Source organism: Crinia signifera, chromosome 6 (genome assembly GCF_055691185.1).
Source record: "Crinia signifera chromosome 6, ASM5569118v1, whole genome shotgun sequence".
Lineage (NCBI taxonomy): Eukaryota > Metazoa > Chordata > Amphibia > Anura > Myobatrachidae > Crinia > Crinia signifera.
This window is the reverse complement of record NC_139222.1, coordinates 116,515,477-116,798,779: the sequence shown is the minus strand read 5'-3', so window position 1 is coordinate 116,798,779 and position 283,303 is coordinate 116,515,477. Positions and strand designations below refer to the sequence as shown.

Genomic DNA, 283,303 nt, shown 5'->3' with positions numbered 1-283,303 from the left:
TTTTTTTAGACTTAAAAACATCAAGGACTAAGCTGACCCCTTCCTACCCTCCTGCATAAAACATGACCATCTCTCATCCTAACCTACTGTTTATGCTCACTTCTTTCCCTTCTGTGTCACCCCAGTCTGTCTAACCCTCCCCTTTAGAATGTAAGCTCTCACGAGCAGGGCCCTCTCTCCTCATGTGCCTTTCTTAGAATATATAAACCATGTACTTGTCCTAAACTGTCTTGTAACTGTAATTTGTTATGTGTTTTTGATTATAACTATGCTCTGTAAAGCGCTGCGTAATTTGTGTGTGCTATATAAGAAACTGTTAATAAATAAATAAATAATAATAGTGACACAGAAAGGGAACGAAAAAAAAACTGCTGTGTAAAAACTGGCCTTCAATTAAATAATTGGGTTGATACTGTCGCTTTGTATGCAGAAGACATGTTGCTTTTCCTTAAGGACTATACAGCTTCCATGCCAGTGGTTCTTCAGGTGATAGAAGAATTTGGGAAATACTCTGGCCTTACTATCAATTGGAGCAAGTCATCTATCCTTCCCCTCAAGGGACAGCCCCCTGCCTCACCGCTTGATCTCTCTCCCTTTACGGTGGGTTACCTCATTTAAATATTTGGGTGTATGGGTGTCTAACGACATGCAGGAATATGCCCCATTGAATGTTATGCCTCTTTTCTCCTATTTGAAGTATACAATTAGTTTGTGGTGTAAAATTCCTCTGACACTTACTGGGAGAGTTAATTAAAATGATAGTTCCACCTAAGTTCCTTTATATATATCATCAGGCCCCAATCTATCTCCCTAATTCCATTTTCCAGAAACTCAACAGCATGATTTCTTCTCTGATCTGGATGGACAAGAGGCCTTGCATACAGTTAGATGTACTTACTAGATCCAAAGCAGTTCTAGTTGTTGCCCCAGACACTCCTTTATGGAGGTGGGCAGGTTGTCTGAGGATGAATGGAGTGAAGCACTTGCTTGTCCTCGGGAGTCTACTGCTTTTAGTTGGAATTCAGCAAATTCAATTGTTCATTCTGCATAGAACTTATCTGACTCAGGCCAGAATGGTAACATTTGGTGTGGGGGGGGGGGGGGGGGGGGCTTCTGATGCATGCCCTAAATGTCAAGGTAGGTCAGGAACCTTTTGGCATTTACTGTGGGATTGCCTGGTGGTGAAACCCTTTTGGGTTCAGGTGCTTTATGCTATGACTGTTACAAGAATTCCCCACTGTAATTTCACAGCTAGGTTTTGTTGCCTTGGAGTGGCCGGTGATCAAGTCCTGGATAATCATACTAGGCAATATGCAGTTAATCTGTGTACATTGGCTAAAGTCTACCTAGCTAGACTTGGATGGCTTCCTCGGCACCCGACTTGAAGACCTGGACTTTCTTGGTTAATGCTACAGTACAGCATGATAAATATTTATATATTACTCATAAGGCTGAATCCAAGTTTAACTGTATTTGGTTTCGGTGTTTTTTCTCAAAATATGCATCTCAACAACATCCACAATTGAGTAAGGCAGTGTTTTTTTTCTTTCATGGAGAGATATTTGTAGACTATTCTCTCTTCTGTTAATTTAATATTGCCATCTGTTTGGTCTACACTGTATCCGAATATGGTAGCCCAGGGTAAATTGATGTGCTCTATGTTCTATTATGTACTATATTGTTCCCTATCGATTCCTGTTGGCTATGTGATGGTCTCATTATATCCTATATATGACTTTTAACTCCCGCTATTAATGGGTATGGGGAAAGAGAGTAAGTAAAAGGGAATATTTATATTGTTATTGTAAATTAGATATTGTTCTTGCGATTATATAACTGCTTTCTTTGTGAGTTTCTTATATTTTTTCTTTTTTTTCTTTGTTAGGTTATTTAGGTTTGCTTTGTTTTTTTCAAAAAATAAATAAAAATTACTCAATTTAAAAAAATGTTTGGGGGAATTGTGGGTCCCTTTCAATATGGGAGCTGTAAAATATGCCCTTTAAATGCAGAAGGGGCAAAAAGCTGTTATGATCAAAGAGAAGACAACGTATATAAGATAAAAGTTTTATAAACTAGAGGTCACCATTTGTAATATACAGTATATGCTAATGTGCCCATGCAAGCTCATATACATATATGTAAAACACCTTTATGTAAATATATGTAAAAGAACTTTAAAGATAGTATTGGTACATACAGCTCTAAAGGGTTAAACAAAAACTGTGACTTTACCCCTTTTATACAAGATGCCTAAATAAAGGCGGTCTATAGTCATTTAGAAACAGGGAGGCAAATGTCATCTGTTATGTAAAGTGCCTTCCTTTTTTCTGAATAATTTTGAGAGAGGGTGGGCGCTATATGAATACATCTCTAAATAATCATCTAATAATCAAAATATCGGATATAAGAAAAATCCTATCATAAGGAAAGTCCTACAAGTAAGACCTTAATTTTCTGAGAATTTCTTTAAAAAAAAATACTTTTTAAATTTCTAAACAGGTTTATAATTATAGGTGTTCTAATAAGCTGTATGATATAGGAGCATAACTATAATGCTCTATAGTATGTAGCAACAAAAGTAGCTAAGAATTGCTACATATATATATATATATTTCATCTTGCTGAATGGAAAGGGATGTGTATTAAAGAAAACAGCGCTGTAGTCCATCTAATTATAGTTTGAAATAAATAATCAAAGTAAAAACTAAACTAAATCACGGGTAAAGAAAACCTTGACTATATACACACACACACACACACACTAACTACCTGGTCAAAATTAGCAACTGAACTGGAAGGCACTGGGCGTTTTTTAATATGAAATAAATATATGCAATTGTGGGTGCTCTGACTGGTGGGCAGGCCCATTAAGAGAGATAACCAACGTCACTCTGGCCACCCCACTGAAGAAGTCTGGAGATGAACCATAAAGGGGCGTGGCTAGAGTGATGTGTTTGGTTCCCAGCTGGCTGGCTGACCATGTGGAGAGCTGCAAGAACCCCGCTGCGTCTGACGGTGCTGGATATTTTAAGAAGCAGGAGTGAGGTCCTGTCAGTGAACAATCTAGCAGCAAGCAGTTCCCGGGTAGCAGTGTGCCAGTGGGATTGATTGATAAATATTGTGGTAACCAGCCCACAACTGACAAATTATTTGTTACGGGTGCCGTACTTAGATGATCTTTATGAAAATTAAACATTTAAAAAAAATAAATGGTAATGCACTATTAGGTGCCCCATCTGTCCATTTCTTCCAAATGCCTGTGTAATTGAGTTTAACTTTGGGGATCAGTGGTCCAAAAAAGACTTAAAAAGGACAAGTGCATATTCTCTGACACTGTGGACAGAGTCAGTAAAACCCTGTAAAGGGTTAATGCCTGCAGGTGTCAGAGCACCATTACCAATATCTTTGCATACATATACATACTTAGTGTTCATTCTAGCACCCGCCAACTTTGAAAACCCATGCAGTTCCTCTTCCCTGCCTGGGGTGTCGCTGTCTGCTGTGCGGTTTCTAGCACAGGTCTGGTTTGCATAGCAGTGCTTATATACAGACCACACTGTGGTAGAAGCACTGCAGCAGACAGAGACACCCCAGGCAGGGAAGAGGAACTGCATGGGTTTTCAAAGTTGGCGGGTGCTAGAATGAACACTAATACTGTATACACACACACACACACACACACACGGTTTAATCAAAATAACAGATACTAATTAAGCCTCCTGTGCTCACATATGACTATCATTAAATCCTGAACTGTTGGTAATCTCAAAGAGCAATTTACATCATGACCACACTGCATTTAGGAGTGAAGTTATCCTAGGCATTGAGAATTATATTTTCTAATTAAGTAATTGTGCACGTTTCCCATTTTGGTTTTATTTCCTGCATTAAGCCAGTCTTTTGCAATTACAGAACAGTTAAAGTGTACCTGTCATGTTGGAGGAAAATGTAATATGTCGCTATTCAATAGCAAATTATTCCTAGCACTGTCTATGCAAATATAGTTCTATAGATAAATTGCATACCCACGTAACTAACGTTAGCTATTGTACTAGTGTGCAATCAGCTATGACATCAAGGCTTTCTTCCTTTAAACCTTTCATTACACCTAGACAGCTGTTATTTTCAGCAGCCTGTGATGTCACCACATTGTAAATGTAGGCTGGCTTAACCTGTAAAGAATGCATAACATATTACAGCCATCGTAGGTATACAGATATGTTTACAAGACAAGTACCCAGTATGGATAGGGAAGATGACCTTGACAATAATATTTAAGAGGACATATAAGGTGGACTAGGAAAACTTACAAACTGAAAGGCAATGATACATATGCACTATCAGATCTATTGATTGAAACAATGTAAGCCTATTAAAGATTTTAAGAGAAAGGCACAGATGAATCCAAATTGGAGCTTAACGTTACACTGAAATAATAGAATGCCTAAAATAATAAAACACCTTAAATACTAATGAGGGCAGCAGAATGTAAGAAGTATTCTAGTTTGTTCATGCATATGTCTAGAAAATAAGAGCTCATACAATGCAGGTACAGGTTGAGTGTCCCGTATCCGAATATCCGTTATCCAAATTATTCCGAAAACCATACATTCCAGAAGTGCTAAAAACTTACTGGGGACATCTGTAACAGCACTACTGAGGACATGATATGTAACTGGCACTATATATGAGCAAGACAATGATTGCTTGGCATTCAAATTCAGTGCCTGAGATAGTACACAAATTTTGTTTCATGTTTTCAAACCTTGTTTTTTGAACAAAATGTGTTTATACAGCATAAATGCAAGATACTTCAAAATACATCATTGAAATATAAAAATATTCCGAAATACGGAATAATCCGTTATCCAAAATTCTGCTGGTCCCAAGCATTTTGGATAAGAGATCGAGCTGGTTCGCACCCTATGACCAGACACTGTCTGCCTGTCCTCACAAGATAACTTTTTCCTTACTAGTAATATTGCCTTTAGGAGCAAGCCAAAGTGTGACCAGCTCCCGCAGGGCACAATCTAAGACTTCCTGGGAGGGGAAGTAGAAAGAGAGGAGCTGGCCACACTCATTTAAATTTAAAAAGTGCCCATACAACATGTAGTCGCCCTTCTATTCCCCACTGTAACTCCAGTGACACCTAGTGGATAATGGAGAAAAAAAAATGATGGTAACTCTCGGCTATGGGGATAATTGGATAGTCCGGAGGGATCAGTTTGACAGAATCTAGCTTCTCGCACGCACTTAAAAAGCCCTTACCCACTCCTCACCCATTTACATCTCTGACCTTACCACCTTTTACACTCTCATCTGTCCTTGTCGCTCCTTTAATACATGCTGTCTGTCCTGTCTGACTACTTTTCTCGTGCTGCTCCTTTTCTCTGGAATACTTTACAAAACTTCAAACAGGCTCTCAATATCCACTACTTCACCAAAGCTAGCCAAATCTCATCCTAAGCATCTGTCCATGCTCACTGTTTACCCCATCTGTTTCACCTCTGCCTGTCTGCCCCTCCCCTTAGGAATGTAAGCTCTTACGAGCAGGGCTCTTTCACCTCATGTACTTTTCCTTCTCTTACTTAACCCGTCTTTGATGGCACCAAAATCCTGCAGTTTCCTTTCACCCTGATCCTTATTGCAGTGTTGTTTGCTGATACAGCTATGTTTATGTAGCCTGTACTTGTTCTCTGTTGTATTCAACTGTAATTCAGTTTCTGGTTTTGATCATTCGTTTATGTACTCTGTTATTGGCGATCCCATGTGGTTCAATATAAAGGGAAATTAATAATAGTATTAATATATAGATGCAGGAATATGGTTGGTCTTATGGACATTTTATGGGAGTGTTGCAGGTGTGTCATTGAAGTGTTACAAACACAGGTGCACAACAGTTCTCAATGGAGGCCATTACCTGTGGAGAATCTGCAACTAAAGTGGCATGGGGCTAGTGCCTAGTGCAGGGTTTGATGCTGTGACTGACTGTTGTGTATGGAGACAAAACAAACGGTATTTGAAAGTCGCCATCTCAGTATTTGTACATGCAGACACACAGATTTACACCTGGGAAGGGCATGTAGCAGTAATTACACAGTAGCAGTACTGGCAAACTTTACACACACACGGACATTGCAGCATATGACGCAGGCCCATAATTGCACTGGTACAATGCTGTGTTGCTCTTACAGATATATTTATCACTGATCTGTGCAAGCACACCTCATGTCTCACAAGGTACTGTACATTGTATCACTAATTACTGATTTTGTTATTTGCTATTATAGAGCTTAAATGCACCATATAAAATAGCAACTAGCTTCATGTATGATGATAGACCCTTCTAATATTTGAATTCTCAGCGCTTCCTTTGATCTCTCTCTCTGCAGAACTTGAATTACTTGTACTGTACATGAACTACAAACAGCTTTCTCACTGGTTCTCTCTATATCCCACAGGGCCAAGCTGACCTCCTCAAACATGCCAAGAACGAAGCTGTAGACCACGTGAGGCAGATCCACCATGCAGGCCAGTCCTGTGGCATAAGCCGTGCCAGCTACCATTCCCCTTCCCTGGATGTCTTCAGGCCGCGAGGAGCCCTGGAACCTATCCCCGAGGCAGACAGTGGAGGCAGAACTGCTTCATGAAGGAGCACAGCATTCACATGCCAGCATAGCACAGAACTTAACCCCTTAAATAGTAGACTCTTGTGTAAAATATTGCCATGCAATGTGTTGCAGAGGTGTCTCAACAAATACAGAGTAAATTCTATGATCTTCCTGTATACTGACACCATAACCTCAGTCACTTGAGGAGTATGAACTTTACCTGCGAATATCTGAAGGATGACACAAAAATACAGGATAGACGTCTAATGGAAAGCATATATTTTGTTTTTGTGCTCTTTTAGACCAGCCTCACTTTCCCAATATCTGCACCCTTCCCAAAAAGTGACAATTTGGTGTTGGAAGGGGAGGATTGTATTGCTACCTCTGTACACTCCCCCCCCCCCCCCCCCCCCCCCCCCCCACCTCTCTCCATTTTATTGTAAAAAATGACTGGTGACTCAAATACACTTGTTTAGCTCTACTCCCAGGTGTCTGTCTATGCTTACTCGTGTTACTGAGGTTTAAGACAAAAAGGTTGACAGACATTCACTGACCATGAACCTTTGCAATTAAGTTTATTATAGGCCTAGATTGCTTACAAGCCCCCCTATTTTTTACACTCTACCTCAAGCCTAATGTCACAGAGTAGCTTTCTGTGGCTGCCTATTGTAATCAGATGTAATTAGCACTGACACATTTTTGGGCTACTGCAGAGAATATCATAAACATGTTTTTACACTGCACATACTGCAGTACCAAGAGTGTGTGGTATCGGGGATGCACAGTTGCATTTCCACTTGCAATTAAAGGGGTGTAACAGGGCATCACCATGAAGGCAATGTTCAGAGACTTGGGGTGAGATTTAATAGGATGAGAGATTCAGAAAGTGAGAGATTTGGTGAGAAATCTCCAGTTTTTTTTAAAGCGGCAATCATTTACATTGCAAGATCAAACTGGTTTTGCAGTAAACGATTGCCGCTTTAAAAAAAACTGGAGATTTCTCACCAAATCTCTCACTTTCTGAATCTCTCATTCTTTTAAGTCTCACCCAGCATGTCAAAGGATTTGCTGACTATGCAGTGTTAGGCAGAAGCAGGTATACATATTTCCAGGAGTATAATTTGCACTATGTAAAAGGCTTGTGCACCACAGTTATAGAGGCTATCAAGTAAAGCATATAGATAGGGGCAGTTCACCGTCAGATACATTGAATTCTGCATATGAACAAATATACACAAAGGTCTGTGAACACATTATGGGAGCAATTACAGGTGACTTGCATTCAACCATGCATTAGGTCCTTTAATTGTGCATTAGCAGCCAGCATGGACATCTAGAGTATATTTACTAAGATGCAGGGTTTTAAAAGTAGAGATGTTGGCCAATTAGATTCTCGCTAATATCTTTTAGAAGGTGCTAGATAAATCAGAAGCAGAATATGACTGGTTGCTATGAAAAACATCCCCACTTCTTCAAATCTGCAGGAGTAGGAGTAAATTGTATGAGGATGAAAATTCAGTATGATTAGTAATGATGCACTGGGTAATACGTTTTAGTAAACGGATTGCGCAACAATTTTTCTCTGTGTGTAAGCTGCGTGATCTGCTTTCCAACATGATCACATCTACAAACATTGCATGTTCATACAGAGATTAATGCTCATCCAGAAGGAAATAGAACATGCATGGGAGAAATACATTTGTGGCGCTTAGCACAATGCCATATATGTTATCGCATGTGCATTTATTCAATAGTTCTGGGACGGAACAGACAAGGTAATGGACCATTGTTGAAAGAGGATGTAGCAAATATTTTATGTTTTTAAAAGCATCACTTGTAGAAACAAATGATTACTGTATCACCATGTATTTACCTGTTGCAGTTAGAGTCCTTAACGTCCATGCATCACTGTGCATGGCGCAGTATTCACAGCCGCACACATTCTGCAGAATGAATCAATTTCTGGGTGGGCAGAAATGTTCAGACTTTTTTCAAGAAGGCCGCCATAACTATGCTTGTTCTATGTAAAGAAAAAATGTTATATTTTAGATTTCAGACATTAAATTCTGCCACAGAAGCATCAATCAAGAGTTAAGCCCCGTACACGCGCTCATTTTAGCCCTGCTGAGCAATATAGCTTATTTTATTGGCCAGTGTCTGTGCTGTGCATGATGAACAACGCGTGCTTCTGCGGGTCATTAACGACCCCCTCCATCATCTGTGCATGCATGGCCGAGGGAGGGGATGGTTAACGACTACCATGTTGCAAAATCATTTGTGCCAGCAATGGCAAGTGTGTATACATTTGTCCATACAGAGTCCCCGCTGCCACCGATGTCTGTGGCAGCAGCGATCGTCCAGTGTGTACGGCCCATCAGCTAAACTTGGCTTTCAGACAGATGATCTTATACATTTAACTGTCAAATGTAAAAATACAGAACAACATTTTTTTTAAATGCATAAATAACACATGAATACATTTAACAGCCTGACCCCATCTGACCAAAAGGACGTCAATGTAACATACTCTATGGCAGGTTCTCAAAATTTTAAAATAGTCAAGGCAAACCATCAAGATCCCCCACTGGGAAAAACACATTGGCCACCAAAAGGAAAAAAAAATCCCATTGGCCCTTAATTGAAATAAATAAAAATTAAAAAACACACTGGCCCCCACATGTAACAAAAAAAAAATACATTGGGCCTCGAACAACTATCTATCATATTGCTCCCCACATAAAAAAAAAAAAACAAGCAAGCAATCGCACTGCCCCCATAGAACACAAAAATAAAACATAATGACTACCAGATCAACACAGTACAGTGTCTGCCAGGCTCATCTGTGCTAATGCCAATTGTTTTCAACGTGTAGTGCCCCAGGGGGTAGAGTTACAAAAATGTCCTCACCATACGAGTCACTGACTAGCTGCCATTATGTTCCCCTTGGGCAAGCAGCTCTTCGCCTAGTTCCTGTGACTTGTCTTTTTCAAAATCAGATTCATGTCCTAAGCAGTCTCAAAACAACTTCTTAAGAAATGAGCAGTTGAATCAGGACACCTGGACTGACACCTTTTGATTTGAGAGAGGAAGCACCGCCAGTCAGTGGTAATTAGCGGATGACAAGAGTAGCAGGGGCTATCAGCCAGATCTAGAACCACTGACCCCAGATACAGAGACAGGACTGGAGCAGGTAGAGTCCAGTGAATAATAGTTCAACTTGTGATGGTGGCTGTAAACTCGGGTGGAGATCTCTAGCTCTGGTGGAACACTAAAGAACAGGTCAAGGCATATTAGTGTGCCACGGCACAGTGGTTGAAAAAAAGTGCCATAGAAACTGAATGTTTGTCATGAAAGGTTTCAAAACATCTTTAATCCTAAATATCCTTCTAGATATACAAATCATTTACGATATTGCCGGTGCATCGAAAACAGATGACCCATGGGTGAACATTGAACAATATCTTTAAAGATATCGTTCAATGCTGTCCCAGGACCCTGCAGTCAATGACAATATGTCAGATTGAACTGCATGTTAAACGATCGGGCATATTGTGAACAATCCGCTCTTTAACGATGTAAGCGCACATATTTAACGGTATACTGGGTACACACTGAACGATATGCACGATGATAACGTTAACAATAGCATAGCATTCAGAGAAATCGTATAGTGTGCACCCACCTTTAGACTGGCAGCTAACCAAAACAGTTCATGTGGCAAAATAATAAGCATTTTATACAGAATGGTTTTCTGGCTTGGAGAAAAGTTCAGTGACAAATGACAGCAGCTTTTGCACACAAATGATTAAAAAAGTGGGTCAGCGAGGTTTGTGGGACGGGCAGCGTAGTCCGTGCGGTGACTGGGAGCTAGTAACTGCATTTGCCGGGACGGGAAGCGGCTGGTAATTTTTGAGAAAATATATTTAAAAGACTGGCCTGGTGCAGATTGGCTGAGAGAATTCTCTCAGCCAATCAGCATCCTCCCTCGCCTCCCAGCAAATGCCGTCACTAGCTCCAAGCGGCTGATTTAACCCCACACACACACAGACACATACAGTACCAGTAAAAAGATATAAAGAATCTATCTATATACACATACATACAAAACACACACACACACACACACACAGTGCCAGTCAAAAGTTTGGACACTCCTTCTCATTGAATGTTTTTTATTTATATTATTTCCTACATTGTAGATTAATACTGAAGACATCAAAACTATAAAAAAACACACATGGAATTATATTGTAAAACAGAAGTTTTTATTTTTTATTGCACAAAAAACTTAAACCAAATGAGATGGCTTGGGATGAGTTGGACTGCAGAATAAAGGAAAAGCAGACAAGTGCTCAGCACCTCTGGGAACTCCTTCAAGACTGTTGGAAAACCATTCCAGGAGACTACCTCATGAAGCTGACCTCATGAAGCTGATTGAGAGAATGCCAAAAGCGTGCAAAGCTGTCATCAAAGAAGAAGGGGACTACTTTGAGAAATCTAAAATATTTTGATTTGTTTAAAACGTTTTGGTTTACAACATAATTCTATACAGATGGAGGCGCACTCATCTGAGCGGCACCTGTCGCGCTGATCACAAGCGAATGTGGCGCGCAAAACCATTGTTAGTAATGGATGCACGCTTGCACATGCGCATTGGCCAGCGCACCAGATACCAGCAGCTGGCACACTGATGGCAACAGAGAGAGTGGCTCCATCTGTACGTGTTATTTCATACTTTTGATACCTTTATTATAAACCCTGTAAGGTCCAACGTCTAGGCAGGCTCAACAGCCTTAGCGCTAGTAGCAGATGCAGTGGTGATCTACTTTAAAATAAGAAAAGATCATTTTTTTATAAAAAAAAAAAAAAATTACAATTAATTTAAACCAGACTGTTTGAATGCAAAAAAAAAAATCTAGAATGTGCATTCAGGACTTGTTTTCCAGATTTGCATTGACATTACCACTATTGCATCCGTTCTCTAAAGTCTTGATTGCTCTTTGCATTCGGTGGGTCTGCTTTGTGACACCTTATGTCTTCTAATTTGGAAAACGGTCTGGAATATGTCTTTGGGATCAATATGTTAAAATTGTTAGTATTATGATGCTCCGGGTTGGACTGTAGAACCAACATGTACCATGAACTGTAAAGGCCCCCTACATTAGTCCAACTTGTCCTTAGGACAAGTCGGACCAATATGCCCTTGAGCTCCTCGGGAGGCTCGCATATGATTTGGCACTTGATGTCCTTTCGTCAACCAGGCCATACCTACGCGTTTCATCTTTGAAGACTTCCTAAAAAAGTCTTCAACGAAGAAACGCGTTGGGCGTGGCCTGGTTGACAAAATAATGTGTGACGTCACCCGCTGGTCCGAAGATCGGAGAGCAATCAGCTGAAGCTTGCCACCGCTAAATGCGATGTGAAATGGCTTGATTTAAACTTTTATGTACATTTTTGATGCTTTTATAGTAAAGATTGTTTTATGTTGATATTAAAGCTCTATATAAATAGATAGATAGATAGATAAAAAAATATTAGACCAGTTACTAACATCTCTCTGGCCATTAAGGGATGTTTTGCTTGTAATGGGTGCAAATTATGTCATTTTGTTAACAAAGGCCATGACATTGAATTAGAAGAGTAGGGACTTCATTAACTGAAATTCAACATACACAGTCTGTCTACTAAGACGTGGGCACAGTCTGAAGAATGTTGGCAAGACGAAGAGATGTTTAAAAATCAGAATTCTTGAACATCTGCAAAATATTAAGGATGGTCTTAATACTAAATACACAACTCCATGAAACAAACCCAATGGTATGCACTTTGTGTAATCTCTGGTGATCCTCCTGTAAACATTTATACATAAGACCTTCGTTGGTTGTAAAATATCATGATATTAATGTATCCATTTTCTTTTTTTACAATGCAGATCTTTGTATGATTTTTTTCAATTGTATACATAGATGAGGAAATATCAATGTTGAGAAGAGCCCTTCTTTATGTCTACAACTGAAAAAATTATACAGAGATCTGCATTGTGTGAAGCTTTTATCTACTTTTATAAACCAAAGTTGTAGAAAATAAAACATATATATATATATATATATATAGACTTCTTGATTATTATTTAGTATTGAGGCTACAAACTCCACTTAATTTGAACTTTAATTTGGAGCACCTGCCTACAACTTTTTGTGTGTATGTGTCTATGTAAAATTTCTCACATTCACCCTCCACACAACGTGAAGAATTCAGACTGGCCCTCATTGCTTTATTCCATAACAGGTGCAGAAAGTTCAGGTAGCAGCAGCTGTACCCGACAGCTGTGTTAACTGGTCGCAGCCATGGTGAAAACTGCACCTGTTATGGCATGAGGAATCTTTTCTTCAGCACCGAGTGCCGGTCTGGATTCTTTACATTGTGTGGAGTGTGAGAAATTTAACATAGACACATAGGCCTTTATTCAGATCTGATCGCAGTACAAATTTGTTTGGAAAATGGGCAAAACCATGTGCACTGCAGGCGGGGCAGATGTAACATGTGCAGAGAGAATTAGATTTTTGTTAGTTATTTTGTTTTTGTGCAGGGTAAATACTGGCTGCATTATTTTTACACTGCATTTTAGATTTCAGTTTCAACACACCCCACCCAAATTGAACTCTCTCTGCACATGTTACATCTGCCCCACCTGCAGTGCACATGGTTTTGCCCATTTTCCAAACAAATTTGTACTGCGATCAGATCTGAATAAGGCCATACAAACAAACAGTTGTAGGCAGGTGCCCCAAATTAAAGTCCAGATTAAGTGGAGTTTGTAGCCTCAATGGTAAATAATACTCAAGAAGTCCATAATATTTATATATTATAGTTTTATTTTCTACGTCTTTGGTTCATAAAAGTAGATGTAAGCTTTACACAATGCAGTTCTCTTTGTATATATTTTTTCAATTGTAGACATAGAGAAGGGCTCTTCTCTACATTGATATTTCCTTCTATGTCTACAATTGAAAAAAAATCATACAAAGATCTGCACTGTGTTAAGCTTTTATCTACTTTTATGAACCAAAGACTTAAGAAAATAAACTAACATATATACTGGCCTTCGATTGTTATTTACTATTGAGGCAACAAATTCCACTTAATTGGGACTTTAATTTGAGACGCCAGCCTACAACTGTTTGTGTCCATTTTTATGTTTCCTTTCCAATGGGAAATTGTGTAGGATAGGCAGCCTCGTCTACATATATTTAAAATATTCCTTTAGCGCCATTTGAGGAGTACTGTTTTACACACACACACACACTTTTTTTTTTTTTTTAATTAATAGCTATAAATGGATGCAGAAATAGTTTCATATTATCCAGGGCTACTAGAATTTAATAAAGTTAAGGAGGAAGCACAATGTAATTGTTGCCTGGGCCAGAAAATAGTCCGTAATCATGACTTCTCTGAGAAACATTCCAAGGAAGAAACTCATTAGTGTAATAGGGTGCCTGATCAATAACTTGCTATAGACATAAAAAAAACCTGCTAACAAAACATATTTTCTAATCATTGTGACCATTTGTCAAAGTTTTACCTAAACAAGAGCATCATAAAACCATATCCTGCATTCCACCTTGCATCAAGTCTTTCTAACTCTAGGTTACTCTGAGAAAATGTCTATTAGGAGACATTTCACAAAGAAAACTGGATCCTATGCTTTGAAATGTTCCTGAAGTATCCTGGAGACGCTTTCTGACCAAATTCTAGCCATTTAATTATAAATTGGCCTTTCCTTTTGTCTACCATTCATTCCAAGGAGCATGACAAATAATCAGGGTTTTTTTTTGGATACGGACAGGTCTGTGGAGAATGTCAGGGCAAAAAATAGACCTTGCACCATTGTTATTGAAATACAGGTATGACAGACAGCATCTATATAATAAAGTGAGATGTGCTTCTTAGGTTGCAGAAGACTGGATTTTGATCAAGGCGCACAAAGAACCAGTTGCAGTCACTACGAAAGGGTAAAAGACATGGAGTCTCTCAACAACAAGGTAAAAAACTGCTCTTAGTAATCATGGCATACAAGGGAACACACACAATAGAAGACCATAATGTAAAGTAGTGCCGCTTAGTTTCTTGTGGTACTTCATTTTTTGTAGGCCGGTTATTCAGTGGATAATTTCACTTTGGATAAAAAAGTGACAGTAACTTCAATTTTAAAAAGCTTTTACAACACACCTCCTGAAACATATACAGCTATTGGAAAACATATTAATGGGTAAACATACATTTAAATGGCTAGATGGTGTCATATATACAGGTATATATCTATATATATGGGAAAAAGTTTTGGTTTGGACTTGGATAGCGACAAGTATGCATGTATTGAGTTCACATGGGACAGTAGTTATACAATACGTGCATACTTGTCGCCATCCAAGTCCAAACCAGAACTTTTTCCCAAACTACCGTCTGAACGGCACACCACCGTTCCTGGACTGAGCCGACACCCCACACAATCAAAGGGGATTGGATTACATGGGACCTGACCTTCGTGCACGATTACCTGTTTAAACGTCTTGGCGCACATTTCACTTAAATCTATTCCTTCCACATATATCTATATATGTATACAAAATATAGAAACAATATTTAGAGAGCGCACATGTGACACTTAATTTTCTAATTGAAAAAAGTATTCACATTCACACACATATATAGTAGACAATAAACATATATAAAAACTAGATAAATTGCATATACATCAATTGATGTTAAAAGAACATAAAAAAGCTGTGGACAATTGTCAGCATCTCAATACTTCATAAGCTCATTAGCCCAATTAATTTTTAGCAACATGTATGGAAGATTGGGATCATTGGTCAATCTCTCCAATTGATAAACGTTATCAAGGATGCAGGGCCGTCTTAACAGCAGTGTGGGCCCCTGGGCAAAGCAATGCACTTGGCCCCTACCCATTCTCCTGTCCTAGGGGTGTGGGGTTCTATCAGCAGCAGCTTTGATGTCCCACGGGTGGCAGGGGGTGCTCTATCTTCAATTCAACATGTTTTTGGAATTGGAGCAGTAACTGCTAAATACTCCTTTACTGCACAGGTGGTGGGAGGGTGAACACTAACGTGTGGAAGGGGGCACTGAGCTGAATGAAGGGTCCCTTGTAAATGACTTCCAGGGAGGTAGGGGGTATTTTATACGCATATTCGTCATTTTCCGATGGAAGGGCAGCATGTTTGACTGCAGATATCGCCATTATCTGGAAATAGATTTCTTAGCCTTCAATAGTATAAAAATCTAGAGTCCCAACTTTCAGGAGGTGCTGAGGACTTGGGGATCAGAGATCAGGAGCCAGAGCAATCCATTGACAAAAATATAAAACTGTACACCAGACGTTTGGAGCTGGAGCAGGGACCGGCTGCTGGAAGGCTGATATCGCTGATATCTCTGGTTCTGGGCATAACAGAGAAAAGCCGCTAGTGTCGGCAGAAAGGGGAGAGTCCCAGCTTTTGGAATATACTCTTCGTCAGAGAGAACCTGAGAAATATGACTGGGAATTGCAATTAACAGGTCGGATGTGAACTGCTGCTTTGAAGTTTGATATCTACAGTTCCCCAGGGCCGATTTTCAAAATTCACCTTATACACCTGGGGCCCCTGGGCAAGTGCCCATTAAGCCCATTAAGCCCATACGAAAAGACGGCCCTGCAAGGATGTGTTTGTAAGGTATCCAGAATTATTAAGCTCAAAACAGCTTCCGATGGTGAAGTTTGTAAATCAAACCAATTCAAATCCTGAATATTATTGGTATTTTTCAATATTGACTTGTTTCCCTATAATCAGGTTTTTGGGCTTTACCATCGGAAGCATGTTTTGAGCTTAATAATTCTGGATACCTTACAAACACATCCTTGATAACGTTTATCAATTGGAGAGATTGACAAATGATCCCAATCTTCCATACATGTTGCTAAAAATTAATTGGGCTAACGAGTTTATGAAGTATTGAGATATGCTGATAATTGTCCACAGCTTTTTTATGTTCTTTTAACATCAATTGATGTATATGCAATTTATCTAGTTTTTATATATATGTGTGTGAATATGAATACATTTTGTATACATTTAAATAACGCTGGGGATTGCAGAGTTCCTCAATTGAGAGCAGCAGGTGCCACTTTTTCTAACTATAATTAATTATACAGGTTGAGTATCCCGTATCCAAAATGCTCGGGACCAGGAGAATTTTGGATAACGGATTATTCCGTATTTCGGAATATTTTAATATTTCAATTATGTATTTTGAAGTATCTTGCATGTATACTGTATAAACACATAAAATACACACAAATATAATTTATTTGTTCAAAAAACAAGGTTTGAAAACATGAAACAAAATTTGTGTACTATCTCAGATATTGAATTTGAATGCCAAGCAATCATTTTCTTGCGCATATATACTGCCAGTTACATATCATGTCACCAGTAGTGCTGTTACAAATGTCCCCAGTGAGTTTTTAGCAAAAAAAATATATATTTTTTACTTTCTGGAATGTATGGTTTTCGGAATAATTCGGATAACGGATACTCGGATACGGGATACTCAACCTGTACCAGATACTGTGCGCCCGATTTTTTTGGTTCTCTTTTTTCTCCCTACTCTGTGTGCCCGGTGACCGTGTGTCTAAATATATCACACGATATCCCAGTGACACATTTGGAGGGGGGACGGATACCCCTTTCACATCGCACTTTTAAAACGGTATATTGCCGTTTTTTTTCCATTTTAAAACGTTTAAGGCTGCAATGTGAAAGTGCCAGGGTTGATTTACCGGTTAAAGTTAACTGGTATTTCAACACGATTAAAAAGCAGAGTCCTACACGTTTTAAAGCCGTTTTTTTGGCAGTTTGAACAGCTCTATTTCAATGGCTGTAAACTTTTCCCTTGGGGGTTAAACGGGTTGAATGTTTGAATGGTATTAAATGATTTTTAAAACGGTTTTCACCTGCAATGTGAAAGGTCTCAAGGCTCAGACCCGTTTTAAAGTCCCATTTAAGAATACCGTGTCATTACCCATTTCTGCAATGTGAAAGCAGTATAAGAGGCCAAAACTGTATTTTTGTCTGTTCCACACACACACATACATGTGATATATATATATACACACATACACACACACACACACACACAGACACAGACACACACAAAGTAGGTCTAATAGTTTTGCGAGATTGAGTTTTAAGCTGGCCATACACTTATGTGATTTTGCCTGATTTCACCAGATTCTGACACTCCAGGATGAGAAATCGTGTGAAATAGGGCAAATCTCGTGTATTTTACATCCAATCCAATGTGTGGTCCCAAGTGCATCAGGTCGGGGCCCCTAGCTCAAGGTGCTGCACGTAGGATCTTACATGCACAATCACATAAAATTACATACTGTATACAATATTGCATACAAAAAGACCAAATTAGATCCTGCTGCCTGGGAAGCTGCCAGACAGTTCAAGGGAATTCTTACATGACTTCTCCGTCCAACAAGTCACAAGAGTGTATGGACAGCTTTAGTTTTAGTACATTGTGATATCAGACTCTGGAGAATAACTATATGTTTGAAAGTTTACTTATGACTAAACCATTAAATGACCACTCCAGTCTTCCTTAAGCCTACACACTGCCGAGTGTGGTATCAGAGACAGATAGAAAAAACAACATATTTAATATATAAAAAATGTTATTCATCTGCAACAGTGCCAAAGCGACAAGATTTTTAAAGAAGGGGAATGGGGCAGCTCAGTATGTGTGAATAGCATGTCATTGGCAGGTATTCAATGCCGGTGCGAGTGGCCGGCGAGGGGGTTAAACTGCGAGGATCACAGAAAACCAGTGATCCTCGCAGTTTAACCCCCGCGCCGGCCGCTCGCACTATGCAACGTTCCGGGGGAATCCTCGCAGTCACAGAACGGCGAGGATTCCCCTAAACTGCGAGAGCCGAGGCTAGTGCAGCAAACTCGCTGTAATTAGCCTCGATTCTCGCCGTTTTTGGAGGCACATTCGCAAATTCCCCCTCGCTCAAAAAACGGAGCGAGGGGGAATTTGCGAATGAGGGGGGTCAGTTGAATACTGACAGGGTGAGCGGTGACTGCGAGCAAAAAGTCCTGCTCGCAGTCACCGCTCGCCCACGGCATTGAATATATGCCATTGTCTGATTTGTTGCAAACAGGTGAATATGCAACTGTTAACAGTTCCCATTGGAATCATTCATATTGTACCTTAGGGGATGCCAGCAGTATGAACACAGGTCCCGGCATACCGATTTGCAGCCACAAGTTTGATAGCAGGTGTTACTTGTGCAGAGATAATTAGATTTGGGTGGGGTTTTACACCTGCCTCACCTGCAGTGCAAATGGTTTTGTCCATCTAAGAAATATTTTGTCAGAAAGAGTGAACTAGAATAAGGGCCACAGTTCCTGCTGGAGCCTGCACAAAAATAGCCCTGACTATACCTGACAAACCTCTGTCAGGATGTTAGCACCAGTATTCTGACCGCCTGCTTCCCCTTCGACAGTCACCAGTATGTATTCCATAGCATATTATTTGGTCTAATTTCTAAACTATGTATTATTCGACATTGCAGACATCCAGACAGTGTTTCAATAGAGACATAAACAGCACTATACTGATTTAAGAAAAATAATTGGAAATAGTTGCATGTATGATACATAAATCCAAGATGTATTTACTAATATAACATATAGGGGGTGAATCAATTGTTTTGATATTACACCAGATCTTCTACTAGAAGTGATGGGATGGGAATGGGATATCCAGTCATTTTTTATTTATGTGCACAATGCGTCAAAACAGATCAGGCATAGTCACATAAAGCAACTAATTAGTGAGATGTGAAAAGTGCCATTTGGGGAACACAAATGGGTATTTTTTTCAAATTTCAGCTCACTGACCCCTGGGGGCAGCAAGCTGAAATGTTTCTACCCAGAACAGAACAGTTGTAAAGGTGCCCATACACGGTACAATTGTTGGGTGCGCAGAGATATACGCGCTCCCATGCACATCTCATGGCACAGCTCAAAAAGTATGTGCTGCACCAGGGGCGTAGCTATTGTAAGGCAGCCCCCGCTGCCGCTTGGAGGAGCAAGGTCTCTGTGGGCGCCGGCACCTGCCCAGGTGTGGTACTGTCACATACACTTGAAAATGGCCGTATCGCGGCCGAAACGCGTTTAGGGGACATTATACATCCAGCCACACTGCTGCCCGAACAGCAGGGATACCTAACAGCAGCACCCGCTACAGCGCACGGAGCTCCACAGCGAGCCTGGCACCCGGTGACATCATCAAAGGGCGCATGCCGGGAAGCCGAACGCTGCAGTGTAGAAGCTCCGGCTACGGGACACCGCAGCTCCTCTTTAAGATACCGCTGGACACAGCAGCGCAGAGGGACTGAGCACACAGCAGGGGACCATACTGCCAGCTGACTTAGCAGAATGCTGCCCAACAGGTACTGTTAGGAGTTCCATGCACTACAGGGAGTCGGGACGCCTGCTCCCTGTAACACGAATCCCCTACTCAGCCCTATCCATCACTGGTGCCGCACTTACTTGCATTTCCCCCCTCCCCCCTTCCCCCTGCAATTCTTCACAGAAAGTTTGATTTGTGTTAAAGTTTATGCACATTTATTTTATACTATTAAATTTTTAACCCTATATGCATTGTTGCTGTCCACACTCAATATTGCCATCTACAGAGTCACGCACAGCCTGTTTTGTCCTAAACATATTATTACTTACATAGGTGAGCACAGAGCCAATTGTATAGATATCTTATAATTGCTTGTGAGTGGGGACTACTCAGGATCGGCAGCCCCTGGTTCAAATTGGTATTTGAGCGCTAACAAACAGCTATGAACTTGTCCACATACTGTAGGCTTGCCGGGGGTGCACAGGCACCTTCTAATGACCGGCCACCGCACAACTTCCCCCGCCGCTTCTGCAGCAATCAAATCATGCTGATGCACCTGAATGGCCGAGGACTGAGTCCCATTGCCTTCCCCCTCCCTCCACCAGTTGCCGAGGAGGAGGGGGCGCACGCGTGCCAATGGCTTCTATCCTGTAATACTGGCATTACTGTATCACGTATAGTGTAAGTTTCATTGCAGGGGAGGGGGGGCGACAAATTTTTTTTGGCAGGGGGGAGCAAAATTTATAGTTACGCCACTGTGCTGCACATACTTTTTGTGCTAGATTGCATCTCATAGCATTGCAAAATGTATGCAATCTAGTCCAAAATGCATACAATAATTGTACGGTGTATGGGCACCTTAAGTTGATATAGAAAATACTCTGGAGATTGTAATATAGCTGTCAAATCCTCCTTGTGTGCGAGAGCAGAAATCCAACAGAAATGCTGTTTTAAGCCCTAGTGTGGCACAAACAGCATTGATGTGGGACACTAAAGTCGGAAAAACAGGTGTTTAGTTGAGAATACCAACATTTTCCGACTTAATCGCCCCGTTTGCACCACACTAAGGCTTAAAACAGCATAGTCGCCCTAGGTTTGACAATAGCTCCAAGAGCTCCCTCCCCGCTATATTCACTGCGCAGTGTTGATTTTTTTGTTTGATTTTTATAGATGGATGAAGGGCAATACAAACACTAATTTGTGAGTAGATATGAGAGTAATAGCAGATCATCCTTATTCTTATTTTAGCTCAATATTCACTACTAAAAGAGAGGAGAAGGGGACACAGTTAAGTTGCAGGGATATTCAGCGAAATTAAATCAGTACATTTACACAGGAGAAACTCCCAGCAGAACTATCAAAACTAAAAGTGGATAAATCAATGGGGGCCAAATGGGATACATCCAAGGATACTAAAAGTGCTAAAAGGGGTGCTGGTAGCACCATTAACAGAATTATTCACCAAGCCACTAGCTACAGGAGTAAATCCAGAGGACTTGAAAAACTCAAGAAGATTATTGGGGCATACACACAGGGAGATTTGCACAAGAGAGGTGTTCTGAGCAAAATAGTGTTGGAGATTTCCCACAGTCTAGATTTCCCATACACACAGGGAGATTTGCACAAAAGATTTGTTCTGAGCGAATTTAGGATGGGAGATATGTGTTAAGGTGGGTATTACAGAAGTGTGGGTGAAGTAGATTGCATATTAAAACAAGCCATATGCAGTCTCTTGCTAAGAAATCTGACCAGATCTAAATATATATACTAGATATATACTGCATGCTTGAATGATCTAGACCAGCTTTAGTGCCCCTTAGCACTGCGTGCATCGCCATCACTATGGGCCATACACACTGAGCAATTTGTGCAGAAATCTCCCCCTGTGTATGCCCATTTACTCAAATCCAGCAATCTACATGATCCTAGACAGCATTGATTTATAAAATGTATTTTCTTTTTTAGCAGACTAAAGGTGCCCGTACATGGAGCAATTTGCTCTGTACTTTTTGAACTTGATCGCATCGCATCTAGTACAAAAAAACATGGAATGTGCTACAGCAGTGTGCTTTTTTTTTACTAGATGCGATGTGATCTAGTACAAAAATTACGTGCTGATAAGTTTGTTAAATCAAATGGAATTAACCAATTTGTGTCAATGACCATGGTCTGCTTTACAGATTTTGGGAGCACACATTACCAGATTTTTGTTCTCCCCACACAGATTGGATAGATAAATCTTTAAGTGTGTACCCAGCTTAAAAAGCCTCAACCACGAGGAAAAGTTATCGCATGTGGTACCCCGGCATCTCACCAGGTGGCTCCCGGGGGACAGGATGTGACAAATTTTCATGGCAGCCCGTCAGATCATATGCCTCACATCATAATCACAGGAAAAGAACCTGCAGTATGACATTTTTCATGCAATCCATCACAGAAATGCGCTCGAATCGCATACAAATTTTGCCATAGCGCACTAGTGGAAATTTCAAACTCCCATTAACTACAGGATTGCTGTGATCAATCTCTTTTGCAAACTTCATTCAGTCATTACTGGATTGGAATCAAAATGTGTAAACGAGATATTCCTGGGTGCAGGGATTTCAATCAGGCACGCCTGAAGTCTGTCTTGCTCCGGTTTTATCAATATGTTAAAAGTCCAACACGTGGAGAGAATGTTCTCGACCTCGTTTATCGCAACATTAAGGATGCTTACCGCTCCTTTAGATAAGGCAAACATTGGCCATTCTAATCATGTGTCTCTGTTTTTAATTCCGACCTATGTTTCCCGTGCTAAATCAACAAAATCTGTTATCACGGTCTGGCCAGATGGTGCTATAGTTAAACTGCAGAACAAGTTAGAGTTCACTGATTGGGATCTATTTATTGAAGAGTCCACAGACATAAACAACTTAGTGAACATTGACACTCTGACATCTATGGTCATAGGATACCTAAATTGTTGTATTGGGATGCAGTTAAGATCCCGGCGGTCGGGATCCCGGCGTTCAGAATCCCGACACCGGAATCCCGACCGCCGAAATGCCGACACTTTCTCCCTCCTGGGGTGTCCACGACACCCCTGGAGGGAGAATAAATTAGTGTGCCGAGCGTAGCGAGGCACCGGGCCCGCTGCGTGGCGATCCACGTCCCCCCCTTGTCGGCATTTCGGCTGTCGGGATTCCGGCGTCGGGATTCTGAACGCCGGGATCCCGACCGCCGGGATTCAATACTGAATCCGTTGTATTGATAGTGTGACTGTTAAGATGCAGATATGTTCATTTCCCAATGACAAACCCTGGATAAATGGTGAAGTTCGTTCTCTTTTGGCAGAGAGGGACAAAGCTTTTAGATCCGCTGACCTGTCTATTTTTAGGGTTGCCCATTTAAAATTCAAAAAGGGAATTGTCAGGGCAAAAAAGGCCTTCTCTGTAAAATTAGAAAATATGTTTTCCCAAAATAACGATGGTAAATGCCTTTGGAGAGGTATTCAAAATATCACTGATTATAAGGCAAATAAAAACTCTACGTCCCATGACACCGATCCCGCTCCAGTAGACACCTTGAATACTTTTTATGCCCGTTTTGACAGACCAGCCATGCCTCCGCCCTTTTTGGGGGGTCACTGTGAAGATGGGGGTTTTTTAGAACTTGATGAAGAGTCTGATAGACAGTGTTTCTCTAGGACCAAGGTAGGGAAGGCCCCAGGCCCCGATGGGATCCAGGGGAAGTTTTACAAAAATGTGCAGCGCAACTTGCTGGAATTTTTACTTTTATTTTTAAATTTGTCCCTTAGGGCATGTTATGTGCCTAGGTGTTTTAAATCCACAATTATTACCCCAGTTTCTAAAAAAGGAAAGACTGACAGCCTGAATGACTATCGGCCGATTGCTTTAACGTCTTTAATTATGAAAGCATTTGAGAGATTGGTCCTCGTCCATTATAAGAAAAGCATTCCATCTGTCTTCGACCCCTTTCAGTTTGCCTATAAGGTCCACAGATGATGCAGTGCTTATCTTATTACATAAAATTCTTGCCCATCTTAAATTAAAGGGATCATCCGTTCAGATTCTATTCGTAGATTATAGTTCAGCTTTTAATACGGTAGTTCCATCATCGTTAGTGTGCAAAAAAGTGGGTCTATGTGTAGATGGATCCTGGACTTCTTATCCAATAGGCCACAGGTCGTCAGGATGAAAGACCAGGCATCTGGTGAATTGATAGTCAACACAGGGGTCCCCCAGGGGTGCGTTTTGCACCCCCTGTTGTACTCACTGTTCACCCATGATTGTCTTCCAAGCTCCAATCCTGTTCAAATTGTCAAATTTGCAGATGATATTGCTATACTGGGTCTTATCATCAATGACGAGGAGTCAAATTATAGGCTGGAAGTATCCAGATTGGAGTCATGGAGTAGGGACAACTGCTTGATCTTGAAAGTAAATAAGACCAAAAAAATTATTGTGGATTTCAGAAAATCACAAGAATGCATACTGCCCACTGGTTTTAAATGGTCAACACGTGGAGATGGTTGATTTTTTTAAATTCTTAGGTGTAAACATGTCCTTCTATGACCTTCTATGGAGCACCCACATTAATATTGTCATCAAAAAGGCCCACCAGCGTATGTTTTTTCTTAAGAAGCTAGGCTTGGCTGGTATGTGTAGGAGAACCCTAGTGAACTTTACACAAGTGTCATTGCGACTGTTCTTACCTACGGTGTTGTGGCATGGTTTGGCCCCTGCTCTGCTGCTGACCGTAAATCCCTTCAGAGGGTAGTGTCAGTTGCAAGCAAAATAAACCAAGCATACAACATATATTTGGGAAGTGGCTTCTCTCAAAGACAAATAGTATCTTCAAATAGTATCTTGAGGGACCCTTCTCACCCAAGCGGTGATTTGTTTTCCCTACTCCCTTCAAGCAAGCGATATCGCTCAGTCTTGTGTAAAACCAAACGATACAGAGAGAGTTTTTTTCCGGCGGCAATCCGCACTTTAAATACTCAGTGTCAACTGTGAACCATGCACAATCCAGTACTCCAGTGTTACCTCTTTCTTCCATTGTTTTTGCCTGTATTGGTTACATTTTATTTTCGTTTAATGGTCATCACATGTGGGCATTTTATGACAAATTATTATTATTATTATTATCCTGAAGCTTTACTAATTATATGCTGAGATCAGTAAAATGTTTTTATGGTTTTCATGCTGGCTGGTATAAATCGTGATTTAAGTGTAGTAAGATTATATGGATTCAATTAAATTTAGTTAATATCCAACAGCGCTGTTTTAATTGATTTAATTCTATTAACCAATCAGCGGTTGGGCAGTCTTTTGAAAATATTTTCTAAAATTCAGAAGCTTCGCGCCCTGTCGCCCGGCACCCGCAGCTACCAGCTGTCTAGACCCCGCTGCTGCTTTCCCCTGCACATAGGTGTGTGCTAGTGGTGCATCACTACTGGCACACACCTAGGATCGGACCCAACACATCACAGCAGATTCAATCTGAAGGGTCCGACCCGATGCACATGGGACCGCGCATCGGGTCGGAGGGGATGTCAAATACATCCGATTTGGGCCGATTTCTCAGCCCGATCCATCGGGCTCAGGTGAAATTGGCCCAAATTGGATAAGTGTGTCGGCACCTTTAGGGTTAAGGCCCATTATTCACATAACTTTGTTAAATCAAATGGATTTAATCATTCAAAAACAGGGATGGGGGTACGGGAAGAGGTCAGTCGCACTGGATCTGTACAATTTTTTTTCTAAATAATGGTGTAAACGGACCCTCAGTACAGTAATGGTGGGTGTTTCCACTTTATTTTCAGGAGGGTGTGCTACCACTGGACATGGAGAAGAGCTGAATTCAAAAAGAAAGAGAAGAAATGTCTCTGTGTGGTGCACCTCAAATCGCAGAGTTTATTAAAATATAGCCTTTATTAAATATTTATTAAAAGACAAAGAGGCGAAAATATTGACAAACACGTGAAAACATATAACACAGACAGTGTAATGATAAAAAATGATAAGGATTTATCCTTACTCAGTGTGGCCCAATTCCCCAAATATCCCCTATGGATGTCAGTGATTGGTGCTACTGTGGCACTACTGGCAGGAAAATCAAACTTCAAATATCTGAGTGCTCAGCACTTCATTCAATTCCTGTCAGCTATTGATAGGTGTCCAAATGGCTAGACTTAGCCTGCTACTTGTCTAGTGATGTTAACTTAGCAAAAATTGTGGTTTAAATGGTGCTGCTAAATTCCCCCGGTATATGGTAAAATAAAATATAATTTTACTCCTGAACCCTGCTGGGGGAAGGGCAGCACAAATTCACAGATAATTGGCAAGGTTTAATGAGTATATATCGAGTTAAAACTCTGCTTGAATACTGTCGTTGCCAATCCTGTTTAGTGTACCTGTGGGGCTAAGTGCCTTCCCGGCGGGTGAGAACTGACGAGAACTGCCACTCCTATGTCAGTCTCACACCGCTGTGGGGAGGCGAATGTAGTAGCGGCTAAGTATCACAGAGCTATGCGGGCGGCGGCGGGTAAGTAACAGCGCCGTGTAAGTAACAGCGCCGTCCGTCTCCCGTCTGCTCTGTGAGCAGTAAGCAGCGGTGCAGATGTCACACACCGCGGCTTGAAACAGGCGTGCGATCCCAGTGAAAACTGGCGTACGCTCGTCCTGACAGTTTGCAGCTAGACACAGATCAATTCAATAGTATACATGGGGAGGGGAAAAGGGAGTCAAACACACTGAGTTGTTAGGTCAGTGTACACTTCGCAAAATGGAGCTTCATCAGGACCATGTATACTATTGAATTGATCTGTGTCTAGCTGCAAACTGTCAGGACGAGTGTACGCCAGTTTTCACTGGGATCGCACGCCTGTTTCAAGCCGCGGTGCGCGGAGTAGCACCAATCACTGCATAGCGAAGGACTGTTAATTCTGAAGCAAGCAATTCCTTAAAACAGATGATATTGAAGCCTGGTATTAATGAATATTTTTCATTTCTGTAGGTCAAGAAGACTTGTTGTGTGCTGGTACTGGCACTTCTCTGTTCACTAGCTTTGATATCAGACAGCGCGCCAGACTGCTGTCTGCAGAAAACCTGCTCATGCCGTATATACGATCTTCTACATGGCTCAGGCAACCATGCTGCTGGGATTTTGACCCTGGGAAAGCGGAAGAGCAATTCCCAAATGCTACAGACACGTCTTCAGAGATTATTCCAAGGCTCAGGGAACCAGGCTGCAGGCATTCTCACCATGGGAAAACGAGCTTCAGAAATCTGGGAGCGACGCTGTAATAATAATGGTCAACTGGGCTTTGTAGCCAACACACAGTCCCCCCTCTCTCTGTGTCACACACTCTTGGAGAGAGTTAATGTTAGCAAAGGCTCAGCATGCCAACAAGACCCTTTCATGTAGCAGTTACTGGGTGAGCAAATGACCTTTCAGTGGCAGAGTGTTCCAAATACAAGGTTACTTACCAATACTGTAAAAGTGTCATAAACTACCACTATTAACTCTTCCATGAAAACAAAGTGTACAATATCAACTAATTTATTGACATGTACTAAATCTATTAAAAGTCAGGACTAAATGCTTTCCAATAACATCATTTGGCTTCTTGTTTTGTCCTCAATATCTGAAGAGAGAAGGAAACAGGAGGCAGACATTTTTGAATCAGTGCATACCACAATCTGTTCAAAAATAAACAAATAATGTACTGGATACTTCAATTAAAGCACTACATTTTTAAAAGTGTATAAGTTATATGTTCTAGGTACAGCATGCAATTATGTAAATTACATTTTGTTACCCATTATGGCTGACAACAGCAACTAAAGTGTGTGACCTGGAGAAAAAACCTCACGCTATAATGACATTAAGCACATAAAAAAAAAAAGTTTTTTTTAATTCTTATTGCTAGTGTAGTTTTTTATGATCTCTTGATTTATAATGGTAGATGATAAACTAAAGAAAATGTAATGGCATCAAACACTGCATACCCATGACGTTACCAGCAAAATATAGGTAACAAACTGCAGCACATTTAAAAATAGTGTCAGAAAAACTGTTAAACCACAAAACGCAGATCAAAAAGAGATACAAAAGATGTTACACTACAAACATGTATCTGAGATATATATATATATATATATAATTTTTTTTTTTTCTATTTATTTATTTATTTAGAGGCAAGCACACCACTTTGCGAAAACAGTTTTCTTTATATGAAAAAAAAGTGAAAATATCCATAGGCAGTACATACAGTCCATATTACAAGAATCAAGTCATCCAAACACTTATCAGTAAGTGAGCCGGGTTAACAGAGATAGGATGAATAGCATGACCGTACTGCTCAAATGGGACAAAGTCAGGTCTGCTCAACAGCTGTTTCGGAGTGACTATCCGTCGTCAGGAGCACTCCGGATAGTCACTCCGAAAAAGCTGTTGAGTTGGGGTTCTTTTAAGTTCAACATTTCAGTCTATATGACTTTTTTCAAGAACTTTTGCATACTGATGTATATACATACACACACACACACACAGGCCCTTATTCAGATCTTATCACAGTACAAATTTGTTCTGAAAATGGTCAAAACCATGTGCACTGCAGGTGGGGCAGATGTAACATGTGCAGAGAGAGTTATATTTATGTGAGTTATTTTGTTTCTGTGCAGGGTAAATACTGGCTGCATTATTTTTACACTGCAATTTAGATTTCAGTTTCAACACACCACACCCAAATCTAACTCTCTCTGCACATGTTACATCTACCCCACCTGCAGTGCACATGGTTTTGCCCATTTTGAGAACAAATTTGTACTGCGATCAGATCTGAATAAGGGCCACACAGACATGATGCATTAAGCAAAAAATCTTACAAATCCAAAATGAGAGAAAATAGAAAAATAAAACTAGGTTTGGAAAGGAAAGAGGAGTAAAGGAAGCACCAGACAGCACAGACAAGAAAACATCAATCATAAGACAGAAGTAAATAGGCTTTTTTTATTGATTAGTGTTGGTTTAGGAGGTCAACTTGTTTACCTAATAACTAGAATAAAGTTTATTTAGATGACTATTATAATTAGAACCCCAAAGAGTTCGTACTCGTGACTGGGGATTTTATCATAGAGGATAGCAGTCAAATATTTCATATAAGCGGTATACCAAACGCTACCGATAAGAACAGCAATATACTACACAAATATATATACTATATAAATATAATTATAAAATATAATATATTTCATGTTTCCTGATAGGACTGTACTTTAGAACATGAAAACATCCATTGCAATTCACTCCGATGTTAAGGTTCCCCTACAACAAATCATTATAAACTTGTGTGCAATAAATGCCATAACGGTTAATTCAATTCAGCGAGATGTGAATAGCGCCAACTAACTGATCTCTGCTTGCACCCCTCCTGAGCTGTGGTCACAAATCTGACATAACTAAGTTGGCGATGCTGGTTTTCTGCCCTAACGCAGCGCAAACCACACCCCAGTAGGGAACTTAAGTCGGAGAATGCTGGCTCTAGCTACTAAACCCCCAAGAGTCCCTCCCAGTGGTATTTACAGCATTCTAACGGAATCGAGCCCATAACGTCACTACCAGTATTATAAGCTACAATAATATGAAGAAACTCACAGGAACTTATAAACTTGGTTTAATCGTGTTAAAGACATATTACAGCAAGTGAGTACTGTTTACTATGGGTCACTTAAAAGGTATTATAATGATTTGCAGTTTTTAGTAGGAAGTGCAATCTATATTTCTAAAATCACTTTTTTTTTCAAAGTAAATTAGTCATAAAAGAAAGAACATTAAATATAAATTATTTCCATTTTAAAAGGACAATCAAATATCCATATACTTAGTGAAAAAAGCTGGGGAAGAGAAGACAAATATGAAAAAGGGCAGTGATACCACCTGGGCATTATTTTGTATTGGGTCTCTAAGATCTGAACGGAAGGGGAACTGTGTGTTTGTGTTGGCGGTCTATATGCCAATCTTTAATGTAAGAAAGGGCTTGGAGTGGCATATTTGTAGGCAAGCCCAATTCAGGGGTAAATCTGGATAAAAAAAATAAGGGGCATTGGTAAAGAAGATCCCGGGCTAAAGGTCGGTAAATGTATACATTTCTTCTAACTACACAGTGGCAGGTCTAGAGTTTGGTGTTTGAGACATTGGATTTTTAGGAGCAACAGAATGATGTGAGATCAAGCACCAGTCATGAAGCCTGCAATCAGCGGCAATAGTTTAATAGCAGGGAGAGATGAAATCTCAATAATCCTGAAAGTTTAATTGGTACTTGTTTCCTAGCACGGCCACAAATCTTGGCCATCGGGGGTAATTTGAGTGGCCTGCGACGCGACCGACGCGATGCCCCCGATTTTTCCATTGAAATGCATTGAAAAATCGGGTCGGTCGCGTCGTGTGCACCTAAAAATGCTTAAATGGTCCAGACGCGATGCCCCCGATTTCCCCATAGGGAACAATGTTAAATGCTTCAATTTACCCGCGATGACCACGATTTCCCATAGGAAACAATGTTAAATGGATCAATTTACCCAAATCAGCATAGGAACAATAGTAAATGGGCCAAAAACACCCCTGAACATTGAAATGTCCCCCCAAAAGTAGTTTACGCCACCCCGCCATCAACGTGAACCCGAAGCGTGGCGAGCGCAGCGAGCCCGCGAGGGGCGGCGGTACGCGTCCTCCGACCTTTTCATGCCCTACTATCCACTAGGGCGTGGAGTGAGAATAGAATAGTGTGGCGAGCGCAGCGAGCCACCGTGCCCGAAGCGTGGCGAGCGCAGCGAGCCCCGCGAGGGGACGCGGATACCTTCACAGGTAAACGCGTCCCTTCGCGGGCTTCCCAGGTGTCCGCGTCGCCATGGACACCTGGGAAGCCCGCGAGGGGACGCGTATAACTGTGAAGGTATCCGCGTGCGCTCGCCACGCTTCGGGCACGGTGGCTCGCTGCGCTCGCCACACTATTCTATTCTCACTCCATGCCCTAGTGGATAGTAGGGCATGAAAAGGTCGGAGGACGCGTACCGCTGCGCTCGCCACGCTTCGGGTTCACGTTGATGGCGGGGTGGCGTCAACTACTTTTGGGGGGACATTTCAATGTTCAGGGGTGTTTTTAGCCCATTTACTATTGTTCCTATGATAATTTGGCTAAATTGAGCCATTTCACATTGTTTCCTATGGAAAATCGTGGTCATCGCGGGTAAATTGAGGCATTTAACATTGTTCTCTATGGGGAAATCGCGGGCATCGCGTCTGGCCCATCGCACCCGATTTTTTAGCGGCCGCGATGGCCCCGATTTTACCCCCGATGACCGCGATTAAGATCGTTGTGGCCGTGCTAGGAAACAAGTACCGTTTAATTTTTATAACTCAGTAACATAACAGAAAAAACCCTAATATATGAAAGGTTAAGGGTAACTTGTTATGCTGGGTACACACCAGGATGACAACGGACCGATCCCATCAATCTAGATCCAATTCCGACCGATTGGATGTCGATTGTGTGGTGATTGGGCCCTTTTCTGTCCTGGCGTGGCCCGATACCGATCCGATGCGCGGTCCCATGGGTCGGTCGGTCATTATTCAGATCCAACCTGCAGCAGGTAGGATCTGGAAACAACCATACTCCTGGGTTCGGGTCGCCATCGGATCGGAACCGCTCACGGTGCACATTGTGAGCGGGTCGTGCCCCCCGCGTCATCGGGAGCAGGTCGGAAGAAACACTGAAGACCCACTCACGATGTGCTTCATGAGCGGGTTGTCCTGGTGTGTACCCCACATTAGGGAGAAGTGATATCTTATATAGAAAGAGTATTAAATCTAGTAAATTCAGTGAGGTGACTGGGTCAAAGATAGTAGTTAGGAGGTGGTCGGCGTATATTGCCAATTTGTATTTATTTCCTTTCACCTGTATGCCATGATTGTTCTGGTTGGCTCTGATCGCTCTGGCTAGGGTTTCCATGCAGAGCACAAAGATAAGTGGAAAGTGGGGACAGCCCTGTCTCATCCAATTTCTAATTTCAAATGGGTTGGAGAAGGCACAGCTAACTCTAACCCATGCTGTGGGGTAAACTATACAATGCCAGTATGCGCTATAAGCAAGTAGGACCCAAGCCTAAGAACACCTTCCATGAAAGGTAATTTCACTCTGTCAAAGTCCTTTTCTTCGTCAGTGGATTAGAGAACCACATGGGGGAATCTCGATCAGGCAGCATGAAGGAGGTCTATCATTTTGGATGTGTGGTCCTTAGCTTCCCATCCAGGGAGAAAAGCCCACCTGGTCCTCATGTATCACAGCAGGAAGACAATGGCCAAACCGGTTCACTAGCAACTGTGGAAAATTATGAAAATGGGTGTCGCTTCACTGTGCCCTGTCCACTTTACTGGAGACCACACCCACCTACATTGAAGCCCAACCCCCATTCTGGTTTGGCCACACCTCCGGCGCGGCAGGTGCTGATTTTAACCACAAGTTGTGAGGGATGGAATCTCCCTGAAACCAGTTTCCAAAAAAAGGCAAGTATGTATTAAGGCAGGGTATCACAGATTTGCTATGAAGGTAAATTGCAGGACATTCTGGACACATCAGCCATCCAGTAATTAGCATTAGCTGACAGCCAGTGGGCCAGATGCACTAAGCTTCAAAAGTGATAAAATGGAAAGTGTTAAATAACCAATCAGCTCCATTTGTCAAACACCGTCTGACATGGAAGGTAGGAGCTGATTGGCTGGTTTTTTTATAACACTCTCCATTTTATAACTTTTGAACCTTAGTGCATCTGTCCCAGTAACTGTGTGGCAGCAGGCCAGTAGAGAATGTTTCCCGGCAGCTCTAATTTTGTATATTTCACAACCAAAGCAGTCAGGCAGCAATCTCTACTAGCCTTACAAGTAACTCCAGAGGCACCAGCAAACCCCTGCTCAAAGCCCTGGAAAAATGTCCGCCACACCATTTTACCAATGATTTTTGCCTGCAGCAGAACTTTGGATGGTTTGAGGCCATTATAGATACACCAATGAACCTACACTTAAATAGACAATTTTCTAGATAAAAATAAAATAAAACTCCTACATCAGATAAGACCACACGAGGCTGAGGTTTCCCTAACATGGCCATATCTGATGCAAACTGCTAGATAGCCCACTGTGCCACTCTGCTTCCTGGTTCTCTCCCCTTTATGTCTCTTGCGCTGGCAATCCCTGCTGATCAGTCAGCCCAGCAGCACCCCCACCCAGCGGCTGCAAACATTAGCAGTTGCTGGGGAAATGTTACAAAGAAGCCTGCAAAAATTAGCCGTTGCTGGGGAAATATTACATAGAAGCCCTCACCTTTCCGCTGGCTCCCCAGAGTTTGCAGGGGTTACACGTGTGGGGAAAATGTGAAGATGCAGTGGTCACAATACTCCAATGGTGATGCCTGTAAACTAAATACATTTAACAAATGTACATTTTTTTCCCTAAAAATGTTTTGGATAAGTTTGCAATATATATTTTTCACTTCATTTAAACATAAAGCCAATTTTTGTTCAATTTTGGAAAAATGTTGACAAATCAAGAGGCTAAAAAGCTCATTATATAACACTAAAATTACATGAACTGAAATCACAATATATACTATTTACAGAAAACACAATATATACTAATACCAGGCAGGCTTAATCTTTATCACTATGTTCCGCACCCTACTTTCACCACAAAATATCTTGAACAATATTACTAAAAAACATGTTACCCAAGTCTGTATAAATTGTCGCCAAGTTCTCGGTCAAATAACAACTACAGTAAAATATTAATAAACTAGCTGAGGTACCCGGCGTTGCTTGGGTTTGGTTGTGCAATTAGCATTACTAGAACTTGATCTTTTTCTTGTTTTAAGCTTGACAGCTCTTCCAACAGACCCAGGAGGTGGCTGCCTAGTGTCATCTGAAGTTCTCATCCAAATCTGTCCAGCGGAAGGCCTTGCACATGATCATGCACCATGGTGTACCCGGCTTACACCTCTCTGTGGTCAGCTCCCGGATCTGAACAAACTTTTTTCTTAAACCCCATGATTACTATCTCCACGCTGCATGATCCATATTGTATCCATGAAATCCATGTTATATATTATAAGCTAAAGCAGTGGTGGGGCGTGTCCTGGGTGAGAACGGTTGCTACCTATTGACTACCAAACTTTATATAAACAAGGTTATTTGGCAAACCGTTTCCATAATCATTTCGCTCATAATAGTCCTTTTATGATTAGCCCAAACTCGGCTGGATACATTTGTATTACTCACAAGGTGTTCATATATAAGTTCTAAATGCAATCTATTTTAAAAGCTTACCATTAACAGTTATATTCATCTTCCACACTATTACCACATCATTTCTTTACAAGCGTGCCCCAAAAAACCTTATTGGTTCCCTTTAGTTGTCTCTTAAGGTGCATACCCACGGTACGATTTATGTTCCGTATGATATTGTATAAGATTTCCCAGGAAAGTCCCAGTGGTCAAAAGCATATGACTTGTGCTTAAAATAACATACAATGTGCATAAGATATCATATACGATATGACGTCACAGCTGTACTACACTATACTATCTTATGCTTTCTAGACAGAATTGAGTTGCATGTTCACCCGAGCAGCTCCCTGTCAGACGACCAGCGGGAGCGCGCATCGTACGTCGGATAGTGCATACACACGGTAAGATATAGTGCACTATCTAGCATGCTATTCGAAACTAGCTAGATAGTGTGCTAGATTTTGCACTATATCTTACCGTGGGTACGCACCTTTAGACTATTTATTTTCAGTGTATATCCTGAACTATCTTTGGGAGCACCACCAACCAGTGATTGCTAATCAGGTTTACCTGGACAGTCGTTTTTATGTTGGTTTTAATTAATTGTTACTTTTGACTCTATCTGTAATCTACCACTTAGCCTGTGCCAACTCATACTCTATCTAAGCCCAATCAAACCACCTCAAGTTGGTTTCATCCAATTCGGGCTAACAGTGTCCGGATGTATACAGAACAAATAACAGATGACAAATATGTAAAATATACTTCTATTTCTCACCTTTGAAAATGTGAAACCTGCAAATATAGTATCTGCCAGAAGGGAGCAGCGTAGGACAAAAAGTGAAATTATTTATCTCCATTATGCTGACAACTTGAATGTATACACATAAAGCCATCTTTATTATAAGGGCTGCAAACTTATTTCATAATATACAAAACTTTACACAATAATGATATAAGGGTAATAAATCAGACTCATGCAACTGGTCTGTAAATTGGAAGCTACTATACAAATGCAGCAAATACAATAAGCCAAATGCCCTGTGCTTTAGTAGTAGTAGTTTGTTTATTTATAAGGCGCCACAAAGTGTCCGCAGCGCCGTACATAGCAAACAAAAACCGGTACTGGTTTCCTAGCACAGCGCCCATCGAATCGCATACCATAAGGCATACGATGGTATGCAATGCGATGCTACGTTACGTAATGGCAGCCGATGTTATACAATTTTAAATTGTATACCATCGCATTGTATGCCATATACAATGGTATACGATTTAAAATTGTATAAGCACCCTAATGGGTGTTTTCATTGTGAAATGTGCCCCCTATAAGATAATTAATTGTATAAGCACCATAATGGGTGCTTACAATGTTAAAAGCACCCCCACTATCAACGCCAACCTGAAGCATGGCGAGTGCAGAGAGCCCGTGAGGTGCGGCGGTACGCGTCCTCCGACCTTTTCATACCCGCACTATCCACATCGGCATGGAGTTGATTTTAGATAGTGTGGCGAGCACAACGACCCCCGCGAGGGGACGCGGAATATATGTGAAGTAATCCGCGTCCGCTCGCCACGCTTCAAGCTTGGTGGCTCGCCACACTATATAAAAGCAACTCCACGCCGACGTGGATAGCAGGGGTATGAAAAGGTCAGAGAACGCATACCGCCGCGCTTCGGGTTGGCGTTGATAGTGGGGGTGGCGTGGGGGTGCATTTAACATTGTAAGCACCCATGCGATGCCATACAACATAATATCGCGGGCACCATGCTAGGAAACAAGTACCCAAAAAACTAATTACAAGGTAACGTACAGGGTGTGTTGATAAAATACAACATAAATAGGGGTATAGCTGGTAGACCTAAAATCAGCATCAGTTCTGAAGTAGGTGTCGAAATTGTCGAGGAGACTGAAGATGAAGTAGAAGAAGGGAAGAACAGGGCAGGAGCGCTGGTGAGGTAAAGAGGTAGGGTGAGTATGTGAGGAAGGAGGGCCCTACTCATGAGAGTTAACAGATTAAAAGGAGGTGGGTGGACGAACGAAAAACAATAGGATAAGTAGGAACGGATGGGAACGGATGGAGGGGTAAGGTAGGCAGGATAGGAGGAGCGAAAGAGGCTAGTCGGAAGAAGTGGGTTTTGAGGGAGCGCTTGAAGGAGGTAAGGGAATCCGAAAGACTATTGGGTGGCGGGAGGGGTGCAGCGCGAGAGAAGTCTTGGACACAGGAGTTGGAGGAGGTGATTAGGTGAGAGGTCAGGCGGCGGTCAGCGGCAGAGCGAAGAGGACGGGAGGGAGTGTGGATAGAGATCAGTGAGGAGAGGTACGGTGCTTTATGCAAGTTATACCTATTAATAAAAATGACATGTACTGAAGACAGGTAAAGTACCCGGGCAAAATGTAATAGGGTATGAGAATCAGAAAATTAAGAGATTTTGGGAGAGTGTCCCCATTTTTTGAAAGTGGCAAAAGCAACCTAGTTTTTCAGTGTAAATGATTGCTGCTTTAAACAAACGGAAAACCTCTCCCAAAATCTCTCACTTTCTGACTCACACCCTATTACAACTGGCTCCGAATCAGGCCCAAAATCCCAGACTGCACCCGCCATCCAGACTAGAATATTATATTGTTTGCTTTGTTATTCTGCCTGTGGAGCCAGTTTCATGTTTGCTACTGAGTGATTTCATCCTTCACCTCCCCTGAGAAGATGTATCACAATGGCCAGTATTCAATGACATTAATCGCTATGTGCGGCGAATCCTGTTTAGGATTCGCTGCGTTACGGAGGGCTGGGGCACTCGCTGCCAGCCCTCCCTCTCACCCTATTCAAGGCCGCAGGGAGTGCGGTGGAGGGAGCTGCTGCACTGGTCCTGCTCATGCATATGTAATGAGCGGGACCAGTGTGCAGTGAATGTGTAATGAGCGGCTCCCCCTGCTGACGTCATGTGTAAAAAAATTAATAAGAATTAAATATATATTCATGTGCTGCAAGCACATGAATCCAAATAGCATGCCCCTTCACAGAATAAAATTACAAAAAAAAAACTTTATTTTAAAAGATCACTTTCCAGTTCATCTTAAAAAGATGTCGAATGCAAAACGGTGAATCATGGTGAAAATCATGCTGAAAGCAGCTCACCATCCTAGCATTAAATACACTCTCGGCGTTTTCCAGTGAAAACCCCATTGAAATACACAAGTGCAATGCAGCGAGCATGAAACGGAGAACTGGCCGGCATTCACTGTTCGCTTTCAGTGAACATTGAATAGGGTGAATCATATTTTCAGTGAAAAAGATGGAGTGAAAACATTTTTATGGTCTCAGAAAGCCCAACAAACCATACCATTATTATTACTGCTGATATTAGTGGAAGTAGAAAATTACTAATTTTATGTCAGTATAAAACACATATTTGTCCCTTTCAGGTTTGGCTGATGACTTATTACAATAAAACTTTCAAATGAATGTTTTGTTTCACTGCCCAAAAAACTTTTTGCCCCCGTTAGGTGCCCATACACGTTACAATTATTGTATACAATATTGCATCTCATCGCATCACAGTTTTGCGATGAGATACAAAAAGTATCTTATCGCAAAACTGAGATGCGATATTGTATACAATAATTGTAACGTGTATGGGCACCTATACACTATGCGATTTGGTCCAAATTTCACCCGATTCCGATGGATGGGGCAATGACATCGGGCCAAATCGCATGTCCAGACACCCGGTCCGACCCGATGCGCGGTCCCGATGTGCAGCCGGGCAGGGGATGCCAGAGCAGGGAGCTGTGCTTCGGGAAGGTGGAGGGAGCAGGGATGGTGCGGGGCAGATGTCGGGGGACGCTGCTAGTAGGGCAGAGGCAGCAGATGCTGCGGGGGACAGTAACAGAGGTGGCAGTAACGGAGAGCCGGGCAGGGGGAGCCGGGAGCTGTCAGTGCTGAAAAAAAAAAAAAAAAACATACAATGAATAGGCAGCCTGTGATTGGCTGAGCGCTCAGCCAATTGCTGATTGACTAATGCAGGGTACACACCAGGACGACTAGGGCCCGATCCCCACAATCTAGATCCAATTCCGATCAATTGAATGTAGATTGTGTGCTGATTGGGCCCTTTTCTGACCTGGTGTGGACTGATACCAATCCGATGCGCGGTCCCGCGGGTCGGTCGTTATTGAGATCCTACCTGCTGCAGGTAGGATCTCAATGACGACCATACAGCCGGGTGCGGGTCGCCATCAGATCGGACCCGCTCACGGTGCACATCGTGAGCAGGTCGTGCTCCCCCCCACGTCACCGTGAGCGGGTCGGACGAGACACTGACGACCCGCTCACGATGTGCATCGTGAGCGGGTCGTCCTGGTGTGTACCCTACATAAGAGAGCACTCAGCCAATCACAGGCTGCCCATTCATTGTATGGGCTTTTTTTTTTTTTCTCAGCTCTGACAGCTCCCGCCTCCCCTGCCCGGCTCTTCGTCACTGTCCCCCGCAGCGTCCCCTGCACACTGCCTCTGCCCTTCTAGCAGCGCACCCCACCAGCAGCCCAACGTTTAAAACAGGATTTTCTCCCACTGCTCGCCGCTACACCAGACCCTGCGGCGAGCGGGAGAATAGAAAAAATCCTATTCAAAAGACTGGGCGGCAGCTGATTGGCTGAGAGCTCAGCCAATCAGCGGCCGCCCAGATTTTGAATAGGATTTTTTTTACTATGCTCCCGCCGCTGCTGACTCTCCGGTCCCCACGGCGCCCCCTGCCACGGACCCTCTCCTGCAGCCCCCCCCCCCTGCTCTCCTGCTGCTCCCCGGGTTTACATGTGATAAATCGAGCCGATTTATTACATATAAGAAATGGCACATCAAGTGCCAAATCTTATCAAGCTCCCCTGGGGAGCAGCCGGGGAAGCTCGGGGCTGACTTGTCCTTAGGACAAGTCGCCCTAGTGTATGGGAGCCAATCAGTGCTACAACCGTGCGCCCATAGATATATAAGTTCCCAAAAACAACAGGTTTGGGCCGTTTGGCCACAAAGTGGCTAAACCAGACCAAAAGTTCACAGAGAATGAAAAGTCACCTTTTGCCAACAAGATGGGACACATTGTACATTTTTGCTCCCACCTCAGGAGGCAGAAATTTCTGCACTGGCGGTAATCACACTGGAACAGAACAATTAAATAGCTGGCATCAGGCACCACCATTTAGGTCCTGCATACCTACAACTGAATTGCCCTCACAAATAAAAAAAAACAAAAACACTTTTTGTGGGTATTTAAAATATATAATGCTTTTTTTAGTGGGTGTCAAATGTTTAAACATCTAATTTTCATGCCTGAAAAAGGGATATTTAGATGCCCAAACTGTCACAATTCAATAGTTTTTCACACACACGATGCGTCGCTCCAGACGGACAGGTTTAGCTTCTTAAAATGGCTAACATCATGTAAAAGCCCTTCTTTGGGGTCCAAACTATGGGCTTCATTCTAGCTCCCTCTCAGAGGCAAATTCCTTCTCAAATGGACAAAACCATGTGCACTGCAGGGGGGCAGATGTAACATGTGCAGAGAGAATTAGATTTGGGCGAGTTATTTTGTTTCTGTGCAGGGAAAATACTGACCGCTTTATTTCTACACTGCAATATAGATCTCACTTTGAAGAAAAACCCCACCAAAATCTAATTCTATCTGCACAAGTAGCATCTGCCCCACCTGCAGTGCACATGGTTTTATCCATTTGAGAAGGAATTTGCCTCTGAGAGTGAACCAGAATAAGGCCCCATACTTTGGACACCCAAAGCGCCAAGTTATCAAACATTCTTTGTATCTCACAAAAGGCACCTAAAAGCAGGGGCGTAACTAACTTTTTAGTGCCCCCCCACCCCTTCTTACCCGTGGTCTGTGTCTCGCCCGGCTCTCTATCGGGACCTTCCTGACGTCACGGTCCCGGTCTGCTCCTGCTGCTACAATGAAAACGGACTCTTAAAAAATGCCTGCCCCCATACTGCAGACAGAAAACTGTCTGCAGTATGGGGGCAGCCATTTTCTAATTGTCAGTTTTCATTGCAGCAGGAGCCAGCCAGGACCGTGACGTCAGGAAGGTCCCGACAGAGAGCCGGGCGAGACGCAGACCGCGGGTAACTATAGCCCCGCAGCCCCCCCCCGGCGGCGCCCCCAATTTCTCTGCGCCCCTCCGCCACCGCGGGGGCTGCGGAGCTATAGTTACGCCACTGCCTAAAAGTGACCAGCTGTTCCACCAAGGTTACCATACTATGGGCCAGATATTTCAAACTTCAAAAAGTGGAGAGGGATAAACAGCCAGCCAATCAGCTCCCTGTAATTTTTCAAACCCAGTCTGTAACATGGCAGTAAGGAGCTGATTGGCTGGTTGTTTATCACTCTACACCAGGGGTTCTCAAATTCGGTCCTCAGGACCCCACACAGTTCACGTTTTCCAGGTCATCGGCAGGTGCATTCATTACTCGTTGACACATTTTAAAAGATCCACTTGTGATTCTGTGAGGAGACCTGCAAAACATGCACTGTGTGGGGGTCCTGAGGACAGAGTTTGAGAACCTGTGCTCTACACTATCACTTTTTGAAGCTTGATAAATCTGGCCCTATCTCTTTAAACTAGGACACATGTATTTTACAGGTTTGGGGACAGGGTATGGGGTTGTTAGACACTATTTTTTTTATTAACCTTTTTTTTTTTGCTTGCGCCAGCCACCACCCACTCTCCAGTTCCTTCCCCAGAGACTGCGTCCTCCTGTCCCCTGCATGGTCTCCTGTGGGGCAAGGACTGTTGGCTTGATCAGCACCCTGTGACAGCAGCTGGATCATGGCTGCCAGGAGAGAGCTCGAAGAGCTAGCTACTGCACCTTGATACTGATGCTGCTCTCCGCTGCCACTGTATTCCACCAAGAGAGTGGCCCTGCTGTCTGTAAGGTTCAGTCAGGTTCTCCCAGGACTCCTGCTACTATACCCCTCTACCTGCCAGTCTGGTGAGACCACTGTGCCTTTTATCTAACTGAGGCTGCTTCCTTGACACCCCCCCCCCTCCCCCCTCCCCCCTCCAGACCTCAGATTTCCACCACCCAAGGGTTTAGCATTTGTGCACCTTTCTAATGCTAGCTACACACCTGACTGATTTGACAAACAGCACTAGCAGGAAGTAAAGAATGGTATAATGGGGGTTATTCGGATTTAATTTTTAGCGCATGTGCCTGGTGCGAGCAGGCACGGCTAACTGCCTGTTCACCGCCCCGCTTGCACCTGGCAGTGTGGGCTTGGGGCAGCAGAGTCCATGGGAATACCCAGAATTTCATGGGCCTTCCCATACAAATGGCCCAGTGGTGTGGGGGGCCGGCAGCTGACGTCAGCTGCCTGCCCGCTTCCTGCACAGCGCACTCGTAGATTTGAGACACCACAGAGAGGTCTCACGAGCGCTGTAGAAATCATTCAATGGTCAACGACCATCAAATGATTTCCTCCCTTGCACGCAAGCTGCGTATGAATGTGCAGGGATTTTTGGCAAGCACCGTCCCTCTCCTTAGTTTGCCTGGCTCCTACACCTTCCTCCTGGCTCCTAGATTTTAAACATATTTGTCAAGCCCTGATATAGTCCATATTGGTAAAATACAGTACATATTGCACTATGTGTATACAGCTTGTGATGCCATTGCAAGTCAAAAACGCACATTGTGTATAGTCAATAACGGTGGTTCTGGCCACTGGGGAGCTCAAGGGAAATAGCCAAATCGCCCCGAGTATTCATAAGTCACCCAGTTTAAAAGAGATAGTATGGCAAGCCTCTTAATACTGCAAACCACGACCAAACTATGTAAAAAATGATGCATCAGTAATACACAGATGTGCCACATTAGGAACCAACAAAGCACATAGAAATTGTGACAGCAGAGGCGTAATTGCAACACATAAGAACAGCAAAGCTGCCTCTTTGTAATAAGGAAGAAAAAAAAGAAGCATAACATTGTAATTGTTCAGATTACAACAATGTCAAAACTGCATCTTTTATGTAACAAAAGAAGATCTGATGAGCTGCCATTTACCTCAGTGTCCCCCCTCCTCCCTTACACACTGCGCTGCTCAGAGCCGGCCCTAGCCTAAATGACGCCCTAGGCAAGATTTTGGTTGGTGCCCCCTACCACCGCCACTAGTTCCGCCTCTGACCCTGCTCCCCTTTCCCAGTACCATCAACAGTCATCATAGCAGTCATCATTTTGGTGCTTCTACCTGCAATATTTTAAATAGAAACAGTGCACACATTTGGTGCGCAGCCCAAACAGGGGTGTGTTTTTGCTGGGAAGGGGCATGGCCACATAATAGTACCCCCAATTCACATTATGTCACACAGTAGTGCAACTTTATTCACATTATATCATGCGATGGTGTCCCTTATTCACGTTACATCACACAGTAGTAGCACTTTACCTTATATACATTTTTCCTCACATTATTCACATTATACCCTTAGAAAAAAATCCTGAGAAAATATTGTATTTTAAGCACCTCCATGGCCACACTGCAACCCAGCACAAAGCAGTGTGTGCTGGGCAGAGGAGAAGAGCTTCAGCTGCTGCTGACTTAAGGGGAGGGGGCCCGGGGCCCCCACTGGGCCCTTCCATCAGACTTTGGCCTGGGTAATTTGTACCCCCTACCCCTTTCTCTCAGCATCCCTGATAATACCACACAGTAATGCCCCTTACACATGACACACATTATTAATGTCCTTATAACCATAATGCCCCTTACACATTATGCCAACCTTTATTAATGCCCTTCATACACATAATGACACACATAATGCCCCTTACACATATGTTGCACATTATTAATGCCTTTATACACATGACACACAAAAAGACTGTTACACATATGTCGCACATTAATAATGCGTTTATACATGACACAAATAATGCCCCTTACACATATGCCGAACACTATTGCACAGCCAACCCACCCGCAGACAGCACTCGCACAGCCGCTAACACTGTGACCTCTGCCTCTGCTTGGATACAGATGTTTCCTTATACATCTTGACTCAATAGGCCATGCAGCTCCTGGCCAGTTCTGCTAACGTTGGGTGCCTTTTTTGCTGAAAATTCATCTTATTTGCATTGTTATGACCAGCACACACAAGGAGTTTTCAATGATTAAAATAATATGCGGCATGCCTATATTCTGTGAGCGACTGTGGCTGTACCTGCATACGGAATGCTATGTTACAGTGATTTCCATGAATACACTATTTCATATGCAGATACAGCCTCACTCACACACAGAATATAGACATGCTGCATATCATTTTAATCAGCAGAAGCTGCTGATGCCCCTAGGCATTCCAAATGCCCTAGGCAATTGCCTAGTTGGCCTATGCCTAAGGCCGGCTCTGGCGCTGCTAATGGCGTCTAAGCCGCCTGCCTGGCTGCATCGTGAAGTGATACGTTTATCTACTTCCCGCCGGCACCTGGCTTGCTTCCTGCAGTGGCGCAGGTGAGAAACAGTGAGCACCAATCGGAATAGTCGTCTAGCTGAAGGGGCGTGGTCACCTATTCCATGCAGAGCGTGGTGGCGGTAGGCAGGTGTGGGTGAGTTGGGGCTGCTGCTACTGTTCCTGCTGCGTGCACCTTATTAGTGACAGCGTGCAGTGTTAATGAAGCAATTTTTGGGGACAGCTGTCATAAACTGAAAATTAATACACTCAGTAGGAAGGGGGCGAATCATAATTATCAAAGGGCAACTGATGATCTACCTCGGAGTTTAAACGCTATAGAAAAATATGTAAAAAAAAAACATGAAAAATAAAAACAAATAGAAATAAAATAAATAGAAATAAATACAAAATAAAAAAAAAACAATAGGAATAAAATTATTAGAATATATATTCAAAATATATTTTTTAAATAACCAGCAGCACCCAGTGTGTGAAATGTGTAAACACACATTTCACACACAGGATACTGCTGGTTATTTAAAAAAATATACATTTTCTTTTTCTAATATTGCTTTTACATTGCAGAAAAGGGTATTGACCCTGTATTCTTAAATGGGACTTTAAAACGGGTCTGAACCTTAAGACCTTTCACATTGCAGGTGAAAACCGTTTTAAAAAGCATTTAATACCATTCACACATTCAACCTGTTTAACCCCCAAGGGACATGTTTCAAGCCATAGAAATAGAGCCATTCACACTGCCTAAAAAACGGCTTTGAAACGTGTAGGACTCTGCTTTTTAACCGTGTTGAAATACCAGTTAACTTTAACCGGTAAATCAACTCTGGCACCTTCACATTGCAGCCTTAAACGTTTTAAAATGGAAAAAAACGGCAATATACTGTTTTAAAAGTGCAGTGTGTGTGAAAGGGGTATAACTGTAGTTTTATTTTGTATTTATATTTAATTTTATTTGTTTTTATTTTTCATGTATTTTTTTTATTATTATTTTTCTTAAGGTGCCCATACGTGGTACAATAATTGGATGCGTTTTGGACTACAAGTTTAAAAAGTATGTGCAACACATACTCTTTGAACTGTGCAATGGGATGTGTGTGGGAGTGCGCATTGCATCGTACCCACAAAACGCACCTTGTATGGGCACCTTCATTCATATATATTTTATTGATTTTTGTTTTATTTATCATTTTTCCTTGCTACCTACAAATGTTGTTTACTTTTCAAGTTTATTAAGTTATATTAGACCTCCATGAGTAAAGGTGCACATTGACGGCACAATTGCCGGGTGCGATGAGATACACGCTCCCACGCACATCCCATCGCACATCTTAAAAAAGTATGTGCTGCACATACTTTTTTGTACTCTTATTGCATTGCAAAATGTATGCGACACAATCTAGTCCAAGTTGCATACGATAATTGTACCGTGTATAGGCATTTTAAGGTTTCGAAAAGTTGCTTGCAATCATAAGGGGAACATCAGTTATTTACAAATTACTATTAAGCTAAAACATGGGCTATTGAATCCCCACAGGATTCTGCATAATCACAAGCCGCAGTATATTGACATGATAATTTAAAATGTTGTTTCACTTAACATCAGATCATACTTGCCTACCTGAGCGTCTCCATGAGGGAGAAAATGCTCTGTTCCTTGACTTCCCTGGTAATGTATGATTGCCATTACCTGTGGGGGAACTAGGTAATTGATCAGAAAGGCGTATCACCGCACCAGCATTTTCTCCCTCATGGAGAGGGTCAGGTAGGCAAGTATGACTTGAATGTGTGCAAGGCTCCAGCAAGCCTTGTACTGAACTGAATTGCTCATTGAGTTGAAATACTGTGAGCATGTTTGAATTGAGTTGAAGGATATGTGTTTATTTGCAATTATTTTTGTTTGCAATACTATGCAATATGTTCATATCACTGACTAGTAAGCCTGCTGGAAGCAAATGCTTCAAAAGCTAGTAGATGTAGTTTCACTTGCTGCCAACAGATGGCATTGTAATCCCGCTTGAAGCATATGCTTCCAAAGCTAGTAGATGTACTGTAGTTTCACTTGCTGCCAACAGATGGCAGTGTTTCTGAGACACACATATATATTATATTGATAGTTATATTTTATAATGAAACTAGTGACAATGGGCCAGATGTAACAAGCTTCAAAAAAGTGATAAAATGGAGAGTGATAAAGAATCAGCCAATCAGCTCCTACCTGTTATGTTACAGGCTGGGTTTGAAAAATAACAGGTAGGCGCTGATTGGCTGGTTTTTTATCACTCTTCACTTTATCACTTTTTGAAGCGTTATACATCTGGCCCAATAGTAGGCTACTAGTAATTTGAACTTCTCATAACTTGCTGTAGGTCTCCCCAGCTCCCTCTCTGCCCAACACTGCTGTTATGCTGGGCACACACCAGGAGGATTTGGGCTCCAATCCCCCAATTTTGATGCGTCGTGCGACGGATTGAATGTACGATTCTGATCCAGTCGTCTCTCGGTCAGACAGATTTGTCATCAACATTGGATTGGGTACAGATCATGTGCAAATTGTGTACTCCAATCCATCGTGAGACCATTGTGCAATTTCAAAGGAAATAGTTTCACGATAGTCGCACTGGTGTGTACCCTACATTAGTGTGAGCAGCATTGCAAGGTTGCCCTAACTCTCCCTGCTCTCCTTGTGAACTTGGTCCTGTCCCTCACAACAGTGGCACTACACATGGCAGACATGGGACATTGCATACAGGATTTTAATATAGATAATGCTGAATTTCATCTGAAATGGGAAGGACAAGGCCTGAAAGACACAAACCACATCATCATACCTCCCAACTGTTCCGCTTATCGCAGGAACGTCCCGATATTTTGGGAAATTCCCGCGTCCCTCCCGCCGCCGGCAGTGTCCCGTGGCAGGGGCAGTTGGGAGTCCCCCCCTGTGGTCCGTGAATAGACGCTGTGCGCATGCGCACAGCGTCTATTCTTGCAAGCAGGAGGGCTGGGGGCTGGCCAGCAGCTCATAGAGCTGCTGGGCATGCCCCACAGCAGCGAAAAATGGGGGTGTGGCCTCGCGGCAGTGACGCGATTATAGGCCACGCCCCTTCCCGATAGGCCACGCCCCTGAAAAATCGCTGCGCACCCTGTCCCGCCCCACCACGTCCAAAAGTTGGGAGGTATGCATCATTATGGCACAACACAATCATGCAGATTACGTTGTTGCACAGCAGGGTGTTTGTCCATTATTTATGATAAAAATTACATGATCCCATATGTGCACCTGTTTCTTGGATCCTTTTTGGAATGTCCAGTTTTGTATAAACACAATTGCAGGCATACTTTTTAAGCACTAAAAGCATACCTATACATAATTTAATATATGTTTGTGTGTGGATAAACCTACATCTGCTCTTTAGTAAATAAATATAGCCACTGGGGATTTTGTAGTCCTATGCAGAACACTGAACTATCCTGTTCATGGAATCAGCTTGAAGACACAGTATACTGTATGTTCTCTGTGACACTGCTTGTTGTCCTGCCTAATTAATAGGGTTACCACCTAGTCCCTTTAATTCCGGACACATGTTAATTACACAGGTTCTGTGGCAGTTTAAAACCAGGTGAAGTGGAGTCTTGAAGTCAGCCAGCCACAGAACCTGTGTAATTAATATGTGTCCGGAATTAAAGGGACTAGGTGGTAACCCTACTAATTAACTATTAAAATATGGATAGACCATGTGGCCATAGATTACTTGCCTGGGCCAAAAGCACTGCCAGTAGACTACTGGAGACTGATATAGTGAGTTTTGTGGACAGATGAATCAGAAATATGACGCAGGGATTTTCTATGTCAATGAGTAGGCAAATGATGGTTCCTCAGTATTTATTTCAGATACCCCATGTTTTGCAATTAAAAGCATTGTACAGTTACTGTAGCTAACTGCTAACCGGTAGTGGCAGCTTCTTACTAAATAAACCTCTGTGACACCAACTGTCAAGTAAGGAGAAGGAAGCATGATGGCAACAAGACAAAACCATGGAATGACCAGCACAATCACAAAATAAAGCAACCTACTGTACAAGGGGTGTGATGTAGGGATCCTCACAGTCATTATTCCGATGTCGGGATCCCAACTGACCGGATCCAGACAGCATGGTGAGCACAACAAAGCTCCTTGCGGGCTCACTGCACTCGCCACGATGCGGGCACGGTGGCTCGCTACGCTCGTCATCTATTCTATTCTCTCTCTATGGGGGTCATGGACCACCACGAGGGAGAATAGCCGGTGGACGTCGGGCCCCCGTGTGTCAGGGTTTTGACTGTCAGGTTCCCGACGTCGGGTAAATGACTGTCGGGACCCTGTCTGGCACCACTGTACAAGTGCAACACATTTGTGGAAATTTGTGCAGGAAAGAACTTCCTAAATAATATTTACATTTTAGAAAGCATGCCAAGAGCATGTTCAGTGTTTATGTTTTTTTTTGTTTTGTTTATTTGTTCTGTGCTTTAATTCTGAATACATTAATACCCCTTTCACATCGCACTTTTAAAACGGTATATTGCCGTGTTTTTTTCCATTTTAAAACGTTTAAGGCTGCAATTTGAAAGTGCCAGAGTTGATTTACCGGTTAAAGTTAACCGGTATTTCAACACGGTTGAAAAGCAGAGTCCTACACGTTTTAAAGCCGTTTTTTTAGCAGTTTGAACAGCTCTATTTCAATGGCTTGAAACGTGTCCCTTGGGGGTTAAACGGGTTGAATGTTTGAATGGTATTAAATGATTTTTAAAACGGTTTTCACCTGCAATGTGAAAGGTCTCAAGGCTCAGACCCGTTTTAAAGTCCCATTTAAGAATACCGTGTCATTACCCATTTCTGCAATGTGAAAGCAGTATCACATTAAACTGTTTACATTGTAATAAAACTGGAGGGAAATGGCAGTGTCCTTTTCACCAGTAATGTAGTTTACACCTAATTCTGACACCTCCATTTGCATGTTGCAGCATAGACTGCAATTTGTCAAAGCTGGTAATATTTTTTCTCTTTTCAGCTGTCCAGTTTTGCCAACCTTGACCCACTGAAGCCTCTGTTTCCCGTTTTTAGTTAACAGGAGTGGAACCCCACATTAACCCACAGACATCAAATTGCATCATGCTGTACGTTCAGATTTACTCTCCTGCATACCACATATACTCTATATACCATCCGCTCTGCCATTCCTTCCATTGGTTGCCTGTATCTTACCGTATTCGGTACTTGTTTCCTAGCACGGCCACACCGATTTACATCGGGGTGGTCGTGTCGGAAAAATCGGGTCCATCGCATGCGATTTGGTCGCATGCGACGCGACCGACCCGATTTTCGACCAGATTTTTTGATTGAATGAAATGTAAATCGGGTCCCTGGGACCCGATTTTACATTGGATTCAATGTAAAATATTCCCTAGACCCCCAAATTTAACGACGTAAACCCCACCCCACGATAGACGCCAACCCGAAGCGTGGCGAGCGGCGGCGGTGCGCGTCCTCCGACCTTTTCATTCCCCTACTATCCACGTCGGCGTGGAGTTGAGAATAGAATAGTGTGGCGAGCGCACCGAGCCCGAAGCGTGGCGAGCGCACGCGTATACCTGTGAAGTTATACGCGTCTCCACGCGGGGCTCGCTGCGCTCGCCACGCTTCGGGCTCGGTGGCTCGCTGCGCTCGCCACACTATTCTATTCTCAACTCCACGCCGACGTGGATAGTAGGGGAATGAAAAGGTCGGAGGACGCGCACCGCCGCCCCTCGCGGGCTCGCTGCGCTCGCCACGCTTCGGGTTGGCGTCTATCGTGGGGTGACGACAGGGACATCTATAATGTGAAATGGGTCATATTGGCCCATTTCACATTTTTCACATTTTTTTAAAGGTGAGATGGACTTAATCAAGTCCATCTCATCTTGTGCCATTATAATGGCACAAGACCGACGCGATGCTCACGATTTCAATGTTAAAAAATATTTTAACATTGAAGCCTATGGGGAAATCGGGGGCATCGCGTCAGTCGCGTCGGGACCAATGTTAATGGTCCCGACCGACGCGATGCCCCCGATTTTGTACCTTTGCCGGCAAAATGGACCTGATTTCAAAGGAAATCGGGTCCATCGTGTGGATCGTGTACCTTAACTTAAAGGTACACGATCCACAAGATTGTGGCCGTGCTAGGAAACAAGTACCCCGTATTCAATATAGAACACTTCTACTCGCATATAAAGCTATTAACCATACTGCACCAGCATATATCTCTTTGCTTATCACAAAATATCTCCCATCTCGACCACTCCGCTCTGCGCAAGATCTGCGTCTCTCTTCTGCACGGATCACTAGCTCCCATTCACTATTACAGGACTTTCATCGGGCTGTCCACAATAAGACTCTCTACTAGCCTCCAAACTAGCCAAAAAGACTCCAAACTAGCCTTGAAAAAAATCAGGAAATCATCAGTTTTCGAGATTGCAGACCACCCCATCTGCCAGAAGAAATCATTTTTGTGGTTAAAGTCAGTTAAATTACTTATGTTCTCCTGTTGCATTTGGAGTGAACAATAACTGAACCTCCTGACCATTTTACGTACACAGACACACACAGACACACACACCACTCCACCATTTCGGGACTTCACCTGTCGTTGGAGTAAAGTTTGCATACAGTTGTCAAAATGGTATGATACCTATAGCATGTGAAGTAACAGAAATATTGTATCGGTCACGGTATATTAGATCTACAATGTCTAGGTCTGCAGTCAAAAGGTTGACCACTATTGGTCGACAGTCGTAAGGTCGACATGGTCAAAAGGTCAACATGGGAAAGGACGACACAAGTTTTTCATGTTTTTGGGGTGCCTATGTCAACATAGGTCAGTATGGACACTATCTAATTGTACCGCGTCCCCTTGCATGGCTCGCTACTCTCGGCATGCTCGGTGCACTATTATATTCTCCCACCACGCTGTAGGGCATGGGTTCTCAAACTGTGGCCCTCCAGATGTTGTGAAACTACAAATCCCAGCATGCCTTGCCACAGTTTTAACACTCCCTTATAGCAAAACTGTGGCAAGGCATGCTGGGATTTGTAGTTTCACAACATCTGGAGGGCCGCAGTTTGAGGACCAATGCTGTAGGGGATGGTAGGGTATGAAATACCGCCTGTCGACACATGTCGGCTAACAAAATTATAAAAACTCATGTCGACCTTTTCCATGTAGAACTTTTGACCATGTCGACATTCTGAATGTCGACCTTTTGACCATGTTGACCTTTTGACTGTCAACCTAGACACTGTAGATCTAATGACTGCATACCATTGTATCTTCTAAGGGGAATTTTACCCTAGCCAAAGCCATATTAATGGGGAGATGTTCAACTCCTGACACACACATTTCTACATCATGTGGCGGGCAATATGGCATATCTGAAATGGGGTATCTGTGTGGCATAATATGAAATAGCTGTGCCACAGTGTGTGCGTATGTGTTTTATAGATCGTTGGTTCTAGGAACATTTTCATATACTTTTTAATAATATTGCCAGCATAGCTTATTGACAATTTACATGGTACTTCCCCCACAAGTCAGTTGCCCTGGGGACTCCTTTTTCTTGCCCTGGACATGAAGAGGGGTGGAGGGACAGTGCTCACTTCCATATTTGAACCCTACTATATATTTTTTTCTTGTTAAAAGAAAGGACAATTAAGTAGACTTTGCCGGAGCTAAGCTGAAAGCTTAATGACATTCTTAGACATACATTTTGGAAACAATGTTAAATGGGTATTTTACATGAGAAATGCCCCCCCCCCCATTGTTAACGCCACCCCACGATGAACGTCAACCCGAAGCGTGGCGGTACGCGTCCTCCGACCTTTTCATACCCCCACTATCCACGTCGGAGCTGATTATAAATAGTGTGGTGAGCGCAGCGAACCACCAAGCCCGAAGCGTGGCGAGATGCGTAATACCTGTGAAGTAATGTGCGTCCCCTCGCCGGGCTCGCTTCGCTTGCTACGCTTCGGGCTCGGTGGCTCGCTGCGCTCGGCACTCTATATAAAATCAACTCCACGCCAACGTGGATAGTGGGGGTATGAAAAGGTCGGAGGACGCGTACCACCTCCCCTCGTGGGCTCGCTGCGCTCGCCACGCTTCGGGTTGGCGTTGATTGTGGGGTGTCGTTAACAATGGGGGGCATTTGACCCATCAGGGTTGGGAAACAATAAAAATTGGGGTCTGGGGGCCATTTAACATTGGGGCCAATGTAAAATCGGGTCTCAGGGACCATTTTACATTGATTCCAATGTAAAAATCGCATTGATCGCATCACATCGGGGGGTCCCGATGGATACTATTTTATCGCTGGTGCCGTGCTAGGAAACAAGTACCGAATTTTCAATGATGATGGACAATACTGCTTTATTTCCTTTACTATCCAATTTCTTGCTCCATCCATTTACATAAAGTGACAGCATAAAACAAAAATAGCTGAATAGACATACAGAGAAAGAGGTGTGTTAGTAAACAGGAGGTGGGAGTTAGTGACAAGTGAGAGTCTGGGGACCATGTGAGTTAGAAGGCAGGTACATGCAGGGGACAGCTCAGTACGGGAGGGGGAAAGTGAGAAACACAGATGGGAGGAGAGAGGGATTGAAAGAGAGAGAGAGAGACACACACACAGCAGGGAGGAGAGGTAGAAAGAGCCAGCGGACAAAATTAAACAATGCATATCAGTGTCTGTGTGAATGTTGGTGCAATTAATTAGAGAGGCTGGCTAGCACTGGAATTGGGGCATGATGCCTTAGAAACGTCTCCTAGTTTAAATAGGTGTTACAGAGTGAAAGGCGAGTGTGTCTTGGCTACTAGTTTGTAGCATCTTCTCAATGCTGATGCAGCGTCTCGGAAGGATTATTGACAAGGAGAGAGCATCAGGGTGGTGGAAAAATGCCTGTGATGAAAGGTTTGCTTGCTCCGCAGAATACTTTCTTGGACACCATCGCTACAAGATTTGATGGGACCCGTATGTACCTAATATAACATTTTCTGTTTCCATGATATGTTTAACATTTTGTACATGAGATTGTTATGAGTAAAAAAAAATGTTTGTATGTGTTTATATTATGTTTGTATAACCTATGGATCATCTGTACTGCAGTTAATCTGGCAGCTACAGTGTGATTGTTAATAAGTTATGTGCAATTCATTCTCTTCTACTTGTGTTCCGTTACATTCCTTTTAGAACACTATTTTGCACGACTTTGAAAAAAAAACTTAACGGTGATGAAAAAAAGTTGAAAAAATAATGTGTGACTTGTGACATTTCCATTTGGATCTTAAGACAGAGCTAGTTTTGTTTCATATGATTCCTTTTTCACCCTATGTAGTTTTGGTACAAGTATGAAAATACACCTTTGTGGCCAAATATAGTCCTGTCATCTATTTTAACTCATTTAGTCCTTGCATGCATAAAATATGAACATAAATGCTACATTTTTAATATCATTTTCACAACAGAGGATCTCCAGCTTGTATATTCTTATTTTATCTGTCACTGTACAGATGTAGATAACATATACTGTGGCGCAGGACAATCTGTGCAGGTCTTGTATTGCTATGAAGCTGCTTATACCCAGAAAAAAACATTGCTAATAGATCAGTTAAAAAATAGGCACTATTTGTCTGTGAACTGACTGTTGTCCAGTATAGACATATAGATTGTCAAGTATTAAAGTTCGGTCATGTCTGCCTTTCTGAAAATCAATATAGTCCTAAAGTGGAAATCAGGTTGTACAACCAAGGTCAGTCAGTACTGGCATTGCCTATCTAGCTGTAGCTATGGTAAGTCAGCGTAGAAGACAATGACTTAACTACTACGGTGCCACAAGTAAAATGACATATCTCAGGTGCTAGGAAACAATTTTTTATTACTGCTGAATCTATTGCTTCCATGTTACTAAACCAGCAATCAGAATAGAACAGAATAGGGACGGGTAACACATTTATGAAAAGATTGCTTTTCTCTCTGTGGAGCTTGAAGGGTTAATAATAGGGATGGCTGATAGGTGTGAGCAAAGACGGGTCTTTTGTTCTGAGGGATGGGAAAACCATGGCACGCTGTGTAGCAGATGGTACACTGTATGTTAATAACACAAGCATCCTTACCCTGCTTGAAATCTACAGATCCGCATTACAACAGCTGATGCCAAGTGACAGAGTTTTTCAAATATCCCATTTATATCATCAGGGACTAATTATTTCTAATAGATAGGTTCCTGTAAAAGTCCTCATGCTCAATAGATTTCTTTTAGAGGGGTCCTATTCAAGTGGCAAAAACAATTATACAGTAGAGGTATATTCCATTTCTTATAGAAGGGGATGCCATGCAAACACAGTATACTGTATTACAGAATATCAGAAGAACATCTCTTATCTGCAAGTTCAGCCGTATTAGAGAAACCTACTTGTACAGTATTACACATATCTCTAATATAAATGATTTTCACAAATATTATATTTTGCCTTATATTGACAGACCCATTGGACTGTATCCTATGTTTTCTGTTTAATTCCACATACATTTTTTAAGCAATAAAACATAAAAAGTTTGGCAAGACAGAGAAGCAAAATAATGTATCCTAATTATCCCTATGTAAGATGATTCTTCTTGCATACATCTTCTCATTGGCTGTCTCCTAGAGCCTTCTGGCTGGTTCCCAAACTCCAAGTGACCAATGCAGCTTCCTGTTTCATTTGGCAGGTGAACATCTAGGTTATCAGCTAATATCATGTTCTAAAATAGTGTTTATTATTCTCTTATATCAGGTTTTATGGCTAGATATAGTATTTTATGTCTGCACAGAGTATAATACATTTGCATTGTGATCCAGTACACTTGTAATGTTGGATTTGTAAAACTTTCATATCTATGAGATATGTATAAAGTGTAATTTAATTATGTTAGCATATTTATGGGTAAGATGTTTAGCAGTTAGCTCATAAAGTGCTATACAAACATTTCCAAATGCAACAAGTGTGCCAAATTAAAAAAAATACTGTTGAATCGGGGCCTAATTTTGAGGGGTTGCATAAGCGATCCCCTGCGCAGTTTCCCAAAGTTTGTGAAGCTGCGCATGTGCATGCAGTGATGTACACAGAGAGGGGCGGGGAAGCTGGAGTTCAGGAAACCGGGGGCGGTTCCTGGGCATGAATGCTGTTTCCTTAGATTGCCAAGCCGCCCAACAACTGCAAGCCTGAGTACGGGCACACTTATGGCCAACATACACTAGTCCGACATGTCCTAAAGACAAATCAGACCAAATTCCCCTTGAGCTCTCCTGGCAGTTCCCTGGGAGGCTCACTCACTATTTAGGACTTTATGTGTCATTTTTACATGCAATAAATCACATGCAATTTATTGCATGTAAAACTTCCGGGGAGCTGCACTAGCGGCAGGGATCAGGAGAGCCGGGCAGCAGTGAGCGGCGGTTGCTGGGCAGATGGCAGTGGCAGGTGCAGGGCAGGAAGCTGAAGAAGAATTAAAAAAAAAAAAACATGTCAAAAGACTTGCTGGCTGTTTATTGGCTGAGAACACTCTCAGTAAATCAGCGGCCTCCCATTGCGGCAGCCACTGATTGGCTGAGAGTATTCTCTCAGCCAATTAGCGGCTGGACAGTCTTTTGGAAGTATACACAAAATATCCCTACATATCCCACTGTGCATGGAGCGGTATACGGTCATAATATCGACCACACTTAGGTCGACAAGTCATTATGTCGACACCGTTGGGTCGACATGCTTGAAGGTCAACAGGTGTCTAGGTCGACATGGGACAAAGTCGACATGGGACAAGATCGACATGGCGTTAGGTTGACATGGGTTAGGTCAACAGGTAGCAAGGTTGACATGGGATTTTTCACTGTTTTTTTTGAGCCGACAGGCGGTATTTCGTGCCCTACCATCCACTAGGGCGTGGTTGGAAAATAAAATAGTGTGCTGAGCGCAGCGAGCAAGCGACCGTGCCGGAAGAATTGCGCGCGAAGCAAGAGATGGGAGGGGCTGCGGTTGACTTCCAACTGTGTCCATGTCGACTGTGTCGACATCGGGTAAAAAAAAAACAGTGAAAAAAACCCATGGCGACCTATTGACCTAACGCTATGTCGACCTAAACCCATGTCAACCTAAACCCATGTCGACATAGACACCTGTCGACCTAGTTGCATGTTGACCCAACGGTGTCGACCTAATGACTGTCGACCTAAGTGTGGTCGATAAAACTATCCACACCCCATGGAGCAGCTATCAGGAGCAGCTATCAGGAGTAGTACAAGAGTGAGAAAACCCTTCTCACACTTTTTCAGTCTTGTAACTGCCCTGTAACTCGTGCTCACCGCTGCCCGGCGTCCGCCCCGCTGCCCTGTAACTCGTGCTCACCGCTGCCCGGCGTCCGCCCTGCTGCTCACTGCTTCCTCACCCATCGCTCACCGCTGCCCAACCTGCTGCTCACTGCTGTCAGCCTCTGCACATAGGTGTGTGCCAGCGGTGCTTTACCGCTGGCACACACCTATGGATTGGACCCAATACAATGTGCCGCTGATGGGTCCAATCCGATAGATTTTATGTGCAGAGGGTTCAATCTCCAGGGTCCACCCTGATGAGTACGGGACCGGCATCAGGTTGGATGGGTTGATTCTGGGCCTGATCCATCGAGATCGGGTGGAATCGACCCAAATTGTACTAGTCGGGCTGCTGTTGCAGAGGGACACTGATCACGGTGTTCCTCTACAACTGTGATTGCAGACCAGTTAATGCAGGCAGGAGGTGGAATGCAACTCCTTCTGCTTTTGCATTGCTATGGATCTCATACTAAGCTGGTGCGAGCAGCTTATCTGCAGAGAAGAATTAAAGGTGACTCTGAAAATATTTCTTTATAATGTGCAATGTATAAATACGAACAGTATTGCATTATTAATGTGCAGCAGGAATGAATCAAATGTGTTTAGCCAGGACAAGATTCATGAGCAAGAACACGAGTAATGAAGCAGTAAAGTCCAGGACATAAGAGGTCAGACATTGTGAACGGGATGCAGTTAAAATCCCGGCGGTCGGGATCCCGGCGTTCAGAATCCCGACGCCGAAATCCCGACACATTCTCCCTCCGTGGGTGTCCACGAAACCCCTGGAGGGAGAATAAATTAGCGTGCCGAGCGTAGCGAGGCACCGGGCCCGCTGCGTGGCAAGAGCAGCGAGCCCACAAGGGGGGGGGGGGGGCGATCCACGTCCCCCCCCTTGTCGGGATTTCGGCGGTTGGGATTCCGGCGTCGGGATTTTGAACGCCGGGATCCCAACCGCCGGGATTTCATACTGATTCCTTGTGAACAGTCCTATCAGTGTTCAGGTGCAGGAATGGTATCCAGACTTTAGGCTGCCACTTGCCAGTTATTAGTGCAATAGTCAACAAGTCGGCCACTATAGGACGACATGCATTAGGTTGACATGGTCAATATGTAGACATGTCAAATGGTCTACATGGTAATGGTCAACACAGCATATGATTGACATGAGTTTTTTTTTTTTATCATTTTTAGAACATTTTCACACTTGGCTTTTCCTTGACTTTCCTATAAAGCAGGGGTTCCCAATCTTTTTCTTATCATGGCACCCTAGAGTATCAGAATTTTTCCAAGGCACCCCTAAGCCCCAAAATATATATATAAAATTAAGTAGCTTGTGTTTATATGTGATTCTTAGCTTCAGTTATGTGGTAAAGGGCAGGATTTGGTTCTCATTGTACACATTTTATGATTGGCAGCCACCAGCACTGGTTTTGTCCAGAAATAATTGATCATAAATAATTTGAATTGGTCCTGGACGACCAATCCGTGGCACCCCTGCAAGTGTCCCGGAGCACCCCAGGGAGCCGCAGCACACAGTTTGGGAACCACTGCTATAAAGTCTTCCATCCATGTGGACTATGAGTGGGAACAGAAAAGTCTGTCAAGTACATCAAAGCACCTTTCCCAAAGCATAGTGAGGGAATATGATACACTTATTGGGGATTCATGTGCTACAAGATAAAAATTGAAACCCCAGAATACTAAACATTCATATCAACCTTTTTATGTGCCAACCATGTTTATCTTTTTTCTTGTGTTGACCTTTTTTCCCATGTCGACCTTTTGGGGTCGACCTAGACACTGCGGACCCAATTTAACAAACCCACAGGATTAAAGAACAAACACTTGTGGTTTAGTTCTGGACTTCAAAGACAGGAGTCCGAATAGGTGGTCAGTACCGATATGTTGAACTTGGTAGAGTGATACAAACTGGTTAACAGCATATTGGACAGAGTAGTAGGTTCCACCAAAGCCTTTGTTCCCGGGTTGTTGCCAAATCTGCTGCTATTGTAAAGCAAAATGGAATCTGCTGCGCTATATAAGAAACTGTTAATAAATAAATATTGCTTCCACCGCTGGGTCAATGCCTGATCTCTGCCTTCTTGGAGGACATGTAAAAACCAAGTAGCTACAGTATGTGTTTGCCAAACAGGATCTACTGTCACTAACCAAACAGGGAATTCTCCATTAAGGACCATACACACTGGGCAACTTTGAGTTGAAAGCAGCTTAGTTTACTTGTCTGAGCTGCTTTCAGCTCGAAAGCTGTCCAGTGAGTGTGTGGCAGTGATGAGCACTCCCACCTCATTGGTGGCACGGCTGCTCATCTGCTGGTATTACCAGCAGAACATCAGCGGAGTGGACAGCTTTCCATGGCACCCTGGGGAAAATCGCTAAAAAGGGCAGAAACCGCTGAATGTGTATGCACTGAGCATTTTTCAGCCCAGCGATTTTCCCCATCATTGTTATCCATACATGCCGGGCAAAAATGCTCAGCGTGTATGGTCCTCAAAGGCCCCCATCCACCAGAATGAGATTGCACCCAACTTTCCAATCTCAGTTGTGCGACAGATTGTGTACACACTATTGCACAACGCACGCTCCCACGGGTCATGAAATCGGCCCTCATATAGGACTTGCTGTAAGTCTCATCCATTTGCTCTTATTATGGTCAAACAAGTGATTGTATGTGCTTTTAAGCACATAAGATCGCTCGTTCGGTCACTCCATGACCTACATATGACCTGGTTGTATGAAGGTCATCCTATAGTATGGCTAGCTTTAGATGCACAATCTCTTACTTTCTGTTTTTGGACCCAAAAGTTTGCCAGAATAAACGTTATGTTCTCTAATTTAGTTCAAATGCCCTGCAGTAACTTGCAAGGTACGCTCATATTCTTGTCTAGAATTATCAATTATAGACAACTGTTATCAAACTGCAATCCAAATGCTGAAAGGATGTTTATTTTCCATTTGTGTTACTTCGACAGTTGAATATCATGAATAATATTAAAGGCAACATTTTAACTATGCAAAAATAACATAATACACAAGGGTCATTTCAGGACACAGCAGAAAAGGCATTTGTCTTGATTGATCATTTAAATCCCAAATATTTTGTAATTAGAATATTAGGATGAAGAGATTTGACAACTGCCAATTCTGCTTGACAATTAAATAATTTTATCTTTAAATGGATGCAAATTTCAGAGCATATGGGACACACATCTGGTAGTGTGGTAAATTGATGGCCTCATCCGGACAGTGTCTACTGTCATCATCCTACCCTGCTGCCACGTTCAGTGTTGCCTGAACCTGGCACAGCATCATGTAACAGCTACCATCATATATTCTGCATACCACTGAGTTTTGCATTGCAGTACATGTGTTGGAAATCCATTATGTACACAGAAAATGGAGCTGACAGTTTGACTGCAGCTAATGGTTTGCTTTTAACCTTATCTATAATTATTAGCACTTTGACCTCTTATTTGTAATGCTTAACTAAAAAGCCTTGATTACCATTATAGATAAATAATATACCCCTTTCTGCCTTTACAGTATAGTGCATAATTAAAGTTTTTCTATTTATTTCTGCAACAATTGTGATTGCTGGAGCAGCCATTAGCTTGTCCTGTGATCTTGTAGTTCAGTTGAGTACAAAATAATTTAGTTTAAACAAGGTACAATGTATACATGATTCCTGCAAAACCCTACACAAGTAAACAATCTATCCAGAGGAGAAGAGAGACAAAAACATCATATAAACATTAACAAACATTTTATGAGGCAAACATTGAATACAACATGAATTCCACACCACATAAAACTAACCATAAGCCTTTATTGATGTTATCTAAAACTTTTTATTTAGCATATAGAAATGCAGGTTACAGAAAAAATAAAGGGGGTGACCATAGTACAATGAATTTGATAAAACACAAAATATCTGCAAATGGATCTAAAACATCCAAGAATTCTAATATTGTTCACCAAGGTAGGTTGCATAACATGGCTTGATGTTCGCTGTATGAAGTAGGCCTGTGGACTAACCAAGATTTAAATGGTGCACTTGAAGTGGAATGACTTGAGTTACAGGATGTCATAGGACGATTACTATAGCATTGCCGCACCATATTTTAGACATGGACATTTTGGTTATCAATTATTTGAGTTTTGGAGAGATTAGATTAGGTACACTATGATGGTGTGCTTCTTTATTGTTACCTTGCATGATGGTAAAGAATGGCAGTGCAGTGGCCATTTTGCTGCATGTAGAGATGTGCGCTCTCCCTCATTACATGGGTTAGGCTGATTATGTACTACTGGGGCAAGCAGCACAGTTTGCTGAATGAGCTTTATATGGATTTGTACGTGTGGCAGTTGCCTTTAACTTGCCATAGAGCAAGGGATATTTGGCCTTTGCAAGTCATGGTTGTCTTCTTGTGTAAGTCAAGTGGTGATTGAATAGCTGTCCATTATTTCTTCTGCCACCATACTGTTTTTATCAATAAAGTCCACTAAATTTAAAATGCCACTTTTAGCACTGTGTATTTATTTCTTATACATTTTTATCCAGTTTTTGTATTCCATTGGTTGTGTGCAGTACATATAAATGGCATCTGTCAATAGGGAGTTTACTGGAAAGGGTTTGAATAAAACATTCCCATAATAAAAACTTTTTGTTATTTATATATAAAGTCTTCTATTGCTGAAAATATACTGAGCAGTTTCCTGTTGTCTCTTACTAGCATTGCTTAATTTCCGGGTGTTCTTAATAAAGTCCATTCTGGTGATAAAAGTATCTAGTACATTAAATAATCTGATATAGGATATTGTTTTACTTGCTCCCAGAATGTTTTAATTGGGTAGTAACCTCAAAAACAATGATATAGGAGGTTAGCAGGTTGGTACATTTTAGGCATTTAGGTCAGTTTGTTAACCCAATATTTTTGGCATCTGGAAGGACGTTTTTATCCGCACGTGATGGCAATCACAACCTGAATTGATTATAAATGGGCTTTTATATAGCATAAATTTGCAGATATTAAATTATTCTTGCCATGTTGTAAAAGTAGTTACTACAAGCTCTGCCTCTGCAGGTTTGTAAAGGCTTTTCATTATTACTTGTAAATGCCTGCATACAATATGAAACTTTAAAACATCTGTGCTGAGAATATTGAAGAATGGGTACTTGTGAGTTATCCGGGCGTCCGATTTTTTGATTGTATGCCTTAAGTTAAGGCATACAATCAGATGCGATGCGATGCGATATCGCATCGCATCGCATCGCATGCGACCATCGGATGCGATGACCCGATTTTTCCATAGGAATCAATGTTAAAATGATTCCTATGGAAAAAGGGGTCCTTTTCATACCCCTACTATCCAAGTGGGCATGGAGTTGGATATAAACCTGTGGCGAGCGTAGCGAGCCACCGAGCCCGAAGCGTGGCGAGCGAAGCGAGCCCCGCGAGGGGACGGTATTCCGTGTCCCCTCGCGGGGCTCGCTACGCTCGCCACGCTTCGGGCTCGGTGGCTCGCTACGCTCGCCACAGGTTTATATCCAACTCCATGCCCACTTGGATAGTAGGGGTATGAAAAGGACCCTTTTTCCCATTGAATTCCATGTTAAAATGGACTCAGTCCATTTTAACATTGATTCCTATGGAAAAATCGGGTCATCGCATCGCATCGCATCGCATCCGATGGTCGCATGCGATGCGATGCGATGTCCCGATCCGACCCGATTTCAAAATCGGACGCCCGGATAACTCACAAGTACCGAAGAATGCTTTTGGGTGCTTCCACTGGTGATACTTGGAACACCTACCACTGCCTTGGCAGAACCTTCATTTTGGCTGCATGTGCTCATCCAGTCCATTGAAAATATAGAGTTCTATTTCTGTAGTTCATCCATTACAGTTCAAGTTTCAGATTGTTTTCAGCATATAGCTGTTTATATGTAGTTTTTTTCATTTGGGTACTAAGATGCATTGATTTATTTCATTATTTTTAAGTGTGACATTGGAGATGCCTGCCCAGTATGTCTGCTGCCACAACATTTCATAAATTATTTCTCAAAAAATTGTCAATCAAGTGTAGAAAAGTGATTAATATGTATGAAAGGAATTCTTGCCTGGTCCCAGTAAGCCAACCAAGGTGTCTCTTTGAAGTCACAATTTTTGCAAATTTCTCTCCAGTTCTATGAGGTACTCGCAAAACTTTCCTTCATTTTAAGTGCACATTCACTGCTCAGAGGGTTTGTATATGTGTGTGTGTGTGTGTGTGTAGGGGGGCGGGGGGGGGGGGGGCTCATGCAGATACCACTTTCAAAGTTTACAAAATGCGTTTCAAGTCTCTGACTCTACTTCAGTTCAAATATGGTTCCAGTTCAGTACAAATCCCTGACTAGTCCAGGGGTTCCCAATTTTTTTTAATCACGGCACCCTAGAGCATCAAAATGTTTTCAAGGCACCCCTAGGTCAAATGTTTCTTATTGAGAAATTCAGGAAAAAATATAAAAGTGAGTGCATTGTGTTTATATGTCACAGTTATGTGGTTGTCCACATATGTTATGATTGGCAGCCACTAGCACTGCTTTTGCCTGTTACATTGCACATAACTAATATGAATTGATCCTGGTCCACCAACCCAAGGCACCCCTGTAAGTGTCCTGAGGCACCCCAGGGTGCCTAGGCACACAGTTTGGGAACCACTGCTTTAGTCCCTTTCCACTTCTGACTCCATTCTGGTTCAAGTCTCTGACTCCAATGCAGTTTAATTCTGGTTCCAGTTAATGCTTCAGTCCAATGGCTTATTCTGTTCTACCTTCTTGCCCTGCATCTATTTTCTGAGTACACTAATTCATGAATATATCCTACATCTTGCCAGCTTTCCTGTATTCACAAGACACACAAGTGAGCTCAGTCTCAGTGATTTATTGCTCTGTTCCGGTAATTGGATGTGATGGGTGGTTTAATATCATCTTTTTTTTCTTTATATCTGTATATTGGAATGTATGCTGCTTTTTCCATTAGATTTGGAACCACATATGTCCTTGACCAGATGTCAATTATGATGTACTTTAAATAGATTATATATTTGTCTTATAACACATTACTGTGTCGACACTGAATACATGTACATTTTTCACATAAGCTTTTTAGCCACTCACTTTTTCCAAGTGGAGATATAAATGAATTCTAACACATAACAGGTCGGGTATCCCGTATCCGGGCATCCCGTATCCGAATTATTCCAAAAACCGTGGTTTTTTGGAATAATAAAAAAAAATTTTTTGTTCCCCCCCCCCCCCAACCCTCTTTTAATACTTACCAAGTCCTCCGGCGTCCACAGCAGGCCTTCAGCATCCTCTCCGGCGTCTCCAGCGGTCCCAGGAGTGCTTTGCGCGAGTATGCGCGCGCGCCGGTGACGTCACCGGCGCGCCTGGGAACTTGCGCAAAGCACTCCTGGGACCGCTGGAGACGCCGGAGACGGTGCTGGTGGCCTGCTGTGGACGCCGGAGGACTCCATGGACACCGAGGGACCATCGGGGACCCACCAGGGGCAGGTAAGTATGACTAAAAAAAAAATTATTGTACTACACTAAATATGCATTTACAAATTTGATTAACTATCAAATGTTAGTGGGATTTTTGGATGATTGTGGTTTGAGTGTAATTTTATGTGGGTTTTTAGCCATTTTTGTGGGGTTGTACTTTACAGATTATGGACACAAGTACTTGTGTATTTTGGCGGCGCCCCCGATCTCCATCGCGCAATGTTTTAATCGCATCGCATGCCATGCACCCGATGGCATGCGATGCGACGCGATTTTTGCCCCCTATGCGATGAAAGATTGTATAAGCACCCTAAAGGGTGCTTTTAAGCACCCTAATGGGTGCTTACAATGTTAAATGCACCCCCACGCCACCCCCCCCCACTATAAACGTGAACCCGAAGCGTGGCGAGCGCAGCGGTACGCGTCCACCGACCTTTTCATACCCCCACTATCCACGTCGGCGTGGAGCTGAGAATAGAAAGTGTGGCAAGCGCAGCGAGCCACCGAGCCCGAAGTGTGGCGAGCGAACGCGGATACCTTCACAGGTATCGGAGTCCCCTCGCGGCCTTCACAGGTATCCGCGTCCCCTCACGGGGCTCGCTGCGCTCGCCATGCTTCGGGCTCGGTGGATCGCTGCGCTCGCCACACTTTCTATTCTCAACTCCACGCCGACGTGGATAGTGGGGGTATGAAAAGGTTGGAGGACACATACCGCCACCCCTCGCGGGCGCTCTGAGCTCGCCACATTCACGTTTATAGTGGGGGGGTGGCGTGGGGGTGCATTTAACATTGTAAGCACCCATTAGGGTGCTTATACAATGTTTCATCGCATCGCATCGAATTGTATGGCATTGTATGCCATATACAATGTCATACAATTTTAAAATTGTATGTCATTGTACAATATTGCGCGATATCGCGTCGCATCGCATACCATCGCATGCCTTATGGTATGCGATGCGGTGGGCGCCGCCAAACTACACAAGTACCTGGACACATTCTCTAAATGTGCCCATAATCTGTAATTCAAGATAATGAGAAATCAATTACCACAATTCATGTTGTAAAAGTTTTTACATGTTCAGTGATTTAAGAAATCTTACTAATTTACATATTTAATTTTAGTTACTTTATAGCTGTATGATAAACCTATTTCTCCAGATATCACCCTTTCCTTGTTTTTTTCTAAAGAAGTACGAAGTATCACACTTAAGTATTTATTGACTTACATTAAACTACTCCATATCTTGTAAGTAGGGTTGCCAAGAGAAATCCTGGGCCCCGGTACAACAATTTCCTGGGGCCGAGCTTCCCGCACACTCTGTTGACCCTTGTAAGTTCCACATACCTAAATACTCATTGCTATGGGCTTCATGCTTGATGCCATGGGTTTACATGCTCTTCCTGGAGTTACATGCTCTGCCAGGGGTTAACATGCTCTTTGCCATGGGTTTAACCTGCTCTGCCAGGGGTTACATGCTCTGCCATGGGTTACATGCTCTGCCCGGAGTTACATGCTCTGCCCGGAGTTACATGCTCTGCCCGGAGTTACATGCTCTGCCCGGAGTTAACATGCTCTGCCAGGGGTTAACATGCTCTGCCAGGGGTTAACATGCTCTGCCAGGGGTTAACATTCTCTGCCAGGGGTTAAAATACTCTTTGCCATGGGATTAACCTGCTCTGCCAGGGGTTACATGCTCTGCCATGAGTTACATGCTCTGCCCGGAGTTACTTTCTCTGCCCGGAGTTACATGCTCTGCCAGGGGTTAACATGCTCTTTGCCATGGGATTATCCTGCTCTGCCAGGGGTTACATGCTCTGCCAGGGGTTACATGCTTTGCCCAGAGTTACATGCTCTGCCAGGGGTTAACATGTTCTGCCAGGAGTAAAATCCAAAATCACATGGCGGGCTCTCAGCAGGCCCTGGAGTCGGAGAGCGGAAGGACCTCTGTGATGCTGCTGCCCCCATGCCGGCCCACGTCTGCCCACATCCGCACTCTGAAAATCCCGCTGCTGAAAAGTTGACTATGGCGCACTCATACCCACTGCACTCACCACCAAAAAAAATAAAACCTGTGTCCAGACCCAGGCCCCCCTGACAGGCCTGGGCGTGGGTAAACTGTACCTGCTCCCCCCCCCCCCCCCCCCCCCACTCGCGGCACCCCTGCTTGTAAGGGAAATTAAGTAAACAAATATTCAGTAATTTAGATTCTTTAACCCCAGTGCAAAGAAAATTTGTCAAAATAGGTGTGAAAATTGCCATGCAAACATTTTTATTCATAATAATGACCTGTAATGTTTACCTTTATATAGGAAATATCATCTTTTTTTATTTAAAATTCTTTATATGAATTTATGTAATAAATGTGAGTGACAATTGTTAGAGGATATTTAGCGCATCTCTCACAGAGATGTTGGCACTCAAAGGGTTACATGTCAGCTTTCTTTTTTTTTGAAAGACTGAACCTACAATTATAATCACACTTTTTTTTTAATATCTATTTTGATCTTCCAACTTTACGTTAACCTCTGGCTTAATATGTCCATCTGTATGTGGAATCCAGGTGTAGTAGCTGGAATTGTTTATTAAAGTAGCGAGTCTCTTGCATTAATAGTTTACAGTAGTTACAATTGTTTCCCTTTTTCATTTTTTATAATATTTATTAGGGTATAGGGAGATTTTTTAGTGTGTCTTATACGAAGAGGCTGAATCCAAGTTAACCCTTTCCGTGCCAAGTGAATTTGTTAAAATAGGTGTGAAAATTGCCCAGCAAACATTTGTATTCATCATAATGACCTGTAATGGTTACCTTTTATAGGAAATATAATATTTTTATACACAACGGCTACCTTACTTGTGTAGTTTCACGGCGGAAGCCTAAGCTATGTTATCAGCTTAGCCCAACGGCTGCCTTGCGTAGTCAGCGTAGTGACTCTGTGGCAACCCTGCGTAGCCAGCATAGTATCCCTGTGAGACAGCTACTCACTGTACTCACGCGTCCCTGGCAAGCCTATTGAGCGCCTCTCACACAGCGCCCGCATGATCCCCTCTCCGGCGGGGGTTAGGGGGTTCGGTAGCGTGTGCGATTTAAAATCCATGCCAGCCCGAAGCGTGTCGAGCGGATGCATTACTGTCCTCTTGACATTTTCATACCCCCGCTATCTACGTCAGCGTGGAGTTGATTTTATAAAGTACAGCGCAGCGAGCCACCGAGCCCGAAGTGTGGTTGAGGAGACACGGAATACATGTAAAATAATCTGCGTGCGCTCGCCACGCTTCGGGCTCAGTGGCTCGCTGCGCTCGCCACACTTTATAAAATCAGCTCCATGCCGACGTGGATAGTGGGGGTATGAAAAGGCCGGGAGGACGCGTAACGCGCCCCCCTCGCAGGGCTCACTGCACTCGCCACATTTCGGGATGGCGTGGATAGTGGGGGTGTTTCAGGAACACATCAACACCTGCCATATCATACATCTAAGACAGTAATGACGACATGTGTTAACTGGTAACTGGATTTTAGAAAAAAATTAAACAGTTATTCTTCTGATTCTGCATTGACAGAAACTGCAGCAGAAGTGGATGCAGTTGTGTCTGCATCTGTGTGTGGCTGCGGGAACAGTATGCTGGCTTTGACAGGGACGCTGGCTACATTACGCGGCCGCGGGAACACTGCTCTACGTTGATTCTGACAGGGATGCTTGCGAAAAAGAAAAGAAAAAAGGATTCAATTTGCACCTCAGCTAAACTGTGTGGCCCGGTAGGCAGGGCTGTAAGAAGCAGGTGTATGCTAATACAGGTGATCTTGTGAGGATTAGGATTGTCATTTATGTTTATAATATTCTGGGCCAGATGTATTCAGCTTTGAAAGTAATAAAATGGAGAGTCAGAAATGACCAACCAATTAGCTACTAACTTACCTTTTTTAAAAGCAAGCCTGTAATATCACTTTTCTAGGCTTAGTACTGTACATCTGTCCTATATGTGATGAGACCAGGCATTTAACCTAAAATGTATTATTTATTTACCATAGCCATAGCTTGCTACCCCCCAAAATATAGCCATGTGTAAGAATATCATGTTTAAATAAGGAATGAATCATGAATAAGCAATATTCTGTCTTCATTAAATGAGTTTGTTTACTGGTCTCCCTGGAGCTACAGTAGCTGTTGGCAGCGCCTTGTTGTTGAGTTAGTGCAATGTCCTTTGGGGGTAGTGGCACACCCAGTAAAGAAGAACCTGGGGAATTTTTCACTGCTAACCGTCTATTTTATTTTCATGGCAACATGCGGATGTATCAGAGTTAAATGACTTCATACATTAGACAGGGCAATCAGCTGTGAGATTAATATATTGCCCTTGGAGAGCAAAATCTCGACAATGTCTATGAAATTATTCTTTGGATGAAAGTTAGTTAATATCAATAGCAGTTATTCAATTGCAAGTCCCATCAAGCCACAGAATGGCCACCTCGTTTAGAGGTGCTTCATGTAAAAAATATTTATTGTTCAATTTTACCAAAGCCAGTATTTTACAGTACTCCTCACTGTACCTAATTCTGCATTGTATTCAACACCAGCTCTATCCAAATGAAAGGCCCATACACATTCGGCGACTTTGAGCTGAAAGTCGCTCAATCCCCTGACCTGGGGATATATAGTCCCCGGAGGTCGGCGCCATTTTCAAACAGGCTGGTGATTTTAGACAGCACGGATGTGTCCGTGGTGTCTGCTGAGCTGCTGGGGAAACATGCTGGCGGGATGAAATGTTGGGGGGGATGATTTATGCATAGGGGGCTGCTGCTAGTGCTACAGAGGGGGCTACATTATTTTAATTAAGCAAAAAAATTGTTTTTTTTAAATGACTGCTGCCAGTGCACAGTATAAGTCCAGGGTGCCCGCATGTGTGCTGCATCAGTCCAGGGTGCCCGCATGTGTGCTGCATCAGTCCAGGGTGCCCGCATGTGTTCTGCATCAGTCCAGGGTGCCCACATTTGTACTGTATCCAGCCAGGGGTGCCCACATGTGTGCTGTATTTGTCCAGGGGTGCCCACATTTGTGCTGTATCAGTCCAGGGGTGCCCGCATGTGTACTGTATCCATCCAGGGGTGCCCACATGTGTGCTGTATTTGTCCAGGGGTGCCCACATGTGTGCTGTATTTATCCAGGGGTGCCCACGTGTGTGCCGTATAATTCTATGGGTGCCCCCTTGTGTCTTGTATCAGTCCAGGGTGCCCGCATGTGTGCCATATAATTCCATGGGTGCCCCCATGTGTCCTGTATCAGTCCTGGGGTGCCCGCATGTGTGCCGTATAATTCCAGGGGTGCCCCATGTGTCCCATATCAGACCAGGGGAGCTGCCCCTTTTTTTAATAAAAATAAAAATAAGGTTTTTTTTTTTTTTACTGCAAGGGCTGTTAAATGTGCTGTAGTCCAGGGGTGAGCCAAGAGTGCTGTATAATTCATGGGGTGTTGCTAAGTAAGGTGTGCTGCTCTTTTTTATAATTAAAAGAATACAAATTTTTACTGCAGGAATTTGTCTGCCGTATAATTCCATGCCTGCCGCCATGTGTGCCATATCAGTCCAGGGGTGCCGCCATCTGTGCCGTATAATTCCATGTGTGCTGTATCAGGTCAGGGGTGCCACCATCTGTGCCGTATAATTCAGGGGGTGCTGCCAAGTGTGCTGTATTAGTCCAGGGGTGATGCTAAGCGTGCCATATCAGTCCAGGGGTGATGCTAGGTGTGCCGTATCAGACTAGGGGGGATACTAAGTGTGCCATATCAGTCCAGGGGTGATGCTAAATGTGCCGTATCAGTCCAGGGGTGATGCTACCTGTGCCAAATCAGTCCAGGGGTAATTCTAGGTGTGCAGTATCAGCCTAGAGGGGATGCTAAGTGTGCCATATCAGTCTAGTGTTTGTGCCGCACTTGTGTGGCTTATCATAGTTATCCAGCTACCTCGGTGCAACCTTTTGCCCTAAAAACAATATTGTAAGGTGTGAGCTGTTCAGAATAGACTGGAAATGAGTGGAAATGAATGTTATTGAGGTTAATATAGCGTAGGAGCAAAAAATAAAAACCAAAATTCTGCGATTTTAGCAGTTTTTATGCTTTTTTAACAAAAAATCAGAACCCAAAACCCAAAAAATCCAAACACAAAACACTTAGGAGGTGTTTTGCCAAAACCCATTAGAACCCAAAACCTCAAGGTAATCAGAACCCAAAACCCAAAACCCGAAAAGTGGCCGGTGCACATCCCTAATAAGTATATGTGGAGTGGAGATGTAGAGGGCACACTGCTGCGGTCTGGGAATGGGGGTGGGTTGTAATGTTATTCTGTATATTGGGGCATACAGTATTACTGCAGTCTAGGGGTGGGGTGCATTAATGTTATATACCAGGGGCATTTTAATGTAGTCTGGGGAGGGGTGTATTATGTTACTGTGGTGGGGGTGTAGTAATACTATTTGGGGGTATACTACTGTTTTATGGATGGTGGGGGTGTAGTGATCCTACTGATTAAGAGGTGGACTAACCCTAACACCCATAACCCCCCCCCACCACCACCTAATCCTCCCTTCCCACAGCCTAACCATAAACCTTCCCTTCTAAGTGCCTAATCCTAACCCTCCCTATCCGCATCCTAACCCTAAACTCCTTCCCCTGCCCCACAACCTAACTCTAAGTCTCCCCTAGTGGCTAAACCTAACCCCCCCTTTCCCATCCTAACCTTAACCCGCCCTGGTATACTTATGTTCAGCATCCCAGTAGTCATTATTCCAGTGCGGCATTCTCATTGTTGTTAGTATTATGGCCCTGGTCTCCTAGCAGTAGGTAGGATGCCAGTGTCTGCAAGCCCGCTCAAAGCTAATGCTTTCAAAGCTAGTCTGCTACCTTGTACAAACATGCACAAACACTTGCCTCTGTGTTTGTGCATGTGTGAGAAAAAGAGATGTGGTTTCACGCACTGCCAACAGTTGTCAGTGTTTCCTGGACACACAGACAATAGAAATATATATAGAGAGTGTATATATATATATATATATATATATATATATATATATATATATATAAACAAGCTGACGTAAAGTCTTAGAAGGACAGTGGAGGGCACTCACCCATCCACAATAAAAGTTTATTAATACATCACCAATTTCATTAATAAGCTGACGTTTTGACCCTGATGGGTCATTATCAAGTTAGTTTAAACATCCACCTTGACAGCATACAGGAGACCAGCATACTGACTAAAGCCAGCCATACATCTACAGATCGATTGTCAGATTGGGCTGGTTAGAACAAAATCCTGGTGATGGTTGACCATGACAGTTGACCATTTGCTTTGAAATGCTGGAAAACTGCCAAACTGCCATTCAGATACTACCAGGTTTTTGTTCCATCCAGCCCAATCTGACAATCGATCTGTAGATGTATGGCCAGCTTTTGCCTGTGGTGCCCTCTAAATAGCACACCAGTTAATTGGGATCAGGTTATACAACTAATTACCACATAGGAACTATTGTGCAGTATACTGCACTCAAACAAACATTGAACTAATAATTCTAGCATTATACATATAACACACCTAATAACAGTAATGGGTACACTTATACATTTTAGGAAAGTGGTATTGTCTGTACATAAATCCACAAATTAATCATCTAAAATAAGCAGAAACCAATACATACAAAAATATCCACATATATTACCATAATTGAATCAGGCACATGATTGCTTGTTCTTAAAAGGTCACTGGGTATAGATGATGAAAGTCTGCCTAGACAGTTAATATGAGACACAGATTAATTACCAACTACCTTGACCGATGGAGAGTATAGCAGAAATACTGCAATAACACAAGGGAGATCTGCACCTGGTTCTCCTTGCTCACACAGTGCAACTCTGCACCCATCTAGGCCACTGCAGTGTGCCTCACGCCCTGCGCAGTCCATCTGCCAGACCATCACTTCCCCCAACACCCTGTAACGCGGCTCCCCGCCCATGTTGCAGCTTCTCCTGCCAGCAGCGTGGCTCCCCCACCCTCCCATAGCCTCGAATCCCTCCCATAGCCTAAATTCACCCAACACCTGATGTGAGTAAAAGAGGTTCCGGGCCATCAGGTGCAAGAAAATTGATGCTGTTTTATGTTTCAAGTTATATTTTATTTTATTTGGATTAGGATTAGGATTCGCTGCACATTCGCAGGGTTCCGGAGGGCTGCAGCATTCGCTGCCAGCCCTCCCTGTCACTCTATTCAATGCCGCAGGGGCTTGCTGCCCCTGACGGCGAATTTTAACCACAGGGAGCCGGAGGACGGTGGCAGGCAGGGAGATGTAAGCCTCCCTGCCTGCCCCAGAATTTGTGGGGGAGAAGGAAGGCTCCCAGAGACAGGGGTAGGGTCCCCCCCCCCCCCGGGAGAGCTGGCAGGGGACAGGGGTAGGGTCCCGCTTGTAGTAAACAAGGACCAGTGTGAAGTGAATATATGAATATTTAATGAGCGGCTCCCGGCTCCTGGCCCCCTGCTGGCGAATGTGTAAAAATAAATAATTATATATTAATGTGCTTTTTTTTGCTTCAAGCACATTAATAAAAATAGCATGCCCCTTTGCAGAAAAAAAATTCTGATTTTTTTTACACCAACCCCCCCCCCCAAAAAAAACCCCCTTTGTTTTAAAATATCACTTTCCAGTTCACCTAAAAAAGATGTTGAATGCAAAACGGTGAATCATGGCGAAAATCATGCTGAAGGCAGTTCTCCATCCTTGCATTGAATACGGTGGATCCCAGTGAAAACCCCATTGAAATACACCAGCTAATTGCAGCGAGCATGAAACGGAGAACTGGCCGTTATTCACTGTTCGCTTTCGTTGAACAGTGAACATTGAATAGAGTGAATCAGATTTTTTGTGAAAAAGATTCACTGCAAGGAGTGAAAACAGCCCGGGTCGACTAAGAAAATGGTGAATCGGGAGCATTGAATACTGGCCATAGTATTAAAATTATTAGTATTGAATGGATCTATATTAAGTAAACTGATGGTCACTTGAATGCCAGCTATATTGTATCTGGATCTCATGAATACACTCTTTAATTTATGATGGTCTCTGGCATGGTCTCTGTAATCTATATCAGTCTCTGGGGTATTCCTAGCATTGTATATTGGGCTCTGTGTCTTGTTTTTACTACCTGTGAAGCTACAATAGTTATTGTATTATTGTCTAGGATGATATCTGCATAGCATATTGGTGAATAACTCTCCCTATGTATTGTATATTGTACTCTGGAGTGCTCTCTACGTTGTAAATCAGCCAATGGAAAGCTCTCTGTCTTTCTTTATCAGCCTTGTTGAAATTCACACTATTACATATTTTGTATGGTGGTCTCTTTTCTCTTCCTATTATATGGTATTCATTAGGATTCTCTCAATTGCATACCTTCCAACTTCTGTATAAGTTAAAGAGGGACACTCGGATCACCCAAAATGGGGGCGTGACCTATGTAAATGAGGTTGTGGCCTGTGCAAACGAGGCCACCATTGGGCCAGGCCACTATTTTTCATCCTCTGCGCCGCTGAATAGATGCTGTGCGCATGCGTCTATTCCCTTCAGGCTGGGGGGACTCCTAGCTGCCCCCCCCCCCTTCCCGATGGGACCGTTCCAAAAAAACAGGACGGTCCCACGAAAAACTGGACTGTTGGGAGGTATGCTATTGTATATAGTATATTTGTGAATTGGGATACTCTCTGTATTGTATAAAGGTTCCTAAATGGACTGCTTTTGTGATTGCATAAACAACTGGTGCTATGTCTTTTTCTGAATTATACAATTATCTTTGCCTCATAATAACTGGTGCCAAGATATAATATGTATGGTAATGTATAATAATCACATGGAGGAAAGAATAATAAATAATTAATCAAGGGCAGTCCTGCATTAATTATAATCAATGGCAACAATTAGTAATCAGATATGTCAAAGATGTTTCATATAACAACATTAATAATGAATCCCCCAAATGTAAACACATCCCCACAGTATAGTACGATGAGATTAATTTTATAGAGTTTAAAAGTGGCTATTCAATTATTTTTATTATTACTTTGTATTTATTATTATTAATGTGAGACTGTCATCAATAATTTATTGTCCTTGTTTTGTTTCATATATCCTCCCAACCAATATTATGTTTATGATCCATGAATCTTTAGCAGTATATGATGTATAGTATTCTGGGTATTTAAACTATTAATTAAAATATCATAGTTTTATATATTTCATACCTTTTGTTCCGTGTGCTATGCTATTTGTGAATAGATTGTGAGTAGAGTGTATAAAATCTTTCTGTATTTTAATTCACTGGCAATTATATGTATATTAAATATATGCTTCCTTTTGGGAATATAAGTGTGTGAGACTGTTGAGGGATTTTCTCAATAACCGCTGCTTAACACAGCTTATGTATCCTGGGCATCTGATCAGTCAGTGTCAATCTCAATGACTTTACCTCAATTATCTGCTCCTCATGTCTTGGAAAGAATCCAAATATGCCAGAAAATCCTCAAATGTATTGAGGTCATGTGGTTAAACATTGCTGATTCTGTGACCTGGAAAGATCCAGACAAGCACATAAAAGGTAGATTTAAACTTTCCCACTCTAATATCATTTTGAAAAACAAAAGTATATCAAATAAACATAAGCAGTCCACTGTCACCTTAACCTTCATGTGAACTGACATTTCTAGATAGGGACAGAGGTTACCTAATGGCGCAGGAAAACGAGGATGCATAATGCAAATTGCACTTCTTTATCAACACCCTGATGACAGTATTAAGCATGATTTAACAATCCAGACATTAGAATGGAAAGATAGAGATATCTAGCAAAAAAATATATATTTGCAATGAGTACCAAATCAAACCTCACGGTAGGCTACTGTCATTAATTTTGTCAAATATGTTTGTTAACAGTTTCTTAGTGCAGCATATTACATTGCACTGTACAAATGGTTTCTTAAGGTGCATACACACAGGGCAATACAGTATGATCGCTGGCAATATATTGCTAGCAATATATTGCTCAGCAATCATATTGCCCCGTGTCCCGTTTTCATCTGCGACCAGAGATGGTCGCAGATGAAAATTTAAACACTGCTGGGTGAAGAGGCAGGGGATGTCGCTGGTCGGAAGAGCATGCTCCTCCGACCAGCGACCATTCAGGGGCTGAAAACGGGAGCGCGCACCCGGCGATTTATCGCTGGTGCACACTCCAATCACTGGCAATATGGTCGCTCAGCGACCATATTCCCAGCAATTTCAGCCCCTATCGCTGCCGTGTGTACACAGCATTAGAGACACCAGAATAACTGTCCAAACAATATGTACAATTAATTCCGATTGGTGTTTTCTCCCAACTGCACATGTAGTGCATAGTGTGCAAAATAGTTAATACTCCTAATACACAGAGACCTTCCCACAAATGTTGACAATAGATGATATGGGGGAACATTTCACACTCTCTATAAATATTAAACAGGTAAGAAAATTTACTTTGCTCAGAAATAGTTTCATGAGAATACCGCAATATACTGTATACCTAAAAGTCACAGGTTTAAAGCTAAATGTGGAGTTGGTAGCAGATAAACTAATGATTATTCCTCTGAGATTAAGGGATACATGAGAAAGTAGGGGTGAGAGATGCCTTATTATAAGAACACATAATACTGCTTTCACATTGCAAAATTCAGGGTCGCACCGGGACTTTGAAACGGTTCAGACCCTGCGGTACTACTGTCGGCGGCTGTGTACGTTATGTATGAGCAGCATTAGTACTGTTGGCAACTGTGGGCATTACGTATAAGCAGCGCTACTACTGTCGGCGTCTGGGGACGTTATGTATAAGGGTGGGGGGGTCTTGAAATGCACACCCTAATAATATACATGTATCAGGAGGTGCTATCATGCACCTGTTGTTCTACAAAGAAAGACATGCAGTGCCTGATGCACACTCTATAATATTAAGCTCTGCTATCTCATATAGAGCAATAAATTGAGGTTCTTGGAATATTTGTTGGCCAAGAAATACTAGCCCATCAATGGCGTCAAGGTAACCTCGTAAATTGTTTGGTGGGTCCCTAATACTAAATTTGAACCTGGTGCGCAGCACCCCAAAAAAGCCAGTGAAAGCCAGTCACCTCAGGGCAGCACACAAGTGAATTGCTAAGGTATTAGTGAGTTAATAAGAAAGAAGCATTAGCTAGGCACAGAGCTGGCCCTAGCCTAAATTACGCCCTAGGCAAGATTTTGACTGTTGCCCCCTTGCACCGCCACTAGTTCCGTCTCTGACCCTGCTCCCCTTTCCCAGCATCATCAACCCTCATCATAGCAGTCATCATTTTGGTGCTCCTACCCGCAATATTTTAAATAGAAACAGCATGGCCATACAATAGTACCCCCAATTCAAATTATGCCACACAGTAGTGCAACTTTATTCACATTATATCATGCGATGGTGTCCCTTATTCACGTTACATCACACAGTAGTACCACTTTACCTTATGTACATTACTCCTCATATTATTCATGTTATACCATTAGAAAAAAATCCTGAGAAAATATTGTATTTTAAGCACCTCCATGGCCACACTGCAACCCAGCATAAAGCAGGGTGTGCTGGGCAGAGGAGAAGAGCTGCAGCTGCTGCTGTCACTTAAGGGGACGGGGCCCGGGGGGCCCCCACTGGGCCCTTCCATCAGACTTTGGCCTGGGTAATTTGTACCCCCTATCCCTTTTTCTCGGCACCCCTGATAATACCACACAGTAATGCCCCTTACACATGACACACCTTATTAATATCCTTATAACCATAATGCCCCTTACACATTATGCCAACCTTTATTAATGCCCTTCATACACATAATGACACACATTATTAATGCCCTTATACACATGACACACATTATGCCCCTTACACATATGTCACACATTATAAATGCATTTATACATGACACACATAATGCCCCTTACACATATGCCGAACACTATTGCACAACCAACCCACCCACAGACAGGACTCGCACAGCCGCTAACAGCCTCACTCACACACACAAAATAGGCATGCTGCATATCATTTTAATCAGCAGAAGCTGCTGATGCCCGTAGGCATTCCAAATGCCCTAGGCAATTGCCAAGTTGGCCTATGCCTAAGGCCGGCTCTGGCTAGGCATTGGGGGAGATTCTCTAAGGTAATAGGCATTGGGGGAGATTCTCTAAGGTAAAAATGCGGTAAAAACCCGTTATCAGGGTTTTTACCGCATTTCGGGATGCTCTAAGCAGGGAGGAGGAGAGCCCGGCACAGCAGCAGCAGCACCGGGTGTGGGAGGGAGGGGGGAGCCGCCGGGACCTGCTGGGACCCGGCGACTCTCACCGCAATGGACAGCTCTTAATGCAAGAACATAGAACATATGTGATAATTATGATTGCGATGGGCGGCGGAGGGGGGCGGCGAGTTTTAGAGAATCTCCCCCATTATGTATAAGCAGCGCTACTACTGTTGGCAACTGTGGGCGTTGGGTATAAGCAGCGCTTCTACTACCGGCAACTGTGGGTGTTATATGGTCTATAGTGGGCATTATGTACAAGCCGCCCGTGCAACTAGTACTGATGGTGCCTGTGTCTGCAGAGGTGAATGCTGGATGGGAAGGACAGCGAGTGGTTAGTATTACCTGGGGCATAATGTGTGAGGCATTATAAGCAAGGCAACACTGGGGGCAATATGAGCAAGAGGCACTACTTGGAGCATTATTAGCGAGTGGCACTATTGGAGGCATTATATGTACAAATAGCACTAGGAACATTACGTGGAAGTGGCACTTATATGCCATGGGGGAGGGTGCAAATTGTGTGTGGGGGGGGGGGGGGGGGTGTTTGCTGGTACATGAGCTTGCTCCAGTTGCCATGGTTCCAAGCTACACCTCTGCAGCTACCTAAAGTACTATCTGCACTTCAAGCTACAGTCTGCTATTCCATAGCCTGCTGCATGCAGTCTCTATTACTATCTGCTAATATACTGTATGTGTACAGAGCTGCTGTCATAGACTGTCACCAGTTATTAAAATGCTCCAACAGACACATATCTGTAGTGTGTTACCGACTGGATCACCCTGTATATTCAAGCACTCAATAGTTCTAGACTCCAGTATTATAGCTACCACTGAAGTTATCATATTTGTCTTAGCCTAGTTTTTCTCTGTTCTCCTAGATCTGTGTTCAGGGTGGTAATGACTGAGTAGAAACGTCATTTAACCTCCTAGTTTCATACACTCCAGTATAAGCCAGTCCAGGGCCGGATTGGCCATCTGGCACTTCTGGCAAATGCCAGAGGGGCCTATGGCCTGATGGGCCGATTTTGTGCAGAAAGTTCTCAGAATTTAGTAGTTCTGAGAACTTTCTGCAGTAGCGCAGCTGACTCTGAGCCCGGCTGCCCCCCTCCCCCCCGTCATGATGCGGCGGCACCCCCCGTCATCATGACGCGCCCATCCTGAGCCCGCTGCAGTGGCGGGGGGCAACCCGCACCAACGTGGTGCAGGGTCACGGAGCCAGCAGCAGCATGATGTGTCTGTGATGTTTAGAGAGCAGCCAACCGCTGAAGAGAGCACACTGTGCTCCGGCCCGCACACAGGTAAAACCATCTCCTCTGTATCAGGATGCACTCCGCCCGCTATTCTGGGTGGGATGGTTCTAAACAACCACTGGGGTCTTATCCTCTTTCAATATATTTGAAAAGTGTCAACATAAAAAGTGTATTTTCAATGATATATATATGTGTGTGTGTGTGTGTGTATGTATATATATACAGTATATGTGTGTGTGTGTGTGTGTGTGTGTGTGTGTATGTATGTATATATACAGTATATGTGTGTGTATGTATGTATGTATATATACAGTGTATGTATGTGTGTGTGTGTATGTATTTATGTATGTACTGTATGTATGTGTGTGTATGAATGTGTATTTATGTGTTGGATTGTGTCACAGTTTGAAATGAGCATTACGGTGTGTGCCATACCGTGTAATGAGCATTACGGTGTGTATGTCATATTATGTAATGGGCAATACAGTGTGCGACAATGTCTAATGGGCATTACGTTGTGTTCCATAATGTGTAATGCCTCCTTTTTGTGATGCCACACCTCCTTTCCATGAGGCCACACCCCCTTTTTACTGCGTGGCTTTGCCACGCAAGGTCTCCGTCTACTGTATGTGGGCCTGTGTGCTAAAAGGCCCTGCTTACAGAGTACACTACAAACTCTGAATCTGACTTAATTGGTATGGTTAAACATGGGCGCAGAATTGTTGAGGATAGTTGTGATATTCAGGCAAAATAATAACCAGAAACTTTCTATTGTGACGGCCAGGGTGGGTAATTTGATCTTTTCTAGCTACAAGCAATTTCAGACGGATAATAAAAACAGTCTGATGTCTGAAGGCTGATTTGTGACTGTTTATCATTATCGCGGTATCCGATTAGAATCCATTTTTATCTGCCAAAAAAGGACCTGCAATCGCACGATAACACATGCCATATGGGATACGTTCCTAAACAAATGTGTTATCACCGCTCCCACAGCTGCTTAACGTGCATTATGCTTCAGGTGTTTTAAGCACCCAAAGCATAATCCCTGATAAGTGTTAGCATCGGGGGAGAGGCGTGCCATATCGTGGCTAACAGGATAGTCCCGGGCAAAGCTGTTAGCAGCAGTAAGTTACTACTGCTAATAGGATACCTACCTTAGCTGCTATTACAATATATCATACACGTTTTTGGATATGGTATCGGGTGTTTGGTGTATATATTTAGGTAAAAGAGTAGAGGGTGGTTTGGATAATGGTTATATTTTTAACTTAATTATAGATCTTTGCCCCAAATCTTCCTATAATAGGGCATGACTGCCATATGTGTAACAGACTGCCTTTCTGGCCACACGATTTAAAATTTACAACATACATCTGGGATGTTCCAGAAGGAGTGTCTGAGGAGTTGGAACCCATTTGTAGAAGAGCATCTATGAATTTCCTTTGATTCTGACAGAGTTTTAGATGTCATTTTGGAGCAGTCATACGGGCGCAGTGATGCCTCTGTGTCCCTCTGCCATGATATTTTATGGGGGGATCAATTTCTATTAATTGTAATGTTGTTAGAATCCATAGGCATTCATAACACTGCTGTCTAGTGAATATCATCAGGATTCTACATGCCGTACTGCTCCTGTGTTGAGTGTATCTTTATTCCATGATTATCAGGAACGTCTGTTAGGAGCATAGCCATTGCGGAACACTGAGTGATCAACTAATTATGTGAATCATGGGAGTGAATCGGGTGGGGGAAATAAAGACTGCCTTCTCACCCTGCTCTAGGTTGGTGATATTCTAATGAATATTTTGATATGTGCTGAGGAAAATTGCAACTCTGATACTGTCTGATGAGCTCATGTCTGGAAGCTTTATAAAGAGACTTTCTACCCTGTTCACAGTCTTGTCAGATTTAACCTTGTTCACAGCCACAGATTCCTTGTTCACAGTATCCTATCCTCATGAATGGAAATTTATTGCTTGCAGTCACAGGCTGCTCGCCGCCCTGGACACTTATATGAATTCTGGACACTAATCATCGATTTCTGTCTGCTAAACTTTCATTTCCACAAGTATAATCTGCTTTGCCTTGGACTGCACAGATCCTTGTAAGAATTTATTTAAACGTAATTGAACTAATATCGCTACAGACCAGTGAGTTATTGTTTCCGTGGATTATTTTACGCTGGTTGTGTTTTGTAAAAAAAAAAAAAAAAAACAATAGAACCTTGTCAACACTATTGTATTTATGATATATTTATGAAAACTCTATTTGGATTCATCTATACTGCAATTTTTGTTTGACCTGGGGCCAGATGCACTAAGCTTTAAAAGTGATAAAATGGAGAGTGATAAACAACCAACCAATCAGCTCCTGCCTGACATTTTTCAAACACAGTCTGTGACATGGGAAGTAGGAGCTGATTGGCTGGCTCTCCATTTTATCACTTTTGAAGCTTAGGGCATCTGGCCCCTGGTTCCTAACAGTTGTAACATCACGGGCCTGTAGTAGAAATGAGGGGAGAAATCTGCCTACTCTGGTTTGTGCAGTGATTAGTAGAAGTGATTCATTTGTAAGCATTGATAAACAAACATTCCTGTTCCCCGCATTTATAGCTCCATAGCCATTCCCCAATAACAGTGACAAAAAGTGCAAGACATTGTTGCTCAGCCACCTTAGTAACATGGTATGCTCAGTTATCCTGGAATTTTGGAAATCCCCCAAATCCCCTACATGCAAGGATTGGTTCCACAAGATTGATTATTTCATGTCAATAGAACATAGCATTGTATCCTCAACAAATACACTTTGAGACTTTACTGGCACCTTGTTCCCTGGTTTAAAAAAAAGTCCTCAGCTGAATATACTGTAAGACTTATATATATGTATATGTCCGTGACCTCACACACAGGTAACGGGAGTTCTTGTTTTTTTTTTATTTATTTCCTTTCTTCCAGCATTTTATGATCTTCAGATTATCTACTTAATGACGGTTGATTCTCCTCCTTCATCTGGTTTCCCAATGTATTCCACTGCCGTCTTTCCTGCTCCCTTCTCGTTCTTCTCTTGTTCCTATTTATTTTTTCCCTATAAGGATTCATAACGTACCTCGCTGATCTGTTCATGAATTAATTCTTGACCAATCTTTGTTTATAATTTATATTCTGTTGACAATGAAAACTGACTGTACTGTTTGTGTACATTTGGATTTTTCTATAAAAACAGAATGTACAGTATATATAAAAAGTTACTGTTAGAGTGAAAGGCTAATAGAGTTCTGCAAATTTAGGAACCTTTTATCTTTGAGGAGCAGAAACTCATTTGATTGCTCATTTGTCTAGCATTACCCAGAATGCATTTTAGCAGAACTGCTGATAAGGGGTGAATATAATGTTAATTATACACTGATCCTCAAACTATATCATTCACCAGGGCATTTTATTTGGTTTGTATTGTGCACTTGGAGACAAAACATACTCCATTCTCTCTTTAAAATAATAATAATCTCACAAATAAGCTTGCAACTGGCAGAGATGACTTGCTACATCATAATATTAAGGACCAAAGGATTTGCTCTAAGAAGATTATTCTGATGACTCGAGAGAGCAGAATGGGGTGCTTTGTAGCAGCCTCCTGCTCCTCCCATCTGCAGCTGAAATGTTAATAATAAGTATTGGTGCAGCCAAGAGGGAGTTTTCACTTCCGTAAGTTAATACATCATAATGAATTGTAAGAAGTGTTCGGACAGTTATTGTGGTACCTCTAAGAACATTAAAATATCTGCCTTTCTGACTCCAGAACAGCAACGTGATTTGTGAATCTGATTTAAGAACATTCATTGGGTATCTGGAGTGAAATGTAATAGGGTGAGAGAATGAGAAAGTGAGACATTTGGTAAGAAATCTCCAGTTTTTTTTAAAGCGGCAATCATTTACACAGCAAAACCAGTTTGACTTTGCAGTGTAAATAATTACAGCTTAAAAAAAACCTGGAGATATCTTACCAAATCTCTCACTCTATTACATTTCACCCTGGTCTTTTAAGCCGACAGTGGATAGGTTGATCTCTATTGCTTGACATGCATAAGGTCAACAGGGTAATGGACAACACAGCATATGGTCAACATGAATTTGTCTAAATTTTTTAATTTGATTAACTTTTTCATACTTCCATGGTGTCATGGCTAAGGTTAGTTGTGAACCCGGACGACAATGAGCTGCCAGTGGGCTGTAGTAGCAAGGACAGAAGCTAGTGGGTTTAATAAGATGGGACGGGACATCTTGCTCATAAAACTGGACAGGTTAACAGGCTTTGGCGACCATCCCCGGCCCCACCGGAAGCCGTATGCACATTTATTATACGTTTGCACTGCACTGCAACCCAGGTTTGAGATCAACTCTGCCAGTCTCCTGGGTTAACCTTTCTGCTGACAGAAATCCTAGGTTTGCTTGCACAACTCTGTATAGTCTGCAGTTCCATTATGATGCTCTTACTTAACAGATTCTAAGTGGCAATGCTCCGTTTCCAGCCTAGTTAAGCCCCTAAAGTTGTACGTTAACATACAACTGAAATAAATTCTTGGTTTTGTATAGGGTGGCCAATCCCGGGATCGGAGGTAATGAAATAATGATGACTACTTTTGCTCTTTACAGGTGGATTACTGGTCCCAGCAAGCCTGCAAAAGCATAACGGCACTTGAAAATTGCAGCATACTTGGGCCCGAAAAATGCACTTCAACCTAAAAATTTCTAGTACACAGGCACTCTGTACGGATATCAGAGTCAGGTTCTACAGTTAGAGGTGGCAACCACACAAAACCCCTGACAATAAGCAGGTAGTGTAGCATAATTTCCAAGGAGCAGTACTATGTCAGGCATAATATGGTGTCAAGGGCATAATTGTGTGGGGCATAATATGGTGCAAGGAACATTACTGTGTGGAGCATAATATAGTGCAGGGAGCCAGATTAAGCCTTTGGGAGGCCCAGGGCACCTAAGAAAGGGGACCCACCCCCTCATATCAGCACTATTACCTGGCAGTGCCTGTTGTATTTGTGCCTCCTCCACGAGGAAGCAGCAGTAGTGCAGGTCCCATATGTGTATATATAGATCTATTTAGCTTTCTATCTATATATCCTTACCTTGTATAAAAGAAAGTTCCTGAAGCACGTCTGCCTGTTTGTCTGTTTGAATGTACTAATCTTGAAAACCACTGGACACAATTTTGTGCAGTTTTCACTATTATGTAGGACAGGAAGTTGAGAGGGGGTCAGTGTTGACACATACCTGAGGGGGTGAGGGGAGTACCTTATTTATTTTCTCGTTTAGAAACATCTCCATTATTAGAAAAAATTTACCTGTGCGAAGCAGGGGCGGGTCGCTAGTTTATATATGTATATATGTGTATATATATATATATATATATATATATATATACTTTATTTTTCTAACCTCACGGATTCCCCTGTCACTTAGGGTCCCAATCTGGTGCGTACTACCACCAGTCGTACACAGTTTAGTTGCCATGACTACCACACAGGTGTCTGACACATGTCCCCAGGTGACTCAGTGAGCGCCGGTGCTTTGTGCGCCGGTGACGTCATCACTACCCCGCATGTGCAGGTGTTTGCAGCACGAGGTATCCCCTGTTCCCCTATAAATGTAAGTTTTTTATCACTGTTTGCTTATGTCTTGATAAAGGGCCAGGAGCCCAAAACATTGACCCACAACTCTTTGTGTCCTCAACTTTATTTTCCGCTGCCGCCGTGCTGCCTTGAAAAATCTTATGAGTGCCCACACGCTGCTCTATATATATATATATATATATATATATATATATATATATATATATATATATATATATATATATATATATATACATATACATACTGAGAATGCAGGTGCCCAGCACTGCCTCCTGGACTGTTGCTGGGTGGGTGCCCGCAACAAAAATAATTGATAGTCGACCAGTATTTGTAGCACACCAAAAATCTATTTTTCCAATGGAAGTCAGTGCATAAAAATGACATTACTAGCCACCAAAAGCCTTCACCCACCGCATATCTATGACCTCATTCAAGGAAAAATCACTGCTGATTGGATGAGTCATGTAAGTGACCATCACTATAGTAACAATATCAACAATAATTATAATAGAACTTGTGAGGCAGAGCTGAAGCTAACATGCTTTATGAATAAGCTAAACCAATATAGCAATATTACTAATATTACTTATACACACTAAGTACAAAGAGACATTATACAAAAAACATAAGTGAAAGCAATTATAGAAAAATATACTATTTGTTTATAGCTATCACTGATTGCGCATTTAAATTACAATTTTAACAATCACCCGAATCACTCATTTATGCCAGGAACTGCCTATTTGGTGAGTAATAAGCTACGTGTGTAATTTAAAAAAAGAAAAAAAATTCTTGATATTGGGTAGAAGGCAGTAGCCTGCAGTAAATTATTGAATTTTAAGCAATGTTTCGCATGATAGTGAGGGAAACTGTGGTAACCATTATTTCGGCCCGGATTGGGTTTTGGAATGGTCAATGGGTGAATTGAAAATCTGCTAATGTATTGAAAGAAAATATATTAAATTTACATTTTCCAAGAAAGCTGATTCTAGGTTCATGGTAGCGCAAATTTCAATGTTATGAATCCAATCTCTCAAAAAATCTTAAAAGGGATGCAGTGTTAAGCTATGTACACACACTTCGTTTTGCTTTAGATTCGATGTTAGATTCGATTTTCTATTAAATCTGGCATTAGATCTTCCCATTCAATTTGGAATTAGATCTGTACTTTTACATTAGATATCGATATTGAATTCGATTTACATTCATGGTACATTGTACACATTCGATTTACTGGATCGAACTCGATATTTCCTTGGCTGAACAGTCTATTTTTCTTTTAGATTTCGAGAAAACGGGAGCGTGCATCGAATTGAATGCAGATCGAAAGTGTCCTAAAAACCATTCGATGTGGATTTGATTTTGCTTTTATAAGCAAAATCGAATCGAAAACAGGAAAAATTTAAAGCATGTGTACACAGCTTGATAGTATATAGTATTCAGAAGTCCAATGTCTCCATTATATTTGGCCTGTCGTAGTTTTATCGATGCAATCCTAGGCCTTTTTCCCTTCTATATAAAGTTTCTAAATAGGGTATTAATCTTAGTTAGAGTTGCTAATGAGAACTGGCAGAGACTGATGATATAGAGCAGTTTTGGGAATGTGGTCATTTTGATCAAGTTCACCCTTCCAATGTAGGATAGCATCAAATGTTTCCAACTCTCCAATTCAGAAGTCATTGATTTGAATTGTTTCCTTGATGTTCCTGCGATATAATTCTGCAGGATATTTCAGAAGTTTAATCCCCAAGTACACAATGGCCCTTATTCAGATCTGATCTTGGTACAAATTTGTTCTCAAAATGGGCAAAACCATTTGCACTACAGGTGGGGCAAATGTAACATGTGGAGAGAGAGTTACATTTGGGTGTGGTGTGTTGAAACTGAATTCTAAATTACAGTGTAAAAATAATGCAGCCAGTATTTACCCTGCACAGAAACAAAATAACTCTCTCTATACATGTTACATCTGCCCCCCCTGCAGTGCACATGGTTTTGCCAAATCTGAGAACAAATTTGTACTGCAATCAGATTTGAATAAGGACCTATATGTGATTTAGCATAAGCAATCAGTAAAAATCTTCCCCAATTTGGTTTTGCTATGCCAGGTTGTAGATATAATCCCATTGATTTTTGAACATTTACTGAAAACCCAGAGTTTTTACCAAATTTAAATGTAATTAAGAGTCTTTTAGGTTACAAATGTATAATAGGACATCGCCTGTAAAAGCCGTCATCTTGATTTCTGTGTGTCCTATACGTATTCCGTGGAAAATAGAGGAGTTTTGCAGTAGATGAAATAATGGGTCAATAGATAAATTAAAAAGAAGTGGGGACAACGTGGAGCCCTGTCTAGTGCCCCGATGCATTTGAATGGGACATCCTCTCTGACCATTAACTATTAAGGTTGTGTTTGGGCACATGTAAAAGTATTTAATGAGTCTCCTAAACATGGCATTAAAGTCTCTTTTATCCAATACTGACAATAAGTGATGCCAAGCTATTATGTCAAATGCTTTATTCATATCCAGGCTCAACAACATGTTTTTGCAGTTGGTAGTTTGGATAGAAGCTATGGTGGCCGCTATAGCCATTCAAATAGCTTTTAAAGTATGACGGTCTCAGACTGGTGGGCAGTTAACAGATCCAGGAGTATTATTTGGAGTCTATTAGCTATGATTTTCGCTAAAAGTCAGAATTAAGAAGACTCAGGGGTCTGTAAGACTCTACCAATAAGGATCTCTACCTGGCTTGGGAAGTAAAGTTGTGTGAACCTGTACGAATGCTGGATATTCTGGATTTTTTATTATAAATAGTGGTAATACTTAAGTACTGTTGGAGTACTTTATAATATATTCCTGTGAAACCATCTCGTCCACGGGTCTTATGAGGTTTAAGATTAGCAATTACTTCCCCAAGCGCTTTCTCCATGATGTCCTTCTCTAAGATTTCCTGTTGTTCCTGCTTGAGCTTTGGTAATTTGTATGGTTTTTAATAGCTCATAAAAAATTATATCCCACGGGTGCTCAAAAATGATGTGCTCTAAAAGTAGAAAAAGTAATGAATCCATTCTAGATCAGTATAAATAGAACTGATGAAATTATTATAGATAAAGCAGCAGTGTGTCTCCACTCCACTGATGCATTTCAGGCACTCCTTGTACCCTTTTTCACACAAGGAGTGCCTGAAACGCGTCACTGGGGTGGAGGGACACTGCTAGCCCTTACCTGATGTACAGAGGATAAAAAAACCTTTTGGTGCACAAAGGGCCTTATTCTGAGTTGAGTTTTGGGTTGAAAGGAGAGTATTAGGGCTAAAAAGTATCCACAATATGGAAAGTATTGAGTGGCAGAAAGGACACCACCCTGTAATTAAACCTTTATGGGAACATAGGGTTTTTATTGTAGGTCAGTGTTGGGAAGACATGCCAACTACCACTGGACACATGATTTCATACATTCTAATGGGACTTATTTTTAGTCTGATCAACAATGTACAAGGAAGCAAGAGTGGAAGAGAACACTTGCCCAATATAGGATAGCGCTTTTTGGGTCAATTCATTTCTGTGTTAATTTGTCAAGATAGGTGTTGGCACTTTAAGGGTTAAATATTGACTATAATGATGCATGTAGAATGCATATACATTCTATAAAAATGTGAAGTGCGCCCCAGAAAAAAATAAATGCTTTAAGTCTTGTTTCTTTGTTCTGTTGCAAAGTTAGTACATTGTGCCCTAAAGGTAGTCAGTTACTACCAAACATGTTTTATCATCTATTAAATACTATAGATTTGATTTTATCCATCGCCAAGTAGTATATTACTGACTATATTATATCAAGAAAATCCTATTACTAATTTCAGAGAAAAGAATGGTCTGATACCTTCCTGGATATACAGCACAGACAGACAGAAGGTGCTTTCTAAGAATTCTTAAGAGAACAAGAGAGGAGATCATCTAGGGATTACTGATTTCTGGTAAGAGATGATGTTAGGTCAGTGAAGGAAGTACTTAGTGAGCCAGATAAAGGTCTGCACTGTATATAGAAGCTACAGTGTCAGTTTTCAGAGGCTTTGCTGGAGATAACAGGATGTTTTACACCATGGATTATATATAAAAAAGAATCTAACCTTAAAATGACTGGAAAGGTGTTTGATAACCTTCAGCAATCTAAGCTGTTGTTAACTGCAGTCATATTAGCCTGGGCTTGTTAGTGTGGTCAGGCTACTATAATTGAATGGACAAAATATCACCAAGGCAACATAGAATCTTTCAGGGTTGCCTATCGCGAGGGTCCCGGAAATCGGGTCCCCCTCCTGGCTCCCAGGAAAGATGGGCAACCCTCTCCGAAACCTGGGGGGTCTGCAGGTCAAATGACGCAAATCGTGTAATTTTAGCCCCGTCCACCACAGTGTAATGTCTTAAAAATGGCATTGCCCATCAGGGGCGTAGCTAAAACGTTGAGGTCACTCTGGCCACGCCCCCAAACAAGTAGAAACTCATGTGGCTCCGTCCTCACCCCTTTTCACTCATGGCAGCCCACCCCCCCTGAGCTGGCTGCCTTCTTCCGGAAAGGGCAGCCAGAAAGTAGGTAAGTATGATCTTAATGTTGGATATGACTTAAGCAGAGATACCTAAAGATAACAAACATTAATTTGAGATTTTAGTTTTGTAACATTGCCATAAATAATATTAATAATGTTCTTTCCATAAACTAGAAATATGGAACAAAGATCCTGGTACTTGTTTCCTAGCACGGCCACAATCGCGGGCATCGGGTGTCATTTTTAGTGGTATACGACGCGACCGACGCGATGCCCCCGATTTTCCCATTGAAATGCATTGAAAAAAGTCAAAATCGCGTCGGTCGCGTCGTATGCGGCTAAAAAAGGCTTAAATGGTCCAGACGCGATGCCCACGATTTCCCCATAGGAAACAATGTTAAATGGCTCAATGTACCCGCGATGCCCCCGATTTCTCATAGGGAACAATGTTAAATACCTCAATTTCACCAAATCATCATAGGGAACAATGGTAAATGGGCCAGAAAGCCCCAAAAAACCCCAGAACAGTGAAATGTCCCCCCAAAAGTAGTTTACGCCACCCCACGATCAACGCGAACCCGAAGCGTGGCGAGCGGCGGCGGTACGCGTCCTCCGACCTTTTCATACCCCCACTATCCACGTCGGCGTGGAGTTGAGAATAGAATAGTGTGCTGAGCGCAGCGAGCCACCGAGCCCGAAGCGTGGCGAGCGCAGCAAGCCCCGCGAGGGGACGCGGATACCTTCACAGGTAAACGCGTCCCCTCGCGGGCTTCACAGGTATCCGCGTCCCTTCGCGGGGCTCGCTGCGCTCGCCACGCTTCGGGCTCGGTGGCTCGCTGCGCTCGCCACACTATTCTATTCTCAACTCCACGCCGACGTGGATAGTGGGGGTATGAAAAGGTCGGAGGACGCGTACCGCCGCCCCTCGCGGGCTCGCTGCGCTCGCCACGCTTCGGGTTCGCGTTGATCGTGGGGTGGCGTAAACTACTTTTGGGGGGACATTTCACTGTTCTGGGGTGTTTTGGGGGGTTTATGGCCCATTTAACATTGTTCCCTATGATGATTTGGGCAAATTGACCCATTTAGCATTGTTTCCTATGGGAAATCGGGGGCATCGCTGCTAAATTGAAGCATTTAACATTGTTCCCTATGGGGAAATCGCGGGCACCCGATTTTTTAGTGCTTGCGATGGCCGCGATGCCCCCGATTTATCCTCACGATGCCCACGATCATGATCGTTGAGGCCGTAAGCTTTTTTCTCTACATCCAGAGCCAAGTACCCTATAAAGACAAGACCAAATGCTGGTTCGAGATGCTTTCTTTGCTCAATTGCGATAAAAATTCCTTTCCCTTGGTTCTCTGAGTCCAAAACTTATATTTATCAAGCCACAATTTGTTAAATAAGCTTTTTGGGATGTTTACTTCCCGTGATTTTCTAACCGTCAAATTTACTTAAGGCCAAAAAGCTAACAAATCTCTGCAAAATTTAGATTCCGGGTGCGGGTGGGGGAGCGGGCAGGCTCTGCATTGAATTGAAAATAACAGAGGGGAGCTGGAAGCGGGCTGCTGCACAGTTTTGTCCCCCTTGGCAACAAGCAATTTCAGTCCCCCTTGGCAACGAACAATTTCAGTCCCCCTTGGCAACGAGCAATTTCTGTCCCCCTTGGTAACAAGGAATTTCAGTCCCCCTTGGCATCGAGCATGAAGCCCCTTGGCATTAAGCATGAAGCCCCTGGCATCGAGATTGTAGGTAAGTGCCACTTATGTGTCAAATGTGTAATGGGCATTACGGTTTATAATATAGTATGTAATGGGCATTATGGTGTGTTATATAGTATGTAATGGGCATTGCGGTCAGGGCCGGATTATAATGGGGGTACAAGGGGTCAGTGCCCCTGGGCCCCCCTCTAGCTAGGGGCCCCTTGTGGTTGGCATGTATTTAAAAAAAAAAGCTAAAGTTTTTGTGCATGGGAGTGGGGTAGTGCTGCAGCTTCACCTATCTGCCAATGTGACAATGATTAATGGTGCTGAGCATCGGGAGCCAAGGCACACTGATTGCACAAGTGTTCAGTGCATTACTGGGAGTTGACGAAGTCCCATGACACTTTGCACCAGAGGGCAGAGGCTGAGACATTTGTGCTGAGCTCTGATTGGTGGAGCTCATTACATGCTTCTCAGGCCCATAGAGAACAGCAGCAGCCTAGTAATGGGAGGGTTTTTAATCAGAAGCAGCACTGGGACAAACACAGGCTTTTCATGTGGTATGTATGTATGTATGTATGTATGTGTGTGTGTGTGTGTGTGTGTGTGTGTGTTTATATATATATATATATATATATATATATATATATATATATATAGATAGATAGATAGATACGTGGTTACTGGCACTCCAAAATACACATGACAACTGCCCGGGTGCTGCACTCAAAGAAATGGTTCTATCCTTGAAAACTGAGTAAAATCTGAAATGTTGGAGCTGATTGCGTCTGCATAGTCATTTTTGTGAAGTCCAAAGGAGTGCTACTTACCACACATCTCTCTCTCTCTCTCTCTCTCTCTCTCTCTCTCTCTCTCTCTATATATATATATATCTATCTATATCTACTGTATATATCCCCTGCAGTTACCCATTGACCAAGTTTATACTGCCTTTACTCTGTGTTTTGACAATGTAATATTCTCCTATGCAGTTTGCGGCCAGTAATGACAAGTGCAAGGGGGGCCCCTGTCTAAAGTGCCCCGGGCCCCCCGAAGGCTTAATCTGGCACTGATTGCGGTGTGTTATATAGAATGTAATGGGCATTACGGTTTGTTATATAGTATGCAATGGGCATCATGTGTGGCCTTATGTGTAATTGGCATTACAGCATGTGGCTTTATGTGTAATTGGTATTACAAAGTTTGCTAAAATGTGCAATGGGCATTACTGTGTGCGGTATAATGTTGGACTGCGCCCACTTTTCACTGCGCAGGAGCCTCATCTACTACAAATTGGGGAGCGCGCCAAACATGCCCTTTCTCCGGGCGCCGTGGCACCTAGCTACATCACTGATTATGCCTCTCCTGTTACCCCTTGCCTATAGTCCCCAGAAGTCTATACAAATAAATTTTTTATCCCTTTATTCTTGTAATAAGTCTAGTTTATTAGTACCCTATACAATGCTAATAATTTTTATTCCAATTACTGACCCCTAGAATTTTCTGCAATGTAGTTGTATCGGTAACTACATACTCATCTTCTATTCTTGTTCCAATGTAATCAATTGGTTCAAGAAATAAACATTTTTTGTGAAAAAATCAAGCAAACATGTAAATCTATGTCAACCTTTGCCTTTCTTTTCAAGATGCAATCTCATTGTATAAGTATACTGGATAACAAGAGTTTGTGTTGAATTATTCCAGTGCATAAAACCAAAACCTGAAATCAGCGTATTGCTTCTGCTTTATTCATATTTCTGGTGTGCTTTTGTGCATGGTTTTGTAAAAAACAAAAATACTTGACATTACTTTGAGAAACAAGATGTACTTACTGTAGAGTAAAAGTTAGTATTATTTGTTTTGTTTTTATTTTTGTCAAATAGTTTTGTATTTCTTACATAGAACATCAAAGGTATTGTTTGATGCAAATTCCATACTTTTTATAATAATATTACTGTTGGTGCTATCAAATGCTCATGCTCATGATTATTTAGCTTTCTATTAATGCAGAATCAGCACTGGAAGATCTCAGATAAAAGTGATAACAGCATTTGTAGCATTTATTTTTTCAGTGCTCTCCAATGAGAAAACAGGTTTTCTAAAATTCTCTTAGTGGCCTGGTTATCAATTAATCAAATGATCAATTTTCAGATGATACCTACAAAAATATCTGCTGCAGTCCACTGTACATATATTGTTTGAATATATTTACAGGGGACTGCAGCAGATATTGGAGACTGTGGGATGCAGATTTACCTGGGTAAGAATCCTTAGGAACCCTCTGCACCACTCTCCACGCGTGTATCTTCTGTCAGCCGTCTACACCTTCAGTATTACGTCCCATTACCAAAGAGAAAGTGATCACATCAATCACTTTAATTCTAACTCACTTCTAACACTTCTTTAGCAGCCACTGTCCCTCCAGGTTTATTTAAATAAATTCCAGTGATTAATGTTTTGTCTTTGAATAGCAATGATAAGAAATTATAATTATCATATCTGCGACACAATCATTAATAAAAATGCCCCTAAGTAAACTGAGGCAAATTTATTTTTTTGTTTAAAATAGCATTTCCTAAAATATTCTATTTATTTTCTTAATGCAGAAATCTAAATAAAATAAATCATTTTGATAGCTACAGTATAATGTTCACTGTTACAATATTCTATAATGTTCACTATCCTTTTACAATGATGTGTCTCTATCTGGACTGACTTAGTCACATAGGGCCTTATTCTAGTTCACTCTTTCTGACAAAACATGTGCAATGCAGGGAGGGCAGATGTAAAATGTGCAGAGAGAATTAGATTTGGGTGAGGTATTTTGTTTCTTTGCAGGGTAAATACTGACTGCTTTATTTACTGCAATATAGATCTCACTTTGAAGTAAAACCCCACCCAAATCTAATTCTCTCTTCGCAAGTTACATCTGCCCCCCTGCAGTGCACATGGTTTTGTCCATCTAAGAAGGATTTTGTCAGAAACAATGAACTAGAATAAGGCCCATTGTTACATAATTACATTGTTACATAGGGCCTTATTCTAGTTCACTCTTAGAGGCAAATTTCTTCTCAAATGGACAAAACCATGTGCACTGCAGGGGGGCAGATGTAGCATGTGCAGATAGAATTAGATTTGGGTGGGGTTATTCTTCAAAGTGAGATTTATATTGCAGTTTAGAAATAAAGCAGTCAGTATTTTCCCTGCACCGAAACAAAATAACTTACCCACATCTAATTCTATCTGCACCTGTTACATCTGCCCCCTGGTTTTGTCCATCTACGAAGGAATTTGCCTCTAAGAGTGAACTAGAATAAGGCCCATAGTTACATAGTAGGTGAGGCTGAATAAAGACTTGCGTACATCTAGTTCAACCTATGTTTATAATAGTTTATCCCTTGTTGTATAGTATGTTCTGATATTTTAAAGACAGATTATGTTACTTATTCGTACCCATGGATGTTTTTAACCAATAAATATTTATCCAACCTTATTTTAAACGTATTTATAGAGTCTGCCGACACCACTTCTCCAGGAAGAGAGTTCCAAAGTTTGACTGCTCTGACTGTAAAGAATTTTTTCTTCTAGATGAACAAAATCTTTTTTCTTTTAATCTTAACTCGTGCCCTCGCATCCTAGATTCCTTTCTAGCAGAAAAAAAAGGGTGTTTGACAGTTCCTTATATTGGCTCCTATTATATTTATACATGTTGAGCATGTCCCCCCTTAAACGTCTCTTCTCTAGTGTAAATAGTCCCAAATTGCTTAATCTTTCCTTGTAGCTTAAATTCTCCACCCCCCTAATAAGCTTTGTTGCTTTTCTTTGGATTTTTTTCTAATTCTATGATGTCCTTTTTATAGTGTGGGGCCCAGAATTGTACTCCATATTCGAGTTGCGGTCTAACCAATGATTTGTACAGAGGCATAATTACTTTTGAGTCCCTAGTTTCCATGCCCCTTTTAATACATGCTAGAATTTTGTTGGCCTTTTTTGTTGCTGTATTACATTGAGCACTACACCCCAGTTTGTTGTCTATTTGGATTCATAGATCCTTTTCGAGTGCTGAATTACCCAATTCATCCCCGATTAGGTTATAATAAGCACACTGGTTATGTCTTCCAAGGTGCATGACCTTGCATTTGTCCACATTAAGGGGGAAATTTACTAAAGGAAATTTGTCCAAAAAAACCAGGTGTATTTGTATCCAGAAATACACTTATTTTTGACATTTACTATCCCGAAAATACGGCAATTCGTATTCGTATTGATAGCACATCAATACGAATACGAATTGCCGTATTTTCGGTGTAGTAAATGTCAAAAATAAGTGTATTTCTGGATACAAATACACCTGTTTTTTACAAATTTCCTTTAGTGAATTTCCCCCTAAACCTCATCTTCCACTTTTTTGCCCACTCATCTAGTTTGTCAAGATCATTTTGAAGCGTGGTAACATCTTCTGATGATTTAATAACTCTGCTCAGTTTTGTATCATCCACAAAAATGGATACATTGCTGACTAACCCCATCCCAATATCGTTAATAAAAATGTTAAATAAAATGGGCCCTAGAACCGAACCCTGAGGCACTCCACTTAGTACTGGTATCATATTGGTTCTCTATTACACAGCCAGTTCCCTACCCATCTACAGATATTTGCCCCTAATCCTAGGTCCTCCATTTTATATATCAACCTCTTGTGTGGTACTGTGTCAAAGGCTTTAGCAAAATGTAGGAAAATCACATCTACAGCGTTTCCATTATCTAGGTTTTTGCTAACCTCTTCATAGAAACCAAGTAGATTAGTTTGGCATGAATGATTTTTCACGAACCCATGCTGGTTATTACTGCGTAAACTATGAAGGTCTAAATATTCCTGGATACCATCTCTTAACCCCTTCACGACATTTGACGTATATATACGTCATGGTCGGGAAGTACTTCCCGACACATGACGTATATATACGTCATGACTTCTAACTGTCACTGCGTCTAGAGACGCAGTGACAGTTAGGTGATGTCTGCTGTCCCTGACAGCAGACATCCCCCCTCGCCGCCCAGGGGGGGCAGGGGTGCCCCCCCCGGTCGGCGATCGCTGTGATTGGCTGTTCAAATCTGAACAGCCATTCACAGCGTTTCCTGTGTTACCGGCGGCTAAGCCGCTCGGTAACACAGGGATCGGTGGTGATCGGTGCTGTCAGGTACAGCACCGATCACCACCGATGTGCAGCCCACCCCTCGCACCCGCCGGGCACTCACCCGGCAGCAGCAGCGGCTCCAACGGCTCCCCCGGAGCGTCTGGAGCGCACGCAGCGCTGCCCTCCTCCCCCCTCCCCCCCGCAGCAGCAGCAGCAGCATCAAGCTGCTGAAAAAGGTTTACAATAAAATACAGTATATGCACTGAAAATATATGTATATATATATATATATATATATATATATACATACACACACACATATATATATATATATATATATATGTGTGTGTGTATATATATGTATATATATAAATATATATATATATACATATATACACACATATATATATTTATATATATATATATATGTGTGTGTGTGTGTGTGTGTGTGTGTGTATATACCCCACCGATCGCCAGCCCCCCCCCCCCCCCCCCTCCCACCCGGCAGCCCCCCTCCCTCCCACCCACCCGGCTGCCGCAGCGCCAGCACCCCTCCCACCCCCCCGCCAGCCGCAGCGCCAGCCCCCCTCCCAAAGATGGTGACTAAAATGGGGTCACTTGTGGGGGGGTTCCACTGTATTGGTGCTTCGGGGGTCTTGCTAATGCGACATAGCACCCACCATTCATTCCGCCACCATAAAAAATTTTGAGCCAGAACTGCATTTTTCTGTAAAAAATTACATTTTTTTACACAAAAATGCAGATCTGGCTCAAAATTTTTCATTTTCACAAGGAATGAAGGAGACAAAGCACCCCAAAATCTGTGCCCCAATTTCTCCCGAGTACGGCAATGCCTCATGTGTGACCAAAAAATACCAGTTGGGTGCATGGCAGGACTCAGAAGGGAAGGAGTGATTTTTGGATTTTGCAGCACAGATTCTGGTTGAATGACCCCCGAAACACCCATACAGTGGAACCCCCCCACAAGTGACCCCATTTTGCAAACTACACCCTTCAGGGAATTCATCAAGGGGTATAGTGTACATTTCAAACCCCCCGGGGTTTCACCAATTTTGATACAACTGAGCTGTGAAAATGAAAAATTAATTTTTTTTCATTTTCACTGCCCAGTTGTACCACAATTGGTGAAACCCCTGGGGGTTTGAAATGTACACTATACCCCTAGATGAATTCCCTGAAGGGTGTAGTTTGCAAAATGGGGTCACTTGTGGGGGGGTACCTAACTTTTAGCATCTTATGGTGCCTAGAAACCTACATGGTGCCTAAAAAATAATCTCATAAAAAGGAGGCTCCAAAATCAAGTAGGTGCTCCTTCTATTATGAAGCCTGTGGTTTGGTCACCGTGCACACTAGGGCCACATATAGGATATTTATGAAAACCAAAGAATTGGGGGAATCAATTTTTAGTCACATTTCTCTAGTAAAATCTACTGTGTTCCTTAGAAAAATGTATTAAAATTGCAAATCTGCAAAAAAAATGAAATTTTGAAATTTCACCTACACTTTCTTTTAATTCCTGTGAAACACCTAAAGGGTTAACAAACTTTCAAAATGCTGTTTTGAATACTGTGAGGGGTGCAGTTTTTGAAATGGCATCATTTATGGGGGTGTCTCACATACAAGTCACTCAAAGTCACATCATAACTGACCTGGTCCCTAAAAAAATCAGAGTTTGAAATTTTCTTGAAAATTTGAGAATTTGCTATTCATATTTTAAGCCTCCTAGTGTCCAAAAAAATGAAAATGAGGTTGAAATAATGATGGCAACATAAAGTAGACATATGGTCTATGTTAGTTATTCACTATTTTGAGTGGTAAGATTATTTGTCTCACAAGCAGAAAATTTAACATTTTGCAAATCGCAAAATTTTCCATTTTTTTACGACATTTTGGTATTTTTCACAAAAAAACACAGACTGTATCGACGAAAATTTACCACTAACTTGAAGTACAATGTGTCACGAGAAAACAATCTCAAAATCACTGGGATAAGTAAAAGCAAAAAAAAGTTATCCCCACTTAAGTGATACATGCCAGATTTGAAAAAAAGGGCTCTGTCAGGAAGGCAAAAACTGGCTCTGTCATGAAGGGGTTAAAAATCCTTCAAATAGTTTACCCACTATTGATGTTAAACTAACAAGTCTGTAATTAGCGGGGTCCTCCTTTTTTTCTTTTTTTGAATAATGGCAATACCTCTGCTATTCTCCAGTCTTTTGGTACCTTTCTTCTTCAAAGTTCTGCCCAGTCCCAGGTGACAGTCCTCGTCTTGTTCCCATCATTGAAATCCTCTCTGATAAATCCCTGTCTTTGTTAAGACGTGCACTAGTGCACCTGCATCCTGTGCTCTCCAAAGTCATCCTGAAACATTCCATTCTTATGTGAATGACTTACATTCGACCTGCTTTCTTCCTGCCACCAACTGACAGAGCTCCACTAGATTCCAGCTCACAGATGGACTCACAAAAACTCAAGGCCTGACATTCTGTACTTCATTGTTCCTGTACTTTATTACATTAATTATATCTGTTATGTGCCTGGAGTCCTATTGGAGAAAGAGCGCTAAAAATATTATTATTATTTTTGGCATAATTATTTTAAGGAGAGGAATTGGTGCATTATCCGGTTTCTGGTTGTATGGAAAATAAAAAAAACAACTGTGGGCTGGTTGCAGGGCCCAAAGCTATTAAGATGCCGTCCATGGAAAGTTCTCCTAACGTGCAAACAGAAATCTGCGGTGCTTTTTGCACTTACCACAGCCGCTCCACGCACAATAAAATATATCTCTGGCCAATTAAACTACTGCTTTTAAAGTCGAAAGACAGCATTGAATAGGTGGTCGCCACTATTTCTCCTGTCACATATAGTGGCTGGGATTGAATACCCCCCTTAGCCTCTGACGGGAGGCTATTCCTAGTGTATCTATTTAAGTTGCCCATGGACAAAATACCTATTGAACGAATCCCCAAAACACAAACGAACCACAATGCCAACAGCCAAAATATTGATCCAAATAATACTGAACACATTTTTAAGGATTTTTTCACAAAACCTGACTTGTTTATACTTTGCCATTCTAGTGGGCATAGAGGGAGAACATAATAGTTTGCCAAACGCAGTGAATCAACGTGCATGAAGCACGGTAAACTAATACAGTGTCTATGCTGACATAACAACTGTGTCTGCATTTTACATGTTCGGCATTATGATAATGTTGGTATACTGCGTGTTGGCACTTTAACTGTCGGTATTATGTACTTGTCAGGATATTTATCATCAGTATTTTTACCCTGACGGTGTAACAGTGTTGGCCAAGTGATTGTCAGCATATCAATTGTCGGTAAATCATACTGAACTCCTTTCTCATAGCTACTGCCCTTTCTGTGAAGTCATTTTTACTTCAATTCTCCCTAAACCTCCTTCCCTCCAGTTGCAGCGCATGCCGCCCAAGTTCTTTAACTTCTCCTCCTTTGAAAACTGTTTCCCTCCTGTACTTTTTTTTAAAACCCTTGATATATCAAACTATATATTAAGATTTTTCCTTTCTTTGTGATGTAGGCTATTTAGTTGCCCTTCTTTGTACCTTCTCTAATGTATTTATATCCTTCTAGACATATGGCCTCCAGAACTGGATGCTGTATTCTAGATGAGATCTAATGACCTACAGATGGAGCCGCTCTCATCGGAGTGGCTCCCGATGCACTAATTAGTGCACACTGGCGTGACTGGGGCGTGTGTGCAAGTGAGATTCTTGCCTGACCTTGTTCCAGCAATCGGACCTATCTTAGCGTGCCAGCGTTACCAATAAGCATGGCTCCATTTGTATATGATGGCATTATTACTTTTTTCTGCTACTTTGTCCTCTCCCTATGCAACCAAGCATCTGACTTGCTTTCTTCATTGCATTGTTACATTGCTTACCTTCTTGTAGGAAAATCTGCACAGTCTACTGGATACTTTGTCATTCTATGGAAGGACCGTAGGATAGAGCAGTTCAGAGAAGATGAGACGGATACTATTCTCACTTGAGTCAGAGTAGAATGTAGTATTGGATCCGGATGATTCACCAGATGGCTGGACCGGAGAAGGGATTGTAGTAGTGGAACCGGAAGATTCACCAGATAACTGGACCAGGAATGTAGCTAATAGAACTGAATAACTCACAGCAAAATAGCAGACAAGGCCTGTAGACCACAATGAGGAGCTAGGAACTGACCACAGTGGACCGCAAACGAAGTTGCACCAGCAAGAGCACATAGCGGAAACCTGCCTAAATACCCAATCCTGTCTGTGGATTGGCTCAGGCAGGGAGAAAGATGGCGGTGCCCAAATACAGGGCTAAGACAACTAGGAGTCATAGACTCCAACAAGATGGCGGCGCTCAGGCATACTGACTGCAGTGCCTGCCAGGAGGAGAGAGTACAAACAGGGGAGGAAGTGGAGAACAGCAGCGCCGGACACCAGCCCCACCAGAGAAGACAGAGCATCCAGACGGGTAAGTGATGGGACCCCTCACAGCCCTAACCACGGGTAGACGCCAGGCACCCTGCTGCACTCTATGCTGAATGCTGACAAGTGCACTATAAATTTTGACTTAAAAAATTATTATTCAAAGGACATTGAAGGTTTAGAATTGCACGTCCCTAAATAATAAAGTTGCAACTTCCAAGAGCACAATGGCTAAACCCACTCTAATTTGTCAGCAGCCTGATATCATAGTATGACAAGTTTAACTTAACAATATAAAAAGGAAATGTCTTCAGCACCAAGAAGAGTTCCCTTATTCAGTAGTGAACAGGTACCAGGGGGCTCATTCAGCCCTGATTGCAGGGCTGCAAATTCGCAACCCTGCCGATTTATCAGAGGACCGGTCATATGCACGATCCACAATGCACATGCGCGAACCCTTCCGGCGGCCACTGCCAGCGATGGCCTGTGATCACAGGCCATATGCTGGTTGATTGGTAGCTGGCATTTGTGAGCAACACCCCATCGCTTTTTCGGGAGTGCCATACAAATATGCAGGCAGGCCCAGTCATTTTGAGGGAGGGACAAGGACCTCATCAGCAGTCCTAATCTCCCTACGGCCAGGGCCTAGGGGCGGCACCTGTCAAGGGCGGCAGCCGCCGGGCACCTGCTGCAGTCTGACATTGACTTTGACAGAGCGGCCGCTCCTCGGTGCAGGGAGGAGCTCTCTAGCCTCTCTGCATCCCCTCAGTGTTGCTGTCGGCTGCCGCTGTACCTGTCCCTCTCTGGGCAGCAGCGCTGGCAGCCTGAAGCCACAGTCCCATCCCTCCCTCCGTGCAGAGCATACAGGCAGCATGCCTGCCCTGCTCACAGAGTCACACACTGACAGCCTGTAACTCCGGAGCCCGTCCACACAAACTTACCTGCTAGTGCTTTCTGTTCCTTGCAAGCGGCAAGGAACTATTCTCCCTGCAGTACTCAGGTTACGTAGCCCTCCCTTCTGTCATCATGCTGCTGCTGCTGCTGCTACCTGCTACACACGGAGGGAACGGAATGTGTCTGGACTGGAGCACTTTAACTGTTTGTCTCCCTTCTTTTAAACAGTAAGTGCTATGCTAATAAATTGTCATGTTAAAAAAGTGGGTGCCTCCAAGGTATTGTGAGTAGTGTGTGTGTGTGTGTGTGTGTGTGTGTGTGTGTGTGCGCGCGCGGGGGGGGGGGGGCAGTCAAAAATTGTGCCTAGGGGCGGCCTGACCCCTAAATTCGCCCCTGCCTACGGCCATTGCAGTGCCAAGTATGTCTTAGCGGACGCGGCGCAGCACACGGAGGGAGGGGGTATTCCTTTCGATTGTAAGTGATTAAAAAAAGAAATTCCCCCTCTTTGCAGAGCTGTGATGCAATTTGCAGTCATGCACAGGGGTGGGTTCCCACTCAGGCGGGGAGGGGGCTATCTGATAGCAGGGGTGCAACTTTTTGGACTGAAATGTGTCCATAGGTTAACAGTGCATCAGTACTACACTAGTACTCTGGTTCAAGACAGGACTTAAATGTAATATGTCTCACAAGTCTGGTTCTGGGAGGGATACGCATGCTGTTTTCTCTCTGGGCCAGTAGTGCACTTGACCATCAAAATTAAAAAAAAGGTAATCCTTATAGAGTTGAAAGCAAAGCAAAAAAGCAAGTAACATTTGACCTTGACAAAATCATGGTGCACTGCAGGTAGGGAAGATTTAATTTTGAGAGGGGTGTGTTCAAACTCCATTATAAATTGCAGGGTAAAAATAAAGATTTCCAGTATTTATAGGCTACATGCAAAAGCAGAAAGTATTTACTCTGCAATCAAAACAAAACAAAAATTATATAGTTGCACCACCGCATTGCAATATGATTTGTTGGTACTTATGTAGTATCTGGGCTGCCGATTTTGTGATTGTATGCCTTACCTTAAGGCATACAATCAGATGCGATGCGATGCGATGCGATTCGATACGATTTTGCATAGGATTCAATGTTAAGAAGGTCCTGTTCATTTCCCCACTATCCAAGTGGGCATAGAGTTGATTTTATATAGCGTGGCGAGCGCAGCGAGCCACCGAGCCCGAAGCGTGGCGAGCGAAGCGAGCCCCGCGAGGGGACGCATATTTCTTAAAAAGTATTCTGTGTCCCCTCGCGGGGCTCGCTACGCTCGCCACGCTTCGGGCTCGGTGGCTCGCTACGCTCGCCACAGGTTTATATCCAACTCCATGCCCACTTGGATAGTGGGGAAAGGAAAAGGACCCCTTTTTCCCATTGAATTCTATGTTAAAATGGACTCAGACCATTTTAACATTGAATCCTATGGAAAAATCTTGACCATCGCATCGCATACGATTTGGTCGCATGCGATGCGATACGATGCGATGCGATCCGATCCGATTTCTAAATCGGCAGCCCAGATACTACATAAGTACCGATTTGTTCCACATATAGAGTTACTGTGTTTTTTTCCCATGCTCCCTTCTAATCAGCCAATCAACCCAAGAAAATACAATTTTACACCCTTGTAAATTTACACTGCTTTCTTAATGGGGAAAATGTAAAATGTGGAAACCCTTCCAGCATATTAGGTCATTATCCCACATCCAATTAATTTACTTGTGAAATGGGCAGGATGGGGATATGTAATGGAAAAAGTTTTCAGATGCAAATAGAACTAATGCATAAGCAGTGGTTAAAGTGAGGGGGAACAGGGTGGAACTGAGTTCCACCACCTCTAATGGTGAGGTGGAACATTTTAACCTCCACATTGGCCCTGAACAGATATTCTCACAGAAGATCATTCTAATTTGCAGGGGAGGGGGGGGGGGTGCCAAAAACCCTACCACTGGCCCTGTCTCTGCCTAATGGGAGGTGGGGAGCCTAATGGAGGGTGGGGAGGGGGTATTATTAGGTGGCATAGAGAAATTAGTTCCCCCACCTCTGAATGGCCACTTTATGCCATGTGCATAAGAAAGCAGGATACTTACCAAATCAAACAGAGGTGTTGATTCATTGAACATAAGAGGTGAAAAAAAGTAAACTATACATTCTAATGGAATCTTTACAAGGACATTTTTGGAAGGGAAAATAAGCAGTAGAGTGACTTGTATATACACAGAAAATGCAGTTCACATTGCAGAGATCTAAGGTTCCTCTGAGTAGCTATATGAGACTCTTAGTGCAGCTTGTTTGATTTAAGGTCTGAAGGTCTCTAGGCAACTATTGACAGGATTTCTAAGGAAGCCAAGGGCCTGAGTGATCAGGAATTGGTCTGTGCTGGAAACTTATACACTCATGTTCTCTTCATGAATATAACATTCACTTTCCTTGACAAAGAAAGAACACATAAGGAGGAGAGGGGGAGCGTAGAGATTGAGATGAGAACAATAACATAAGATGGAAAAAGTGCTTTAAGGGTGAATAGTGAATATGGTAACTATAGCTTCATTAGTTCAAGAGCACTCAGCCTGTAACATGACATCTGCTTTTCTCTGTCCACAATGTGAATACACAGAACTTTGCTACTATTAGTACATCTGTTGTAGTTCAGTAGGAGACTTTTGTGCTGCACCATAATGCTGATCAGCAAACATCAGTTTCTGTCCAGGCTTAGTTTTTATATAATTAATACTTGCCTTTCAAAAGAACTGTCGTACAATATACTGTATCTTTGTTGGCTGCTGCTATGCTTCATTGAATAGTGAAATAAACAGAACTTTTCCATGGCATAGCATTTAACCCTATACATTTTGTTATTAAATAAAACACAACCTTATATAATGAATTCTTTACTGCTTCCTTTCATATCCCAGGCTTTTATTATGGTTTTGCCTGATTAAGGAAAATAATCTGTATGTGATTAAATGCACAATCATTCTTCTGACTTTGCATGTGAGGATTCTTGCAAAGATCTTACAATATGACTTAATTCTGTAATATTTGAGATTGTCCATTTGAACCAGTGAGGTCAAAACCTGTAAGCAACCATATCTGCTGGACTCAACCTTAGAACTCCCACTTGCTTGTAATAGAACCCTTTTTTATATGCTAAATGGTCATCTGCTTATTCACATCATGTTGGTCCTGTATTGTACTGTACAGAGGCGTAACTCTGGGAGACAATGGAGTCATCTGCCGCCACGCTCCTGCTCCCAAGGGGGCACCTCTTCTCCCCTGCAGGTTTGAATTGGTCAATTGAAAGCCATCAACATCACTTCTGTGGGTGACTCCCCCTCCTAGTGTGGTGAGCGCAGTGAGCCACCGAGCCCGAAGCATGGCGAGCCCTGCGAGGGGATGCGGATTACTTGGCGTGTATTCCGCGTCCCTTTGCGAGGCTTGCTGCGCTCGCCATGCTTCGGGCTCGGTGACTCGCTGTACTCGCCACACTTTATAAAAACAAATCCACGCTGATGTGGATAGTGGGGGTATAAACAGGTCGGGAGGACGCGTAACGCGTCCGCTCGCCACACTTCAGGCTGGCGTGGATAGTGTGGGTGTTCAAAGTAAACTTTCACACCTGGCATATCATACATCTGAAACAGTAATGACGACATATGTTAACTGGCAACTGGATTTTAGTGAACAATGCAGAAAAAAAGAATGAACAATGTTTCATAATAGCAAATAAGTCCTAGAAACTCTAAAAACAGTAATTCTTCACTTTCTGCATTCCTTTTAAATGCAACTGATGTTGACGCGGCTGCGTCAACATTTGTGTTGGATGGTTTGCCGGCAATTGGGATAGAGTTAGTGCGTGTAAAATGAGCAGGAAAGCGTTTTCTGCACCAAGGGTTTTGCGGCAAATAAACTCCTGCAGGTAGGAGTCAAGGTATTGACGCGCAGTGCCCCTCTGTCTCTTGTTCCTCCACATGCATAAGCCCCAGAGCCTTTCAATATTTTTGTTATGAACCCCAGTGTCTGGGTCCACAAAATTGTAGCGGTGGTTGATGGTACCCCGCCTGCTCAAGTTGATGTGTGTTGTACGCGTGCCAACATTCTGAGTATATGGTGGTACCTGGTTCAGTATGCGTCTGGATGGCGGACATCAGGGTGCTGGTGTCACAACTGGCCACTGGTGTTACGAAACATTTACCTGTCTCACGGGATATGCCACCAAGGAGCCACTGCTGAGGCAGGTTGCGTCCAACATGATTTTTGTGCTGGAGAAATAGACTTTCATCCACCTCAACAGTTGGGGTTGCGACATCAAATTGAGGGTACATGCCTCCCGCATAAGGTTGTTATAAATCACGGCGATTTTGTTGGAAATCATGAGGTGGTGCTCACAAAATGTAATGCTTGTCAGCTCCTCCGCCCAAGAAAATACAGTATGAAGAGCAGAAGGGTCAGAAATGTCAGGTGACATCCACCAAACCATTGTGCAGCCCGGAGACTGACCTTCTTGTCACAGCTTCTTATGTGGCAGCGCCAGATACGCTCCTTTACATTTAGCCTCATAGGATGCCAATTGACACAGGTCTATGTCTTTGGCAGCAAGTGGTGGCATTGTAAAAACTCCACCGATGACTCCTCCATCTGTGCCAGGTTAAAGATGGTTAATGCTTCGGCAGCCATAACTGACACAATGTAATAAGTGGTGACAGAATGCTGACTGACTACACTAACTGCGTACCGCTGACTGACTACGCTAACTGTGTAAGCTCCAGCTAGCCACGAACATACGGACTATGCTGACTACACCCTAACTGCATAACGCTGACTGACTACGCTAACTATATAAGCTCGGCTAGCTGTGAATGTACTGACTACACTGGCTGCGGGACTCTGATTCTGACAGGGACGCTGACTACACTAATTATGCTGGCCGCGGAAACACTACGCTGATTCTGACAGGGACGCTCACTACACTAACTATGCTGGTCGCGGGAACACTACGCTGATTCTGACAGGGATGCTACGCTGTCTACGTAACTGCCACTGTGAAACTACACAAGTACCTACTTTACAAATTGATTTTGGTTGGCAGAAAAGCTGGTATACTGTAAAAACTGAATGCTGTATACAAAGGTTTCAATGGCTTTGTACTGTGCATATCATTGAGCAGCATAACTATCTTGTTAATTGTTTGAATCTGTCTATCTGTTGGACCTTCTGAGTGAGCAGACTGCGCTTTTTTGGACTTTTTGCTAATTCTTTTTACATATAATAGTGCTATAATAGAACTTACGCTGCGTAGACACTAGAAAACATTTTAAACGATTTACATGGTACAGACCCGTCACAACTTTTTCCTGTTTATCATCCAGTGTGAACGCATTAGTGATGTCCTCTGTCATCTGTACATGCAGCTCAATCTTAGGATATTGTCACGGACAGCATTCTATTGAATATGACCACTGATAATTTTTATTAAAATTGTGTGTATGCACTATATCATTGTTATGATTTGCACAAGCCCAGCTGTCGTCAAGTCTCCTGCTTGCTATGACTTCACATATCACAGCCACTTTTCCTTGGTGGATTACGTCCAATTACCAAGTTGCCGCCAGATTTGAACAAAGTGGCTTCTGTAGGCTGGGCAATGGCAAATCGGTAAACAAGAGTTAGAATAACCAGAATTACATGTAACAGTGTACAGGGTGTAGTTCTCTGCAACCAATTCTAAATGCAACAATGGATAGGATGGAATACAAACAGCCAATGTCACATTCAACAATGCACAGAATAGTGTTCTTAATAGTCACACAATATATACAGATGCACAGGGTGGTGTACTAAATAATCACACACTATAGCAGGGACTATTGCAGGTGGGAGCAACAATGCACAGGATGAAATACTCGATAATGATGCAGAATATGCAGGTGAGTGCATAGGATGGTAAATATCAATAAAGCAGAAATCTAATTCCCAGCTACTCAGCTGACGCTGGATGCAAGGAGTGCAGAACAGGACTCTGACTAAGAAACCAGTACACAGCAGGAGCACAGGAACCCTGGCTACCAACAGATACTGAAGACAGACTGGAATAGTCTATGGCAGGCATGTCCAAAGTCAGGCCCGGGGGCCAAATGCGGCCCGTGCTGTCATTTCAAGTGGCCCGCAGCCTCCAGCTGGAAGCGGGCAGAGCATCAGATGTGGGAAGCACAGCACAGGACACTAAAGGTGGGGCCCCAGCGAGCGCGCCTTTACCTTGCTGTCTGCTGCAGTGAGGAGGTGCCAGCCACCACAGTCAGATGTGTTTGGCATCCTATCCCCTGCTGCTGCAATCGTATATCACCCTACTCCACAATCAGTGACAGCAGTGTTTGGGGAGGGGGGCAGCTTGCTCCCGTAACATGCAGAGCGGAGGAGGGCAGCAGTGGGAGCCCAAGCATCTCCTGTCCTTGCAGTGCCTGCTTTGCCTCTCCTTCCTCTGGCTCACACAAGGGGCTGGGAAACATACAGAGAAAGGAGGGGGCAGAGTGGGGGACATACAGTGAAGGAGGGTCAGGCTGGGGGACATACAGTGAATGGAGGCAGTGATGGCCATTCAGAGAAGGGGGAGCAGAGGGACATACAGTGAATGGGGGACATACAGTGAAGGAGGGGCAGCCTGGGGGACATACAGTGAATGGGGGCAGTGATGGCCATTCAGAGAAGGGGGAGCAGGGGGACATACAGTGAATGGGGGACATACAGTGAAGGAGGGGCAGCCTGGGGGACATACAGTGAATGGGGGCAGAGTGGGGGACCATTCTGATGTGATTAATGATTCAAAAAATGTCAGGCTGAATGGTCGGCCCCCACACATTTACACTTCACCAAATCTGGCCCTCGTCACAAAAAGTTTGGACACCACTGGTCTATGGTATAACAGTTCCTGTGAACTTCGCATAAGCTGAGAGCCAGTGATGCAGAGAACACAATACAGACAGAGAGGCTGAAAACTCCCACAGAAGCACAGGAGACCAGACTGACAGCCCAGACCAGGACCAGGTAACAAAACTATAGTCGGCATTGAGTCCAGAGCAGGCTGGGTAATATTGGGAGCAACTCCCAATGAGAACCACCAGAAAGTACCACCGCAGCTGGACAGCCAGACACACAGGCAGAGTGCTGATGGCCTGATTGTGTGAAAGGGGAGTGGATACACAATTGCAGCTAATCACCTGATAGACACTACAGCCTGACACAGAGGTAATAGGATAAATATGTAGTTGCTGAGACTGCAAACAGAACACATACAGGAATCAGGCTGCAGTAACCCAGAGCTGCCAGAGGTGGCTGTAGCAATTATTAACCTGAAGTTCCAGGGAGTGCAAGGGAAATCATGACCTCTAATTGTTTAAAATGTTGTCTAGTGTGTACCCAGCTTTACTCGCATCTTAAGCAGGTGCTATGTGGATGGAATCTGTCTGTTGGGGATACAGGGTTTGACCGGAAACATTTTCCCATTAAACAAGCACTGTTGATATTAGGTCCCTGTAATGTGGGACTTGGTTCCTACACTGCATACTACTCTTAATCTTGATTCCTCTTATACAGTGATCTCTCCTGAAGGTCAGGTGGGTTATTGATATGGACACCCTTTCTGAGGAACATTTTCAAAACATTTTTAGAAAATGTCCATAAAGCTACTTTTTATGTCAACTTTCAACAGATAGCTGCAGGATTGTGTAGTTGAGTGAATGGGTATAAGACTATATCTGGACCGCTCTCTCAGTATTTCCCTTATTGAAGCATTGGGTGAGCAATTACCTCGGGTTGGAAAGGTGAAGCCAGCCACTGGGATCCAAGCACTCCCAATGGGTGGGGCTGGGACTGTCATGGTGAACAGGAGTATACATGTGCATGTGACTGTGGTTGTGTGTGTCCAAACAAAGCTCCGTCAGGTGCTCTCAGTGGCCGCCAGTGACACTCCAGAGATGGGGAGCATTGTTAGGGTTTTTTTAATATAAGATGTTCAAATATGATCGGGACCTGATTTTTTTACTCTTACATTTCACCGACAGACAGTAACCTTTATATTATGTTTTCAGGATTCTCAGTAACCAATACTGATAGAAAAAAAAAATATTTGTATCAAATTAGCCTGCACATTTCTTTATCTCCATTAGACAAAAAAAAAATGTGCTATTAATAGCCCTCACATACAGTAGGTAATATGTTAAGATAATATGTATATCATGCTGTAGTATAGGCTGGATTGCAATTCTACCATTTTTTTAGAGCTAGAAAAACTGCTCATTCTGGAAACTATTCATTTTATGGTCACCAGAACACATAAAAACATACAAAAATTGTAATGGGCAATTAAGATGTTAATTTAAAGTACAGTATGATAATAATGATCATTGCCATAACTTTCATTTTTAAGGGCCTAATTTAGCTTGGCTCGGTAAGGAGCGAAATTCGCTGCTTACCGAGCACTGAAACGCCACCACGACATAGGGCCATGCCAGAAAATGGACACCAAAGATGACTTTTGTCAGGCCATCTTCCAATTTCACTAACAGACCCCACTGTATTGTGAAAGTAATCCAGATCATTTGCCTAGAGACAAAATAGTAGATCTGGTCTAATTTAGTGAGCTGTGTATAGCCAAACTGGACTGCGATACTCTTGCTTCCACCAAGCACCATGATATACTGACAGTATATTTGATATTTTCTTAGTCATTATGAAATTGCATGTTCTTTGAGGAAGAGACACTTTAATTACATAGGAACAAACCAATTAGTAACCAGTTGTAACCAGCCAAGTGCAGCACGGTGCACGTCTGAGGTCTGTGCCTAAATAACCGTTATTAGGTATCAGGGATTAATACAGATAAAACATTATCAATGTATTCTGCAACCCATCGCTGCCCAAACACTAAAAACAAATGATAATAATAGGAGTTACAATTTAGGCCATGCTGTACTCATTTTAATTCAAACAATGGTCCTGTTCACCACAGTTTTAATTGGAAGCAAGTCTTGTAATATGAACACAAAATCTCAGTTGATGCTTTCCAGGGTATTGGTAATGAGAACTGATAACAGAATGGTTATGAAGACAGAAAAGGTGGGTGGTGAGACTTTTGTACAGAACATAGGTCAAACGTAGCCATTTAATTAGATAGTACAGCTGATATGTGGGGAGGCACAGGTGAACTCTGATGTATAGTGTGAGTTGGAGAATCCTGGAATGATTTGTTGCCTAATAGGAAGACATGAAAAGGGTTGAAGAAGGGCACAAAACGGGAGGTTTGAGGTGAACCACACAGTAATTGTCGCTTCCTAGCAAAAATTTATTGCACTGGCAAATGTAAGATCAAAGTGTTAGTTAAAAGTTTCCCCAGTACAGGTATTTAAGGACACACTAGAGTCTAGGAAACTCAATAACAAAAATGAAAAGTATGAATGATAAATTATAAAAAATGTAATAACAGTACCACATACAATCGAAAGTATATGTTATATTAGTTGGAATTTGTAAACAATTAGTAACCATTTTAATTTAAAAAAGCTTAAAGGCTCAATTCAGTAAGAATAATGTTCTTGATTAATGTTGGCCAAAAATATTTTTCATTATTTATCTACTGTATATATTAATAGCAGAAGGATGACTTTTATGAATGATTTATTTCTATTGCAATAATAAAGTATAATGTGAAGGAGCTCAATGTGTATATAGGTTTTATTCAATCAAAATCTGTTTAGTTTTCACTAAGAAAATATCATAATGTTCACAGTAAAAACATAATAATCTTTACAGAAATAAATAGGCATATAAATATTCATCAACATTGAATGAGTATAGACCAGAATAAAATCACCAAATAGAGATGAACCCAATCGACCAGAAAAAGATCAAATAGTAAAAGATTGAAACCAGATTAAGTACGTTGTATTCAAATATTATGAATAAACAATAGGTTAAGGACCCATAAAAAGTCTACAAAGGTTAATGAAAAATAACATTTGAAATAGTCTTTAAAATAAAAAAATTCTAATTTATTGTGAAGGTGGAAAAATTCCATAATAAAAATACTTTAGAAATAGAAGGGAGGAGGTGGGGAAGTTTAATAATAAGAAAGTTTAATAAAAATTTTTTTATGGCTACACCATTAATGTATGAGCGCTTCGCTACACAAGGAATCGCTCGCACATTACCGGATGCTCCCTGGCTGTGTATCCTAGATGCAAAGCCAGGCCATGTTCGAAGTTGCCATGACTGCATGTGACATCACGCAGCCATCACAGACAGACCTGCCCCTAATGTGGTACAGACATGTTTGTGTTGTCCAACTGCTGCAACAAAACAGTTGGTAGCTGCCTCCCGTTGTGTCATCGTCACCCAGTCTCCACCACCGGCCAGTCTCCTGTGATCGCAGTTTCAGGGCTTGCACATGCGCAAGTGCAGAGGTACTGAAATCACCAAATTGCGGTTTATGCACTTCTACCTCAGGGTCTGAATCAGGCCCTTAGTCCGTAGATTTGCAGAAAAATATTACTGTTGTAATTTGTTGTTTCATTTCAGAGTTATGTGGAGATAAAGTCCACCTGCCATTTACAAAGCATCACCATTGTGCTCTGGAAAATGCACCTGTTGGGTGACCTGGAAAATATGAACTCCAGGGTGGTCTAAAACTGTGGCAGTAATTTGTAGCCACCCACTAGGCTGGGATTTTTCTAAAATTGAAAAAGAGGTAAAATATTCCACCCAGCAAACCTTTGCTCTGGTGAAACCAGGCATATCAGCTAGTTTCCTTTAATTTTTATAATACAACCATACTCTGCATGGCGAAGCCGGGCACAAATATAGTAATATAACAAGACTGCGTAGTAACAAATAAACCCTGTCTGTAAATTTAAGGTGCATACACACATTGAAATGTTGCCTATGGATGATATTGACTATGCAATTTCCACTGAACTACTTGGAGCCAAGAACCTACAATATTTACTATGCACACGGTGCGATTTTGGCTATGTATGATTTTAAACATACTAGAAATATCTATGCACTAGATAAATGATTTTCAACCTTTTTACCTTGCGGCACACTAAATAAGATTAAAAAATTGCCATGGCACACCATGAGATCCCCACAGGAAAAAAAAAAAAACCTATTGGCCCCCATATAAAAAACAAACAATCACACTGGTCCCCACAGATAACAAAAATAAAATACATTGGCCCTTTACATGAAAAGAATAGAGTATAGACCAATAAATAACAGTTGAACTGGTGGTGGCTGTAAACTGGTTTGGGCATCTGTAGTTCTGGGGGCACACTTGAGAACAGCTCAAGGCACACTAGTGTGCCACGGCACAGTGGTTGAAAAACACTGCACTAGATTGTACACTTTCTAGTCAAAATTGAACTGCCTGCATAGTCTATTCTTTCCTGCTCTACCAACCCTGCAATGGCGCGCATTGGCATCGCAAGCTCTATACCCACAGGGCCAGATTTATCAAGCTTCAAAAAGTGATAAAATGAAGAGTGATAAACAACCAGCCAGCAGGAGAAGATTGGCTGCTTATCACTATCCCCATTTTGTCACTTTTTGAAGCTTGATACTTCTGGCCCTCAGTGCGATATGTACTATGTTTGTTTACCGATATGGACTATATCGGTAGTTAATATAAAAAATGAGCCCAGTACAAGAGAATGATGTATTTTATGTACCCAAAAATACAGCCATCAGATAAGTGTTGTTAGCATGTTACACAAACAAACCCCTCTCCGCTTTAGAGTTAATGAAGAAATTTGTCAAATTTACCAACAAGATCAGTGTTGGTAGATGCTAGATTTAGAAAGGGATTCCTTACCAGAAAACATATGTTTGCAGTCATTGGTTTTATGATGTTCTATTTCATTTAGAGCAGATTGTGAGGAAACGTGTGAATTAATGCAAAAAGTTCTGCATTAAGATGTAATTAGCTCAAAGCAGAAAAGAAACAATATATCATCTAAGAACTTGTATAATTACTTCACACTAAAATCAACATACACAGTCACTGAAAGTGTGTGCAGCTGTGTATTATTTTTAGAGTGTTTACATTTCATGTGATATGAATTGGTGTGACACTTCATCATACAGTAGCTCTGGGGGGTTTCACTGTACATCTGAGCCCAGCTGGATAGCCCTGCACCAATATTGTAGGGTGGTTTCTGAGCACCAGCATTATTTCTATACTGTGCTTCCTGACTGTTTGCTCTTCTGAACTGAAAATGGGAATCTAGGGCGAGGTCTCCCGGGGAGAAATCCAATGTTGGGGCAAGTGAGAATTAATTCTATTCACAGGATTGAATTGCATCCTGAGCCAGGTCAGGGGGCTGATCCTGTTTATTAATATATATATATATATATATATATATATATATATATATATATATATATATATATATATATATATATATATATATATATATAGAAGGCAGAAATTGTGTCAGATGAGTCACGTGTAAGAACCTGAAAAGAACAACCTTGTTTAGATCACTGCTCTTTAAGAAATATATAGCTCCAAAACACACTTCAACCTGAAAAAACTAAAGGCCACATGCAACAATACCTCAGACTGGTATTTATCAGGGCCAAATTAACAATGGGGTGGCTAGAACTACAGTTCCAGGCCCGAAAAGGGGGCATGACATATGCAAATGAGGGTGCGGCTTATGCAAATTAGCAGCACTACCACTTTCAGCCGCTGATAAGACGCTGTGCGCATGCGCACAGCGTCTATTCTGTCAGATTGTGGGGGAACTCCCAACTGTCGTCCCCCCCCCCCCCCCGCCGCAGCTGGACACCACCGGTCGCGGAAGGGGCGCAGGATCGTCCCCAAAAACCGGGACATTCCTGCGTTTAGCGGGACAGTTGGGAGGAATGAGTTACTTATCAGTCTTCGCTCCAACTACAAGGAACAGGTAATCATCTGCTTTTGCTAGTGTTAAGGGCCCCTTACACTTGTGAGATTTTGTGAGATTTGATCCAATTTGAGTCAATTTATCTGACAAGATCTGCTGTGCCGTCTGACAAAATCTTATGTGCCTGATGTGTAGGACACAATCCACAATCCTGTGCCATTGGGTATAACCAAGAGATTGGAATAGATTGAACCTCCTGCACATAGGATAAATCTCGAGTCAATCAGGTTCAATTTGTTGAGACAATAAGTTGACAAGTGTAAGGGGGCCACAGTTACATGAGGTGACCTGGCAGCCTGTGAATACATGGGAGGAATACAAATGTTTTATTGCTCCTTATCTCCCATATAAAGTGACCAGAGATCACGGTGCGATATTCAAATGGTGTTTCCTCCATGGTGTCTACTGGAATCGCACTCCTGCTGTGGTGGGAGAAATGTCTTCCCCTGGATAACAGGCAGATACCATACTGAACAGATGAATTCTGGCTCAATTTTGGGATTAAGTGCTGAGAGAGGGGAATTTTAATTATATGTAAATAAATCTTTGAACAGGCCTGACTATGTTATTCTCAGATGTACTAAGCTTCAAAAGTGATAAAATGAAAAGTGATAAACCACCAGCCAATCATCTCTTAACTGCCATACTCCATGCTGTGTTTGAAAAATGATAGGTAGGAGCTGATTGGTTGGTGGTTTTTCACTCTCCATTTTATCACTTTTCAAGGCTTAGTACATCTCGCCCTTAGGAGCAAAGTGCTTTGCTAGGAGAAATCTTTAACATTGAGTGCTTATTAGCATTCATACCCAGAATAAACCTGGATTACGGTGATTGAAATGTCCCAAACCTGAGTTTGTATGTAGTAGTGTGCTTCTGAGATAAATATCTTCTGCAGCACCTCTTCTGCTTATACCATTGATTTATATAGTAACAGTGGCTGATTGAAGTATCTTGTACTGTTAAGGGGCCTATATATCACACCCCTTTTCCCATAAAATGTACTGTAATAGTTTTTATGTATTGTGATAAGGTGTTTGTTGATGTATACTGGATTACGGACAGATGTTAAAACTTAATTTTGTTGTCCTATCATAGGGCAATGACAATAAACGAATCTGAATCTGAAAATCATGGACACTGTGGATTTTATGGGATCTGGTTCTATTAATTGTGAAGGGTGCGAGGTGCCATTGCCGCATCGTTTAAACATTGAGCCCCAATGCACTACACATTTGTCACTACCCTACAGGACAGTGAGTGCCTTTCTGCAAATTCCGGCCATCGTAAAGTGTGTCCACTACCACAAATTCATATTTTAAACACAAATTCGTATTTTAAAATACAAATTCGTATTGGTTTTAGCCTGCATGGATCAGTCAGATCTGTGCAGGCTGTAGTGTAAAAATAAATAAATAATAAAAAAAAACGGCATGGGGTTCCCACCACGGGCATAACCAGGCCCGGCTTTTTGAGCTTGGGGCTGGTTATGACCGTGGGGGGGGGGACCCCACGCCTTTTAAAAAAATCAGAAAACCATTTAAATAGGGCACGGCTGATTTTTTAAAATCAGCCCCAGGGCCGGGCATGGTTCCCAAAATAGGGGGAACCCCTCCCCTACACTTTTTGTCCCCCTTAGAGATTTTAGAAAGGTAGGTGGAGATCCTACAGCGCAAGCTGCTGGGTGTATGGTCAAGGATGCCAAGAGGGAACACCAACCCTCTGGAAATAGAGCTTACAAGAAAAAGGGATCTGTAGGATCTCCACCTACCTTTCTAAAATCTCTAAGTTTTACCTTTCACCTAGGTGGAAATTCAATAGCAGCAATATGTTTTCCTTAAGGGAAAACCGTTCCTCCAAACTGGAAACATTATTTGATTTAGTGGAGGAAAACTCAGATCTACTTGATGACAGTTTGGAGAATGTCATGAAAACGATGGAAAAAGACCTCTCTAAAGAGAGTAAACTATGGTGGGAGATAGCTACCTTGGAAAAGTACTTAAGCTATAAAATCATACCCAAGGGATTAACCATAGACAAAAAAGCATCATTTAATACTGCGTCAGAAGAATTCTACACAAACTGGGAAAAAATCACAAATGAATGTTTACTCACACTGATTAATTTAATTATTAAAGAACGTACGAAGGAATTAAAAGAAATAGGAGAAAAAATTGAATCCAGTAAAAAATTCTTGGCCCCCTTCAGCAATACGGAAGATTACATAGAACTGGAGGAAGCCATAGAATTACGCCTTAACAAAGCAGAGAGAATATTAAAAGAAAAGAAAATAAGAAAATTTTTAAGGGACAAAAAATTGAAAGAGGCCAAGAAATTCCCTAATATCATCCCAGCAGAACAAATAATGACAACAACTAGGAAAATTAACCACCCACCATTAAAACAGAAAAACCGATCACCTAGTAGATATAGAAGAGATAGAGGTGAAGGATATAAACCGAGATATGAGACATTATAACTACAAAAATACATACGATAGAATGAGAGAACCAATATGGAGAAGGAGACCCAATAGAGACCATGAATGGAGAAATGGACAGTACGGAGAACAAAACAGAATAAGAAATGAATATCGCCATGTAAACCATAGATCCAATTATAGTCCAATCCAAACATCAAATAGATATACTAGCTTGAGAGACCCCCAAACCCCAAGAAGGGATAATTTTTTAGACCAAGAGAGATCTCACCGCAACCAGAGGTAATTGGATATAAGAAAAGAGGGAAGAGGGGGGGCCAACATACAAAAGGCAAAAGGAAAAACAACAATAAAAATAAAAATAAAAATAAGAAATTGAGAATGAGAGAATTACGCAAAAACACAAATATCAATATCCCAAACCCAGAAAAGGAAGATGAAGGGAAAATTAAAATTTTCAACCTCAGTACACATATTCTCAATGAAAATGAAAGGAAAGTCCTGGAGAAAGGGATGAAATATGCCCCATCGTGCAAAGTTAACGAGTTTGAACTTTTTGTAGACATACAGAAATACGTTAGAAAGCTAACTCTAAAAAAGTTCTTTTTAACTAAAGAAACGGAAAGCGAAGTAGAAGAGGGGACTACCTCGATATTTCGCCCTAAGTCCACCTTTTTTCCAGCACACCTGAAAGGTAATTTTATCGAGACTTTTGCGGCTCAAGTAATTGATGATATTCGGGAGGTAGGAAAACAGAAAATTCATCATAACCTTACGTATAAGGAAAGGAAGGCATTGGAAGATCTAAAGAAAAATGACTACATAGTCATAAAACCGGCGGATAAGGGGGGAGGGGTGGTGATTTTAGACACCTCTAATTATGAAGAAGAAGTTTTTAAATTAATTAAAGAAGAATCCACCTATACCAAATTGAAAAAAGACCCCACATCCAGCTTTAAAATAGATTTAAACACCCTGGTAAACAAATTTGAGAATGTCTTAAATCCGAAGGAAAAGAAGTTTTTAACTATTGAAGACCCCCAAATACCTACAATATACATTTTACCAAAAATACACAAGGATCCCATCAAGCCACCAGGACGTCCCATCGTATCAGAGATAGATTCACTTACGTCAAATCTATCTGAAATGATAGATTTTTATTTACAACCATTGGTTTTTAAAAACAAATCACACTTAAAGGATACTAGAGATGCCTTAAGAATTATAGAAAATATCGAGTGGCAGGAGGACTTCATTTTAATCAGTGCCGATGTAAGCTCTCTCTATACGATTATCAGACATGACGACGGCATAAAATCAGCAAAATTGTTTTTAGAAAAATCTGATCTTAACCCAGAGCTGCAAAATTTTATCCTAGAAGGAATTGCATTTATTTTAAGACATAATTATTTCGTTTTTAAAGGTGAATTTTATCTGCAAAAAACAGGTACGGCCATGGGCACCAGGTTTGCCCCCAGCTACGCGAATTTATTCATGGGTAGCTGGGAGGAAGAGGTGGTTTGGAATAATAATCCATACAAGGCAAACCTGGTGTCCTGGTCGCGATATATAGACGACATTCTTTTTATTTGGAAAGGTGATATGGAATTACTTAATGCGTTCTGCTTATATCTTAATGACAACACTCAAAACATCAAATTGAGTTACATGATCGACAAAACGAGTATCAACTACCTTGACTTGACCATCTATGTAGAGAACAATAATATTTGCACTAAAACCTTCCAAAAGCCAACGGACTCAGCGGCTTATATCAATGCTAAAAGTTGTCACCATAAAAATTGGCTCACCAACATCCCGGGTGGTCAATTTAAAAGATTGAAACGCAACTGCACTAATGTTAGCACTTTTAATGAACAGGCACAAACCATGAAATCTTCATTTTTGGCCTGTGGATATGAGGAGAAGATTGTGCAAAAAGGATTAGAAAATGCGAAGATTGTGGAACGTAAAGAATTACTCCATCCAAAACCCAAGATGGAAGAAGAAAAAAACAAAGATCTACAATGGGCGTTCATCACCAAGTATAACACACAACATAAAGAAATAGAAAAAATCATGAACAAACACTGGCCAGTATTAAAAAAGGACCCTATAATTGGCAAAATGTTACCCAGTAGACCTAAGTATATTTACAGGAAGTCCGATAATCTTAAAAACAAATTAACCAGTAGTCTACACATGGGAGACAGAGTAAGGAAAAGCTACAATAGGTCTAAGGGCTTCTATCGATGTGGCATGTGCACAAACTGTAAAAACACCTCATCAAGAGGTAACACATCAAAAACAGAAAAACTGAATATTAATGGGCAAGAGCATAAAATAAGTGAATTCATAACGTGTAACACTGCTAATGTTATTTATGGAGTTGAATGCTCATGCAACAAATGGTATATCGGCAGGACTACCAGACCCCTAAAAACTAGAATATCTGAGCACTTTAGAAACATTAAAAAGGGAATTGAAACTCACCCATTGGCCACTCATTTTAAAAAATTCCACAATTGTTCTACTGATCATGTGCGAGGATTCTGGGGTTTGAAACTTATAACCACCACTGAAAGAAACAAAGATATTCTTAAAAGACTGGCAAAAAAAGAAATGGAGTTCATATTTAATTATAAAACTTTAGAACCCGATGGACTTAATAGAGACTTTGAAATAAAATGTTTTTTATAAAGTCACAGGGTGAACCAACTTTTTTAACTTCCTGCACACTTTCTATTTTTAATGTCGTTTTTTAGCATGGTTTTATTGATATGTTTTTAAATGAGCCATACACTATGCTGCTACTATTTATTAATGTATTTCAGACGACTTGCTATAAGGAGCTCCCTTGATAATCTCTCACAACATCCAGAGACTACTAATACATCCAATAAGGGAGTACAAAGATGGCCACCATAAAGGATCTGAATAAGGACCGTATTGGGAGTACAAAGATGGCCGCCGTCATTTTATAATCAGTAAAAATAGAACTAATAACGCTATTTATAGGATATCGATTAAATAATATGAGAGAAACGGTATCCACATAAAGCCATATTTATGGATCATCAACTAAACATAAGGACCAACTGTACGTTGAATATGTCTTAAGGAGGACCAAGATGGCGGTTAGAGGATTAAGATGGCCGCGCATTTACAGAGTCATCAGTCGAAAAGGAGCAGCAAGATGGCCACCGGGACGACACCGCTATAGAACAGAAAGGAGTACAAAGATGGCGGGAGAAACGGGACGCAGACGGAGGCGGAAATGAGTCAGCGATAATACCATATTTCCGGGTACATCACAGGAAGTGATGTAGAGAACCTAGAAGCCGGGAACATGGATATTAAATAACACAAGGAGCTATTACAATGGGAGCGTTATGGCCATACATGTTTAACTTTATCTACCAATGAGCAATGTATGGAATGATTAGGAGGGGTATTTAAACCCCATCAGGAGCATGGTTAGAGTCACCTTGAAAAAGATCAATGTTATGATCGAAACGCGTCGGCAGACTCTACTGTAGCAACTCCTTTGGACCTCATCTGGTGGGAGAAGGAATACCGCAGGAGCACTGGAACGGGGCCCCGTTTTATGCTGTTTTTTCCATCTTGCCTGCTGGACTTCCCTAACCTTACAGATGAGTACAGAGATTGCACTTTTTATATTGTATACTTGTAATAAATTGTAATAAAGGATCCATTTTTTAATCAGAGTGGAGTCCTGTATTACCCAATGAGAGGATCAAAGAACCTGTGACACGCCTGTTATACACACTGAAAGTGTGAGTACCCAGAAAGGGGAAATTCCCCGAAAATTTATATTGCTCTAATACTGTGCAGTATTCAGTCATCTGATGAATCATTCCACATAATATTACAGTATTACACTAGGGAGAAGTTGTGTTTTATTTCTCCTATTCAGATTTCCGCATAAAGAAATTGGACCTGAATAAACAAATCAGGAAAGTTATATTTATTTAGCGCTGAGTGATTGGTGGAGGGCCATTCCCCTTTTTCTTATACTTTTTGTCCCCCCGTATTTTTGGAACCAGGCCCAGCTCAATGAGCCTGGGGCTGGTTATGCTCAGCAGGGGAGACCCCATGCCATTTTCTTTATGACCTTTTTTTACACAAAATCCCACATGTTCTCAAATTTGCACATTTTCAGAACAAAAAATCGCACAATTTCATGACTAAAAACGCACCATATCACACTCTTTTGCCACAAATTCACATCTCATTAATTATGCAAATTATCAGAAAAAATGCAAATAAAAAAAATGTGATGTGGTGCGATTTCGTAAAATGCAATTTTTTATCACATACCATTAAATCTTATGCCAGGTATCTCATAGCCCACACTGAAATGGTCTGTGATGCAAACCTTGTGCCATGTTTGAAGCTGAGAAGTGTGTATGTGTGCTTAATGGCCTTTTATAAGTCACACATTTGTGATTTTTGATCAGCTGGGGGTTATTTTCTGATTTTTTTCCTCATGTGTAAAATTCTAAGATGTGAAATACACTTCCAAATCAAGGTGTATTTTTTTGGCGTATTTTTTTTACGATTCGTATTTGTATTTTTTACAAATACGAATTAAATGACTAAAGTACTTTGTTTTCATGTTAAAAATAGGCGTATTCTAACGATGTCGTATTCATTCGTATTCGTACTCCAAAATACGAATATGCCATGTATACACCATGAATACGAATATACATCACCGTATTTTCAGGATAGTAAATCCTGAAAATCCGAATACGCATAAAAAATCGTATTTTGCTGTAGGAATACAAATGTTTGGTACTTGTGTATTATCCGGGCGCCCGATTTTTTTCACGCGATTGGACCTGATTTTTAATCGCACAGGCACCCAGATGCCTGATTCTTATGTTAAATGCCCCCCCCCCAGGCCCGATTTTTGATTGTACACCCACCCTGATGGGTGATTACTATGTTAAATGGCCCCCCATTGTTAACGCCACCCCAGTATCAATGTGAACCCGAAGCATGGCGAGCGCAGCGAGTCCGCGAGGGGCGGCGGTACGCGTCCTCCAACCTTTTCATACCCCCACTATTCACATTGGCGTGGAGTTGATTTTATATAGTGTGGCGAGCGCAGCGAGCCACCGAGCACGAAGCGTGGCAAGTGGACGTGGAATACATGTGAAGTAATACGCATCCCCTCACTTGGGCTCGCTGCGCTCGCCACGCTTCGGGCTCGGTGGCTCGCTGCGCTCGCCACACTATATAAAATCAACTCCACGCCGACGTGGATAGTGGGGGTATGAAAAGGTCGGAGGACGCGTACAGCCGCCCCTCGCGGGCTCGCTACGCTTGCCACGCTTCGTACTATCCTTTGGATTCTGGTTCTAGTTGCACCCCCCTGATCACTAGCAATAAGTCCCTCGGATCTTTGTCCACCAGTATATTATACCCAGCATTGATCTGAGATAGCTGTAACTACAGCTTGTGATTTTTCTCTAGTTGCAATATTGGTGGCAGGTACATACTGTAGCAAGCTTTGATTGTAGACCTTGAGAAAAGTTTGGCCGGAGCAATAAACAACCTCCTATGAATGCAGATGAGTTTCTTATATGAGGTTAAACTGTTCATAACTCTGAGCTTGCAGAGAGATGGTTTCTTTATGAGAATGAGGCTTGGTAGAAGAACTTCAATAAGATATGGATGATACATTTCCTCCCTGTGCACCATTTATCAAGTCCTTTGGGAACCGAGATCCTTCTACGAAGTCAGAGCCCCAGGAAAAGTTATTACAGAAATAGGTTATAGAGGGCAGCAGACATTTTTATTAAACTAGGACAGTTCAAAACATTTTAATACAGTTTTCAGGGACACCTTGCTGCTGGCTATGTACTGCTATATAAGTAATGGTTAATGCAGAGTTGAGCTTTTACAGTACAGTTTGGGTAGTGTAAATATAAACAATTGTTTAACATCTGTAGAACAAACACATGTCCGTTTGTGAATTGACGCTTGTTCCTAATTATTATTAAAGTGCGTAAAGTAGGCAGAGTGTGGTGAGGACATGCTGATGGAATTGTATACAGATGTAGACCTGCACAGAGATGCCAATATATCCTGGGGTTAAACTGAGTTCCACCACCTCTAATGGTGAGGTGGAACATTTTAACCTCCACATTGGCCCTGCACAGTAATTCTCACAGAAAAGCTTTGTAGTTTGCAGGGGGATGCCAAAAACCCTACCACTGGCCCTGTCCCTGCCTAATGGGGGGAGGGGGTGTAATTAAGTGGCATAGAAAAATTAGTTCCCCGACCTTTGCATGACCACTTTATGCCCTGGATATATCTATCTTTGTGGGTGCCTGGGCACTAGTGCAAACACAACTGGTGATAATAGTGCTAGCGTTAGCTAGCTGCTCTTGAATGGTTATAACAATAGATTGCCTCTCGGCAATATTCAGGCGCTGCGTATGTCCTCCCCCTACAAATCAAGCAGCAGTTACTTTTAGGGATCGTCACCTAATGTGAATAGCAGAAAAGAAAACAGGAAACTGCGCTATTTGAGGAACGATTACTACAATCAAATATTAAAATGGTATAAATGTATTCACATGGATCTTTTACATAAATTGGTATGTTTGATAAAATAGCAATAAAAATTACATAAAGTGTACACTTAATAACCAGTTGGGGGATTGAATCTGTGCATAGATGGCACTTAGCGGCTTTGAAAAAGCTGGGAGCCCCCCAGCGAAACGCGTTAGGTGCAGTGCCCCCACTCTACCTTTATACTGTGGATTACAAATCGGGTAAACTTCATTGTACCCGGGACTCCAAAATCATCGGACCAAGAAACATCATTTGGGACCCATAAAGGAGATTGAGCAGCAACCACCGACTCACGGGGACCACATAAAAGCTCCATCCAGATAAGTGGACAGTATCCCAGATATGTGAGTGACTTTTTGACTGTATTCCCTCCATTTTCCCACGAACATTGTCCGAGGAGTAAGCCAACCTATATCCACAAACAGGTAGAAAAAGTGGGGACACTCTTTCAGAGAAATTAGGGCCCACCACACAAGTGGAGCCGCTAAGTGCCATCTATGCACAGATTCAATCCCCCAACTGGTTATTAAGTGTACACTTTATGTAATTTTTATTGCTATTTTATCAAATATACCAATTTATGTAAAAGATCCATGTGAATAAATTTATACCATTTTAATATTTGATTGTAGTAATCGTTCCTCAAATAGCGCAGTTTCCTTTTTTCTTTTCTGCTCTTGAATGGTTAATTGCACATTCACCTCTGGAGTGTTTTTTATTTTTGCATTTTATTATATGATTTTGTATACATATTTTAGTGCATACAGTATGTTTATATCTTATTAAAATCGAATGGCTATTTTGTCACGAGCATATATATCACCAGCGCAGAGAGCGCACATGCTGCCATATGTCTCAGACTGCTGTGTAAAATGTAAAAAACAAGCATCCTCTTTGTTTCTTAATTTTGGGAATTTGGTAGAATAGCAAATTTTTCAAATAGAATAATGAATTATGTGAATTCAGTGTTTAAGAACAGGCTAATCAAATCACCTCTATCATGTTTCTTGTTGAACTTTGGAGAGTGGGATTTGGGAAATGAGAGGAAACTCCTCATACCAATATTGACTGTTATAATGGGAGCAGCAAACAGATTTATATTAAATCACTCGATCAAGCCTAGGGCCCCATCTCTCGGGAACTTAAAAATGTGATACTGAAATTGATTTATATGGAGAGAAGAACAACATTACCAGATGTGGAAAGGGGAATAACTAATTTTTAAATATGAATGTGTGTTGATAATTATATATATATATTGTAATATTTAAAGAGAAGTCATCATATCTGTACATGTATGTAATTGAAATATGTACCCATGTTAATATGTAAAATCTACTTTACAATATAAGATCAAATGGGCACAAGTGTTAAGAGGATTTGCAAGCTATGCATTTCTGGGGCTATATGACCTCTTGTGAATGTTACGGATCGATGTATGACATTATGGCCCTTATTCTAATTCAATTGCAAAGGCAAATTCCTTCTCTAATGGTCAAAACCATGTGTACTGCAGGTGGGGCAGATGTAACTTGTGCAAAGAGAATTCGGGTTGGGTGTGTTTTTTTATTTCTGTGCAGGGTAAATACTGGCTGCTTTATTTTTACACTGCAATATACTGTAGATCTCACTGTGAAGTAAAACCCCACCCAAACCTAACTCTCTCTGGACAAGTTACATCTGCCCCACCTGCAGTGCACATGGTTTTGTCCATTTGAGAAGAAATTTACCTTTGCTAGTGAATTAGAATAAGGGCCTATATCTTTATATTTGTATGTATGTTTTGGGTAATTGTATGTATGTTTTGGGTAATTGTCTTTGATATTTAAAAAAATCCAAATAAAATACTATTAAAAAAAATCTAATGGCTATAAAACAAATGTTTTAAAATATTTGGAAATGTACTTGCAACTCAGTATTGTGCTAATAGTTTTCCTTAGTATATTATGAACATAGGGAACTACTTCCCCAACCAGAGATTATTTCACAGCACTTTGCAGGACATACATTATACTGACATTCATTTGAACCTTCCTTCTCCTTTCTCCTTCAATGTATATAGTATCTGCCTATAGAATTAAATGGTATTTATACTTTTTTTTTAGTGTAAATGTAATTATCTCTGTGCCTACAGTACATGTCTGAGTGCTTCATGCCACCTCTCAATGCCACATGATGTAAGGTTTGTGTACTGAGGGCGAAATCCTAGTAGCCAGATATTGGGTTTACCGACCAATGATCATTATTGTCGTACCAAATTAGCAGATTGTAAGGCCAGTAGAGGCGGAACCGGACCTGCCCTCTGACACTGTTGCAACGGGCCAGTGTCAGTGAACACACGTGGTGCTAGGCTTCACCTGTAACCGCCCAGGCTGTAAGGGCGAATTAGGTCCGCCCAGACTCCGTTGCAGTCAGGTCTTAGGTGGGACAACGTGGTCACCGAGGCTGACTGGGCACAAGAGGATAAGCTAACTAACCCCAAAATGGACAGGCCGGCCTCCCCTGGCGGAAGTGACGCCGGGTGCACCCGACCGCAGCCTCCCCCTGCTGCCGTCTGTGCGGCGGAAGTTCGGGGCATTGCTAGGCAGCAACCTGACACTTCCACCCTGACCTGCCCGGCGATTGCCGGAGTGTGGCTGCTGTCCCGGTGCCTGCAGCGCAGCAGCTGACAGGTGAGTCGGGACGCAACGGCACCGAGGCCGGCACCTAACACAGATATTTTTATTGGCAATCCCAAAAGCTGCTTACTGGAAATTATGATTTGCATGCCTCAAGTAACAGGGTGAAGGGACATCGGGGCTAATAGAATAACCCCTTACTATGCTATCTATATTTTTTTAATAATAAAGTGTTTTGTTATATATTATTTCATGAGGTATAAGAAGAAGAGCATAGGCACAAAACTATATAAGAGTCTTTGGTTTTTGTGATTTGGATATACCCCTGGAAGGTTTTGGTAGTTGTTTTCAGTTAAGCCTATTGGGGTAGTTGGGGGAAGTAACATCAGAGGTGTTTTTGATATGTAATTTGAATATTGGCACTTCCTTTTGTGAGCTCGGAAGCCCACCCACCATCCCCTTTTTGCTTCCATCTCTGATTTGACTAATGTTTAAATTTTCAATTTCAATTATTTCGTCGGGAGGGCATAAGTGGTCACTGAAGGACACCTACCTTTTCCAAGGATGGCTAGTGAGTTCTGCCCATACGGGGGATGATCGGCATTTGTATTGGAAATGGACACGCTATGCCATAATAGAGGGTAGTGTTGCCTTCTCAATGCCTAGCAACGCCCCAAACTGCCTTTGCTGGATGGGGCATTTCAGTTGCCTCCATTTTAAGTTGTGGCATTTACATCACCGCTATGTTTATGGCTAGAGCGGGTCATCAAGTGTTTTCCTTGCCATCCCTTGCCAGACATGTCCAAACTGTGGCCCTCCAGCTGTTGTGAAATTACACATCCCAGCATGCCTTGCCATAGTTTTCTCATTCCCTAATAGCAAAACTGTGGCAAGGCATAATGGGACTTATAGTTTCACAACATAGGCCCTTATTCTTATCGGCACGGTACGGCCCGCGTGCGGCCGTACCGCCGATGTTTGTGGTCTGCACATGCGCAGAGGTCATTCTGCGCATGTGCAGCCCCCTTCGCCGCAGACGGATTTCGTCCGCCGCAAAGGGGGCGGATAGGGGCGTGAGAGGCATCATGCCCTCATTTCCCTATGTGTACGCCCCGCGTTTCATGGGCGTTCCCATGCAAACGCGGGGCGTATGCATGGTAATGAGGGCATGACGCCCTCATTACCATGACATGGGGGCGGAAAGCTGACGTCGCCGGATGTCAGCTTTCAGCCCCCATACAAGCTACCACACGGACGATTGTCCGTGTGGTCTTAGCTTGCGGGAGCTGCCGCGGCGTGCGGGCCTGCCTTCGATGGTCGTCGACCATCGAAGGCAGGGGGCAGCTCCCACCATGGTGGAGGCGTAGCCTCCACCATTTTTGAGCGGATCGCCAGCCGTCCGTGTATGGACGGCCGTGGCGATCCGTCTGGTGGGCGGCCCTTGGTTTGTGCGGTCGGCAGTGGTGAAAGTGTGGCGGTACGGGGTGGTACGGCGTACCGCTATAACATATTCCGCCGGTACCCCGTACCGCCATAAAATCCCGGCACGCATGTCACTGCGCATGCGCAGGTTTGCGCAGTGACATCAAGCCGAGGCACGGCGGCAGCACGAGCGGCTCAGAGTCTCTTTTTACCTGTGGCCGTCCGTGCTTTCACACGGGGCAACCGCCGGCTGCAGTGCTAACAGTGGAGCACCCGACGGGGCCCGGGCCGGAACATATCTGACATTTCAGCCAGCAACGGGCAGCGGCAGCACAGCCACATACATTGCTGTGTATCCCCGCCCCCTGCTCAGTCTCTACTTCCCCGGCGTGACAAGCTGCCGGGAAGCCCAGGTTTCAGCAGCAGAGCATCAGCATTGAGAGAAGGGGAGGCAAATGGAGGAACTTCTACTATACACAGTGAGTGTACAGTATCTACCCTGCTGCGCCTGTGTGCAATGTCAGGATGGATGGGAAGAGGATGGGGCACTATATAGTCTGTGTATATGTGACTCTTCATGTAGGTGTGTGACTATGTATGTTTGTGTGTACAAGTATCTGACTGTATGTGTGTATGAGACATGTGTTTGTGCTTTTGTGTAAATATGTTTTTTTTGGGTGTATATATTTATATTGTATATTTGTATGACATAATTGCCTATGCTCCCGCATTCTGCGGGTGTCTCCTGTCGAGGCAGTCTGTGTCCCGCTGCCCCGGAAAGCCCACTTAATCCCCCGGAATCCCCAGTCATGCGTGTTGGCGGACTGCGACTTTGGCGTATACAGCCGCGATGGTAGCGGAGCTTGAGTTATGGACGCGCACCTCAGACAGCATAGCTGCACAGCAGAGGCTGTGAGTTCCGATCTCCCACCCCCCAGTGTTGGGCAGCAGGTATGGCGTTATGGGTATGGGTGAAAACCGGACCAACACAAAACCTCCGGACCGCATCAAACTCTGCATTTTGTAGCTTGTAGCCTCCGGTCCGGGGGGTGTCCTGTCCGGGGGGGCTGCCTGTGACACCTGTCACCAGGGAGTGGAGGAGGGGGAGAATAAAGCCTCCCTGTATGGTCCGGGCATGTAGCAAAAACCGGACGGTCCGGACCACCCGGGGAGGCTGTAATCTCCCCTCCCCCATGTCCCTGGTGATAGCTATCACAGGGACCCCCCCCGGACAAGACACCCCTTTACAGGACACCCCCCGGACCGGACCCTACAAGCTCCGGACTGCAGATTTTGATGTCCTGTCCGGCAGTCCGGGGTTTAGTCCGGTCCGGTTTTTACATAGTCCCTGGCGTTATGGCATGGGTAATATGCAGGGGTGTAAGCATGAAACATTGAAACCCCTGGCATTGAGCATGAAACCCATAGCAATGAGCATGTAGGTAAGCGGCACTTATGTGGCATATTATGTAGTGAGCATTACAGCGTGTGTAATGTATGTAATGGGTATTACAGTGTGTGGTATTATATGTAATGGGCATTACAGTGCGTGGAATAATGGTGTTTGGTATATAACGTGTAATGGGTATTACGGTGTGTGGTATTATTTGTAATAGGTATTACGGTGTGTGGCATGTGTAATGGGCATTACTATGTGTGGCATAATGTGTAATGGGCATTATGGCATGGGTAATATGTATTGGGTGTGTGACGTGTAACCGGCAGTCCTGTGTACATTTTTGCCATGCGCCTTTGGCGTGCAATATCCCTATTTATGGTTTGTCTGGCTCCTACACTTTGATCCTGACCCCTACATTTTGTGTTCAGGATGCAATGCACAAGCCCAAACAGAAATGTCATTGTGCTCTAAAGTTTTGTCATGTAGCCACTCCCCCTTGTGTCATATGACCACGCCCCTTAACTACGCCCTGACCACGCCCATTTTTCGCCGCGTGCCTTCGGCACGCAGCACAGTACCACTAAGACTTTTTTTCTACTTGCACCACTGGCGGTCGGAGCCCCGTGTGCGGCTCTGACCGCACCAACCAGAATAAGGGCCATAGTTTGGACATGCCTGACTTATGTAGTGGTCTCTGTGTGTTCATTTTTAGTTATGAGCTGGCTGAAAATATGGTTGTCAAAGATGAATCACAATAAATCAATAGACACCTTATCTCTTTTATGCAAGTGGGACAGACACCATATTATACCTTTCAATCTTTAAGGCCCATACACACTAGGCGACTTTGAGCTGAAAGTCGCTCAAAACAGCAGGTTTGAGCGGCTTTCAGCTCAAAGCCGCCCAGTGTGTATGCCCTGGGGATAAGCGGTGAGCGCTGCTGCACACCCCCGCATCATCGCTGGGAAAGTCAATCATCTGCTGGTTATACCAGCAGATGAGCGGCTTTGAGGACGGCTTTGCATAGCACTACGCTATGCAAAGCCGCCCCTCCGTTGGCCCCAGGCAGGGGGAAAGCCGCTCAGTATGCACTAAGCGGCTTCCCCCCCAACGATAAATGTAATCATCGCTGTCCATACCAGGGCCGAAACTAGGGTTTCTCGGGCCAAGGCAGTCATTTAGTGCCCCCTTCCCCTGACCGGGGGGGGGGGGGGGGACCAAATGACCGCCTTGGCCCTGGCGCCGGAGACCCCCCTCCCCCACCCCACTGACAACTTACATAACTCCTGTGTGCAGCCAGCGGGGGTCCGGGGACAGGCAACGGGGTTCCAGGGACTGGTGTAGCCGCTGTAGCGGCAGCTTGACTCCGCCCGTCTCTCCTACTAGCGCGGCGGCGGGAAGCGCTGGTGATGACTTTGGAAAGACTTGCCGGACGCTGATTGGCTGAATTCAGCCAATCAGTATCCGGCAAGTCTTTTCAAAGTCATCACCAGCGCTTCCCGCCGTCGCGTTAGTAGGAGAGAGTAGAGACGGACGAAGTCAAGCTGCCGCTACAGCGGCTACCCGGAACCCAGCTGCCTGTCACCGGACCTCCGCTGGCTGTCCCCGGACCTGACAGCGCCCCCCCCCCCCTCCAGCGCCCGGTGCGCATGACCCCCCAGCCCCCCCCCCCCCCTAGTTACAGCCCTGTCCATACACACTGGACATAGTCGCCCAGTGTGTATGGACCTACTTTCTGGGCATGTGTGGTGTGAAAGTATGAAATGCCAACTGACATAGAGATCACTCTGCAATAGCTACGTTAATCCTATACTCATTTAACAGTGTTATTTTTTCATAAATGTCTTCATAACCTCCATATAAAGTAGATTTAATGTTTTTCTTCATGTCACTATATCATTTTTTATTGGATTTTTTATGGAGGGTAAGATTAGCAATGTTCCATGGTTCTAACAGTCTGTAATTATTAACCCCTCTGTGAGAGATGTTCAAAATATATCTGCTAAAAATGTCAGTGTTGCTCTTATTTGTTATATACATTCAAATAAAACATTTTGTGCAGTGGCGTAACTTGAAATTTTGCTCCCCCTGGCAAAAAAAAAGAAATTCTGCCATCCCGGCCTGCAGCATATCTCTAACCCCCATCTAAGTGCCTAACTCCACTTCTCAAGAGCCTAACCCTTCCTCATAGCCCAGTGGTTCCCAACCCTGGTCCTCAAGTACCCCCAACAGTGCACGTTTTCCAGGTCACCCAGCAGGTGCACTCATTATTCAGACACATTTTATAAGATCCACAGCTGGAGCTAATTATGTCACTTGGGATTCTGTGTAGAGACCTGAACAACGTGCACTGTTGGGGATACTTGAGGACCAGGGTTGGGAACCACTGCCATAGCCTGTGTCTCTCAACCTGTTCTCCCTTCACTCTCTGCCTCTCAGCTGCCCCCCCCCCCCAGTTGCCATGCTCACCTGGATGACAGTAAAGCAGGCAGACACTAATTACACCAGGTGCCACTTCTCTGCTGCAGCATCATACAGGAAAGGGAGCCTTACTGTGATGTAGTGCCGGCATTGCGCTCCTGCCTCCTGGCATCCCTTGTAAGGTGAAAGGTGGAAGGTTGTGGGGTGCAAAAGTGTTTTGTCCAGTGCTTGAAATATACCACCCCACTCACTCAGCCTGTCAAGCCACACCCTGGCTGGCTGCAGGGAGCCCAAAAAATACAGCAGCGTGGCTGCGTGGAAGGGGGAGCTCTCTGGCCGCGGCTGTCTGTGTGAGGACGTTCAATTACCCTGTCATTGCACCAGAGGCACAGGACTCTAGTTTTGGCTCCACAACGCTGTGAGTCATTAACGCTCCCCACACTGCTGCTTCCCCTGGCGCCACAGGCCGCGCCCTCGCCCGCTCATCCGACAGCCCATTTACCAGCCTGCCCATCCTCCCGGCTCCAGCCCATCCTGTACACCATAGCCAATGGCCGGCTCTGTGTACAGACAAGACAGTGAGGGATTAGTGACTGTCTATCATGGCCAGCTCGGGGGCAGCGGCACTGCGGCAGCAACATGTCAGATTATCAGTGTGCCGGGCAGATGCTGGCGCCTGGCGCCCGGCACCCACCCAGACCCCGCAGCCGCTCGCTCCCTAAAGCAGCAGCGAGGGCTGCCTTGCACTAGATACGAAACTGATTTTGTGTATAAAAGGTTAAATTTCCTATATACGGTAAACATTGCAGGTCATTATGATGAATAAAAATTTTGCTTGCCAATTCTTACACCAATTTAATTTACTTGGCATTCTAAGGGTTAACTATGCAATAGAAAAGTGAGAATAAATTATCAGGTTCTAGAACATATTGTGTGCCGTTGCCTGAGTTTTCAGCTTGGTGATAAATAGCAGTGTCTAATAATAGACCTATGTGCTTAATATGTTAGCTAGTGAATGCCATTCATTCTGCCAGTAAATAAAGTTCTATAGCTTTATAATAAATCATGTCCTATTTATTGCCAAAAGGGACCCTCTGTATTTTTCTATAGAATGCGTAAAATGCCTAATGTCTAAATGTAGAGCTTGTGGATGTTCACTGGAAAATGCTTTCCTGATCGGTTATAAGAGTTTGTGGTTTAGTAAAAATGAAAACTGTACAATAATTTGAATGTGATCAGAATAATTAAATAAAAGCAAAACTGCTTATTTCCCTGTAAAATCTGTTCACTCTTCACTTATTGCTTAAATACAAAGTGGGACTTTGCATGTTCCAGAGGCAGGGATGGTAGTTAAAATAGATACTGTGCTGGGAGGCCAAGAGGCATGGGTTGGTTAGTCAATCATTCACCACTGGATCCAGGTCCTGGAGCATAAACTCCAGGACACTGACATGCCACTCGGGCCAGAATGGGAGTGGTAGTAGTGGGAATAAGGGCAGGATGATAGTAGTGATGGGCAGTGGTGTAACTATGGTCCCGCAGATCCCGCTGGGAGTAACGCTTCCAAGATGCAGATAGTCTGCCTTAGTAGACACATAACTGATGCCACGCAAGTCTCCCTTCACCCTACACCATCCTTCCTCCTTCTGCCTTCTCTCTCCACCATCCCCCATACTCTCTGCCCTGCTGTATGTGTTCAAAAAGAACAGTTATGTAATATATATATAAAGAAGGCACTCTGAGACTTGTAAAAGTAGTTGCTATTATTGGAGTTACAGCAGAAGTAATATATAGGTGTGTGTGTCTACTATACCCCCCCCCCCCCCCCCCCATCTAACCCTATGTCCCGCCACTGGTGTCTAATACTATCCATCCTCCCCATTTCCCAGCTTGACCTCAACCTAGCATACTTATGTTCTGGATATTGGTTCTGGATATCTGGATCTCTGTATTCTGGCGTCGGCATCCTGATTTGTTTAGAAGTTCTGGCACCGGTGTTCTGCCAGCAGTCAGGATGCTGGCATCGGTATACTAAACTACAACATCCTGATTGCCAAGATGCTGCATCCCATATATAAGAGGCATTATGATGTGTTGCATAGGGCCAGATGCACTAATCTTCAAAAGTGATAAAAGGGAGAGTGATAAACAGCCAGCCAATCAGCTGCTTCCTGCCACGTCACAGACTGTGTTTGAAAATTGTCAAGCACGAGCTGATTGGTTGGTTGTTTATCACTCTCCATTTTATCACTTTTGAAGCTTAGTGCATCTGGCCCATAATGTGTAATGGCCATTAAGGTGTGTGTGGCATAATGTGTAATGGTCATTATGATGTGTGGCATAATGTGTAATGGGCATTACGTTGTGTAGCATAATGTGTAATGAGCATTATGATGTGTGGCACAATGGCCCTTATTCACATCTGATCGCAGTACAAATTTATTCTCAAAATGGGCAAAACCATGTGTACTGCAGGTGTTAAAATAATGCAGCCAGTATTTATCCTGCACAGAAACAAAATAGCTCACACAAATCTAATTCTCTCTATACTACAGAAATACATCTGCCCCACCTTCAGTACAAATGGTTTTGCCCATTTTAAAAACAAATTGTACAGCAATCAGATCTGTTGGAGGGGCATATTTTTACTGTTCGCACTGGGAGCCATATTGCATAGATAAAGCCTTTTTTTATTTATTTAAATGCTAGGGGAAGGGGGGCACCAAAAAATTTATAGTTACATCACTGGTGATGGAATTCAGGGGCCAGGATGGGAGGTATTAGTAGTGAGAAATGAGGGCAGGATGGCAATAGTGGTAATTCAGAGCTTGGAGTAGTAGTAGTTCAGAGCAGGGGGTAGGATTGGAATAAGAGTATAAACAGAGACAGGATGAGAGTAGTAGTGTAGAGCTGGGGGCAGGGTGGGAGTAGTGGTGGGAATAAGCAGGCAGGATGGAAGAAGTAAGCTGATCAAGAATCACCTCCGTTCTGGTGTCACCTCACGGCAGTTCATGGGACCCAGCTGCCATCCCTCTTTCAGAGCTAATAGCATTCTTGCACAGCATGCACACAGAGTGTGATGGAAACCCGCTGCCACCCGCTCTCCAACTCCTACTCCATCCCAGATATACACCGGCTCCACACACTCCTCTTATGTGTGTACAGGGTATATGTGTGTATATATATGTGTTTGTGTGTGTACAGTATATATGAATAGGTAGGTCGGCATTCACGTATTAGATGCAGAAGATTGCCAGTGCCCTCCATAATGGCCTCACTACAGGGGACTACACATACAGCATACAAGGAAGCAGCAATCAGGTCAATAATCAGTCCTCAAATGCAATTTTTTTTTAATAAAAATTTTATTTATTTTGTCACAATAAAATTTTACAACATTACATCATTGCAAAATCATGTAAAGACAAAGAATACAAAGAACAGCCTTCCGGTTATAGTATCCAAAGATACAAATAAATGTTTGCTGTCCACCAGTAGCATGGTATTAAGAAATGTTCCTGAATATTATCCACCCAGCATACTATTCGCCTAATCGGCAATTTCTAGCAGGCATGTCGGAGTCGGATAGGTGCCCTAAATGTTCTACCCCACAAGCAGATCTAATTCTCTGCTTTTGAACGTGCCCCATGCTCTGCAGATTCGGCAAACAAATTAGACTATTTACTACTACACACCTTGTGAACTACCTCTGTTACACGATGGAATGGGCAATATTTGGGATTCTACCTGAATCCCAGAGAATAACCAAAGGGTATAAAAAATTAGTAATAGCAATAAATGCAGCAGCAGGCAAGGCGATTCTACAATCCTGGATCAACCCAACATTGACATTTTGAATACTTCATAATCCTCAAAGGCAGTTTTAATAAAAGTAAAAAAAATCTTTTTACCAGGTACACGCCTCAATAAACGGACAGCAATAATAAGGAAGTGATTACATAAGAACTCTTTACTACCACCTATATCAGAGGTCGGAACTACCATTGGTGCAGCAGGTGCATTGTGAACTGAGGGGCCCACTGCTGAGTGGCATATTGTGAACTTGGATTGGGGTGGAAGAGGGGTCCTAAATTATATTTTTGCTCCTGGGTCAACTACACACAAGTTCTGCCACTAACCTGTATACTGGGTGACTACTGCACATGTGCACGTCTAACATGTGCATCGGGACCTCCTGCAGCCCTCCAGATAGGCAAAATCATCTGACAGCATTGGTGCCCCCAACCCCCATATTACATTACATCACACAATAGTATTGTCCCTTATTCACATTATGCCACTTAGTAGTAACGCTTTACCATAATTATGTTACACTTCCTGGGGTAGATTTATGGTTCTGCAATATTGGTGAGAAGTGGTATTAGGGCACAATATGTGCAATGATAACGGTTCCCCCTCATGAATTACAGTGGCAGTGTGTAAAAGGTGACGGGCACTATGCACCCATGTCATTTATTGGCACAACTGTCTGTGAGATAGCACATTCATGTGTGGGGCAATGTAAGAATGATCAGTAGCACTGAGCATTCTGACACCTGCATTAGTTTGAATTTAAATATATAGTCCTAATTTGACCCATATATATGACCTACCCTACATATTATACATGACAAACCAACCTTACCAAATCTACCTTAAAAAACACAGCACATTTGCTAATGAAGCCACCCATGTAGTAAACTATAACTTACACTCACCCCTAACCAATAGTACCCGGCAGGTGTATTATAGTATAACTAATACCCTCCCCTCACCAATTATACCCACCCAACTATGTATGATACTTTAACTAATGCCCACACACTGTATTATAAAATATACATTCCCATTAAATAGTCACCCCATTAATCATACTAACGTGTGTTCTTCCAGTCTCAGCCAATGGAAGAAGCTGGGCATCCATGATCAATGAGGAGGGGGTGAAGCCTTGAGGCTAAGCAGGAAGAAAGGGTGAAACAGGAAAGAAAGGGAGTGGAGAAGCAGGTGAGAGAAGGGCGACCAGAGGATGGAGCGCACAGGTGAGAGGAGGGGCACCAGAGGACAAGGACAGAAAAGACAGCTGATAGGAGGGGGCAGGATGGTGGAGCATACCGGTGAGGGGAGATGGACCAGAGGATGGAGAAGACAGAGGTCATGAGGGGGAGGGGTGGCAGAGCAGACAGGTCAGTGGAGTGGGACCAGAGAACAGAGAGAGGGGAGGAAAGTGGAGAACAGGAGCAGAGAAGGACAGGAAAAGAAGGCAGCTAAAGGCAGTAAAAAACATCCATTTGCAGGCTGGAGGGGAACACCCACATCATTTGAATGATGGCGAAGGTGCACGCATATAAAAGTGACTCTCAAGTCACTTACATATACGTGGATGCTCGGGAGGAAGTGTGCGGGCAGCTGACATCTGGTGATGTCAGCTGGCCACCCCTCGCACCCGCATCTTCGGGGTATTTGCATGAGAATGCCCAGTGCTCTCATGGTAATGCCCATGAAAAGCTGGGCGTTCCCATATGTAAATGGCCAAGCCCGCCTCCCCCGCCATGTTCGGTGTGTGCGCCCTGCGAACAGACTGTTCACCGTGGCCGCACGCACCCTGAGTCTGCACATGCACAGAAACATCGGCTCCATGCGAACGAAGGGGCCGATGCGAATGTACCAGAATAAGGTCCTTAGTGTTTAAGTTTGTTAAACCCTTTAAAAGGAAAATCTGAAGCAGCTTTGTCTTGCCTATGACAAAGAAGGCAAAACAGAGACACACCTATCAGTTGTAAGGAGTTCATCATCATTCTTATGTAAAGCTGTAGGTATAGTGAACTTTTCATCACTATTTGAATCACCAGCATAAAAAATATCCTCGTTATATGCTTAATTCCAATACACAATTACTGGACGTTTGCTAAACTCCAGGCATTCTTTGGTTTCTTCTGTGACTTTCCTGTGTTTCTGTGATGTAATCCACCAATTCCATGCTTGTTATGTAGGTCACTACCTGGATTTTCTACATGGGAATTCCTCAGCTGATAAATCCTTTGGGGCTTTTCTTTCTGGTATCCACCATTTTCATTTTATTTTTAGCTCATTCATGGCTATAGCAGAGCAATCAACACCTAGGCTTCCTCTTGCATATTGTTTCCCCCCGCCCCCCTCCCCTCTGTGCTTGCAGATGGATAGAACAGTATTAAAGAGATGAAAACTGCAGATGCTGCAATACGGGAGAAGTATAACATAATGGCTATTTCAGTAGTGCATTAGGACAGCCATTCCATCATGTTCCGAACTGATAGTCAGTATTCAGGTACAGCTGCTATAGACACACAGGGGTTTATTTATAAAGCATCGGGATTTAAAATCTAGTACTTTTGATTGTGTTTATGCCCAATATTTTAAAGGGCAATGCTTTTACTAGCCATTTCTTTCTAGTAAGAACTTTGCCCTTTTTAAATATTGGGCATAAATAAATACCTAATTCTTCTTTCTCCTCTCCAGGCTTCTCCTGCACTGCTCATCTGCACTTCGAGGGTTTGGCGTGGACATTATAAAATTATCACAATGACACGATTTGCATAATTTTAATCCCGCCCCCTCCTTGGTGGTATTTGACCATCAGAGGAGGGGGATGCGGGAGGCATGCCAACCTTTCCGGGACGGGGAGAGTAAATTAAACCCTTTCTGTGATCACTATAATGACACATGCTTGTATGTGGAATAAGGTGGTTCCTACATACGAGCAGTATGTTAAGTATTTTTTACGTATTCAAATCAATTTATTTTTGCAATAGCAATAGACAGGAACACATTTCAGACAAAAATTCCCCAAAATTTGGTTTCATCACCATAGCTCCCTAGAAGCATATTTCTCCACAACAAATATGGTAGCCTCTGGTGGGATCCCATGGCCTCCTGTACAGGGGGATCCCATGGATTTTTTTCACTGATTAATTTTTAGAAGCATAGCAACGGTTTTCTCTTTTAAAAAGACTACTAAGAGACCCCATCTCATCAGCAATGAAATGTACAGAGTTCATATCCGATGTGGAGGGGGAATAACATAGCAAGAAAGCTCATTATTATACTATTACTCTGCAAAATATGCCATTCTGTACAGCTCTGCAAAATGAGGCACACTGCTGTGACTACTCCGTACTTCAGTAAGAAGGCTGTCCCTCCACCCCACTCCTCTCTCTCTGTGCAAGCCTGTGCTTCCCAAAAATATGGCTATTCAGCTCTTTCGAAGCATCCCAGAGGAAATCAAGATGCAGCTGTGCAAACTGAGGCACGCACAACACAAAATGCCCAGGGAAGCAATTTGGGGAGAGTTTTCAAAACCTTTTAAGTTCTTAAGGCACCAAAAACTTAAAACCACTTTTCTCAGACATTTTAGCTGGAGCAAGTATACTTCTAACTTCTTTCTCTATTTAGAGAATTGAAAATCAACAATTTCTTTGCCTTTTTTTTGCTTCTACATTTATGATCCTGCATTCTTTATATAATATAATTTTGCACAGCTCCCCATTGAGCGGGCATGTCATGCTCCACCCAAGGGTGTATCTTGTACCTTATATGGAGAGATTATGAAAAGAGATTGTGAACGTGGCACCTATATGCGTGGGTGTGTACTTCTAGATCTGAGAGGAATTTTTTAAAATAATTTGAATCCAAATGTAGGTGAGCCCCAAAGCAGTTAGCTTCTATAAAGGTATACATTTTTCACATGATCTGTCCCAGCTGAAGTTTTCATATAAATATGGTGAAACATGTCTGCAAAAAGCAGCAATACATATCATCAACAATATATTTCAATAATATTTTTTTTTTTGCTGAATAGACCCTTTGTCATTTATAATATTTTCCAGTAAACAGTATTAAGTTGATTGCAATACAATGGCAACATAAAGAACATGATTTTTGCTTCAGCTATAAGATTTAAGCCATACGGTATGGTAAAAATCTGTGCAGTATTGTAAGTAGACTGCTGTGGAAAATACCATACTGCAGGTGGATAAATTAAAATCTAAATTGATATTTCTAGCCATACTAGTCCCATAACACTGATGATAACCTAGTTTCAGTGGAAGTAAATTCCTCTTGCAGAAATGAAATGGCTTTTATAATCCCCTGAGCTCCTGTCCTGGACGGGTGGTCATATGGGTTGTTTTGTGGCTTCCTATAAATCATTCTGTCCCTCAACACCTTGGCGCTTCAGCTGACTCATCATCTTTCAGCCTGCATACCTGCCCTAGATATTCTGAATGAGTTACAGATCCCTCCTCCTCTTCTCTGTACTGCAGTGCAAATGCCTCACAAAAGCAACCAGCAGCTCTGGGTATCAAAGATAAATCACTGTATGAGCACAGGTTTTAAACACCATTGTTTTACTATTGAGATTTATAAATGTGGCCTGAAGTTATTCTACCTCAGATTAAATCACCTATTCTATAAATACCTGGATGTGTGCTAAAATCACTCTATTCAGAATAGTTACCTTATGGGCCATGTATTAACATTACAAATATAATTTAGCTTGAGTGGCTAATGATAAGATTAAATAGCTAAGAAAGCACGCAAATGGGCAAAACCATGTTGCATCGTAGATGGGGCAGATTTAACGTGAAGAATTTTGCAATTTGCCACATGGGCAAAGCTTAGTAATATCATACACAGTCTCTCTCTCTTCTGTCAGGGGGTGCACTCAGAACCCCTCCTGGGTGCGCTACTGGATACGATAACAAAGAAGGCTCACAGCGAACTATTCACAAGCTTTTTTTTATATAACTGACCTCTTCATTTTGGAGTTCTAGATGAAGTGAAACACTGCCCTTATGATGGCCATGCAGGTTGGCCAGAGGCCAGAGGGGGGGGGGGGGGTAGAGATAATATAAAATAAATCTATTTTAATGTTATTTTGAGTCTAAAGCCTGCCATACATCTACAGATCGATTGTCAGATTGGGCTGGTTGGAACAAAATCCTGGTAATGGATGAGAGCAAATGACAGTTGACCATTTGCTTTGAAATGCTGGAAAACTGCCAAACTGTCATTCAGCTACTACCAGGTTTTTGCTCCAACCAACCCAATCTGACAATTGATCTGTAGATGTATGGCCACCTTTATCTTATGATTGTATTGGGGGCTATACGTTTTTACATTTTCATTTCATCGTCATGAAATACTATATAATGTCTGCTAATGAAATGGAAGAGAGTGGGCAAAATAATCATTCCACTTCTATTATTCAGTTTAAAAACATAAATCCTTTGGTATTCATGCATCAAGGCTTGCGCGCTGTTAGTTATAATGATGAATCATCTGTGACAGGTATAGTTAATAATCTTAAATAAAGTCCAGCTCTAGAGGAATCTATCCTGTAATATGCTTCAGAACCTTTAATAGAAAAGAGCCAAGATCTTATTTTTTTCTTTCATATAATAAAAATGTAAAAAGGTCTATTATCTCTTCCAGGCTACCACAACAAGTATAAAGAATAGTGCAACAGGTCCCACTTCTAATCTCTGTTGGGTCACTATAAAATGATTGCTCTTTCCTTTTTCACGGTAATCCATTCACTGTCAAGTGAGTCCCTCTCATATGTGCAGAATGAGAAACAAATGTTGGGAAATGAGGAACAAATTCACTAGAAGAAAAAGTGTAAAATCGCTAAACCCAATCAAAGTTCTGGGTGCGATTTAATAAAGTGTCGTTTCGGCAACCAAACACATCAATATTTGCATGTTTCAGCTTGCCTGTACAGGGGGCTCCAAGCTCAAATGTGTCTCCCCACAGTTAAGCTTGCCCTTACAGAGCATCAATTGATTTGCACCATTTGGCTACACAGCAGAAATGGAATCCCAGTAGGAAAAATAACTATGTCTTTGGATAAATTCATAACTACTACAGTACTTCATACATTTATAACAATCAGGGGCGGGCTGGGCTGGGGGGCAGGGTGCCACATGCCCCCCCAGGCCGGTATGACTATGTTCTGGCTGGGCCGCTGTGTGCATCTTGCACACGCTGCGGCAGGCGTCACCGCTGCAGCCGTTGGCCGATCCCTGTGTCCAGCACATCCCCGGCTTCCTGGCCATACGAATGTAAGGCGACGGCCTCTCCAAAAATGGCCGCCGCCTTATAGGAGACAGACACTAGAGGTACTGCCATACCTCTAGTGTCTGTCAGAAGAGAACAGCACGGCCATCGCTACCCGGAAGTGCGGATTCGGGTAGCGCTGGCGGGCTATTTAAATGGAACCCCTTGGCGACGAGCATGTACCCTGGCTCCCCCCTGGCAACAAGAATGAAACACCTGGCAACAAGCATGTAAACTCCGGCAACAAGCAATATTCTTTTGACAATGAGCATGTAGGTAAGAAGCAGTAATATGGTATAATATGTAATAGGGATTCAGTAATGAATCCTGGCGGTCGGGATCCCGGCGTTCAGAATCCCGACAGCCGAAATGCCGACAAGGGGGGGACGTGGATCGCCCCCCCCCCCCCTTGCGGGCTCGCTCTGCTCGCCACGCAGCGGGCCCGGTGCCTCGCTACGCTCGGCACACTAATTTATTCTCCCTCCAGGGATGTCGTGGACACCCCAGGAGGGAGAATGTGTCGGCATTTCGGCGGTCGGGATTCCGGCGTCGGGATTCCGGCGTCGGGATTCTGAACGCCGGGATCCCGACCGCCAGGATTTTAACTGCATCCCCGTAATAGGCATTATTATGTTTAATGGGCATTACGGTATTGCCATTATGTGTAATGGGAATTATGGTGTGTGGCATTATGTTTTTGGTATTATTTGTAATGGGCATTACGGTGATGGCATTATGGTGTTTGCATTATGTGTAATTGACATTACGGTGTGGCATTATATGTAATTGGCATTAAGGTGTGTGGCATTATGTTTAATGGGCATTATGGTGTGTGGCATTATGTTTAATTGGCATTACGGTGTTGGCATTATGTGTAATGGGCATTACGGTGTGTGGCATTATATTTAATGGGCATTATGGTGTGTGGCATTATGTGTAATGGGCATTATGGTGTTGGCATTATGTGTAATGGGCATTACGGCGTGGCATTATGTTTGATGGGCATTATGGTGTGTGCCATTATGTTTAATTGGCATTACAGTGATGGCTTTATGTGTAATGGGCATTACGGTGTGTGGCATTATGTGTAATGGGCATTACAGTGTAAATTTTTGCAACGCGCCTTCGACACGCACTTTCCCCATTTCTGTTGTATGTGTGTGTGTGTGTGTGTGTGTGTGCGGGGGGGGGGGATTGTTTAATCCTTGCTGCATACTAAAGGGGTGAAATGATGGTGATGGTGATGGGCCACTTTCTTGTGTTGCCACCCAGGTTGAAAGTTGCCAGCCAGCCCATGATAACAATTGTATATTTGTGAGCTGTGTGTTAGGCTACAGAGCTTACCTGAAGTGCATACTGTGCATCTGCAAACGTCTATGTTTTAAGGTTTTAACTCTAATCAAATATGAACCAATTTTGGGACATATATTCTAATTCTGTATATTCAAATTTAAAACTGAGAGTCTCCCCATCCCTCCATCCTCCCATGTCGTCTCCCAATCTATACAACAAAAATGAAATAGGTAAGTTTATAAGTTACTTTTTATTTATCTAAGGTGGAAATAAGGACATTTCAAATATAGGCACACAGAAAAGGAATCACCCGCTGATAGGAGGGTATAATTTGCATATGGAGAATTCTGGGAGAGACATTTTTGTACTTTCATAAGTGACCTTCAGAGGATCCAAACACACAAATGAAGGATGTGGTGACAGCAATATGCTAGACCAGAAATCTAGTAATAGAATGTGACCGGCAATGCAGAAGAAAGATACTGAAAGGCAGCGGAATATGTTCCTGCTCAGAGATTTGGATATTTTGGCTCAGAAGTGCCCTCTCTTTTCTCCATTGTGCCTGCAATTCTGAACATTTCCCCAGAGAACTCCTAAAATGAAATGCAGTCAGACTCTAGTAATTGCTCTCTTTGACACTTAGCAGTTAATTGAATAACCCCTGTTATGTATTTGATCTTTATTCATTTGGAGTGTGTATTTTGAGAGAATGTGCTATGCAGTTGAATTAGCTAAAACCAATCATGATGGGTTGTCTGTGATGCCAGTATTCTGCGTGCCAGGTGTAATCTCACCGAATAACTCAGACTTTGTACATGACATGCTTCGCTTGGTACAAAATGCCCTTTTCCCAAATATCCCACTTGTTTACTATTACAATAGGGGTTCTATGCCACCAATACTTGCCACCAATACCAGACACATTACTTGCCTGCACACAGATAACCTGTGTAATATCCCAGCTCCTGATTCACAATTGCTGATACACTGTATTTATATATTCATTTTAAAAAATGTATTAGTTATTTAAATAGCCCACATATATATGGAGCAATGTTTACAGTGAATATTTCAGTCATTTGCATCAGTCCCAGCACTAGAAGAGCTCTTACAATCTTTACTCCCTGTCACATGGACCATACTTACCTACCTGAGGGAGGGAGCAGCCAAGCCACACAAGAGGGTAAAATTCAAAGAAATAGAGATGCAGATCTCAGGGAGCACAATACAATTAATAGATTTAATAGCAAATTAAAATAATTAACAATGGAATTTCTTATATAAAATTCTTACAACAATTAATAATATTACTCATAAAACACTGAGCATATACACTGAGGGTTTTCAGATCAAATTAAAAATAAAAATGATACTATGTTTTGATCTTGACACTCAGATCTAGAGATCATTTGGATATCCTATTATATGATTATATATATATATATATATATATATATATATATTATTATTATAGATTTTTTATGTAATTTTTATGTATTTTCTTTTATGCGTTTTTGTATATAGATATATAAACTGTGCCATTATCAAGGAATTCATCATATAATCTTTCTATCTATCTCTCTTTCCTCCGATCTGAATATAAATACATCCTCCCCAACCAATATTTAGACTAGATAATATAGCGACCACTCCGCTTCAGAATAAATGAATTAATTGCAAAAGAAAACTCCAAATAGAAATTTCTAAGAGCTAATTAGGGAACAATTAGCGTTAAATGGAATTGTTTAATGAATTACTCAATGTATGGATATATATTGTTATGTATATTAAGACTAACAATATCGGACACACTGTTTTTGCAAACATGATTTATGAACTATTGTACTATGCTAGTTTAAAAGATATTTTATATGGATAAAAGGTCTAATTGATCTGCCAATTGATTTATTGGACACATTTCAACCTATAAATAGGGTTCTGACTGAAGGTCTGAATCCGTCTTGAGAAAGTTTCCCGGTAACTAAGGAAACGAAACGCGTTGACGTCATTACCTCTGGGCGTTTCGGGTCTCCTACTATTCCTCATACTACAGCTGCGTCCTGCACCTAGACGCTCTTCGCATATTCTCCTCCGGCGTGGACACTCACAGCCGCCGCTCCAGACAGTTTGTCTGCACATGGAGTTACATATGCTGTCGGCCGCTGCTGGGGGAACCCTATTCGGAAATAACACCGATCACCTCCTAAGGAATCGTAGCGGCTCGGCTAAACAGCATTGGCCGTCATCAAAGTGGTGAGCTAACTAAACCATCACCTGTGTATGTGGTCCCGGGCTAAACCTATCATACCACTTTTACACCAGAATACCGGGTAGGACCCGGGAAATCGAACACGGGAAATTGCCAGGGCATGCCCTGCCTCAGACCCCATTTACACTGCAATTCAATCCGGGTTATTCCCGGGTAAGGCCCTTTCACACTGAAAACGGATCAGCCCTGTCTTTCCTTGCTGGTGTCATTAAAAATTGACCTTTGGGCTGTTTGAGATGAGGTCACAAGAAAGGGAAAAGGGAGGGGGTGGGTTCTGCTCCCAGCATTGCGGCAAAGATGGCAGACGGAGTAGCTGTGTTGCAGTTTGTGCTGTACTTTTCAGCAATTGAGAGTTTGAAGCAGCTTCTCACCCTGTGCTACTTGCTTCACACTTGGAGTAGGAGAGCACAATTCTTGGCTGAGAGGTCTAGATCTCAACACCAATATTTGTGCCGAAGGAGGGCGCTAATATAATTTAGCCTCACCTCCATTTTGAGGGTGACGACCATGCGGGATCGCAGGATCTGGGTCAGAGACCGGTGCCACGGAGAAGCTTTCATGCAGACCATGGAATCTTTTCAGGAGGAGCAGTGGATGGCCCACTTCAGGATGTCACGTGCTACCTTCTATTATATCTTGGATCTACTTGGACCATTCCTGACTATGCAGACCACCCACTACCGTCGGCCCATCAGCCCAATGCGGAGATTAGCCATTGCCATTTGGTGGTATGCTACCCCTGGGGAGTACAGCACAATCTCCTGTTTGTTTGAAGTCGGTATTGGCACTGTCTGCAGGATCATTTACCAGGTGACACAGGCCTTTGTGGATACCCTGTACCAGCGGTTCATCTGTTTGCCGGAAGGACAGCGCCTTGATGACACCATCCAAGGCTTGAAGAGGCGTGGTTACCCGCAGTGCGCAGTTGCTATAGATGGGACCCACATCCCCATCATTGCTCCCCGTGACAACCCTGCGGACTACTATAACAGGAAGGGGTGGCATTCTAATATACTTCAGGCTGTTGTGGACCACCAATACCGGTATGTACATATTTACAGTTTCCTTATTAGTAGAGACAGGATTATATGCAACATAAAAAGCTTGAAATATGCATGCAAATATGCATAAAAAATACTTAAAATATGCATGAAAAGTGTTAAAATATGCTAAATTAAATAATAAAAAAGTACATTTTAACTTATTTATTTAAAAATCTGCATACAATTAGTTGCAAATAAACCTCAAAAATAGGCTTACAGCATCTGCAGATGTCTAGTGCTGTACACAGGATTTTTTTTCCCTGGCTGCTACAGCAGACTGCAGCATCCTAGGCTCTTCTGGGATCAACTACACGGACCCTCATCTCCAGCGCTGATGGATCAAATGTCAGCATAGCGTGTGAGGGCAGCGCAGTGGAAGGCTTCCTCCCTGCGCCGCATACTCACTGTGACATGGCATTTCCTCCGTGCCGCGTGATGTCACAACCCTTCTGCCTGCCTCCTCTGCTGCAGAAGTCTGTCTCTTGGTGTAAAGTCCCAGGCCAGGGGCAGGCAAAGGTTCAGGAGCTTCGTAATGGCATCCGCCCCGAACTGACTTTTATCCACATGGATTGGCAGCCTAGAGCAGTGTCAGACATAGCGTATATCCAAGGTTCCCCACACTGCGCACTTATTGCCCCAGTCTGCACACTCTACCACTACTTGGCCAGCAGCAGCAGGGAAAGCAGCGCTGGTGGAAAGGTGGCGGGGCCTAAAATATGCACCATCACTAGATTATAGGTAAAATATGCAATAACCAGTGAGAATGGGCAAAATATGCAAATGCATATGCAAATATGCAAATGCATATAATCCTGTCTCTACTTATTAGGAACCTTTGTAAATTAATTTTAATAGCTCTAACGATTAAAAAAAAATTTTTTTTTCCCCATTTAGTTTTACAGATGTCTTTATTGGCTGGCCTGGGCGTGCACACGATGCTAGAGTGTTTGCTAACTCTTAGCTGTATGAGATTGGTGAGGACAAGCGTGGGGGATGGCTTTTCCCTAGACAGGTAAAAATATATTGTACACATTTTTTTTCTCTGATGGACCAGACTTGCCTGCCTCTTCCTCTCCATGCATGATTGCTATCACCCAGTGGCGTAGCTACAGGGGTCGCAGCGGTCGCACCTGCGACCGGGCCCCTGAGCCAGGGGGGCCTATGGCAGCAGGTCACAGGCTGCCCTCCTGCGCTGGCCGCGGCTTCCAGAACACGGCCGCGGCTACAGGAAAATGGCCGCCGGCCTCCTGCACTGAGGACATGCCGGCAGCCATTTTCCTGTAGCCGCGGCCGTGTTCTGGAAGCCGTGGCCAGCGCAGGAGGCTGCCTGGCCGCAGCCAGTGACTGGCTAAGCGGCCAGGGAGAGCAGGAGGCTGTCTGACCCCACCGGACCCCACCGGATCCCCTCGCCCAGCAGCAGCAGCAGCAGCAGCAGATGGAGAGGCAGCATTGCAGCAACAATCGTGAGTTGCTGGTGGGAAATTCTGGCACTGTGGGGGCATATGTTTATTTGGCACTGTGGGGGCATTTCTGGCACTGTGGGGGCATATGTTTATTTGGCACTGTGGGGGCATTTCTGGCACTGTGGGGGCATATGTGTCTCTGGCACTGTGGGGGCATATCTGGCACTGTGGAGGCATATGTGTATTTGGCACTGTGGGGGCATATCTGGCACTGTGGGGGCATATGTGTCTCTGGCACTGTGGGAGCATATCTGGCACTGTGGGGGCATATGTGTATTTGGCACTGTGGGGGCATATTATGTGTCTACATTAAAATATAAACAGACCAAGATTTTAATATTGTTGTATGTAGGGGGGCCCCAAGCTGACCTTTCGCACCAGGGCCCATGAACCTTTAGCTACGCCCCTGCTATCACCTGTGGTAATACACCTTTTTTTTAAACATTTACAGTTAGCTCATCGGAGGTGATTGCAATCTTGCAAGGACAGGATCAGGTGTGATGGGCCCATGTTTTTTATTCTACTGTGGTTTAGACGTGTTATATTTCTTATAGTAACTATACACTTAAGGCTGCTTTGTATAAATAGTGACAATCACTAATTTTTTTTTTTTATAGAAATCTATTTTCAAAGATGAAGTAGAGATCCCGGTCCACATAATTGGGGATGCTGCTTACCCTCTACTACATTGGCTCATGAAGGGATACACACAAAATGTTGAGTTGTCCACGGAAAAGATAACCTACACCCACACCCTAAGTTCTGCTCGTATGGTAGTGGAAAATGCCTTTGGCCGGTTAAAAGGACGTTGGCGCTGCCTGATGAAGAGGAACGATGTGGACCTACAGTTGATGCCCCACGTAGTTGCAACCTGCTGTATTCTACATAACATTTGTGAAATACAAAAGGACCACTTTATTCCAGAGTGGAATGTGCAGGACACAGGGGCAATCCTGAAGCAGCAGATTATGAGGTTGAGCATGTTGGCAGTGCAGAAAGAATCAGGGCCACCATTGCAGCAAACCTTCCCTCAATGATTTAAAATAAAAATCAGTCAGAAATCTTCCAGTTGTTTGCTTTATAATGAAAATATGAATCAAACTGTACATACATTTCACATCTTGTTTATAGATGTTATTCATAATGAAAGACAAAGATATGAGAGTCCAACTGGGAATAGAGAACAATTGTAAAACTTTGTGCCCATACAGTTTAACGTCATAGGACACATTATAAAATAGAACTGTATAAAATGGTGACTGCTCCTATAGAGAATCACACAAATATTAAGCAATAAAGTGCAACCTTTCTAAAGACTTTAAAAACATGAGTGCAACCTTTCGAAAGATTTTTAAAAGAAGTAAAGTGCAACCTTTTTGAACAATATTTTAAGACTAAAAGTTGAAACCTTAGCTCAAATTCCGGCACATGGAAAATTCTGGGGACTCTAGGATTGGCGGGTCACTACTAGCAGCACTATTGCCAAAGTTATAATTGGGCCCTCTGTATTCTGGTGTCAGCTGGTTTGGTTGGGTGTTAGTAGACGTGGCAGGATTGAAACTGACACCTCTATTGTAATGATCATATGGGTTGGGTGGGTAGTTAGGTGGGTGGTGGGGATGTGGTGCAGGTTGTGTGAAAAAAACGCCAAATGTACGTTCTAAAAAGGACATTTGCCTATCTTGCATAGCCATCAATTGAGACATAAATGCCTGCTGGTTCTGTCTCTCAGCTTCCAAATATTTGTCCATGCGAGCATCCTCCTTTGCTTGGACATCAGTATCCAATTGGCGTAGATGGTCCACTATCACCGATGTCATCGCTTTAGCCGCTAGTTCAGACCGATTAAGCTTTTTCTTTTTGGCAGGAACGCTGTACACTGTAATAAAAAAAAAACAATCACATTATACTTCCATGTTAAGTGTTATATAAAAAACAGCAGTATTGATTGCCAAAATGTGCTAGTGGCCTTCTTCCACCTGCATGCTAGCAACATACTGCAACAGATACTGGGCCTCATCCCACCCTAACCCCACGTTGGGTATTTTTACTATGTGAAATGGGTGTAAATATATAGAATGTCTACTTACAATTAGAACGTAATGGAGTGCTTCGATTGGGGAGCGCCGTCTGACTGTTTGCTTCCACAACATCATCTGTGGCTGCTTGGACGCTGTCAGAATGCATCGAAGCATCCATCATATTCTCTGCTGCACCATCATCACCAAACAGCAGCGGTGAAGCCGGGCTCATGTGTGTTGACATCTGCGTGGCTTCAGAAGGCGTTGAGAATGGCGGGGACAGCTGGGAAGCCTGGGTAGTCGGTACATTATGGCTGTCCTGGCTGTTGTCCGTCTGGCTGCAATGGGGTGCTATGGAGGAGGACAGGGCTACAGGGTTGCAGAGTGCCGTGTTTCCAAAAGCACTGTAGCACAGGTCATAGTGCACCCAATCAGGCCTAGCTGCACCACTTTTCTTGCGCTTCTGGTCAGTCACTTTGCAGAACTGCTTCCGCAGAGATTTTAATTTATTTACAACCTGCTGTTGCGTGCAATGAATACCTCTGGATGCCAGCAATTCGGCAATATTGCGATACACCACTGCATCCCGAACGGTGCCGGTCATTTGCCGCCGAATCTCCTCATCTGCCCTGATTTGCAGGAGCTCACGTACCTCCTTGTCAGACCAGTTGGATGTATTGGACATGGACATGATGGTGCAGATCAGGTTTGGGGTCAGCCAAAGTGGAACACACTGCGTGACAGGCAGTGTGTGCTGCAGCAGATGAGGCTGTAAACACAGTGTGGAGAGTGCTTGCAGCACAGAGTGTGGTAATGCTGCTGCGCTGCTACATGCACCCTGTGCGCGTCTCCAGCAGATGACATCATCTGCCAGAGCCGCAGAAGCACCAATCAGCTCTTCGCGCCCCTCTACCCACCAAATAACCCGGAAAATGGCCATTTACACCACCCTGAGCCCCGGATAAGCCCCGTGTCCGACCCTGAACATTTGCCGGGTCAGATTCCCGGGGAACAGTACCCGTGTTATTTTTTTTCAGCCCATTTACACCATGCCCTGCCCCGGACTGGAGCGGCAATATCCCGGGTCCAACCTCTGGTGTAAAAGGGGTATCAGTGAGCGCCTTAACTGAGAAACAAGGACTTTGCATGTACTTTGCATACTTACTTGCTGCTGCACTTCTTTTAGAACGGCTGAATACCTTCACAATTGCGTGTTTGCTCACATGCTAAGAGAACTGCCATTCATTGTGTATACCTTGCAGCCTATTTGCTCATTTGTCATCGGACTCTGATACTGTATATATATACTAACAGCCTGTGGATTCGTATATTAAATTATCCATACAAGCATCTACTGGATACAAATAATCACGTCTTATTTTTTTTTTTTTTTAAACTGTTTTTATTGAGCATAGTCAAATTTACAGCAAAAGTTCCATCGCAATGTGTGAACAATGAATCATAGAAATATGCTTACAATTGGTTATCGTGTAGTTATTACATTTTCAATAAACTTATACATTATAATACAATTTGGTGTTCGGTTGTTTTGTCGCTGCTCCTAGGGCGAATATCCTCATAGTATCACGATGTTCGTTCAATGAATAAAGAAAAGTTCAAATGCACAGTTCTTGATAGCGATGGAGTGTACATGTTCCAGAAAAATCAAAATAAACTTTAAACAATAAATTAACATTAACTTGCTCTCTGTCCTTGCTCTCCCAAATTCCCCCCATCCCCAATCTTCATGGTGAAGGTGTTATTCAACATTAATAGGTTGGTCCTGTGCTACCGTACGCAGCAAATACCAGGATGTGTCTTTTAGACTTTTGTGTACTTGTGATCTGACCTCTATTGAAAGGGTATTTATATAGCTTTCCCACCTCGAAAAGAATTTTTTAACCCTAGACTCTTTGTTTAATGTAGTTTCGACCCAATCCATTCTAAAGAGATGGAAGAGTTTATATTTGAATATGGGAAAGGTTGGTGGAGAAGGTGATGTCCATTCTTGCAGTATGGTTTTTTTTGCTGCCGCGCTAATGGCAAGTAGTAGATCTTTGTTACCCCTAGTTATTCGTAAGTCTGTGGGAACTATCCCCAATATTGCCCATTCGTCTGTAAAGGGGATGGAGTTTATTAATTTGGTCTCTACATAACTCTTGATTTGAAGCCAAAAACTTCTTACTATTGGGCAGGCCCAAAAGCAGTGATACAAATCTGCTCCCTCTTCTCCACACCTATAACAGGAGCTTGTACTTACTCGGCCCATTAGATAACTCCTATGGGGTGATAGGTAGGCTCTGTGGTAGATATTTAAGAACATTTCTGTGTATGTTGCTGCGGGTAGTGTTTTACAGGATTTAATTAAAAATTTGAGCAGGTCTTCAGTTTCGTACTGAGGAAATTTCACTGTCCATTGGGCTAGGCCTTGTTTACTGGACGAGTAATCCAATATTTCCCTGAAATGCTGGTAGTATCGCGTGATTGCTTTTTTTTCCACAGGAGGCTGCGACAAGAGGGTATCTATGGGATTACTCCAATCTTTATCTGAGAAATGATTGATCACAGCTGAAGTATAGTGTTGGGCCTGCAGAAAGGCCAGAGGGTGTCCCGCCAGGCAAGGGAACTTTTCCCTGGCCACCTCAAATGTTAAGGGTTTGTGTAAATTTTTGTCAACCAACGATCCCACGTTCATGACTCCACCTACTCTCCAAATGTTGAAAGGGTAGGTGGCTGTCCCATCTTGGAAGTCCGCATTGTTCATGAATGGGAGATGTATTGTCTTGTGTATGTTTAGGCCCGCTTGACTCCTCACCCAGTGCCAGGTTTTTTTTGTGTTCCATAAGAGAGGATTGTCTTGTATATGTTTAGGGACTTCTGGGTCATGGAGATGGAGAAATGACACCAAGCATTTTCCCTCGACCATTTCCCTTTCTAGATTGGTGCAGGTGTATAGTTCGGTACCTGCTGTCCAGTCTGTGAGATAGCGGAACATTGTGGCTTTATTATATTGTCTAATATCTGGCAGGCCCACGCCGCCGTTCCACTTAGGCTGCTGCAGTTTAAATAAGCTTATTTTAGGTCTTCCTCCTCCCCAAATGAATTCCCTGACCTGACAATTATAAGTTTTTACATCTTTTGGGGTAATATACAAAGGTAGGCCTTGTAAAAGGTACATGATTCTTGGAAAGGATATCATTTTTACTAAGTTGATTCGCCCAATGTAAGAAAGTGGTAGATGTTTCCAGTTTTTTAGCTCCTCATATATCTGTTTAAATATTGGGGTATAATTTAATTTGTAGAGGTTTCCTAACTGTCGAGGAATTTGTGTGCCTAGGTAAGGAAGTGAGTTAGAGGTCCATTCAATCTGCACGGTACTAGTAAATTCATTGGGTAGGTTTCGCGGGGCTAAGGTGAGCGCTGTCGATTTCTGCATGTTGATCGCAAAGCCAGAGACCGTCTCAAAGTGTTTAAATAGGCGGAATATATGGTGAAGGGACTCCAACGGATTAGCTATATATAGTAATATATCATCCGCAAAAGCGGTGAGTTTCACTACCTTGGAACCGATTGATATACCTTTGAATACTGGGTCCGCCTCCAGGAGACGTAGGAATGGGTCCAAGGCTAGATTAAACAACAAGGGTGACATGGGGCAGCCTTGACGGGTTCCCCGATGCATCTCTATTGGTTCTCCAAGGACTCCGTTCACCATTATTCTTGTTATGGGGGAAGTGTATAAATATTTTATGAACTCTATCAGGTCTGAGTTAAAGCCCCTCATTTCTAGGGAGCGAAACAAGTAGGGCCATAGGACCGTATCAAAAGCCTTCACTGTATCAAGGCTCAATAGGACATTTGTGTGGGTGGTTGTTAGTGAGGAAGCAGCGACCGCTGCTATGGCCGTCCTGATGCCCTTCACCGAGTGCCTGCCACGGATGAATCCCAATTGGGTAGGTGTAAGAAGGTTAGGAAGAACCGTTTGCATTCGGTCTGCTATGATTTTGGCTAATAATTTGATGTCCGTATTTATTAGACTTATGGGCCTGTAGGATTGTACTTGTTGGGGGTCTCTTTGTGGTTTGGGTATTAAAATGGTGGTTGTGTTTGTCAGGTGTGGGAAAGGGGTCCGATGTTTGAGTAATGTGTTGAAGAGGTCTGTGAGTGCCGGAGCCAGTTGATGCTGAAGGAGTTTGTAGTATTCGTTAGAAAGCCCGTCCGGGCCAGGGGATTTTCCCAGGTGGGTTGAGGAGATTGCATTCACTACCTCTTCCGATGTTATGGGGTCTGTCAGGGCTTCACTCTGTGATGGCACCAGTTTTGGAAGATGTAAGTTTTGGAATAAATCCTGTAGGTTTGTGGGATCTGTTGTGTGGTCTTTGTATAGTGCTGTGAAGTAGGTCTCAAACTCTGATAATATGTCAGGGGTGTTTGTGGATAAATTCCCAGTTTGCGAGTTGCGTAAAGCGGTTATGAATACTCGTTTATGTCTGGGCTTAGACATGTTTGCCAGCAGTTTCCCTGTTTTATTCCCCCACCTAAAGAATTTTTGTTTTGTGTAGAGAACATCTCTCTTGGCCTGTTCCAGCAAGTGAGTATCTAAGAGTTGTTTTGCTTCTTTATATCTATTTAGCGAGTCTGATGTGAGGGTATTTTTGTAATCCCGCAAAGCGTGGTTCATAGAGTCTGAGAGGTCTTTGTATCTAGCAGCGGTTGCTTTTCGTTGTCTCGAAACATATTCAATTATGTTGCCTCTCAGTACTGCTTTGGAGGCGCCCCAGAAAATTATTGGGGTGTCCCATGCGTCAACATTGTCGTCCTGATAATTCATCCAAGACGACAATAAAAACTCCTTGAATTTACTTGAGTTATAGAGGTAGGCCGGGAATCGCCACTGTTTACTTCCTTCGTAATTGTGTAATGGGGTCAGTGAGAATGTGACTGGAGCATGATCCGAGATTAGTATGGGGTGTATGTCTGCTTTGATTACTTTAGAGGTAAGACTGTCAGCTATATAGATCGTGTCAATGCGGGACCACGTCTGGTGTGCGGCCGAATAGAAGGTGTATGTCCTGTCTGTGGGGTGAAACAAACGCCATATATCTGTTAATTGTAGCGTGGTCTTGAGGGATTGGAATTGAGTCCAGAGCGTCTGGTTTATCTGTTGGGGTGGCTGTCTATCTTCGGCAGGGTTTTCTACTGAATTTAGGTCTCCTGCTAGTATTATGGGATTGTTCGGGCGTTGCGCTAGCTGTCCTATTAGCTTCCCAAGAAAAGCCTGTTGGTCAGTGTTTGGTGCATACACATTTACCAGTGTGTACTTGCTACCCCAGATCTCGACATCCATGATCATGAACCTTCCATTTGGGTCAGTTATGGTTGACAGAACTGTGTAGTTGACATGTTTTCCAAATAGTATGGCTACCCCTCTGACCTTTCTACAGAAGTCAGCTGTGTAACATCTATCAATCCAGGGGGCACGTAAGGAGTTGTTTTCCCCAGTTTTCCAGTGCGTCTCCTGTAGAAAAATTACATCAGGAAGGAACCTTTTTAGATGTGTTACTACTCGCTTGCGCTTTACTACTGAGTTTAGGCCTCCCACGTTCCAGGACAAGATTTTTATGGCTTTTGGTGTGGTTGGCATGGAGTTAGTGTTGTTAGTGTTTGAAGCTATGTTAACCTACCCCTGTTTTCATGAAGATTTGTGTTAGGTGCGATTCTTGTGTGAGCGCGCCAATCTCCGTCCCAGCTAGCGGAGACGGCACTTGAGGAGGGGTGGGTTTCCCGCCTAAGCGAGGGGGAAGGAGTTGGACGAGAGAGCAATACATAGCAACATAAAAACAAAACAGTATGATGATTAGACAGTGCCCTAACCACCATTTTCTAACTTTTCCTATCTTAAAGCAACCAGTGACAGGCATCTTTCTTTTTTCAAGATGCGTGTCCGATAGAGACTAAGAAATAAGTTGTACTTAGTTAACAACAACAAGAAACCGTAAAATAGAACAGAACGGGGTCTCATTCCCTTGTTTAGCTATGTGCACATGCGCACACGTTATCCTATGCATTTATACTGGTTAGAACACGGTACATCTTTCTTGATAATTCTCAATTTGTAACTTATATAACATCGAATGAAGGACAGGATCCACCCACCAGGTGAGGTATTGGTTTTGACAGTTTCATCTGTTTGGGGGGCGATCTTCCTCTGGTGGTATGTCAAAATGAGTTTTGGCTTGTAAAGGGTCAATGAAATACCGTGTGTGGCCGTCCACCTCGACTCTCAATCGTGCTGGGTACAATAGAGCAAATCTAATGTTGTGGTTGTGTAACCAGCGGCAGACTTCTGCAAAGTCTCGCCTTTTTTGAGTGACTGCTATTGAGAAGTCTTGGAATATAAGGACTTTAAAGCCGTTTACTTCCAGGGGAGAGTTCCTACGATAAGCTGTAAGGATCCTGTCCTTCATTCTGTAATCCAAAAATTTGGCGATGACAGGTCTTGGTCTAGCGTTCTGGGCGGCCCGGTCTGGCCCTATCCTATGTGCCCTTTCCACATGGGGGAGTATTGAAGGGTCTGAAATTTGTAATTTTTCGGGGATTGTGATCGTAATTAAATCCACCAAGGGCTGGCCTGTGATCTGTTCGGGGATACCCACAAACCGTAAATTATTTCTCCTGGTACGGTTTTCAAGGTCATCTATTTTAGCTAGCAGCGACTGCAATGAGTCGGCCTGTGAATTAACCTCTCTTTGCATATTGTGGGATTGATCTTCCATGTCCCCTACCCTCCCCTCCAGTGCGGTCACTCTGGTGGTATTTGCGTCTATTTTGGCCAATGCCGCATCAAATGAGGATTGGAGGGTATCCAACTTCCTCTCCAATTGTGGCATGAGTATTTTTGATATTTCATTGGCCATGTCTGCTACCGTGGAGGACGCCTGTCTTGTGGGGAGAGGTGCTGTAGAGTTTCCAGCACCATCTTCTGAGTATTCACTATGGCATGGGGACAAAGGGGCTTGTTTCCCTTGCTGTGGGGTTTTTTTACCCATGGCTTTAGCTTTAGAGTTTGTGTCGGGGGTATTTTGGGCAACTGTGTGGAGGTATCTTTTCATGCCCTTAGGGCGTTACCAGACCGGAGAATTAACTCGCCAAATCACTTCAGGTATTAGGCGTTACATCGAGAGTTGAGGCGTTAATGGTTAGGGAGTAGAGATCCCGTGTGCTCTCTACTGATCCTAGTACATTTATGAGCGCAAAGTGTGAAACTGAGATAAGCAGAGATGATTAACAAACACACACTGTCAGTCAGTTTCGTTTCTAGTGCGTTAAGTTGCCTGTATCAATGGAAAAGGTTTATCCACTCCGCATGTGTTGTGGAGTACTCTGCACTCTAATAGATACAGTCCTATTCATAAATTTTGTGGGGTAAGTCTAGTGACCCACTCTACATATGAAGCTTCACTGTGCACAGCCAGATATGAGCTTTGCAGTGTAATCTCTATACCTCAAGGGGGCAGTAAAGTTTATCCAGCGGCATATATAACTAACTGTGAGAGGTTAGAGTTTTGAAATACAGCAGCTATGTTACCTGGGGGTATAGCTCTAAACTACCACAGTCTTTACCAAAGTGAAATCGAAGCTTAGAAACACATCAGTTATGGTACTAAAAGATACAGTATTAACCTCTTACGACTCTTATTGATTGTTGTTGTGACTTAGGGGCGTATCTGCTATGTCACTTAATGGTTCAGCATTAGTCTCTTGGAGTCCATTGGGGCTTTTCCTGCGCTGGTTAAGGATCAGTGTCCCCAAATGATCAATAGCTCAAAGTGCTGAGTTCCAGGACCAGGGGGGTTGCATGGCAGAGTGGCTATAAGATTGTATGGGTGTGCTGTGCCAGCACTCAGGATACTGTTCTCAGTGGCTTTTGAGGCTTTAAGGCTTTGGTACAGCAGGGATGCAGTAGGACTATCTCTCCAGATAGTACAGGGATGTCTCTTGGGGGTGTCTGAAGACCTCTGAGGAGATCCCGCGCTAAGGTGTCCCAGGGAGTTCCACAAGGGGGGAATTTGGGAGAAAAGTGGAGGTGGAGGCAAAGGGGAGAGTGTTCGCTTTGGGAAGAGGAGCTAGCAGGGTACCCAGATGTAGGGTCAGACGTGTAGTGTACTGCGCCAGCGGCGCGCTTACCCCCGGAGCTCGCCCTCCACGCTGGGTGTGCGCCTTCCCTCCTCTCCGTTAACGGTGCTGACGTCTCTCTTGTCGCGGCTTCTCCTCCGTCACCCGCGCCGCAATGGTGAACCTCCCGGCTTGTTGCGCTTCCTCCTTCCGGCTTCACTTCACCGCGGCCGGTTGTGGGGTCTCACGATGGTCTTCTGCGGCTGGGGGAGCAGTGTGTCTTCGGTCCCTTCCGACGTCCACTCTCAGCAGCGTCTGGGGGGCCTGCTAGCCAGCAGCTCCACGTGTCTCGCCACCCGGGGGACCTTCTGCCTTCACTGCCCGCTCATACCTGCCGCCGCCTCCGGTCCAGGACGGTCCGTCGTGCTCGGTCTCCGCTTGGCCAGGTATTTAAATAGCGAGGGGTCTTTTCGCTGTAAGAGTTCTGCACTGTGTTGCTTTCTGCTTTTCGCGCCACTGCTCAGGCGGTCAAGCGGGCCGTCTTCTCCGGCGGCCAGACTCCGGTGGCAATGGTCAATTTGGGGCTCCAAAACGCTGCATCGCTTCTCTCGCTGCGGCAGGGACACTTTAGTGAATTTGTAGTCCACTTTTCGTGCGTTTGCAGGGTGGATGGAGAAGGATTTTTTTTAACATCCACGGAGCTCCGTTAAAATGCGGCCGCACCTGGCGCCCCGCCCACCGGAAGTCAATCACGTCTTATTTAATCTGAGGAGACCCCAAAAACGTCCACTACTTTCAATTCTTTTAGATTTACCTTTTAAAACATAATTGACATCCTTAATTGTTTATGTATTGTGTCTTATAAATGTGTTTTTTTTTTTACTTGCTACATTTTCTTATAAATTGTTACTAAATATAAACAGTGTGTCCGGCTTATTATTTTATACCAGCAGTGTTATTCGGAGTATAAATTGACCTAAATTACCTAACAGCGCATGATTCACCGTTGTGATCTTTTTTCACACTGAGGGTTTTGGTCCGATTTCGGCTGATTGCGTCCATTCGGCCCATTAAATCGGACCAAATAGCCTCTTCCTGACATACAGTCGGGTCCGATGCGCGACCAGGTGGTCGGACCGGCCGGCCGTCCGATAACATGTTCTGGGACCTCCCTCCAGGGCGAGGCGGGCGGGAAGCAGGGACGTATGCGATCCATCACAACGGATCGCATGCGGCTTGCAGTGTATCGGGTGTCAGAACACTGCTGTGAGACAGTGCATGGGCACCTTTACAAACAGGGGCACAGATCCTCTGTGGAGAAGCTGCGTCCATCTTGGTATGACAGGTAGTGGCACAGCAGCAGTCGATGGTGATGCTCTGCGCATATTCACTAATGCGCATGTGCAGAGCTTCAGTGCGGGCGACTTGAAAAGTCTTGGTGGGGCTTGCAAAGGGGGCTTGTAGGCGGCAGACTGGGTGCATTTGCATGCAAATACCCTGTGTTTCAGCTGCCCACCCAGTTTCAGCTGCCCGCCCAGTTCTCGGAGCTGGATCCCGCCTCAGATCTAAGTTAACAGAGACTGACTTAGATTTTCGAGTGCTGAAGAAATCATTCGATGGTCAGCGACCATCGAATGATTTCAGGCCCGCATGCTGACCTGGGAATGGATGTTTATGCAAACTAACGCTGCTTAGCGATCCAACAAAAATGAGCTATGTGTATGCAAACAGAGTGTAAGTACCGGCTTATCTTATGAGTAGCAGTAGTTGCATAATATAATGGAGTATGATATCATGGGGAAAATTTTGATTTGAGAACTTGACTGCACAAAATCTCTACAGATAAATCACAGTACTAGTAGCAAGTAGCAGATGTTCCAGCAGATGTTCTATTTGAAGGCAGAGGGCACACACATAGCTTGTGAGTCAGCACATTTGCCATTTATTAAATCAGAGGTTTTTCGTTAACATAAGAAACCAGCTACTAATGTCAAAACCAGATCATAGGGCCTTATTTTGGTTTATTCTTTCTGACAAAATCCTTCTTAGATGGACAGAACCATGTGCACTGCAGGGGGGGCAGATGTAACATGTGCAGAGAGAATTAGATTTGGGTGAGTAATTTTGTTTCTGTGCAGGGCAAATACTGACTGCTTTATTTTTACACTGCAATATAGATCTCACTTTGAAGTAAAACCCCACCCAAATCTAATTCTCTCTGCACATGTTATATCTGCCCCACCTGCAGTGCACATGGTTTTGCCCATCTAAGAAGGATTTTGTCAGAAAAAATTAACCAAAATAAGGCCCATAATGACAAAAGTGCTGTATTACACTAATTGCAGCAAATATTCAAACGTCGCTTAGCATAAAGAGATACTTGCTAGAGAGGCGAACAGTTGCCAGAACAATGTAGTATACTGCAATATGAGAGCAGAGTGTTAAGCTGGCCAAATAATAGGCGATTTGGATGCAACTTGGACACTTTGGGGGAAATTTACTAAGAATACGAATGCAAAAAGTTGCATTCGTATTCTTAATACGAATTAATACGACAGCATACCTCGTATGCTTTGTCGTGTTCCGGAGGGGGATTTACAAAGCAGTGGAATACGACTGCTTTGTAACCCTCCGATGGCGTATAAATTTGTATTAGCTGGCCGTATATACGGCCGCTAATACGAATTAGTGTAGGCAGTCTGCATGGATCAGTCAGATCCGTGCAGGCTGCAAGGTATAAAAAAAATAGAAAAAAAAATAAAAAAAAAATGGCGTAGGGTCCCCCCCACAGCTGTAACCAGCACCAATCAGAAAGAGCCAGGGCCGGTAATAAAAAATCAGGGAACCCGACAAATAGGGGTTCCCTGATTTTTAACAACCAGCCCCAGGCTCTAGGTCCGCGGCTGGTTCCCAAAATGCGGGGAACAAAATGACTAGGGGTCCCCCGTATTTTAAGAACCAGCCCCAGGCCAAACCAGCCAGCAGGGTAATGCCACAGCTGGGGGGAGACTTTTTATACAAGTGCCCCCGGCCAAAGCATTAACCCTCTGACCAGTCAGCCTGGCCAGGGGCCCTGGGGGAGTGGGGACCCCCCCCCAATAAAGGGGTCCCCTCCTCCAGGACTTACCTGACAAGGCTGAAGCCTGGTGCTGCCCTCGATGCCCCTGGGCGGTGGGCATCAAGCTGATTGTGTGTAAAAAATAGATTAAAAAACTATTGTTTTTTACTGTGGAAAAATACAAATACAAATATCCCATCATTAAGAATACGAAAATACTTTTTTTGCATAGTAAATGAAAAAAAGGTCTCACCTTCAAGCTTTTGAAAAAGGAGCGCAAGCTCTGAAACTTCAAGTTCATTTTTTCTGCTAAATACACAGTTGAAAAGACGTCTGAGTGCCACCAGTTATTTCTACATTATATATATATATATATATATATATATATATATATATATACTTGCAATGTAGAGTCGGCACTCCCTCTTAGAGAAATATTTGGCCCGGTGCCCACCAACTCCCGCAGGAATAGACAATGTGTAAAATATATATATACCAAACAGAGGTGGGGGAGCCGGCTCTTCTTCTTCAGCGTCTCTATGCGCCGGGTGCCCGCACAATATAACACGTACAAAGCAGCACTCCTGACGTCTTAGTATAAAAAACTGTACACTGATGCTTATACAACTGGAAACAGTGTACAGTTTATACTAAGAAGCTAAGATATACTAAGAAGCCGGAAGTGCTGCACCCCCCCCCCTGCTATATATATATGTGTGTATGTATGTATATATATATATATATATATATATATATATATATATACGATTCCAAAGGAAGGAATGGCACTCAGGAGGCAAATGACGATACAAAGAAAGCAAGTATATTGTCAAGCTTTCGGGGAATTTAACCCCTTCTTCAGGACAAAACAACCTACAACCTATAATATATTGCATACAATGCTGCCAGGCTTACTTTTGCTGACTGGCTGTGGGTTACATAGAACAGGAGAGCTTACAGCGGCACTGTGCCGTGTTCTCTGTAAGGGTCTCCGGTCAGTGTGGCCCCAATGCTCTCCGAGTCCCTACTGCAATACACACTGCAGTCACTCGGCATCACGTCAGGTGGCGCTCACCCTGCTGCAGAGCTAGTGTGGACAGCAATGATAATTGAACCTGCAGCACCCTGATTGACTGCACGGAGGAGGAAGGATGTGGATCCCTGTGTGCACAGAGCAAACTCAGCGCTGCCGCTGCGTGTCATCGCTGAGTTTGCTCTGTGCAGGCTGCAGGATCAATTATCATTGGACAGCTGAGCCGTTGCTCAGCTGTCCACACTAGCCCTGCAGCAGCGGCACCTCCATCTGACGGGACGCCGAGTGAATGCAGTGTGTATTGCAGTAGGTAGAGCATTGGGGCCGCAGTGACAGGAGACCCGTACAGAGCAGGGTAGCGGGGGGTTCTCCTGTCACTCACCCCCCTGATGGCTAACGTCCGGTGGCAAAAGTCTCCATTGCCTCCTGGAGTTACGCCGCTGACTCCTTCCTTTGAACTAACATCCCAATTTGAGTGTTTTTCATTTGGAAGTTGTACAAATGTTTTTCTTCCATTTATTTTGATATGATGTACAGTAGGTCAGTTTTCTTTCCATACAACAGTTCAAACAAAAATAAATGATTTTGAAGCTAGAAGACTCATGATTGCTTTTCCCAAGTAAATTGCTGGCATATCTGTATTAAAGAGTATGATCCAACCCACTTTCACAGAGTCTCTGATTCATCCTCTTAATGACACCATTTTGCTCTGGATTGTACTGTTGTCTGGAACATAATTCCATTGCTTTTCAGCTTTGAGTCTTGCCATTTGTATATTCTGTTCCATTATCTGCACGCAGTATGTTTGGAAACCTTTAAAACTTTACTTGAGAAAGAAATTCATGGGTACTTATGAGTTATCCGGGCGTCCGATTTTTAAATCGGGTCGGATCGGGACATCGCATCGCATGCGACCATCGGATGCGATGCGATGCGATGACCCGATTTTTCCATAGGAATCAATGTTAAAATGGACTGAGTCCATTTTAACATGGAATTCAATGGGAAAAAGGGTCCTTTTCATACCCCTACTATCCAAGTGGGCATGGAGTTGGATATTGTGGAAGTCTAGGTACACACACGCCATTTTGTGATAGTATGGCCGCCATTTTGGTTCGCAGAGTTGCGCAAATAAAGTTTCCATACCCGAGTATGTGTGACAATGTGGACCAGAAGAGTAGACATACTATCACACATAAATTCATAATAACACACTTACACGAAATGATATATAGTTAAAAGGTTTAGAACGCCACACATAGCTTAGTTAGCCCTGCACACACCTGATTGTATCGTGTTTAGTACCGTTCCGCTCAGCTCATCATGCAAAGTATTCCGGTCATTGCGAATATTTCGCAATGTACACTGTCCGATAGTTATGGACATAATCCATATTCCAGAGACAGTTTCTGTTGTAAGTAGTTAACAAAGGAAACTAGCTCAAACCGGTTCTTATCCTTGCTGACGCCGAAACCACCAAACAAAGGACTCTTAAAGTTCACTCCCCTGCACCTGGTCAGACCAGGTACAACGTCTAACCCCCAATCACAGTGGACCGGACATATGATCTCTGGCCAATGAGAATGGCCTTTTGACCTCCCCCTTCTGACCCTATAAGATAGGCGACCCAGAGCAGCCAGGGTCTCTTCGGCACAACTACCTTCCCTGGACCTTCCTACCGGACTATCGCTCATTCCTGAACGATAGTGAGCTCTGACCGGACTGCGCTTCGCATACTAGATGACCACGGTAAACGGTTGCATTTTCACGGTATTTATTCTTAAAGTATTGTTGGCTGGTTGTGTCTTGTATTATTGTATCCTTTCCCCTTAGCAGAGATTGTTAGTATTCATTGTTAGTATATTGTATCACTTGTTATACCTGTTTATTCTTATTTCTGTAACCCCCTTTTGTCCATTAGGGACTTTAATACAACCTTTTATATGGAGTTCTAACCTCCTTACTTCTATTCAGTGGTCGTGTCTGGTTATTCGCATAATAGCGATAAGGTACATTGCGGACTCTGTCCTTTAAAGTATATTCGCAGAATTAGAGACAAAGTCCTGCGAAGGGATCTCTTATCAAGGTATTGGTTCTTAAGTGTATAACATACAATTAAAAGGTACGCTACGCTGCGCTACGTTTTGTTCGCACGTAGCTAGGTATAAAGGGTAAGCAGGTTACGGACACATTACGTAACCTGCGCTTTCCACTTATTGTCTCCCTGGTCATATCATATCAGCATTAACAATTGGGGGCATCGTCCGGTCGTTTCACATTCCAGAACTCAGTACCAGGCGTGCGGCCCGACCTATACCAGCAAAAGGGTGGAGGTATTATCCATTGCTGGATAGGCCAGGTCCGCGGCGGTGCGGGGTTCGGGAAGTGCTAGCGTTGAAACCCGGGGCACAATAAGTGAAAGCCACGTGTTTAAAAGCATATATTAAGTGTGTAGTAAACTGTACTTCTGCCTGCCACAAGTAGTTTAACGGGGTATAGTGTCTTGAGTTGCTTGTTCATTACAGTATATGTACCACGTGCGATAAGGTTCGCACACGTGGAATCTGTGTTTATTATAGTACATAGAGGATCCCCTCTGTGCAAAACTATAATTGTTTATTGTTAGTTACCGCAAAAACAGGGACTCCGCCACGTGGCGACAAGTCCTGGGCCTTTTGCAGTAACGTAAAGCGTCTATTGTGTATTACGCAAGGTGCGCGCGCACGTGCCCACATCGGGAAAGTTTCGCATCTTTGTACGTGATTTACGGATTAAGTGCGGGATTTATTTCGCATCTTGGTACGTAAATCTCGGACAGAGTTAAGGGACTTATTCCACATTTAGACGCAATTACTGCGTATAGCGAAACCCGAGCGCAACCTTGAAAATACACTATAGAACACGTGGGTGGCCGATTCATCGGCGGCCTGTGAACAAACACACGTACACACGTGGATGTTCATTGGTACTGCACACGCAGCACACATAGGAATTAAGAAGTGAACAGTATTAAACCACTAGCTTTATTTAAACAGTATAGTAATATACTGCGAATAAAGCAGTGATTAATAAAAGAAAATAAGTTTTTTCTTTTTGTTCATTTTCGCATAAGCAAGCAACTCAAGCATTATTTTAATAGATTCCTATAGTTTATTATAAGGGATTTATACCTGCATAAGAATCTAGTGAAAAAGCTACCAGCCTGGGAAGATTTTCTGTACAGAAATATTTCAAAAATTAGCATAAGACCAAGGTGTAACTAGCGCCCAGTGTGAAACATAACTGAGGCGAACGGGTGTGTGACGACACGACTCAGCGCAGTGTAGTCCAGTGTAGGACAGTCCAGTTAGGACCGGGTTCACGTGACGACGTGCCCATAGGAACTGCCCCTTCAGTGGAATTGATTCCGCGAGGAGGGTACAAGAAGATATATCAGGAACGCACTTGTTTCCGATTAGCTACTTTAGAAATCCGATTTTTGGGGGTATAGGAAAACAAGTTTGCTATACCCTGGAAAAATTGTGCCGCATCAAGCAAGTTGGCTAGAAGTTCGCTGCTAGTTGAAAGACTTGGTGATTGAGTAAGTTACCTCGCATTGTGGGCTCTTCGCTTGATTGCGTTGAAGTGTCGCTGTGTGGAGAAGTGAGTGGTTGGGGAGCTCTCAGATAAGTAATAACCCACCGATTATCTATTAAGCTGTGAACGTTTATTCCTGTAATTATGGGTAATAACGGGTCACGCTGTGATAACGTGCAGGATAGGGAGGAAGCAAGCCGGCCAAGAGGATCGGCTGCTTTTATTATGTGCAGGAAGCACGGTGAACTCGCAGTTGTTTACCAAAATAAATGGAGAAAAATGACACAAGGCAGCAAGTTAGAATTTCCCAGTGTTGGTAGCTTCGATCCAGAAATCTTATCGGCAGTAAAAGATGAAATATGCCTACTCTCCAGCCGTAAGTAGAGAGTGAAGCATATAGATATTCTTAAATTGTGGCAGAAGGAAGGACAGGAACAATGGGGAATCAAAGGTCTGGCAATATCGGACACAATCAGCCACAATAAAAATGCAACCGTTGCCGCAATAGAATCAACTCCCCCACCCCCATATGTGCCGAAGGGGTTAATGACTCATAAGAAAGACATAAGTAATAATGTATCCGTTACTAACTTGTACCCTGTCTTACCCCCTTATAAGGAAACCCGAGAGGAGAACGAGCAGCTGTTGGCACTGGCCGTCTCCCATGCCCTTAACATGCTTGAGGAAAAGGTGCAACCCACTGCTGGGGTCCCAGCACAGGAGGAGGAGACGGCTGATGTCAACAGCATAGTATTAGACACAGGTAAGTACACACAACACAGCACAGAGATAGTTGCTCCTGGGATGTTGTCCAATGGTGCAGGGGAAATACAGATCCACCCTCTGCACACAGTGGAACCTCCTTGTGGACGGGGAGGCGGGGATGAGGTAATGCCTGTAAAGGATAGTGACATGCACAATACATGGACACGATTGGAACGTCATTCAATCATCAAAAATTTCCCTGATCCCAGCAAAGATCTGGCAAAGTGTCAGAAATTTGTAAGGGAGCGAGGAAATTCAGATGAGCCCACCAATAAGGATTGGCGATACATGTTGAGAGCTTGCCTCCCTTCACATATAGATGTCCAGAAGTTCATTCGAGACAGTGGTGTGGAGGGCGATAAGATCTTAACTGAACAGGGCAACCAGGAAAATATACGCCTAATAAATATACAATTGGGTGTATATTTCCCAGGGACAGTTGAAAATACCTTAGGGTTCACCATCACACAGAAAGATGGTGAGTCCACCAGCGGATATTTCAACCGTGCTTTACAGATGTTGCCAAAACACTCTGGTATCCCCGGCCACGGGGACAACATACATCTTAAGGGAGGGATTGTCTCTGTGCTGATACAAGGTCTTAGGAAAAATCTGAGAACCAACCTAGAAACCATTCACCCCAACTGCAGACAGATGTCAATACACACTTTAAAGAAATCTGCTGTTGATCTGGACAAACGATTTATGACAGAAAGACAAAACCAAATAGTATGTTTCAAATGTGGAAACAATGGACACATAGCCAGACATTGCAGGGTAAATAACCATAGAAAACATAACACATATGTAAGTAACTGAGAGACACAATGGGAGAAGACAGGTAGGTCTTAACACATAGCCATAGCCCCACCTAGTAGCCAACGCCGCCCTAAGCATGACACATATATGCAAACAAGGAGTAGGACACACATACACCCCACATCCAGGTAACATAAGACAATATCTGAGGGAGGAGCCTCAGATATGGGTAAGTGGAATAGTTTAAATATAAAGTTTTTTTTTGTACCTAACCCGTTAACAACATTCCCTCCTGGTCTAGGTTGTGTCAAGCAATTAGTAGCAGCAAGTGGGGTAACAGGAAAAATACAGCATTACCCACTGACGAAACCAGCAGATGTTACAAGCGGGCCTCTGCATACCAAACACTCTTTTCTGTTGGCTGCAGCGGCCCGACTAACCGCCTGGGTAGAGATTTACTATGTAAAATGGGATGTGTCATCTAGTACACCCCTGATGGGGTATTTCTGGACACTCCTAGAAATCTTACACAAGAAGTGCAAGATATGCTGGACAGTCCTCAGAGGCTAATGTTGTATTCCACTGTTATAGAGTCAAATCCATCTAAGGTAGCTAAAAACTACAGCACAAATACCGAGTTCCCTTTGAACTAAAGATGGGAAGGACACAGGATCAATGGCAACCATAGCTTCAATAGAAACCCTGTTAAAAAAAAAAACAGAAAGTATAGCGCCCCAAAGTACAGCTTCACTATTCGAAACCTGAGGTTGAGCTGGGAAAAATACCCAGTGAAATAACAAGGTTCCCAAAAGAGAACTTTTAGCTAAATACCCCTAGACACAGCCCATAGCCACAACCACACTGGGAAACAGAAAGAAAGGGAGAGCTTAAGAAGCAGAACAGGAGTTGACAAGGGTAAGAACCAAATAGTTGAGAGCCAATTCCCCCATAGTGCTAAATCCTGGCGTCATAAAAATAAAAGAAAAATTTTCGGTTGAAAATAAATGTACACATTAATGTCATTGATATTTTCTACCCTTTTTTTTGAGTTTTTCTCTCTCTCTTTTTCCAATTTTTCTCCTTCCCCTACCCTTTTGTTCCAGAAACCCACAAATCATAGATAAATAGTTTGAAGAATCTGTCGCACTCCCAGCAGAGAAATACCATTGTGAATATGCGGTACCCTGTAAAGCGAGTAGTCACAATATAGATATTTTTCAGTAAATCTTGAACAAAGTCCCAATAACTTTAAGCATTACTCCTAATGTTACCCAGGGCAACCACAGCCACCATCTTGTGAAAAGCAGTCCAAGTAATGCACAAAGCATTCCCCTTCTACAAAGATTGAAAAGGGTTGTAAAACGCATTTACATATAAATAGGTGCAATCACAATACCCATGTCTTCACAGACAGATGTGGACAATAAAGAAGGAGAAACAGGCCTGATTACAGCTTTTTGCCATGGGTAAAACTGACACAAGAGACCATGTGATTTAGAATATTAGACCTGCTGAGGGGGCGACAGATATAGTGACGTAAGAAACCTGGTGATGCCAGCCTGACCAATGTCGTACTGCAGTGTGCAATTAAACCCTATTACTTAAGCACATTCATACTTGTCTACACATTGTAGTCGCCATAGCACTACTGGTAAACAAAACTGAGAATGTGGTGTTGGGGTGTGTTTTAACTGTTTATGCTCCTCATATAGTCTGGACACTCCTAAAAATTCTGCCTAAACATATGAAAAAAAAAAAAAAAAAATATTCATCAGCCAAGTTCACTAAATGGGAACTTGCATTGATGTTACCATGTAAAATGGGTAATATTGTAAACCCAGCAACACTCTTACCAGGTGTGCCCGCCAAAGGCACAAAGGGTGGAGTGGTGCTGAGGTTGCTGGAATGGTGGAATTTAGTGGGAGCCGAGACGAATATGATTGCATGACATGTTTGAATCAGACCTTTTGCAGCATGCCCCCAAAGGGTGGTAACAACCCATTGGAAGAGGTCATTCATTTTTTTTTCCGTTCTTTCCACAACACCGAGAGGGAAAATTGTACACTGGCTATACCGTAATAGATGGAAAAGGCATAGTAGAGGCTGAACCCATTGGACGTCTCACTCAGCAGCAGCAGTCTCATTAATAGTACTGCGAACTGAGAGAAAAACAGCCAATATTCATGCTGACTCCAAGTATGTTTGTTGGGGTAATACAAAAGATCTTAGGCCCTATGGCGCCTCAGATGTTTTGTTTCAGTAGCTGGCACTCCAGTGGCGCAAGCGTTGTAAGTTTAAAAGATTCTTGACAGTCACACAGCTGCCGGACAGAGTGGCTGTTATCAAGTGTAAAAACCACATCTTCAATGAGGATTCAGTGTCACTTGATGATGAACATGCTGGCAAGGCAGCTGGGTGAGCCATGCGCTCTGCGGATAATGTTTGTGTTCCCCCTATAAATGTCAGTATATTCACATAGTAATACAAGATTTGTGTCCCCTGCAGGAGAAGCAGTCTGGAAGCCGAAGGGATGTGGACAGGAATAGAAAGATGGACAAGGTAAACCAGTGACTCTAAGAACATGCCAAACTGTCAGGACAGAGATAGCCCATGGCCTGACTTGTCTTGACAGGGAAGGTATGTGGAAAAATTAGTCCAAAATTACTGGTGTGCCCACAGACAGGTAAGACGACAGAATCATGCCTTACTTGTCTGGGGGAAACAAACTGCAACGGCTGTTCCCACAGAGCCATCTCCACATCCCTCCTCCAGCAGGATCCTCTGCAGGTAATACAAAATTGGCTTTATACAGTCCACTCTAGAAGCATTTAAGTTATTTATTTATTTTTATATATATATATATATATATATATATATATGTTGACGTTTGTGTGTATAGATATGGCAGCCCAGAAGCACCCTTGAGTATGCAAATATATAAAAGGTTTAAGTCATGTGTTAACCTTCAGGGACTGATGGTACACCCCATAATCTCTTTTTGTAGTAGTAGAATCACTCTCAGAACTCCACCTCATTGGTCCCCATCGAAACATTGCTTGGCGGGCAGCCACAGGTTATGGAAATCCCACAAGGAGATCCTAGACCACAAATGCAAGTGATGTATCCACACCTGGAAAACTGCAGCAAAAGGACTTTGTTGACACCTGTTGTGAACTGTCATAACCATGAACCAGGAGATGTTGTTGTTGTTTCCCCTGCTTTGCCATATACAGGTTGCTTGATAGACCTTTGGAAAGAACCACCCCAAATCTTGTTGACCAGCACTACCTCAATAACAAAGTCGCAGAGAGAGAGATTCGGGTACGTTCGTCCTACTGCCAAAGGAACTGAAAACCAGAAGGTCCTTACACTCGAGGGCGAAAGAAAGAAATCGCTAAGAGGCACCATTTCGGGAGGACTGGAGAGCAGCTAAGGTCAAGCAACCTGTACAAGCTACAAAAGGGACTGTGACACACCCCACTGGTAACAGGTTGAAAGGATCACTAACAAAAATTTTTCCTTTCTCAGTTTTCTCTATTGTTGTGGGTCCTATTCTTGTCTCCCCCCCCCACTATCCGTTCTTATCCTCAAAAGCAAGGATACCGCCGCCGCCCTGCTGCCAGGCATTGGACGGACGATACAGAGGTCTGAGAGTGTGTTACCCGTCCCAGCTTAGGTTAAGGTAGAATCTATAAACTTGACACCTTACCCAGGACCGGATGTTTTAATACCATCATACTTAAAAGCATAAAAAAAAAAAAGAGACAACAAAGAGTTCAAGGGTCTGTTGTCACAAACAATACCTACCAAAGGATGCCATATCTGTGAACGTGTATATGTTGTAACCACCCCTGTTTTTATTTTTATCCCTAAATTGTACATTATCCTTCGTGACCCTGAGTAGATTGTTCGATAAATGCGGCCCATCGTTTATCCATGATCCTGGATCGGCCGAGAGCAGATGGTTTACTCCCCTTATATGTTTATTTCATGTATCCCAATTTCTCTGTTTGGATTATGAATTTCTGTATTGTCGTGTGAAATGTTTTGTAATGTAACAGTTTTATATTTACTGTTAAAGGGTGGACTGTGGAAGTCTAGGTACACACACGCCATTTTGTGATAGTATGGCCGCCATTTTGGTTCGCAGAGTTGCGCAAATAAAGTTTCCATACCCGAGTATGTGTGACAATGTGGACCAGAAGAGTAGACATACTATCACACATAAATTCATAATAACACACTTACACGAAATGATATATAGTTAAAAGGTTTAGAACGCCACACATAGCTTAGTTAGCCCTGCACACACCTGATTGTATCGTGTTTAGTACCGTTCCGCTCAGCTCATCATGCAAAGTATTCCGGTCATTGCGAATATTTCGCAATGTACACTGTCCGATAGTTATGGACATAATCCATATTCCAGAGACAGTTTCTGTTGTAAGTAGTTAACAAAGGAAACTAGCTCAAACCGGTTCTTATCCTTGCTGACGCCGAAACCACCAAACAAAGGACTCTTAAAGTTCACTCCCCTGCACCTGGTCAGACCAGGTACAACGTCTAACCCCCAATCACAGTGGACCGGACATATGATCTCTGGCCAATGAGAATGGCCTTTTGACCTCCCCCTTCTGACCCTATAAGATAGGCGACCCAGAGCAGCCAGGGTCTCTTCGGCACAACTACCTTCCCTGGACCTTCCTACCGGACTATCGCTCATTCCTGAACGATAGTGAGCTCTGACCGGACTGCGCTTCGCATACTAGATGACCACGGTAAACGGTTGCATTTTCACGGTATTTATTCTTAAAGTATTGTTGGCTGGTTGTGTCTTGTATTATTGTATCCTTTCCCCTTAGCAGAGATTGTTAGTATTCATTGTTAGTATATTGTATCACTTGTTATACCTGTTTATTCTTATTTCTGTAACCCCCTTTTGTCCATTAGGGACTTTAATACAACCTTTTATATGGAGTTCTAACCTCCTTACTTCTATTCAGTGGTCGTGTCTGGTTATTCGCATAATAGCGATAAGGTACATTGCGGACTCTGTCCTTTAAAGTATATTCGCAGAATTAGAGACAAAGTCCTGCGAAGGGATCTCTTATCAAGGTATTGGTTCTTAAGTGTATAACATACAATTAAAAGGTACGCTACGCTGCGCTACGTTTTGTTCGCACGTAGCTAGGTATAAAGGGTAAGCAGGTTACGGACACATTACGTAACCTGCGCTTTCCACTTATTGTCTCCCTGGTCATATCATATCAGCATTAACAATATAAACCTGTGGCTAGCGTAGCGAGCGACCGAGCCCGAAGCGTGGCGAGCGGACACAGAATACCGTCCCCTCGCGGGGCTCGCTTCGCTCGCCACGCTTCGGGCTCGGTGGCTCGCTACGCTCGCCACAGGTTTATATCCAACTCCATGCCCACTTGGATAGTAGGGGTATGAAAAGGACCCCTTTTTCCATAGGAATCATTTTAACATTGATTCCTATGGAAAAATCGGGTCATCGCATCCGATGGTCGCATGCGATGCGATGCGATATCGCATCGCATCGCATCTGATTGTATGCCTTAACTTAAGGCATACAATCAAAAAATCGGCAGCCCGGATAACTCACAAGTGCCAATTCATGAGACTGCATCCTTACTGTACAGAAGGTAAAGTGTTGTGAAGTTTGTGGAATCATTAATGAATGTGAGAAAATATTTATTTTGTCCCAGGTTCGGATATTAAAGTGGTCCTCAAACATCTTCCTGAATTAGGACTAGATGCTTAGCTCTGCTGTTATTGGTTTTTTAAAACGTTTTATTTGGATTCCAGATGACGGCCCGACAGTCAGTATACCAACATCAGAATCCCGACTGTTCAAATTCCTGACAGTCAGGGTGCCGACTGATAGGGCTATTCTCCCTCCTGGGGGTCCACGACCCTCATATTGGGCCAGATGTACTAAGCTTGAAAAGTGATAAAATGGAGAGTGATAAACCATCAACCAATCAAACTGCTAACTGCCACGTTACAGACAGTGTTGTAAAAATGACAGTTAGGGGCTAGCACAGCAACAACACAGAACTGACTACCGCATCGGCTTTCACTTAATCGGGTCTTCCCCACTGCGAGTGTCCCAGTTACCAGTATTTTCAGCAATAGCCTGGACACCGCTGGGGCAGCTGCAATGTTGCTGTGCTTTGCGCTGCCTGTGTGACATGCACGGGACACGCCTGGAGCTGCAGCTACAGCATGGACAGCCCTGCTTTCACTTCACTGCCGGGGGTACGTGTACTGGGCTGGCAGCCACCAACCCCAAAACTGCTGGGAAAGGGGGGAGGGGTAGGTTGTCTGGTAATAAACACTTGCTAAGTGCTTTCACCCTAGACCACCAGGGAAAGCAGAGTTATAATAGATAAACTGCTTATTTTATAAGCAATTAAATATGCTTATCTAAAACCACACAAATTATATGTAAGATTATATATATATATATATATATATATATATATATATATATATATATATAGACTGACCCTAACCCCCTCCTTGCCCCAGTACTGCCAAAACTGCTACCTTTACCATATAAGCATTTAATGGTAACTCCGTGGCAATGAGCATGAAACCCCTAGTAAGGAGCATATAACCCCTGTATTTGAGCGAGAAACTCCTGGCATTGAGCATGTAACTCCTGGCAATGAGCATTTAGTAAGCGCCACTTATGTGGCATAATATATAACCAGCATTACGGTGTGTGGTATAATATGTATTAGGCATTATGGCGTGTGTTATAATATGTAATAGGCATTACGGTTGTGGCATAATGTGTAATAGGCATTACAGTGGGTTATAACATGTAATAGGAATTATGCTGTGTGACAATGTGTTATGGGCACTATGGTGTGTGGCAATCGTGTAATAGGATTTATGGTGTAAATTTTGCCGTGCACCTATGGCGCACAGTATCACTGATTTTGGTGTCTGTGTTTGTGTGTTTTCTAACACAGGGCACCAAAATGTCTAAATATCTACATATGGTATTGCTGCTACTAAGCTCATTTTGTGTTTTTTCATCATACGCCTTCAGAAGGCATTGAGGGCGTAAATTTTTAGTTTGTAGGGGGGCGCCGAACACCCTAGCACCGGCCCTGCTCGGCGCTCTGCAGGCTGTACTGTGTATCGTGCATGTCTGGCTGGGGGGCTGCCGGATGGGGGAGGCGGTGTGCAGAGGTGGGGGGTGTCGCTGTGGGCAGCTGCCTGGGCCCCTCCAGAGGCCGGGGCCCGGGACAGCTGTACCCACAGCACCCCCCTGTCAGCGGCCCTGAGTGTGATGATTACGTTTTATTTAGATTATGTCAGTTACTGTAACTTGGGGTAGCCATAACATTTTTGACTCCTTCCAACAAAAGCATTTGGCTTCATGCTGCACTGTACTTATAGATATTAGTTCAGGATAGGATCAAAAAGGCTTTGTTTTATGTCCCTTATCCAGATTCATATCTCAGGACAAATTTGTTCTCAAAATTGGCAAAACCGGGGGTGGCCAAACCGGTCCCCGAGATCTACCAGAGGTCCATGTTTTCCAGATCACCTAGCTGGTGCACAGCTGTAGTCAATACAAAAGGCCACATTTTCAAACCTGCTGCATTCCTTCCTACTATAGATCCACAAGTTGCCTGGAAAACATGCACCGTTGATAGATCTTGAGGACAGGTTGGGCCACCCCTGGGCAAAACCATGTGCAACTGCAGGTGGGGCAGATGTAACATGTGCAGAGAGATTTAAATGCAGTGTAAAAATAATGCAACCAGTATTTACCCTGCACAGAAACAAAATAACTCACATAAATCTAATGCTGCTTTCCAAAGCAGACCAGTTTAAAGTACTGGTAATCTTAAATGGTATTTAAAACGGTATTAGCATTCCCACTGCAGCAGATTACCGTTTTAAATACCATTTAAGTACCATTCCCATTGCAGTGAACCGTGTAAAATGTAGAGTGCCTACACCCCCCCAGTGTAAAGAGTGCCTAATCCCTCCCCGCCCCCCCCAAGTGTAAAGAGTGCCTAACCCCCCGTACCTGCCCTGTGCCCCCGCCTCCCCTCCCCTTGTACTTACCTGCACGGGGATGTAGGGCAGTGGTGAGGCAGCGGGGGTCCATGCAGGGTCCAGGCAGTCCCAGTGCCTGATGAGAACTAGTAGTTCTCACTTTGCGCATATGTAATGAGTGCACGTGCATTATAATGAGCCGCTCATTACATATGCGCATATGTAATCAGTGGCTCATTATTATGCACGTGCACTCATTACACATGCACAAAGTGAGAACTACTAGTTCTCATCAGGCACTGGGACTGCCTGGAGGCTAAATAACGTTTAAGAGGCATTCCCACTGCGGGTTGAAATACCATTTAGCTTTAAACGGTATTTCAACTCTGGCAGTTTCCCACTGCAGCCTTAAAACGGTAAATTGCGCTGAAAATCAGCTATTTACCGTTTTTTAGCTGCAGTGGGAAAGGGGCACAATTCTCTCTGCACCTGTTACATCTGCCCCCCTGCAGTGCACATGGTTTTGTCCATCTGAGAAGGAATTTGCCTCTAAGAGAGAATTAGAATAAGGCCCAATATATGTGCAGGGAGGGCTGTATTATAATTAAATATATATGTACGGTATATCTATTCTACAGCTGTCAGACAAACAGTTTATCTGACATCCCTATACCCTTCAGATATCACGGGCATACATGGAGAGATCTCACAGTGTATGGCCACATAATATCTGGATTCCTCTCCATTGAAGGAGAAGGGGGAATTTCCATTGGTCGGCTGTGGTTCGGCCAACTTTAATAAAGCACTGCATGCTGTATAATCCATGAACGATCAATATGTTCAGATAGGTCCCACACATCCACAATAAAATGATATAGGCGCAATACTAATGTGTATATAAATCTTTGAAGGGGAAAGGTTATTAACAGTGTGGTATATTTTATTTCAATGTTAATTAGGTCATCATGTTAATTTAACATTGTTGCCATGTTTACATGTACGGTATATTAATTTGGAATTTACCCTGTTGTCAATCAGCATGTTGACACTAATGTAATGTCGACATTGTTGCAATGTCAACTATGTGTTTTGAGCATATTTTACCATTAGGTACATGCCTTGGGGGGGCACATGTTTGGGGTCGGCACTTGGATGATTGTGATAGTACTGTCAGCCTGAAATGTACCAGTAGCTGAAAAATATTTCCGCTGTACTGCACCAGGTTCCATCTTGAATAAAGCTAATGGATAGGACATGCAGATACTGCCCCTGTAATCTATCCTACTTAGGAAATACGGTCGCTTTTCACACCTTTTTGAGGAGCTCCGCCCCCTTAACCAGGGAAAGCAGTTATTGCGTGAAATATGGTGCAGGAGGGGCGGGTGGGGAAATGCTGGTGGTGTTGGAGTTGTGGGTGTTTAGTGGTGGTGGGAGATGGGAGCGGGTGGTGCGTGATTGGGACAGCTGGGTTTGTGTGGGGACTTTCTCCGGACACAGTAGTTTAGTGGTGGCGGGAGAGGGGTGTGGGGTGGGTGGTGACAGGGACGGGGGTTCTGGGCGGGGACTTGCTCAGTGATATACCTGGGCGGGGTAGGTGTTTAGCTGCGATGGGAGCTGGGTGGGGGGTGACTGGGACAGTAGGGTCTGGGTGGGGACTTGTTTCGGACACACACACATACCTGGCTTGGTCAGCTTTTAAGCGGCAGCGGGGTGGATGGTAACAGGGACGGTTGGTTTTGGGCGGGGACTTGCTTAGTGATATACATGGCCGGGAATAGAGATGGGCAGAATGGGTCACTGAAAAGAGCTGGGATCGAGTGATCAATCTGTGCAAAGATCAGGATCTTTTAGATGGATCGCCGGCTGACTTTTAAAAATGGGGTAATTGGATAATAACGAAGCATTATTTTTTGTACAATCTTTTATTGGCGTAAATGGTAAAAGCAACAGTCTTTTATTTTTATTTTTTTTAAACAGTGAGCTGAACAAATAAGAACATACATAACCGAGTAAAACACGAATTCATGGCTGGGTGCAGAATCACCATCGATTGCAACCATCGATGGCGTCTGCACCTATGGCCATCCCTATTAGTAGCAGCCTTGTGATTGTTTCTTTCATTTGCAGTCACAGCACTGTACTACTCAGTCTCCAGGGTTAGTACATCTCAGCTGCCACAGGTGGCAGTGCTGAGCTCAGGCATATGCATTGTAATGGAAAACGAAACTGAAAGAATGACGGCTCACCTGTTTGGGAGCTGCGGCTCACTCGATTATCCGATCATTTCAAAAAATCCGCTTCCTGTGCGAATGCCCCATCTGTACCAGGGTAAGCTGTTTAGCGGTGGTGGGAGAGAGGGTGGGGGAATTTGCAGCGCATAGGGGAATTGGTTGGACAGTGCAGCTCTGGCAGCTATGTGTTAAAAAGCCATAGCAAGTTCCCCGGCAGCATGATGAGGATGGGGAAGGAGGGGGGAGGCGGGGTCGGTTCTGGGCGGGGAGTGGCAGTGGGACTCTGATTGTAAGTGTCCCCAGCCGCAGATAGGGTAGCACAGTAGTTTATCTGCCTGCAGGAAGTTGGGTGCAAATGGATCCCCGGCCACTGCAGGCTACTTTGTAGGAAGCTTGTGCATAGAGTCCTGTCTGTCATTCTGGGACTGTGTGTGGGCGGAGTAAGAGGCTCTGATTGAGCCTTGACTCCGCCCAGCGTTATAGACACACTTCCAGAATGATTGACACATGTAGCTAAAAATATAAGAGGTAATAAAAATAAAAAATGTCACAGCTAGCGGCTTTTTTATTATACTATTAAATTGGCTATCATGAGAGCTTATAATTAATCAATAAAAATAATACAATTAGGCAGGGGGGGTGGGGGGTGCTGTTATTGTTTGCCCAGGGGCGCCCTCAACCCTACATCTGCCCCTGGCTATATGAATTACTCAGACAATTTAATGCATGTAAATATAAGCAAAAATACCATAAGTACTTATTTTCTCAATCTAATAAAATATAAATATAAATAAAAAGTATTCTTCTATGCAGAAGGCTGCCATTTTTCTGCTTGCGCTACTGCCAAGTTAGAGAGAAACAATATACAACACATGATGTAAAGTTTGTACGTTTAGGAGTGCTTAGTAATGAAGGGGATCGGGATTGTCTGCGCTGCACTGCCCGGGATTACTTCTACATTACCAGCATGGCTGCAATGTTGCAGGTGGGGAGGGGAAACTGACACTTCCCACGCTGTGCTGCTACTTGTATAAATTAGGAGAAAGAGAAGTTTTCTGATTCAGCCGCATCCCCTTTTAACCCCGCAGCCTTCATGATTAAAGTTACCATAACAACATGTTTACTGTAATGCTAGTTGATACATTTTTAGAAACCTGGCGATGGGCGTTGGATGAACCAGGGACTAATTTAACTTCACAAGATTTCTGAAGCCAAGATCAGTGATAAAAAGGCGCAGTCGTTTTTAACCCTTTAATTGATTTACATTCCTACATTTAATAGGGACTACGTAATAACCGGAACCGGATCACATTCGTAACACCGGACCAGACAGGCTCAAATCATCAAACTGTGCTATTCCAGAGCCTGTAGCAGCTGGGCCAGGGGTGCATGTCTGGGGGGGGGGGGGGTGGGGGGGTGTGTTGGTCAGGGGGGTGCTATGGCAGCTGTCACGTGGGATATTTGGTTGGAGAGATTACAAACTCTGTAATGACACTGTGTGAAGCCTGTCCGGTTCGGCTATCTGGGTTTTACCCATTCCCTATTTAATTGAATGTATCAGTCTCTCATTAATATGGCCTGTCTCTTAGAGGCCATCGTATAACATGGTGACATCGGGCACTGTGCTGCCTCTTCAGCCATCATATCGTTGAGCCCCAGGTGGTGGGTAGGTAATTAATAGCATCACCAGGTAACTATGGCACTACTTGGAGCATCCTGAGGAGCTGTACAGGTCCAAAAGTTCATTGCACAGCACTATTGAAGACATCACAATGTCTCTCCCCACACATTGTGAGAACTGGATGGAAGAACAGGGCAAGCTTCATCTGCGGTTAAGGAAAGTAGGTGTCATTCCCAGGGTATCCCTCCCTGTGTGACCCCACCAGCCAGCAACACCCTCTTTACTTCCACATTTACATGTACTGAGTCCACTACACAGCTATCCACCCTCACTGACGTTTCCCAGATTAGCAGAAGCTCTGGACATGAAGATACAGTATCTTCCATTAACGGCTATAATAAGAGCTACCTCATAAGAAAAGTCTAGTTTACCCTCATTGCCTTGTGCTGATTGCTGGCTAGCATAGTTGGCCACATTTGGTAGGACACAGGATTTAAGTAATGTTTTATCATTGAGAAGGATGTGTACTACAAATAAATGCAAAAGCATTCCAAAAATTTAAATAGGGGAGCGCACCAACTGCCATCCCTAACTGACTCACTGATGGTGGGTGTAGCTCTCCTATTTGAATTTTGAACTGTATCTGTGCTGGAGCTACCACTGGCCTGAAGGATGACATACAAGACAAAGTTTTTTGTACAGTCAGACATCATGACTTTGGTACAAAGAAACACCTCTGTATCTATCAATTCTTCTAGTCTTCGGCATTGTACGCACCAGTAAGTAGACTCTTGTGCCTAACTCAGAATGTGCTCTAAAATCAGTATGGGTGACATTTAGTAGGATGCGATTTACAGTAAGGTTCTGAAATTGCACCTTATCGCATTTTTCAAAATCATAATTTTTGGGAAGAATTCGACTATTTAATGAGGTCAATTTGCGGCAAAAAATATGATATGCTACAATTTTTAGTCACGAAAATGTGCAATTTTTAGTCATGAAAATGTGCAATTTTTAGTCATGAAAATGTGCAATTTTTAGTCATGAAACTGTGCGAATTTAAGGACATGTGCGATTTTGAAGACATGGAAATGTCCATTTTTTTGTGTAAAAAATGTTGTTTTTTGAAATGGCATGGGGTCCCCCCCCCTGAGCATAACCAGCCCCGGGTTTAAAGAGTCGGTCCCGGTTTCAAAACAATACTGGACAAACCGACTAGGGGTCCCCCGGATGTTTTAAAATCAGCACAAGGCTCAAGGGCCGGTCCTGGTTACCAAAATATGGGGGCCAAAATAACTAGGGTTCCCCAGTATTTTGGCAACCAGAACTGGGCCCAAACAGCCAATAGGATAATACCACAGCCGGGGGAAACTTATTACGTAAGTTCCCCATGCCAAAGCATTCAGCAGTGTGGCTGGTCAGCTCAGGCAGGGACTTCCCCCAATAAAGGCCCCCCCCAGGGTGCCCCCTGCCCAGGCTGAAGCCTAAGGCAGTCCCCGATGCCCCTTGGGTTGTGGGCATCGGGCTGATAAATGATTAAAAGTAGAATAAACAATTATGTATAGTTGTGGAACTACAAGTCCCAGCAAGCCCGCACCGCATGCAGAGACTTGGAGAACCATATCTCCCAGCATGCAGGACATTAAAGGGCCCACTGTGACTTGTAGTTCTACAACAGTACAAATAGCGAAAAAATACAGACACATAGGAACAGTAAAAGTTTATCACACACATAGCCCACTCATACTATACTCACCTACACTATCTTGACATGAAGACTCGGTCCCCTTGTCCAGTAGATTCCATGTGGGTTCCTGTTGAAATAAAACATACTCACATGTCAGCTTCTCTACTTCTCCTGGTCCCCACAATGCTGTAGACAAGAGGGACTTGTGTTTACATCTTTGGCTCCACCCACAGACCAGGAGTTAGGTCTGCCCACCTGCCAATTATGATCAGAGAAATCTTTTTAAAGACAGTTTTGAAATGACTCCTCCTTAATGCGACCAAAGTGGCGATAAAAAAACCATAGTTAAATTAGCTGATGATTTTCTAACAGTGATTGGTATAGAGCATGCATGTCCAAACTATGGCCCTCCAGCTGTTGTGAAACTACAAGTCCCATCATGCCTTGCCACAGTTTTGCTATTAGGGAATGCTAAAACTATGGCAAGGCATGCTGGGATGTGTAGTTTCACAACAGCTGGAGGGCCACAGTTTGGACATGCCTGGTATAGAGTAAGTACAGTAGTACATAGCAAGTGCAAGGGCGTTCGAAGCCCATTGCAAACTATAAACTTTAACGGGATAGTGCCCACTGAAGTAGAGTCCCTTATTCACATTACAACATACAGTACTGTCCCTTATTCATGTTACGACACAAAGTAGTGCCCCTTATTCACATTATGCCAAACAGTATTGTTCCTTCCACACATAATGCCCTCAGTAGTACTCCTTACACATAATGTGCACAATAGTAGCACCACTTACATACATAATGCCCACAGTAGTAGCTTCGCTTATAAACATCGAGAACAACGCAGTGGCTTCATAGACAGGGAGTAGTTTAAACATGATAGGCTGGGTGTGCAGCCTGAGGGTCATGTGACTCGGGGACCCTATCAGATCCTAGGTTTGGCTGGTTAGCTGGGAATTTTACCTCAGGAATGGGAGGAGTCTGCCTCTTTTTCCTGAGAAATCTCCCGCCCTCCCTCCCTCTTTATTCACGGCTTGTTGGGTGGGTAAAAATTTCGTCTTAAACGCATTAGCTGTAGGCGGGAAAGAACGGCTTGTTGATAGGTTGTAAGACTTTCACTAAGTTATGTTTGCTGCGTATTGGTTGGTTTCGGTGCGCTCGCCTCTCATTGGCTTAGGCCTTTCGCTGTATCACCCGCTCGGGGACAGCGTCCCCATCCGGCTGGGTGGGGTAGTCATGGTAGTAGGAGGAGTGGATACCGTGTTGAGTTAGGCCAACCTACGTATGCTAGTTTGGGGTGGAGTTTAGTTTAGTTAAATAGCCGTTCTTTTCTGGGCCACCATTAAATTAATTAAAATTAAATAAAACAAACATCAAAATTAGCTTAAAGAATTATAAATAAATTCAGCTAACAGTTTCTGCCAACCTAAGTCTCCGAGTCTTTATTTCTATTAGAGTGTTTAAGTTTGTTGACTATTAAGGTATACATGCCGAAGGGGCACACATCTGCCATTACAATGTTTAGAAAAATGGTGGGTATGCAGCGCTGATTGAAAATAAAAGCTGCAATTACATTGGATTGACTTTACAAAAGTACTTTTTTATATCTCATAAAAAGCACGGGGCTTTAATACACAATGGTAGGGGTATATCACATGAAAATACAATAAAATGGTTGTTTGCAAACATATAGAATCATTAATAAAAACGTGGTGAGGGGACCCTATTAAATGGGTTCTGTAGTCCACACTGACCGTTCCTGTTAATGCCTGGGAAATATTGGACACACTCTGTGTTATTTTTAGAGTGGTTATAATTACCAAATGGTGCTGTGGATTGTTCCTTTGTTTGGTCCAAATGTCCCTTTTATATCCAATTGTGGTGTGGCTTGCACCATTGGTGGTATTGGGTAAGCAATATGATTCTAGTCCATCCAGGCTGGTTCAAGCAGTTGGTTTGGAGTTAGAGATCCCTCTGGGACTGGTAGTCCTCCTCCACTGTGGTTTAGAGACCACCTTCTGACGTGTTTTGCTTGTAAAGCTTTCTCAAAGGAAGTATGGGAGTATAAATATGATGCCTATAGTAATAGCATTCCTTATAGCACATTATTCCACACACAGTAATGTGCTTCATAATACATTATGCCATACACAGGAGTATATTTCCTAAAGCTTCTAAAAATAAAAACAAGGGGATGTTGCCTATAGCAAAAAATCTGATTCTTGCAATCAATTTCTAGGATGCACTAGACTAGAGTAATGACAGACAGAAATCTGATTGGTTGCTATGAGCAACATCTCCTTTTCATTTTAAAAGCTTTCGTAAGTTTACTTATATGACGATGTCAACATTTCTGATGTCAGCATCCTGTAAATGATGACATTTTGCAGATGGCATTAATTATGTCAACATTTTAAGCATGTCAACATCACAAATGTCAACAGTCTGCTTTCAATATTCTTAATGACAACATTGTGAAAGTAGACATTGAGACTGTATATCGTTATAGAAGTGAGAGTGATTGCAGTACTTTGGGCCTAATTCAGTAAGCAGCAGTCGTATGCTGCTTAGCAAACTGCTTGACGCTGCATGCCGCCCATCTGTAACATGTGAGGGGATGTAAGCAAACACATCCCCTCACATTCAGCCAAAGTGAAGAGAAGTCATTTGATGGTCATTGGGCACTGCTCGCTAAGCAGCAAACAACTGCTTTTAGTGAGTGGTACTGAATTAGGCCCTCTGTGTAGAGAATCCAAGATCTCACAAGTGTAAAAGCAGCTCTCGCTATCAAACTTAATTGACAAATAATGCAAACAAAGAAGAAAAAAGAGTATGTGCCAGCGCTGGCTGTAATAATACAATGGTACACGGTTCTCAAGAAAAGTATAACAATTTATTAAGACATAAAAACAATAATATTAAAAATTGAATGCTAAAAAGGTGAATCAATTTGAAGCAATAGTCCAAGACAGTAGGTAAATTACCTCAGTGTAATATAATAATGGTTATCTTGATAACTGAAGCTGCTTGGATAAGTGTATAATGAAATTAGAGCTGTATATTACCATCCCATTTTTGTCTGGTCTTTGGTGGAAACCAGGATCTGTGACGAAATGTCCATAGAGAATGTCCTATAGTTTCAAGGACTCAGGATATCCCAGCAAAAGCAATCCATGCTGCTGTAAAATCCTCCATCCATCGATATCAAGTGACAAGTCCGCTCTCCCACAGTTGGTTCCCTTCAATATTTCCTGGATTCAAAAATCTTATGGGATACAGCTTTATTCCTAATCATCCAGCTACTATCCAAGAGGACACCACACTGGGATATCCTGAGTCCTTGAAACTATAGGACATTCTCTATGGACATTTCGTCACAGATCCTGGTTTCCACCAAAGACCAGACAAAAATGGGATGGTAATATACAGCTCTAATTTCATTATACACTTATCCAAGCAGCTTCAGTTATCAAGATAACCATTATTATATTACACTGAGGTAATTTACCTACTGTCTTGGACTATTGCTTCAAATTGATTCACCTTTTTAGCATTCAATTTTTAATATTATTGTTTTTATGTCTTAATAAATTGTTATACTTTTCTTGAGAACCGTGTACCATTGTATTATTACAGCCAGCGCTGGCACATACTCTTTTTTATTCCTTATATACCTTTGGGCCTGACAAACCCTTGTGCCAGCTGCTGTATGATAGCGCACCACACAACCTATTGTATATTGTTTTTTAAACAAAGAAGAAAGCTGTGTACAATAAAAACTTGAAAATAGTTGCAGCAATATCTAAGGTATAGTATGCTATAAACAGGGATGCAGTCAGCATCCCGACAGTCAGGATGCTGCATTCAGTATAATGATGCCGGTATCCTGACTGCCTTCAGAAGAACAACGCCGGTGTACCCCAAATGGATCAGGATGCTAACAATGGAGATCGGGTATCCTGAGCGGTGAGTATATGTGGCAGGTTAGGGTCATGCTGGGGATAGGGGGGCTTAGATTTAGGCACTAGTGAGGAATAGTTAAGGATAAACTGTGGAGAGAGGCAGGATAGGGTTAGCTGCAGGGATCAGGATGGTTAGGTTTAGGCCACGAGTGGCCCGCCGAGATGATTTAGGTGGCCCGCCAGTGAATTGTGTTTTTTAATGAAATGCCGTGCTGAAAAAAAAAAAATCCTTCCATGCACTGTCCCCTTAAAATCACTCCGCGCGCTGTCCCCTTAGCAGTGGGATGCGGCGGAGGTGGATGTGCTGGCTGGAGCGGGCGGGACTGTGCGTGGACATGCGCATTGTGTACTTCCTGACGCCGAGCACCCATCCCGCCTGTGCCCGTTCAGACAGCCGGGAGACTGGAGTGAGTGTGACAACCGCCGGTAGCCGCGCACCTGGCCCTGCCTGCTCCTTGGCTGTTAAGACAGCGAAGACAGCCGCCGCCAGCAGCAGCAGCCCTCTGAAGGAGACCTCTGCAAGGGACACTAAGGCAAGTGTCTCAGGAGAGGGTGATGTCGGCTAGCTACCGCGATGCTGACTATGGGGGAGGGGGGGCTGGCAGTGCAATGTGTCCCTGTGTATGGGGAGGGTGCTGACTATGGGGGAGGGGGGCTGGCAGTGCAATGTGGTGCTGACTAAGGGAGGGCTAGCATGGTGTGCAATGCAGTGCTGACTATGGAGGGCAATACTTGGGCATTTTATGAGGGACACTACTGGTGGCATTTTATGAGGGACACTACTGGTGGCATTTTGTGAGAGGCACTGCTGGGGGCATCATATGCATAAGCAGGAGTATTGGGGCCTTATAGTGCAAGGTGCAATGGGCATCATGGTATGAGGTATAATGTGCAATGGGCATCATGGTGTGTGGCATAATGTGTAATGGGCATCGTGGTGTGAGGCATAATGTGCAATGGGCATCATGGTGTGTGGCATAATGTGCAATGGGCATCACGGTGTGTGGCATAATGTGCAATGGGCATCACGTTGTGTGGCATAATGTGTAATGGGCATCATGGTGTAATGGGCCTTCATGTTTATATGTCACTGTGCGGCCTTTAGACAGCCAATATAAGCGTGGAAGAACAACAACCATTCCTGCGGTAACCAATGTCTGGTCATGCAGGTTGCAAAAGTGAGGTGTCAGGTAATTGTTTTCCTGCTAGTTCACGCTCTTATAATTAGACCACGCCCCTTATAATTAGGCCACACACCCTTTTTGGGAGCGCGTGCCTGCGGCGTGTGCAATTTCTTAAATACCAAATTATGTATGGGAGGCTGCATTTTTATTCTTTTCGCACTGGGACCCTAATTGTTTAGAAATAGCCCTGGTGCTGACTATATATTGGGGGCAGGGCTTATGTGTATGGGCAGCTGTGCAAACTATCTATGCGGGGGCTGTGCTGTCTATCTATTAAGAGCTGTGCTAAATACCACAGTAGAGCTTAGTGGCCCTCGGGCTTCATTGAATTTTTTTAATGTGGCCCACACTGTCTTAAAGGTTGAAGACCCCTGGTTTAGGCATTTAGAAGGGAGGAATTAGTTTTAAGCTTTGTGGTGGAGGGTTAGGATTAGGTGGTGGGGTGCGAAAGGTTAGGATCAGGCTGTTGGGGGAGGGGGGTTAGGGGTAGGCTGCTATAAGGGAGGGTTAGGGGGCAGGGAGAGGGTAAGTATACTTATCTGACTCCTGTTGGGGTTCCCTTGTTTTGGAAGCTGTTGTCAATTTTTAAGCGCTGGCATCCTGACTACTGGTCATCAAAATGTATCCCCATAAACGGTTACGTTCTTTTTTTGAACATTCATGCAAATAAGATTGCAGAAACACCAAATTCTTTTAGATAGTGGATGAGATGCTGTCCATTGTTGGGATGTATCAAGCATCAATTTTTTATGAGATGCATTCTGCCAATCGCCACATTCATATCAGCATTTAGTAATGCCGTCTGCATGAAGACATTCACAAGAGACAGCTGTTGAAGTAAGAGCTATCCTTTGTGATAATAGGACTTCCAGATTTGTGACCTGGTGACCTTTTTGCACATGCCTCCAATTTGATTCCTCTTAGCAGGGAGATGCAAAAGAAACCCATTGGCATCATTCTCCATCTTGTCCACCACATCCAAGCCCCGCATCTATCACATTCCAAGGCTTGGTGCATATGCGTTGGAACGCAGCTCTAGAAGATGGGCTGCAGCACAGTTTAAAATTTGAATAGGGTGGCTACACCCATTGTCAGTAAGTATGTTTTGAATCTGAGTTCATGCGGCTGCAACTGTGCTGCAGTCCTACCTCTGGAGCCGCAACTGGTTCAGATGCATTTTTAACCCTATCTTACCCTAATCTAGGTGCTTTTGCGCCATGCAGTTATTTAGTGCTGCCATTCTCTGAATCTTGGTCCCCGTGCAGTGGCGGATTCAGGGGGGGGGGGCACCCGGGCACGTGCCCCCCCTGTCATTTATTTTGTAGCTGAGGACCAGGGCTTTCCAACGAGCCCAGCCCCGTGTCTCTAGCCCCCCGGGAACCAGAGATATCGCCTGGCAAAGCTGTAAAGTTTTTTCCCCATAGGATAATATGGGACCCGTCAATTCCGACCCACACCCGGTTCCGACGGGTGCCAGTCCCCCCCACGACATCACAGAAGCTTGTGATTGATCTCATTTAATTCCAAATCGCTGGGCCTTCAATATGATATCAGGCTGGTCCATATTGGTCATTCGGTTCCAGAGTTATTGCGTGTAAACCGATTGTTTTATTTTTGAAATGTAATTTCATGGCTGTTCATGTTCTTTGAGGGCAGATTACTCTGGAACCAAACGTTCCAGTTTCACTGGACTAAAATCATTCAAAGCCCACTCAAATGTTCTTCAATATGATACTTGTCTCATGTAAATGGGTCCGTTGATTCTGAAGATATAGCTGGTTAAATGAGATAACTGGTTAAAGGGGAGGAGGGGTGGTTTTCTCTCCCCCTCACACCAGAAAATGCAGGGACTAGGCTGGTGTAAAAGGGGCCAACCTGGGAATGCATTTTCTGGTGTGAAAGGGGTATTATTTCAATTAGCCGGGACCTGCAGTGCTCTGAATACAGCCAGGCTCTGCCACTGTCAGTGGCTATCACTTCTGCATGGCGGCTGTCCCCCATTTACCGCGAGCATGTATCCCCCTTGGCAATGAGCATGTAATCCCATATGGCAACGGGTATGGAACCTCTGGCAATGAGCATGGAACCCTTGGCAATGAGCATGTAGATAAGCAGCACTTATGTAGCATAATTTTCAATAGGCATTATGGTGTTTGGCATAATACATAATGGACATAATGGCGTGTAATTTAACGTGTAATGGACATTATGGTGTAAATGTTTAATGCGTGCCTTTGGTGGACAATGTCCCTGTTTATGAAGCGTATTATGAATTTTGTCTTAATCTGTGTGGCATTATGTGAATTCTGCCTCAATCCGTGTGGCATTATGTGAATTTTGGCTCAATCCAGGTGGCATTATGTGAATTTTGGCTCAATCCATGTGGCATTATGTGAATTTTGGCTCAATCCATATGGCATTTTATGAATTTGGCTCAATCCGTGTGGCATTATGCGAATATTGACACAATCCATGTGGCATTATGTGAATTTTGGCTCATTCCAATTGGCATTATGTGAATTTTGGCTGAATCCGTGTGTTATTATGTAAATTTTGGCTCAATCCATGTGGCATTATGTGAATTTTGACACAATCCATGTGGCATTATGTGAATTTTGACACAATCCATGTGGCATTATGTGAATTTTGGCTCATTCCATTTGGCATCATGTGTAAGGGGCAAGTATAATGGGGTCTAGTATTTTGTTGCATAATGTGTAGAAGTTGTATATGGTGTTGTACACTACACTCAAGGACATGCCCCCTGTTGAGTGGCCACACCCCCTTTCCCGGAGCGCGCCCAACTACATCCTTCACTTTTGTTGCCATGGTGGGCCTGCGTACTTTAAATGCCAGGGCCTATTTTTAATCCCATTCCCACCCTCTCTCTGCCGCTCTCTTAGCATGTACACTGGCACCACTAACACCGCCCTCCCCCACCTAAGCCCTCTTTTATCATGGTGCCCCCCCCTGTCATTTTATCCTGGATCCGCCCCTGTCCCCGTGTGACATATTCTATGAATCCTGGGCTAAATAAAGATGCAGGAGTGGCTGCGTGGTGTAAAATACAATGAAAGTTGCCACAATGCATACTGCGGTCAAGCTGATAATAGGAGGTTGGGCTTCATAGTCTCTCTCTGTACTAGCCGCAGGGAGGCTTACTTCCGCCAACTGGACTGTGTCGTATTTGGACACAGTATATGTTGAACAGAGACAGTGGTCATGAAATCTGCTGACTGTTGCATTTGTTGAATTTCAATTCACCCTGGCCAGTTCAAACCTCTGGTTGAGCAGACCTATCAGCTCCCTGCTCAGGACAGCAACACACTGGTATCAAGGAGAGCGCCTCTCAATCATGGCACTTCCCTGCATTGCATCGCTTTTCTGAGCCTGTAGTAGCATCACAAACCAATAGCTTCCCCAGTCAAACTTTAGTTTAAAGCATTGGTTTTTAAGCCATGTTCCTGCAGCAAATGTTATTAAATAATACTATTATATGACACATTGTCAAGAAAATGACTAGTCAGAGAAGAGATATTTGAGGATATAAGGAACAAAGGCGTAGACTGGGCATTCAGTCAGTGGATAGACATTGTCGAGGTCAAGTCACTAGATCATCCACTAATGGTCGACAGTGACTAGGTTGACACCTAAAAAGGGTCGACATACCTTAGTTTGACACTGCCAAAAGGTCAACACAAGCAAATGGATGACATAGGTGACAGTCAAATGGTTTTTCATGAGTTTTTTCAGAATTTTTAAAAAATATGTTTTTTTCATATTTTACTATCCAAGTGGACATAGACTTGGTACATAATAATGTGCCACGCGCAGGGGGGGGGGGGGGTACCATGCCCGGAGCACAGCAAGCCATGCAAAGGGGCGTGGTACATATACATGGTGTTCATGTCGACGTACGATTACATAGACCCCAAAAACCCATGAAAAACGCATGTCGACATTTTTCACTGTTAACCTTGACCATGTCGACCTAAGGTATTTCCACCCTTTAAGGCAGTGTTGACCTAAGGTATGTTGGCACTGTAGACCTAGTCACTGTCAACCATTAGTTGGACAAACTAGTGACTGTAAACCTGGACATTGTCTATCAACTATATCTGGGGTAGCCAACCCTAGTCCTCGAGAGCTACCAACAGTGCATGTTTTGCAGGTCTCCTCACAGAATCATAAGTGAGCTAATTAGCTCCATCTGTGGATCTTTTAAAATGTGTCAGTGATTAATGAGTGCAGCTGTGCAGCAGCTAGGTTGTCTGGAAAATATGAACGGTAGCTCTCGAGGGCTAGGGTTGGCTACCACTGAACTATATCATAACCATAGACAGCGTACAAGATAACTGCAAGTATGATTATTACACTACATGGCCACTTATTGTTGTTAATGGGGAAAGTTCTGTTACAAATTTGAATTACACCAGCAAGAAAAGCCCTCCCATACAGGGGCATACATTTATCCCAGTTCCCTGGAAGCAAAATGGAGTTTGATGCTCCCTCTCTTAAAAAAGTATGGTGTTTGTGATGTATGTATATATGCGTGTATATATTGTAACACTTTAGGGGAACCAGATACCATTTCCTGGGGTAGACGGCAGCAAGCAGCAGCTGAGAAATCATACAAGTCCAGTCTTTATGGTACTACTGGCCACAACCAGTTTTATTAAGCAGAAAATTAAATAAACATCATAAGAAAATACCTTGCCTTTCTGGCACTAACTAAACACAAGATGCTCCTAACTGTCTCTAAACAAAAACACAAACACTGGACGGCTCACTTGTATAAGGACGCTTGTTTCTCTTACAGAGTTTCCCCAGGCAGTCTGCACACACTGATCAGGCTAGCAGCCCTATAAGGCTCTTGTACAGCTGAAAGCCCTGATTAGTCCTCTGTGAGGCCAAATACCTGAACTGGGCCTTATCCAGCTTTTCCAACAACTGAAAAATTTTGAACAAAACAAAAAATTTCATGGAAGTTTTCCTGTTTCTAAAAGACAAGAACCTGGGACAAACATACCTGCCCTCAAACACTATTCTAGTGTTCTAGTCACAATATTTATCTATCTATATGTATATATATATATATATATATATATATATATATATACAATATTCTGTGGGAAACGCACACTTTCCAATGTAATTCAGGCAGGGGTTCAAGGTCTGAACAAATAGATATAGTAAGCCAGCCAGAGAGACCCTCAGTCTCCTGGAACGACAGGACCAGCACACCCTTATATTAGATGCATATATATATATACAGGAAGAGTGAAGGCACTCAGAGTTCCTTTAGTACACCTCGCCCGGGTGCTGAAATAGTCGGAGGACATCCGAATAATAGCGAAAGAATGGAAAAAACAGCACTCTCGGGACTTTCAACAAGCAGTAAATAAAGCTAGGACACGGCGGTCTCTTAAGCAACGTTTCGTGCTTTAATGCTCGTCATCAGGCTATATATATATATATATATATATATATATATATAAAGAATACAGAGAATACCAGGCGCAATGTCCACTGGTTTGCATGAGATGCAGGTCCAATTAATATAACCCAACGATGAGTGCAGCTTTTTTCGCCAAAGACCCTCACCACGAGTCGGTATGTGTATTTGCAAAAGAAGAAGGGATATACAGTATAGATAAATAGATAGATCTATTTAGATAGATAGATATAGATATGCCTAAACACACAGAACTATATAGATAGCTTAGAATCCGCATTCATTAGTGGGTCCCATTTTGTTTGCTGCAGCACAGGCTGAGCGATACCAGACAGGAACTGTCCTGCTCCCTATTACATGTGTTAGCAGGGCTCTGGGATTGAGCAAAAAATGCACCAGCAGTGGGTGCACTGGAGAGGTCCACTGGAAGAGCAGTGATTACTTTTAGATCCTGCACAGGTGCTGCTCTGCATGCAGGTGCTCCTTAAGGGCTTGTCGTCTGTAGGCGGGCGACTCCATTGCCACTTGGATTGTTTCTGCAGCAAGGCGGGCTTTGCTGGGATAGTATGCAATATATCCTGCTGCCCGGGACTTTTCCGAGAGGAGAAATTGCCCTATATTTGTGGTCCTTAAAGCCAGCAAAACCTGCATGATAGAGCAACTGACCACAAAGTGTGGACAAGTGCCATCTCCAATCGCTGACTGGAGTCAAACGAATGAATGTTAAAGAGGTTTTCGGACTGTGAATGATCATCATTCAGGACCATATACTGAATGTTATTTAGAACAGACATTTCATAAGATGATCTGCATGACTAGCATTAAATATGGCCAGCTTTAGTTATAACATGTTCTCCACAGTCATATTAAAAAGAGATAGCAGCAGAACAAAGATTTAGCCCTTTATACCTCAATCTTTATTACATTTATGCTACTGTATAATAACAAAGAAGGTTTGGTGGAATGTGCAGAAGTAGTTAGCAGCTTGACCTGGAGGTGCCCTCCTCTGACCTCAGATTTTATTGAATGATTTCTACTTATTATGCACAGTAGTTTAAATTGTATATTTTGTTCAAATGTCTATCGAAAAACCCCTCTTAAACGAAACAATAAGCCAAATATAATGCTAATCATTATTTGAAGAAGGATTTTATTTTTAATACACTTGAGACATACTTTTTGTTCTTGTGGATATGTCATTCTGTGAAATTGAGAAAAAGCTAAGGAAATAATTAAATAAAGATTACCATTTAAATAGCAAAATTATATTTAACTTTAGTCGTTCAAGGAAATTAACTGGAAATTAACAAGTCTGGTTTAGCATTTAATCCTTTAACCCTTTAAAATGTTTTGGTCAATGATCTTTGGCTTAAACAACCTGTTCTACCACCTAGTAACTATTAGTATGTCTTATTATTTTCTTGTCTGTTTTTTGTCCCACAGACAGTAATTTTCTGTTGGGTAATGCCCAAGTTCAACATGGCTTCCCTATTGTCTACTGCTCCGATGGCTTCTGTGATCTCACAGGTTTTGGCCGCACAGAGGTCATGCAAAAGAACTGTAGCTGCCGTTTTCTATATGGGGTGGAGACCAGTGAGACCGTTCTTCAGGGTATCCAAACAGCATTGGATGAGAAACAGGAGTACCAGGCAGAGGTGTGCTTCTACAAGAAAGATGGTAAGTTTATTTATTTTTACCACAGTCTTGTTACTTGACTATTGGTCATGTGTAGTGTCTTTGCACTATGAAAAAGTAACTTATAGCTCACATGGTTATTTTTTTTCCCTTAACATTTTTATTGAGTGCAGTGCATAACAATATGAATACACATTGTTATTTTTTAATGTATGTAGATAATCATAGATATGTTAACCTCACAAAAGTCTTTTTACGAGCAGGAGAACTCTTCTGGTGTCTCTTGGACCTTGTGCCCATCAAAAATGAAAAAGGAGACGTGGTCCTCTTTCTTTTCTCATTCAAGGATGTAACTGAGCACAGGATGAGAGCCCCACATGGTGAGAAGAAAGATGGTGAGTACATGGGCAAAAGCTGAAAGCTTTGAGAACTAGATACTTCCCTAGTATGGAAGGCACAATACTGATATGTTTTAGTATAGCTCAGTGTTTTATTCCAAATTCCTCCTTTTTTCAGAAAAGCAGAGGAACCGTCGTCCTGGTGCTTCACATTTCAGCTCAGCAAGAAGACAAAGTCGGACTATGCTTTGCCACTTAACTGGTCAAGTCTCTGGACAAAACAAGAGTGATATTAAACTCAATAATGTAAGCTTTCACTCTAGATATAATGCAGTAAAGATGAAGAATCGACATGTTGGGAGGATGAGACATTGAGATCTATTATATTGGCCATTGATCATATCTTACTGAAAACATAACTTGAAAAATCTATTAGATATTTTTGGGGAGATGCATCAAGATGTCTTAAAAGTGAAGAGGACAAGCTTCTCCACAACACAACGCAGCATAACTATATGCTTTTTTCTAATAGGAAGGGGGTGTTTAGTGTTAATCTGGTGGAAGGAACAAGGGGGTGAAAGGGAAAAGGTGATTCAGAATGAATGGGTTAAATGTTGTATTGTTGGATAAAAAGAGTGTGTTTCAAAGGATCAGGTTGTAGGAGAAGGATGACACTAGGATAATGGAAAGGTGGAGCTAGAGTTGGGAATAAATGTTAAGGTCCCTAATATATTTATTATGAAATGTGTTCATTCTTTTAAATATAATCCTCAATCTGTTGGGTTAAGGGTGAAGCATTTTTATGTATCACCTCACAGATTTTTCAGTGGACCCGACATCATGCTGACCAAGAGGCCGATCCACTTAAGTATACATACTTACTGATTGACCGCTTCATATGATGGCCCCAGGGCCGGATTAAGATCTGTGGGGGCCCTGGAAAACAAAAGGTCTGTGCCCCCCCCCCCCAGATGGAGGCAGCCAAACACCCCTTCCCCCATGGAGACAGGTCGGCCCCCCTGGACAGTGGCAGTCCCCCCCTCCCCTGGTACCTTGCCAGTGCGGGGGTCTGGGTAGCGGGGTCCATGCAGCGCTGGGGAGGCAGTGTGATCCCTACGGCAGATTGGCAGTCAGCGGCGGGGTCCCTGCCACGGATGGGAACTAGTAGCGCTACTAGTTCCCATCTGCCACAGAGACCCCACCGCTGACTTCCCATCCACCGCAGGGATCCCGCCGCTGACTTCCCATCTGCCACAGTGACCCCGCTGCCTCCCCAGCGCTGCATGGATCCCCGTGCTGGGCAGATACCAGGGGAGGGGGGGGGGACTGATGTCCCCAGGGCTGGTTACCTCCAGTGCATTTCATACAAGTTGTACAAGTATGTTATTGCAATTCAGATACAGCATTCCTATTTTTTTATGCAGAATTTAATGGGGTTTTTTTCCATAAACAATGCGGGTGGGGGTACAGAAAGAAGAAAAAGGGAGGGGGAATGGGACATGGCAATAATTAAACAGTAGCAAATTGAATACTTAAGTTTTTATGTACAGAAAGTGTATAAAGTGGAACATAGAGAAGCATAGTGGTGATAAAGATAACGTGCAACATAAAACAACAATAGAGGTTGCACAAATATCTTATCACAGGATAAAAAAGTCGAAAGGTATTATGGGCAGGTATAGGAAAGCAACAATGCAGCAGAGGCAGATGAAGCTCAGGAGGGTGCATTGGTGGAAGCAATTTACAGAACAGAAAAAAATGTTTAACTATGAGATGTAGATTTAAAAAAAAAAAAAACATATGGGCCAGCCAAGCATTCTAGACTTTGGAAAAATAAGAGCGACAATCATGTACTGTAGTATTCTAGTAATGTGCCAGGGGGGCATCAAGAGAGGAGGAGGGGGTCATGTCTAATCTCCATCTGGCCACCCTACTGTCTAGCCAACAGATTGGGCTTTCTAAAATATTAAGGCGAACATGTTTTGCATACTATGTTTTACACAGCGCCATTGCTGGCTCCTTGCAGCAATCTTCCTGCTGACTTCCTACATGTGTTTCATCAAAGTCTGGCATTCTTAAGAAAGTTTGAACAACCTCAGCCACCCCGTTCGCTAGGATAAGTGTGGCGTGCACATGAGTTGCTTTCACACATAGCATGAAACTGCATTAACATAAACTATTTGAATTTATTATGTGGACACACATGCAGTGATCTTTGCACTATATATTATTGCTACTGTCCTGTTGTGTCTTGGTATTGCTTATTAAAACATTGTTTTATATGGAATCTATTCTTAAATGTGCATACGTACTTTGATTAGGAGTTTGGTTACAGGAGACCTAAAACAACAGCATTGAATTTACCATTTTCATTCTTATTGGTGAAGCAATAACTGATACATGTGTTTATCCTTGGGTGCTCCATGTATGCCATCATACTAAGAGTGATGTTGGCATTCTGTGCTAGAGAAAGCAGAGGGGGGGGGGGGGAGAGAGTTTTCAGCTAACAGATGTTGTATTCCTGGTGCTTCGCTAAATAACCTTCGGCAGATCCTATCAGTCTCTCCATTAACCTCTGTTCTCTAATCTGGCTCGGCCAGTCTGTTTTGATAAGGCTGCTCTGTGCAGTACAGTAATGACAAATTTTGTGCCTTTGTACAGTGAGATGTGTCTTCTGAAAAAACCTGACCTAATCAGATTAGAGCAGAAAGTGTAACAGATAAGCAGGATTATGTTACTGAATGGGCCAGATCAAAGGAGCAATCTGATTGGCCAGTAGGGGAATTCATATCAGGCTAGGCTGACAATGTGACAGGCAGATGGCAAAGTGTAAAAAAACAGAGCTTTTTATTCATTTATTTATTTATTTATAAATGTGATAGAAAAGCGTCAGCTAGTGGGTCTTTGGCCTATACTACCTAAAATATGTTTTCCTTGAATGAACACAACACCATTTATTAAGCAAACTGTGTGTCACACATTTGCTTCCAAGCCCTGTTACATCACATGCGACTGGTATTTCTCGGGCCTAAGGGCTCCCATGGGCAGTCATTGACATCCATAAGTCTACTGTGTTGTCAATCAGTGGGATGGTTGGAATGTCTCCTGCTTCTTCTTTCATGTCAGTGGTACATAGGCCCGGTCATCTTCAATCCTATCAATTGACCCTCCATTCTTCCATCACAAGCTGCTTTGGGATCAGTTGACTGTAGAATCCTATCAGGCCAGTGGCACCTTATTTAAGACTTCTCTTCAGTATAGACCAGTGCCAGGACATCTTCACTCCTGTGCAGGGCTTCCGAGAGGTATGCTGGGCCCTGGTAACATTTCTGGGGCGTGGCCTAAGCGCTGGAGGTGTGGCCACCCCCCATGCTGAGGGCACGCACCAAAATGTTTCCAAGCTGGCGAAAAAACGCTAATGTCGGGGGGGGGGGGAGTTATTGTCCCCACCTCCTCCTCCTCAGCAGCAGCGCACACCTTCAGCATGTGCTGTGCTGACAGCACAAGCTGTAGAGGTCTGTACTGCTGCTGCCCGGGAGGGATGGAGGGGGGATTCGGACCAGGGCCCCCCTCCGGGCCCCTCCAGCAAGCCCGGGCCCGGGTAATTAGTATTAGTGCCGCTGAAGAGGATCCTGAAGCCGCCTTGGATGCTGGGGGACGTGGTAAGTATGAAAAAAGGAGCAGGGGGGGGAGGGGCAAACAAAACTCAATTTTCAAGGAATCCTTAAAGATTTGTACTGACCTTACCATCAATCCCTATTTGCATGTAAAGGTATTTTTAGACTTGATCTGTTACCACACATCACAAATGCTATATAGGAATTAATGTAAAATGTAGAGAAACAATCTCTATGTTGAAATACTCTTATGCAAATAGGGATTGATTGTAAGGTCAGTACAAATCTTTTAGGATTCCTAGAAAGTGGAGATAAATACTATTGGATATAAAGATACCTTTACACGAATATAGAGACCAGAATCAAGGTCAGTGGGGTCCCAAAGAGAGGTCCACAGAGGACGCCCGACATTAACAACTGTCCATTTTAAACAGCGCTAGTGGGATCCCACTATGTGTTGATTACATCAAAGCTGACTCACTTATCCACTCTTTTCACTGCTTCATGAATGACACCTTAGATAGTCTTGTTTCCTAGATCAGGTTTGTCATCATTTTAAAACCTCTGTTTTGGAGTTTGGGGATGGTAGGCCACTGCCAACTATGTCATGATGAGTAGGCAGGAATTAATTATGTGACTTGTGAAAAACAACTTACCATACAGCAAGTAATTCTGTGATACACAGAACATTGGATTCTGCCAAGCACTTCTCTGACTGACTTGGCTCAAGGAGATAAGGGATCATCAACTATTTTGGGGCATCTGGAACTAGAGATGGGCAATTGTTTAGGTCAGGTGACAGGGATGTTTAGCTATAAATACTACTAACCAGTACTAATTCCCAGACAGTCATGGAAGTCAAAGCAATATGTAAAAATTTGTTTTCCTGTGCGCAAATATCTACACTGATGGCTGCTGTGATGAACACTTGGAGCCTTCACCACAAAACTCCACAAGATTCATAACATGCACAAAATATTTGTGTTTATCCTTCCATAGTCATTGAAGTCAGATAGTAGCAACTAGAGTTTAGGTGTAATGACTGTCATAGCAATTTATGTTGTTTAAGTGCTAAAAAAGACATTTCTTAAAAAGACATTTCCATACAAGTGCTTTCACTGCACTAGTTTTTGTTTGAAGCCTGCTGGAACTTTCAGTTCCACTGTCTCTGTCAAACTACGGATTTCTTAAGGGTGTTTTAAAACCAGCTGAGCACTAACATTCATTGTTTACTGGAGATTACATACTCCTTAAATTGTAGACATTTTATTGTAACGAGAATGTTTTCATTTGAGATTGCTTTGACCATTCTTGTAACCATCATTCTCTTCTCTTCTGTCACCAGAACCTCTTAGATAACAAGCCTTCCCTACCTGAGTACAAAGTAGCGTCTGTCCAGAAACCTCGCTTCATCCTTCTTCATTACAGCATCTTCAAAGCCCTCTGGGACTGGCTTATCCTCTTAGCCACCTTTTACGTGGCTGTCACCGTTCCGTACAATGTCTGCTTCACAGGCCATGATGACAGCGTCTCTGCAGCGCGAAGCACAATAGTCAGTGACATTGCTGTGGAAATGCTGTTTATTTTAGGTAAGCAAGTAAGCAGAGGACCAAACAGCCTTCTTGACAGGTACCACAGGGAGACAACTCAAAAAGGAAATGGTACAATCTGAAATAGAAGTCTTTAGATATGATGTCAGGCAGCTACTATACCAAATAAATACAGCAACAGCAGTAATGCAAAATTGGCAGCACATAGTGGTGATGTTCCCTACCCAAGAGGTTGTCCACCTTTATAATGAATCCCCATCTTTAATAAATATTAACACTCAACATTTATGACACATCCACACTTAGCACTAACAGAGAGTAAAGGGAGCTGGTGCTTTTGACTTCTAGATACTGTGACTTTGGGGGAGAAATGTATGAATGCTGGAAGAGAGATAAAGTATCAACCAATCAGTTCCTTCCATTTTGCAGCATGTATAAAGACAGAAGCTGATTGGTTGGTACTTTTTCTCTCTCCTTAGCAGACGATTGCATAGAATTTCTGCCTTCCTGACATGTTTTATACTTAAAATACAATGCAGATCCAGGAAAACACTTTTTGCCATGACACTTTTCCACATTTCTTCTCATATTCCCGGTATTACTGTATATTTGTTTTGTCCTAAATTACAGATACACAATAAGTGTTCTAGAAATCTGTTATAGTTGTTGCCCTAATGCAAGTTATTCAGGAATAGTACAGAGCACTGATTTAAGATATGGCAAAGCCAGGAAGTTACCCAGGGTGATACAGGATAGGTACAGTTAGTATACTGTACTTATATATTTGTGTAGCAGTAACTGTCATTTTTAAGCTTCAGAAACAGCAGGTGACAGGTGTAAATGATCATTTTTCTACATGATGGGCCTATTGTAGACTGGGCTGTAGTTTTGCAAATCTTTGGCAAGGCCACCCAAGCGTAGCGAGGCACCGGGCCTGCTGCGGGGCGAGCGCAGCGAGCCCGCAAGGGGGGGCGATCCACGTCCCCCCTTGTCGGGATTTCGGCGTTCGGGATTCCGGCGTCAGGATTTTGAACGCCGGGATCCCGACCACCGGAATCCCTTTTGCCTTATAGTAAGGTGCTCCATCATGCTGCAAAAGGCATTATTCGTAACAAAACTATACTTCAATGGTTGTATATTGTACACATGAATTGTCTCAGGATGCTGCTTTACTGTTGGCATGACCTAGGACAAGCTTTTCCCCTCTGAGAGGGGAATCCTAAGAGAAAATGACTTCATCCAGTCCTCAGCAGTCCAATCCTTGTACATTTTGCTGAATATCAGTGTGTCCCTGATGTTTTTTCCAGAAGAAAATGCTTCTTTGCTGCCTTTCTTGACACTATGCCATCCTCCAAAAGGCTTCACCTCACTGTTCATACAGATGCACTCAAACCTGCCTACTGTCATTCCTAAGCAAGCTCTGCACTTGTGGGGCCCCAGTCATGCAGCTGAATCAACCTTAGGAGATAGTACATGTGCTTGCTGAATGTTTTTGGGTGCCCTGAGGTCTTCTTCACAACTATTGAAACTCTCTCCTTGAAGTTCTTGATAATTTGATAAATGGTTGATTTAGATGCAATGTCCTTACCTATGAAGCCCTTTTTTGTGCAAAGCAATGATGACTGCACATGTGCTCTTGCAGGTAACCATGGTTAACAGAGGAAGAACAATAATTTCAGGCACCACCCTCCTTTAAAAGCCTAATCCTCATCAACACTCTTACCTGTGTTAACGCGAGAATCACTGACATGATGTCAGATGGTCCTATTGTTGCAGAGCTGAAAAATGTGGAAAATGTGGAAATGTTGATTTTGAGATTAAGTTAATTGTCATGGCAAAGAGAAACTTGTGCCAATAATTGCATATCATCTAATCACTGTTCATGACATTCTGGAGTATATGCAAAATGCCATCATAAAAACTGAAGCAGAAGACTTTGTGAAAATGTATATTTGTGTAATTTGCAAAACTAATGGCCATGGCTGTACATGAAAAATAAATATAATGATTTGCATACCCTCCAACATGACCTATTCCATTAGGTACAAAATGCTCTGTTTCTGGACTTCCTTAATTTAGGATTGCCTTCACCTTTGCTGGAACAACGTTATCATCACTGAACTAGTTCAACACAGGTGACTGCAATTATCAATTAAGAGGGAAGTCCAGAAACAGAGCATTTTGTACCTAATGGAACGGGTCATGTTGGAGGGAATGCATTTGTGCCTAGTTTATGTTGCTGCATGGCCACATATTTCTAGTTTATTTATGATCCCTAAAGATTTATATGAGGGGAAGCAGTAGCAAATAGCTTGACACTGATTAATATCTGGTAATATTGTTGGTGATATCTTAGCTTAAATAGATGTCTCAGCCACTTGTTTGTAACCCGAGAGTCCCACTGTACATGTGCAGAGTGAGGCTGCTAACCACAGCGCATGCTAGGAGGAATCCAAACAGAGAGAAGCCCATAGGCTTCTATAGGGTAATGCAGGAATAGCTGGCAGTACCCTCCACATTGTAGCTCCGGCATCAGGGCGTTAGTTCATCTGGAAATACTGTTAAAACCCCCCCAAAAAACAGCATTTCCGGTTTATTACTTTCCACCCAAGGTCCAGTTATAAGTACTATAACCAAGGGATAGCAGATACTGGGCCAGATTCTATAAGCTTCAAAAGTGATAAAATGGAGAGTGATAAACAGCTAGCCAATCAGCTCCTGTCTGACATTTTTCAAACACAGTCTGTGACATGGTAGGTAGGAGCTGATTGGCTGGCTGTTTATCACTCTCCATTTTATCACTTTTGAAGTTTAGAGAATCTGGCTCACTGAAACAAAAAGCTAGGTATCGGCCAGCTTTGTCAGCTACACCAAGTAAGGGAGGCTCCTGAGTATGATGGGCACTATAGAACATATAACATGCTCGATTTTTACCGACAACAGGAAAAGTGTGTGTGGCTTTATATACAGATGGCCTTTATATATGTGCAATTCATGCATACAGAGTTTTACAAAATTACAAGAGCCAGACAAGATGAGTGACTTGAGATAGAATAGGACATCACCAGTAAAGAAAAAATGTAGAGGAGGTCTCATTGAGAAATCTCCCCAGATTAAAACATTGCAGCAGTGGTTCCCAAACTGTGTGCTGTGGCACCCTGGGGTGCCTTGGAACCCTTTCAGGTGTTCCTCGGGTTGGTGATCAAAGACCATTTTAAATTAATTCTGGTCAATGTAATAGGCAAAACCAATACTTGTGGCTGCCAGTCATAAAATATGTGTATACTCAGAAGCTAATCTTGTCCCTCACTACATAATTAAAACTAAAGATGGCATTTAAACATAATTTATTTCATTTAGATTTTTTTCTTAATATCTCAATAAGAAACTTTTGGCCTACGGGTGCCAGGGATACAATTCTGATACTATAGGGTGCCGTGATTAAACAAAGTTTGGGAACCTCTGCATTACAGTATATAAAACATATATCAAAATACATATGATAATATATTGACTGATTCCTGGCCCCAAACACAATATAGTTTGAACCTGTTAGGGGTCAGGGTTGAAAAAAGTACAGCAAACCTTTTGTTCTACTCTTGCAGATATAATTTTGAATTTTCGTACAACCTACGTCAGTCACTCTGGACAAGTGGTGTATGACCCCCGCTCTATCTGCCTCCACTACCTCGCCACCTGGTTCTTCGTGGACCTCATTGCTGCTTTGCCTTTTGATCTGCTCTATGCATTTAATGTCACAGTGGTAAGAGGCTAATATGACAATCTATTGTTGTTTCCGTAATACGAGCTGTTCTGTGAGAAATGCAATGTTCGTTTAAAACCAGGACTACAATTGTAGTATAATTACAAGAGGACATGCTTGTAAGCAGAAAGCAGAAATCTATTATGAAAACAGTAATTCACCATAGTGCATGCATGAACACTATGTAGACTATATACATGTGCTTAGAAGAAGATTATTGTCTGAGCCAACCTGTGGCTCTCCAGATGCTATGAAACTACACATAATAGCAAAATTGTTGCAGTGCATGCAGGGAGTTGCAGTTTCACAACAGCTGGAGAACAACAGGTTGGCCAAGCCTGGTCTAAGAGAAAGTAAAGTGTTACAGAGAGTAATGCAAATGATAGACAATACAAAAAAATAATAATAAATAGTGTGTATGCAAACTATGCATTGACACTGTCTCTTTCTCTCAATAATCATGAACTTGGAAGACCTCTCTGGTCCATCTGCTGAAGACCGTTCGGTTGTTGAGGCTCCTGAGGTTGTTGCAAAAGCTGGATCGGTATTCTCAGTACAGTGCAATGGTGCTAACCCTACTTATGTCCATGTTTGCCCTCCTGGCTCACTGGATGGCCTGTGTTTGGTATGTAATTGGACGTAAAGAGATGGAGAGCAACGACCCGGTCACCTGGGACATTGGTAAGAAAAGCTAGAATTTGCAATGAAAGTACAATGTAAAGGACCATTTTTATATAAAAATCAGTACATGGAAGATCATTATCATGTTGACCTCTAATGCCCATGTCAACCTAATGGACGTCGACCAATAGTGGCTGTCAATCTAAAGCCCAGATCCCATTGTTAGCTACCCAACCACTTTCTTGGTAAAGAATTATAAAAAGAGTTTCATATAGTCCAGGCTATTAGTAGCTGATTGATTGGGACTTTGGGCCTTATTCTAGTTCATTCTTTCTGACAAAATCCTTCTTAGATGGACAAAACCATGTGCACTGCAGGGGGGCAGATGTAAAATGGGCAGAGAGAATTAGATTTGGGTGAGTTATTTTGTTTCTGTGCAGGGTAAATACTGGCTGCTTTAATTTTACACTGCAATATAGATCTCACTTTGAAGTAAAACCCCACCCAAATCTAACTCTCCCTGCACAGGTAACATCTGCCCCACCTGCAGTGCACATGGTTTTGTCCATGTAAGGATTTTGTCAGAAAGAGTGAACTAAAACAAGGCCCTTTGTCTCTCTCCACTTTATACCTAAGGTTTTAGACATTTTTCACTCAGTGGTCATCATAGTAATTAGTGACTTCTTTCGATAGAAGGTTCAGACCAAAAATTGATACAGTAACACTGTAAATGCACTAGAAGGGAAACTGTACAGTGGCATAATTGCAGTGAGTGTTATGGAGTGATGAATCACGTTGTACACTTTTCAGATCAGATGGATATGTTTTGGTTTGGTGATTGTCAGGAAAACTGTCATGTTTTCAGGACGAGGCTGGACTTGTATACAAAAAAATTTTGCAACCTGAAATGATTGGCCAACTAAGAGCCTGATTTTAACACCATTAACAACTTAAGGCAGAATGGCAAAACATACCTCCTGCTGCTGTCCAGGAACTTGTAGACAGTTTGCCAAGAAGGGTATCTGCAGTACTATTCACTGCACGTGGTGGACGTACAAAGTACTGACAGCCATAAAATCTTGTTGATCTATTTGCTGTCAGTGTCCAATCACTTTTGTCTACATTCACAATGACAAAAGCTTGCCAATATTCATAAATCTTGAGCATAACTGAGGAAATATCAGGAATGTACTAGTTGTTTAATCAGAAACACAGGTTTTAATGTTTACTGGATATTTGTATTTTTCAAAAAGTTTAATTACTGTAGAAAAACATACGCACAATTTTAACTGTTAATATTTTCTTATAGGTTGGCTCCATGAGCTTGGAAAACGTCTTGAAGTGCCGTACATTAATAATTCAGTTGGTGGACCCTCTGTTCGTAGTGCTTATATTGCATCCCTCTACTTTACCCTTAGCAGCCTTACCAGTGTGGGATTCGGCAATGTGTGTGCCAATACCGATGCTGAGAAGATCTTCTCAATTTGCACGATGCTGATAGGAGGTATGTGGGGGATGTGCATCTGGTCAGGATGGATGTTCCAGTCCAGGATATGTTAAAAGTCATCTCTGCATGGACATTCAATTAATAATTTAGTTGAAGATTAACATTTATCCATGCTTGTCGTCATGGCTGGAAAAGCCTAGGTTGAGAAAGGACTTTCACTAAGGGGGAAAAAAAACAAGTTCATGAGACCTAATGGTATTCTGAGATTCATTCAATTGAAAAAATTGACATCAATTAGTGGAGTAGAGCTTACTGGTCAGTATTAGACCTGCCCCTAAACATGTGACATGGATCTACACACTGCTGGGTATGCTTCCAGAGCATTGAAAAGATGCTCTGAACTGCAGTGCCACAGTGTGCCATTCCCGATACCCCACTAGCCAGATTCAGCAGCTGTGGGACACAGTAGTGCTGCCCTAAGGGCCCTGCACCTTAGTTATGGCATAGATTGCATACCCCTCCATACGGCCTTCAACCTACCAGCAGGGGGTGTGGTGCGCCACAGAAAAAAAATTTAACAAAAGAGGAAGTTCTGTAAATGAGCCTTTTTTTTTCCTTCAATCAATTCCTGAGGGGTAGGTTTATTAAGCTTGGTGAAATGATAATGTGTCTGGTTTTTATCACCGGCCAATCAGTCATTTTTCAAAAAAAGCCTGTAACTTCACAGTTAGGAACTGATTGGTCGGTGATAAAAACCAGACACTTTATTACTACACGAGCTTATTAAATCCGCCCCTGAAACCCCCACAAAAACTGTCAATTAAATATTTGTAACTTTAGAAACTATGAAACCACCTATCGGTTCCAAGAACAGCCACTTACGTGGTTTTAGGCTTATACAGGCTTCCACTACCTTAACATAAATGTTCGTAATCTCCAGTGTTCCTGTCAGGATCATTTATTAACACTGCATTTTGTTTCAACATTGGCTCTGAACAGCAATCAGTTGTCGTTGGCTGGTCTATGTTATATGCATGTTATACAATGAAAGATAGTTGTTGCTCTAAATTAGTGCAAATCTTCCAGCCAAATACAGGATTACACAAGGAAAAGCATTTTAACAAAATTACACTAGAATAAAACTACTGAAACTACTATTTGGTGGTTATGGGTTATTATAACACATATTAATTACCTGTGTGACTGTCATTATGTTATCTCACTCTTGCAGCCCTGATGCATGCCGTCGTTTTTGGTAATGTGACCGCCATCATCCAACGTATGTACTCCCGTCGCTCCCTGTACCATACACGTATGAAGGACCTCAAGGATTTTATTCGTGTTCACCGTCTGCCTCAGCAGCTTAAACAACGTATGCTAGAGTACTTCCAGACAACCTGGTCTGTCAATAATGGCATTGATGCCAATGAGGTAACTAATATTTAACAGACAAAAATGTAGCTAAACATGTTCTTGATACTTAAACTGAATATGCAGCATTACTGTACTTCAGACAAACATTTTTATAACATATTTAAACTTCCCAATATTTATTAACAGTTATTTTTTAACAGTTATTAATATAGCACACACTTATTCTGTAGCGCCTTACAGAGATATAGTTGAACATTCACATCAGTCTCTGCCCCAGTGGAGCTTACAATCTATATTCACTTCCACATGTACACGCACACACAGACATTCTAGGGTTAATTTTTGTCGGGGGACAAATAACCTACCAGTATAATTTTGGATTGTGAGAGGAAACCGGAGTACCTGGTGGAAACCCACGCAAGCACAGGGAGAATATACAAACTGCCATGGTGGGAATTAAACCCATGGGGTAAGATTTAATAGGATGAGAGATTCAGAAAGTGAGAGATTTTGTGAGAAATCTCCAGTTTTTTTAAAGCAGCAATCATTTACACTGCAAAATAAAACTGGTTTTGCAGTGTAAATGATTGCCGCTTTAAAAAAACTGGAGATTTCTTACCAAATCTCTCACTTTCTGAATCTCTCATCCTATTAAATCTCACTCCGTATCTCAGTGCTGTGAGGCAGTAATGCTAACCATTACACCATCCATACTGCCCATGTATATAACTAACCTATAATATGAACTTTAAAGGTTAGTTATACACAGGCCATGATTTTCAACAGTTAGATTGAAAAGCATAAAGCTGCCCACATGAAGCAATTCTGAAAGTCAATATTTTTGATCTCACAATGAGACATGTAGTTTGATGTAAATGTAGTTTGTCCTCCACCTTCACCAACACCCTTCTCAGTAGTTTTTTGTTTTTGTATTCATGAGCACCAAAGCATGGTATGCATCCGTAGCTATGCTAACATATTGTAGCTACAGTAGGGAAGCAGGACGAGGGTTGGAGGGGACCTTTTTCAGTTTGGCCAGAGTACATTATTATTATTCACCAACCTTTTGAATGATTTTTCCCCTGTTTGCAAAAATAAGTCAGCCTTAACTGACCTATATTTGCGGCATGCGACTCCGAGAATGGGGCGCGCACTGGCGTCATGTGAGATCAGCCACCCGCCCCTGAAAGGCATTGGCCCGCTTGCTCTTGCATGGGCATGCCTGGGCAATCACCTGGGTGCACCTACTGTTTTTGCGGGCACACCCAGGAAACACTGGGCGTCCCCATGCCACCCCCCCCCCCCCCCCCCGGTTGGCTCCGGCGTGACCCAATGATTGCGAATAGCTCAGCAACTATGCAAGGCAGCAACTATGCAAGTCGACAAAGCCATTCTCAAAGGGGGGCTGCACATGCGCATAATAGCGCATGCGCATGTGCAGTCCTCAAAACATTGGGAAGGGGCCGAACTCACACAATTGCGAGTCATTGTGAATCAGGCCCATAATGTAATGGCAATCAGCGGTCACTTTTGATACGTGTATGAATAGCTCCCACATATGCTAATTCTATAATAATGTTTTTGACATGGTGGGGGGTATTCAATGCTCCGGCGAGCATGGCAGCGATTCCTGGTTTGGATTCGTCGCGTGTTCGCCGTGATTCACTGTATCCCGCAATTTGTCGCTAGCCCACACTAGGGGCCTCAGGGGCTGGGGATGGAGTGGAGTCCTGGCGGGGGAGCACGCTGATGCCGCTGGGAGCCCCCACACAGCCTGAGGATGCAGAGGACGGGGATGGGTCCAGCAGCAGTAGCAAACCTCCGGCTCCTGCAGCCCCAGTGCTGACATCTGCTATCACCACGCTGGGGCTGCCGGAGCTGGAGGTCTGCTGCTGCTGGACCCGTCTCTCCCTACTGATCAGACAGGCAGTGTCCCGGCTCTCTCCCCTTCCCGCAGAACTCTGGCTCCTGCTCCCCTGGCAGTGAGCATAATAACCCCCTGGCAGAGAGCTGCCTACTAGTCCCCCGTCAGCTGACATCCCCCGAATCATCCCCCTCCCCCCTCCCCCCCAGCACTGCTCAGCTGGCTGTCAGTTCGCTGAGAAAAAAAATTCTAAATACATTAAAGTGGTGTTTGTAATGCGAAAAAATAAGCAAGATCCTTCAAATAAAAATAAAACTGATTTTTTTTACATCAAAAACATTTATTTTAAAAGTACACATTCCAGTTCACCTAAAAAAGATGTCAAATGCAAAATGATGAAACTCTGCGAAAATGACTGTGAAAGCAGTTCTCCATTCTAGCATTGAATACACTCTCTGCGAATTAGAGTCAAAATTCCATTGAAATACACCAGCGAATTGCAGCGTCTATGAAACGGAGAACTGCCCGGCATTCACTGCTCGCTTGAATGAATATAATTTTCGGTGAAATTAGCATGAGAATCCCCGCCCTCCATTGGCAAGGATGGGAGTTCGCCGTGGCCGCACAAAGCTTAAACATCGGCCCCGTGTGAATGCACATGGCCGTGCGAATGCACATGGCCGTGCAAACGAATCAGAATAAGGTCCATACTACTGTTGATTCCTTGAACATGCTACCCCCTGTAATGCTGGAAACATCTTACATATAAAGCCAGATCTGCATTATAATCATCCCATAACCCTAAGGGTTTATTATCATTCAGCGGTTCTATTTGATCGAGAACTCCAAGTATTTTCCTAAGGTCCAAAAGACACAAACAATCAAAATTAGCTTGTTCTATAAAGTGCTACGGAATATGTGTGCGTTACATAAATAACAGTAATAAATAAGTGTACCACAGCAGTGGAAATACTGCTCGTTGGTTAACGATCAGTCAAGCAGCCAGTCCTGTCCATGTAGGGACAACTGTGGGCAAAGGGTTATACGGTGATAGAAAGGTGTATCTTCTTTTTAATTACTTATATGTTAGTTGGGCGCCCACCAATCTATTTGCTTAGTTTTCTGCATCCCCTCGCTACGCTCGCCACGCTTCAGGCTCGGTGGCACGCTGCGCTCGCCACACTATATCAAATTAACTCCATGCCGACATGGATAGTGGGGGTATGAGCATACTGGGTGCCCAACTAACATATAAGTACCGCTTTTTATTCATATCACTCTCTAACATTGATGCTATAGAACAGCTGAAGTCTCCATACCATAAATAATGTGCTTTTGTTTCTTCTCTCAGCTGCTTAAAGATTTTCCAGATGAGTTACGTGCCGATATAGCGATGCATCTCAACAAAGACATTCTTCAGCTTCCAGTTTTTGAACCTGCGAGCCGTGGATGCCTACGGGCCCTCTCTCTGCACATCAAGACTTCTTTTTGTGCCCCTGGAGAATACCTATTACGGCAGGGAGATGCTCTGCAGGCCAACTACTTTGTATGTTCAGGTTCTCTGGAAGTTTTGAAGGATGATATGGTGCTGGCCATTCTTGGTGAGTACTCACAGTTAGAAGATCATTATAGCTAATAGACACAGAGCAGATGTATTAAGCCTTAACAAGAGATAAATACAAGTGTGATAAAGAGAGATAAACATCCAGCCAATCAGTTCCTTACTGACTTTTTTCAAACACAGGCTGTAACATGGCAGGTTAGCAGGTGATTGGCTGGATGTCAATCTCTCCTTATCACCCTTGCATTTATCTCTTGTTAAAGCTTAATACATTTGCCCCAATGTTTGTTATTTGTAAACACTATCACAACTATAAGCACTAACATAAAACCATATAACTAGGGCTTAAAGTGATCATGGAGAGCTAGTGGAATTCATCCCACCAGAATCTCTTCTGCACCATTTAGGAGTCTCGCCATTGCTACCATCCTCCCTGTGTGTCTCCAACACTGCCCATGTATCTTACTGCAGATCAACCCCACTATGACAACTCACCCCTGCTGCATCAATCCAGCAGCTCCATATCCCTATGTACCTTCAGTAGCTCCCCTTCCCTGTGTCCCTCAACCAACTCACCACTCGTTTCCCGCCTTTAGCTCACCTGTGTCCCTCTAGGAGAGTTCATACCTCTTCTGTTCCTCAAGCAGTTCACGTCCACATGTGTTCCTCTAGCAGTTCACAAATCCCCTCCCCCCTCTGTTCCTCCATCCACTCACTCTCGTTTCTGTACTTCCTGCTCCTGTGTCCCTTTATCCCCTTCTCACTTTCTTTTTTGCTTTATGCGCACAGTCCCAGCTCCTCTTTGTGGCTTCTCTTTACTGCAGCAGTGGTGAGAACATGACATCATGCTTCAAAAAAAGAGCCACCAGAAACAGAGGACAGCTTGGCAGGTTGTCTGTGGGACTCACTGAGAGCAGAAGTTCCTGGCATGAAGGGTGCAGTCACTGTGAAGGGCCATTGCATAGGCAAAACGAGCTCCCTCTACCAATACAATTCAGCCTTTCAATATATTGAGAACTAGTGGAATCAGAAAGGGGTGGGACAAAGTGCTTTCTGAGTGATGTGACCAATATTATCTGAAACTAGATACCTAAGAATGCAGAAAATAATATAAACTTTGCATACACATGACCTTGGTTGGAATGGAACCTACAGTGCTGTGAGGCAGTATACTAATAATGGTGCCACATTTATTCCTCATTTCCATGTGTCCCCTGCAGGAAAGGGTGATCTAATTGGTGCGGATATCTCCAGCAAAGAACAGGTGATAAAGACAAACTCTGATGTGAAAGCTTTGACATACTGTGATCTTCAGTATGTCACTCTACGTGGACTACTCGAGGTGCTGGAACTATACCCGGAATATTCCAGCAAATTTATGGCAGACATCCACCATGACTTGACGTTTAACTTGCGTGAAGGCAGCGAGACGGATGTAAGATATTGTAACATAACACCTGCATTCTAAAGCTTTTTTGCACTGTTCCAAAAAGTTAAATATAACATAAAACTTATACTATAGATAAATGTGTTTCTTATACTTTCTGCCCAGGATGACACCAAAAAAAGCTTCCACCACCAAAAGCTTTAAAATACAGACAAACGAAAAACAGTAATGGTGCACCCACTGGCGAAATGCGTTGAACTTACACAATTCAAATATAAATTGGTATCCAGACAAACCAGATATTAATCTGAAAAACTCAAAAGAAAAGACAGGACCATAGTGCAATATTGTATGACACTTGAAGCTGTTTTAATTGTCACAGGCCACTCACATGTAGAAGGTCATAAATGCGCATATCAATCAAGTCTTAGTCTTTTTCCTGGCCTATTAGACCTGCAGGGACTTTTGAAAAAACTAGATGGTGCAATATTGTAGGTAAAAAAAAATATAGCAATTTTATTGGTACTTGTTTCCTAGCACGGCGCCCGTCGGGGTTAATTGCATACCTTAAGTTAAGTTACTTAAGGTATGCGATCAACGCAATGGACGCGATTTTCTGTCAATTACCAGCCTTTATTGCCGGCAAAGAGAAAATCGCGTTGATCGCGTCCATCGCATATCATTATAATGGCATGCGATGCGATTTTACATTGTATGCCTGACCATTGTTAACGCCACTCCACTATTGACGCCAACCCGAAGCGTGGTGAGCGCAGCAAGCCCGCGAAGGACAGCGGTACGCGTCCTCCGACCTTTTCATACCCCCACTATCCATGTCGGCTAGAGTTGATTTTATATAGTGTGGCGAGCGCAGCGAGCCACTGAGCCCGAAGCGTGGTGAGTGGACGCGTAATACCTGTGAAGTAATGCGCATCCCCTCTTTACGCACGCCACGCTTCGGTGGCTCGCTGCGCTCGCCACACTATATAAAATCGACTCCACGCCGACGTGGATAGTGGGGGTATGAAAAGGTCGGAGGACGCGTACCGCCGCCCCTCGCGGGCTCGCTGCGCTCGCCACGCTTCGGGTTGACATTCATCGTGGGGTGGCGTTAACAATGGGGGACCATTTCACCCATGAGGGGGGGTATGCAATTAAAATTGGGGTTTCGGGGGCTTTTAACATTGGGCCTAATGGTAAAATGGTCTCAGGGACCATTTTACATTGATTCCAATGTAAAAATCGCGTCGATCGCATCGCATGCGATTTGGTTGTATGCGATGCGATCAACGCAATTTTTTTGGTCCCGATGCTTAAGATAAAAATCGCTGGCACCATGCTAGGAAACAAGTACCATTTTATTCTTGCACTCACAATGTAAAGGAAGATAAAAACATATCACCCGTTTTCAAGGGTACAGTATGTTCCGGATCGCGGCTGGTATACAGGACAGAAGTTCTACTTTGGTGCTCGCTGCTGCCCAAAACCCCGTCCGGTCCGTTTAATGATCAGTAAAACTTATACTGTTAACACTATAATCTGATACTATGGGGTTTATTCTAGTTCATTCTTTCTGACAAAATCCTTCTTAGATAGACAAAACCATGTGCACTGCAGGGGGGCAGATGTAACATGTGCAGATAGAATTAGATTTGGGTGAGTTATTTTGTTTATGTGCAGGGAAAATACTGACTGCTTTATTTTACACTGCAATATAGATCTCACTTTGAAGAAAAACCCCACCCAAATCTAATTCTCTCTGCACAAGTTACATCTGCCCCACCCGCAGTGCACGTGGTTTTGTCCATCTAAGAAGGATTTTGTCAGAAAAAATGAACTAGAATAACCCCCTTATGTTATTTTTACATTCATTAATATTATTATGAATAGGTTTGGTATATTATACATTTGTAACTTGTTTTTGTAACTTCTAGGGCTGCTATAGGTTTTCTCGATCTCCACGACTATCACAGGTGATGCATTTTGTCTCTTTGTTGACCCTCATTTCCTCTAGTGTTGTGCTGTGATGATATATTTAGTTTTCCACAGTCTGACTTTACAAGCAAATCAAAATTTTAAATGTATCATTCTCAAAATAATTTTGAAACAAATATTATTAAGGAGCCCACAGATTTGCTACTATTTAAGTAAATTTGGTCTACATCAGCCAAAATGGGCCACTAAATGGACAGTTGTGGGATCAGCTTCAGATTTAAAGAATTTCATCATCTAAATGATTTGTTGATTCATTTTCCAGCCTCGACCAGAATCTGGTACCACACCTGATAAAAAGTTGGCGTCAATACTAGAAGACAACGATGAGTCAGATGACTTTTTCCATCACTCCCCTGCTACCATGACACGTAGGAAACTCATGCTGCCAAACCTTAATAGCCCAGTGCGCCGGGGCTCCTTGAGCAGCCTACTTGGAGATGATCTGAGACAATTCTCTGCCTTCCGTCGTAACTGCCGCTCTCCAATCCGTAACAGTCATTGCCGAAGCCCTTCACCTCACTGTCGCAATACAGAAAACGTGTCTGATGCAGGTCTTGTTGGCTCACGAAAGCCGGCCAAGCTTCTCATTCCATCTCTCAACACATATGGACCACCGGACCTCAGCCCTCGGTGAGTTTTGTGTTTCCGTTTTGTTCTCAAGAAATTTCCATATTTTATTGATATGTTTGAATTTGTCCACAATTTTATGTCCATTAATCAGTGATAATTGCATAAAAGTATAAATGTATAAACTTCAAAATATGCAAATGTGTCTGTTCAAATTGTGCCGTGCTCCTGGTGCCGTTTGTCTCATGCTGTCATGCTAGCCAGCTCAGCATGTCAGGCAGCAGTTGGGGTGTGCTGTGAGTCAGACTGCAATATGTCGCTGATATTTGAACTGACAAAGGAGGCCAGGAAACAAAGTTCAGCTAATGGATCAGGCAGACTGACATGGCTCATCTTTGCTTAGAGGCCGAGCATACTTAGGAGCCTGCAGTGCAGGCTTAGGGAGGTAAGGTGGGAAGTAGCACTGACAGAGGGGTCCATTACAGAGGATCTCCCACAGATTAAATGCTCGGCTCTTGATTGTTCCCAAACTGTTTGTTTGAGTGAGGAAATAGTCAAAAATAGATTACAGAACCTAAATAGAAACAAATGTCCTGACCTGTATGAAATACACCCTAGGAAACTAAAATAATTGAGTTCTGTCATAGCACTACCAATACATCTGATATTTAAAGATTCAATAAACTCGGGACGGTACCAAGGGACTGGTGCATAGCTAACGTAGTACTAATATGGAAGAAAGGTAGCAAAACTAACCCTAAAAATTATAGACTGGTCAGCTTTACATTCATTGTGGGGAAAATATTAGAAGGAATAATAAAAGATAGTATCCAACATTTCTTAGAACAGGAGAAGGCGCTAAGTAAGGCTCATTTTTAAATTAGCTTCTATGAGGAAGTTAGTAGGGGGTGGATTTAGGGAAATCTGTTGATGTAATACTTCTTCGTTTTACTAAAGCTTTTGACACAGTGCCTCATAATAGGTTATTAATAAAACTAAAAGTAATTTAGAGTTAGGAGTTAAAATGTATAATTGGATTAAAAGCTGGTTGCACAATCAGGGACAGAGAATGATGATAAATGGTATACATTCCAGTTGGGGTAAGCTCCAAAGTGGAGTCCCACAAAGTTCAATATAAGGACCCACCTTGTTAATATATTCATTAGGTGGTGACACAGTGTATAAGATTGCAATATTTGCGGACGACACGAAATTGAGCAAGGAAATTAACTCAGGAGGTGATGTGGATACACTACAAAGTGACTTAAACTGGAAAGGTGGGCGGAAAGATGGAAAATGCGGTTTAACATTGAAAAATGTAAAAAAATCATTATGGGAACAAAAATTACATTAACAAGCTACGTATAGGCTAAATGCACTTTTTATAGGGAATTCTGCTGCAGAGAAGGACTTGGGGAACATCTTAGATGAAAAATTGGGTAATAGTGCATCCTGCTCAAGTGCAGCAAAAGTAAACCGGTCATGGCATGCATTAAAAGGGGAATGGATTCAAGGGATGCGATAGTGCCTCTTTACAAGGCATTGGTGAGACCACATTGGAATATTGTGTTCAGTTCTGGGCACGGCACCTTAAAAAGGACATAAATTAATTGGAACAGGTACAGAGAAGGGCGACTAAGCCAGTAAAAGGTCTCAATACACTAGAATACAAAGATAGGTTAACCAGGCTGAATATGATTTCACTGGAGAAACGGAGGTTGAGAGGGTGATATGATTAGTATTTTCAAATAAAAGATTGGGAATCATATGGAACGGGTGTGGTATAGGGTACCGACACTCGGGATCCCAACAGTCATTAGCCCGACATCGGGATCCCAACTGCCCGGACTCAGACAGCATGGTGAGGGCAACAAAGCCCCTTGTGGGTTAGCTGCGCTCGCCACGCTGCAGGCACGGTGGCTCGCTACTCTGGCCACCTATTCTATTCTCCCTTTATGGGGGTCGTGGACCCCCACGAGGGAGAATAGCAGGTGGCCGTCAGGCACTGTCTGTCGGAGTTTTGACCGCGTCTGGCACCTACAGTATATGGAACTGGGAGATGATTTGTTCACTAACAGGCCTATACTTAGGACACGCGGGCATGTACTGAGGCTCGAGGAAAAGAAATTCCGTACTGATTAAGGAAGAGGATTCTTCACTATTAGAGCAGCAAAATTCTGGAATTCCTTGCTGGTGGTTACAGCAACTACTGTTAATGAATTTACATCAAAACTGGATGCATTTTTGGCCACTAAGGGAATCCTATAGATATGACTTACTCAAGTCAGTAGTTACAGGTTAGGTAGGTTGAACTCGATGGACTAATGTCTTTTTTCAACCTTAATTATTGTGTTGCTATGTTACTAGTGCTGCCAGGAATTGTGGCTTCTGCCTGCTTCTCAATCACAGCTGTGGGCTAGGATCATCAGCACCCTTGGGTCCCTCTTTCAGTATTTGAGGTTTAGGGTTGTGTGCCCCTCTCCCAGGCCCAGAGGATGATCTTGTAGTAGATCAGCTTCCTCTCCTAACTCAATATTTTGCCCCACCCTGATTCGGCCTTGTTGCGATTGTGGGGGGTCTGCGCATGCGTGTATTTGCTCATGTGCAGGCCCACTCTGCGAATGCTTTTGGTAAGTATCACACTCGCTCAGGTGTCACATGGGTAGAGGAAGGAGGGGTGCGGGCAAGGGATGGAATCAGGGGAGCGGCAGTGTTTTATGCGCATCGCCATGAAAATGCTGGGCGTTCCCCTGGGAATACAGGCGGGGCATTCCCTGCTCGGGGTGGGCGACTGAAGTCACATGGTGTCAGCACCTGCCCCCTTTTTGGCGCTCCTGTTGAAATAAAAGTCAGTTCTGACTTGTTACCAAAGAGGAGATAAATCATTTGAAGATTGGTGACCATTGAATCGGCAGCATGCGTATTTTAGTTATTAAAATGTTTCTTGGTGTAGTCTTATTTATATACTTATAATAAATCATTACAACATGGAAACATCAAGGCTATTTTATAATGTAGCTTTATTTTAAAAAATACATAAATTGTACCTTAAATGTGCAAAATATGTCTATTGCAAATATAGTCTGTGGCCTGGTTTCTACCCGAGAAAAAAATTGGTATATATATATATATATATATATATATATATATATTTGTGCTGTGTGTCCGGCACTCTAGATTAGCAGACAGCAACTCCCGGTGTCCTTGCCTCAGGTGAATAGATACAGTCAATGGGTCATAGCAAATGACCAGGCCGGCACTCAGGAGGTTAACAACCAGTAAATAACGACACTACACCATTGCAGATGTGGTCAACGTTTCTGAGGCGATTTATTGCCTCTTTCGTCAGGACATACAGTGTATACAAAAGAAATAAGACATTTTATAGCTTACCCGACACCCAGTCACCTCCCATGTGCGTCCACGCCGCTCACGGCGGTTGTCCCGCTGACGTCATAACAGTGCTGCACGCTACTGTCAGTCAGCAGACTGCCCCGGGGGCGTGACGACGCCTAAAACAGTTGCTATAGAAACCACCTAATGAAATGAACGGATATATACATAAGAAGTTATTACATGAGACAGCTATATTAAATCAGCAAAAAAAATTTGTTTCAATTAATTAATCTAGCAGCTGGTTTGCAGTAAAGCGGCATATATACAAAAACAGCAAAAGATTAAAATACATATGTTAGACGGCTCGTATCATTACAAAAAGCATCTGAGAGACAAGAGCTCATTCATTCCCCCCGGGTAGACAGTTTGGAGCCTATCAATCCACTGTGCTTCTCGTTGTAACAAAATTTTATTGCGATCACCTCCCCGTGTGGAGGGGGGTATCCAATCTATGATTTTACATCTCAGGGAAGCAATAGAGTGGTTGAACTCCCTGCAGTGCCTGGCCACAGGTTGGTCACTAGAAGAGCCTTCCAAGGCTTTTCTAATGTTGGATCTGTGGAGGGCAAATCTTTCTTTAAAGGGGCGGATAGTTTTCCCCACATAAAGTTTGCCACAGGGGCATTTTAAATAATATACAACAAAAGAGCTGGTACAGGTCATGGGGTACCGGATCATATATTTTTTGCCAGAGTGGGGATGAGTAAACGTATCTCCTACCTCCAACGCATGGCAGGTGATACAGCCCAGACAACGATAGTTGCCTGGCTTGCGGGAGAGGAAGTGGGCAGGAGTTTTAGTGGTTTTAAAATTCGAGATATCGTTGTGTACCAACCATTGCTTTAGATTTTTACCCCTGCGGTATGTAGGCATGATTCTTTTATCTTTGAAGATTTTTAGAGATGAATCACCACTGACCATAGGCCAGATAGATTTAGCTTTTTTGACCAATTCATCCGCATTAGTAGTAAAATTTATGGGAAAAATGATTTTATTTTCTTGTTTATTAGAACCACAGTTAGTGCTTGTACTTGTAAGGGACAAGCAATGTATTTTATCTCGAGCCTGTAAGAGACTTTCTTTACTGTAGCCTCTTTGCAAGAATTTTAACATCAGGGAATCCATTACTACCTCTGCTAATTTGGGGTCAGTGCAAATCCGCCAAATTCTCAAAAACTGAGAATAGGGTAATCCCTTTATGAGGGCAGGGGGATGGTGGCTGCCTGCTTGTAACAAAGTGTTTCTCTCTACTTGTTTGTGATACAGAGCAGTTTTAATGGAAGAATATATATATATATGTATTTAAAAAAAAAACCTTTATAGCTACAAACAAAATAATGACTGCACTCCAATGAATTTAATCCAGATATCTTGTTACACAAATTAAATCAAACTTTGCATATGAAACAAAATAATGAGGCTCAAAAGTTCACCTAGTTCCTAGTTGGCGACAGGTGGGATTCAAATGGTCATTAGACTGACGTCAGAATCCAGACTGCTGGGACTCCGACAGGGGGGCGAGCAGACCCCCACGAGGGAGAATATCCCCTGTAAGTCGGGATCCCGACTGGAGGACTTTTAAAATTTGGGATTCCAACATCGGCCTACTGACCGTCGGAATCCCGGCTGTTGGGAGGCCATCCGGCATCCATTCCATCTAGTCATCAACACTCGGAATTGGCCAATACTTTAGTTAACTAATCCATGTGCTAGCCTTTGTGTACAGTTCTTTCCGTTCAACCAAAAGCTGATTATTGAAATCAATAAATATAATTTGCATTGTGGGCCCACAGAGTTTATAATATTTGTAAATCGCCCTTAGAGCAACAGTTCTGAGAGAAACTAAGTCATATTTTGTAGTTGCATGTTTTTCCAATACCTGTGATAAAAAAGTAGTATTGGCTCTAACAGTAGGAATGGCTCAAAACACTGCTTTTATTTCCACTTTACTTAAACTGGAACTATGGTGTTTGCACTGCCATTTTTAGCAGAAAACGGTGTAAAAGTGCCCCCTGCTCCCCAGGTAATGTAGAAGCTACCGGCTGCTCTAGAGGTATTTGAAGGGATTCAGTATGTTTCCCATCAGTCAGAATCCCGAAGTGGGGGGAGCACAACAAGCCACCTTGCTGGCTCGCTGAGCTTGACACGCTGTGGGCACAGTTCTATTCCCCCTCTATTGGGGTCATGGAACCTCACGAGGGAGAATAGACTTTGTGCTCTGGGGTTCCAGTTAGTGGTAATGTCGGCAGTCGGGATCTTGGTGTCAGCAGCTTGACTGCCGGGATCCCGACTGTCGGCTTAATAACTACATCCCTTTTAAAGATGTTAGTATTTTTTTTTCTTTTTTCCACATGTGTTTGACATTTGTATAGCAAACCCGTGCTACATAAAACGTTGTAATCTAGCAGGTTTTAAAAATAGGTATTTTATAGAGGTAAAGCAAAGTCTGGAGAGATAAAGTGGAAAGAGATCAAGCATTAGCCAATCAGCTCCTGTAACTCTTCAAACAGAATATAAAATTACAGGAGCTTATTGTTTGTACTTTGTCTCTCTCCATTGTTTCTGTCTCGAAGGTTTGATACATCTATCCTAGCCATTTTTAATAACATTTTATCATATTTGTATGCGTTAGCCATGCTTGTGTTAGGAGGGTGGAAGAGGATTTATTACAAAATTAAAGCATGCTTCTGAGTCAACATAACATTCTGGTATGCTAATTGGTTTTGTCTTTATTTTTTCTCTAAAGTGTGACTGTGACAGAGAAATTAAATTATAAACTCCATTGGGGCAGTAACTCATGCAAACGAGCAGCGCTATCTGGTTGTTTGGCACTGTACAATATTATAGCACTATAAAAATGAAGAATATATTTAAGTACATACTGTATGCTTTGTCTATAGAGTGGTAGATGGGATTGAGGACAGTGGAGATTCTTCAGAGAACCAGACCTTTCAATTCAACATGGACAACTCAAGAGGAAGATCTCCAGTCCGACAGTCTCCAGTTGCAGGTATATATACAATAAATATACTGTACACACATTTTCATCGTAAACAAATACACCACATAATCATTCACTGTGTTCCACTTTGGACCTATTTCAGACTTGATCGCAGGGCAAATGTGTTCTCAAAATGGACAAAACCATGTGCACTGCAGTTGGGCAGTGGCGTAACTATAGCACCGCAGCCCCCGCGGTCACAGGGGGGCGCTGTGCATGTGGGGGTGCCGGGGGGCTGCGGTGCTATAGTAATGCCCCCGCCCCCCATCCCCACAGGCTTACCTGTCTGCGCATCCCGGCTCCCCTCCTGGCTTCAATCAATTCTATGGAGACGGACCACGATAAAATGGCCGCCCCATAAAGCAGACAGTTCTCTGAAACTGTCTGCGGTATGGTGGCGGCCATTTTATCATGGTCCGTCTGCATATAATTAATTGAAGCCAGGAGGGGAGCAGGGACGTGCAGACAGGTAAGCCTGCGGCGATGTGGGGGGGGGCACGGGCGGCCGGGGGGGGGCACGGGCGGCCGGGGGTGGCACGGGCGGCCGGGGGGGGGGGCACGGGCGGCCGGGGGGCGCCCCCTCATTAACGGCGGGGGCGCCCCAAACCAAGCTACGCCACTGCAGGTGGGGCAGATGTAACATGTGTAGAGAGAGTAATAGATTTGGGTGGTGTGCGTCCAAACTAAAATCTAAATTGCAGTGTAAGAATAACGCAGGATGGTTTTGCCCATTTTGAGAAAAAAAATGTGTCCTACAATCAGATTTGAATTAGGCCCATTGTTTATTGAAGAGCAAATGATTTGTCCATGAATGTCATTCCTTTAAGTGCCCATTAATAGATTAGATTAGAATAACACATCACATATTTTATGTTAAGGGGTTTTGATTTACTTAAAATAAGTATTGCTGACTTACACATGCTGAGAAAAAGCGGGTGCTGGATGACCTCCCGACAGTTGGGATTCCGACAGTCATCACACGGACCTCGGAATCTTAACTGTTACAATCCAGACAGTCGGGATCCTGAATGACAGGGGATATTCTCCCTTGTGGGGGCCCCCTATAGAGGGAGAATACAATAGGTGGCAAGTGCAACGAGCCACCAAGCACACTAGGGGTTTTGTCCCGCTCGCCCCACTGTCTGAGTCCTGTCAGTCATGATACTGACATCGGACTAATGACTGTCAGAATCCTGACTGTTGGCACGCTATACCCCATCCAAAAAAGCACCCTTATGAAAGCTGCTGGTTAATAATAATACCCCTAAATGTCTATTTAATGAGTGGGGAGAAGCGAAAATGCCATTGTAAACACAGGCAAAGGATCTACGTCTGCTGATTGCCAAGGGTTAATACCAGTTTCCCAGATTTTACCACTATTACACATCTATGGGAACAGTGGCGTAAATTCATCCATGACGCCCGGAGGCAAGATATAAGCTGGTGCCCCCCCCCCACCACCCCCACCATAGATACATAGCTATAAAGAGGGAGAATGAGATAGGGGGAACAATGGAGAGAGGAGAATGATAGGGAATCATTGAGAAAGAGAGAAACAAGTGTCAGAGATGGGTGAGAGGGGTGTCAGGCAGAGAGGGTTCAGGCAGAGACAGAGGGGGGTAAGGTAGAAAAAGGGGAGTAAGGCAGAGAAAGAGAGGGGGGCTAAGGCAGAGAGAGAGAGGAGGGTGAGGCAAAGAATGAAGGGGTTCAGGCAGAGAGAGAGGTGAGAGATGGGGTTAAGGCAGAGAGATATATGGGGTAAGGTAGAGAGAGTGTCAGGCAAAGAGAGAGAGAGAGAGACAGAAAGGGGGCTAAGGCAGAGACAGAGGGGGTAAGGTAGAGAGAAGGGAGTCAGAGAGAGAGAGAGAGACAGACAGACAGACAGAGAGGGGGCTAAGGCAGAGAGAGAGGGATGAGGTATCAAACATATAGAGAGGGGGGTGAGGGAGAGAACGAGGGGGGGGTCAGGCAGAGAGGGGTGAGAGAGGGTTCAGTTAGGTAACACGCATGTATAGCTCCCGGCAACCAGCAGCCCCCTGACCTTAGCGACACCGCTGGAGCCAAGGTTCTGGGAGCCGCAGGACCAGCCGTGCCTCTGCTACCTTCCAGGTCTCCTGCCCTACCCTGCCCTGCCCGATGTCCTGTCATGGAGCCCGGGGCTGCAGGTTTGAAGTTTCACTGGACAGACGCTAGTTCTGCAGCGCCGGTGGCTGTCTGCTTAGATGGTGATAGACAGCCGCTGGCCGCCTGCTTAGGCTGTAATAGACAGCCGCTGGCGCTGCAGAGCTAGATGCTGTCAGGGGGTTGTCGTGGACGAGGGGGAAGGGACATGGTGATCGAGGGATGTGCCCGGTGACAGAGCGATGTGCCCCTTCGGGGCCTAGCGCCCGGCGGCTGGAGCCTCCGTTGTCTCCCGGAGTTCCGCCACTGTATGGGGACAACAACGTGGACCAATTTATAAGAGTTGAAAACTTTTTTTTTGCCTCATGCTCAGGTTGGCATTAGGGGTGCCGGACGGGGTCCCGACAGTCGGGATCCCGACAGTCATTAACCCGACGTCGGGATCCCGACTGTTAAAACACAGACGGCCGGATTCCCGACGGCCGTCGGCTATTTTCCCTCGTGGGGGTCCACGACCCCCATAGAGGGAGAATAGAATAGGTGGCGAGCGTAGCTCGCCACCATGCCCGCAGCGTGGCGAGCGCAGCGTGGCGAGCGCAGGGAGCCCACAAGGGGCTTTGTTGCGCTGGCCACGCTGTCTGAGACCAGGCAGTCGGGATCCCGACGTCTTGATAATGAGTGTCGGGATCCCAACTGTCGGTGAATCATACCACACCCGGCATTAGGATACCTGATCAATAGTATTCCAGTGATGCCAAAGAAGCTTTGCTGCATTTTCTAAGTGATTTAGTTGGATCGCTTCAGAAATGCCCTGAAATCGCCAAATGTGTAGGCTCCATAATCACCTCCATGTCATACATACTATAGCTCCAATGTCCCTTTTCCTCTGTTGTTGTCATTACATTCATTATGTATTTTGTTTCCACACATAACATTGCTATGTTCCAAACTAGTAAGCCCGCTCGGAGCAAAAGCTTTGAAAGCTAGTCTGTTACCTTCTGTGTTTGTGAATGTGTGAGAAAGAGATGTCGTTTCACTCTCTGCCAGCAGATGGCAGTGTTTCAGAGACTCACAGACACTAGACACAGAACAGCTGTTTCTGCATGGTTTAAGCAATTCATAAAAGATTCAAGTGTAACATCAAGGATTATGGGGATGTAGGGTATCTCCTGAGATATGCCCTGTGTTTAGCTACAGTAAGTAACAGAGAATACTACAGTCCCCGCAATTCTCATGTGGGATGTCAGTAGTTGCATACATTTTATTTTAGTGCTCGGTAGTTCACATTTTTTGCACCATGAGCAAGCTAAGACCTCCCAACAGCATAGACAAACACAGGGGGGGGGGGGGGGAGGGTTTCTGGTTGCCTGGAAACCCCCTCCTCTTGGCCTTAAATTATGACAATGGCACTGGTAAATAAAGTGATTATTAGAACTGCTGCCACATCGTGCAGTGTAAGGGACAGAACAGAGCTGCTGCACATGCCCAGTATACCAGCTTCTACCACATTTACTCTATGTATGGATCTGAGCCCTCAAACATCACAGTCAACCAGAGAGCAGCTGCCAGGAGGAAGAGACAGGACCCTTACTAAGAAGTGGGAGATTGTGAGCTTAGAAAGTGCAGTACTGTTTCATTATGTTTGTGTATTTATCTATTATGATATGTTAAAACTTTTCCTGACCTATTATCCTATTTAAATATTTGAAATAGCCTATACTATAGACAATCTGTGCTGTTAAATATTAATACTATATTTGATACAGTATCCAGTGTAAAAAAAGACCAAATTTCAGGGCTGTTACTGACCCTCAGACACCCGTACTTACTCCAATGCGCTGCAGAGTGGGAGATTTTGGATTACATTCGGAAACACCCCTTTACACTGAACAGGGCCGCCGAGAGGGGGAGAGGGGGTGGGTAACTAATTACCCGGGCCCAAGCTTGCTGTAGAGGCCCGACAGGGGGCCCTGGTCCTTCGTCCTCGATCCCCCTCCATCCCTTTTGGGCAGCAGCACACACCGAGAGCATGTGCTGTGCTGACAGCAGGCTCCACATGAGCGTATCACTGACAGCGTGAGAGCTCATGCTGAGCCTACTGTCAGGGTTTTTTTCACCCACCTTAATCATTTTGGGTGTGTGACCTCCCACAATTAGGCCACTCCCAAAAAAATTACCATACCTCTCGTCGGCCCTGCCTCCCAATATATTGGAGGGTCAGGACATGATCCAGTATCTAGGTCTGTAGCTGAAGACATCAGAAACTGCACAAAAGTGAAAAGAAAGTGTGTCACCATGTACTTAATGTATCTGATAGCATAAAGTAGAAGCCACCTCTTCACTTGCTGGCACATCCTGTGTGACTCAGTGGTGCCTAGCGAAAATCTCTTTTTATCTGACCTGCTTCCGGAGTTTTGCACTGACAAAATTAGGATTCTCATGTGCCTCTGCTAATTAAGTCAAGTAAATGGATGTTCTGAAGCTGCTAGAATGACAGAGCTTACTATAGGGAAATGCCTTCACATCTAGAATAAAAGCAAAAGGCTGCTTTAGCTGCCTACATTCGCTGGAGTCTCAATATTTTCCAAGAAGTTGACAAGTTAAGTCTTCATAATTACAAAATTGCCCACTAATATCCATTGTCTGACCAATTCCATTCAATCTGTGCTGGCATTTCCCAACAGGGAAAATATCGGCACTCACCTAACAGCAGCATTGAAGGCAGTCAGATCCGACTTTTAAAAAAGTTGGATCTGTTTTTTCGGAATTGCCCGCGGAGTGTCAAATTCACGGTGGGGTTTCGAAAATCAGCTGCCTTTTTTGCACCCAACCATGGACTTTCCGACACGCAACAATCAGAACATTGAATTCCGGCTGTCAAGTTACAGTCGGAAGAATTGAAAATGGCCCGGGATTCCGACTGTGTGAACGTTCCGACAGTCAGAATCCCGGATTGTATACTTCCTCTTAGATGCTTTAAAGTTTACATGCTACTCTATACAGTATGTAACTTGGACTCTGAGATAATCATTTATTGTGAGCCATGTTCTTTATAAGTGATCTTATTTGTCAGCTGGGATCATACATTGGTATACACCATGGGTCTTCAACCTGTGGCCCTCCAGATGTTGTGAAACTACATGTTCCAACATGCATTGCCACATTTTTTCCTATAAGAGCATGCCAAAAAACCTCAGGGCATGCTGGGACATGTAGTTCCACAACATCTGGAGGGCCACAGGTTGAAGACCTGTGGTATACACAGATGTATCATACCTTTTGAGAATTATAAAGTAGAGATGTTGCCCATACTAACAATCAGCTTCTAACTGTCATTTTACAGACTGTGCTAAAACTAGAGATGTGCAGGTCCGGATTTACCCGGATCTCAAAACGGGATCTTATTGGCTATCTAGCTGTCACATGTTTTGGGGCAAAAACATGTGACAGCATAAAGCCAATAAGATCCCGTTTTGAGATCTGGGTAAATCCAGTTAAATCTGGGTCTGCACATCTCTAAAACTACATCTTTCCTATTCCTATATTAATTTATTGAAATTGTCATTATGCAACAATTAAATCTTGTAATCTTGTAGGGGAGATGTATAAAACCTTTGAGAGAGAGAGAAAAAAAACTACTTAAAGCAACCAATCAACTTCTTTCATTTCATAGACTATGCTAGATAAATCACAGTTAGAAGCTGCTATTTGCTGACCCCCCATTGGCCAGGTAGTGGAAATCAGGAATATTAAGCATGTTTAATTTTCCCTATTCCCCAGCAGATCGCTGATCATCAATGGCCTCCAATCAGGCAAATCCAAATAGTGGATTGGCAGTTCTGGCCAGTTTGGGGATTGGCACTTAGATATATGGGGCCATAAGTCAGAAGTGCATGGAGAAATCAACAATATGGCTCTCATTTAGCATGGATTACATTTGCGATCCCTAGCAATGCAAACGTAGTAGTGTATACACACCTCCTTGCTGCATTTGTGATTGCAGAACTGTGACCAGAATTGCAGTCTGGCATTAAACTTTACAACCATCGGTCACAATGGTCACCTGAGCATTTCTGAAAAAAAGTGTGACCCCCACCTCCTCTGCCTGTCAGTCAGGCAGAGGCATTCATAATGCAATCGCAGGACCCGTTTTGTACATGCGCAAAATGGGTCCTGCTTATGAGCAGTTTCCTGGTTATTCGGAAACTGCATTACTGATCACACCCAATAGTGAATCAAGCCCAATGTTTGTTTGTGGGCAGAACAATGCAGCTCTTCGTCAGCATAGCAAACACTTTTGCTCCATGTGTCAGGGTTCGTGGTTCTCACAGAAGAGCAGAATGGTGACATCTTCTACATATATGTCTGATCAGTTGTACATGCTCAGTAGGGGCCACAACTCAGCAATTCTTAGAACACAGCAGTGGCCCCTTAACAAGGGAAGAATTCCTCTGCTGTTTGTACATTTTAATGTATATGTCACCTTGAATGTAACTATTCATTCTCTGTTGTTGATTTCTAAAAGGTGCAATTTAATGTTGCACTGAAATATTACTCAGCATGTAATAAAGGAATATGGAAAACTAACTCCATTGTTAAAAAAAGAAAAGAACACAAATGGGCTGCACAAACCTCGACTCTAGACCCCGAGACTATTCTATCTACATTCTTATTACATCTTAGGCTTATTCCTGCTAGCTCTTACCAATAGCTGTCTTATAAAATATTTCATAGAGCATATTTCTACCCTAAACATTGGCATCTAATGGGAATGGCTACCACCTCCGACTGCCCAAAGTCTCACTCCTGTGACGCAGATCTGTACCATTGCTTCTGGATCTGCCCTCACATCCAAACTTTTTGGAGCTCCTTACACACCTACGCTACCTCTTCCCTGAACTTGCCCTTTCAACTTAATGATTCCTGGGCGTTATTTGGCTATGTCACGGATCAACTTTCTGTCCCTAAATATGATAAGAAACTCCTAGTGATTCTCTCAGCGGTTGGTAGGAAAGCCATCCTACAGCAGTGGATACACACTTCAGCCCCCTCTTTGGAAATGGCAACCTCTAGACTACTTTTCCTATTTACCATGGACTGGCTGGAGACATTGCTTCATAAAGAATCCATGACCTCAGCCTTGTTTAAATGCTGGGACAGATATTTTCAAACCCTTCCTCTTAGGACTAAAACGGCAATTAGGGCATGTTTCCAGTCCACCTCATGGTATAATTTACAACTTCTCCAAAATAAGACCCCTATTACAATCTAACTAATACTCCTCACACCACCCTCGTCTCTTTTCTTTCTCCTTCCCCCTTTTACTTTTCCTCTCCTCTATCACTCCTCTTCTGTCTCCTGCTGGATGGCTGGATCAGTCCATGGATGGGTTGATGGCTTGGTTCTAGGTACGGGCGAATGTTATATTTTGTTTTCTTTTACTGACTGTTTCACCCCTTTGTCCCATGTCATTGTTATGGTGTGATGCCTCTTAGAGGATTGATCTGTGACATTATCTTTTTTTTTTTTTTAATGCGGCTGTTATCATCGGTCCTACAATAATATATTCAATACTACCATTTAGAAATTGAGGCCACCATGTTATGTCCCTAATCTTCTCAATTTAAGTTTATTGATACTTGTTTGAAAAATTTAGAAAATTGTGGATTGCTCCTCATCTACTACTACTGTCCCATATCTTTTTATTTGTATGCTATGTGATTGGTGAGGATCAATAAATTATATTTTGAAAAAAAAAAAGAAAAATATTTTATAAACTATGGTAAATGTTTACGTGATTTGTAATGAGGGTCCTCCGAGGAATTATACAGGGAACATGTTGAAAAGTAAAAATTGCTTCAGCTTTCATTTAACTTCATACTGCTGGTTTGACAGAAATTACTGTAACTTACAGCAGAGTCTCTGAACTCCAGACTTAAACATTCCTAACAGATCATGACTTTTTAGATATTCTCAATTTTGCTCCAGTTAATTCATTTAAGTGGGTAAGTATGCAACCAATTTGTGTTTTGTGGTTTTTGGGACTGTCCTTAAAAATGTGGTCTTCCCAAGCCATTTCCATTCTTCCAAACTATGTCTCAATCCCAGCGGCGTAACTATAGCACCGCAGACCTCGCCACCGCGGGGGGTGCTGTGCATGTGGGGGCGCCGGGGGCTGCGGTGCTATAGTTACACCCCCCCCCCCCCCAATCCCCCGCAGACTTACCTATCTCGCTGGTCCCGGCGGCTCCGTTCTTCTGCTGAGGACCACCACAAAATGGCCGCCCCCATATAGCACACAGTTCTCTGAAACTGTCTGCTGTATGGGGGCGGCCATTTTGTGGTGGTCCTCAGCAGAAGAAGAACGGAGCCGCCGGGACCAGCGCGATAGGTAAGGCAGCAGGGGATTGGGGGGGGGGGTTGCATGGGCGGCGGGGCGGCGGCGGATTGGGGGGGGTTTGCATGGGCGGCGGGGCGGCGGCGGGGCCCCCCCCCTAACGGCGGGGGGCGCCCAAAACTTAGTTACGCCACTGCTCAATCCCCACCTGCACTGATTGATCATCCACCCCCTTTTAAAATGCAGAAATTTAGGAATTCCTGTGAAAATTATATCTATTTAATTTATTTGTTACAGTATGATGCCTGAATATAACGTAATATTTGTCTACTATTAAGTATTCCTTTTTTGTTGTTATTAGATGGCATACTTGTTCATACCTATTATATGAAATTGACAGTCTACCTCTTTCTTCCTTATGCATCAGGAATAAATTTAGTTAACCCAATATTAGCAGCTGAAGCAGAAGAGATCAAGCAAAATATATGCAGATTAAACCAAGAGGTAAGAGACAGAAGAATACTAATAAGCTATGACCAAAAACAACATATAAGGTATCAACTTTCATTACCCTTACAAGAAGAGTAGAAGGTCAGCACTGATTAATACTATGGGCTATAACAGCTGCCTGCACCATGTTAATAAGTAAACAATCTGTGAAGGTCAGGTATGGCAACAGTGGCTTTAACCCAGTATATGGTTATTTTCTTGCAGTCATGACCTACCATATATACTCGAGTATAAGCCTACTTTTTCAGAACATTTTTTTATGCTGAAAAAGCTCATCTCTGCATATACTCGAGTGAGGGTCCCACTGAGTCAATAAGTTTTCCCAATTTGTTGTTGTAAATTTAGGTGCCTCAGCTTATATTCGGGTCGACTTATACTCGAGTATATACAGTATTTGATCAGCACTGCATATAGGGTTGAATAATTTTTTGAAAGTGAAGGCAACATAAGACACACGTACAACACATGCTATAACATGTCCTACTATCCATAATCACTGTAAAGGTGAGAAGCAAGCCAAGAGATTGTATGTGCAACCTATGCAACTCGCAGGCTCCGGTGCGATGCATAAGAGAACATGCATTGCATTGGACCTGCTTTCAATCATCTGCAATATTTCCTGCGATTGATCACCGCAATCGCAGAAGAAGAGCCCAATGTGAATTGCCTAATATATAGGGCCTTAAATTATTTCTTTAGATTAAATTCTATTTGCAATGTCCGATGATCTCTATCTTCAACCCATTCATAAATGTGTAATGGAACTAATTTGAGACTTTACGAGAAGAATAATACACCTTTTACACCGCCGCAAAAACCGGGTCAGTAATGGGTCAAGCCGTGTCCCTTTACATGGGACTTCTACCCAGGTCCTGACCTGGGTTGAACACAGCAAGGACCTGGGTAGAGGGCAGTGTAAATGAGTACGCCGGGTCATCTGGCTCCCGTTTACATCAATGGGGGAAGCCCAACCTCCAGACCGTAGTGTCTGCAGGTTGGGCGGGGGGGCCACACAGCCTCAGCTGCTGTCTGCTGTATTCTGCAGACAGCAGCGGAGGCAGGGATGAGGTGAATGGATGCCTGTGTGCAGCATCCATTCTCCTCGTGGATGGGGGGTGCATGGGGGCTGGGGGGGGTGCACGGGGGCTGGGGGCAGCCCAGCAGCTTACCGCCGGTGTAAAAGGTACCAAACGCCAGGTCGCACTCGGGTTGAAGCTGGGTCTAAAAACCCAGGTGCAACCTGGCGTTTTGGTGTAAAATGGGTATTAGGTAAATCCTATACAGCACTTGTAACTGAGAACATCTGAGTTTGTAATAATAATTTTAGTAAACATGAATTAGAAGTGATCTGTATCATTCTGCTGACATTTTACTCTCTTTCTAGATCAACAATCTCAATCAAGAAGTTTCTCAGCTCAGCAAGGATCTACAGCATATGATGCGCTTGTTACAAGCTCTGCTTGCTGTTCAGCAGTACAACCCCACTTTGGCATGTCCCTACACAGTCCAAGTAGTTTCAACCCCTCCTGCTGGCCACATGAGCTGTAATGAGCAGCAGCCTAGGCCCAGCTATCCCATACCGCACTCTCTGCATCTGGTACAGGAATCCTCCATGCCCCGGACCCTTGGACATGCATCTTTAGCTTCAGACGTTCCTTACAACCAAGTTCATTTTGCAAGAGTTTCTCCAGATGCATGTCCACATCCTACAGACTCAGACTCTTTCCATCCAGTGAGGGACTGCTGCTATATTCCTTCTAACACCATGTGCTCTCCTGGGACACCATTATCACATGGAGATATGGAAAGGGTGAGGTTGTTACAACAGACTGAAGAGACTACTTCAAGCCCTAAGACTACTAATTATGGTTCACCGGTCTCTGGACCTCCAGTTATAAGCTGGCCAGCTCATACTATGACCTCTATGAGTTCTGTTCAATCCTTCACTGCTTGTACTGCCCAGAACTATCCACCTCAGTCCACTTCCAGTACAGACTCCAATAACCAGACTTGAACTGATTCTGAGATAAAAGCAGAACAAACTAGGGACCCACCACATTCTAAACATGCTCTTTATAGCACTTGTGGAAATCTGAGAAACCTCTTTCCAATTTTTTTTAAACAAGCACAGAAGAAGATCATTATTTACTGATAATATTCTAAATAGCTAGGTGCATGTGTTTCCTTTGCCTAAATTGTTACCTGGACAATGCATTTTGATAGAAGGTTTATATGCACAAGAGACTTGTGCAAGCTGGGAGGCCATTGTGTGGCATATGTGGAAGGTCTAAAAATGTTACACAAGCTTTCAGGAACTTCCTTACATGATCTTCAAACACTCATGTATTTTATAAATGTCCAGCACTCCTGTGTGTTTACGTACTTCTTGACCAATAAGAAGAACGCCAAACCGAGGACCTGTTATGGCAATGAAGCAACTTTTGGGATCAACAAATAAACCCATATGGGGAGATTTATCAAAGCTTGGAAAACAATACATTGAAGAGAGAAAAAACACCAATCATTCAGCTAAAAGTTAAATATATCTACAGTACCTGTTTAAAAAACTCTCTTATTTAAAAAAAACAACAGTATAAAAGTTTAATTTAGTGTAGTCGAGGGTTGTTCAACATATGACCACCCAGATGCTGTTTTACAACACCAGCTCTGAATGCCCTCCACAATTTTGCTATTAGGGAATGGTAAAACCAGGGCAAGACATACTGGTTGTGTTCCACAATAGCTGGATGGCCACATGTTGAAGACCTCTGAGTCTATTCACCTCCAGGCTACAATCAAGATTAGAATTATGTATATTGAAATTCTAATTTACCTTTAATATAAGATGCCCCCACCAGCTAAAGATAAACATGCATTCTTTTCCCCACAATATCATCATAAAGAATTAGATCTTAATAATTATGTGTGGTACACAAAAGAGCTAGAATAACAATAGCTTTTAATAAAGAAGAATGTTCTGAAATATTACCATTCACATGGAAACATTTTGAAGATACAGGGCATGAAAAAAATTATAATGTGTATATATATATATATATATATATATATATATATATTCCAAGAAAAGAGCACTCTGGAGACTGGACTATAGTACAACAAACTGTATTGAAGAGGTATGAACGTTTTCAGGACCAAAATCCCTTCCTCAGATACCTACAGGAAGGGACTTAGGTCCTGAAAACGTTCATACCTCTTCAATACAGTTTGTTGTACTATTGTCCAGTCTCCAGAGTGCTCTTTTCTTGGACGCTACATTACAACTGAAGTGGCACCGGAGCAGCTGTATTATTGGAGTGCCGGCATAATTGGATATATATACATATATATATACACATAGTCACCGGAGGGCACAGGGGTAAGCTGTACCCATTTGGGAGAGTGCCGGGCCACTTCCAACATATATATATACACATACAGATGGAGCAGGTCTCATCCTGGCAGGGGATGGCGCTGGCGTCGCCAGCCACCATCCCTCGCCAGCGCCATGGCGATGGCGAGAAGGGGACGTGCGCGCACGAGAGGCGCGCGCGTCCCCTTCCGACGGCGCTTCCATCCGTTCCCCCGGGTCCCCGCCGCCTGCCCGCACCCCCCCCCCCTAACCCCCCTAACCCTGTCCGTCTCCCTGAGGCGGAGATGGACAGGGTTTCCGTCGCGCTGGACTGAGACGCGCGTGCGCGTGAGACGCACGCGCGTCTCAGTATATTCGCTGGCGGGTCGCCAGCGGGGACGTTCTGGCGATCCGCCAGCCAGGATGAGAAGTGCCCCATCTGTATATACACACACACACACATTCTTACCATATTTAAATCTTTGACACTATTTTTACCCTTTCATTTACTACACAATTCTTACATTTTTGTTTTGCACATGATTAGATATCTTTATCCTGTGGTTTTGGGACAGATCCAGGTTTATCCTTCTTTGACTACAATCAGATAAATCTAGCGGCCTGATTTTGTAACTCACCTGTGAGCCAAGGACAGCGCAGCTTATTGTGCCCTATTAGTGATTTCAGATTATTGAAATGTAAAACAAACCGATGGCCTTAGTTCACAGAAAGGTGCATGAAAGTGTTTTCTTTTGCTCATCTTCAATATTATTTACTGAGATTTTTCTATGAATTGATATATGTCTGGATGATTTAACACATTTTTTTTTAAATGTCTGGATTGTAACCTAGTATATACTATTTTTCAGGCTATGGGGAAACTTGTCAAAGCTTGAAAAAAAAGTCGAGAGAGATAACATATCAACCAGTCAGATTCTGTCATTTTTCAGGCTATGGAGCAGATGTATTAAGCCATTACAAGAGATAAATGCAAGGGTGATAAGGAAAGATAAACGTCCAGCCAATTGGCTCCTTACTGACTTTTTTCAAACACCGCTGTAACATGGCAGTTAGCAGGTTATTGGCTGGACGTTAATCTCTCTTTGGGGCAGATGTATTAAGCCTTAACAAGAGATAAATGCAAGGGCGATAAAGAGAGATAAACGTTCAACCAATCACATCCTAACCAACTTTTTTCAAACACAGCCTGTAACATGGCAGTTGGGCTGTGATTGGCAGGACGTTTATTTCTCTTTATCACCCTGGCATTTATCTCTTGTTAAGACTTAATACATCTGTCCCAATGTTTGAAAGATGACAGTTGGGAGCTGATTGGTTGGCAATCTCTCGCCATGTAATCTCTGTCCAAGCTTTTAGAAATCTGCCCCCTAGTCTTTTCTCTCTTCACCATTGGATATATTATTAAGTTAAGTTGCAACCTTTTAATGAAAAGCTCACAAAAAAGAAGTCTATTAAGGAGTTGAAAGTAATAACTGGAGCGTTCAGTATCTTTGCTAGCTGATTTCTGCATGTTTTACTATAAAGAAACAATGATATGCTATGACAATTTGATAAATTGCATGAATTATAAATTGTAACTCCCATCTCTCAGCACATCCTGCCACAGAGTTCCTGGTGTAACCTAGTTATTGTAATACATGTCATCTGTATTACAACACCACATGTTCCCATAGCCTTTTAAAGATTTATTTGATCACATTGGGATGACCTCTTGGTTCCCTTTAGGAGCCCTGACTTCAATACATGGTCAATACGTGGATAATTTCAATGATTAAGTAACCCAATTTGAAATAACCCAATGTAATAAATATACATTTGATCCCAATATTAATTGCATTTAAAGATTGGCTTTACTATAGAACAAGATATGTAACCTATATTGTTTTGTGACATTTTGAATGCTAAAACTACTGGAGACTTCTATTATTAACAGTGCTCAGATATAGGATTTACACATATTAGTCAGATGTATTCACTCTTTTATTCGCTTGGGATGTGTTTGAGAGATGTGGATTTATTTTCTCACATATATTGACACCAATACCCTAAAGTACAATGGAATACACATTCCTATGTCTGTTTAGCCCAAAGTTCTTGAAGTCCATTACATAAGATGGTAAGGGTGATAAGTGGTATGGGATGTCCGAAAATTGTTGATAACTGAATTATGTGTTCACATAAATTGTTCAATGCTCCCCGACAATGTCTCGAAATTCGAGGCACACTTTTTAAAGGGAAATTACACTTTAAAACGTATTAGTTCCTGTTGGGATAACTGATTTAAAAAAAAAACGATTTACAAAAAGTAAAATGTTTAGAAATATTTATTTATTAATCAATTAATCAATATATTACATTTATATATTCTCACATATTTTGCCTTCATCTTTAATATTGGTCATTGAGGTCCAGAAATAAAAATGGAAACCTGCCTTCTAGATTCTATAAGCCAGGCATGTCCAAACTATGGCCCTCCAGCTGTTGTGAAACTACAATTCCCATCATGCCTTGCCACCGTTTTGCTATTTGGGAATGCTAAAACTATGGCAAGGCATGCTGGGATGTGTAGTTTTACAACAGCTGGAGGGCCACAGTTTGGACATGCCTGCTATAAACAAAGGAGCTTTTGCAATTTTGTCATAGCAGTTAGTTATTAACTGGACAACTCTGCCTATCAAATAGTTATTGCATATAAGAAAGACATATTACACATGACACAATCTTTAATGCCATTCTAGATCTAGGACACAGCATTCCCTTTTTAACTTTCCAAACATGTTAAATGGGTGTGATATGAGCTGCCAACAAGTGGGATTGTGATGGTAATTAGACCAACATCGGAATCCCAGCTGAGCTCCCCATGATGCGGGATCGGGACCCCTACGAGGGAGAATAGCCCCTGTAAGTCGGAATCCCAACTTTTGGGCTTTTAACAGCCAGGATTCTTACGTCGGTCTACTGACTGTCAGAATCCCAACTGTCGGGAGGCCATCCAGCACTCTGTTAAATTATTTTTAAAACAATATATACTTTGTATACCTTTGAGAAAAACAAGCATGCTCTGTCACATTATACCCCTTTCACATCGCACTTTTAAAACGGTATATTGCCGTTTTTTTCCCTTTTTAAAACGTTTAAGGGTGCACTGTGAATGCACCACAGGCAATTTACCGTTTTAAGTTAACTGGTATTTCGAACCGTGTAAAAAGCAGAGTCCTACACGGTTCCTTGCCGTTTTTTGTGCAATGTGAATGTGTGCAGTTTGTCTGAAACGGTATTTCAGGCAAACAACACAAGCACTGATAGCGCCCCCCCCCCCCCGTTTTTTTCCCTTTTTAAAACGTTTAAGGGTGCACTGTGAATGCACCACAGGCAATTTACCGTTTTAAGTTAACTGGCATTTCGAACCGTGTAAAAAGCAGAGTCCTACACGGTTCCTTGCCGTTTTTTGTGCAATGTGAATGTGTGCAGTTTGTCTGAAACGGTATTTCAGGCAAACAACACAAGCACTGATAGCGCCCCCCCCCCCCCGGACAATTTTGCAGCTGCCCCCCCCCGTTAAAAGACCTCCCCGGGACTAGCACCAGGCGTCACCTTGTGTCATACTCATGTTGGCAGCTGTGTCATACCCTGTTGGCAGCTTATGTCTCCCCCGTGTTCAGGCCATACTCCCACTGCTGCCTCTGATGTCTCCCGTTAAAAGACGTCCCCGGGAGCTGGCAGGGGGGTCCGTGCGGCGCGGAGGTACCTGCGCCGCCTAGTATGATGCTGCCGGGGTCCCTGCAGTGAAGTGGAAATAACGCGCTATCTCCAGCGGAGATAGCGCGTTATTTCCACTTCACTGCAGGGACCCCGGCAGCATCATACTCAGCGCCGCAGGCGCAGGGACCTCCAGGCTCTCCCTTAACAGGTACCTCCGCGCCGCACGGACGAGCACCGGGGATGGCGCTGATCAGTGCATTACACTCTGCCTTGAAACGTGTTCAGAATGAAACGTTTCAACTGCAATGTGTAATGACACTGAACCTGCATTTAAAACGTTAATCTGGCCACTATTAAGGCTCTGACCCGTTTTAATTACCGGTTTAAAATACCGGTTTTTAAAACGGGTCTGCGATGTGAAAGTGGTATTAGAGATGCTATTTAAAAACGTGTTGCTAAAGCCATGCAATTTAATGTAATAATTCATAATTTTGGTGCACAATGGCCCTGTAATACCCCTTGCACAATGCTATGCCGGGTCACACCAGGGATTTTGTAAACGGACCCTTCCCGGGTGCGACCCAGTTGAGACCCCTTACACACTGGAGGACCGACCTGGCTTTTTGCCAGTTTTGTGATGTCACTGCTGATGGTTGACGAGCCAATGCTCAGAAATTAGCACTGGCTTTTCCTATGGTGTAAAAAGGTGCCGGATTGCATTGACCTGGTTTATCTGTTCACACTGCACTGCTTTGGGGTTAAATTTGCATTCAACCCTGCTTGCTATCTGAGTTGAAATACATACACACAAACACACACAGCGGTATACTCTAAGCCAACAGACCTACACAATTCTAATAGACAGTCAATAGGCCAACCCCATAGGGTCAGCATGCAAGAGATCTGTATACGGATGACATGGGCAAAATGTCGACTGTGTTTCAGGTGGACAGGTTAAACAGGCATTTTTGTTTGCTCCATTACCCCTGCACTGGACACAGGTTACTATTCCCGTTCATACATAGTCCACATGTATGGTAAATTAAGCTAAAAGTAAACAAAATAAATGTTAAAGTGTGTCAACCCTTTATGGGTCATTCGGCGTCATGTCCACCTATTGAACCTGTCGACATTTTGTACCTGTCAACCTTTTGACGAAGTTGATCATAAAAACAGTCAACCTATTGATTGTCTAGCTACACATTGGAACCCCTAATATTTGGGAGGAAACCTACACATACATGAGGAGAACCTAAGAAATACACACAGATAGAGCCCTTGTCAGTAACCCAACTCAGCAATGAGTTAATAATGCTAACCGCTGTGGCATGTGCTTCCCAAGTGAGATGGCCGAGCTCTCGTTCATTTTAGTATTCATAGAAATGCAAGGTTATTGCATGCATAGTGCAAAGATCAATGCTGTATGCCATAGCAACCAATCATGCCGGCTATTATTAGTGGGGACACTAAAAGCTGATAGGTAAGTCTAATAGGGTTCTTTTTGTAGTTGACATTTCACATAAGATATTTGAACAAATGCATTGAAAGCAGCTATCATATATCATGTGCATCATTAATTAGAAAAGCTTAATTTCCCTTTAAAAAAAAAAAAAAAACAAGGGCATAATAGAAATACACTGGCAATACACAATGTAAATGGTTGTATAAAGTATTTCTATACACAGTAATGGGCATTGTTTACAGTTGTAATGTTGACCCCATTTTCTTGCCAGATTGGGGCAGGGAAAGAGTTAATGCTGCCTTGGTTTCGGAAGGGAGAGCAGTCTCTGAGAATGTAACATTAACTACGTGCCTATTATTCATCCGCATGTGCTTTTATATAAACAGCCTGACGCTGTATATCTCAAGTGAAATAAAGTCTATTTTTACACAAAGGAAAGAACTGGAGAGACTTTAAATATCAAGAAAATGGAAAATGCAGAACTGTGTTGAGCCAATGAGAGAAATCTGTATACCTGAAACATGAAAAGAGAAATTAGAATTTCGATCAATACATGTGTGTGTGTGTGTGTGTGTGTGTGTATGTGTGTATATGTATGTATGCATGCATGTATGTATATATTGACACTCTCTCTCTCTCTCTCTCTCTCTCTCTCTCTCTCTCTCTCTCTCTATATATATATATATATATATATATATATGGTACTTATATGTTAGTTGGGTGCCCACTTTAGTTAGTACGCTCATACCCCCACTATCCATGTCGGCATGGAGTTGATTTTATATAGTGTGGCATGCGCAGCGAGCCACCGAGCCCGAAGCATGGCGAGCGTAGCGAGCCCCGCGAGAGGACGCATAAAACTAAGCAAATAGCTTAGTGGGCACCCAACTAACAGGACACTCGGTGGCTCGCTGCGCTCGCAACACTTTATAAATTCAACTCGGCGCTGACGTGGATAGTGGGGGTATGAAAAGGTCATGAGGACGCAGAACCGTGTCCCATTGCAGGGCTCACTGTGCACGCCATGCTTCGGGGTGACGTGGATAGTGGGGGTGTGGTAAATCCCATTGCATCACATAGACATGTACACTGGGGGTGTTTTGCTAAATCGCATCACAGGCAAAATCACATGCTATTTACACTATTTACACAGCCCTCACACAGCCCGCACGACGCTAACTGCATAACGGGCACCGTGCTAATATACAAGTACCATATTAACTAGTGACATTGCATTGCACAGCAAAATTGCATGCAATGCAATAAGATTTTACTACGGTGCCATACGTATGTAAATTGTCCGCCCTGCAAATACGCAAGTACCGCAATTTAAAACAGGCTTTGTTAGAATATATAATAATTAGAGATGTGCACCGACCACTTTTCGGGTTTTGGGTTTTGGGTTCTGATTACCTTGAGGTTTTGGGTTCTAATGGGTTTTGCCAAAACACCTCCTAAGTGTTTTGTGTTTGGATTTCTTGGGTTTTGGGTTCTGATTTTTTTGTTAAAAAAGCATAAAAACTGCTAAAATCGCATATTTTTTTTTTTTTTTTTTTGCTCCTACGCTATATTAACCTCAATAACATTCATTTCCACTCATTTACAGTCTATTCTGAACAGCTCACACCTTACAATATTGTTTTTAGGGCAAAAGGTTGCACCGAGGTAGCTGGATATCTATGATAAGCCACACAAGTGTGCGGCACAAACACTAGACTGATATGGCACACTTAGCATCCCCTCTAGGCTGATACTGCACACCTAGAATTACCCCTGGACTGATATGGCACAGGTAGCATCACCCCTGGACTGATACGGCACATTTAGCATCACCCCTGGACTGATATGGCACACTTAGCATCCCCCCTAGTCTGATACGGCACACCTAGCATCACCCCTGGACTGATATGGCATGCTTAGCATCACCCCTGGACTAATACAGCACACTTGGCAGCACCCCATGAATTATACGGCAGACTTGGCTTACCCCAGGAATTATACGGCACAGATGGTGGCACCCCTGACCTGATAAAGCACACATGGAATTATACGGCACAGATGGCGGCACCCCTGGACTGTTACGGCACACATGGCGGCAGGCATGGAATTATACGGCAGACAAATTCCTGCAGTAAAAATAAAAATGTGTATTCTTTTAATTATAAAAAAGAGCAGCACACCTTACTTAGCAACACCCCATGAATTATACAGCACTCTTGTCTCACCCCTGGACTACAGCGCATTTAACAGCCCTTGCAGTAAAAAAAAAAAACACCTTAATTTTATTTTCATTAAAAAAAAGGGCATCTCCCCTGGTCTGATATGGGACACATGGGGCACCCCTGGAATTATACGGCACACATGCGGGCACCCCAGGACTGATACAGGACACATGGGGGCACCCATGGAATTATATGGCACACATGCGGGCACCCCTGGACTGATACAGGACACAAGGGGGCACCCATAGAATTATACGGCACACATGCGGGCACCCCTGGACTGATACAGGACACATAGGGGCACCCCTGGACAAATACAGCACACATGTGGGCACCCCTGGATGGATACAGCACACATGTGGGCACCCCTGGACTGATAGTACTGGTAGCCAGTGGAAACAGCAGATTGGAATTATATACTGCAATAAATACTGGTAGCCAGTGGCAACAGACTGGAATTATATACTGCGATAAATACTGGTAGCCAGTGGAAACAGCAGACTGGATTTTTATATACTGTGATAAATAATACTGGTAGCCAGCGGCAACAGCAGACTGGAATTATATACTGCGATAAATACTGGTAGCCAGTGGCAACAGCAGACTAGAATTATATACTGCAATAAATAAAATACTGGTAGCCACTGCCAGTGGCAACAGCAACCTGGAATTATATACTGTGATATGTACTGGTAGCCAGGGGCAACAGCACACTGGAATTATATACTGCAATAGGTACTGGTAGGCACTAGCCAGTGGCAACAGCAGAGAGCAGACTGCAGCAGACATTAGGCAGTGCAGGGCAGGCAGTGGCACTAGCAGCACCAGTGGACTATCACACTGTGACTGACTATACAGGAGCAGACTCAGCAAAGGCAGGCCCCAGCACAAAGGAGAGACAGAACACAGCACCAGTCATCCTTGCAATGGTGATGTCTTGATCACTGAGCAGAGACACAGTACACAGCAGCACGGGCCCCAGCAGAGACCACACACAGCAGCAGCACACCCTTCCCTACCCTTCTCCGAGATTGGAGTGAAGATGGCGGCGCGAGGTTGCGGAATTTAAGGGTTCCGTGATCTCGCGAGAATCCGACGCCGGGCGATGACGTTTTGCCCGTGCGCCCGGATTCGAGTCAGGCGGGAAGCGCCGAGCGCTGCTCGTATCCGGGCCCGGATTGATGACGTCCGTGCTGGCTCGGATCTGAGGAATCCGAGCCCGCACATCTCTAATAATAATGCATCCTTGTGTAACTTTATATTTTTATATATTGCAGGTTTTTTACCCTTGTTGTATGTCAGAGTGTATTACTATGAAGATTGCAACAATGGTAATTGTTTACATAGGTAAGTCAGCACTGACATGTGATCAGTAGATCTGCAATGCCGGGAGGGTAAGATGTCTGCCCCTGGAAACACCCCCCCGTGTACACTGGATGATGCTGATTTATAAGGTGAACGTTTTTTGTGTTTTTATGTCATGATGAAAATGCTGTGTGATTAAAGGCATTGAACATTGCCTCATACAACTGATAAACATCTTTACAACATGCTTGGAGCGCCGCTTTTATGGAGGAATATATGTTTATATATTTTTGCATCTGGACTGCTTTGCATTGCACATTCTCAAAGCCACACTTTTGTACTAGTATCTGCACTATCTGGCATTATCTATCAAATGTTTCCATTGTATAGTTCATTTTTAGCCTTCAGCTTTAATAAACCAAGGTACTGTAATGAAGGGGATGAAGTCGCAGCTGCAAATGTTCATATTCTAGATGGGGAGGAAGCCACAGCTGCAAATGTGCATATGCGACCAAAATCTGAATAGGTTGAAAAAATACAGACTTATTTCTCCACTTCTGTTTGCATGCAATTCTAAAAAAAAAGACCACTATGAACAGACTTTTGTACCTTAGTTTATTGGCATACATTAGAGCATGTTTTTCCCTCGGTGCCCATGTCACCCAGAACAGGTTTTAAAGATTATCCATGGCTCAGCATGGATGGTTAAATTAAAGGGACTGAGGTACGTTGGTGATATTATCCGCCTGGTGTGGTTCTTTTGCCTGCGAGTGCCGCCGCATCCCCCCCCTGTGTACACTGACAGCCTAGAGCTGCCATAGGACGGGCACCGCTTCACATTCAATTGGACTCAGTCTCCCTTCAGCAGCTTGGAGTGCCGCAAAACCCCCCCTCGCATATATATATATATATATATATATATATATATATATATACACACACACACACACACACACACAGGCTGTGTATATAGGTACTTTTATATATATATGCCGGGTCACACCAGGGATTTTGTAAACGGACCCTTCCCGGGTGCGACCCAGTTGAGACCCCTTACACACTGGAGGACCGACCTGGCTTTTTGCCAGTTTTGTGATGTCACTGCTGATGGTTGACGAGCCAATGCTCAGAAATTAGCACTGGCTTTTCCTATGGTGTAAAAAGGTGCCGGATTGCATTGACCTGGTTTATCTGTTCACACTGCACTGCTTTGGGGTTAAATTTGCATTCAACCCTGCTTGCTATCTGAGTTGAAATACATACACACAAACACACACAGCGGTATACTCTAAGCCAACAGACCTACACAATTCTAATAGACAGTCAATAGGCCAACCCCATAGGGTCAGCATGCAAGAGATCTGTATACGGATGACATGGGCAAAATGTCGACTGTGTTTCAGGTGGACAGGTTAAACAGGCATTTTTGTTTGCTCCATTACCCCTGCACTGGACACAGGTTACTATTCCCGTTCATACATAGTCCACATGTATGGTAAATTAAGCTAAAAGTAAACAAAATAAATGTTAAAGTGTGTCAACCCTTTATGGGTCATTCGGCGTCATGTCCACCTATTGAACCTGTCGACATTTTGTACCTGTCAACCTTTTGACGAAGTTGATCATAAAAACAGTCAACCTATTGATTGTCTAGCTACACATTGGAACCCCTAATATTTGGGAGGAAACCTACACATACATGAGGAGAACCTAAGAAATACACACAGATAGAGCCCTTGTCAGTAACCCAACTCAGCAATGAGTTAATAATGCTAACCGCTGTGGCATGTGCTTCCCAAGTGAGATGGCCGAGCTCTCGTTCATTTTAGTATTCATAGAAATGCAAGGTTATTGCATGCATAGTGCAAAGATCAATGCTGTATGCCATAGCAACCAATCATGCCGGCTATTATTAGTGGGGACACTAAAAGCTGATAGGTAAGTCTAATAGGGTTCTTTTTGTAGTTGACATTTCACATAAGATATTTGAACAAATGCATTGAAAGCAGCTATCATATATCATGTGCATCATTAATTAGAAAAGCTTAATTTCCCTTTAAAAAAAAAAAAAAAACAAGGGCATAATAGAAATACACTGGCAATACACAATGTAAATGGTTGTATAAAGTATTTCTATACACAGTAATGGGCATTGTTTACAGTTGTAATGTTGACCCCATTTTCTTGCCAGATTGGGGCAGGGAAAGAGTTAATGCTGCCTTGGTTTCGGAAGGGAGAGCAGTCTCTGAGAATGTAACATTAACTACGTGCCTATTATTCATCCGCATGTGCTTTTATATAAACAGCCTGACGCTGTATATCTCAAGTGAAATAAAGTCTATTTTTACACAAAGGAAAGAACTGGAGAGACTTTAAATATCAAGAAAATGGAAAATGCAGAACTGTGTTGAGCCAATGAGAGAAATCTGTATACCTGAAACATGAAAAGAGAAATTAGAATTTCGATCAATACATGTGTGTGTGTGTGTGTGTGTGTGTGTATGTGTGTATATGTATGTATGCATGCATGTATGTATATATTGACACTCTCTCTCTCTCTCTCTCTCTCTCTCTCTCTCTCTCTCTCTCTCTCTCTCTATATATATATATATATATATATATATATGGTACTTATATGTTAGTTGGGTGCCCACTTTAGTTAGTACGCTCATACCCCCACTATCCATGTCGGCATGGAGTTGATTTTATATAGTGTGGCATGCGCAGCGAGCCACCGAGCCCGAAGCATGGCGAGCGTAGCGAGCCCCGCGAGAGGACGCATAAAACTAAGCAAATAGCTTAGTGGGCACCCAACTAACAGGACACTCGGTGGCTCGCTGCGCTCGCAACACTTTATAAATTCAACTCGGCGCTGACGTGGATAGTGGGGGTATGAAAAGGTCATGAGGACGCAGAACCGTGTCCCATTGCAGGGCTCACTGTGCACGCCATGCTTCGGGGTGACGTGGATAGTGGGGGTGTGGTAAATCCCATTGCATCACATAGACATGTACACTGGGGGTGTTTTGCTAAATCGCATCACAGGCAAAATCACATGCTATTTACACTATTTACACAGCCCTCACACAGCCCGCACGACGCTAACTGCATAACGGGCACCGTGCTAATATACAAGTACCATATTAACTAGTGACATTGCATTGCACAGCAAAATTGCATGCAATGCAATAAGATTTTACTACGGTGCCATACGTATGTAAATTGTCCGCCCTGCAAATACGCAAGTACCGCAATTTAAAACAGGCTTTGTTAGAATATATAATAATTAGAGATGTGCACCGACCACTTTTCGGGTTTTGGGTTTTGGGTTCTGATTACCTTGAGGTTTTGGGTTCTAATGGGTTTTGCCAAAACACCTCCTAAGTGTTTTGTGTTTGGATTTCTTGGGTTTTGGGTTCTGATTTTTTTGTTAAAAAAGCATAAAAACTGCTAAAATCGCATATTTTTTTTTTTTTTTTTTTGCTCCTACGCTATATTAACCTCAATAACATTCATTTCCACTCATTTACAGTCTATTCTGAACAGCTCACACCTTACAATATTGTTTTTAGGGCAAAAGGTTGCACCGAGGTAGCTGGATATCTATGATAAGCCACACAAGTGTGCGGCACAAACACTAGACTGATATGGCACACTTAGCATCCCCTCTAGGCTGATACTGCACACCTAGAATTACCCCTGGACTGATATGGCACAGGTAGCATCACCCCTGGACTGATACGGCACATTTAGCATCACCCCTGGACTGATATGGCACACTTAGCATCCCCCCTAGTCTGATACGGCACACCTAGCATCACCCCTGGACTGATATGGCATGCTTAGCATCACCCCTGGACTAATACAGCACACTTGGCAGCACCCCATGAATTATACGGCAGACTTGGCTTACCCCAGGAATTATACGGCACAGATGGTGGCACCCCTGACCTGATAAAGCACACATGGAATTATACGGCACAGATGGCGGCACCCCTGGACTGTTACGGCACACATGGCGGCAGGCATGGAATTATACGGCAGACAAATTCCTGCAGTAAAAATAAAAATGTGTATTCTTTTAATTATAAAAAAGAGCAGCACACCTTACTTAGCAACACCCCATGAATTATACAGCACTCTTGTCTCACCCCTGGACTACAGCGCATTTAACAGCCCTTGCAGTAAAAAAAAAAAACACCTTAATTTTATTTTCATTAAAAAAAAGGGCATCTCCCCTGGTCTGATATGGGACACATGGGGCACCCCTGGAATTATACGGCACACATGCGGGCACCCCAGGACTGATACAGGACACATGGGGGCACCCATGGAATTATATGGCACACATGCGGGCACCCCTGGACTGATACAGGACACAAGGGGGCACCCATAGAATTATACGGCACACATGCGGGCACCCCTGGACTGATACAGGACACATAGGGGCACCCCTGGACAAATACAGCACACATGTGGGCACCCCTGGATGGATACAGCACACATGTGGGCACCCCTGGACTGATAGTACTGGTAGCCAGTGGAAACAGCAGATTGGAATTATATACTGCAATAAATACTGGTAGCCAGTGGCAACAGACTGGAATTATATACTGCGATAAATACTGGTAGCCAGTGGAAACAGCAGACTGGATTTTTATATACTGTGATAAATAATACTGGTAGCCAGCGGCAACAGCAGACTGGAATTATATACTGCGATAAATACTGGTAGCCAGTGGCAACAGCAGACTAGAATTATATACTGCAATAAATAAAATACTGGTAGCCACTGCCAGTGGCAACAGCAACCTGGAATTATATACTGTGATATGTACTGGTAGCCAGGGGCAACAGCACACTGGAATTATATACTGCAATAGGTACTGGTAGGCACTAGCCAGTGGCAACAGCAGAGAGCAGACTGCAGCAGACATTAGGCAGTGCAGGGCAGGCAGTGGCACTAGCAGCACCAGTGGACTATCACACTGTGACTGACTATACAGGAGCAGACTCAGCAAAGGCAGGCCCCAGCACAAAGGAGAGACAGAACACAGCACCAGTCATCCTTGCAATGGTGATGTCTTGATCACTGAGCAGAGACACAGTACACAGCAGCACGGGCCCCAGCAGAGACCACACACAGCAGCAGCACACCCTTCCCTACCCTTCTCCGAGATTGGAGTGAAGATGGCGGCGCGAGGTTGCGGAATTTAAGGGTTCCGTGATCTCGCGAGAATCCGACGCCGGGCGATGACGTTTTGCCCGTGCGCCCGGATTCGAGTCAGGCGGGAAGCGCCGAGCGCTGCTCGTATCCGGGCCCGGATTGATGACGTCCGTGCTGGCTCGGATCTGAGGAATCCGAGCCCGCACATCTCTAATAATAATGCATCCTTGTGTAACTTTATATTTTTATATATTGCAGGTTTTTTACCCTTGTTGTATGTCAGAGTGTATTACTATGAAGATTGCAACAATGGTAATTGTTTACATAGGTAAGTCAGCACTGACATGTGATCAGTAGATCTGCAATGCCGGGAGGGTAAGATGTCTGCCCCTGGAAACACCCCCCCGTGTACACTGGATGATGCTGATTTATAAGGTGAACGTTTTTTGTGTTTTTATGTCATGATGAAAATGCTGTGTGATTAAAGGCATTGAACATTGCCTCATACAACTGATAAACATCTTTACAACATGCTTGGAGCGCCGCTTTTATGGAGGAATATATGTTTATATATTTTTGCATCTGGACTGCTTTGCATTGCACATTCTCAAAGCCACACTTTTGTACTAGTATCTGCACTATCTGGCATTATCTATCAAATGTTTCCATTGTATAGTTCATTTTTAGCCTTCAGCTTTAATAAACCAAGGTACTGTAATGAAGGGGATGAAGTCGCAGCTGCAAATGTTCATATTCTAGATGGGGAGGAAGCCACAGCTGCAAATGTGCATATGCGACCAAAATCTGAATAGGTTGAAAAAATACAGACTTATTTCTCCACTTCTGTTTGCATGCAATTCTAAAAAAAAAGACCACTATGAACAGACTTTTGTACCTTAGTTTATTGGCATACATTAGAGCATGTTTTTCCCTCGGTGCCCATGTCACCCAGAACAGGTTTTAAAGATTATCCATGGCTCAGCATGGATGGTTAAATTAAAGGGACTGAGGTACTAACTAATACCCTGTTCTCACTGCCCCAAAAACCCGGGTATTTGCCAGGGCAAGCAGTAATTTGAATTGCCTGTGTCCTGTCTCAGTGTGAAAGGGACTTTATGCACATAGACATATACCACAGAATTCTGCAGCAGTTCCGTCCCATCTGAGCTTGATTAGGTCTCCCATTCTAATGTAAATTCAAGGATCTCTCACTTTTGATAATAAGAGAGAAGTGGGTTGGAATAGGATCCCTTTGTTCTCAGCTTTCACCCATCTCTTCGGCAGAAGGAAGAGGACATTAACCCTTTTGCTACTTAACAAATATAGAATTAAATCCAGACATCTTCTGCAACAAATAACCAGATGATAACAATGATGCATATACTAGAAAAGTATGTCATACGTGTTTGTGTATATATATATATATATATATATATATATATATACAGGGGGGGGATGCGGCGGCACTCGCAGGCAAAAGAACCACACCGGCTGGGACGCAACTCACGTGACGTCACCATTAGACGCCGGAGACGCTGGACCGCGCTGCGAGCACCGACAGGACCGGAGCAGGTATTTAAATTGTTTTTCTCACTTGTGATATTGTTTGAAGTTTTGAGCACCTTGATAAAGAGGCAACCAGCCTCGAAACGTTGGTGATATTATCCGCCTGGTGTGGTTCTTTTGCCTGCGAGTGCCGCCGCATCCCCCCCCTGTGTACACTGACAGCCTAGAGCTGCCATAGGACGGGCACCGCTTCACATTCAATTGGACTCAGTCTCCCTTCAGCAGCTTGGAGTGCCGCAAAACCCCCCCTCGCATATATATATATATATATATATATATATATATATATATACACACACACACACACACACACACAGGCTGTGTATATAGGTACTTTTATATATATATATATATATATAATATATGTACTTGTGTAGTTTCACGGCGCCCAATGTATCGGATGCGATATCGGCCGATATATCTATGCGATCCGAACCGATTTTTGACCAGTTCATAACCCCACTATCCACTACGCATGGAGTTGATTTTATACAGTGTGGGGAGCGCAGTAATCTTATAGTCAAGTCTGTGTGTCTAGACCCAGCAAGAAAGTCATAAGACATTAATGCAAATAACACAATACAAATGTACAGTGATAGTGTACCGTAGTGAGGGTCCCAAAAGAAATGTTTGACCCTTATCTCAACCATTAGATAGTTTGTGTACTGTTGGATTACCCACCACCTGGTTGCACAGAGTTTATAAGAAACAGATGACCTGCTCATGCACAATAGTGGGTACAACATGTACATTATAATATTCATAATCAAAACACCATTAATCTGGTTCTGTGTGACATCTACTCAGCAACAAATGCTAATATTCATATGGATGCTCCAGATATCTAGGGACAGTCACATTCTTTACAGAGCAGTCTTAACAATTACTGTACTTTAATGATGAAGTGTAATTGTACAAGTTATCCTAGCTAGTTACCTTTTTAATTATAAAAATGTACAGCCTGAGCTTAGATGAAACAGCCCAGTGGCGGAACCAGCGAGTGGGGGGTACAGATGCATAATTATATCCCCCCTCACCTTCATTATCATCCTTCCACATAACAGTTCTACGGTTATAGCATAGAAGATCGGCGATGTCTAGCTCAACAATGACTTGGTCGACTGCAACTAGTTAGATGCTAAAAAAATAGGCAGCAGTGTCTAGCGCGACAGTAAAAGTTGACACAAGCGACAGGTCGACAGGAACGAGGTCCACGGTGAAAAGGTTTTCATGAGTTTTTCCTGGTTTCATTGGTGTCTGTGTCGACACAGGTTGACATGAATACCGTATAAGTGTACCACGTCCTCTCGCATTCCTCTCTGCAATCTCCATGTGGATTGTAAAGTATGAACAAGTCTATGTTGAGAAAAAAAATCATGAAAAACGTGTGTCTACCTTGTCAGTGTCAACCATGTTCATGTCAACCTTTTGCTTGTGTAGACCTTCTGTCAATGTCAATCTAGTGTATGCCAATTGTTTTTAGGTATCTAACTAGTTGTGGGTGACCATGAGTGGTCCACCAAGTCATTATCGATCTAGACATCATCGATCCGTCTGCGTATACGTAGTTCTACACCCTGCTACACACACACACACATATATTTATCTATATCCTTAATTTCAATATGTCTCATAAAAACAAACATCAGTATAATAATATACCCCCACCGTACAAAATTATACTAATGGCAATCAAGGGGCCCGCAGCCAATCCCTGCATCAGTACTAAAACTATACTAATACTGTTCTAATCAGTACTGAGTCAGACTGACCTTTTACAGTATGTCACGGCTGACCATGGGTCCTAAAGAAGGAAGAGGTAGTCCCGCTGAAGAAGAGTTGGTGCACCATGAACAGTACACTTCCCTCCCATTTCCGCACCTCCTCTGCTCCTCTGCTCCTCTCTACACTAGATATGACATTTTCTGGCCCGGTGACAGGACATGTTCTGACCTCCAAACGTGCTCTCTTTTTCTCCATCTGCTTCCATTGTGCAAGTATTGCACTGCCTCACTTATCTTACCCAGCCTGTCCTCCATTGCAGATTATAACTGAAGGAGCGGAATACCCAGGTGGGTGGTTCGGAGGTCATGCTCCTCAACGTACAATGCTGGCATTTGTGGCAATGACTAGAATGGGCGGAGATTTATTTTTTAACTGAATCTTAAACAAAGTAATACAATGAAACAGCTATGCTGCATTTATCGATGCGGTTTGCTATATCATTTGCAAAACTCATGGGAAGAAAATTAATTAAGACAAGCAACCAATAAGAGGTTATATTTACACATAAAAGTATGCTACAATCATACACAAAGCACCTCAGAGTAGTATCCACCTGCACCATTGTTATAATCTATTGCCACATATGTATTACAAAAGGAAACAATCTGACAAAACTCCTTGAAAATTTGAGAAGGCCACCTATATACGCACATAAAAGGCAAGTTATTTGTAAAAATCCACTGATAAAACTGTTATCCAGTAATGAATGAATATAAGAACTACAACTACAACATTAAGAGCTAATAAGAAAAATTGCAGGTAACCTTGGATACAGTGATGGGACACATGTAAATGTCATTGCTGCTTGGATAATAGGCAGCTGAGGATATGTCCTTCCTTTCATTGAGCACCTTGTACAGTTACTTGACACCTAAATATGCCTCTGGTGCCTTGCTTAGATCAATCCCTCAAGCGCAGGAAGAGTTAATATCCTGAAACATCTGCGGGAGATATTATAGTCATAGGCAGTTATAGGGGGGTATTCAATCGTTATCGAAATGGTTTTTTTCACGTGTTTTTTTTCACTTTTTCACATCGGAGAGTCCTCAGCTATTCAATCTAGTCATTTTTCGAGTATGTGAAATGTTTTTTTTCACGATGCATTTTCGTTTGATTCGGTAGCGATATTTCCACTTTTTCACTTTTTTTTATAGCTTTTTTTCGACTTTTCACTCAGACATATTCAATGATATGATACCGATATGAATGTTTCCGCGTGTATGCTCTTCTTCTCAATTTTCCTTTCACCATGTCACGGGTGATGAATTCATAGATTCAACTCTGTATTTTGTTAAGTAACGGCTCGTTTGCTCTCCAGAATAAAATATATGCAGGATTGTTTGCCCTTATTTTGTTTTTTGCTTATTTGTGTGAAATATTACTTGTTTTCTTACAATTCACTTCCCAGCATGCCTTTCTTTTCTCCCATCATGCACTTCACCACACCTCCTCACTCCTGCGTTTGGGATTTCATGGAGTAGCAGCCTTGTGCAGTCAGCTGTATTTGGAAGCGTTTTTATAGGTCAATTTGCGTTTTTGGATACAAATTCCTTCATTTTTTATCACTGTCTCAAAGAATGGATTATTTTGCTGACTTGTTTGTGATGTTCATGATCGTGTCAACATACCTGATGCGCTGTCGACGTCGTCGTTTGGCAAGTGGCTATCGGTGTCCTGTTCAGGGCCGTGGATATCATCATCGTGGTCAGCATCTTACTCCTTCTGGTGAGTCAGTGCGTGTTTCAATTCCACGTCCACGCCAGTATCGTACTAGGCGTGTACTGGATGGTCTCTCTGAGACGGAAGTGATTGGTACCTTTCGCTTGTCGTCTCAGGATATATATTCGCTGTATGATCTGTTGGAAGCTGACCTTGAGCCCCGGGTACGGTCAAACCATGCAGTCAGCGGTTTCCAGAAACTGCTGGCTGCATTGCAATTTTTTGCGTCTGGCACCTTCCAGCCAACTTTATCCCAGACATGCGGTTTTTCCCAGCCAACGATGTCTCGCTGTTTATCTCAGGTCATTAAAGCTTTCCGTAAATTAACGGCCCAGGTTATAAAATTTCCAGACACTGACAGCGAATGTAATGAGATCAAATTTGGCTTCTTTCAAAAATGGAGATTCCCCAATGTGCTGGGCGCGATTGACTGCACCCATGTGCAACTCACACCTCCCAGGGAATCGGAAGAATGTTATCGGAATCGAAAACACTTCCATTCCCTGAATGTCCAGATGGTGTGTGATTCCACAATGAGGTTATTGGACATCTGTGTGGGTTTTCCTGGGTCGACCCACGACTCCTTCGTTTTAAGCCAGTCATCTATTTTCCGTGATTTTGAGGAAGGAAGAATGCCAGATGGCTGGTTGTTAGGTATGTAATCTATATATATATATATATTTTATAATGCATAAGTTATTAGCAAATATCTTACAACTTTTTATTGATATTTTAGGTGATGCGGGTTATCCGAATAAACCGTGGCTGTTGACCCCATTGCTTAATCCTGTAGGTGATGCTGAAAAAAGGTACCAGGAGTTACACATTGCATCGAGGGGTGTAATTGAAAGGACCTTCGGTGTACTTAAGAGCCGGTTTAGATGTTTAGACATCTCCGGTGGTAGCCTCTTATATTCTCCGGGAAAAGTCTGCGGCATTATTAATGCCTGTTGCATTCTGCATAATATCTGTGTCGCAAGACGTTTGCCGGTGAATATTCGTGCTAGTGTTAACCAGCATGGGGATCTTTCTTCAGTGTTACCTGTGGGCATGGACGAAGGAGCAGAAACCAGAAGAAATCTGATCAATACTTTTTTCGCATGTGAGTATTTCTGTGTTTTTTTTTCGTTTAAACAGATATCTCTATATATCATGATCCGTATCATTAACGATACATATGTATATACACACATGTCTGTATGGTTGACAGACCTTGTAATATTATTGTTTTAACGATTGCTATCGTATTGGGACATGTGTGTATAGCACACATTAGTTCTTTACATGTAAATGCACATGGACTTTACATATATATATTTGGTGTTTGTAATGTGATGCAATGGAACTGATTTTTCCGTGGTATTCAATTTGTACAATATTTAACTACGCATGGCGGTGGATAGAAACCTGTGCCAAGGGTAGTGACCCTCCGTGGCCCAACGAGGCAAGCACAGCGAGCCCTGCAAGGGGACGTTGTTTTGTTTTTAACTAATCAGCATCCCCTTGCGTGGATAGCTGATCATGTCCCCGATCTGGGTGGGTGCCTCTTGACGCTTGTCCCAGGTTTAGATCCAACTGAATGCCTTGTTGGATAGTGGGGATTTGCAAAGCTTACTTCCCATACAACCCTTTGAAAAATCGGGACCATCACATTGCATCGCAGTGCATATAAATTTGTTACATGCGATGTGATGCGATTATGGAGTTGCAACACACCAGATTGTGTGCCATGTTTCTGAACAAGTCCCTGAATATTTTTTAACGATATACTTTATCCCTTTCTAATTACAGAGTTGATCCATGTTGGTTCTTGTTGGCCTAGTTGGTTCTTGTTGGCCTTGTTCGGCTTGAAGTTTTCTGTATCGGCTTGAAGTTTTCTGTATTTTTTGGGAGTTGTTGATTCAAAGTTTATTTTCGAAAGAGTCTGCATCACAAAATTATTGGGGTTCATTTGCAATGGATGTAAGTAGCAAACTGCCAGGTGTAACTCGGTGCCATGTCCGTCTGCAACAGGGCCACTACTTACCAGCAAGCTATGTTCCCATTCATGTTTCCCCCTGCAGGTCCTTATGTCTCCTGCTGCCTCTGCAAACATCCCTTTGCAGTTTGATGTCTGCCTTGACGCCACATCCACTTCATTCCCAAGTGCCAGAGACAGGCCCCACTTCTCAGCTGCTGTTCTGTGAAATTGGTAAGTAGCTCATTCATGTGCCCCCGCAACACTGGTGTTCAACCTGTGGCACTCCTGATGGAGGGCCACAGGTTGAAGACCCATCCCCTAGGTTAAACCCCAAACAAACCAAGGGCGCATGCGCTGTGTGCCAGGTGTACCTCGGTGCCATGTCCGTCTGCAACAGGGCCACTACTGACCAGCACGCTATGTTCCCATTCATGTTTCCCCCTGCAGGTCCTTATGTCTCCTGCTGCCTCTGCAAACATCCCTTTGCAGTTTGATGTCTGCCTTGACGCCACATCCAGATCATTCCCAAGTGCCAGAGACAGGCCCCACTTCTCAGCTGCTGTTCTGTGAAATTGGTAAGTAGCTCATTCATGTGCCCCCGCAACACTGGTGTTCAACCTGTGGCACTCCTGATGGAGGGCCACAGGTTGAAGACCCATCCCCTAGGTTAAACCCCAAACAAACCAAGGGCGCATGCGCTGTGTGCCAGGTGTACCTCGGTGCCATGTCCGTCTGCAACAGGGCCACTACTGACCAGCACGCTATGTTCCCATTCATGTTTCCCCCTGCAGGTCCTTATGTCTCCTGCTGCCTCTGCAAACATCCCTTTGCAGTTTGATGTCTGCCTTGACGCCACATCCACTTCATTCCCAAGTGCCAGAGACAGGCCCCACTTCTCAGCTGCTGTTCTGTGAAATTGGTAAGTAGCTCATTCATGTGCCCCCGCAACACTGGTGTTCAACCTGTGGCCCTCCTCAGGGAGGGCCACAGGTTGAAGACCCATTCCCTAGGTTAAACCCCAAACAAACCAAGGGCGCATGCGCTGTGTGCCAGGTGTACCTCGGTGCCATGTCCGTCTGCAACAGGGCCACTACTGACCAGCACGCTATGTTCCCATTCATCTTTCCCCCTGCAGGTCCTTATGTCTCCTGCTGCCTCTGCAAACATCCCTTTGCAGTTTGATGTCTGCCTTGACGCCACATCCAGATCATTCCCAAGTGCCAGAGACAGGCCCCACTTCTCAGCTGCTGTTCTGTGAAATTGGTAAGTAGCTCATTCATGTGCCCCCGCAACACTGGTGTTCAACCTGTGGCACTCCTGATGGAGGGCCACAGGTTGAAGACCCATCCCCTAGGTTAAACCCCAAACAAACCAAGGGCGCATGCGCTGTGTGCCAGGTGTACCTCGGTGCCATGTCCGTCTGCAACAGGGCCACTACTGACCAGCACGCTATGTTCCCATTCATGTTTTCCCCTGCAGGTCCTTATGTCTCCTGCTGCCTCTGCAAACATCCCTTTGCAGTTTGATGTCTGCCTTGACGCCACATCCACTTCATTCCCAAGTGCCAGAGACAGGCCCCACTTCTCAGCTGCTGTTCTGTGAAATTGGTAAGTAGCTCATTCATGTGCCCCCGCAACACTGGTGTTCAACCTGTGGCCCTCCTCAGGGAGGGCCACAGGTTGAAGACCCATTCCCTAGGTTAAACCCCAAACAAACCAAGGGCGCATGCGCTGTGTGCCAGGTGTACCTCGGTGCCATGTCCGTCTGCAACAGGGCCACTACTGACCAGCACGCTATGTTCCCATTCATCTTTCCCCCTGCAGGTCCTTATGTCTCCTGCTGCCTCTGCAAACATCCCTTTGCAGTTTGATGTCTGCCTTGACGCCACATCCAGATCATTCCCAAGTGCCAGAGACAGGCCCCACTTCTCAGCTGCTGTTCTGTGAAATTGGTAAGTAGCTCATTCATGTGCCCCCGCAACACTGGTGTTCAACCTGTGGCACTCCTGATGGAGGGCCACAGGTTGAAGACCCATCCCCTAGGTTAAACCCCAAACAAACCAAGGGCGCATGCGCTGTGTGCCAGGTGTACCTCGGTGCCATGTCCGTCTGCAACAGGGCCACTACTGACCAGCACGCTATGTTCCCATTCATGTTTCCCCCTGCAGGTCCTTATGTCTCCTGCTGCCTCTGCAAACATCCCTTTGCAGTTTGATGTCTGCCTTGACGCCACATCCAGATCATTCCCAAGTGCCAGAGACAGGCCCCACTTCTCAGCTGCTGTTCTGTGAAATTGGTAAGTAGCTCATTCATGTGCCCCCGCAACACTGGTGTTCAACCTGTGGCACTCCTGATGGAGGGCCACAGGTTGAAGACCCATCCCCTAGGTTAAACCCCAAACAAACCAAGGGCGCATGCGCTGTGTGCCAGGTGTACCTCGGTGCCATGTCCGTCTGCAACAGGGCCACTACTGACCAGCACGCTATGTTCCCATTCATGTTTCCCCCTGCAGGTCCTTATGTCTCCTGCTGCCTCTGCAAACATCCCTTTGCAGTTTGATGTCTGCCTTGACGCCACATCCAGATCATTCCCAAGTGCCAGAGACAGGCCCCACTTCTCAGCTGCTGTTCTGTGAAATTGGTAAGTAGCTCATTCATGTGCCCCCGCAACACTGGTGTTCAACCTGTGGCACTCCTGATGGAGGGCCACAGGTTGAAGACCCATCCCCTAGGTTAAACCCCAAACAAACCAAGGGCGCATGCGCTGTGTGCCAGGTGTACCTCGGTGCCATGTCCGTCTGCAACAGGGCCACTACTGACCAGCACGCTATGTTCCCATTCATGTTTCCCCCTGCAGGTCCTTATGTCTCCTGCTGCCTCTGCAAACATCCCTTTGCAGTTTGATGTCTGCCTTGACGCCACATCCACTTCATTCCCAAGTGCCAGAGACAGGCCCCACTTCTCAGCTGCTGTTCTGTGAAATTGGTAAGTAGCTCATTCATGTGCCCCCGCAACACTGGTGTTCAACCTGTGGCCCTCCTCAGGGAGGGCCACAGGTTGAAGACCCATTCCCTAGGTTAAACCCCAAACAAACCAAGGGCGCATGCGCTGTGTGCCAGGTGTACCTCGGTGCCATGTCCGTCTGCAACAGGGCCACTACTGACCAGCACGCTATGTTCCCATTCATGTTTCCCCCTGCAGGTCCTTATGTCTCCTGCTGCCTCTGCAAACATCCCTTTGCAGTTTGATGTCTGCCTTCACGCCACATCCAGATCATTCCCAAGTGCCAGAGACAGGCCCCACTTCTCAGCTGCTGTTCTGTGAAATTGGTAAGTAGCTCATTCATGTGCCCCCGCAACACTGGTGTTCAACCTGTGGCCCTCCTCAGGGAGGGCCACAGGTTGAAGACCCATTCCCTAGGTTAAACCCCAAACAAACCAAGGGCGCATGCGCTGTGTGCCAGGTGTACCTCGGTGCCATGTCCGTCTGCAACAGGGCCACTACTGACCAGCACGCTATGTTCCCATTCATGTTTCCCCCTGCAGGTCCTTATGTCTCCTGCTGCCTCTGCAAACATCCCTTTGCAGTTTGATGTCTGCCTTCACGCCACATCCAGATCATTCCCAAGTGCCAGAGACAGGCCCCACTTCTCAGCTGCTGTTCTGTGAAATTGGTAAGTAGCTCATTCATGTGCCCCCGCAACACTGGTGTTCAACCTGTGGCACTCCTGATGGAGGGCCACAGGTTGAAGACCCATTCCCTAGGTTAAACCCCAAACATACCAAGGGCGCATGCGCTGTGGGCCAGGTGTAACTCAGTTCCATGTCTGTTCATAACAGGGCCAATACTAACCATTAATTTTTCCCCTTGCAGGTCCATATGTCTACTGCTGGCCACACAGAGAACACTGTGCTTGATGACCGGTTGAACCGATGGCAAAATCTTTGCATTACACCACTTGCATCGTGTGTCATAAAATTGTATTGTTATACTATAATAGTTCAATGTAAATAATTGTATACGAAAAATGATTCTTGAAATGTTGTTTGGTTCAATAAAATTTTATTGAACAATTTTGGATTTTCGACTGACATGAATCATGACCTTTGATGTTGTTTCATTTATAAATAGTTAGAAAGATATAAAAACGCTCAAAAAATGAGAAAATATTCAAAGTGTTTAGAGAAACAGAGAACCAAGATACGCCACAAGGTAAAGTTTCAGAACTGTCATTTGTTTGTAACAATGACCATTGTCACCACTGACCACGCTGCTCCTTCCAAATGTGCAGTGCGTCACATCTGGGGGGAGAAGGTTGGCCAGTGTTGACAATGGAACATTGAAATCAGCACAAATGATATACGCCACAAGGTAAAGTTTCAGAACTGTCATTTGTTTGTAACAATGACCATTGTCACCACTGACCACGCTGCTCCTTCCAAATGTGCAGTGCGTCACATCTGGGGGGAGAAGGTTGGCCAGTGTTGACAATGGAACATTGAAATCAGCACAAATGATATACGCCACAAGGTAAAGTTTCCGAACTGTCATTTGTTTGTAACAATGACCATTGTCACCACTGACCACGCTGCTCCTTCCAAATGTGCAGTGCGTCACATCTGGGGGGAGAAGGTTGGCCAGTGTTGACAATGGAACATTGAAATCAGCACAAATGATATACGCCACAAGGTAAAGTTTCCGAACTGTCATTTGTTTGTAACAATGACCATTGTCACCACTGACCACGCTGCTCCTTCCAAATGTGCAGTGCGTCACATCTGGGGGGAGAAGGTTGGCCAGTGTTGACAATGGTTCCTATGTTGCTGCATTGAAAAAAAAAAACTTATAGATAATAAACAATAAAAACTTAAATAAGTGCAATTTCACAATAAAAATACCTATTCCTTCCTAAAGAGACCAGAGTCAAATCTGGATGGAGATGGATGTTACAAGTTATTACTGTGAAAACATTGTAATTTTAAACTTTTTATAACTCCTGTGAAATCTGAGTTTCATCGTCATCGTGTGTAGGTGCTGATAATGACAGATCGTTAGCTAACGATTCAGGTTGCACACAAGATGTTGTCGCATGATCTGGCTCTCTAACATTTGGAAACATGCCTGAATATCCTGTGTACATTTGGGAATAGGAATAGGTATTTTGTGTGGGAAATACACCCCCTTTCCTCTCGTTTACTGATGCTTTTCTTTGTTTTTCACTTATGTTTTTTTTGTGCGACTTTGCAATCATGTCCTCTGCAATTAACTTCAGAGAAGTAGCAATCAACCCTGTACTGGCAGAAGTTTGTCGATGGCACTCTAACATGATATTAAAGGTATTTGCTGATTGTGCATTAGCATCTGAAATTTTCATTAAACTGTGTGCGTGGCTAGTTGTATTGTCAACCAATTTGTTGATTGACACAGCTATAATATTCAGTATATCCTGAGTAGTTTTGTATTGGCTCTGGCGGTTTACATCAATCTGTTTTACTATGTCTATAAAACCTTTAAAAGTGTTTTCTAAGCTATCTAGTCTTTTGTTTAAAACTTTTTCAAAGTCAACATGTCTCCGCTGCATTTGATCTGCCAAAGCTCTGATATGCAGATATTCTGGTTCTTCTGATGTGTCGTTGTTTCCAAGCTGCCTTGCTTGAGATGCTGTAAGGATAGAGAAATTTTGAAGAACATTCAATTACTTGATTTTATTTGTAAATAATGAAGAGTGTAGTAGAAACCCAAAGATATTGCTGAAATATATTATTACTTACGTATAGGTGTTGATTCCGATTGTCGCACCTCCACATCTCCATCCTCAGACAAATTTTCAATTAAATCAGGCCTAAAAAAACGACCAATTCCGGAGGAAAGTCCTCCACTTGTCATAGGCATATCTTCTGTAATTAAAATTCCCATAAAATATATTATAAACAAATAAATCACACTTTTCATGTAAGGAGTGCATAACATTTCCAAAAAAGTATTACTGTTTAATAAAATACATCCCTTGATTATAAACTGGTTTTATGCCGCAATACACAGCTATTTTTAAAAAAAAAAACTAACCTTTTTCTTTTGGATTTACAGTACTCTCGCATTCCATCTGTTGGGAATTTCTCTCCCTTGAGGATCGGTTACCGGAATAATTATCTATGGAACTGCTGTTGAAACCCTCAAACGTTACGTCGGTTACATCAGATGATTCAAGGAAGCATGTGGGTATACTTTGCAATTCAGCCATACCACTGCCATCATTATCTTTCGAACGTTCAAGAACTCGATTGCTGGAATTATTGTGCCTTCTTTCCGCTTGCATTAAATGTTGACGCTCATCTAATGAAGGTAAAAATATTATTAATAACATTTCATTACATTTTGGTACATAGATTTTATGCTATTAAATTATTACCATTTTTACTAGACATATTTTTCTCATTGCTAATTCTGCTGCCTCTTTTCTTTCTAGGATTCTCCTCTTCCTCCTGAATGCCTCCTCGTCTAGAGTCAACACCTCCTTTCACTCCATAAATCATTATTGGGTTTAATCGTTTCTTGATTATTTCCTCCCAGGAAAGCCACTTTATTTTCATCTCCGGTCCGCCACCTGTACCTATCTCATGTCTTCTTTGCATACCCATTTTTTTTTTAGTTTGCCTGCGGCAGTCACTATACCTTTTGATACAATGTTTGGAATCTCTTTGAACACCTGATATAGAGGTGACTTTTTCGGCAATATTATTCCACATCTTTCTTTTCAATTTTGGAGCTGTAGTTGGTGCCCTTGGACCAAACAACATATCATAATATCTATCAACTGCCTCCACCAGAGCATAATTCTCGGACTCATTGAACCGTACGCCACGTTGAGCCTTTTTCAGATTTTCACCACCGGATCCTTCACCAGAAGAATGATGAGATGCTGAGTCATCAGAAAACCTTGCAACCTCATTTGTATCACTTTGCATGCTTTCTTGACTACGGATATTTGATCGCTGCCTATCATTGGGACGCTTCTTTTCTAGACTGTTTTGTGGCCGGCTGTGATGAACATTTTGTAAATGTTGCCTTTTGCTGTGGAAAATCTGCAAACAGAATGAGAATTTACAATTTAAACATCATTACATTGCAAAATTGAAATCATCTTTGGTTGAAATAAAAATAAATACCTTCGAATGTCCACTTGTGGTGGCTTTTTGTTTATTGCGCGATGCTTCAACTTTCGCCCTCCAGATTCTAAATTCGGCACTTTGCTCCCAATCCTCCTCAAATCTTTCAAAATCTTCCTCCGTTGTAGAAATATCGGAACGATGTGGGCTTCTCAATGTAGGAGACTGTATAAAAAAGATGTAGTGTTATTGTTTTTAAACAAGCACATAATAAAAATTATTTGCCATGTTCAATTTGCCCTTAGTTTACCTATCTCTTTCAGGAATTTTTATTGTATGTCTAAATAAAAGGCATGTGTGCCAATGACATTCATTGATCACCCAGTTTAAGAAACCATAATGGTTATAGACCCAGCACCCACCCATGTTTTACCAAAGCACACCAAGCTGTAACCGCTACGTTTTGCCTTATAGAAGGCTGCTGTGTCTGTTCCAACTTCTCGAATAATGTGTTGTACTTGTGAGAGCCAAATACCATTTCTTCCAATAAATTATGGTTGGATATTAGGACAACATTTTAAGAAATTGGCGTGTTATAAAATCACCATAAACAAATAAATGGATGTTAGTATTGATGTACCAACACATGGTGATTTTTAAAATCGCATTGGGGCGTGGTGTGAGGGTTGTTGGGGTAGGAATATCATATAGGAGGGTTCACTCTGAGGTGGCAACAGTATGAGCCGCACACCCACAGGCCTTGTCCGTGACACTCGATGCAATGCATATTTACTGATCCAGACTATCATTACATATTGGTGATACTATATTCATAAACCCAAAATAATTTTAATTACCCGATGTCTTCCATTGCTTTTCTTTCTAGTTCCAACAAGGCTTGTCGTCTTCAAAGCCATCTCATCCAGTTCTTGATGCTCTGTATTTTTATGCACTGAATCTTCTGAAGAGGAATCCACTGGTGAAAAAAGACTTCTTTCTGTAGACATTCCTAATAAATACAAATGTCATGATTGAGCATGGTCGTTTCAATGTACAACAAAAGATCCCCATGTGCTAAACTTGCACAGTGAATACACCCAGTTGAATAACTTTATAACAGATGCCCATAGGCGGGGTGTGGATCATGTGTGAGAATGAAATTATATATGTACAGTCATAAAGTCGTCCCCACTAGTGCAACTTCCCTGGAAGGTCGACCTGACTTAGGTCTAAAAAGGACAAGGTCTTAATGAGTTATGTTGGAATTTGAATAGAGATCGACAGGTCATAAGATGAGCAGGGAATTTCCAGCACTTATGTGGGCACGACATATAACTGTAGAAATAAGGTCAGTCTGATTGATTACCGCTTCTATTAGAATGACTACTGTTTATGCCAGACTAATATACAGACACACCCGCATAGGCACACACAGCAACTCACACACATATAAAATCCACATATATAGAAACTGCAACATACTTCACATGTACACACATAACAGGACGGACATATGCACATACACCCACAATTCATATATGGCATTAACAGACACAAATCCATGTATACACACAACAACATATGCACATACACCCACATCCATACACACAGCGTTATATGCACAAGAACCACCATCTATACACACTTCCACAAACATCACATGTATACACATGCAGTTGCTACAGATGCACATACACCCACAATTATAAACTGCAACTTTCAGGTACACAGACACATGTATGCACACAGCTACATGTGCCCATACATCCACATATACTGTAGACCAACCTCTCTAAATACAGTGACATAATAGCCCTTACATACACACAAGCAACACATACATAAATAAACAAAGCAGCATCTACATAAACACACAATACACATACAAATCCTCACACACTGCGACTGCCCCCTCACACCTCTAAAAGAGCCATCTAGCTATTTCTTTATTCATAAGATAGTTGGAGGTGGTCAGCTGGATGGGCTTTATGGCTGCGAGGAAGACACAGGGGCTTTCTGCGTGTGACAGGAAGTCACGTCTCCTCCTGTGACTGAGCTCCTCCAGCAATGCTGCTATTCACTGCAGCGCTGCTCCATCACAAAGCATTCTGGCTGGCACGCAGGGGCTGGAGTTTAACAAATGCTGCTGGTCAGGCAGGGTGCACCCTTAAGACGTTCCCCAACAAGAAAGTGCAAAGCTTTGAAAAGTGGCCATGCTGACCCACCCCAACCGTGCACACTTCAAAGCTCATATAACAGTACAATTTGAATTTATCCCCTTAACAACCAAGCACTAAAAAGAACCAATTTGGAAATATGAAAGACATGCCACACACAAGGAGAGTATTGTTTAAAGGACATGCTAAAATCTCACTAACAACGGACAAAACTAAAAAGCCCTAACCTGTGGTTAAATTCAAGGACAACGCTGTCGAGCAGAAGGTTCCATTTTAAAGAAAATAAACAATAGAAACAGCGCAGCAATACTGTACAAAACAACTAATAAAATAAAGGATATTACTCACTCTGTTTGAAGACACGCGGTCCGAACGTGGAAGGGGGCTGCTGTGATCCACTGCACTACGGCCATTAGACACAACACTGTCGGCATCCCAAAATGGTGGATGCGTTGCGCAGCACGTTCTTTTTATACAATACGCGTAAGTTTCGCTTAGCGAAAAAGTCACGCCCATTTTTCGATACATTTCACTTCTTTCACTTCTTGCTGTCTCCGGAAAAAAAACCTTTGAATACCTCGAAAAAAAAAATAGCGAAAAAGGATTCTTGATGCGAAATAAACGAAAACATATGTTAAACGTAAAAAAGTTTTTTTCGGAGCACATTGAATACCCCCCATAGTGTACAATAGATAAAAAAAAAAACTAATTATCTGCTGTTCTTGCCCTATAAACTGTGACATTTTCTTTATTTGAATTTTGAGTATTTTGCATTTTTTTTGGTGCTTCTTTCCTAGCACGGCGCCCACGATTTTCAGTCGTATGGCAATCTTATGCATTGTATCGCATCGCATGCCATATAGCAGCATGCAATGCGATTTAAGTACCCTATATAACTTTTAATTGTATAAGACAATGTTAAATGCACCCCCACGCCACCCCCACTATCAACACCAACCCGAAGCATGGCGATCGCAGCAAGTCCGCGAGGGGCGGCGGTACGCGTCCTCCGACCTTTTCATACCTCCACTATCCACGTCAAGTTGATTTTATATAGTGTGGCGAGTGCAGCGAACCACGGAGCCCGAAGCGTGGCGAGCCCCGCGAGGAAACGCGTATTACTTTACATGTATTCCGCGTCCCCTTGCGGGGCTCGCTACGCTTGCCACACTTCGGGCACGGTGGCTCGCTGCGCTCACCACACTATCTAGAATCAACTCCACGCCGACGTGGATAGTGGGGCTATTAAAGGGTCGGAGGACGTGTACCGCCGCCCCTCGCGGGCTCGCTGCGCTCACCACGCTTCGGGTTGGCATCGATAGTGGAGGTGGCGTTGCCAATGTGGGTGCATTTAACATTGAAAGCACCCATCAGGGTGCCTGTACAATTAAAAATCGAATCGCATTGCATCACATCACATGCCACCATATTGCATGCGATGCGATTGTATAAGACTGGGGTAAGTAACTAAGTAAGTTTTATTTATATAGCGCACTTTCTCCAACAGGACTCAAGGTGCTTTACAGACATTAAAAATAATAAAAATAAAAAATAATGCACATACTGTAATACAAAGGGTTGTCAAAACGGGCAACAATGGCAGTACAGATATAAATCACACATACAGATATGCACTAGATGCATTCTAATGAGGGACATGGACAACATATTTACTGAGCTGTACAGCACCCAGGCAGGGTAGCCAACCCTAGTCCTCGAGAGCTACCAACAGTGCATGTTTTGCAGGTCTCCTCACAGAATCACAAGTGAGCTAATTAGCTCCATCTGTGTATCTTTTAAAATGTGTCATTGATTAATGAGTGCAGCTGTGCAGCAGCTAGGTTGTCTGGAAAATGTGAACTGTTGGTAGCTCTCGAGGGCTAGGGTTGGCTACCACTGGTATAAGATGTACTACGATCAAAAGATTGGGCGCCATGCTAGGAAACAAGTACCGTCACTATATATAGAAATGTTAACAATTTATATTTTTTTTAATTAAGAAAATGCCAAGTGACTGAACAGAAGAGAAATGTAAAACAATTTTTTTTTTTTAAATCAAGAACCTTTTAGTGATTTTTTTGTAAATAAATTTCTTTGGATTTTATAAAGTCAGTTACTGCTCCTCACCGCCCTGCAGCTCCCCATTTTTTTTACATGTGATAAATCGCATGCAAAGTTGTAAATGAGCCTCCCGGGGAGCTGCCGGGCAGCTCGCAGGAAAATTGGGTCTAACAGTCTGCCTAATGTATGAGGGCCTTTACACTTGACAAAGACTTGTCAAACATCATAGGACAATAAGGATTAGAAATTGTACAACAAAGACAAGACAAGTCCCTGCATGACATCAGCGAACCAGCAATATTGCTTGGTCGCTGAAGGATATGGAGTGGGCTAAACCGTTTCAAAATCCCGGTGTGACCCTATATTTTGCAATCTGAAAGCAGTATTAGACTACAATCGTACATCGGAGATCAAATCCCCAGTTGACACTATTTTAGACTTGCCATTGGGAGCAGGTTGGATTGATGATAAAATTTTGATTTCTTGAAGGTTAAACATCATATCTGTCCAAAAATGTAAACCCTACCCAAGATTCATAAAAAAAACTTATTTGATCCTCCATTATCTTGGCCCATTGTTCTATTCTTTAACCACTGGGAAAATGTGTTGATTTATTCATACAACCTTGTGTTTGTATGATGCCAAGTTATTTGAAGGATATTAAAAATCAAACACCATACTTCCCAACATTGCCCTCTCCAGGATGACACATTGCTCTGCCTTTCTTATGAATTAACTAGTTCAACACAGATGAGGGTACTCATACATTAAGAGGAAAGTCCAGGAGCAGAGCATTGTGTCTTTCCTGGAGAGGGTCATGTTGGGAGGTATGAAAACACTGTGCAAGTGTTTTTGTTGTTTTTTTTTTCAGAAAAAAAAATTGTCAAATTAAAGTATTAATTTTACAGTACATATATAAAAATGTTTCTCCTCTACTCACTTTTAAGGGTACGGGAGATAATATTGCGTATCTGTCAGCTTAGCACAACAATTCTATCGTCTAGGCCAGTGGCGTGACTATCATAGTTCATTAAGTAACTTAACAACCCCCCCTCCCTTCCCCCGTGCCTTAGCCCTCCGCTCAGCACTTCCGTAGCAGGGACCCGCTAGCAGGGACAACTATCTGCTGTAGGGGGGCGGACATTTTATGATGGTCATAGCTGCAGAAGCCAGGAGGGGAGCCGGGACCCCAGTGCAGACAAGTAAATCTGCAGGTTCCGGCCGAAGCACAGACGCAGCAGCGGTGTTACAATAGCCCCTCAGACCCCCATCGCCCGCACTTAAACCACGTCTCCCCGCTACCGCGGAGTCTGCAGGGCTATAGTTACACCACTGGTCTAGGCATTCCCAACCACTGTCCTCGAGGCACACCAACAGTGCAGGTTTTAGTGATAACCAGGCTTCAACACAGATGGTTAAATCAAAATAACTCAGGTACTAATTAAGTCACCTGTGCTTAAGCCTGGACGTCCTAAGACCTGCACTGTTAAATGTGCCTTGAAGACCGAGGTTTGGAATGCCTGATCTACTGTGATTAAGAGATTTTAATTGCATACAATAAATCTACTAGTAATATTATCTGTTCATTTATAATACCTCTTTTTATGTTCACTTACACCCGTTACAAATAATGGAGAACCATTACTTCTAAAAATCAATGGTAATTATTAAACAAAATACAGATAAAGTATTAGTAGGAGGTATTTAGTAGAACAGCCTTTCAGGCAACAACTGTCATATACTTCTACCCTCTATCCCAGAGGTTCTTAATCACGACCCTCAAGGTACATTAGTCCAGGTTTTATTATTTATTATTATTATTATTAGGTTTTATAGATAGCCATACTTGATTTAACTATCTGTGCTCCAGCATTGATATCAATAACTCCTGGATGGTTAGTGTGTCTTTAAGATCATGGTTGGGAAACACTGCTCTATTCTCCGGCAGGTTGATTGCAAAAGGGAGCACCCTGCTGTTCATTTACTATATAATAGTAAAATTCTGATTAGTCTATACATGTAGTATAACGAGGGCAATATCATGCTTATTAAGTCAAAGAATAATCTAAGTGCCAAAATGTGAACTTTTGCTCGCAGCCACTATCACTTTCAGTACATTTCATTCTTTCCCACTGCTTTTATATCCTAAATGAGAACAACATCTGCTATACTTTAGTATTCTTGCTATATTTACATTTTTTATTGTAATGTTAATCTCATTTGTTATTTGCAGCACTTGTGTGACTAATTTGTATTCTTTAGAACCTTAATCCGTTGAGTGCCTACATCTCTGTGAGATATGTGCAAAATTCCCGCTAAAAATGCCAGCGTTACTCACATTTGTTATATAAATTAAAATAAAAAATATTGTGTAAAAAAAAAAAGGTTATATTTCTTATATACTGTAGGGTAAACATTATAAAAATGTTTGCTTCGCAATCTTCACACCTATTTTGACAAATTCACTTGGCACACAAACTGTTAATACCCTAACATTCAGTCAATGTTGAGGGTTATTATCAATGAAAGGGGTTAAGAAGATTTTTTGCTTGGGGCAATTTTAAATAAAGAAATGCAGAACACATTGAGCCCGATGCTGTTTATAAAAATATGGGGGACCCCTATTCTTTTTGTCTCCAGTATTTTTGTAAGCAGGAATGGTCAATGAGCCCGGTGCTGGTTGCTGAAATACAGGAGAACCCCAACATTCCCCCCCCCCCCCTGTATTTCTGCAACCAGCACTGTCTCAAAGATCCCGGGGCTAGTTATCCTTTTTGGGGTATATTCAATTCTTTTTTTGAGAGCTGTGACAGCGAGCAGTGCTGACTGTTCGTTATCACACCTCTCACATAGTCAGTATTCAACTGACCCCCTGCACATGCCTTTTCCACCTCACTGGATTTTTACAGCAACGTGGAAATGGTGTGTGTGGCCGCCTGAACAGTGAAGCTTGCGGCTAAATGCAGCGGTCTCCCTGCATTATCCGCGGACCTCGCTGTTTGGGGGAATCCATCTGACAGCAAGGGTTCCCCCAGAACATTGAATATGGTGAGCGGCCGATGGGTTAAACGGCGAGGGTTGATTGTTTTTGGTGATCCCCATAGTTTAACCCCCTCACCGGGCACATATAATACTGCTCTTTGTGGGGGGACCTTACACTGGTTATTTTCTTTATTTTTTAGTACTTTTTACACATAGAAGCATGCACGGAACCGTGCAGGTGTCCTCAAAATACAGATGGAAAATGTGGTATATTTTCATTTGTATTTTGAGCTGACTTCACGGATGAATTCAGCTAGACGAATTATTGTACATTTGCCAATCTGATCTATGGCTATATATGCCTGAATTCTTTCGATGGTGAACTCATTCGCACACCTGAATTCGGCTGAGCTTGTCACAATAAATATGGCAAATCAGAAATATTCCGCTGATAGTAAATTAGCCGATCAGCAGGTCCCGGACATATTGAATGGGTACGAATGTTTGCATTTGTACCCATTCCATCTTAGTAAATGTCCCTCTTTGTCTCCCCCTGCCTCTCTCTCACCCTCTGCCATGTTCCATATTGTGAACTTGAGTTGGGGTGGAGGAGTGGGGCCCAAATTATATTTTTGCACCTAGGCTCACCACCCACAAGTTCCGCCACTGAGCTAGATGTATTATATAACTTGCTATATAATACACAGCTAACACACACACACACTGCCAAGTGTATATCTGTATATGATAGGCACAGATATGCACTACACCCACCAGAAAATTGATACAGTATTTCCAAATATCAATCACCATCAGATGGTGTGGTAGGGGCTATGTCAAACCTGGTACCAGGACAGTGAGGTTTGGGGGAGCAGATGCACTTCTATCTCTCTCTCTCTGCACTGGCTGCAATGTGGAAATGGCACCCAGCAGTTAGAGGGAGGAGGAGAGAAGCACCCCTTGGCAGGAAACCTAGGACAGGAAACGGGTTGGAGTAAAGGCCTTTCTTTCTCTGGGTAACAATTCTATGCACCCCTCCCCCAGTAAAGCTCAGGGTCCTGACACTCAAAATGGACCCTCGCCGGCAGAATTGCTGCTAAATCATTGGCCCTGGAGAGAGGGGTCGCTTACCTGGACCCAGAGACTTGTTGCAGCTCCCCTGTATGTGGCAGTGGTGGCTGGTGACACATACAGGGGAGCCGGCCGGCCACGGTGCGGTCAGTCCGAGATGCCGAGCGGTAGCTGTATAAACTTTCCGCAGGCACATTCTCTGTGTCTGCGAAAGACCCACACAAGGGGCTGGAATATAGCCATTCCTTGTATAAAATTATGCCCTGAGGCACCAAGAAAAACTGCCTTGGGAGCCTGCGGGGATATGGGAGAGGAGGGGCCAGAGTCTGCACTCAAACAAGATAACTCCTTGGTGCCTGTCTCAGGACGCTCCATCTATACCCACTGTCCCAGTGCCCACCATTGGCATGAAAGAAAAATAGCTCAATGTGTACCCAGCTTAAGAAATAAGCTGGGCTCACTGGCATTAGGATATAATACAATACATTGTGGGCCTGATTCAGCAAGGCTCTCTAAGCAGCGGTCGGTCTAAACAAACTTTTATTGCGTCGAAGTCCGCCAAAGACAGGGTGGGTGCTGACGTTACATGACATCAGCTGCTGGCCCAGAGCAGGGAATGCCACGCCTGCATTTCTAGTGGAACGCCCTTTGTTTTTATGGAGATGCCTATAAAATGCTGGATGTTCCCCTGCCGCCCCCTCCCCTCCTTATCTGCAGCGAGTATGTTACTCACTGAAATCGTTTGGTGCGGGGTTTGCACATGTGAAGAAATGTGCATCCACAAACCCTGAACATCGGGGCTGGGGCCGAATTTGGATCTTACCAAGCATTCCTGAATCGGCCCCTGTATGCTCTCTTTTTTTGCATGTGATGCATCAAATGTGATCCCAGCAAGGGATCTAACAGCCTCTGTGACCCCGACACAGATCCAATGTACATGGGAACATGCATCTACGACATCGGAATCCCGACTGCCAGGATCCCGACAGAGGGCGAGTTCAATCAATCCCTTGCTATTTTCCCTCGTGGACCCGCACAAGGGAAAATAGCCCATGGAATTCAGGATTTCGAAGAAACGATTTTCAGAATCCCAACTTGTCGTGAGTCATCCGGCACTTTTAACCGCAATGTGTGCAGCTACATTTTACAGGTTTCCTATCATCTTATATGATATTTATTGGTACAGAAAGACATTATTCACACATATTGAGTTAGACACAGCCATATCTAATTTCCCTGCAGGTGAGAAAAGTGTGCAAGAAATTTCCACAGATGCGATTGTTTTGTAAAGTTGTTTCGCTCACACTGACCCTATTTCTAGCTGCAACGGTAGTGAGATGCACTTTAGAGGAGTGTATTTAATATTTAATTTACATCAAGATTTTGCTGTGTCCTCTCAACACGTCAGCAGTTTCAATTCTCCAGTGTGAATAGCTTGGAAAATATAAACAAATTGCATTGCTATGAAAGAAGGCGTAAATGGACACTCATTATTGATAGAAGTTTTGCAAAAAGAATCTTACAAAACTATACAGCATTGGGTAACAGGAATGTTTGCGTACGCAGGCTGTTATGTTTAGATGTACCCCAACATGCTGATGAACATGAACATGGTGAAATATGTCAAACTTATATATAACATGCACAACGAGTGCGGGGGTCAAGCTTGGCATAGATATGATGAGGCCTTTAGGCTTAGGTCACAGGGGCAGAAGCCCATCAAGTATGGCACTAAAGATATGGAGCTATGGTTTAAGACACGATCGGAAGCACAGGCAGAGAAAAGTTACGCGATGCAGAAGTCAGCAGGGGGGCCTAGCACGCACAAACAGGACAAGCTTAAATGTTACTCCTTTAATGATGCAGGTTGCACCAGGCAAGCTTGTAAGATTAAACACGCCTGTACAGTCTGCAGCGGGAATCACCCGGCAAAAGATTGCTATAAGCAAAAAGGTCAGCAAGGGGACAAGGTACCCAGAGCGACAGTCACTGGCAAGAGCACCTAGCAGTGAGGCTAAGGGGAATCGGGGAGTGGCTATCCAGATATCCCAAACAGACAGACGCCAAGCGGTTGCAGGAAGGTGTCCTGGGGGGTCCCCATAAGGAAGATTGTCTGGCCCAATGCGTGCAACAGGGACAGGCGTTCCATCGGCGCACAGCCAGAGGCAGCGTGCGGAAAGATAGTGAAATTATTGGAATTGGCACCGCTAGAGTTGTGTCACCGGGATAGAAAGGCAAGAGGGCAACGTGCACATAGTAGGGGCAGGAATCAGCCCGAGGTTAGCTTGGAGGGGAGCCAGAGAGTGGGCTGGCAGTGACAGGGCCCATATGTAGGTAAATGCGGCCACCAGTAAGCGGGTCACAGCCAGGGGTGGAAGGATCAGGCACAACAACGAGCTGGCCGGGAAAGTCAAGGGATGTTACAGGGGTGAGGGAGTTCACCTGTTGGATATAGGCCTTGATAGCTTCAGCAAAAACTGTCAGGGTTCCCTGGAGCGAGTTCGTTGGTAGCACAGGGTGGGGGCTTCGGTCCCTGGCTCACCAGGAACCTCGTGTGGCGGGGAGGGAGCGGTGCACAAGGCAGGAAATGTAGGGGAGTTACAGAATGCCTTACATACTCACCAATAGGCGGCTGCACGCCTGGTTCCAGCATTAATATGGCAGGGGCCATACGGGTTGCGTGCCAGGTAGGGTGAGGTGCGGATGGTAGAATTGGCTTCCAACAAAAATTAACCCTAGAATGTCTGTGTGTACATGTGGTAGGGAATATAGATTGTAAGCTCCACTGGGGCAGGGACTGATGTGCATGGGCAACTACACTCTGCAAAGCGCTGTGGAATATGTATGCGCTATATAAGAAACTGTTAATACATAATTATATTATACAAATTTCCTTTAGACTGAAGATATGCCACAAATTGGACTATTAATAAACAGAGGTGGAAATATACACAGGACAATATGCCATTAGAAACATGGTGTAAAGCTTGGCAGACTACTAATTAGTTGGTTTATCTATAAAGGCAACTAGACGGGGTCCTGACTAGAGGTGGCAACAACAAATGTAAGGTTTATTCATGCATTAAATGGGTAACAAACATAATAGAAAAGCAATCAGACAAAAGCGTGAACAGTAAGGAAGTACTGAGAGACTGTGGGTCAGGTACTCAGGGCCTTATTCTAGTTCACTCTTTCTGACAAAATCCTTCTTAGAATGACAAAACCGAAGGCATCCGGTACCCACTGTGGATACCAGCGATGCAGGAATGCAGGTTTGCTCGAAGCTGGGGATACCAGCAGTACAGTAGCAATGTTGCTTGAAGCTAGGGACATCTGCAATGCAGAAAGCAAGGTGGCTTGAAGCTGGGGGTACCAGCACTGCACGGAGTAGGCTTGCTTAAAGCTGGGAGTGCCAGCAGGTCAGGACAGCTGGATTACCTAAAGCCAAGTAAAGCTGCAGATAGAACTGTACTGTCTCTTTAACCCCTTCCCGACATTTGACGTATATATACGTCATGGCCGGGATGTACTTCCCGACACATGACGTATATATACGTCATGACTTTAAACTGTCCCCGCGTCTATAGAGGCGGGGACAGAGGGACGATGTCTGCTGTCCCTGACAGCAGACATGTCCCTGCATGCCCAGGGGGGGCTGCGATGCCGCCCCCCCGTCGGCGATCGCTGTGATTGGCTGTTCAGTGTGAACAGCCATTCACAGCGTTTTCCTGTGTTACCGGCGAATCAGACGCTCGGTAACACAGGTGTCAATCACCGCCGGGCGTCAGGGGGCATGAGGGGGTCATCGGTGACGACGACACCTCACCCCACCTGCCCCCAAGGCTGTGATTGGTCCGTGGGACCCACGGACCAATCACAGCCAAGGCGCGTGATTTAAACTAACGGTGACTGCACTGCAGACGCCATTCCGGTCTGGAATTGCGTGCAGAGCGGTCACCGTGCCAATCTGTCGTGATACATACCTGATCCTTGCCTGAAACTTACCTGATCACCGCTGATCACCGCTGGTAGCGTGCTGCCAGCAGCTGGATACTTCCTGGATCTTGTGACTTCTGTGTGTGCTGCTGCTGCAGTGTCATAGAGTCACAGATCGTGAGAGATAGGGACAGATAGTGACAGAGAGTGATAGAGAGTGATAGAGAGTGATAGAGAGTGATAGAGAGTGCTATATTTTGTGTCTGCTGCACCCCCTTTTGTGCTGATCACTATATCTGAGGTGATCAGCAACTTTTTGGGGGTGCAGAGTTTTTTTTTTTATATATATACCTGTCAGTTGCAGCAAAGGTTGTGCTGCCTGTGCAACTGACTGCTGCCCCCCCCCCTGCTGCCCCCCCTTTTGTGCTGATTGTGCTGATTAATTAACTGATCAGCAACTTTTTAGGGGTCCAGGGTTTTTTTCTTTTTATATATATACCTGTCAGTTGCACCAAAGGTTGTGCTGCGTGTGCAACTGACTGCTGCCCCCCCTGCTGCCCCCCCTTTTGTGCTGGTCAGTTTAAATTAATTAATCAGCAACTTTTTGGGGGTCCAGGTTTTTTTTTTTATATATATATACCGTGTCAGGTTGTGTGTCTGCTGCCCCTCACTGCTAATCAGTGTTGCATCACTGCATCACTGATCTTCAGTTTTTTTTTTTTTGGAGAGTGCAGTGGGGTTTTGTTTTTACACCCACGTTGCTTGTGTGGGTGTCCTGTGGCCGCTGAGCGCTGATCAGTGACGTACAATCACTGAACAGCATTTTTGGCACAGGGTTGATATCATTTTTTTTTCTGCAGTTTTTTTAAATTGTTTTTTTTTTGGAGAGTGCTGTGGAAATTTTTTTTAAATTGTTTTTACACCCACGTTGCTTTTGTGGGTGTCCTGTGGCCGCTGATCAGTGACGTACAATCACTGAACAGCATTTTTGGCACAGGTTGATATCATTTTTTTTCTGCATTTTTTTTTAAATAGTTTTTTTTTGTTTTTACACCCACGATGTTTTTGTGGGTGTCCTGTTGCCTTTGAGCGCTGTTCAGTGACGGACGTTACTGACCAACATCTGTGCTCAATTTTTGGCGCAGGACCTTTTTTTTTTTTTTTTAACCCCTTCAATTTTTTTTTTTTTTTTATTGGGATCAAATTCCTGTATAAAGTATTTTTTTTTTCTGCACTACATACACACTACACACTACATACCCCCCGTGTTGAAATAAAGTTTGTACCCCCCTACACTATACACGTGTTGAAACATTACACTTACAGAAACACAAAAATAAAAATGGCATCCCAAATGTCATCCCAAATGTCATCCCAGTCATCCAGAAGAATGTATTCAGCGGAGGAGGCATATGCCATGCTTGCCTCTGACTCTAACACAGCCAGTGATGCAAGCGGGGAATTTGAAGGATTCGCCTTAAGCTCCTCTTCCTCCTCTGCTGATGAGGGACCCCCTCAAAGACGCCCCCGTAGAGCAGCTGAGACCCCCCCCCCAAATGATTGATCCCGTATGGACCCCACCACCAGACAATTTTGAGCCCCAGGTTCCTGAGTTTTTGGCCATCCCAGGAATCCAATTTGATTCAGCAGGTTTAGAGAAATTGACTTTTTCAAATTATTTTTCTCTGATGATTTTATAAATTTAATGGTGGACCAAAGTAATTTATATGCCCAGCAGTTTATTGCTCAAAACCCCACGTCATCATTTGCTAGGTGGACCCCTGTAGATGCAGTAGAGATGATGACGTTTTGGGGTCTGGTGTTACATATGGGCATAGTAAAAAAGCCAGAAATTAGGCAATATTGGAGTACAGATGTTCTGTACAGCACCCCATTTTACCGTATGGCCATGACTCGGGCTCGTTTTGAGATAATCCTTAAATTTTTACATTACACCGATAATACACTGTGCCCACCCAGAGATGATCCCACCTTTGACAGGCTATTCAAAGTCAGGCCGGTCATTGATCATTTCAGTGCCAAATTTGCAGAGATGTACATCCCTGAAAAATTTATTTGTATTGACGAGTCCCTTATACATTTTAAAGGAAGGGTTAAATTCCGCCAGTACCTTCCCAGTAAGAGGGCAAGGTATGGCATAAAAATGTATAAGCTGTGTGAAAGCACCTCAGGGTACACCCACAGGTTTAGGGTATATGAAGGGAAGGATTCAAGAATTGAACCGCCAGAATGCCCCCCCTCCCTCGTAGGTGTTAGTGGAAAAATTGTCTGGGATTTAGTGCACCCCTTCCTGGATAAAGGTTATCACCTCTATGTGGATAACTTTTACACTAGCATCCCCCTGTTTAAGGCCCTTGGTTCAAGAGGTACAGCAGCTTGCGGTACTGTGCGTAAGAACCAAAGAGGCCTCCCAAAAACGCACATTGCCCAAGTAATGAGAAGGGGTGAAAGCAGGGGAATATGCACCGAAAATATGTTGTTGGTCAAATATAAGGACAAGAGGGATGTCCTTATACTGACAACAATTCATGGAGACAGTACCACCTCCATCCCTGTACGAGGTACCAGTACCCACACCTCAAAACCTAATTGTATCCTAGATTACAATAGGTTCATGGGCGGAGTGGATCTTTCAGATCAGGTACTGAAGCCGTACAGTGCCCTGCGGAAAACAAAAATCTGGTACAAGAAGCTGGCCGTGTATATCATCCAGATGGCACTGTATAACGCTTACGTGCTATTCCGTTGTACCAGCCAGAGGGGGACATTTATGCACTTTCAAGAGGAAGTCATAAAGGGCCTAATATTTGGGAACCAGCAGGCAGAGGGCCCCAGTACTTCTAGTACTGGCCCCCGTTTTGTACCAGGGCAGCATTTTCCGAACGAAATCCCCTCCACTGCAAGAAAGGGCAGGACACAAAAAAGGTGCAAAGTTTGCTATAAAAAGGGAATAAGAAAGGAAACTATTTTCCACTGTGAAACTTGCCCCGACAAACCCGGCCTATGTATAAAGGAGTGTTTTAAAATATACCACACATCTATGGATTATTAGGTTCATCATTTCACCGTGCTTCGGGGGTCTTGCTAATGCCACATAGCACCCACCATTCATTCCACCAGAATCTGAGCTGCAAAATCCAAAAATCACTCCTTCCCTTCTGAGTCCTGCCATGCACCCAACTGGTATTTTTTGGTCACATATGAGGCATTGCCATACTCGGGAGAAATTGGGGCACAGATTTTGGGGTGCTTTTTCTCCTTCATACCTTCTGAAAATAAAAAAATTTGAGCCAGAACTGCATTTTTGTGTAAAAAAATGTAATTTTTCATTTTCACTGCCCAGTTGTATCAAAATTGGTGAAACCCCTGGGGGTTTGAAATGTACACTATACCCCTAGAAGAATTCCCTGAGGGGTGTAGTTTGCAAAATGGGGTCACTTGTGGGGGGGTTCCACTGTATTGGTGCTTTGGGGGTCTTGCTAATGCGACATAGCACCCACCAACATTCCACCAGAATCTGTGCTGCAAAATCCAAATATCACTCCTTCCCTTCTGAGTCCTGCCACTTTTTGGTCACACATGAGGCATTGCCGTACTCGGGAGAAATTGGGGCACAGATTTTGGGGTGCTTTGTCTCCTTCCTTCCTTGGGAAAATGAAAAATTTTGAGCCAGAACTGCATTTTTTGTGTAAAAAATTTAATTTTTCATTTTCACTGCCCAGTTGTACCACAATTGGTGAAACCCCTGGGGGTTTGAAATGTACACTATACCCCTAGATGAATTCCCTGAGGGGTGTAGTTTGCAAAATGGGGTCACTTGTGGGGGGGTTCCACTGTATTGGTGCTTGGGGGGTCTTGCTAATGCGACATAGCACCCACCAACATTCCACCAGAATCTGAGCTGCAAAATCCAAAAATCACTCCTTCCCTTCTGAGTCCTGCCATGCACCCAAATGGTATTTTTTGGTCACATGTGAGGCATTGCCGTACTCGGGAGAAATTGGGGCACAGATTTTGGGGTGCTTTGTCTCCTTCATTCCTTGTGAAAATGAAAAATTTTGAGCCAGAACTGCATTTTTGTGTAAAAAATGTAATTTTTCATTTGCACAGCCCAGTTGTATCAAAATTGGTGAAACCCCTGGGGGTTTGAAATGTACACTATACCCCTAGATGAATTCCCTGATGGGTGTAGTTTGCAAAATGGGGTCACTTGTGGGGGGGTTCCACTGTATTGGTGCTTGGGGGGTCTTGCTAATGCGACATAGCACCCACCAACATTCCACCAGAATCTGAGCTGCAAAATCCAAAAATCACTCCTTCCCTTCTGAGTCCTGCCATGCACCCAAATGGTATTTTTTGGTCACATGTGAGGCATTGCCGTACTCGGGAGAAATTGGGGCACAGATTTTGGGGTGCTTTGTCTCCATCTTTCCTTGTGAAAATGAAAAATTTTGAGCCAGAACTGCATTTTTGTGTAAAAAATGTAATTTTTCATTTGCACAGCCCAGTTGTATCAAAATTGGTGAAACCCCTGGGGGTTTGAAATGTACACTATACCCCTAGATGAATTCCCTGAGGGGTGTAGTTTGCAAAATGGGGTCACTTGTGGGGGGTTCCACTGTATTGGTGCTTGGGGGGTCTTGCTAATGCGACATAGCACCCACCAACATTCCACCAGAATCTGAGCTGCAAAATCCAAAAATCACTCCTTCCCTTCTGAGTCCTGCCATGCACCCAAATGGTATTTTTTGGTCACATGTGAGGCATTGCCGTACTCGGGAGACATTGGGGCACAGATTTTGGGGTGCTTTTTCTCCTTCATACCTTCTGAAAATGAAAACTTTAGAGCCAGAACTGCATTTTTGTGTAAAAAAATGTAATTTTTCATTTTCACTGCCCAGTTGTATCAAAATTGGTGAAACCCCTGGGGGTTTGAAATGTACACTATACCCCTAGATGAATTCCCTGAGGGGTGTAGTTTGCAAAATGGGGTCACTTGTGGGGGGGTTCCACTGTATTGGTGCTTCGGGGGTCTTGCTAATGCGACATAGCACCCACCAACATTCCACCAGAATCTGAGCTGCAAAATCCAAAAATCACTCCTTCCCTTCTGAGTCCTGCCATGCACCCAAATGGTATTTTTTGGTCACATGTGAGGCATTGCCGTACTCGGGAGAAATTGGGGCACAGATTTTGGGGTGCTTTGTCTCCTTCATTCCTTGTGAAAATGAAAAATTTTGAGCCAGAACTGCATTTTTGTGTAAAAAATGTAATTTTTCATTTGCACAGCCCAGTTGTATCAAAATTGGTGAAACCCCTGGGGGTTTGAAATGTACACTATACCCCTAGATGAATTCCCTGATGGGTGTAGTTTGCAAAATGGGGTCACTTGTGGGGGGGTTCCACTGTATTGGTGCTTGGGGGGTCTTGCTAATGCGACATAGCACCCACCAACATTCCACCAGAATCTGAGCTGCAAAATCCAAAAATCACTCCTTCCCTTCTGAGTCCTGCCATGCACCCAAATGGTATTTTTTGGTCACATGTGAGGCATTGCCGTACTCGGGAGAAATTGGGGCACAGATTTTGGGGTGCTTTGTCTCCATCTTTCCTTGTGAAAATGAAAAATTTTGAGCCAGAACTGCATTTTTGTGTAAAAAATGTAATTTTTCATTTGCACAGCCCAGTTGTATCAAAATTGGTGAAACCCCTGGGGGTTTGAAATGTACACTATACCCCTAGATGAATTCCCTGAGGGGTGTAGTTTGCAAAATGGGGTCACTTGTGGGGGGTTCCACTGTATTGGTGCTTGGGGGGTCTTGCTAATGCGACATAGCACCCACCAACATTCCACCAGAATCTGAGCTGCAAAATCCAAAAATCACTCCTTCCCTTCTGAGTCCTGCCATGCACCCAAATGGTATTTTTTGGTCACATGTGAGGCATTGCCGTACTCGGGAGACATTGGGGCACAGATTTTGGGGTGCTTTTTCTCCTTCATACCTTCTGAAAATGAAAACTTTAGAGCCAGAACTGCATTTTTGTGTAAAAAAATGTAATTTTTCATTTTCACTGCCCAGTTGTATCAAAATTGGTGAAACCCCTGGGGGTTTGAAATGTACACTATACCCCTAGATGAATTCCCTGAGGGGTGTAGTTTGCAAAATGGGGTCACTTGTGGGGGGGTTCCACTGTATTGGTGCTTCGGGGGTCTTGCTAATGCGACATAGCACCCACCAACATTCCACCAGAATCTGAGCTGCAAAATCCAAAAATCACTCCTTCCCTTCTGAGTCCTGCCATGCACCCAAATGGTATTTTTTGGTCACATGTGAGGCATTGCCGTACTCGGGAGAAATTGGGGCACAGATTTTGGGGTGCTTTTTCTCCTTCATACCTTCTGAAAATGAAAAATTTTGAGCCAGAACTGCATTTTTGTGTAAAAAATTTAATTTTTCATTTTCACTGCCCAGTTGTACCACAATTGGTGAAACCCCTGGGGGTTTGAAATGTACACTATACCCCTAGATGAATTCCCTGAGGGGTGTAGTTTGCAAAATGGGGTCACTTGTGGGGGGGTTCCTAAATTTTAGCATCTTATGGTGCCTAGAAACCTACATGGTGCCTAAAAAATAATCTCATAAAAAGGAGGCTCCAAAATCAAGTAGGTGCTCCTTCTATTATGAAGCCTGTGGTTTGGTCAACGTGCACACTAGGGCCACATATAGGATATTTATGAAAACAAAAGAATTGGGGGAATCAATTTTTAGTCACATTTCTCTAGTAAAATCTACTGTGTTCCTTAGAAAAATGTATTAAAATTGCAAATCTGCAAAAAAAATGAAATTTTGAAATTTCACCTACACTTTGTTTTAATTCCTGTGAAACACCTAAAGGGTTAAAAAACTTCCAAAATGCTGTTTTGAATACTGTGAGGGGTGCAGTTTTTGAAATGGCATCATTTATGGGGGTGTCTCACATACAAGTCCCTCAAAGTCACATCAGAACTGAACTGGTCCCTAAAAAAATCAGTGTTTGAAATTTTCTTGAAAATTTGAGAATTTGCTATTCATATTGTAAGCCTCCTAGTGTCCAAAAAAATTAAAAGGAAGTTGAAATAATGATGGAAACATAAAGTAGACATATGGTCTATGTTAGTTATTAACTATTTTGAGTGGTATGATTATTTGTCTCACAAGCAGAAAATTTAACATTTTGCAAATTGCTAAATTTTCCATTTTTTTACGACATTTTGGTATTTTTCACAAAAAAACACAGACTGTATCGACCCAAATTTACCACTAATGTGAAGTACAATGTGTCACGATAAAACAATCTCATAAGTAAAAGCAAAAAAAAGTTATCCCCACTTAAGTGATACATGTCAGATTTGAAAAAAAGGGCTCTGTCAGGAAGGCAAAAACTGGCTGTGTCAGGAAGGGGTTAAGGAGCTTGAGACTGATAGAAGCTGTCCTTAATGGACACGTAAATTTCCCCCATGGAGTCAGGGAGTGCTGAGGCTGGTAATTGCACTGTGTCTTGGAAGCAGAGATAAGCAGGAGCTCACTACAGGCTGATAGACAACAAAGCACTGACATGGTTCAGTTCCCTGAGCTGGGCTTTATACCTCTTGCTGTGAGCTGATTGGCTAAGGCTTTTCCCTACAGGGGAATCATCCTGACTGGATCCTGCAGGATCAGATGACTTGGAAGTGTCATGGCCCTGTCCATGGAGGAGAATGGAGCCAAGGCTGGCGTGGTGGGCCCGCGGGGATGGAATGCCGCAGAGTCAAAAGCGGGATGCCAGCAGGTACCACCGATGATGGCCAGGTTTCACAGAGCGCTGCAGGTAACACAATTTGTGGCTGGGGAGCATTGAATTGATTACCAGGATTGAACCGGACATGGGACCTTATTCTGGTCCACACGCAATGCTGCAAATTTTGAAGCGTTGCATGTAGATGCCGCCCAACACCTGCCCCCCCCCCCCCCTCGCACGCCATGATCCCCGGCACAGCTGCGAATGGATGTATTGCATAAACTCAGATTTTTAGCCTTGCGTGCGCAGACAAAATCATTTGATGGTCACCACCAGTGTTCCCTCTAAGCTGTGCGCGTGTGCGCGCGCACACAACTCGCCGAGCCCGCGCACAGACATTACAACTGAGCGCACAAAGGTTAAAATCTTGTTTTAGTGTGCCACGAGTTTAATAAGGTTGAAAATCACTGCTATAGTCTATATGTGTGGTGTGTGAAGTCTGTAAACATTCAAATTGCTTTATTAACTCAACAGAACTCGAAACCTAGGCCTGTATACGTTATGTGACGCACAAAAATGTACATTTCCTTCCAAAGTTGCACAGCCAATATCTTTTTCTGCACAAAGCCTTCGTAAAATTAGAGGGAACATTGGTCACCACCTCTGTAGTGTCTCAGATCTGTGAGCGCCCTGTGTGGGAAGCAGGCAGGCAGCTGACATCCGCTGAAGTCAGCTGCCCGCCCCCCACACATGCGTCATCAGGGAATCACCATGACAATGTCCAACGTTTTCATGGGAAGGCCCGTGAAACGCTGGGCGTTCCCATGGGTGCATCCAACACCCCTCCACCCCATGCCCCCACCCGCACTGTTGTGTGCGAGCTCCCGGCGAATAATCTAATTGTTGTGGCCGGTCGCACACAGTGGCTGCACATGTGCATTAATGAATATGAGCATGCGCAGTCGCAAAAAATCACTCCCCTGCGAGTACACGCAGGGGAACGTGTAAATCAGAATAGGGGCCATGTAGAGAAGTACGGCAGGTACAACAGGGCAGCTATCCGGGAAAGACCGATGCAAGCAGCGGTAGAGCTAATCAGGAAATCAGGAAACTAGGCAGTGCAATAGCTGGAGTTTGCACTGGAGCATGGGTCCTCAAACTGCGGCCCTCCAGATGTTGTGAAACTACAAATCCCAGCATGCCTTGCCACAGTTTTGCAATAAGGGGGTGTTAACAGGGCCGGCGCCACCACTAGGCAATGTTAGGCATTTGCCTAGGGCGCCGACCACTGGGGGGCGGTAGTCGGCAGCAGGGACCCCCGGATGGAGGTGAGAGCGGCGGTCACTACTCACCCCTGTCCTTCCCCCAGCAATCGCATTGCACCGTATTTGCCACCCCCCCCCCTCCCGGCGGATCAGCGCGAGGGACATCTCGCACCCTCCACCCCCTCAGCGCAGCACGGCGGCTGTATTCCCCGGAGGTGAGAGCGGCGGTCACTATTCCCCGCCCCGCAGAAACCGCATTGCGTCCCCCACGTGGAGCCCCCCCTCCCCCCCCTTGACTGACTGACTGCAATTGATGCAGAAAGGGGCACCCAGCAGCCCACCATTAGCTACCCAGCGCATCCACCCTCCCAGCGGATGCCGGTGGCCTGGAGACTGGAGCTCTCAGCTGGACTCTCCCCACACCCAGCAGCCCCCTGCAGCACCTCGTTCCCTCCCACATCAACCACTAACGCACCATGAGGGGATTGGTGCTAGGCTTGCCTCCTGCTCCCGCACACACAGCAAAAGTAGCCCAGCGCTACCCCCTCCTCTCGGATTTTGGCTGTCGGAGCTCTCAGCAGCCTTCTCCCCCTGCCCACCAGAACCAGCACCTGCTCTCCTCCAGCAGCTGCACCGAACCACCCCCAGCAGGACAAGCACCTTACTTACTCCCATGAGTGGAAGCAGTGCTATGCCTGCCACCTGCTCCCACGGAGGGATGAGTTTACTCGCCGTGTCTCCAGCCGGATGCCAGCATCATAAAGTACAGAGGTGCCACACTGACAGTTTGCAGGCTGAACTGTACCCCACAGATTTATTTTGGTAAGTGCCAACGGGAGCCCTGTACCCATCTGCTCCCCAGTGAGTACCCCCCCCCCCTGCGTATATGTGAAACTACAGTATTACCCCCCTACCCTCTTCCACTGTGTGTTTGTGACCCCCCCCACCACCCTAATCCACATTGTTACCCCCTGCACCCCTTCCTCTGTATTTGTCTCCCCTGTACCCCACAATCCCTGTATGTGAAACCTTCCCCATCCCCTAAATCCTTCCTCTGTGTGTGACCCCCTCATCTCTGTGTGTGTGACTCACTAGGTTTAGGCACTACTAGGAGACTTAGGTTAAGACTGTGGGGTTAGGCTGGAGGGAGGGACAGCATTCCCTATAACTGGATGCTGACATTGGCATTCTGTCCGCTAGCATCCCATTTGCTGATAGCATTTTGGATACATTTTTTTTTTAGATTTTTGTATATGTATATTTTTTTTATACTCGCCTGGACCTCTGGCAGTGCCCAACGTCCATCCTGAAAGGCATCCCCTTTCCCAATGATGTATTGCGTGGGTGGCATCATGCCATCACCAGTGCACCCATGCAATGCATCATTGCAACCAGGAATGCCTCTGAAGATGGACACCGGGGACCAGGTGAGTATCAAAAATGATTGGGGGGGGGGGGGGGGAGAGACAAGGCCAAATTTTTGCCTAGGGTGCCAAGAAACCTAGCACCGGCCCTGGGTGTTAAAACTGTGGCAAGGCATGCTGGGATTTGTAGTTTCACAACATCTGGAGGGCCGCAGTTTGAGGACCCATGCACTGGAGTATCTTGGTAAACCAGGACCAGGTTGCTAAAAGGGTACTACAACAAACCACTGGTGATTTCCCAGAGCTCACGGACTGGAGATATACTCCTGGATGGTTGATGATTGGCCATGGTAATTACTGACAGTTGAACATCTCTGAATTGGGTCCAGACTGGTCAGCTGACTAGGACTGTTATGGCCGAAGGGAATGGGTTTGAAGGGAAACTCTGGTGTTTGTAAACCATGTGAAGGTTGGTATGGCTGCAGGACCGGCAGGGACAGAGGACAAGCAGCCACGCATGCACAATGCGGTCAGGGAGACAATGGAGATGACATACGCTTCTGCACACGATGCAGACAGGCGAGAGGGTGACAGGGCAGCGCTGCCAATCCCCGTTTTATGACACTATTGGGGAAATTTACTAAGAATATGAATACAAAAAATTGTATTCGTATTCTTAATAGGAATGACTACGACTGCATAAGGCTGTTTCAGGGGAATTTACAAAGCAGTCAAATACGACTGCTTTGTAACCCTCCGATGGAGTAATGATTCGTATTAGCTGGCCATATATACGAATTCGTGCAGAGTAAAAAAAATGGTTAAATAAATAAATAAAACGTTGTGGGGTCCCCCCCCACAGCCGTAACCAGCACCAGGCTGAAAGAGCCGGGGCTGGTAATAAAAAAATCAGGAAACCAACCAAATAGGGGTTCCCCGATTTATTAAAACCAGCCCCAGGCTCCAGGTCTGGTTATCAAAATACAAGGGACAAAATGACTAGGGGTCCCCCGTTTTTTAAGAACCAGCCCCAGGCCAAACCAGCCAGGAGGGTAATGCCACAGCCGGGGGGAGACTTTTTCTACAAGTCCCCCCGGCCAAAGCATTCATCCCTACTGACCAGTCAGCCTGGCCAGGGGCCCTGGGGGAGTGGGGACCTCCCAATAAAGGGGCCCCCCACCTCCAGGACTTACCTGACCAGGCTGAAGCCTGGTGCTGTCCGGGATGATGAAGTTGTGTAAAAAAAATAGAATAAACTATTATTTAAAACTGTGGAACTATGAGTCCCAGCAAGCCTCCCCTGCAAGCTGGGACTTGGACAAGCACAAGTCCCAGCATGTGGGGCATTAAATTGCCCGCTGGCACTTGTAGTTCCACAGTAATAAAAATAGTCAAATAAACACACTGACACCCAAGAAAAATAAAACTTTAATACATTCAAAGCCCACACATACTGACACTTACCTATCTTGAGCCCGTAGGTAGCCCTCGGTCTTGGTCCGGTGTCTGGGTCCATGTCGGCGTCCAGGTCCGGGGTCTGAAGTAATCCATAGGGGACCTGTGGAAGGAAATTATACTTACAAGTCTCCTCTGGCGAAGATCTGTCCTCTTCTCTCCTGTAGTAGTCCAGGTCTTCGCAAAAAAAACTAAATGCGAGTGTCTCAGCGGTCCCCTGTCACAAACTGAGGAGAGACGCAGAGATGCTTCATCTTCCGCGCATCTCCTGCAAATGATTCTATTGGCC

The 283,303-nt window shown here is 43.3% G+C and overlaps 3 protein-coding genes and 1 long non-coding RNA gene across 9 annotated transcripts in view; 3 read left to right on the top strand and 1 right to left on the bottom strand.

Moving 5' to 3' along the window:
- LOC146008032 (inactive phospholipase C-like protein 2) overlaps positions 1-7,012 on the top strand; it is a 229,193-nt gene extending 222,181 nt beyond the window's left edge. For all 4 annotated transcript variants that reach the window (XM_083146904.1, XM_083146905.1, XM_083146906.1 and 1 more), the window contains one exon: positions 6,462-7,012. In XM_083146904.1, the coding sequence (XP_083003030.1) occupies positions 6,462-6,650 (189 nt within the window). In that variant the 3' untranslated portion in view covers positions 6,651-7,012. The remainder of the gene's footprint in view (positions 1-6,461) is intronic.
- A 45,526-nt stretch (positions 7,013-52,538) lies between these two features.
- KCNH4 (potassium voltage-gated channel subfamily H member 4) lies at positions 52,539-230,646 on the top strand. 2 transcript variants are annotated; one of them, XM_083146902.1, is made up of 16 exons: positions 52,539-52,938; positions 191,922-192,155; positions 192,377-192,508; positions 192,630-192,757; positions 197,414-197,657; positions 201,224-201,381; positions 201,855-202,062; positions 203,312-203,506; positions 204,681-204,880; positions 208,039-208,288; positions 209,469-209,683; positions 211,570-211,608; positions 211,893-212,260; positions 218,494-218,603; positions 227,480-227,556; positions 228,947-230,646. In XM_083146902.1, the coding sequence occupies exons 1-16, from the start codon at positions 52,863-52,865 to the stop codon at positions 229,574-229,576; spliced, it is 3,264 nt and encodes a 1,087-aa protein (XP_083003028.1). In that variant the 5' UTR covers positions 52,539-52,862; the 3' UTR covers positions 229,577-230,646. The 2 variants fall into 2 exon arrangements, with proteins under 2 accessions (XP_083003028.1, XP_083003029.1); XM_083146903.1 differs by lacking the exon at positions 211,570-211,608.
- Positions 230,647-255,877: 25,231 nt separating this feature from the next.
- LOC146008028 (uncharacterized) lies at positions 255,878-261,790 on the bottom strand. 2 transcript variants are annotated; one of them, XM_083146900.1, is made up of 7 exons: positions 260,844-261,790; positions 259,782-259,933; positions 258,985-259,149; positions 258,228-258,900; positions 257,885-258,151; positions 257,590-257,715; positions 255,878-257,479 (listed from the first exon to the last, which is right to left on the bottom strand). In XM_083146900.1, exons 2-7 carry the CDS (start codon positions 259,929-259,931, stop codon positions 256,806-256,808), a joined length of 2,055 nt encoding a protein of 684 aa, XP_083003026.1. In that variant the 5' UTR covers positions 259,932-259,933; positions 260,844-261,790; the 3' UTR covers positions 255,878-256,805. The 2 variants fall into 2 exon arrangements, with proteins under 2 accessions (XP_083003026.1, XP_083003025.1); XM_083146899.1 differs by having other exon boundaries at positions 261,450-261,790.
- On the top strand, positions 257,575-258,995 carry LOC146008030 (uncharacterized). The gene is made up of 2 exons (XR_014444447.1): positions 257,575-258,160; positions 258,285-258,995. It is a non-coding gene; the product is annotated as an uncharacterized LOC146008030 (long non-coding RNA).
- Positions 261,791-283,303: the final 21,513 nt, after the last annotated feature.

Excerpts from the sequence above, each read along its gene's own strand:
- KCNH4 (XM_083146902.1), top strand. The coding sequence starts at position 52,863 with ATGCCTGTGATGAAAGGTTTGCTTGCTCCGCAGAATACTTTCTTGGAC. Across the intron at positions 192,156-192,376 it reads GTGCTTCTACAAGAAAGATG|GAGAACTCTTCTGGTGTCTC; the intron begins GTAAGTTTATTT and ends TTTTACGAGCAG. Across the intron at positions 227,557-228,946 it reads TATGCAGATTAAACCAAGAG|ATCAACAATCTCAATCAAGA; the intron begins GTAAGAGACAGA and ends CTCTCTTTCTAG.
- LOC146008028 (XM_083146900.1), bottom strand. The coding sequence starts at position 259,931 with ATGTCTACAGAAAGAAGTCTTTTTTCACCAGTGGATTCCTCTTCAGAA. Across the intron at positions 258,901-258,984 it reads CCACAAGTGGACATTCGAAG|ATTTTCCACAGCAAAAGGCA; the intron begins GTATTTATTTTT and ends TTCTGTTTGCAG. Across the intron at positions 257,480-257,589 it reads ATCGGAATCAACACCTATAC|CATCTCAAGCAAGGCAGCTT; the intron begins GTAAGTAATAAT and ends CTATCCTTACAG.